This window comes from Thamnophis sirtalis, unplaced genomic scaffold (assembly GCF_051295495.1).
Source record: "Thamnophis sirtalis isolate CommonGarterSnake01/CBP01778 unplaced genomic scaffold, rThaSir2_p1.2 scaffold_11, whole genome shotgun sequence".
Taxonomy (NCBI): domain Eukaryota; kingdom Metazoa; phylum Chordata; class Lepidosauria; order Squamata; family Natricidae; genus Thamnophis; species Thamnophis sirtalis.
The window spans coordinates 45041586-45308892 of record NW_028261391.1 but is presented as its reverse complement, the minus strand read 5'-3'; the positions used below and the strand labels follow the sequence as shown (position 1 = coordinate 45308892).

The window sequence follows — 267307 nt, the reverse complement described above, 5'->3', positions numbered from 1 at the left end:
CCAAAGTGGTAAAGACCCGCCGGATTCAAAAGGCTTAAGACCCAGGGTCACTCATTCTTGCCAGGGTTCATTTAAAACTGTTATTCTCCATCCATAACTCCACAGCCTCCAGATACCAGGACAAGACTTCAACAGGATCACTTCATTCACCAGGGTGGAGATATATATAAATGAATATCATTAGCATACTGATTTTATCTCACCCCATAAATCTAAGAGGGAAGTACTTCCTCAAAATGCAGATGGATTGTGCATCAAATTGTTCATCCATTACAAAACATCCTTGCATGCAGAAAGCAATTGCTGTAGATTTTTTACTTGGTCTCTTTCCCTCAAGATTAATGCTCCATGTACATATTGGTTGTACTATATTAATTTTCTGAACATTAGGTTGGCTCAAAGCATAACATCAGGACTTGAAACAGCGCAGTCCCTCTGTGCACAATTACACGACTAACTTCTGACAATACTCCAACTGAAGTCTTTTGATTCATGAATTCAAAACCGGTATTGTGAAAGCATCATACAACTACAGAGAGGTACAAAAGCAATTCTGATTGTACAAGTAGTCCACACCAAATTAGAATCCCCATCTGTTGATCTAATGGAAAGCCAGGCTGCCCCTACTAACCTTTTTCTTTACATCCTGGTAATGCCATGCTAAACATGGGCAGTTGATATCATGCTAAAAATGGCCAGTCCAATGTTCTTTCTGGCTGGGAAAGTTTGGGCCATGCAAATGCCACTTCTGAATATAAAGCTCTATGAAACATTATGAAGTGCTTTGAGAAACCTTTGCTTTGAGTATGTTTAAACTTTATTTTTGAAAAGCTGATATTTCATATGTAAAAATGTGGAGAACAAGGAAACAGGAAAACGTATCTCGCTTTTAGAACAAGCTCTGTATTATTTTCTGATTCAGTGAAAAGGTTTCAGGTACTATACTGTCCTACAATTACATCACTAATATTTTATAGATGCAACACAGCTAAGATTCTGTCCAGTTGACCTGGATGTTCCCCAGTCTACTTTTCCTGCTTTCAAGATTCCACATGGAATCCTGAATGAGTTTCCAGATAGGTAAAGGATTTGGAAGACAAGCCACATTAAACTGTGTCCTACCAGTATAATATTATGCTTGTTTTCTTCAGTTTTGCCGATAAGCATGCAAATAAGCATGTTAATAATCACTAAGCAGGGAGCCATTGCTCGACTAGAGGCCTCAGGGGTCCAATTAGTGGCACATTTGTTCTGCCCCTCGGTGCTTGGGTGAGACACATTAAAGTTCCAGTGGAAGCAGAATCAGAACTATAATTATCCCCTGAGATATATATGGATAATCTGCATATTGCATGTCACTCAGCAGATAGAATGGTTGTTGGGTGACATTTGAATTTCCAAGTGCAATTGACGTAAGTCAACAACAGGAACAAAATAAAAAAATACAGGTAATGTACTAGCAGGATGCTATATTTCACTGCAAAACGAGAAAGAAGTTAGGTCTTCAACAAATGCTGGCCATTACATTCACTAACTTCAGCTGGATTGGCAGAAGACACTTACTGTATGTTCTTTTAAGTTTTTTGATGACTTATTTCTCTAGAATTGCCAAATAACTAGATATGCTGGCACAGGGGCATCCCTTGTGACAAAGGATGAATCATCCTTCACACAGTGAAAGGCTATTTATAAGCTTAGTGCATAAAGTTATAAAACCATGCCTTTTGGATAATAAAAGTGAAGCTGGGCAACCAATTTGGGATGGAAACTTCTCCAAATTTCTCTAGAGGGGAGAGAAATTTTCCACCAATTCCTCAAGGATAAGAATCCCCACTAGTGATAACAGTATCATCACTACTAATCAAAGAAACAAACAAGCAATAACAACAGTTTGTAGTTCAAACATGGTTCCAGTATATGCAATTACAGGCTAGGTGGAAAATAGATCAAAAAATTGGTTTTATTCAAGTTGAGGATAATCTGTTTAAACAAATAAGAGATCAAAGCTTAATGCATATAAAGAGGATATACAATGTATTAATACAGATGGATTCGGAAACAGAATTAGTTAAAGATTGTATGATAAAGTGGGCTCAAAACATTGAAGAACCAATAATGCTGGATACATGGGAAAGAATCTGGGTAAGAAATGTGAAATTTACACAAGCTCAAAACCTGAGAGAAAATTTTTATAAGATGTTCTATAGATGGCATTTAGATCCTAAAAAGCTGGCTTCTATGTATCCGAACTTACAGTCTAAATGTTGGAGATGTGGCTCTCTCGATGCTACATATTTTCATATATGGTGGACCTGCCAAAAGGTTAAGGCATTTTGGATAAAAATATGGTGGATTATGCAAAATATCTTTAAAAGAAGGATAAAGTTTACTCCTCAGCTATTCTTACTAGGTATATGTACTGACTTTACAGTGGTAGAGACTAACTTGATTCTGCATCTAATAACGGCAGCAAGACTGTTGGTGGCGCAATACTGGAAGAAGGAAGACTTGCCTACAATTCAAGAATGGACATTGAAAGTTACAAACTTAGCCGAGATGGCTAAAATATCGGCATATCTTAAAGATCACTCAAATGAGAGATATAAACGAGACTGGAAAAAATGGATTGACTATATACAAAATAAATACGGGACCAAGAAATTCCAGTTAGCCTATGCTTAAGATCAGAAATGATTTAAATTGTTTAAAGTTGGTTCAGCAAGAAGAAGCTAAGGTCAATGTAGAATGTTATTAATTTCTTTATTTCTTTTTTCTCTCAATAGATTTTAGACTGTGTTTGTTAGAAATCCATACCGTGTACGGGTTCTGGGAAGTCGGGGAGGGGGGAGGAGGAGGGGGGTTGGGGGAGAGGGTGGAGGGAGGGAGGGGTATATATTAGGCTAGACAAGAATTTGGTGGTAAACTAGAATTATTTTGACATACAAAAAATTGTACTTCGATGTCTTACTGATTGAGGAATGATGAAATGTTTGCCTTAAAAGAAATAAAACTTTTGAAAAAGTAAAAAAAAAAAAAAGAATAAATAAAGAGAAAAAGATAAAAAAGTAATAATAATAATAATAAAACAACATGGACACATGGGAGAATTTCCCTCATAATGGAACTCCTCTGACATAGGTAGTCAGATGTTATTCTATAGGACTCAAACCCTCTGTCAGGAACTGAACTCACAGATCTTCACACAGATAATTATATACAATTATACAGTGCATTAACTTCAGAAACTATCCAGGTTTTAGTGCTTGGTGGATAAAGGAAGGCATACACGAAAAGATGGTCAGAATGGTTTAGACAGCCCAACTGCCCTTAAGCTCTTAGACTAGAGAGAGCAGCTACTACATTACATCATGCCCATGTGTATGGGCTTTTAATGGACTTCCCCCCCCCCTCACAGTGTATATCCCATCCCATGTGATATTTTTCAATTACATTGACTATTGGAAAGCGCAATGTAACCAGTTTCTTCCTGATTGGGACTCTGTGGACCTGGACAATTTCTAAAACAACTTAAAAGTCTATGCATTTAGGGAGAAAGTTTGAACCCCATAGAACAGTGTTTCTCAACCTTGGCAACTTGAAGATGTCCGGACTTCAACTCCCAGAATTCCCCAGCCAGCGAATGCTGGCTGGGGAATTCTGGGAGTTGAAGTCCGGACATCTTCAAGTTGCCAAGGTTGAGAAACACTGCCATAGAACAACATCTAGCTACCCATATCTGAGGAGTCCTAGTCAGACAATGCCTCCTGGTAATCAGCATAACCAAAAATACCACACAGGGTATACAAGAAATGTCCCTCTTCTTCAAGAAGTGGTATTGTATATGGGGGCATGGCATTGTATAATATCAGCATCTCTCTGCCATGACAGCTTAAGGGAAAATGTATTGTGTATTGTGTACAGTAAACCATTCTGATAAAGCTTGGACAGTTGAGATGATTAGCTGGGAGTTAATTGGCTCAACTCCTGCTCCAGAGGAAATGCTGTGATAATTTCACTGTGCTGCTCCTAGGCCTATGGAGCAGGCAGCTTCTTATCAAAAGGAACTCCTGCCTTGCCTTCTCTTGCATCCTGGGGCGTCCCCTCCCTCTATCAGCCAAAATGTTAGGGCCCCTCGGTGCTCTCAATATGCCACCCTTGTGTTCTTTGCTTTTTTATCTTCTTCCCTAAGGATAGGAGGCAAGATGAGATGAATATGGAGAATGGGGTAGGATGCTGGTCACCACTGCTCTGTTCTGCTTAATAGTGAGCCACAGAGAATATTTATATGATGTTGTGGAAATAAGATGGAATTAATAGGATGAAGCCAACAGGGCAAACTTCTCACATAGAAACAACTTCGGGCAACGACAGTAAACCACAAACACCATTGCTAAATTCACATGGAGATTGTGCCTGAATAAATTAAAAGGAGATGGAGTCATAGTTTTACAGTATAGGAGGAAATATATTCATGGCTTTAGTTGGAATAGAAAAGGATGGTTCAGAGATGGAGATGTTTTTAATAAAGGGCGGATGACTCATAAGAATTGGAGGGGAGATTACATATAAAGGAGCATCTATTTAGAATTCAAATTATCCCTCCTGCTATAACAGCAAGCTAGTATGTTGTGTTCATGTAAATCTAACCCGAGTTAAACATACATTAAGTGGAGAGCCTCAATTAGAGATCTGATATTCAGCAAAACTCATCAGGCTAAGCAGTGAGAGCTTCATCAAGTGAAGCTCGGGGTCCCTCCTCCCAGTGAACAGTTGAACTATTGCACCATCCCAGTGAACAATCTGCAACAAGTAGAAACCAGGCTTCTAGTTGTTGGAATTGCAGCTTGTATATATAATTACATCAGAACATCTGACATAGTTCCTGGGATTGAGAAGAAATATAAAGAGGGTTTTCCATAGCTGTAGTGCATATGAAATAGATGTGCACCCTTCCCGTGGTACCATTAAATTGTTTCAACTGCTACCCTCAAAACGATGCTATAGAGCACTGAACACCAAGACAAATAGACACAAGAATAGTTTTTTCCCCTAACACCATCACTCTGCTAAGCAAATAATTCTCTCACCACTGTCAAACTATTCACTAAGGTTGCTTTACTATTATTAGTCTTTGTTCCTATTCCTTTGTTCATTGTTCCTATCAACCATCTCCTCCCACTTATGACTGCAGGACTGTAACTTTGTTGCTTGTATCCTTACAATTTATATTGATATTGATTGTTTCCTGATTGCTTATTTGTACCCTATCACTATCATTAAGTATGATTCTTGATGAATATATCTTGTCTTTTTATGTACACTGAGACCATATGCACCAAAGACAAATTCCTTGTGTCTCCAACACACTTGGCCAAAAAAGAATTCTATTCTATTCTATTCTATTCTATCCTATCCTATCCTATCCTATCCTATCCCCACTGGGTATATGGAATTAAAATTATGCTGGGCATTCTGATCACAAAATTTTAGTCTAAACTATATAATTCTGTTCTAGAATAGTTTGATATTTCATTTATTTAAAGGATTTGTATAGCTATTCATCTTAAAACACAACTCTGGGTAGCTCACAGCAATAATAAAACCACAAAACCATAAAGCTAAAACGAAAAGTCCAGTCCTTTAGTCATCTTCCTGGGATGTACCAACAACCAGCCACAGACATCATTATTGGGTCTCTCTCTCTCTCTCTCTCTCTCTCTCTCTCTCTCTCTCTCTCTCTCTCTCTCTCTCTCTCTCTCTCTCTCTCTCTCTCTCTCTCTCTCTCTCTCACACACACACACACACACACACACACACACACACACACACAAAACACACAAAACACAAACACACACAACACATTCTATCTCCTCCCTTCCCCATAAAATTTACAGTCTTGGAGGAGCATATGCAAGCTGGGCCACAAAGGCATTTCTTTTTCTGCAAAATCATTCAGGGCTTCTTAAGGATTTCTTGAAACCTGGATCAGGAGACTAGGAGGAGAGCAGGAGGGGAATTATCCAATGGGAGGGAGTGGTTGCTCCTGTTCAGACTGAACACTTTTCAAGCTGTTGCAAGAATATCTCTTTTCAGACAGATTTTCCTTAAATTGGCTTAGGATCAAACCAAAATAAGCACAGATCAGAAGCAGCATAAATAGGAAATGGGGATATGCCACTAGTTGCATTCCTGAACTTAGTTTACCTGGTATTAATAGGTCAATGGCCTAATTGTGACTGGAATGTCCCAGTGTCATTTTCTAATGATCTGAGAGCCAGATGCTTTCAGATTCAGAGTCCCTTCCATTTCTCTAACTACAATGAAACTTATCAAGACAAAATTCCTCCACCAAGAGATATTTGAGTTTTAGAAAATAAGAAATAGCAAACAACTAAATTGAGGCTTCCTTTGAACTCCAGGTCCAGGCTGAATGGATCTCCTTGCTCAAGCTTCTGGATTGGCTAACGCAGTGGTTCCCAAACTTGGCAACTTTAAGACTTGTGGACTTCAACGGAGAATTCTGGGAGTTGAAGTCCACAAGTCTTAAAGTTGCCAAGTTTGGAAACCACTGGGCTAACGCATCACAAGCTCAAAGTTCAATGTGAGCAGAGAATTTCTGCAAGCACTACTTCTGAGGAATCATAAAAGAAGAACAAGATAAGAAAAGTGATGAATACAGACTAAATCACCAGTGAGCACCATTTAGAACTGATAAACTGAAAAAAGTCTATGATGATGATGACATGGTCAGTACTAATACACAATCTCATCCCAACCTCACTGGCTTAGATCTTGTTTCTAAACCCAATTCAGGTTAGCAATACTGGCATAAAAGTCCTAAATCGGTTAGGACATGATATTTGGAAAACTATCACTTTGCACACAAAGCAGTGGATAGGTGACAAACTTCTAAAAAGGCTAAAGTTAGATATTTTTCTGTCCAGCATTTTGATTCCCCAAATAAGCTAAGGGAATAAAGTATGCTAGTTTTTTTTTAAAAAAATACCCTACTTCTATACTTCTTTTAGGTTTTAGAATGTGGCAGTGTGATTTTGGTCTCCTGGCAAGATTTCATTTTATTCTCTTTTAATCTGCATAATTGATTAAATTTAGTCTAATGGTGTGTCATATATATGGCAATTACTTCAGAAACTGATTCTGACTTTGAAGAAAATGCTCCAGCAGAACTTGTGAAGTGTTAGCTTCAGGAGACAGAAAATCAAGAGTGACATGAAGTATCAAAACCAGACACCACCTGGACAATTGGAACAGTCAAATCAGGATGACATAAGGCAAGGGTGTCAAACTCACATCATCATGGTGTCATCATGTGACATATCCTGACTTTTCCCCCTTTGCTAAACCAGGCTGCAAGTTTGACAGCCCTGACATAAGGCCTCATAGCCACCACATCCAGCAAGTAGAGTGCAGAGCAAAGATGTTTTATGAGACTTCTTGCCAAGTAAGAGAGTAAATCTCTTGATTAGCAATAACTGGCTGCAGCCTGATTTAAAACCCAGGTTGGTTTTTTTTCTAGAAACAATCATTTGATCTCCAGCTCCTATGTGACAATGTGTGTGGACTCTGCCTGTGAAATTTTGGCCTTTGGGCTGGCTGACAACCCTGACCTGACTCTTGGAAGCTTGGATTAATTTTGGACTATTCCTTTGCATGCTTCTCTTTAAAAAAAACCTAATCATTCAGGCAAGCATCTGTCAGAGACTCTGTTTTTGTTTGCATGCTTTGACTGTTATTATCTCTCTGACCTTGAGTAACTGTGAACTACCATAGGAACAGTCAATATTTGAAATCAGACAGGTTCAACACTGGAATTGTTATAGCCAAAAGGATACTCTATACCTTGTTAATTATGTTATAAATATTAAATGCATATTAAAATGGAGGTCTCAGAACTGCTTGCAATCCACTTTAAGGCACTTTCATCATTAACCTGTTAATGAACAGCTATAGAGAACAAGACTTAGACTATGGTATATACCTTTCTAAAAAGAAGATTTCCTTATCCTTCTCACCATTTTTATCAGCTTTTAATTATGCCAGTAGGCAATTTTCATTCAGGGTTTTAAAGAATATTTTAGTTTGCTGATATTATTTATAGTTATGTGGATGAGAGGAAATTTACCTAGTATAAAGAGTAAGTAAAATGTTAAACTCTCCCCTTCAAATGTAACAGACCCAAGCCAGATTCCTTGTGATTGTTATTTTTAAACTGGAAGTATCTGCACAGTAATCTATTTGTGCATAGTATATAAAATCTCCTTTGGCTTTAACTGTCATTGTGGAATTCATTAGAGGTGTGTAGCTTCAAGGATTTTATGAGGTGAAATGCAGAGGACAATTTGCTGTCAAGGCACTGGATTTCAGGAGGCAATATCCTGAAATGAACCATATTTTTCATGGAATTTTAGCAGCAATTCAGCCTCAGATACAGCTTTAGACACAGAAACCCAACAGCTGAAAGGTTCAGGAAAGAACACAGGAAAACTAGAGGCAGAAGAAAGTATAGACATGTTGCATCCTACTACATTACTGCAATAGTGGTGAATATCAGTAGCTCATGTTAGGATGATGATAAAGACCCATCAAAAGACCCATCACAAGACTCACTGATGACTTACAGCAGATCCATCACAAGACCCACACTTGACACAACCACACCTGAAGATGTTACCTAGCCTGGTAACAAAATGTTCAGAAATCGACCTACAAGCTTGGAGAACAAAACTTCACCCTCCTGGCAACAGGTCCTGAGTCACAAACTGGAAGCATGGACACTTCATTCACTAATGTGTGTGACAGCCATATTTGACAAGAGGCCATAAACTGTTCTCAGGTGTTGCCAAGGTGCCAGCTACTCTCTACGGTGTCCCTTTTGATCATTCAGCTGTTCACAAGCCATTTAGTCCCCTGGTCCCATTTCTTCTTTGAAATTTTGAGTGACTTCTTAGCAACATTTTCTTTCTTTTTACTATCTAGGAGTGGGAATTCTAACATCCTGCATTAACCCTTTGCTGGGAGGCCCTGTCTGCATGCTTTTCCGCTTCTTTCTGAGTTAATTACAGTCTTTCAGAATTCCCAGGGCCATAAGGTTTGCTTTTACAGCCAGCTAATTAAATAACTGGGGAAGTGTGAGACCATAAGCACTTCATTAGCTGGAGTTAATCACATTATTTAGTAAGCCAGGAAGCAGAGATGACTGGAGTGCCAAGAGGGTACTAGAGCATCCAGGTCAAAAGGAGATAACAGTCCAAGATGATGAAGAGAAGGTGAGGAGGAGCTGACTCGCCCTTTTGTATCCCAACCTAGTATTTTTTTTAAGAAATGGGACTTATTACATTATATGTTGTGCCTTTGGAATCTTTTCTAGCAGGAATCCCTCCTCCTTTTAGGGCTGTTGTATTTTGATTGTGTGAATTTAGATGATCCCCAAGATAGCAACAGGGAAGAACAGCATTCTGGCAATAGCTGGATTTATAAGCCCAGACATGGTAGTCCCATCTCCTGCATTCCTGCCACTTCTTTCCCAAACAACTCACCATGAAGCTAGTGATTCTCTGGGGCACTGACACTTAGATATCAACCTAAGTGCCTAAGGAGATACATTATCTGATAGGCTGTGGCGGTTATTAGATGAGCCAGGCCAGGACCATGGAGTCAATGATAACATGCTGATGATGATTGGGGTTGGCACTTCATCTAATACAGAAATCCAGGCAAAATCATTTAATCATATGGCAAAGTATGTGTGTTTAAGTTCAATGGCCTCCATTTTGTATGTGTGCGGACATGTGTGTGAAAAGTCGAGATGGAGACTGTAGAAGTGGAAGTCCTTCAAGTTCTGCAGTTCAAATTTACACAGATGCCGCAGATACTTGTAGTTGGGCAAATTAATTTATTTGGGGAACATTTAAAACCTGAGGATATCCCCTTTGAAGTCCACTGACACCCAAGAACCTTTCTGGATGACTTTAGCCAAGTTCATTCTTCCCAGCCCAGTCTACTTCACAGTATTGTAATAACGAGGAAATACGAGAGAGGGGGGGAGCAGAGGGAGAGCAGAGGGAGGGGGAGGGAGAGAGGGGGAGGGAGGGAGGGGTAAAGACACACAGGAATGGAGAAGGAGAGGGAAGGGAGGGAGGGGGAGGAAGGGATGGAGACAGAGGGATGGAGAGGGAGAGGGAGAGAGAGAGATGGAGAGCAGAGGGAGGGGGAGGGGGAGAGAGAATGGGACAGACAGAGGGATGGAGAGGGAGCGGGAGGGGGAGGGCGGGGTAGAGACACAGGGATGGAGAGGGAGAGGGAAGGGAGGGAGGGAGGGGGAGAGAGGGAGGGATGGAGACAGAGGGACGGAGGGAGAGGGAGAGGGAGGGAGAAGAAGGTATACTACCTAGGGCTCCTAATGGAAACCAACCAACAAGCAAACAAACAAACATGTTCACCATTAACAGAATCTTCCATCTGAAACACAGACGCAAATACCCCAGTAGCAGTTCAGCTACTATAAATGGAGAACAGGTCAGGACCAGCATTTTCTCCAAACAGGGGACTACCTTAGAAGAAGGCAGTGAGGGGGAAAGCAGACCCAGTATTCAGGAATCAGCATAACAATACAAAAGGAAGCTTTCTGAGTAGGAGAATGGAGGGTTAGGCAGTTGCTAGGCTACACGTACTGTTATCAAGCTAGTGCTGCAAAGCAACTTCATTGTACAGAGTAGCAACCCCCAGGAAAACAGCCAGGATGGATGCTCTGCCTTGCTGTCTGGGGCAGGCAGGAGAGAAGAGTATCCGGTCTTAGCAAAGCCCTCGACCCTGCAGCTGCCCCATTTAGGCTGTGGGAATAAGTGGTAGCGCTGGTCACAAGGCCACTTCACAGGGCATACAGCATTTCCCATCCCCAAGAAGAGCACAGCACTTATCCTGCTAAGATAGGGAGATGCTCCTTGTGCATGATTTAACACAAATCCTTTCAGATGAAAAAAAAATGTAGCACATTTATGGCAAGTACAATATGGGCATGTGTGAAAAGCCAATTGATTTCTTGTGGAAAGAACTGGCTCTGGCTACAACCTAAGAAATGTGACTTTAAGATGTGGTTCAGTCCTAAGGTCTTGGAGAGGACATCGCAGGAGAGAAAGCTGGCTATATGACTTGGTTTGCAGTCTTCGTTAACATTGCTGAGCTCCCTAGTCTTTTGCTCCTTTCCTATTAATGTAGGAGCCCTAGCAGTGCACTGGTTAGAATGCAGTATTGCAGGCTCACTCTGCCCACAGCCAGGAGTTTGATCCTGACCAGCTCAAGGTTAACTCAGCCTTCCATCCTTCTGAGGTTAGTAAAATTAGGACCCAGGTTGTTGGGGGAAATACGCTAATACGCTGGAATTGTAAACTGTCCAGAGAGTGCTGTAAAAGCACAGTGAGGCAGTATCAGGGATGGGTTCTGGCAGGTACTACTGCTGGTTCACTCATGGCTGCTCTGCACATGCATGCACAATTCAATAAAAATTGTTCTGTGCCTGTGCAGAAGCCAAAAACAAGATGGCGGCCCCTAAGCCAGCACCGGGAGAACTGGTTCAGGCAGGCCTGGGTTGCTGCCGGTTCCAGTGACCCAGGCCACCAAACCATTACCGGTTCAGCCGAACCAGACCGAACCGGTAGGAACCCACCACTGGGCAGTATACTAGTCTAAGCAGTGACGTGCGGTCAGCTTTAGCCCTGGTGAGGCACTTTTTAGACTTGTGGACTTCAACTCCCAGAATTCCACAGCCAGGCATGCTCAGTTCCGATTTAAAGCAACAGCATTTTTCCCCCTTGCAAAATAAGTTTTCCCATTCTTTTTCTTCTCCCTCCCCCTCCTTCCTCCCTCCCTCCCTCCCTCCCTCCCTCCCTCCCCCCTCTCTCAAACAGACACACGCACACAGAGAACTTCGATCCCTCTCTCATTCACTCACTCTCAAACACAAACAGAAGTTGGATTGGATATATTTTCCAAAGGCTTGAAAGCAGCTCCTCTGCCATACCCCCCTTCCCCTGCTGCCTTCCGATCAAACTTTTTGAATTCCTCCCCCCTCCCCACACGGACCTTTTCCAGCTGTTTCAGAGATGATTTCAACTCTGCTTCTCCCTGCCCTGCCCTCCCCTCTTGAAAAGCCAGAGCTCTGTCAGACTGAGCTAGTTGCTCCCAGAGAACTCTAAAAAGCCTCTAAAAATGCCCTCTAAAGGAGGCGAGAGAATATGTGCCTCATTTGCATAAGGAATTCTTTGCTTGTTAACCCTTGTTTAACTCTTAAAAGGCGAAAAATTCCTTATGCGAAAGAGGCCCCTAGTTCTCTGGCCTCCTCCTAGTTAATACTGAGAGCAGACACCAAGCCACTGTGACTTGAAATCTGGTAGCAACTACCCTGGCTTTAATTATTTTTAAAAAAATATTTAAAATTCCTTCCTTTCCCTGAGGAGACTGGTGAGGCCCCGCCTCCCTTGCCTCTAGTGACTGCACGTCCCTGAGTCTAAGTGCTGTTGCTATATATTTTGAGGCAAGGAAAAGCAGGGTTTTCCCCAGTAGAAATCCAAAGCTCTGCCTAACCAAACAAGCAAGCAAATAAGCATGTTTACCATTAACAAAACACTCCAGTTGAAACATGGATCCATATACTCTAGTAGCAGTTCAGGTGCTACAAATGGCGTACAGGTCAGGCCCGACATTTGCTATAAAGAGGGAACTACTTTGGAAGAAAGCAGTGAGGAAGATAAGCCTTGGGATTCAGAAAAAAAACATCCACAAGAAAAAGCCTGCAGGTAAAAAACTAATCAAAGCTGTAGAGCTTTGCTGACCTTTTTAGTTATATAACAAACTAGCTCTGAACCACATTAACAAATTGAGAGGAGAGCAAAGAGATCCTCCGGCTTATCACGGGGCTTAAGCAGCAACAGAGGAAGAAGAGCTCATAACCAACCAGCAATAGAATACATGCTGGGAAGAAGCTGGGCTCATTCAACATTCAAGTATTAAGTGAAATAGGTAATATGCCTGTGGCTTTTCACATTTTTCCCCCATACTCAAGCACTTTCTCTGCAGAAAATAAAGAACATGTGACAGATCCACGGAGACCATGGATTTAGCATGTGAGGAATAACCTACCTCTGCAAATTAACATCACATCTCTATCCATCACATCTCACCTTTAGCAATGCAGCTGGGTGGGGTGCAAATTCTTAAACCTGCTACTTCCTTGGTGCCATTACAAGTGGGAAAACTCTGCCCTGAATCTTTGCTTCTGGAGCCGAAGGTGCTCCTAAGCATCTCCATCTCTTTGTCTTCAGAGTGGCCTTGCAGGGTTCTCCTTATGACTAGAATCCACTCACTGGACAATGTTATGAAGATGCACAAAGCATCTTGTTTTACTACAGAAACAGAGGAAGCCACCTCTCGCTTTTGAAATAACCTTTGAACTGGCCCTTGGCTGGGTTGCCTTCTGCTGGAGGGCATTCCTTCTATTCCTTTATGTTCTCAGCTGACAGTCAAAACTGAAGCATTACAATTTTCAAGAAGATTTCACATCTTCATTGCTGCAGAGTATTGGGGCCATTCTCCAGGCAATTCATACTTTCATCATTGGAACTCATGACGTTTGGAATTCATTGACGTTTCGTTGGGGGGGGGGAAATGAAAGTGTGAGCATATCTGGCTTGAATATCAAATGAACCCAGATTCTTTCCAGCAACTTCTGGGAGGTTGCAGGGTGGCCTAGCTGAACAGGGCAGGGAGGAAGACCAGTTTCTGGATTAGCAGGTGCAATCTAGGATTGTAAAATTTCCCGGATTACAGCTTTACAGGGACCTCCAAAGTTACTGGGTTTTGAGAAAGACTCTGACAATATAATGTGAAAACAGAAGTCTAGAAAAGAGCCACATGATTATCCACATGAAGGTTACTTTATTTAATCCAGCTAAGAGACAAACTCTGGTGCTGAACAAATGATAGTTGGGAAATAACTTGCTGGGGGGAGTTGTGGACTTCCTAGGCCCTTCAAATTGGCTTGGGGTAAGAGATTTAAAAATCAAAATGTAGCAGCAGATTGAGGTTTGGTTTAGCAATCTACTTATGAAAGACCAGGACTCGAGACCACGAAGGTGGGAGAGAAACAGCTTTAATCGAGTTCAGTGTGTTCACACACCAAAATCTGAACTCCCTGGGCTCTGCCCAGGATGCTACTTTTATGCCGTGTTCCACACTGTGCATTCTCAAGGCGTTTCCATACACGAGACAAACATGACATTTCGAAAAGGAGAAGTTCATTTTGGAATGTTACAAACAGAGAAGTACATAGGAAAAATACAAAAAGAGAAGTTCTTATAATGTCTTTGTCAGATCTTCTCCATTTATTAATTAGGAAAGGAAAACCATGAGACTCCATTCGTAGAAATCAAATGTACTTTTACTAATTAAAAATGGTTAAAGAGAATGCATAGCGAAGTCTGGTTAATTAAGCGCGAAAGCAGTTGATATATAGAATAGCCCATTCCCCACCCCTTGGCATCACCATCCCAGCCCAATCATAAGTCTTTCAATTGTCAGGTGTGAGATAACTTCAAAAAGCATCACGAAGATGGAATGTCGGTGCCGTTAGTCCAGGCGGGAAACACCCACGCATGCGCAGTCCGAACAGTCGATGAACTCCAGAACTTTCCTCCAGCACAATGAGTAACCCCTCCCAAATACCATGCCCGCCCTCCCCGTTTCATGGCAGCTGAAGCGACAGCAAAGCAGAAGCTGACAGTCTTAAGCTATCGGCCATTTCACCTCTGTTCTATCTTACACCCACGCCTGGCTTCCTGTGCCCCTCCTTTACTCCTCCGTAATATTTGTAAGACTTATGAGGAAGTTAGGAGTCAAAGTGGACTAGAGTGAAATGTCAAGCTAATATAAATTTATAAGGTCCATTCTATTAAGACCACCTAACTTGGCCAGCCACTGGTGGGTTCACCTGTGCACCCCCTCCTGCCTCAGATCCATACATTAGTTGGACATTAGGAGGAAGTTAGGCTAACTTTCATTTCCCTCCCTACTTTTTGCATTATTTGTCCTCTTTGCATGAGGTGAAGAACAGCTATTCTGAAATATTTGCTGTATGCCCATCAAACAACCAGTAACAGTTGCTAACGACAGTTGTGTATATAATTCTGTGGGACACACAATATTGACACAGTGAAGTAAGTGAACCTGTAGATGGAAAGGTAAATAACACCACTATAAACCTGGTTTAAGGAAGCAGCCTCAGATTTCTTCTCTGTTTATTCCTTGCTTTCTCCCTTTTTCAACATTTATTTCTCTTGTGCTAAATTTTACATTGTAAATTCCTTCAGGCGGATTTGGAAAACCAAATGACTGCTTTTGATACGATATTAATAAGGACATGTTAAGATTATGACTGAAAGGAAAAAATCCTCATATTATGGTAAATGTTTTTTTTAATAGGACATGCTCAGTCAGCTTTAGGGCAGGCCATTACCGGGGAAGGAGGGTTCGCTACATTGCAGAGATCCCTCCTTCCGGCCCTAGGAGTCCCACTCCAAGACCAGATGGCGTAAGTAGTCAGGACCCTGGTCTCAGGCTGTTGTCGCTAAATGCCAGGTCTGTTGTCCATAAAGCTCCTCTCGTCCGGGACTTAATTTTAGACGAGAGGGCAGACCTGGCATGTATTACTGAAACCTGGCTGGGCCCAGAGGGAGGAGTCCCCCTTGTAGAGCTGTGCCCAGAAGGATTCCAGGTGCTGCATCAGCCGAGAGCCCAGAGAAGGGGTGGGGGTGTGGCCGCTGTTATCCGGGAGTCATTAGTTCCTCGTAGGGTCCCTGCTCCGGAGATTGTCGGGTGTGAGTCTTTGCTGTTAAAGTTGGACCTCAAGGGTCAAGTGGGCCTGCTGCTAACGTACCTGCCTCCCAACAGCGTTGCAGCAGCCCTCCCCTCGCTCCTCGAGTCGGTAGCCGAGCTGGCAATTGAGTTCCCTAGGTTGATGGTCCTGGGGGACTTCAACTTGCCGTCGCTCGGTGAAAACTCTGATGGGGCGCAGGAGTTCATGGCCTCCATGACAGCCATGGGCTTGACCCAAGTAATTCGAGGCCCAACCCATTCAGCGGGACACATGCTTGACCTTGTATTTCTCTCGGAGCAGTGGATTTGTGACCTTGGTCTGAGGGGGAGCGACATCATACCCCTGTCGTGGTCAGACCACTGCCTACTGAGGCTTGACTTCCGGAGGCCAAACCCCCACTGTAGGGAGGAGGAACCGACCAGGTGGTTCCGCCCCAGGCGTCTTATGGAGCCGTCAAGGTTCCAGATAGAGCTTGGGGTTATTCCTGACACTCTCGCCCACAGTCCGGTGGAGGCTCTGGCTGCTGCGTGGCACTCGGCAGCGTCGGAGGCCCTCGACTGGATTGCGCCACTGCGGCTCCTCCGAGGCGGCGGATCCCGGAGACCTCCTTGGTTTACCGAGGAACTCCGGGAGATGAAGCGCCGGAGGAGATGCCTAGAGCACCGTTGGAGGTCCGATAAGTCCGAATCGAACCGAGCAATGGTAACCACCTGCACCAGGGAATACACCAGGGCACTCAGGGCAGCAAAAAGATCTCACATAGCCACCCTGGTTGCATCCGCTGAGTCCCGTCCAGCCGCCCTGTTTAGGATAACCCGCTCCCTATTGAACAAAAGGGAAGCGGGGGAACCCTTGCAGGGCAGAGCTGAAGAGTATGCCCAATTCTTAGCGGACAAAATTGCTCGGTTTCGGTCGGACTTGGACTCCACCTCCGCAGTTCCAGCCGAGGCACAGGGGGATCAAGTAGAACAGCTCTGGGTTGAGTTTCAGGACGTTACCCCCGGGGATGTGGACAAGGCCATGAGAGCTGTAAGTACCTCCACCTGTGTTTTGGATCCGTGTCCCTCATGGCTGGTTACGAACTGCAGTGAGGTGACACGAGGCTGGATCCAGGCGGTCGTGACCGCCTCCCTTCGGGAGGGGAACTTCCCCGCCGCACTGAAAGCGGCGGTGGTGAGACCCCTCCTGAAGAAACCATCCTTGGATCCAGCTGTCCTTAATAGCTATCGCCCTGTCTCCAACCTCCCCTTTTTGGGGAAGGTTGTTGAGAAGGTGGTGGCCTTCCAGCTCCAACGGTCCTTGGAGGAAGCAAACTACCTAGACCCCTTCCAGTCAGGCTTCAGGCCCGGTTACAGCACAGAAACCGCTTTGGTCGCATTGATGGATGATCTCTGGAGGGCCAGAGATGAAGGACATTCCTCCATCCTGGTCCTCCTTGACCTCTCGGCGGCTTTCGATACCATCGACCATGGTATCCTTCTGCGACGACTGCAGGAGGTGGGAGTGGGAGGCACCGTGCTACGGTGGTTCTCGTCCTACCTCTCGGACAGGTCGCAGTCGGTGTTAGTGGGGGGGCAGAGATCGTCCCCTAGGCCCCTAAATTATGGGGTGCCTCAGGGTTCGGTCTTATCCCCCCTACTATTCAACATCTACATGAAACCGCTGGGAGAGATCATCCGCAGGCACGGGATTAGATACCATCAATATGCGGACGATACTCAATTGTATCTGTCCGCCCCGTGCCAACTCAATGAAGCGGTAGATGTGATGGGCCGGGGTCTTGAGGCCGTTATGGGCTGGATGAGGGTTAACAAGCTTGTGCTCAACCCAGAAAAGACCGAGTGGCTGTTGTGTTTTCCTCCCAAAGATTTGACAAATATTCCATCACTCAGGCTGGGGGGTCAAATTTTACACCCCTCAGAGAGGGTTAGCAACTTGGGAGTCCTCCTGGATCCACAGCTGTCATTTGACCACCACCTAACGGCTGTGACCAGGGGGGCATTCGCCCAGGTTCGCCTGGTGCGCCAGTTGCGGCCCTACCTGAATCGGGAGGCTCTCACAACAGTCACTCGGGCCCTTGTGATCTCTAGGCTGGAATACTGCAATGTGCTCTACATGGGGCTGCCCTTGAGGAGCATCCGGCGACTTCAGCTAGTGCAGAACGCAGCCGCGCGAGTGATTGCGGGTGCACCTCGATTCACCCGCATAACACCTATCCTCCGCGAGCTGCGCTGGCTGCCTGTTGATCTCCGGATGCGCTTCAAGGTGCTATTAATCACCCATAAAGCCCTACATGGCAGTGGATCTGGATACTTGAGAGACCGCCTTCTGCCAATTACATCCCTACGACCAATAAGATCTCATAGATTAGGCCTCCTCCGTATCCCATCGGCCAGCCAGTGTCGGCTGGCAACTACAAGGAGGAGGGCCTTCTCAGCAGTAGCCCCGGCCCTTTGGAACGACCTCCCCGTGGAGATTCGTACCCTCTCCACCGTCCAAGCCTTCCGCATAGCCTTGAAGAACTGGCTCGCCCGTCAGGCCTGGGGATAAGGATAGTTGCCCCTCCCGAATGATGAATGTATGTTGCCTACCATTTTATTATATGTCTCTATCTTGTTGTTTGTATTCCCCCCCTTCCCAGTTTTATGTGAGCCGCCCTGAGTCCCCTCAGGGAAAAGGGCGGCCTACAAATTCTAATAAAAGTACCAAAACTACCAAACTAAAAAAAGGGGGTTGAAGTGCATTTCTTGCAATGATTTAATGGAAAATAGTTATAATAATTGTCTATGGAAGCAATCTAATTTTTCCTTTGGTTATTGGCAATGATGCCACATTAAATAGGATGCAGTGGCCTAAATAGTAAGAATACAAATGCTCTCGTATTGTTAGGTTCCTATCCAATGCATACACTTTAGAGACTCTTTAAAGGATGTGGCCAGGATTTGCACATAAGATTCGCAAAAGAGACTCAGAGGAATTCATAGCTTTTCAAAAGGAGGCTAAAGAATTGTCTTCAGCTATATTGTAGCTCTGGAATCCATCTCTTATTGCATAATTCCCAGGAAGGCAGTAAGAGTAAATCCAGTCAGAAATACAGTATTGCTCAGAAGAACACCAGTTGGTTGCCAGAAAGCAACATCACCAAAGGCCTCCTCGTGAGAAAAGAGTTAAACGTCTTCTGAGAATGAAAGAGAGCCATCATTCACAGTGACCAAATGAAGATCAGGAAGCCCTGACAATGGGGTGGGGATATATAAAGCCAACACCCTACACTGAGGTTTGGCTCTATTAAGGCCCATTGTTTGCCTGTTTTTCATCTTCAGCACTCTTCCTGTGTCCTGGGTGTAGCTCCAGGTTTCCAAAGCTCAATTTTAGTCCTAATTTCCACATTAGGTATGGTCCTGAACATGCATACATACATTTCAGAGCCAGATATTGTCTAAAATAAAATTATAAAAATTTAGATGCTACCAAATCCTTTGATGGTGTTCAAAAAATGGGATGGGCCAGTTCCTTGGCACCTGGCAGATGGCACAATCTTTTTGCTTATGTATTTTCAGTTCATTACTTCTGCCGGGTCAACAAATTTATAGACAGACGTCAGTCCTAGCTACTCTGGAAACTGCTGCTTCTCTACCATACTATGCTAGAAACATTCACTCTTTCCAATGTCCAGTTGTTTCTGTACTTGAGTCATTCCAGCTTTTAACTCAAATAGGTCTGTTGCATCCCTTTTGCTGGAAAATAAAATTCTACCTTCAAGTAATCAATGCCAAAAACAGATCTGCACTAGAAAACTAAATTGGATTGAGAAAAAAATACTTCTATTCATCTTTTTGTTCATCCAATTTTAGCAGGTTTCTCAGCCAAAACATCCCTCATATCCCCTTTGTTGGATTTGATTACTGCATGAGTTCACTCCCAAAGGTGTTTTTTTCAAAAGGGAACTGGATTCAGTTCTGAATGAACTAAAGAAGCTTCTTGGATGAGAAGCGAAACATCTTCAAGGAAAAACAATGTCCAATTGTCTTTTGAAAAAGCACCTTTGGGACAAGCATGACCTGGATGACTGAGAATCTCCATAGACATGCATGTTTTGGCAACTTGTTTAAATGAGATATAAAGAGCAACATCCTTGAAGACCTAAGTGAAATAAATTGTTATCCTTAAATTGTCCAAAAAACAGTATCTGACAAGACAAATCATTCAGGCCTAACAATTTGAGCAATCCGGATTGTCACATGCACTCAATTTCTCGGTCTCAGCCATCGATTTCCAAATAAATGGATGAATTCTGTTTCCCAAGAACCTTTAACCAATGCTAACTACAACCATTCCACAGTTTCCTCCTGCTATTCTCTCTGTAGCCTAACTTCAAGGACATGATCACTTTCAAATGTTGTGAAAGGAAAAGTACAGAGAGTGGATTCTTAGGATTATAAGAAGCTCCAATTTTATTTTTGCATTTTTTTTCTATTCTTATAATGGTCTCTTTCCAGCATTAGAAAAAAATATATCCTAAAGCTTTCCAGGATAGAAGTGGGTTAGCAATGAACGAACCAGCTGCCTTCAATTTTGAGGCTCTGCATACTGTGCCATTCTAGTAAGTTGACCTATGCATCCAATAACTTTTAGGCAATATAGCCAAAAGTTGGTATAGGGTTGGAGAAGTCTGCCCTAATAGTAGTACAACCTCCATAGGTAATATATTTATTAGACCAATAGATGTTTTGCAGAGAAATTATAAAGTTTTTTTTTTAGTTTCCAAGAACACATCAAGCAAGATAGTTTGAAATCAAGGGACAGAAAATGTAAGACATGGACTGCAGATCTTTGAGCCAATTCTGTACAGTTATATTCTGAAATGGCATGAGGGATGGTCTCCAGACATTCAAACTGGGTCTGATCGATTACACGTGGTGCTATATGTCTCTGGACCCTCCCCCAAAATTTGCTAGAAAAAAGAATCAATTCCTTATTTTGAACAATATAAATTATAGCTCATAGGCTAGGCTAAATACTAATTTTGAATAATATTAAAATGCAAACTCCCATTTTTCAGATTCAAGGAGACAGAAATTAGAAGTTATGCTATCAAAAAAGTATCAAATATCTTCTCAAAGAGCCAATTTTCACCTCTGAAGCTATATCTTTCCAATGAGCCCGTGCTGATTTTGGACATTTATATGCAACCCTAACATGATTCATTACTTTTATTATGAATGTTTTGGCCAATTGTCTTGAGCATCAATTTGTCATTGTTGCATATGGATGCTTTGGCTACAAAGAGAATCTAGACCCACTGAATTCTCACCACAAATTTAGCAAATGGTAGGAGGAGGATGCTGTTCAGCAGTCAAATTGGCTTCCATTTCATTTATCCTCAAAACAACTCAATAAAATAAAGTAGATTGGGTTGAATTAAGAAAACTATTTGTTCAATACTGTGAGCATTATCATAGTACAGATTTCCTATGTTTGATCCAAGGTGGGCAGCCCAGACCACAGAAAAATGCAGAGATAGAGAAGGCTAATTGATCATTCAAGGTATGAGCCCTAGATCTATATTATGGTACATATTTCTAGGATGTCTTTATTTGATGATCAGGCATAAATTATAGAAAAGAAAGAGGAAACAAAAGAAAATGTATTTTGTTGTCTTAAAGCAGGTGAGTACTTACTATGAAGAAATTAAAAAAAGAAACAAAGGACTTTAAAATTTTGCTTTCACTAGTAGAGAAAATATGTTTCACTAACATATTTTCGAACTGACAGACACTTGGTAATGCACTTGCAAAAAAGCTCTCTGTTTCCTCCATTCTATATATACCAAACTATCATTTTAAAGTAAGATGAAAATTGATCCTAAACAGATCGTATAGCAACAGTGATGTCTTAGTTAAATTTTTAATGCTGTTTCATTGGACATAAATTTATAAAATAAAAAATATTTTTTAAAAAGTTAATGTCTGAAGTATTGTGATTGAACATTATAAATCTCTTGCAAAAGAATAAAATGAGGTGGCTAGAAAGAACTAGTTTGTAAAGATAATTAATTCAGGAATGTATATGAGTTGTTGAATTTTTGATGTGTGTTCATAAAAAAAGAACTGGCATGAGTTTAGCTTAAGTTCTCTTTATATGGTCAATGTAAAGTCAATAATTTTTTGAATGAGTAGTAGAGAAAAATAGGGTAAGGACAACATAATAAAGGGGACCAAACATTGTGACTACCAAATTTAATATGTAAAGATTAGAATATGATATTGTTTCAGCTATAAGAATTTAGATACTCTGTTCACAGGCTGTTTTGTGGACAATTTGCTGAGGTCCTAAGTTGAGGACTGTCTATATAGTCCTCAAGGGAAGGGCTCTTTTTCCAGAACTCAAGAGATGAAGTTTCATTAGTAGAAACAAAACCCATAACAACACATTGATGAATCTTCTGTTCAGAATGCCTGCCAGATAGTGGTGGATTCTGGATCCCGGTGCAACCGGTACGGTGCAACAGGGCTGGGTGTCCACCACATGAAAGTGCACAGTGTGTATGCACATGCACGCAGTGTGCGCATGTGTACTTAATGCCCGCGATGCTCCGCAATGCCTATGCGACGCTCCAGCTACTCGGCGGAGCATCGCACAGGCACTGTACACTCCGTGCGCATGCGCAGAAGCCCCCAAAACATCAAAAACCAGTAAGCAGCACTTACCGGGTGGGCCCTCCGGAGCAGCGTACCAGAATGATACCTGGTGCTCCTGGCAGGCACTGGTACACCCGTACCGGGACATACCGATCGTAACCCACCACTGCTGCCAGGTAATTCTATTCCCCAATCTACCCACAGCCACACTAGAGTTGAATTATAATCTATTTAACCATAGTTCATCAAGCTACAATTGAATGGGATTATATCACCTCCTTAGTCATAAACCATCACTTACAAATCTTGTGATTGCATTCAAATGATACCATGGTGAGCCTTGGTGGTGCAGTGGTTAGAGTGCAGTACTACAAGCTGCTTCTGCTGACTGTCGGCTGCCTGCAATTTGGTAGTTCGAATCTCACCAGGTTCAAGGTTGATTCAGCCTTCCATCCTTCTGAGGTCGGTAAAATGAGGACCCAGATTGTTGGGGGCAATATGTTAACTCTGTAAACCACTTAGAGAGGACTGAAAAGCCTTATGAAGTGGTATATATGTCTAAATATTATTGCTATTCCTAGAGTCAAAATCAAACCTTTGCAATACATTTGTGTGATATGAACTCAAGGAACCCATTCAGCATGTTCGCATCACATCAGACAATGTGTCTTTGTGATTTTCTGGCTAGGTGTTTTTGTATTTCTACAAACCTTGCCTCACTCCTAGCCTACGTGTACTTTTCTTTGTAATCTGACAGCACTACTTTAGCTTTGCCACTTCAATTGCTTCTGAGCACTCTAAATGTTTCTGTAATGTTAATGTCAGCTTCTACTTCTTTTAAAGGGCGGTGCTAGTTATCCCTGTACACAGAATAAGCAAATTGTACCTTGTCAATAGTTAGTGAGGTAAAATCTCATCAGTCCTGCTGAGAGGCTGATGAGATTTTAGTTCAAGAACGATGCACAAGATTATGATTATGAGAGATGATGGAAATGAACATTTAATAAGAACTGGATGTCACAGATCACCCACTCTTGCACAGATCCTTTACCTGCCTGGGGTCCACCAGTTCTGTTGAACTACAACTACTTCTGGGAAGGGGAGGAGGAGGGGGGTCGGGGTGGAGGGTGGAGGGAGGGAGGGATATATATTAGGCTAGACATGATGTGTTAGATCTCAGTGCAATGTGACTTCACATGTATACTGTTTTTCTCTAATTTTTCTTTAAAAATAGGATAAGCCAAGTACATTAACATATAGTGGAAATACACCGAGGGGAGGAGGAGTAGGAAAGAAGAAAGATGGGTAGAGAGGGATGGGAGAGAGGGTAGGGGGGGAGGCAAAAAGGAAGGGGGGAGCGGATCTGGAGAGAGGAGTGGTAGAGGGCGAGGGGAAGTAGGGTAGAGGGGGATGATGGAAGGAAGATAGAAAGTTGGAGGGTGGTGGAAGAAAGAGGTGTATGGAGAATGGAAGAGGTATATTGGGCTTTTATTTTCTGGGGCATTGTCGACAAGAGGAATTGATGCAATTATTGTTTAATACTGTATGGTGTATACATGTGAGTGTATGAAAATGAAAATGAAAATAAAATATACTACAACTACCATAACCTTTATCCAGCAGAACTGAGCATGAGGGAAGTTGTAGCCAACAGACCTAGAGAGCACCAGATAAGGAAACTTTGTATCACGACACGTTAAAATTGTGTACAGCACAGGCATATTAATTGATTGGATAATGAAGTCATCTTATAAATCTTAACGAACCAAGCTATAAATATATATTCTGTGCATCTAACCACAAAACTGGAAAAATGAGGAGGAAAATCCTTGCTCAGAATGTTATCATCAGTAAAAGACAGAAACATAGCTATGATTTTCGAAAGCAGAGAAATTACACATTGCCTCTTCACCCTATGAAAGGTGAACATTAATGAGCATATGCTTACCTTCTTCCCTACACACACACACACACACACACATGCATAGATAAAATACTAACTTCTTCATAGTACAGTTTCAGTCCTACATAAATATTGGAGAAGGTTGTTCCTCAAGCAATTTTGCTTGCAAAGTGTCCCATGAACTTAACCTCATAAGAATTCTGTAATCATTTTTCCTGTTCAACAGAATTATAAATTTGGAAGAGACGATTTAGGACATCAGGTCCACTCCAGATCAGTTCAGGAATTAAATTAAGACACTTTCAACAGATGGCAGCGTCTACTCGAACAGATTCAACAAAGGAAAATTCACCACCAACTCAACAATTAATTTAGCTGTCAGACTGCTCTTATAGTCAAGGATTTCTTTCCTCACATCAATCTAAAATCTGTCCTCCCTTTACTTAAGATCATGATTCCATGTCTTGCTCATTAACAGAAAATAGATCTTGATATTCTGTGCAGAGAATGAAGGTATCTTTTAAATCGTAACCCACTCAGCCATTTTCCGGTACTGAAAAATTACAGTTATAATCTCCCACTGCCCAGTGACTTGACTTCCCTTCAAGATAAACAATACTCAGTTCCTACAGTCTGTCAGTATAAGACTTCTAGTTTGCTGATTATTCTGCTTGCCCTTCTTTATGACTGTTCCAGTTTCTCTGCATCTTTCGTAGAATCTCTGGAACTGGACACAAGAGTAGACTGATTAATGCAGAACATAGTGAAACCATGACTTCCCATGATTTGGAAACTGAATATTGATGCAGTCTAAAATCCATCCATCCATTCATCCATCCACCCACCCTCCCACATATGAACTTTAATGGATTACAAGAGCCCACATAAAAGAAGTCACAATGCAGATTCAGTCAATAAGCATTCAATATGTTTAAAACCCCGGAATAATCATAATATTGCACATTAACAACTCTGCAGATAAAAAATTATTTTGACTGCCTTCCTAAACATCATCAGGGAGGTTGATTCCTTAAGTGTGTGTACCTCATTTCTGGCAATGCAATACTGCTTACACAAATGTATTCAGCTTGTGATCAGCCATGATTCCAATATCCTTTTACAGAGACTATTCCCCAGACCAGTGGCAATGAGCTTTTCCTCTTGTTTCCCAGTTGATTGGAAAAACTGCCGTCTCAGCAGCTTAACTCTTGCTGTGCCTCTGGAATGAGGTCAGCTAACATGCTGCCTTCTTGAAGGGGGATTGGGGAGGAATCCTGCTGAAAGGAAAATAAGCACCTTGACAAAAATCTTTTTCCCCTGCAGCTGTTACAATGATGATAATGATGTAACAATAACAATAATATTGCAGACCTAGTCAATATTATGCAATTTAATACATTCTACTAGGTTATTAGCTATCCCTTCAATTTGTGTCATATACAAATTCAGTAACATTCCTTCCACTTCTTTAAGTTATTAATGAGTACCAGGCCAGGGGCATCTCAGTTGATATCTCACTCCAGTTTGATGACAGACCATTGATTACAACTCTTTGACTATGGTTTTCAAGCATCATTAACTGTAGATTCATCTAACAGATATGCCATCCAGCCCATAATTAACAAGTTTGCTGATCAACATGACAGGGAGTCTTTTTTCAAATGTTCTACATAAGTCAAAATATGAATTGAAAGCATTTCTATAATCTGTGAAGGAAATATTCCTTTCAAAAAAACGAGATAAAGAAAGGCTAGCAAGACTTGTTCTTGAAAACCTTTGCTGATTTCTAGTAATTGGTGGAGTGTATTTAAGATTCTTTCCGATTCATCCAGACCATGAGCAACCTCTTTAGTTCTGAAAGATGTAAGCCATGCAGCCCTGAGAGCTAAACTCAGACATAATTGCCTGGTAGAATGCATCTCCTCTTCCTAGAGAACAATGAACCAAAATAGGATTTTTGTCTTATTATTTCTTACGGTTTCCCATTGTCACTCATCGGATGGTATGCAGTTTCCTTTTTCCTTCCTTTAGTTTTGAAGAGGTACAATCTTTCTGTAACCTCTGTTCATTCTGAGCTTTAGCTTTTCCAACATCAAATCTATGAATCTGGACTTTTCAATGGATCTTTACTTGATGATCTGTCTTGTTTTTTCCATCTTTTACATGTGTGACATTTTTTATTTTTAGCTTTTTGCTGAACTTTTTGTGCATCCAGATTGTCTTGGTCTCCTACCTGGAAATATTTATCCTTCTGCTCTTAGCATTCCCTCCTCCTCTTTTAAGGAACCCTGTTAAAAATCCTAATGAGACTTAATAGGTAAGTAAACATGACTTAAAAAGAATTGTCTCCTCGCCCTTTGTAGAGTTCCTAAATTTTGCCCCCAGCCCCGCTGGCTTATAGGATTACAATACAACAGTTCCCCAATTGAATTGCTACTACCTCTCCCAGGAAGGTGTAACTCTACTGACCGTTTGAATGATACGGCTATCCTGACTCTGGAGTCAGCTTCTTGCAAATGGACATTCCCTGAATTTCTGATCAGCAAGGGGAGCCTCCAGTCTCAATTATATTAACAGAATCTCCAGTTTCCAGGATGCCATCAAATTTGTCTACAATTTTTCCAGAGTCCAGAAGCCCCTTTCAGCATTTACTATATATACCAACTGTAAAAAGAGAAGCTATCGACCCAGTTGATTAATCACCAGCTTTTCAGGGTAGCAATCTGCCTTAAACCAAACTAAAAGCACTTTGTTTAATGAGAACATTGCTGATTTTTTTAAAAAAGCAGGAAAGGTGGGGGAGGGGTGGGATAAAATGCCATTCATTAGGAAAACCAATCTGCCTTTACTTTAATCTGACCCAAAGTTCCCCAATGGGTAATTCTCATTTTAATAATCTCATTTAATAATCTTTCAAAAATTATTTTCCAAAATTGTTGCTACCCTTTAAAGGCTACATATACAGAAACATGTCAATCACAGTTGAGATGAGAGCACCTGGATACCTCCCAGAAAAATCAATAATTCTGTATTTGTCCTTGCTCTTCACCCATTATTTGAATCAAAGGATTTCACTCACCCACTTTTAAAGTGAATATGAATTTATGCAGCACAACCTCTAAAAACCACATCTGCAATTATGGATAGGTTAGAGTTGCTCTTTCTCAAGATCTGCTATGTTCCTAACACTGTATGCCAATATTTATATATTTATTAATTAAACGTTCAGTCCTACCTTTCTGTAGATATGTAGCTATTTAAGATGTATATCATATACAAAATATGATAATAAACTCAGTCCAATTAAAATAAAAATTAAGACCATTAAAATATCATATCTATGTCTAACAATTCGATGTCTAACAATTAAAAACTTAGCAACAGAGCTGGATATTGTGTCAGGTTCCTAAATCCTGGAAGAAAAGAGGCAGCTTGCACAGTATTCTATAGCCCAGAAGACATATAAGAGACAATCCTTCTCTTTGTATTAGAACCAAGATTCTGGCAGGAAGGCTATTTTTCAAATGGGTCTCGATCTAAACTCCCAGAGTAAAACATAGAATGAGAAGTAGGCTGTCAGATAGTTAGGCTTTAACCTCATTGGCTATTTAAATCTCCAAAGGTTAACACTAGCATGTTAATCTGTTCTCTGCAGGCAACAGTAATGGGCATCCTGTGAGTCCTGGATCTTACATGAGTTATCAACTTAATTACTATATTTTATAGCAACTATAATTTCCAGATACTTTTTAAGAGTTATAGGTAGTCCTTGACTTACATCCATTTATTTACTGATCGTTTGAAGTTTACAATGGCACTGAAAATGGTGATTTAAGGCCATTATTCACACTTACAACCTTTGCAGCATCCCTGTGGTCACATGATCAAAATCAGCAACTGTCAGGTATTTATGACGGTTGCAGTGTCCCAGGATCATGTGCTCACCTTTTGTGGCCTTCTGACAAGCAAAGTCAATGGGGATGACAGATTCACTTAACAACCGTGTTACTAACTTAACAACTGAAGAGATTTACTTAACCACTGTGGCCAGAAAGGTCATAAAATGGGGCAAAATTCACTTGACAAATGTCTTGCTTGGTGACAGAACTTTAAGGCTCAATTGTGGTCATAACTTGAGACTGCCTGTACTTTGCATGGAGCAATTTGCAGAAGTCAAGACAGGTTGCAACATGTTGTGCATAATTATCACTAAGTGGAACAGGTTCAGGAACAGTCAGGGCTGGCAAGTGAGCCATAGTAGCACAGACCCACCTTTTGCCACAATTGCCACTTGCAAATCCACTGACAGCTGGAGCCAGAGTCAACAAATGTTTCCTTACTTCCCTCTTTCTGAAACATTGCAGTGCCATCCAAGAAAGGCCTCACTTTCCTTGAGTTCAGCTTTTTCATTACTGAAAGAGCATCTTCATTTTATTCTGCCCCATCCAGTTCATTATTGGGATTAAGCAACATTCAAGGATAATGATCACTTTCTTAGAGATCACCTTGACAGAAATATATAAGTACTGTTGCCTGGATGATGAGGGGTAAGGCCTAGTTTAAATCCACAGCAGACAGATGATATTCAGAGAGACTCAGGCAGATGATTCCCTAATTCACTGAACCATAAGAAACAGGAGGAGCTATAACACAACCAGACTCGCAAGACTCTGATATTATAATCAATCTCAATAAAAGTAGTTTTAGTCTTTCTATGAAGTTAATTTCTTGGTCTGATCTACCTCTGCTGGGCAAGTGCTACAAAGCTGGATATCATTTTCATATTAGTGTCCCCCTACTCCAAAGCTCTGAAGGACCTCCTCCAACACTTACATATTTAAACCAAATAGCATGGGGAACTAATTCATGTCCTGGATTCAAACAGAAATCCTGACAAGAAGGACCGGAGTTTGTAAAACAGTGCCCTATCTTCACTTGACAACTCAGAACAATACCATGACACTATGAAGAGTTGCTGAAAGGTGCAGGAGAAATAGAAGCAGTGCTTTTCCCATCTACTGGTAATTTCAGAATCAGGTTATTCAAGACAACCAAAACCATCTCAGTGCTTACTATATTATGGTTGCAATATAATTGAAATGGGTCAATTTAGGGTTGCAAAGCTATCACTTTTTTGGTCACTTTATTCAGGAATGGAATATTTGAGATCAGCCTATAATTACAGAGACTTTTGAAGTAAGGGAGGGCTGTTCAGTAGAATTTATACAGGATTGTGAGTTGAGTTTATTTAATCATCTTGGAATAGCAAAAGATCAAGCAAGCAGGTGACAAACTTCACCTCTCTAGATACTCTGTACACATCCTCAGGATTTAAAAGCTGAAAAGAATCTCAACAAGAAAATGCCAAAAATTACATTCCCCAGTAATGGAAGCCAAATTGAGGCGATCTAATCAACTTTATTCACAAAGAACAAGTATTACTTACTATGAGCTTTTGACTGTATTAGACTCACTTCCCCAGAAACAGTATTAAGATTCTCTTCCTCTTCAATGTAGAAGAAGCCATAGGCTATGAAAAAGAATTGCTGGCCTATTTGGTGCGAATGCAGTCAGGGGACAAATATAGGCCCCCTTTGATGCATCCACTGCCATGGAGAAGGACTTCAGATGGGCCTCAAAATATTTCTGTCTTGCATTTGTGGATTCCTCATAAACGAAAGTGCTTGAGCAAAGAGAGTGCTTAGGACAAACAGTGTTCATTATCCAAGCCATTTCCATGTTCAGATCAACAGGGCTTCATCAATATTACCAAATGTCAAAACAGGAAATTCTCCAAGCCCATTTGAGAATTTTCCAGAAACATCAAGAACTTGCAGCACATTATTTTAAGTGGTTTTCCAGCTCTGCAGAAATTTATTAGAAAGTGATCTGTCCATGACTATGGAGTTACAGGAAACTCCTCCTCTTTCAGACCACTAGCTCCATCCACCCAGAAATCCCAATCCAGTTTGTGTTTTATTGCAGAGGAGCATGAAATCCTGAACCCCTCCCGACTGGGCAACTTCAGCCTGGACAATAAATTTCCCCAAGACACTCAAAAGAACTGCCATGAGAAGGATAGTTCAGATATGAGACATTATTACAGGATATTACAGGAGAGTAGATAGCACTCAGTGCTTTAATCCCATATGGTGAAAGTCTCTCCGATTTTGGTCAGACTTGAACAAATTTCATCCCTTCAGACAGATAAAAGGGACAGGGGAAACAGCGGATTCTGCTAATTTTGAATTTCCTCAGAATTGCTCATTAAACTTGCATAAGCAGCAATGCAGATATTTTTATTATTTTCCTCCCTAATTTCCAGATGAAGGAAACTGAAGCAGCCATTTTGTTCAACATTTGGCCATGTTGACTGGAAATTAAGGAAACTGAGGAACCAATACTTCAAGAAGAAATCAAACTATGGAAAGATGAAATTAGACAACTTCTTTCTTTTTATTCTGTTTTCCAGAAATTGCACAGTACTATATTCCCAATGTAAGTAAAATAACACAAGCTGCTCTCACACCTCATATCAAATTTGTTGCTGGAGCAATATTTTCTCATTTATTTTTTGTCTATCCAAACGGAGAGGTCCTGATTAAGATGTCTTGTTCAATTTTTGTCCAACTCAAACAGACTGAACATTGCAAAGCAGAAAAAGAAAATACAAAATAGTGTCCTCCCCATGTCTTGAATAACTCAAATGTTTTACATTACAAAAACAGCCTTCAAGTACTCAATTGCACACCTCCAGTACATTTGCCCACTAGAAAAATGAACATCTCATTTGAAATTGGAGCCAATTCAATTTGAGTGAAATTACGAGATTGAGATTGAGCAACAAGAGAGTTTCCAAGCCAGGAAAGCAAAAGAGACCATAGTCTCAGAAATAGACAAAACACAGAGAAAAAAGGTGATAGGCACAGAATACACATATATCTATAATCTGCAGAGTGCAAATTTTAGTTCACAAGATGCAGCATCCCCAATTACAGCAAACTATTTGGTCCTTGAAATCTCAAAGTCATCAAGATAATGAAGAGTGAGATCATTGAATAGTCCTGTCAGCATCCAGAAATTGTCCAGAAATCACCTCCATCATGAGGAACTGGTAGGAATCTTCCTGTATATGAGAACCATTATCCCCCTACACTTCAAGGTGTGAAACCACACCGTTTATGTTAGAATTGGCAAGATTTTACCAGTGACCAAAGCCTTGGGTGTTGAAAAGAGTTAAAATCCAACAGAAAAATCTCAAGCAAAGTAGGGGAAACTCATTTTGTACAGGGGGTGAGAAGACAAGGGAGATTCTTACAACCATATACACATGTGTACACGTGCAAACACACACACTGCCCTCATATATACGCAAGGTATCATAGAACTAGAAATACTTCATACCACCTGCTTTCTACATACGTGTGTAATTGTATATTTAATACAATTACATCATGGATACAGTGATCAGAGCTCTTCTTTTTAGGCCAGAGAAAGGAAGGCGGCCCTTCAAAATATGCCACTTTAGATAAGAGGCAACTAGGTGGAGCACCAGGTCCATGATGCTGGTATCCAACCAGGTCTGGTATCCAAACTGTATATGAAATACTGTAATTTTCATTGCTTCCTCCTGGGCAGAGAAACAGTTGAAAGTGGTTATGATGCCTCCATTTCTTTGTCTTCACAGCGACAGGACCATACTACAAGTTTGGCCTACAGTACATAATGGTACGTGGAAATGTCCTTGGGAGGCAGGAGGAAGAGCTGCAGTCTGAACAACGGATGTGTGAAGATATTTCAGCTCACAGAAAGAGAAGCCTTTCAGAAGATGCCCTCTCAGGTTTTCCAGAGAGTAAGAGGAAAGGGGGAGAGAAATGCCTTCAATCTTGCTAGATGCTGTTAAGGTAACTTTACAAAAAGGTAGAGCTAGTACTCCTGCCTGTGCTTCTTGTGTGAACTACCATGCAGGGCTAACAGGCTTTGAATCACAGTTTTGCTATGAGGAAATTCAGGACAGATACTACTTTGCTACCCTATATATAAGCCTGTGCAGCCTTCCCAGTGAGTGTTCTGAAAGAAGCAACATGACTTACAGTAGCTCTTTACCTGTCACTGTAAGGGGGTGAAGTAAATGTAGGCCTTGTCAGCATCCCAAGAGCATTGTAGGCTGTTTCTATAGTGATCATTCACCCACTGCCAAATGCAACTGTCTTTGTACCAGCTGTTCAGCAGCAACTGCATGACAAAGAAGTTGCAAGGTAGCTGGCTGAACACCCTGGGGAAATCAAGGCACACTGGTGGTGAAGAACCTAGAATGGAGACCAGCTTTTTCCTTTTCCCATCTGTAGCTGAGATTGTCTAAAGGCCATGAGGGACCAGAACTTGGGAACTAATGTCCAAGCCACAGGGCATATCTTAGCTTCCTTCACTGTTAAACTTTAAACTATCAGCTGAAGAAAAGGGCTATATTTAGTGGTATACCTTTTGTGTGCTACTGATTTAGACCATACTAGGGGAGGTTTAAGATGGGATCAATCAATCATTTTCATGTAGTTTGAAGACAATATGATTCGGTCATTGCTGCCTGTAGTGTAGTCTTATTTATTCATTGCTACACTGTTATTTTGGATAGAAGAGACTCTATCGATGCTTATAGTGCATTGAAAGCTTTAAGAAATACAATATCCCTTGGGACTATAGAAAGAGAAAAGAAAAAGGAAACACTAGCACTATTGTAACACCTTCAAATTAGAAAGAAAAACATACCACTTCCAATGTTACTGATGGGTGGCATTCAATTAAATCACTGTATAATAATAACTTATTATTATAAATTAACATCTTGAGTTAGATTTGTATTACATTAATGCTTATAGATTCTTCTTCATGCATGCAGCAATGTTTTTTAGCATTTCTATTGCTTAAAGGACCACTTCAAGAGTTTGTGGGTTTTCAGGTGGAACTACTGAAAGGCTATTCATATGAATAAACTGCACAGCTATTTCTGCAAATACTTATCATCCTGTTTTAACCCACTGCAAGGTCCCTCTTCTCCTAAAAATCTACCATGACCCTATAATGTACTAAAAAAATAGCCAAGTATTCATTACAATGGTTGCATATATATAGAAAAATAGTCTGTACAGTTGTTTACAAAGAATATTCACTGTTTTTACAATAGCTGCAAATCACTATAAATGAAGTCAACAACAGTACCTATTTTATAGCTTATTTTAAGATTTAGTAACAAGATAAGATGCTGTTACTAACATTCTCTTGAAAAAGCAGATTGTTGTTTAGCCAGATGTAATGCTGAAAGTAAACTGCATTTTCAATTGGCATTATTGTAATACCATATTTAGACTCTAAGCAGAGGGATATGAGCACAAGATTTTCCTGACCACTAGACTATCTTTTAGATAATCTTAAGGCCAATACCAAGTAGTTGGTGGCTAGGGCTAAGAATCATTTCTGAAATTATGTACTTCAGGAGGATTACATAAACAGAAAGAAGAAGAGAGGATTTTCTGTGTTTGTCTATTCTGTATCAATTTACACAACCATCCTTAGGAGTTTAATAAACTTGTATTAACTTTTTTATTTCAGACTTGTTACTTAAGGCTTTTTACATAGACAATTGGCATGAAACATCTCTGCTTTCTTGGTAAACCTTTATAAAAGGGATTTCCAAATGAATATTCAGTTCTCCTATTTGTCTATGGAGATTCTCAGTCATCCAGATCATAGTTGTCACAAAGGTGATTTTTCAAGAGGCAACTGGAAGGAAGTCCACTTGCCTCTTGAAAAAGCACCTTTGGGACAGTTCTCCTATCTGAACACATCACTTCATTTCATGAGATTGATGAAGATGTCTGACAAAACAAAAAGATATTCCAGCATAACAAAACTGAATAATAAACTGTTGAAGTTAAATATTATTTCCCAAAAGATTGTTGGGTTTTTATTAGGACAGTAACCAAGATGTGATTTATATATATATATATATATATATATATATATATATATATATATATATATATATATATATATATATATATATATATATATATATATATATATATATATATACACACATACATACATACATACATACATACATACATATACATACATATACATATATACATATATACATATATACATATATACATATATACATATATACATATATACATATATACACATATACACATATACACATATACACACACACAAACACACACACACACATATATGTGTGTGTGTGTTTGTGTGTGTGTATATGTGTATATATGTATATATATGTGTGTGTGTGTATATATGTATATATGTATGTATATATATATGTACATATATACACATATGTGTATGTGTATGTGTATGTGTATGTGTATGTGTATGTGTATGTGTATGTATATGTATATGTATATGTATATGTATATGTATATGTATATGTATATGTATATGTATATGTATATGTATATGTATATGTATATGTATATGTATATGTATATGTATTTAAAGTTACAACCCCTGGTATGCCCAAATATGGGAGGAAGTCCACTGCTTCCATTCTCTGTCCATCAGCTCGTCACAAGAGACCATCCAGACAGGAGCCCAATATTTTTACTGTTGCCTTTGTTACATGTGTTGTATTTGTGCTGATAAATAAATAAAGGGAGACTAGTATAGATCTATTTCAAGCTATTTAGCACTCGTCAGCTAGCCATACTGGGATTCGAACCTATGGCTAGCTGATGAGAACTAAATAGCTTGAAATAGATCTATACTAGTCTCCCTTTATTTATTTATCAGCACAAATACAACACACACAGACACACACATACATGTATGTATGTATGTATGTATGTATGTATGTATGTATATATGCATGCATGCGTATGTGTATATGTATACACACACACACACACACACACACACACACACACAGTGTTTTCATAGACTTTCACGCATACAGGTATGCACAATGTATTTGGGTCTTTTCCCGTGTAAGATTGAGAGTATCATGGCGACGTTTTGATGAGGTAGAAATAGATCTATACTAGTCTCCCTTTATTTATTTATCAGAACAAATACAACATGTATGTATGTATGTATGTATGTATGTATGTATGTATGTATGTAAGATTGAGATTGTGTTGGCAACGTTTTGGCGAGGTCTCACTCACCATCTTAAGGCTGGGTATTGACCTTAAAGCATCTGGAAACCAGCCCTAGTCAACAAACAAGCCTCACCCGCCACCCAGGCCATTACAACACGAAACAACAGCCAGCACCAATCAGCACCAATCTTCCAATCATGATACAACCACACAACCAATCATTCCACTTACTGAAACAAAGCCAGCACTCCACAAACCCCCACCAAGATTTATAGAAAGACGGCAGCTCCGACCATGCTTTAAGTCCAAAACCCAGCCTGAAGATGGTGAGTGAGACATTGCCAAGACAATTATTATTATTATTATTATTATTATTATTATTATTATTATTATTATTATTTAGTTTTGTATGCCGCCCACTCTCGGAAGATTCCGGGCGGCTTACAATAAAAAGGGAGGGGGGATATAAAAAATAAATAAAACAACAGTTTAAAATTACAACAACATTCACAACCTAGAATGGGGCTGGACAATTCAACAGCCCCAGGCCTGCCGGAACAGCCAGGTCTTCGTCGCTTTATGGAAGGCCGGAAGGGTAGCAAGGGTCCGGATCTCAATGGGGAGATCGTTCCAGAGGGCCGGAGCAGCTGCAGAGAAGGCCCTCCCCCGGGGGGTCGCCAGCCTACATTGACCGGCCAATGGAATCTGGAGGAGGCCTAGTCTGTGCGATCTAATCGGTCTGTGGGAGGTAATTGGCAGGAGGCGGTCTCTCAGATAGCCAGGTCCGATGCCATGTAGGGCTTTAATCTCAATCTCAATCTTACATGGGAAAAAACCCGAATACAACAAGACCAGCATACCTACACCCGTGAAAATCTACGAAAACATATATGTTTTCGTAGATTTTCACGTGTGTAGGTATGTTAGTCTTGTTGTTACATGGGAATCTTACACGGAAAAAGACCCTATTACAACAAGACCATATATATATATAGATGATAGATAGATAGATAGATAGATAGATAGATAGATAGATAGATAGATAGATAGATAGATAGAGATAGAGATAGAGATAGAGATAGAGATAGAGATAGAGATAGAGATAGAGATAGAGAGATAGAGAGATAGAGAGATAGAGAGATAGAGAGATAGAGAGATAGAGATAGAGAGAGAGAGAGAGAGAGAGAGAGAGAGATAGATATAGATATAGATATAGATATAGATATAGATATAGATATAGATATAGATATAGATATAGATATAGATATAGATATAGATATAGATATAGATGATATAGATATAGATATAGATATAGATATAGATATAGATATAGATATAGATATAGATATAGATATAGATATAGATATAGATATAGATATAGATATAGATATAGATATAGATATAGATATAGATATAGATGATATAGATGATATAGATATAGATATAGATATAGATATAGATATAGATATAGATATAGATATAGATTAGATATAGATATAGATATAGATATAGATATAGATATAGATATAGATATAGATATAGATATAGATATAGATATAGATATAGATATAGATAGATAGATATAGATAGATAAATATATAGATATATAGATATATAGATATATAGATATATAGATATATAGATATATAGATATCTATATCTATATCTATATCTATATCTATATCTATATCTATATCTATATCTATATCTATATCTATATCTATATCTATATCTATATCTATATCTATATCTATATCTATATCTATATCTATATCTATATCTATATCTATCTATATCTATATCTATATCTATATCTATATCTATATCTATATCTATATCTATATCATCTATATCTATATCTATATCTATATCTATATCTATATCTATATCTATATCTATATCTATATCTATATCTATATCTATATCTATATCTATATCTATATCTATATCTATATCTATATCTATATCTATATCTATATCTATATCTATATCTATATCTATATCTTTTCCTCCCATATTTCCCATATTTCCTCCCATATTCGGGCATACCAGGAGTTGTGACTTTTATTTATTTATTTATATATATATGTGTGTGTGTGTGTGTATATATGTGTGTGTGTGTGTGAAAATCTATGAAAACATATGTGTGTGTTTGTGTGTGTGTGTGTGTGTGTGTGTTAGTTATAGGTAGTAAGCCTTGCATTTCAATGAATTGCATCTGATTTTATGAACTTTTGTGGCACAAACATTAAGCAAATCACATGGCTATTAAATGAATCTAGCTTCCCCTGTTGAATTTGCTTGCCACCCCACCCTTGGAAGGTCGTAAATGGCAATCACATGACCTTGTGATGCTGCAACTGTCATAAATACATGCTGGTTGCCAAGCACCTGAATTTTGATTGTGACCACAGGAATGCTGTGACAATCATAAGTGCAAAGCCCAGCAATCATTCACTTTTTTCACTGTAATTTTTTACTGTAATTATTTATTTTATGTTATAGTAAATACAATATAACAATGATAGATTTAGAAGAGGAAAATACCTGGAATTAAAAGTAGAGTCAAAAAATTAACAACTTGAAATTCTTAGGTAGGCATCACTTTGTTACCCCAAAGTGAAGAGGATTTAATTTATTGTGAGAAAGAAATAGAAAATGGGAAATCCAGATACATCTCGACCAGCGTGCTGAGTGAACTGATAGCTGTGAAGGTGAAAGATACTTTTGTTTTCTTAACCTTAAGGTGGACAGTGTGCTCAAGAAATGATTAATCCTAGGAAGTAAGATAATGCAAAACTTGGACTTGATTATGAAGGAGTATAGGAATATTAGAACGCTATCAGTTTACTGTTTTCAGCTGTGTTCCTCATTTTTGTACATATAACAGGCTGGAACTTGGATTCTTGGAAGAAATATTCATTTCCAATAATATCAAGAGGAGATAAATATTTACAGAATTTTCTTTACAGATCAATTAGGAAAGATTTCCTATAGTTCAAGTAACACCCAATAATAAATGCATGTGGTCTTCAGAAGCCATAGTTTAAATTTTCATTTAAGTATTTTGTTGTATTCCATGGTCTCTCATTAAATCTCTGGATTAGCTGCTACTTTTCTCAGTACAGGCACAAGAGCTGTGCTTAACAAGCTGCAATGAAGATGAATGTGAATGATTCAAAGGAACTAATAGCAAGGTAATATGTGTTGACAGAGAGAAGGTGGACTAAAAATAAAGACAACAAGAAATGGCACTAGAGCAAAAGTCACATATATTCTTTTCAGCAGTTATGATGTGAACTTTTGTTGCAAGAGAGAATTATCCAGTTGTAAATGGAAATGAAGAGATGATCAAAATATAACACGTAGACATTCACTATATGTGTGCTACGTAACTGAGCGTCCAACATTTCATTAGACAGTAAGTTTATTATTATTTGTATTCACTTGCTCCACAAATGTATATGTGTTATACAAGAATTGTGATCAGTAGCTGTCTTTAGTGATCTTGTCTTTGTTGCTTATTGTTTATAACTTTATCTTAAAAATAAAACTATAGGAAAAATTAAAAAAGAAAAAGAGAGGAATAGTGAATTTATGGTATCAAAAGCCAACCAGGGTTAAATGGTTCTATAGATTGTGTGGAAGAGAGAGTTGAAAAACACAAGAATTCTTGACTTTAATTCTCCTCTGGTTCCCTTCAGATAAAAAGGGTACACAGAAATCCGAAGACCGATTAATGTCAAAGCTCTTACTTGGACAGAAAAATATGAATGGCACAAGATCAGGAGGTTCCACAATTAAAGGTCACAATTGGGAGGAACCCAAGCTTCTTTTTCACTTCATTTCGATCTTAAAACATATTGATGCGTTGAAGTCACTTCAGAGACAAGAGAATCATGTGGGCTTTGAATTTCCACGGAGCTCAAAATATCTCTGTGGCTGAAGAGTCAATTTTGCAGGCATCAAATCGCTTGAATGACGTTCAGGGGCAACAAGAGAGAGAAAATTGCTCTGCCGTGTGCAGGAGAGATCCCAGCAGCAAACTCCAGCACCATGGACAGTACCAGATTTGAAGGAATTTTGCCAGTTCCTGGTAGAAGGAAGGCATCTCGCCTATTAGCCCTCTATATAGATATGAGGTCTCTGCTTTTGGTAGTCGGCTAAGACCCTCTACTAAATAAAACTTATTTATTAAATTTCTATGCCCCTCGTACAGAACAGGGGCAGCAGAAAGACGTAGATGAATTCCTTCTGATTTGAATTTTTTTAAAATTGAGACTTCATTGTCCATCTCAAGGGGATCTCGTCCAACTTCTACATTGGCTTACAGACTCTAGATACAGGGGTAAGTTCATAAAGATCTCCTTAAAGTCTTGGGGAAAGGCATTGCAGCCAACATTGGGTCCAGATCCTGGACTATTTTAAAGGAGCCAGGCAATGAAAAGGTTCTGTTCTCCCGCCTGTAAAAGCCATTCAGTCATGCACACATACCACAAACACAAACCTTCACCTACTTCGAAATGTCAAGGGACAAAATCAGCGCCGTAACCCAACCCTCACTCCTCGGCACCATCACTTTGTGCAAGTTTTGTTCAGAAATGGAGTAAAGAACCCCTCCCTAGATCGTGACAAGGATGCACGGAAGAAAACCCCACCTATGGCAGGTGGTGGCGGCGGGTCGACAACAGTTACTGTGCGGGACCTCTTTCACACTCCACCCAGTTTGCTGTTAAAGGGATGCTGCATCTTCCTACCACCCCCCCCTCCCTGCCCCTCCTCAAGCCAAGGCGGCGGCTCTCAGCAGAAGGAGCTGCCAGCTTGGGGGGAACTCACCGGTTAGTTGATCGTAGGAGCCATCGAGGTCCCGGGAATCGGAAAGGCTCTCCTTTCTGCTCTTGCCGCGCATCTTGCGGAGCGGAGACGCCCCGGAGATCCGGGACAGGACGGGACCTGGTTGCACACCTCCCTTCGCTTTACAGCTTCTCTTTCTTGCCAGGTGGGGCGCCCGGGGCGCCCGGTTCCGATACCTCCCTCCCCTTCTGCAGATCCTCCTGGCGGGGGCGCGGGACGGACAGGGGCAGCCGGCGTCCAGTTCCCCGGCAACAGAAGAAGCGCAAGCGCCTTCTTTCCCAGCCGCCCAGTTGCTCCCCCACCTCGACTGCCTGTTTCTGTGCACCGCCGCTTGTTTGCTTCTCCCGTTCCCGCGGGCGGGCGGGCGGGATTCTTCTCTGACCGCCTGTAGCTGAGGCGAAAGGAGAAGAACCAGACTCCGTTCCCGGGCGGTGTGCCTTTCTCCCCGGGACCGCCTTGAGCTCCCTCTCGCACCGCAAAGCTCCAGAAGGCTTTGGAACCGTGCGCCAGTCCGGGGCAGAGGATGAAGCGCTCCTTTGCCCTCGACTCAGGGCAAGAGGGGCTCCCGCAGGAAAAAAAAAAGCGAGTTTCCCTCAGACACGTGTCTTCAGGGGCTGGGAGACACGTGCACCTGTACACAAACGCGCACGCCGGCGTCGTTGGGAAACTGGCGCAAGAATAGACGTCCTCCCACACTTCTGGCGGAGCCAGAGACTCGCGGGGGCAGGAGCCACCCCAGCGCTACCCACTCGGCCTGGGGCGGAGATCCCGGAGTACCGGAGACGGGGCATGCAAGAGGAGGGAGGAGCGCTTTACCCAAGACTGGGCGAATCACGCCAACAAGTGCTTGCGCTTCCTAACACGCCTCCCACGTTTCTGAAGGATCCGGGCCGGCCAACTGACAAGCTCCACTAACCCGCCAAACCTCCAGAAAAGCAGGATAGCACCACTCTCACCCTCAGCCTGTGTGAACCTCTTAGGAGAGGCTGTTTGTCGTTTTATTTAACTACCTATGTCATTAGGAGGCCTGCCAAGGTGGGGGAGGAGACAGGTCCTGGGTCCAACTGAAAGGGGGAGGGTGGGTGAGAGGGAAGAAAACTCTTAATACAATACAATAGCAGAGTTGGAAGGGACCTTGGAGGTCTTCTAGCCCAACCCCCTGCCTAGGCAGGAAACTCTATACCATTTCAGACAGATGGCTATCCAACATCTTCTTAAAGACTTCCAGTGTTGGGGCATTCACAACTTCTGGAGGCAAGCTGTTCCACTGCTTAATTGTTCTAACTGTCAGGAAATTTCTCCTCAGTTCTAAGTTGCTTCTCTCCTTGATTAGTTTCCACCCATTGCTTCTTGTTCTACCCTCAGGTGCCTTGGAGAATAGTTTGATTCCCTCTTCTTTGTGGCAACTCCTGAGAGATTGGAACACTGCTATCATGTCTCCCCTAGTCCTTCTTTTCATTAAAGTAGACATACCCAGTTCCTGCAACCGTTCTTCATATGTTTTAATCTCCAGTCCCCTAATCATCTTTGTTGCACTTCTCTGCACTCTTTCCAGAGTCTCCACATCTTTTCTACATCGTGGCGACCAGAACTGAATGCAGTATTCCAAGTGTTGTCTTACCAAGGCATTATAAAGTAGTATTAACACTTCACGTGATCTTGATTCTATCCCTCTGTTTATGCAGCCTAGAACTGTGTTGGCTTTTTTGGCAGCTGCTGCACACTGCTGGCTCATATTTAAATGGTTGTCCACTAGGACTCCAAGATCCCTTTCACAGTTACTACTACTGAGCAAGGTACCACCTATACTGTACCTGTGCATTTCGTTTTTGTTGCCTAAATGTAGAACATTTCTTTTCACCATTGAATTTCATTTTATTAGATAGTACCCAATGTTCAAGTTTGTCAAGATCCTTCTGTATCTTTAGCCTATCTTCTGGAGTATTGGCTATTTCTGCCAACTTGGTGTCATCTGCACATTTAATGAGTTCCCCATTTATTGCCTCATCCAAATCATTGATGAAGATGTTGAAGAGTACTGGGCCTAAAACAGAGCCTTGAGGTACTCCACTGCATACTTCCTTCCATGTAGATGCAGTTCCGTTGAGGACTATATGTTGAGTGCGGTTAGTCAGCCAGTTACGAATCCATCTTGTGGTGATGCCGTCTAACCCACATTCTTCTACTTTATCTAGTAGTAAGATATGGTCTACCTTATCAAATGCCTTACTGAAATCCAAGTAAACTATATCAACGGCATTCCTCTGGTCCACTAATTTTGTCACATTAGCAAAGAATGCAATAAGATTAGTCTGGCATGATCTGTTTTTGACAAACTCATGTTGGCTTTTGGCTATTACTTTGTTTGCTTCTAGGTGTTCGCTAATTCATTGCTTGATTATTTTTTCCAGAATCTTTCTGGGTATTGCTTGAGAAAGCCAGATGGACAGCAGAATTGGCCAATGGCTACTAGAGGCTGTGGTCCTATAGGTTTTCCCTGGCCAAGTGTACATGATATGCACGTCTCTGAATCACTTCCTCTGAAAACAAACAAAACTGGCTGGGAATTAGTTCCAATCCAATGTATCTGGAGAGCAACTGATCTGAGAGAGCTTCTTCTCCAGATGTTCTTCAGATGTCAGTGACCCAACCTTTAATGTATTTTGTTCCTATTGAACACATGAACAGGATCATGATTTCCTCTGGGTTCATTCCCACTACTCCTATAATGAGAAAAAACTGGCACTATTATCCTCTGCACCGTTCTTACAAAAAAAGCATTGATTTGGATAGGGTTCCTAGAAGCAATATCCCAAAGGCCCATTAATAGCTTGTTGACACCCCCCCCCTTTTTTCCCCCCATAATTAGAAAAAGAGGTGGAAGTGACTTGCCTGCTGAAATTGGTCCTGTATCACAGAACCAATTTCATTTTTTATTCTTTATCATTCATTCTGGCAATTTTACTCTTTTTAAATTACCAAAGTATGGCTTGAAAATGCATCCATAACAGCTTAATTTCCCTTAATTCAAAGGATCAATCTCAATACATAAATACTATACATTCTCTGGTCTTTGCTGTTCCTTTTAAATGCCAGCCCATTGATACACAGCACTAAGCCCTTATGTGACATTATGGTGGGTAAAATCCTGGGATGTTCTTTCCTAGCAGCAGCAAACCTGGAAAATAAAGATGGTAGATATGGCAGAATATCTCTGTGGCTGAATAAATGCCAGAGTAACCCAGTAAATTCCTTGGCCAAACTCCAGTGCTTTTGCATTGACCTTTGTTTGATCCAACCATGTCTTCATTAGGATCATATTCATCCCTGATAAAGCCAGATGAGATTGACAGGGACTGCCTGGAACAATATGATCTTCTTTCCGTACAGGTAGTCCTTGTTTAGCAACTGCCTCAATTAGCAATCATTCATAGTTAGATTGGTAATAAAAAAGAGCTTCATGGCCAATCCTTACATTTATGACTTTCATAAAGCAAAAGAAAGCTAAAGTAAGCTCATAAGCAGAGTCACAATTTCACTAAGCAGACACTTCACTTAAGAATTGAGTTGCTAGTACCAATTACGGTCACCAAATGAGGATTACTTGTATTTGTTTTCTTGGTAGTAGAAAATAATTTTGAAAAATTCTCCACCGAACTTGGGAGAAAACTACAAATCACTTCACAAATATCTGGGAAATAAACATTTCTTAGATACCAAGTTACACTTATCTGAGGAATTCACACTTCACATAACTGAGCATTTGTATGTGAAGTGCTATAATAGAGATAATTCATATAATTACTTTTGTTTCCACTGTTTCCCAAGGTGACCAACATATGAACATAAAGAGGAGACAGGAAGCTTTAAGAGTCTTATTTCACAAAAGTGAGACCAAATGACTTCAACTAATGGCAAAGTTTGGCTGTTTTGAGACTGAAAATGGTCTCTAATGTAAAGGGAAAGGAACCAAGATTCAGCTGCTTGAAGCAAATCTGAAATCATTATAAATAAAAGCCATGGTTGTGCAGTGGTTAGAATGCTTTATTGAAGGCTAACCCTGCCCACTGCCAGGAGTTCAATCCTGACAGGCTCAAGGTTGACTCAACCTCCCATCCTTCTGTGGTCAGTAAAATGAGGACCCAGATTGTTGGGGTAAATATGCTGACAATATTGCTTAGAAGGTGCTGTATAAAGCATCATGAAGCAGTATATAAGTTTAGTGCTATTGCTATAAATAGGCAACTAGAAATGCTTTTATTTGGTGAGAACATTGTTATTGCCAATCCAGAGTAAAAATAGTTAATAGAAAAAGGGATGTCTCTTGCTAACTGCTATTTATTCAGAAACCACGATACTTGATATTTTATTCAGTTATAAACTTTGTTTTTACGTTTGGATAAGCACTGGAGATGTCTTAAATTAATTAAAATACAATAAAATCTAAATGTAAATCACTAGCTATAGTTCAGTCATTAACTATAATTCGGTTAGCTGCCCAGAATAATGTACTGGTGATGAGCAGCAACAGAAAATAAATAAATACTAGGTATTGCTTTCATATGATCTGAGAACATTATTTTCATATCATCCCTATTCTGGTAGCCACTTCCCTTTAATTTCCCCATGCCATTCAGCAAGCTATCTTTTTCTTTGCAAATGCTTTGCCATTGAGTGGATAGATACCAAACAGGTGATGCATTCAACCCGAAAGACAAAGATAACTGCATTTAGACAAAGAAATGTCTTTTTCCTGGGGCAAATTTAAGGGTATGATTTATGAGCAAGAAATCATCAATTATATTTTATTATACATTTTATCACTCGGTTCAGAGAATAAGTCTAATGGTATTCTGCCTCTGGGATTAAGTTGTTTCTGAAGAGGAAGGAAACAGGCAGCAATCCTGCACAGACTTTTGGGAAAGAGTACCAGCTTCTCAGAGCTAAGGTTTTCTCAATTCTCCATAAACGCTTAAGTAAATTTAATTGAACAGTAGAAAAGGAAAGTTTGTGTATGTGTGTTATACTCCTCCTGCTGTTAGAAATTTATAGAGAAGGGATTAAACAGAAGCTATATTCTCCCTGAAAAGTGAAAATGCAAGTACCTACTAAATTCTGCTAAACTTGAGAAATGTCACTCTTAATTTCATTTGATGGATTGAGTGTTTCAGAGGGAGTTATAGCTATCATACTGACAGCTGTCTGTCTAAAGGGCACATACATTAGAGGCTGCAGGGAGAGCTATTTATCAGATCCACTGTCTGATTGAGATTATGGCATTTATTTTCTCTAATGAATTCAGAAGCTGAATGCCAATTCATTCCACTTGAGAGTTTCAGTCTATATCAGTTCATCAATTCAGCTAATTTATGATTAGAATTGGAAGTAGTACAGATTCTCCTTTATATAATCTACAGCCTGCCAACTTCCAGAATTACAAACAAGGTTGTAACTACCCGACAAAGACGTTTGCATGCCTTCTGGGGTCAAAAGCAGGAATTTACTATCCTTGCAAAGCTGCAATGTACTCAGTAAGTTCCTTACTGAAAAATGCAAGAAAAAGCTAAATTTAGATCTATTTTTGGGGGGAGGGGGACAGGTCCAGTCTATCCTGGATGCATAGGAGGAGACCAAGCTAAAAAGATCAGCAACATTGAACAAGACTCCCTTACTAATATTAATCCCAAAAGCCCAAGTGGCTTCGGGCTGCCTTGGAGACCCTGAGTGTCCAGTAAAAGAGTATTTAATAATTGGGGGGAGGATGAAGACTTCTAGGATGTGCACTGAATAAACTCTCTATATCCAAGTTGTTTTGGCCTTGGCAAAATCAGTCTCCTACCCAATTAGCCAACAATCTTTCAGTACTTTCCATGTTCAAAGAAGGAAGAAGTACATTTGTTATTTTCACCCTCACATCTAAACAGATCAGACATCTCTTCCACATTTCCTTGTTCAGAAAGCCAGAGTGGAAAGGACTCCTTCCTCTTTGGATCCCTGCATTTTAGAAGTGGCCACACATATGTGGAACGGGAAAGCAGGCCTCAAAGCCAGAATCCAGAAAGCGAAAAAGCATTCCCTGCTTCTTTGGGTTGGCTTTTTCTGTCTTTCTGTCTCCTTTCTTAGATTCTTGCCTTTCTTATAAAAATGTATTTCTAATCTTGCATGAAAATGATTATGCTGAGGTTCTCCCTAATCTCATTTTAAATCCTGAGCAAGGAGTTCAGTGGCATCAGCTGCAAGTCATGTGCACATTTGACACTTTAGAGACTTTGCTCTCCTTCTCGAAGGGGTCTGATACTGAACTGGTTGGTCCTGAATGCCAAGTGCAGAGGGGACACAGAACTATGAAATAACTTGCCAACAACCTTTAAAAGGCAGCAAATGATCACAGGAGGAAACTATAAAAGACAGAAGAAAGATGGGACAGCTGGACTTGGAAGAATTCAGCTGAGATATTTGGGAGGCAAGACTAGAGGGGAAAATGTCAGGAAAAAATGAATTTTCAATCAATCAATCAATCAATCGCTCAATTTTTATTATGGTCACATAATAAAATAAATTTTATGTATTAGTTGAGAGGAACTAGAGCAAGCGTGTCAAACTGGATTTCTTCAAGGGCTGGATCAGCATTGTAGTTCTCCGCGGGCTGGCAGGATGGGTGGGGATGGGGGGACGGGACAGATACCTCCTGCAGCACCTTGCAGGACAAAACGAGGTGTGGGGAGAGGCCTGTGCGGCCCCCTCTGCCCCATTTTTGGCCTGAACAGCATCCTGCAACAATCAGCCAGCCAAAAATGGGCCATGCGGAGGCCTCCCAAGGCTCCCGTACATCCTGTTTTTGCTCTCTTCAGCCTCCAGGAGCACTCGGCACACCAAAAATGGGCCATGTGGCCGGCAGAGTGCTGCTGAAGGCCGTGGAGGCCAAAAACGGGCTGCAGGAGGCCTGCACACAGCCTGTTTTGGTCGGCAGAGGCACCATGGGCCAGTCCTTTGATATTTTCAGACCAGCCACATGGGCCAGATTTAAGCACCCTATGGAATGGATTCGGCCTGTGGGCCTTGAGTTTGACAACCCTGGACTAGAGCAACAAATGATGGCAGGCTAGAAAATCAAATCATTGCTCAGGAAAAGCTGAAACTGAGGACCATGAATGCAGATGTAGTCAGATTATTGGATGTAGGTTTAGGGCCCTACCGTAAGGTGACCAGATGTACCAATTTCAGCGTGACAAGCACGCTTTATAACAATTTTTCCCCTGTCCCTCTGCCTTTTAAAAAAGTCCCGATTTTCTGGCTTCATGTTGAAAGCCCAGTGGATTTGCTTAAGAAATCCTAACCGGGGCAAGACAAAAGACACCCTGTCTAACTAACCTCTCTCTCTCTGTCTCAGTACTTTCATTGAAGATATTAAAACTTTAAAGCAAGAAAACGGACCCCCCGCCCCTTTTTATTCACTTTTATAAGAAAAAAATGACTCATTACCATAGAGCTGCGGGAAATAGCTGGCTAGAGAGGGAAGCAACTGTAACTTCCTGGATTTTCCGGAGGGAAGGGGCACGGAGTTTGGAGGTCTGCTCGTGTGAGGAAAAATGATGGCTGTTCTTTTTTCTTTGAAAAATATTTCCCTGGGACTATTTAACCATTTTAATTTGCTCAGTTCTTTGTATTAATATCTACATCATTCTGGATTGACTTGGAGTGTCTGCCTACTAGTAAGTGGGATTTTTTCTTTTATTTTTTTAATGTATTTTAAAATAATATTTTATTTATTGTGCATAAGATTTATTAAAATAGTTTTATTCTGTGTGGATTTAAGTTAAGAACTCCCTGTTATTAAGCTTTCCTCAATTAATCTCTGAGTAGATTCCCACCAACTTCAAGATCCCAAGGGCACATCTTGGAAGCTACACCTTTGCTTAGTTTATAGATGATGGCTTTCCTTAAATATGAAAATAAATACATTTATTGTTCAAATGTGTACATCTCAATAGAAATGACTCTCAGGGGTGACAACAATCCACTAAAATAGTAATATAAAACAGTAATTACAAAAACAGGAGCAATTGTTATGAAAATTATTATTAAAAAATAAAGAATAAAAATGGAGTTATTAAGTATATTAATTGCAGCAACCACAATACAATACCTCGGTCCTTCTTTTCATTAAACTAGACATACCCAATTCCAAGGAATTAAAAGACACTTGCTCCTGGGGAGGAAAGCTATGGCAAATCTAGAGAGCATCCTAAAAAGCAAGGTGACCAGATTTTCAGTAAAGAGGGACACCTTTGACTGGGGGTGGGGGCTTGATTAAAAATTTTATACGGAGCAACAAAAATTTACATACAACGCAAAAATAGTATTGTAATATTTTTTATTTCAACATAACTACAATTTACAAATATAAATTGTAACTGTTGCCAAACATCAAAATTTTGATCGTGTGACCATGAGGATGCTGCAACGGTAGCTAAGTATGAAAATGGTTGCTAAGTGTGAAAAATGGTCATCAGTCACTTTTTTCAATGCCATTGTAACTTTGGTCACTAAGCCCATTATACCACCTTTCTTGCCACAGTTCTTAAGTGAATAATTGCAGCTGATAAGTTAGTAACATAAGTGAATCTGGTTTCCCCATTTGACTTTGTCAAAAGGTGATTATATGACCCCAGGACACTGAAATCATCATAAATATGAATCTGTTGCCAAACATCAAAATTTTGATTGTGTGACCATGAGGATGCTGCAACAGTCGCTAAGTGTGAAAATGGTCGCTAAGTGTGAAAAATGGTCATCAGTCACTTTTTTCAATGCCATTGTAACTTTGGTCACTAAGCTCATTATACCACCTTTTTTGCCACAGTTCTTAAGTGAATAACTGCAGCTGGTATTTTGTATTTTCGATAGAATCTTTTTTTTAATTTGTCTAAGACAATTTAAAAAAAGGATTCTATCCAAAATAAATTGAAATGAAACCATTTTTAAAAATTCTATGCACAATACTTTGAAATATATTGTGCATAGAATTTTTAAAAATAGTTTTACTTCAATTTATTCCGTGTGGATTCTTTTTTTTAATTGTCTTAGACTATTTTTAAAAAGATTCTATTCAAAATACAAAATACCAGCTGCAGTTATTCACTTAAGAACTGTGGCAAGAAAGGTGGTATGGTGACCAAAGTTACAATGGCATTGAAAAAAGTGACTGATGACCATTTTTCACACTTAGCGACAATTTTCACACTTAGCGACCATTTTCACACTTAGCGACCATTGCAGCATCCTCATGGTCACGTGATTAAAATTTTGATGTTTGGCAACAGTTACAATTTATATTTGTAAATTGTAGTTATGCTGAAATTAAAAAAAATATTACAATACTATTTTTGCGTTGTATGAAAATTTTTGTTGCTCCGTATAAAATTTTTAATCAAACCTCCCCCCCCCCCGGTCAAAGGTGTCCCTCTTTACCAATCTGAAAATCTGGTCACCTTACCCTACAGCCAAGAAATTCCTCAAATTAACAAAATCAACAGAAGTACTGCTGTCTAATATGCAGGGAGGGAATAAGAAAAAGGGCATCAAGAGGAAGGGAAGAGTAGGAGCTGTTGAAGTTCTTGTAAGTTCAACAACAATCCAGTACTGTAGGTTTGTAGAACTTACTTTAATCACTTTTTGGGCGGGGGGGGGGGAATCAGCTATTAAAAATTACATTTACGGTTAAAAAAAAATGGAACAGTTTGTTAAGGACAAAATAAGGAAGACATGCAAATTCCTGCTAATGAAGTACATTTTATTGTTCACATTTTATCCACATTGTATGTTAGTGAAGTATTTTGAGCAAAGTATATGATGGTATGGTGCTCGAATACCCAAAGTCTAGTATAACCATGATTTGCCTCCCCCACATGATAATTGTCATCCTAAAATGGACCCAAACGTCCTATTCTATGAACAAATCTCTCTCTCTCTAGGCCAGTGGTTCCCAAACTTGGCAACTTTAAGACTTGTGCACTTCAACTCCCAGAATTCTCAGAGCTGGCTGGAGAATTCTGGGAGTTGAAGTCCACAAGTCTTAAAGTTGCCAAGTTTGGGAACCACTGCTCTAGGCTCTCTTTATTTGTAACAAGGTGGAATAAGTTCATAATAAACTAATTAGCAATTAATAAGTATTTTTTCTTAAAATAAATCTTTCTATAGATTTACCTCCCTGTTTTTATTAATGCAAGAATGGGAAGATTTCAGTTTGTGAAATTTTTGTTTTGCACTGAATATCCAAGATCCACTAACTAGAATCAGAGGTGGAGTTGTACTAATAAGAATGAAAGTGACTCTAAGCATTTGCTAAGTTCAGGGAAGCTTAGCAAATGTATTATCAAACAAACAATCCTTTTTACACTGAAAAATGACATGTTGCCGTATTTCCTCCAAATATTCTTTTAGAGCAACGTAAGTTGCGAGGAAAACAGTTTTAATTATTATTCTTAAGTGATTGAAAATAAACAGCACTTGACTATGTATTCAAAATCATCTAGATAACTATTAATGCTAATTATTATTATACATTACTTCCTCAAGATAATCTATAGTTCAGATCTTGGAATTAATGCAAATCAAATCAAATCAAATCAATTACTCCTAAATGCACATAAGATAAGGATTCATATTAAATGTTTTGTATGGATTTGAACATCAGATAATAGAGGGCATAATTTCTGACCATGTTGGGTGGCTTGCTTCTTGCGTGTTCTCTCCTATCATGCCAAACAAGTCAGCTGACCTACTTTCCCCATTCTGTACATACACAAAGGGCTCTATACATCTCACTTAGACTGGGGTGTTCAAGGTTTGCCTCCCAAATAATCTAGTTCTGTTCCAAGCATAGTTACAGTATTTCCCCCCCCCCCCCATCCTTCTTGACATTTGTTGGACAGGATATAGCTCTCTTAGGGTTGTCAGGAAAATAGAACCAGATAAGAGCCGAGGTGGCGCAGTGGTTAAATGCAGCACTGCAGGCTACTGCTAGATCAGCAGTTCAGCGGTTCAAATCTCACCGGCTCAGGGTTGACTCAGCCTTCCATCCTTCCGAGGTGGGTAAAATGAGGACCCAGATTGTTGGGGGCAATATGCTGACTCTCTGTAAACCGCTTAGAGAGGGCTGAAAGCCTACCTAAGTCTACTGCTATTGCTATTGCTATTGCTATGTTGGTGGGAATTATTCATCACTACCCTCAAATTCCTTTCCTGTTCAGATTTTGGCCCCCAGAGTTTCATCTTATACTGTATATTGAATGCATTTAAACAATAGATTAGGCAAGAGTACGCTGGATTGGGTAGTTTGTGGTTCACTACATTTTGGAAACATGATCATTGTCTTATACGAAGTAGCCATCAAATTTTGAAACAATTAACTTTTTGACCCTTGCAAGTTACGTAAACATGGCATTAACTCAATAGTGTTAAGCATAAGCTTGAAAAGGAAGTTGCTTTAGTACACATCACTTTATTATCAGGCCATCCATTAAATTGGTTGTGGAATGCATATTTCTGCTTGCAGACTCCTTGGTGTAAAAATAGGTTCTGTTGAAACAGGAATATGGATGGAACTGAAACATGCTCCATCTCTAGCCATAGCAGTTGGTAAAAATTCTGTCATGCTGCATCACTTAAAACAACAATATGGTCATTATCTTTATCATGGACATGATTTCTTTTTTTACTTTCATCTGGGATGTGTGTGGGGCTCAATTTTGTCTACAACCCTGGATTTCCTAGTAGCCTCTTATCCAGTTCTAAACAGATCGGATCCTGCTTAGCCTTTTCAAGATCAACCCAGGTTGGCAACATATCACCTGCCTTGAGTCAGTGCAAATATAAACAGCATAATTTATTACACTGTTGACACTAGTGTTAAGATATTTTTTTCACACTTTTCTACTTCAAAAACCACTCGACATGACTAACTAATTATAAATAGGATTAAAGTTGGAATTTAAGACATGAATACCAAATCCAGAACCATGTTTGCTGATTGGTCTTTTGCCCTTCATTGCCTGTTCTGTTTTTCCTGGCAGTAAGAGATCCGTGTGTCCATTTAAAGCCACCTTCCATCTGGTTTGCTGGAGAAGCTAATTTTATTGTCCTGGTGATGACATGACACAGCATTTCCCCTGGATTTTCTCCTATGGGTTCCAGTGCTGGAAATTTGACAAACTGCTAACAGGGGGTGGTATAGCTCATATGTTTCTTTTTAAATTCCAAGACAATTTTTAGAAGCCAAAGTCATTTCTGCCCAGTGACTTGGATGACAGAAACCTGTTTTGAGTCATACTTTTAATATCCAAATTAACTTTCTACATACTGTAATAAATCTCCAGTACTTGATTTAGCCTCAAGTGGAGAATTTTATAAAGCCTTAAAGATGAATTAATTTAGGAAAGTCTGATGTGTTGACATGATAAAGCCAAACATGCAACAGTGTGTAGTTACGTGCATTTTGGATCCATGGGATACCTGAGAAAGATTTGGAACATTAATAACAGAATGATGCTGGGAAGAACCTTAGCCCCTTCACCGTTCCTTGCATTAGAAGCAGTCAATCTAATAAATGAGAATACAAGACCCTTGATTAATAGTATTGACCGGAAAAAAGACTAAGGTTTTAGGCCAAGAATCCAACACTTACCTTGCTTTTAAATGAGTTATTAGTATGGCAAAACTCTTGACCGTTTCCTCTTATTTATTTATTTTTCTCTATAGAGAACTGAAAGTCTGCCTCTTGTGTGAAAGTGGGGCAGTCTGCATCTGTTCATCTAGTTTCAATCATTGTAAGAATGAACTTTCATATTCCAAAGGAGGAAACAGTTGGAAGAGAAAAGGTTGAGACCACCATGCCCTTTTCATAATAAGTAAATTGAATCTACTCCATGTTTCTAAAATAGTTCCTCTCTTTTAGGGAAAGGAATTAACTTGGTATGGATTGAACTGTGATTACTCTCATGTGGCAGAGAACAGAGAAAAAGTCCAGCAGATACCTATCAGAAAAGAGTCAGTCTCTTAACAGAGAATAAAACCACCTGCTTACAAAAGCATTATGCTCAGAGTTTACTTCTGAAAATCTAAAGCTATGCTTTTCAAATTCGACAGCTTTAAGATATGTGGGCTTCAACTCCCAGAATTCCTCAGACAGCATGGTAGCTTAGGATTTATGGGAATTAAACATAAAAGTTGATAGATTTGAAAATTACTGGTCTAAAGCACCAAGATGGAAATTAATGGGATTTTTTATTACAAGTTACAAAATCTATGATTTGGGTAAAAAAAAATAGGCCTGGTGGCAGCGGGCATTATGATGCACCAACTATTGAGTCTCATCTGTGTAAGTCTCGTGTTCAATTGCAATGCCTTTGTAAAGCAAAAGAATAACGATTTGGATGCTTGATTGCTTGATTAATCACATTTATCAATATCGGTCATAAGAAAAGCAAAATGTGCCGATTCTAGATTCACTTTACCTTCATCAGTACATAGTATTTCTTCCAGTCACAATATAGCTTGGTGTATCCTTGAAGGGATACAAATTAGCAGCTCATTAGACAAATACAGATCACTGATCTCTCTTATTGTGGATTAATTACATATTCCCATGGTTGAATTCTTGACTGAATTCTTTGGCACAAGTCAAGCAAACATTCTAGATGTCAGCACTGAAATTTAATTCTGAATCCCCTCAAGATTTGTGCTATCTGCAAATTTGATGATTATATTTTCTAATCCCTATTTTAAATTGTTTATGAATATGGGGAAGAGGATCTAGAAAACAACCTTATGTTATGCCACTCCATACCTAACTTCCCCTCTGTCATGGACTCACTGATATATGCTTATTGGGTATAACTGCTCCACAAACTCTGTATAATTGAGCCTGCATTTGGGAAACTTTGGACCTTTGGGGAAACTTTGTCAAATGCTTTACTGACCATATGCCCACAACATTTCTGAGGACAACAAGCAGAAATGATCACCAATTCCCAGGAAGTACCATTCTATCAAATAAAGAGATCAGGTTGACTTGGACTTGCAACTGGGTCATGTTGAACCTATGCTGCATGCTGCCAAGCAATGTATTTTCTAAATTTTCATAATTGGTTCCAGAGTTTTGCCTGCATGTCAGGATGACTGATCTGTAACAATACAGATCCTCTTCCCCCCTCCCCTCCAAACACTCTTTTTATGACAAGAACTGCATTTGCTTTGATCCAGTCATCTGGCACATCTAAACAAGTTCTCAAATACCACCTAAAGGAGCTCTGAGATGACATTTACAAGCTTCTTCAAACTCAAGAGTAATTGATCTGGTTCTGGTGATTTACTCCTTCATGGCAGTGGGGCCCTCCCTGGTTATAGCATCTCTTCACTTAACTGGTGTTACCATTTCCTTGTTTCAATTTTGCTTAAGTCCAGTTGAATTTCCGTTAGGGGAAAACATTGAAGAAAAGTAAGAGTTAAGGAACTGAGAAGTTCTACTCTCTCTCCATTACCTACTATTGTCTTCAAGCAACAGGCCCACTTTTTCTGTACTACTGAAATAGTCTCCAAACCCATTTTGGTATTTTAGCTTTTTCTTGCAAGCTTAAATTCCTTTTGCAATCTTTCTGACTTGATTACATCCATCTTTCGTTTTGTATATATAGTCCTTTTAACTCTTGGCTCAGTCAAAAGCACCGTATGCATCGTAATGATTTTTTAACCTGTCCTCATTTTTCTTCACATTGAAAAAATGTGCAGTTGTATTTCCAGGTATCTTTAAAAAAAAAGAACATCCCATCAAACTCAGGATTTCTGCAACCATTCTTCCTCTTCTCTTTCTGCAGTATCTTAAAAACCAATTTGATGATTCCTTCATTTTTCCCAAAGTCATTGCTGCTTTTCTCTTTTTAACAAGCAATTCCCTATGGTAAGAATCAGCTGTAGAATAATCAAAACCCTGGTTTCGGTTCTAATTCTCTGGAAAATGAAACAGCCAGCCAGAGCAATGTGTTTTTAATCCTGCAGACTGGATGAATTGGTTTTCATGAACACCAATTCACCTTTGAGTATGTTTGTGAATAAAAAATATATACACCTTTTGGAATATATTGTAATCTATCAAGGAATGGATAAGTTAACTAGGTTAGTTGGATAGTTTCGCCCTGTTCTTGCATAATTTTGAGGAAAATCTTTGAGGAAAGATTTAAGTTTTAAGAGTTCAATACAGTTTCTTTAAGAGTTAATATCAACTGGATGCCAGTACACCCATACATAGGAGGAGAGAAGCACTGCACCATGGGAAAGCTCTCCACTAAGCCAGAAAGTGGCTTGCTTGGTTTGGACCTTTTTTAAAAAAAATTCTGCCATTGCAGTTCATCAAACTCATTGTTTATGACTAAGTACAATGTGTGAATGCAATTGGTTGTGGGTTATTTAATCATTACAATTGATCACAATTTAACCACTCGGTACAGTTTTGTTCCTTTTTAAAAAAAACATGACTATTGAGGCTGTTTGCCTTTTATTTGAGCAAATTAAGTTTCTCTTGTACTAGAATTACCAGATCCGAGCTGCAAAGTCTTCTATAACACTTCACTGTTTTCTAGTGATCATCCAGATTTCTCAACTTCAGGTCTGTTTAGTTTCTCATTGTAGCACATGAGAGAGTTAGGCATTCCCTAAAAGTGTTGTATTGGAGAAGGAACCAAACCAGGCATAACAGCATAGAAGAAAAAAGTAGGTTACAGGAAGAGGTGGCATTCAGCCAGTTCTGACAGGTTTTCTGGAGAACAGGTAGAGGAAATGTTGAGTAGTTCGGAGAATCAGCAAATAGGCTGGCCCCACCCATTGCCTCCCAGCTGATCTTCTGTTGCCCTGAACAGGTGAATGGAGGTGGAAAGCAGGTTAGTGGGGTGGGGAGGGAATAGGGATTTTGCAGTATCCTTCCTCTGCTATGCCCACCAAGCCAAGCCAGACTCACAAAGCCACGCCCATAGAACTGGTAGTAATTTTTTTTTGAATCCCACCATTGGTTACAGGCTACTGAATCCAAGGCCAATGGTGATAGCAAAATAATGATTATTTTTTAAAACACCATTGGTTGAAATGTTAAAGTCTCAAGTGTAGTAAGAGTCTCGCTGCCATGGTGCTTGCAGTTGATGTTGTAGAGATTTAATGATAAGAGGTGACTTGGCCTGCCCAAGTTTTCAGTTCATTACAAATTCAGAAAACTAAAGCACAGTATGAGGGAAAGATGAGTAGAGGTGGCTATGCTGAAATCAGAGAGCATGGCTAATTATCCACAAATTGCCTAGGAAAATCAGAAGATTCTGCCTTGGGTAAGATTAGAGTTTAAGGAGAGGGAAGCCATCATGCTTTCCCAGCAGGGGCTGCTGGAAGATCAGAGATGAACCAGTAAGCAAAAATCTAGCTGTGATGAAGCAAGGATTAAAGCTCAGGGGAAAGTTAAGGCGTGGCCAGAAGAGTTGCTTCCTTGTTTGGGGAACTTTTCATTACTTCCATGGCTGTGAATTCTATTCAGATGCATGCCCAGCTCATTTAATCTAGCCAACTGTATTCACTTTTCCATCCACTTAATTCAATTAGCCCAGAAGGGCTGAAGGAAAAAGTCAGGCAAATCATCAGCAACTATGCAGTCTGAAGAGCAATTGTTCAGGGACATTCCATTTCCAGGAACTGAAGCAAAGTTCAGAGATGTATGTCAGGCAGGACATCTGGCAAACACAGTTGGGTTCAGAATGTTTAATAAGATATGGTAGAAAAGTCATTTGTTTGGGGCATCAAGATTTGCCTGGCTCCTCAAAAATCAGCACAAGCAATTTAACAAAAATACACCTTTTTTAAAAAAATGTTTTTATTAAAAGATTTTATATACCTAATAAATACATTCAGTAAAGTAAGTGTGAAAGAAGAAAAAAGGAAAGGAAGAGACAAATAAAAAAGGAGGTAGAAAATTTGAAATAAAAGAACAAAAAGCATGAATGAATACAGACAAAGACACAGAGGCATAGGATTTCAATCTTTCTCTTAGCAGTTACACATACAATTCTAATTAAACCTCTATAAGATTGTGACACATTTCTTCTTTCTGTTGTCCATTCTTTGCAATTATCCAAACCATGTCATGATTTTAACACAAAAAATCCATAAGAAGTTTATAGTCATTGATGAATGTTAATACTGTAATGACCTTTTTCTAATCAAACAAGTTAGTTTGTCCATCTCAGCAAGTTCTGTCAATTTCACCAAACATTCCTAGATGGCGGATAATGTTGAATGTTTCCATTTTTGTGCATATAGTAAATCTCACAACAGTAAGCACATGTTAAAACAATCTTCCATGGCTCTTTTCTATCTGTTTATCCATCTGAAAGGGAAAAATTAGAGTTTTAATTGAATATTAATTTTTAAAATCCTCTATATCAGTGTGTATATTTGAATCAATGTTTAAGCTTTTTACATGCCACCAAGCATCCCTTCAGTTCAAATTTTCAACATACATTTGAAATGTCTTTATATATTCTAAATACTCTAGTATCATGTACCAACAATACACATTTTATAAAGTTTCTTTAAGATCATAATACAACAAACTCTTTTAACCACATATTTTCTCTTTGATCCAAGAGCACATTATAACCAAAATTCTTAGTTGACTTTTTCATAGAATTTAACCTTGTTCTTCTTGTTTCAAATTTCAACAAAAGTTTGTGCATTTTAGCAATTACATGTTCATCACTGGTATACCATTACACTTTATATTCTGTCATGGTTTATTTCATAAGATTTTTTAAAATACATTTAAAATCTTCCTAATCTTTCTGTAAATAGAAAATCATTGACAACTAGTTACCATTAGTTGCTGTCTTGATTTAATTTTATTATTTATTTTATTTCTTAAATTTTCATTCAGAAAATTTTACAAATTGTGTAAAGATCCTATAACTTTATAATCTCTTCCTCTGTATCATCTTCATCCCAATTCAAAAAGTTAGAGATTTAACAATCTTTTCTCTGATACCTTCCCCATGGTCTTCTGACATTTCACAGATACAAAATTTGTATCTCTTAGTTCTAATAATGCCAAGTTATCACAATATTTCTTCATCTCTCTCTATAACTTCTGTCTTACTTTCGAAAACTTGCACTTTGTCATCAATTTATGTGAACTGCATGGTTTTTTTTTAAATTTATCAAATTTCTGCACTGCCCATCTCACCTAAGTCACTCTAGTAAGCTATAATGGTTAGACTCACACAACACACTCAGCCAACTGTATTCAACCTAGTGAATTATGCAAACTCAACCATATAAATTATGGTTAATATCTTAGTATGTTGTACAAACTGACAAGCTTACTAATTCACAAACTATAGTTCAACAAACAATGGTTTAATTGTATGTATTAACGAGCCACAGCATACTGTAGTTTTAGTGTTGATATTTTCCCATTCTAATGATGTTGCTTTCTGACCATAGTATGAAAAATACTTACTGGAAAGCTACTCGTTAAGGAAATGATATCCAATTACCGAAAGTCCAACATTTACAGGAGATAAGACAGTTTTGAGCTATGATCAGAAACTTTGTTTCTGTGCCAACAGAATGAAATATGTTATGCCACAGGGTGGCTTACATTTTAAAGCAGAAGAGAATGAGTATAAACATTTGCCAAGCTGATCTCAGATAGATATTATTGGTCCATCACTAAGTAGTAAGTTTATCCCCTAATTATTGTTCTGTTGGGGATATATACTGTCCTACAGCCAAACAGAACCCTAAGTTCTTTTATGTAAAGCAGAAACAATATTATCCACTGCTTTTTTATAACAGAGTTTGAATCACACTCTTTAATTAATCACCCCCTTCAAAGCTTGTGAGGTTCATAAAGCAGAAAACAAGAACAAACAGAAGAAAACAGCAAAAACGGGTAATAAGATATTTGGAAGACAGGCCAAAAACTGCTCAAAAGTCCCAGCAAACTCTGAAAAAAACATCTAAGTACTATTTTATTTTTTGGTATATCTCAGCAATCAAGCGGCAAACATTCAGGAACACACATTTTTGGAAACTGACTGGTTCATAGCAATCTAGGAGAGCACATAAGTTGTATTATCTCCCTGCATATCTCTGGGTAGTTGGGCATCTGGCCATTTATGTCTGAAGAGTTTTCAAATTCTCTTTCAAATTAATCCTGTATTTATTTTTTTTAAGGTTTTTAAGGTTTTAATGAATTTATAGGCCACCCAATCCCGAAGGACTCCGGGCGGCTTACAATAATACATTTAAAAATAGAAAAGTTAAAAACACAGAAACATAGATTTAAAAAAAAAACCACAACATACACCCAATCTAATCGGGGCTGGACCTCAGTCATGAGTTCAACAGCCCGGGGCCTGCCGGAATAGCCAGGTCTTAATAGCCTTTCGGAAGGCCATGAGAGTGGGTAGGGTCTGGATCTCTGGGGGCAGTTTATTCCAGAGGTATTTTTGAATACCTTATATAATATGTAGGCAGTAATACTACCATGCATAAACAGAAAGCTGCCATTCAACAATTAAGGACCAGTTGTTTCTGCATTAAATTCGAAGTGCTGCAAATGCCTCAAGCAACGACTGTTTAATACATCACTTTCATTCAATACAGAGAGATTGAAATATCAGCTTCTGGATGTTTTAGTAAATTCCTGTAGTTGTACATTTAAGCTGATTGGGCAGTGATCTAAGATATGTTAGTCCTTTTTATTTGATTAGTTAAAAAAGCTAAAAAAAAATAATGAAATGGAAAAAGTTTCTGATGTCACACTGAGCAAAAAGTAAACTCCCATCGTTTGGGGTGTCACAAATACAAGATTGAATCCAAAGTATTCCATCCATGTATGATCTCACCACAGTCCTCAACGTCCAACTGGTTTTAATAACCAGTTCCAAATTATGATGGCTCTGAAAAATTGTCTTACAACTGATCCTTGCACTTACGACTGTTGCAGTGTCCCTGCAGTCATGTGAGGAAAATTTGGGTCAATCTTCCCAGCCAGTTTCTGACAAGCAAAGCCCATGAGAGAAGCTTAATTTGCTTAACAACCACATGGTTCACCACATATTGACTGCAGTGATTTGCATAACAACTATGGCAAAAAAAAAGATCATAAAATCAGGTGTAACTCACTTAATGACTACCTGGCTTAGCGGCAGAAGTTCCAGTGCCAACTATGGTTGTAAATTGAGAATTACCAGTTTTTTAATGAGGAACTGCATTCCTGGGTATAATTCAGGACCTAGTACAGGTAGCCCTCGACTTACAACTGTTCATTTAGTGCAGTGTTTCTCAACCTTGGTGACTTTAAGTCCTGTGGACTTCAACTCCCAGAATCCCTCAGCCAGCTGTGCATGCATAGCCTTATGGAGGCTTATAGAGTGCTCCTGGGGGCTGTTTTTGCTCATTTCTGCCCTCCCCAGCCCCCAGGAGCTTTCTGAAAGCTGATAAGGCTATGCACGGCCATTTTGGTGAAGCAGGTGGGGCTTCAGGAGGCAAAAAATGCTGTATTCGATGTATAAGACACACCCAGATTTTCAGCCTCTTTTTTTAGAAAAAAAGGTGTGTCTTATACTCCGAAAAATATGGTAAATTAGTAACCATTTGTCACACTGCATAACTAAAATCGGATGTGCCTTTAACGGAATTCTTTCTTGGCATGTCATATGGATTGATGATAAATTTGTACAAACCTGTCATAATGTGTCTAGTATGTATATAAGTAGCACTTCTTCAGAGAAGAAAGTGTTGAGATCCACAGCCAACTAACATAAAAGAAGCAACGCACAATGCAAATTATGGTGATTCCCTTATGACTTCTATACATGTAGTTTGCTCCATGTTTTTTTTCACCCTCCACAAGCCATGAAGGAGGAACCCTCGCTTCAATCTTGTACTGTAGTGCAAATATTTTGTAGAGTAGGACCACCTTAAGAGTTGTGTTTAATGAATTGCTAATTATTTAATTTATTCACGTTACTTGAACAACTCTTGCCTTTACATTGGTCAAACTAGGCACTAGCAAGAGCTGTTATCTGGTTGGCCATTATAGTCTGCTTTTCCTTTCTTTGGGCTCAAGAGGACGATGAAAAACAAGAGGGCTCCTTCTTAGTAATATGATGCCATGGGAGCCATAGAATAAGAGTGTACATCGGTGACCTCTATTTGCATATTCAGATCCAAAGCTGCACTAGCTCTTGGGCTTATTTCTTATCCTAAGTTGCTATCATCATTTGTGCCCAATGAAAACAAAGAAGTAACATAGACTAATATATGACAGGCTTCAAGTTACTTACCATACAGAAGAGCGTTTCCTAGACCATCTGTTGTCCAGCCAGCTGTCCATAGGTATGTGTACATGAGAAAGATACACCTAATTATTTTACATGGAAGCCACCAAAAATGCTGTAATCTAGCAATGCCATGTCCAAGTTATAGCAAAATTTTGATTGGGGGGGTCCAGGAAGAGAGCCTTCTGTTAACACCCCCACCCTTTAAATATTCCTCCCCTTCGAGGAAGAGGAGGAAAATAGAAAAGAAAGTATTAAGATACAAGTATGTGTTCAAGAATGAGACATAGAAAAAAACAAAAGTTAGAAGATAGCGAAGAAAAGGGAATAGGAAAGGATAAGCATAAAATTACACCAGTTGAGAGTTGAAAAGAGATAACCACAACAACAGAAAAGGAAAGTTAGAGAGGAGGCGAGGAGAAGTGAGGAAAGGGGAGGGAGGGAAGGAAGGAAGGAAGGAATGAAGGAAGGAAGGAAAAGGATGGAAGGGATAGAAAGAGAAGGAGACGGTAGGAGGGGGAAGAGGAAGAGAGGAGTAGGGAAAGAGAAAAGAGAGGAGGAAGAAAGTAGAGAAGGGAGGGAGGGGAAAAAGAAGGAAAAATAGGGTAGTGATAACAAAAAATAGGTGTATGGGAAAACAACCCAGAATGTATATTTTAATCTTTTATATGTAGAAATAAATATGTAAAAATGATAAAGATAAATAAGAATAATAACTATGTGAATGCATATCTGTAACTGTATGTAAGAGAATAAAAATAAAAAGCTTTTTATAAAAAAAATATCCCCCCACCCTCCCAAGATGAGGTGGGCACCATTCTCTTGGCCTTTGGGAAAGTATCTGAAGACCTGGTTCTGCTGAATTGCTTGAGGTTCACAAAGGAGCATGCAAGCTTAGGGTTGATTAGCACCTTGAAAACCCTCCAGCCACCTTTTTAACTTAAATTATTCCATTCTTGTTTTAACTGCTTTCTTCTGGTATATATCTATGTAGTTTTTAAAATGTTTTTAATCATCCCTAGAAGAGATGGGCGACATGGAAGTCTAATAAATAAATAAATAAACAATTGTACACTGTCAGATGTCTTTGGAGATTCTCAGTCATCTAGATCAAGGGTCTCCAACCCTGGCAACTTTAAGACTTGTGGACTTCAACTCTCAGAATTCCTCAGCCAGCAACGCTGAGAGTTGAAGTCCACAAGTCTTAAAGTTGCCAAGGTTGGAGACCACTGATCTAGATCATAGTTGTCCCAAAGGTGTTTTTTTCAAAAGGCAACTGGACTTTCTTTGTTTTCCCTTAAAGATGTTTCGGTTCCCATCCAAGAAGCGTCTTCAGAACTAAAGAAGCTTCTTGGATGAGAAGTGAAATGTCTTTCAAGGAAAAACAAAGGAACTCCAGTTACTTTTTGAAAAAGCACCTTTGGGATGTACAATGCCGTAGTTGCTCTGTGAGTAAGATGGGGGGATTTCCAAGTTTGAGAGATAAATTAAAAATAGCACATCCCTTTGTCACACCCCAAATGTTAATGTGGCATTCGTCTGCAAATGTTGAGATTTTCTTAAAATGAGTATCAAGCCTATATGTGCCACCTTTATGCATGAGCAAAGGGCCATTTGAAATAATGGACCTAAGCAAATAGAATAAAACATAGCTACAACCATCCATCTTATAATGAATCTAGTAAATAAGCAGAGCATCTGCAAAATCAGAGATGATGCCTTTCTTCTTACCCAAACCTGGGTAAATTATCCAAACCTGGGTAAAAGTGGTTTTTCTTTGAGTAACAACATACAAACCCAATCACAACAGGGACATTTAAGTCGGCTAAAAGGTTTGACCTACATTGGGTAAAAAGCAGTTTTGGGTAATGGGGGAAAATCTTTGGAAAACATTGCCTTATAGTGTGGATAGTAAATAATGTTTTGGGCTAGCTGCTATATTTTACTACCAGATCCAGTATTCATAGAAGAGCTACTGCACAGTAAAGAGGATGAATACTTATTTGATGTTTATCCAACCTGTATTACATTATTGTCACACACACCAAATTCTCTTCCCTCCTATTTTCCCTGCAACAACAACCCTGTGTGGTGAGTTGGGATGAGAGACAGTGACTGGTCCAAAATCACCCATCTGGCTTTCAAACTCAATGTGGGAGTAGAGTATCTAGGCCAGCAATTTTACCATGACATCAAGCTGGCCCTTCTTCATTCCTATTCTTCACTGTGAAACTTGCTCTCCTCTCTAGTGTGAATCATGTTCCAAATTTGTGTTTTGTAATACGTTTTGGGATGTGTAGTGGGTATTGCAAGAATGGTATTGTGGTAGGCAAGTTTCCATCAGAACAAACAGTGTTTAAATTCTACCCTTGGGGAAAAGTTAAGTTATTGAACAGATAAATATGCAGAAGGCTATGAGCGAAATGCTAATCGCTATCATAAAGGCAGCCAAGAAAAGCACATCCAAGCTTATAATGAGAATAGGCCTAATGTCTTATGGTTAATAGAGAGAGCTTATTTCCTCAGTACTTATACAGTGGAAAATCTGCCCAGTTTTGCAGGGAAATTTGGCCACGTTCACATTCTACACAGTTGAAGACAAGACAGCATTTTACATTCCTTGTCACTTCCTCGCCCGGAGGCTTACAATGTGAAAGGAACCCATCATACTGAAAGAAAGAGGAAAGAGAAAAGAATGCAGATCCTGAAAATATGCTAATCAATTTGGCTCAAGCATCCTCACTCCATGCAGTTACATGGATGCTGCAACTGGATGATCAAAACAACTGTTTTAGACTAGGAGATTGATGAAACCTATTGGATTCCCAGCTCCCAAATCCTTAAAACTTTAGCTACGCTTGGAATATCCTTCAATATACTGACAGGTTACAGGATTGCAAGTCACCCATTGACTGGAAAAAAAAAATCTCCTGATAAATATATCTAGGAAGGCATGAATCCTGGTAATGCTACATAAAACTGGAATGAAACCTGGCTTGTAGATTAATGACTATGCTAAGACTTATTTGGCCTCAAAAACTGCCTTACCTAATGGATTTTATAGCCAGCAAAAAAGTTTTTAAAAATCTAGAAAAAGCAGTTACACAGATTTGCACATCATCATGCCAACTATAGAAAACTTGCAAGCAGTGTGGATTCCCCCCCCCCTTTGGGTCATCACTATAGTTTGGACTCCAATTAATACTTTTGTAGTTTACTAGAATACTCCAAAACCTCAAACTTTGCTCTAGAAATTTCTAGAACTATGGGTGAATAACCAAACATTAGCAGTTTAAAAGCTTTGTCTTTATGATCAATGATAATTATACCTCCATTACTGCATACTGGCAATTTAGATTTTGTTGAGAATATGAGGCTATTTCAGGGATCTCCTTAGCACTGAGTTAGAGAAAACCCATGAGTAATTTTTTTTAGGCTATAAGGTTTCAAACTCCCAACCTTTTACTCATAATTCAACTAATGGCAAGTTTGAATACGTCTATTAAAAAAAAGTGGAAGCTTCTCAAGCAAAAAAAGGGCCACTAATCACACCTACCCACCCCATTAGGTTCAATAGAAAGGCCATTGTGGGTCCTATTCATGAAAGAATCTCATCTGAGGGGACCCAGGGCAAGAATCTATTCTGCTATGCAGTGTTTCCCAAACTTGGCAACTTTAAGACTTGTGGACTTCAACTCCCAGAGTTCTCCAGCCAGAAGAGCTAGCTGGAGAATTCTGGGAGTTGAAGTCCACAAGTCTTAAAGTTGCCAAGTTTGGGAACCACTGTGCTATGGCAACCACCCTCTGGAACGTCATTCCTGAGATCAGAGTAGTTTTCTTGGCCTTCTGCCATCCTGAGGATCTGTAGTGGAGCTGTGGAGCCTGCAAAGTGTTAGAACAATTGATTGTGCTCTCTTGCAGATTATGGTTGTTTGGCTTTAATAGTTTTTATTTTTTTGGTCCTTGTTATGATCCTGGTTATTTTTGGTATTATTTCACTGCTTTTAATTTTGTAACTCACTCAAAGTCATATACACTATATTACCAAAAGCATTCGCTCACCTGCCTTTACTCGCATATGAACTTACTGTAAGTGACATCAAATTCCTAATCCATAGGGTTCAATATGATGTCGGTCCGCCCTTTGCAGCTATAACAGCTTCAACTCTTCTGGGAAGGCTGTCCACAAGGTTCAGGAGTGTGTTTATGGGAATTTTTGACCATTCTTCCAGAAGCGCATTTGCGAGGTTACACACTGAGGTTGGATGAGTTTATGTGGCCTACCACTTTGTGGTTGCTGTCGTTCCCAAACACTTCCACGTTCTTATAATACAGCTGACAGTTGATTGTGGAATATTTAGGAGCGAGGAAATTTCACGACTGGATTTGTTGCACAGGTGGCATCCTATCACAGTTCCACGCTGGAATTCACTGAGCTCCTGAGAGGGACCCATTCTTTCACAAATGTTTGTAAACACAGTCTGCATGCCTAGGTACTTGATTTTATATACCTGTGGCCATGGAAGTGATTGGAACACCTGATTCTGATTATTTGGATGGGTGAGTGAATACTTTTGACAATATAGTGTATGTTAAATGGGTGGTTATATTAAACAAACAAACAGGATGATTAGGTTGCAGTAGCAGAACTATAGGTGGAGAAGCTGATGTGTACGTATGTGCATTTGGGTGAATGCATGTCAATGCGGATTTTTCACTTGAAATAAATAAAAAAATCTTATACTAAAATACAGACATGTTGGGTGGGGAGGAGATAGATAAATTAAATAGCCTAAGTCTTTTCTTTAACCAACCTATCACAAGGCAGGTTTAGTCGTTATAGTTAATATATTTGTGCCCTGGCAACTATCATTCCATTTACTTAGTACTGTAGCTCCACAGAGAAACCTAAAAGCAATTGTGAGGACAGCTATAAATTAATAATTTTAAGACTTATTCAGATGTTCAAATAGATTTGTGGAAATTCTAAACCACATCCCATCTTAATCTCTCATTACCACTCAATATACAACACCTCCCCCCCCCAAGAGTCTGAAACTCTATCAGAAGGAGTCAATGCACGTGATAAGGCAATGAAAAGGTGTAGCTGAAATAGGCAACTCTCAGCTTGTGAAACAAATGCTGATTCAAATGCCATCACCCTATTACTGTTCGTCAGCAAAATTTCGGCAACAAAAAAATCCAATGTTTTGGCAGCATGTTTTATTTTGATTTACAAATTAAAATAAATGGGAATGGAAGTTGTTTAAAGGAGGCCTGAATTTCCCATTTTTCAGGGTGATTTTAGCTTTTGTGGTGAGGAGGAGGAAGGAAGCAGGAAACCTCTAGAAGCAAACCATTTTTTCTTCAAACCTTAAAAGCAATCTCACTTTAGTCAAGAAATGGCAAGGGTGGGGTATTTTTCAAGGTTTGGGGGATGGGTGGGTTTAAAGATAGAGGTAGAAGCAGAGGTTTAGAATGAAAAATCCTAAAAGTTTGGAATTGACACATTTTCAACTCCTATTTTTTCTCCAAAATAAATGTTCAAGTCTAGGCTTTTGTTAGATGTTAAAGGTCCTAAAATAAAGATTATGCAGTCTGTGTATTTATATCAGCTATGATATACCAGATATACTAGCTATGTACCAAGGAAATATAACTAGTAGCAGTAAGTAATATTACTGCCCAAATGATTCACAAAAAATACATTGCATGCACAAAAGCCATGGATATTGTAATCCCTTCCAACCCTTTACCGAATATTAACAATAGCCTTTTGAAGGTGCTGTTCAATGAAACAACTTCTGTAGTCTTTCTTCTAGAAGATGTCCTTTGCATCTCTGAACTCATAATTCAATACTAGGAATAGATGAGTTCATCAGTGGTGAAGGGCACAGGGTTTTCTCCAATCTGTTCTAAAGAGTAAAAATTTACCCCAAATAACACTCCTCTCTGAATTGAAATCTCTCTGATTATCATTCTGTTGGTATGAATGGCCAAATTAAAATGCATTTATATATGTTAATCCAATCATATTTGTTTCCAATGGCAGTGGCTTGGGGAGAAAGAAAATAATATGAATTTGGGGAAATACTGTACTGCTCCTCATCCCCCAAAGAAATGGAGGCTCAAATATTAACTTGACCACACGTTACAGATCAAAGAATAGATCTATAGATAATGCACAATGCCAGAATCATAGCCAACTTTTAATTTTCCAACAAAGCCCAAAGTTGTGTGTGCATTCTTTATATATAATGCAAAAAATTAAGTGCCTCAGTTATCATTTTCATTAAAAACGGCTCAAAAATAATTTCTGCAAAATAATGAGAAAAAATTGACAGAATAATTATGCAGCTCTAGTTTGCTTGAGTTATTTCATTTGATGGACAGGAGTATAGAATTTATAAATACATTTCCACCTCCCAAATAAATATTTCTTTAAAATAAGTCAAAAGTGATAAAAGTAGACAAATTATAGTTTTAATTCTGAATTTCCAATGAAGTACTTTATTGGAATACATAAAATGTGAACTGACTTAAACAGTTGCAATCACTGTGGAATTCACAGAGGTTATTTTTGATAGAAAGGACAGTGACAAGCCTGATGAGAGCCCTCAATTACCCTACTTGTATGCAGAGAATCCAAGGCTGACAGGCCAGGAAAAAGTGACGGACTCTAGGGCAGGAGCTCAATCAACCTTCTGGGTACAGGAGGAACTGGCTTCTTTTGATGCACGAGAATGGTGGAAGTAAAACCATAGGATGTTTTCCCTTATTGCTCCTTTGGGGAGAAAAATCACTGATACATCTTAATATCTTCATTCCAAGGTTTTAAAGCATGGCACAATGGAATAGTAAGAATAAACTCATAGAGGTAATCTCTCAACTAAGAAACCCCAGAGAGCAAGAGCTTTAGGTTGGGCAACAAGACCATCCTGAGGTGGAGTTCCGGCAAGACCGTTAGAATAGGAGGCCTTGTGCAGAATGAAGACAGAGCCAAAGTGTTAATTTCAGCACCAACTAAAATGGACCTAACAATATACATGAGCCGCAGATTCAAAGCATCCAAGTATAAATTTACATAAAATAAGTGTTCAGCCACTGTTCCATATTATCAAGATCTTGGTTCCTGTGCCCCTTTCTCACTTCAGTCTTCAGTCTTCAGCAGTCTTCAGAGAACCATTAAGTATGAACTCTCTAAGCAACACTCTTCTGCTCTATTCTTGCTCACTCAGTAAACAATTCTTATCCCTACACAACAGTTGTCACAAAGAAATTAAAAAAGAGAAATAACCCCTGCCCCTTCTTTCCCGCTCCCAATGCAGCCTATATTGTTAATTCTCTATGCTCAAGAGTATGAGGCAAGTCCAGGCCTTCCTTTGATCTTCTCTTTAAAAACAAAACAAAACACAAACAAAACCACACAGTAGAGTTAGACTGTTCCACATCCGGGAGCTATTCTGCAGGAGGTGATACGGTAATACCAGGACTAGTTATGAAGCAAGAAGACAGCTTCAGGAGATGGTTGAAAACTCTTTTAGCAGGGCTTCCTGGCTAAGAGTGTTGAATGCCAGATTTCGCCGTACATTGATGCTGATGGACCGAACCTGTAGGATACAGAACAATCACTATAATATCATTTTCGCCGTACATTTGACCAAATATTCCAGCATTAAGGAGGCCTTGAAAAGACCAGTGTTCAATGCAATAAACTGTTTTGCATGGAAGTCCATATTTGTTAGTTGCAGTTTATATTACCACTAGAGGCAAAAAATGAACTTATGTGATTATAGTGTAGTGTTAGCCACATAAAAAACTTATATGAAAAAAGAAACATAACCCAGTGTCAAGGCTTTGTCTACAAGCCCAGTTAACCCTAAGCCGTGGTCCATTCATTCAAGAAGTTAATAGACTCTTCAAGAGAAAATAGAAAAGCAAAGGAGAGAATTAAACTAGAACGTAGGTTTTTTTTTAAGTGGTCAAATTATTAAAGTTTTGTAAGTTACAGGGTCTGGCTTACTTTAAAAAGTTAGTTTTGTACAGATGTTTGTATCAATCTTAGTCATTTCCCAATGCCCATGATTGCAGGACTTTTACAAGCTGTGGGCTGGTATATGGTTACCTCCCTGAATTTACCTCCATGTGATTCTGCTCATTTCCCCAAAACTTTGCTTCATACTGTGGGTTTCCTGAAATGTGTGGCCAAGCAGAGTTTTGGGGAAATGAGGAGAATCGCATGCAGGTAAATTCAGGAAGTAACCATTTACCAAGAGTCTGGCCCACAGCTTGTAAAAGTCCTGCAATCATGGAAACTGGGAGATGACTAAGACTGATACAAACATCTGTACATTGGAAGAAATGTGAGGAGGCAGCTTTTGCATCTATCTATTATGTTATCATTCTGCACATTTTTTATTTATGTTGTTTCTACATTGGTTTTCCTCCTGGAGAGCCCAGAGTGCTTTACGAGAGAACAATGAAAAACAATCTTAAATAAATTAATTAGAAAAGTACACTTTGTACAAAAGGTAAACCGTAGAAGAGTGATCCCACATGCTTTGATGTTAGTTAGTAACCTATGTGACAAAATCTTATGAAAATATATATTCTAGAGAAAGTGCTTGGTATTTGTGAACCTAAAAGAAAAAACATTGTGATGGTAAAAAGAGAAGGATGGTGTTTTGTCAGCAGAGGGTTACACCGGATCAGCTTGATTCCTTTCTTCTACTTTGAAAGTGAACTCAGGAAATGAGGTTGTAGCTTTCAGTAAAGGGTTGGCTTGGATGAGGCAAAATTAGTCTCTAGGGAAATAGAGATAAATATTCCTCTATAAATAAATTAAACTGGTTGATGTTTAATCATCAACTGAAAAATAATGAAAAAGACTTTCCAGTCCCTCGTTTGGGCATGCCACATATTAAGAACGAGAGAGAGAGAGAGATAGAGAGAGAGAGAGACTTTTGTTGGCAGTGACATGAATTATTCTAAGTGATAAAGAATTGAACTATTAGCGTTTATCAGAACAGTTTCTTCAAAGAACAATTTCCATGAATTAGGAAAAAACAATGTCCTCATTTTAATCAAAACAAAGATAAAGCTCTTCAGCTAATGAATAAAAGGATATAAAAAGAAATAGTGACAGTGGCCAAGGGAAAAGAGAGAGAGAACAGAGGCAGCGTATTTGCTCCCTCCTGTCCTCAAATACAGCATTTGAGGAGAACAGTGCTCCTGCCACACGGATGAGCACAAGCATGGTTGTTTCCATGTAATTTAGAAAAAGGTCACTATCATGATACTTATATTTTACAGATGAAAAGCTTTAATGGTAGCTAGCAGCCATTGTTCTATATTTGCAATGAGGAATATAGGGATAGCTTAACAAAGAATGGCCAAAAAAGGACAGGAAAAAATGGAGTGGAAAAAACTTTTTGAAGCAGTGGGGGAAGAAGAAACTTGTTGTTGTTGTTAGTTGTGAAGTTGAGTCTGACCCATCGTGACCCCATCAACAACGTTCCTCCGGGCCTTCCTGTCTTCTACCATCCTCTGGCAAGCTCAATCGTACTGCTTCAGTGATTCCATCCAGCCATCTCATTCTCTGTCATCCCCTTCTTCTTTTGCCCTCAATCTTTCCCAGCATTAGGCTCTTCTCCAGTGAGTATTTCCTTCTCATTTGGTGGCCAAAGTACTTGAGTTCTTCAGGATCTGGCCTTCTAAAGAGCAGTCAGGGTTGATCTCCTCTAGGACTGACCGGTTTGATTGCCTTGCAGTCAAAGGGACTCGCACAAGTCTTCTCTAGCACCATAGTTCAAAGGCCTCAATTCTTTGGTGCTCAGCCTTTCTTATGGTCCAACTTTCACAGCCATATATTGCAACTGGGAAAACTGGGAAATAAGAAACTAAGCTGCGCCTATCAATGAAGATTTGTTGAAGTATCCCCTTGAAGTTGTTTCCCAAAGTAGCACAATTCCTCCTGACTAAAGTGACTTTTGCAAATTCCTGTTGCCGCTTCATCTCAGTGAGGTAAATGGCCTCATTTTCACAGGGCAAAGCATCTTGTCAAAATGTATCAAGGCTGCTTGCATAGATCCAATAAGCAGTCAGTTCTTGGTATATCCTATTCTCTAGTGAGAATAGGATATCCTAACAGAGCATTTGAAATTACAGCATAAAGTCTGCTTGGGGAGAAAGCATTTTTATTTCTGCTTCATCAAAAGATCTGTTGTAAAATGCTGAACTAGGAAGCATGGGATATCTCTGCCTTTGGAGAGAAGTCTTCATGTGCGTGTAAAAAATGTAAAAAAAAACAGATCTCTAAGACATATTTCCAACTTTCTTCAAGAATTCAAGGAAGAGCTAATAAGGGGTCTTTATCTTTTTGGGTGTTGATGACAAGAGGAATTGATGTAATTGCCACTTAATACAATAGGATACTGGCTATGTAATAGTATACATGTGATTGTATGTATGTTGTTATGAAAATGGAAAATAAAAAAGTATGTATTTAAAAAAAAGAATTCAAGGAATCCCCAAACAAACAAAAATAAAACATGTATTTAAGTATACTTGCCCACCATCTGACTGAAATAATGATCAGGCTTCTACAGTTATATAATTCATACATTTTGTGAATATACAGGTTGCTTTTGTTGCATTATTGCTGCAACTGTAAGCTTGATCATGAGCCAATTATATGATCCTTTTATGAGAGAGTTAAAACTCACCAGCTCTTTAAAGAAAGAGGCTTCTTTGTGTTGTTCTGAGTATCGCTCATATTGGTCAAGCCCATCCTGTAATTTTAAGGTCAGTGTATCATAGTTGGAGCGCACCACTTCCAAAACCTGCATCCCAAAAACACAATGGAAATTAAACATCAACATGCTGAATACTATTATATCTGAAATATATAACCGCAAGTTCATACAGTTCTCTACTGGGAACTCAATTCCAAGATTACAAAAGTCTCAAATCTGCTGAAAAAAAGAGAGCAAATGATTACAATTATATTAATTAAAGTAATTAATTCAATTAGATATACAGTACGTGTCAAAGGTGCATTATGGCTTCCATTTCCAATTTGATTTATAGTCCATAGCATTAGAAATGCCCCCATCCTCATCAATAAGTCTACTGGATACTAAATTGAGAGGTTAGGGCAGTGATGGCTAACCTTTTCAGTCCTGAGTGCCGAAAGCGTGCATGCACACCCATAATCCAATGAGACACCCCCATGTGCGACCCACACCCCGCATGTATGAACCCCTGTGTGCAACCCACACCCTGCCTCTGTGCATGCCCATGTATGCCCCCCATGCATGCGCACACACCTCCTGCATGTGCATGCATGGCAGAGACCTGAAACAGCTGGCCAGTGGGGGGGCACGCACATGTGCAGCAGAGCTGAACTGGGGTGACGGCTCGTATGACCGCAGAGGGGGCTCTGCGTGTCACCTGTGGCACGCGTGCCATAGGCTTCCCATTACGGGGTTAGGGATTCTCAAATTCAGTTAAGCAAATTAAAACCCTGAAATCCTATGAAGCATCCAACATAATAAAACAAGAAAATTTAGAAAAGACAGATCAGAAGATGGAAACTTTCTAAAATGTATTTTTAGATTGTCTTTCAAAGGTATGTGGAGATATTCCTACAACTATTCTACCTTATTTACGTTCTCCAAGTGCATAATTTCACAAAGATGAACCTTTTATCAGAGGCATTATGAAATAAAAGCTCAATTGCAGGAGAAAGAGCATTTTAGCAACAGTTTCTTGGCAGCTATGCCGCAATCTTTCAATGATGACAGAATTGTTTATAATTACACTTTTAAAATTATTCCTTTACTTAGTTTTAAACCTATTTTCTGTTTTGTTTGTATTAATTGCATATTGCTTTGAAATGTCAAAAAAACTGATGCATAAATATATAATTAACCCTACCTCTAAAACTGCAGAAGTAATTACTATGCAAAATAATAACCTATCAGTACCCTGATTCGAACATAGCTTGCAAATACCTAGCCCTCTGGCAAAGGTTCTGGTCCTGGGAAAGGAGGAAAGAAAAAGGAGGTCGAAGCAGCAAGATGGATGAATTCCTTTTCAACGGCAATGAGTATAGCAATGGAACAGCTGAAGGCCCAGGCTAAGGACAGATTGACATGGAGAAAATCTATTTATATGGACACTAAGAGTCGGCACCAAGTTGACAACATATATGCAAGCAATCAATCAATTCCATGAAAAGCAACATATAGTAATAGCAGATAGCATCACTTTATCTCAGAATGATAGAATTTTATATCTGCTTTCCTAAGAGATAAACAGAAGAGAAAATGGAACTTCTCAGATTAAGTCAGATAAACCTTAAAACCTACTCAAGTGAATGCAAATCTGCCTCCATTCCAGAATCCTGGGTCACATAGAAAGAATTTGTTTTTTAAATAATTTAGGAACAAGTGTACTTTAATTATGAAAGGGCTGCTAAATGACAGTTCCTCCTGTCATTATGAAGGCCCATAGGTCCTTATTTGCTGACATGAATGTCCAGAAAGTACATGCCTGACCTGAAAAACAGAGAAGTTTGCCCATTTAGGCATATTCCAGTTTCCTACCACGCCATTCTCTGCCAAGCAGCAGTTACTGATACAAGGAATACATGTACAAACATATCCAGACTTCCCTACTCTTGCCATAGACTTCAACAGGATATTGCCAAATAGAATTTGCTGCCTAATACTGCACTCCATTTCCCAAACAATGCACAGACACAAAGGAATGAATAAAAGTTGATTCACTGCAAGATTACTTTTGAATAGTTTGTCAACAATCCTGCTGCAGGAGAATATGCTGCCGGCTTCGCGAGCAGGCTCATTTAATTCTGTTGTCAGTTTTATTGGCAATGAAAAAATTACCCAGCAAAAACCACTATGCCTAAATTCAATTGACCATTTTCTTGCATATCTGCTGAGACTGTGATAGGAATAGGAATAGTAACTTACAGTGAAATGCAACTACCCATGAGAGACTAAGCATAACAAATAACACTCTCCACCAAACAGCAAAATAGCGGGCGATCACCAGAACTTCCATTAATCACATCTCTCTGTCCTTTTCTCAAACAGAGGGCTTTGGATAATATGCAATAAGCCTCAGAGTTGAGGGGAAATAGATCTAAAAGGCCAGGGGAACTCTGGCAGAATTCTTCTGGAGTTATCCTTTAAGACTACAAACTGTCTTGGCCTGGCATCCATATGGATGGTATAAGGTTAAAGATTAATGTTGATTTTAGAAATCAACTTTATTAGGTGAGCCATTTTGAGAATTTGGAATAAATATGAGACTATGCTCCAAAATATCTTTATGGCTTTTCCTCCCCAAAACATATTATAGAAAAGGGTCAGTCAAAAAAAGTTAAGGTGTGCAGATGTATTGGAATAGTCCACATATGGTACTAAATTAAAATCCAGAGAGCACCTGGCACTAAAAGGTTGCAACTGTCAATGGTTTTCATATTTGCAACTCACGGAGGGATTTTAAAGTTGGTAAGAAAGTGTACAATTTCAAACATGATAAAACTATGGAACAATGGAACTGTACAAATTATGGCCACCTTATCACTAAAATATATAAGGTTTTGTTAAAATCAGAAAGAGAAGATGAATTATGTAAAAGTTGTATGAAGAACTGGACAAAAGGAATTCAATCTAAAATACCAATTGATCAATGGGAAAATATGTAGATAAAGGAAGTGAAATTTACTTTATGCTTTAACCTCAAAAAGAATTTCTGTATAGATTGTATTTATCCCCAGGTACAATGGCTAAAATGTATGCCCAAATAGTTGTTGGAAATGTCAAAACTCAAATAGGAATCTTTTATTACCTCTGATAGATTTGTGAAAGAGCTAAACAATATTGGATAGAAATAAGTAATGTAATTTTTTAAAAGTCAAACATTAATGTACAATTTAGACTAGAAGCTTTTTTTTTAGGGTCTATAGACAAAACAGTGAATAAATCACAATTGGTGATTTATTGTTATATATAATAACATATATGATCTTTGCAGATTTAAAATCCCCATTCTCATCTAAAAATTATCATTTGAACCAATATTATTAAAATTTGCTATATTTTTTTTGGTAAATTTTTTTTTTTTTGGTATTTATTGCACATTTATAGGCCGCCCTTTTCCCTGAGGGGACTCAGGGCGGCTTACAATCAAAAGGGGAAAGGGAGTGTAGGACAATACAAAAAAAGATGTGAACAAAAGTAAATTAAACAGTAAAACTCAACATTCACTCGGCATTCGGGAGGGGCGAAAGTAGACTTATCCCCAGGCCTGACGGGATAGCCAGTTCTTGAGGGCTGTGCGGAAGGCCTGGACGGTGGTGAGGGTACGAATCTCCACGGGGAGATTGTTCCATAGTGTCGGAGCCGCAACAGAGAAAGCTCTCCTCCGAGTAGTCGCCAGTCGGCACTGACTGGCGGATGGAATACGGAGGAGGCCAACTCTATGCGATCTGATGGGACGCAGGGAGGTAATTGGCAGAAGGCGGTCTCTCAAATAGCCAGATCCACTACCATGGAGCACTTTATAGGTGGTGAGTAGGACCTTGAAGTGCACCCGGAGATCAACAGGTAGCCAGTGCAGCTCACGGAGGATTGGTGTTATGTGGGCGAACCGTGGTGCGCCCATGATCACTCGCGCGGCCGCATTCTGGACTAGCTGAAGTCTCCGGATGCTCTTCAAGGGCAGCCCCATGTAGAGCACATTACAGTATTCCAGCCTGGAGATCACAAGGGCTCGAGTGACTGTTGTGAGGGCCTCCCGATTCAGGTAGGGCCGCAACTGGCGCACCAGGCGAACCTGGGCAAATGCCCCCCTGGTCACAGCTGAGAGATGGTGGTCAAAAGTCAGCTGTGGGTCCAGGAGGACTCCCAAGTTGCGGGCCCTTTCTGAGGGGTGTAAGTTTTGTCCCCCCAGCCTGAGTGATGGTATGTTGGTCAAATTTTTGGGAGGAAAACACAACAGCCACTCGGTCTTGTCTGGGTTGAGTATCAGCTTGTTTGCTCTCATCCAGTCTTTAACGGCCTCAAGACCCCGGTTCATCACGTCCACCGCTTCATTGAGTTGACACAGGGCGGACAGATACAACTGTGTATCGTCCGCATATTGATGGTATTTTATCCCGTGCCTCCGAATGATCTCGCCCAGCGGTTTCATGTAAATGTTAAATAGTAGGGGGGATAGGACCGACCCCTGCGGCACCCCATAAGTTAAGGGCCTCAAGGACGATCTCTGCCCCCCTACCAACACCGACTGCGACCTGTCCGAGAGATAGGAGGAGAACCACTGCAGAACAGTGCCGCCCACCCCTATCTCCCGCAGTCGTCGCAGAAGGATACCATGGTCGATGGTATCGAAAGCCGCTGAGAGGTCCAGGAGAACTAGGATGGAAGCATGGCCTCCATCCCTAGCTCTCCAGAGATCATCGGTCAATGCGACCAAAGCGGTTTCTGTGCTGTAACCGGGTCTGAAGCCAGACTGGAAGGGGTCAAGATAGTTATTTTCCACGGTGTTGCTGCATTCTGCCTAAATGAGCATCACTTTAACTCAACAATTGTGATGTGTTAATCACATAGTTTTAATTACATTTGAACAAAACATAATTCCAACTCCTAAGAGTCCCAACAAGCAAAAGAAGTAACAATAGTGGGAGCTCTAGTTCAACAACATCTGAAGCATTATCCATCCCTTTCCCAATGAAGTTCTACAGCCTTCATGCCCTATAGCCTATTTTCTCTTATTTAATAAGACTTGAAATTCTTGAATATCTGTGAATTGTGGTCTCTAATTAGAAGAGTATGGCATATGAAGAGAATAATTGAATTGCTTTTATGATAAGTTCTTGCCCTAAGAAATAATTTACTCCTTATCTTTCACCATGATACCACTGAACAGACCTTCATTCCTTGATCTCTTTATAGATTTAGTTGAAGAAAAAAAATAATGTACCCCACTGCAAGAAAATAATTGTAACTCTGGGGACTGTGAAACAGCATATATGGAAATACAAACTATTACACTTCAGTTGCTATATTCCAGTTTTGCTTTTCCTAGTATCTCCCACAGTTTGAGCATGCACAGAAAGACATATGAACTAGCAATTATCCTTCTAGATAATTAGTTATCTTGTTTTTCCTCTTGTCATAACCATTATGATGTTATTCCCCGACTACCTGCAAAGAAGACAGCAAATTAGCATTAATTAATTTGTAGCTGCCCAGAGTTGTCTCTGGACAAGATGGGCAAAATTTTGCCCATCTTGTTCAGAGACAAATCTGAGCAGCTTACAAATTAATTAGTTTCTTATGAAACTGGCAATATATACAATCTTCCATTAAAGCAACTGTTCTGGTGGGGTATGTTTGATCTCACTAGTGCTGAGAGTTCACTCCAAGTCCTAAGCTTTTGATTCAGATCTCCAATAGGTGGATGAGTCAGTTCTGAACAGCACTCACACATTTGCTAATTCCAACTGTTATACTGAAGGAGATAAATAAATAGGTGATAAATAAAGACATCTTTGACATGAAGAGGAATCTGAAAGGGAAAACAAATGTCCCTGCATATTACAGACTCTTAACAGGAGCCCAAAGAAATGCATACAGGTAATTCTCAATTTATAACCCCAATTGAACCCAAAATTTACGTTGTTAATTGAGACATTTGTTAAGTGAGTTTTGCCCCATTTTACAACTTTTCTTGCCACAGTTGTTGAGTGAATCATTGCAACTGTTATGTTAGTAATATGGTTGTTAAGTGAATCTGGCTTCCCTATTAACTTTGCTTGACAGGACGTCGCAAAAGCTGATCATATGATTCTGGGATACTGCAACAGTCATAAATATGAATTAGTTCCCAAGCATCCAAATTTTGATCATGTGACTATGGGGATGTTGCAACAGTGATAAGTGTGAAAAAATGGTCATGAGTCATTTTTTTCAGTCCCATTGTAACTTTGAACAGTCATTCAACAAACTGTTGTAACTCAAGGAGTACCTGTATAGATAGGTGTCTATGGAAGACTGCAGCTGTTATTTTTCATTTGTTTCTCCAAACCAGGGTCTCAAACTCATCAGTTCAAGTGCCACACAGGGACTATTTCATTAGCTCAAGGAACACAACACTGAAGACTTTTCATACACAGGTGCAAAGGTACCTAATGTTAATAATTAACTTTTTAAATGTGGCCATTCAAATGTTGTTGAATTGCCTTGGCCACTATGCTCAGGATTGCAAGATTCTGGACACTATACAGGGGAAAATCAAAAAATTAGAATATCGTGCAAAAGTTCATTTATTTCAGTAATGCAACTTAAAAGGTGAAACTAATATATGAGATAAGACTCATTACATGCAAAGCAAGATAGTTCCAGCCGTGATTTGTCATAATTGTGATGATTATGGCGTACAGCTCATGAAAACCCCAAATCCACTGTCTCAGAAAATTATAATATTACATGCAATCAATAAAACAAGGATTGTACATAGAACAATATCGGACCTCTGAAAAGTATAAGCATGCATATGTACTCAGTACTTGGTTTGGGCCCCTTTTGCAGCAATTACTGCCTCAATGCGGCTTGGCATGGAAGCTATCAGCCTGTGGCACTGCTGAGGTGTTATGGAAGACCAGGATGCTTCAATAGCGGCCTTCAGCTCTTCTGCATTGTTCGGTCTCATGTCTCTCACCTTTCACTTGGCAATGCCCCATAGATTCTCTATGGGAGTCAGGTCAGGTGAGTTTGCTAGCCAACCAAGTACAGTAATCCCATAGTCATTGAACCAGGTTTTGGTGCTTTGGCAGTGTGGGCAGCTGGAAAATGAAGTCAGCATCCCCATAAAGCTCGTCTGCGGAAGGAATCATGAAGTGCTCCAAAATCTCCTGGTAGACGGCTGCGTTGACCCTGGTGTTAATGAAGCACAGTGGTCCAAAGTCCTGTTGCTCATTGGTCCAAAGTCCTCTTTTCTGATGAGAGCAAAAAGCACCAAAACCTGGTTCAATGACCATGGGATTATTGTGCTTGATTGGCCCTCCATTCTTCCTCCATACTCTGGGTCGTTGGTTTCCAAATGACATGCAAAAGTTGCTCTCATCAGAAACCTTCCAAAGAAGTCACATTTATTTCTAGTTCGCTTGCTCCCATTTCTAAACCTTTTTTATGGAGGCAGCTGAGAAAGAAGTGCAGGATTTTTCAACAGCTCCAATATTTGTAGGTACAAAGTTTTTGCAATCCAGCCCTTCTGCCTCAACGGCTCCAATGGTGACTCAAAATGGTCTCTTTCTAGATCTCACCTTATGGGCACAATTTGTCTATCTGACTGGCCTAATCCCACAGAAACACTTAGGATGTAAATCTGTATTGTTTCTTCACTCTGATCTATTCTTAGATACGCCATGGGCCTAACCTGGGGGAAAGATGCTTGGAAAGGTGCAGCAAGTTTCCTCCTGTGTTCATTCTTTTTTCCTTTCTTTTGGAAAGGATATAATTTCCTCAAATCCAGAATGAAAAGTGTGAAGGGTAATCACAATACTTTGCTCCTCAAGAAAGCAAGGAGAAAGGGATGGAAGAGGACCTAAAGAGAGGTAAGCTTCCCTATCAATTTATATGCCATATTTGGAAATGCACTTCTGATCCACTCTGGATTTCATGACTTCACTTATTTCTTCTCTTTGTGGTGATTGGGAAAATGACACCACTACTTCTACTTTGCTCAGGAGCCAAATTTTGCCCAGAAGCCAGATTTCTGGCAGTAACTGCAATTTTAAAACTGTCTCTGTTGTAGGCCAATGTATAAGCACAAAATAGGGGAGGAAATGCATACCTCACAACAGCTTATTTGAATCAGTTCAAGAAGCTCCATATTTACCATGTCAATCTATTGTTCACAAAGATGTCCTTTGTGGCTATTAGCTGATTATGGAATTATGTTATCTGAAATACTTATTCCTTTTAACTGTAACTGCATCTTAATATAAAGGAAAAACTAATTGAGAGACTATCATAGTATATGTTTTCATTAAAATGGTAAAGGGTAAAAATTGTACCAGGATCTGCAAACCACTTCTTGAGCTTTTGCTGATGTAGCTAGAATACATATTAGAATTAATTCCCAGTAGCAGCAAGGACAAAGTAGATATCAAGGTAATTGGTTGTTAAATAAAAAAAATACTCTGCATATTTTAGTAACCTTTATTAGAATTCTGGCCAAAATATTCCTTCTTACTTGATATCCTCAGTATATTTCCATTTCATTCCATTCCATTTCTATTCCAATCCCATTTTTTCTCCAAGCAAAAACAAAAGATATATTTGTGTATTTCTTGTCTACTTGCAGTATTTGCTATTCACTTATATACAAACCATTTAAATAAATCTGACAAAAGGAAGAAAGCAAGACTTGAATAGTGGTTACATAAACTATTCATTTTTAAAATAGTAATTTTATTGAAGTCTACAATTCTACAAAGAAAAAGAAAAAGAAAATATATAGCATAGAATCATGGGGCTTCAAGGTCTTTTAGTTCAACTCCTGGCCAAAGCAGGAGACCATCCCCCAAAATTCTCCAATCTTTGTCCAATCAATTCTGACCTCCCCCTTCATCCCAACTATTCACATAGTCCTTGACTTATGAACCCAATGGACCCTGCCCGTTAAGGTTGCAAGTCATGATGGTCATAAAGGAGTTCATCATGTGACCGAGCCGATTTTACTGCCTTTCTTGCAGCAGTCAAGCAAACCATCATGGTCATTAAGTGAATCCATGATTGTGAAATGAATATCATGGTCATTAAGCAAACCCAAGATTCACTATGCGGTGTTTGTGTCAAAATTGGAAATAAAAGCTATTTTTCAGCAAAACATTATAAATTACAGTCATGTGATTGCAGTTGCCAAGAGCCCAAAAAAATGTGGTCAGATGACAGTGGTGTGTGTGTGTGTGTTGTGTGGCCTTTGGCACCAGATTGCAAATACCTTTGAGGACAAAGATCAAAACTTCAAATTGAACTGCCACTTATACAGCCTGATGCCCTTTTTCAGTTTTTAGACTAGGGGTGTCAAATTTGCGATAACATATCATCACGAGATGTATCCCTTTTTTCCCCTTCCCTAAAATGGGGGTGGGGTGGCCAGCATGTGACGCATCAACCCATGGGCCGCAAGTTTGACACCCCTGTTTTAGAGCATGCATTCCATACATAAAAGGCATTTCTGTAGGAGATATGCCAAGAAGCACACCAATCTCAATGCTCCAAGTCATGCCCCTCTAATGGTTGCACAGCTCTAATCAATCTGAATATTGGACAGGGACAGGATGGCTGGATGAATGTGTATTAATGTGTGTGTGTGTGTGCGCGCGTGTGTGCATGTGTGTGTTTCTTTTTATGAACTGTTAATCCCTTTTATCAGGGTGGAGTTCGGGGAGGTTAAATGGAGCTGAGCATATATAATATTTATCTTTATATATTCAGCCTTTCTGTCCAGATTATCTTAATTTCCAGATCATTAATTTTTCTTTATTTTCTTCAGTTTGGTCAATTTAGTTTTTACTGTTATTTTATTTAATTTAAATTGCCATCCACACTGCTTTTTTAGTGAACAGTATATCAATAAGGAACAATGAAAAAAATAGTATAGAGAAAGAATGGCAACCAAGAATAATCTATCAACAATAAACTATCAATATCTCATGGGGTCAACCAACTTCCTGACCCACACAAAGGGGAGAACAACCCAGTCTTAAGTATTTTTTGAAAGCCAGCTACACCTGACAACAAATGCACACATACTACAAAAATACTCATTCTTATAACCTTTAACTGGGTGAAACAGTGCATCATAGGGCAACAATATATGAACCAAGGCATCTCAAATGGGCTAACTTACACAATGTACCCAAAATCCTGAAGACCTGAACCCAAATTTCCCATAAAGTTGAAATTTGGCCTATGTTATTAAACATTTTATGACATAATAATTATCATAAAATAGTTTATGACAGAATAAAAAATGTTAGAAAACATTTATTTTGCTGATGTTGGACTGTGCTACACAGTTCAACATGAACATGATATATCTCTGAATATCTCCCTGAATTTTTAAGAACTTTTGAAGCATATCAGAAGTTCTGCCTTTTTATAGGCATTGATGAATCGGGTAAGGAAATATCTCTGAAACAATGGCCTAGAAGGTCACTAGTTGCCTAGTAAATTCCTATACTCTAATTACCCAAAGTGTCAATCAAATGTCATCAATCCAATATTCTGCCATGCGCTATTCATTACACAATACCACTTCAAGAATAGCTCTGCAAGCTTGAACTTTGCACACTTCCTTAAGGTCAGACCTGGATATTTCATTTAAATTACTCTTAACCCATGTCATTTAAAGTCAGAATAGAGCTGAAAGGGACCTTACAGGTCTTCTAGTCAAATCCCCTGCTCAAGCAGGAGACCCTATACCTAGGGTGATCAGACGTCCCGCATTTGGCGGGACAGGCACGCCTTCTCATAATTTTTCCCGCGTCCCGGGCCATTCCCAAAAGATCCCGCTTATTTTTGGCGCCTTCTTTGATTCGCTCCCCTGCCCATCCGCTGCCGCTTGCATGGGCGGGGTAGCGTAGCGAGTGAGTGGGCGGATGGGTGGGGGAGCGAGCTCGCCTTTCCAGCCCCACCTCTGGACAAGCCGTGGGAAAGCCTCCGCGAAAAGAGCCACTTGGGGCCACCGCTTCTCCAAACTCAGAGTAAGTGACGGGCGGGGCGAGTGAGTGGGCGGATGGGCGTCTGGGCGAGAAAAGCCGCGAGCGGATGGTGGTTTTTAAAAAAAAAAAAACACGCCGGATTCCTTGAATGCCCGCACGTGTGCACAACGCAGCTAGGCGGGGGGAGCTCCGCTTGGGATGACCTCCATAGCTGGGTTTTTTTCTTTTATTTTTTTAATTTAATATTTTTTAAATATTAAATGAAGCCACCAAAGCCCAGGATCCCTGCCTGCCCAGCTGAGGTGTGCTCTGAGCTGAGGGGGGGGAGGGGGAGGCGCCGCCGCCACTGTGAAGCCTCCAAAAGCAAAGGATCCCTGCCTGCCCAGCTGAGGTGTGATCCGAGCCGAAGGGGGGGGGAGGGGGAGGCACCGCTGCCGCTGTGAAGCCTCCAAAAGCAAAGGATCCCTGCCTGCCCAGCTGAGGTGTGATCCGAGCCTAGGGGGAGGAGTGGGAGGCACCGCCCTCGCCGTGAAGCCTCCAAAAGCAAAGGATCCCTGCCTGCCCAGCTGAGGTGTGATCCGAGCCAAGGGGGAGGCACCGCCCCTGCTGTGAAGCCTCCCAAAGCAAAGGATCCCTGCCTGCCCAGCTGAGGTGTGCTCAGAAGACCTCCAAGGTCCCCTCCAGCTTAATTCTGATTTGACCAGAGCCCTGGTCAACAGTTGCAACACCGACATTGTGGAATGAGGGTTGCAATGGCCATTGCAAGCCACTAAATGGACTTTCCAGCCCCTGTTGTCTTTCTTAGAGAAGAATGCAGAATACCTGAGCTGGAGGTCATCTAGTCCAACCCCCTGCTCAAGCAGGACACCTGATACCATTTCAGGCAAATTGTTGTACATTATCTTTTTCAAAACCTCCTGTGATGGATCACCCACAACTTCTGGAGGGAAGCCGTTCCATTGGTTAATTGTCCTCACTGTCAGGAAATTTCTCCTTAGTTCTAGGTTGCTTCTCTCCCTGGTTAGTTTCCATCAATTGCTTCTTGTCCTTCAGGGGCTTGGAGAATAGGTTGACCCCTTCTTCTTTGGGGCAGCCCCTCAAATATTGGAAGACTGCCATCATGTCACTCCTAGATCTTCTTTTCTATAGACTAGAAATCCACAATTCCTGCAACTGTTCTTCATATATTTTATCCTCTGGTCCCCTAATCATCTTTCTTGCTTTTCTCTGCACTCTTTCCAGAGTCTCCATGTCTTGAGACTGATTGATTGGTCGATCTCAAGTAGCTTCTATCCATCTCAAAGCCACAAAGTGTTTCCTCCAGGCTCTTATCACAGGTCACTTATGTTACTAACTTATCAGCTGCAGTTATTCACTTAAGAACTGTCAACTGTGGCAAGAAAGGTGGTATAATGGGCTTAGTGACCAAAGTTACAATGGCATTGAAAAAAGTGACTGATGACCATTTTCACACTTAGCGACCATTTTCACACTTAGCGACCGTTGCAGCATCCTCATGGTCACGTGATCAAAATTTTGATGTTTGGCAACAGATTCATATTTATGATGCTTTCAGTGTCCTGGGGTCATGTAATCGCCTTGTGTGACCTTTTGACAAAATATAAATTTTTTAATCAAGCCGCCCCCTCCCCCCCGCCCCCGGTCAATGGTGTCCCTCTTTACCAATCTGAAAATCTGGTCACCTTACCTATACCATTTCAGACAAGTGGCTCTCCAGTCTTTTCTTTAAAAGTTGACGGTGTACAGCCATCAAACATACTATTCAAAGAGCAAGTGCTGTCTTTGGCTTGAAAAAGGTACTATGCCTCTTTCCTTAAGGACATAATGATGGTACAGGCCAATTACTGTTCATTACCTTTGAGTCGGGAACGACTAGCACATATGTGCGAGGGGAACCTTTACTTTTACCTTTGAAATACGTAGCTGTAAATTGACCTCTTTTAAAATTAATTACTGCTTTATTCTCTGTTTTTACTATATATATTATTACATGATTGAAATATATTGTTTAGCTTTGTATTGTATGGAAAGAGAAGATATACATTTAAAAAAAGCAAAGTACCATAGTGATCCCAATTGGACTAAACTGAATATGCACAGTAGTTGCTTAGTTACAACCTGATCACCAGACATGATGTACTGTAGAGAGACTCTTAGCTGCAGTTTCCATCATAGAACATATTTAAGACCAGGATATGAACTGGGAGATCCCCTCTCCATACCCAGAGGAACCCAACGAAGAAATATATGCGACATCATTAAATGTGCTGTGGTTCATTAATAAGTCTCATTTTATGTGTACAGCAATGTCACTTCTGAACAATCAGTTGTAATTTCGGGATAAACCTCAACATCAAATCAGACAGGTTCATTGAAACAGATGGTGCTATCATTTGGGAGAGTCATCACATTCAAAGCTCTTCAAATATAGATTCACATGCAGGAATGAAACTAGGCCCAGTTAACACCCCCCCCCCCCAAAAAAGCTGGCGAAACCAGCCATGAATGTAAGAACAAAACAACAACAGTAATAACAATAGAATGGCGTAACTTGAGTACATGTAAATTCATTACACGTAGCTCCCTGCAGTCGGAATGAGGGCCGTACCTATATCAAAATTTCATGTTGACCATGGCACATGAAAGATTGCTAAATAAAGAAGTAAATTAAAAAAATTAACATAAAACATAAATTAACCAATAGAATTAATGAAAGAAAATGGGTATGTTCTGATTCTATAAAATTAAGAGGAAGAACATAATAGAGCTGAATCCAGGTGGTGTGCTAAGTGTCATATACAGGTAATTGTCAACTTATAAGAGCAACTGGGATCAGAATTTTGACACTAAGCAATATGGTTCTAAAGTGCGACCTTATCACTTAGCAATGGCTATCTCTATAGTCCTGCTTTCCATTGTTAACCAAATCCTAGCCTTTAGATCCCACAGTCCTCAGGCAAGGCAGCTTCTTGCTGGATTCTCACAGCCAAAATCATTGGGGAAGCCAGCAGAAGTTAAGTGGCTTCTGTCAGATGGGGGAGGGAGGAGGGGGCATTTGAGAGTACAGAACAGGGGCCACATTGCAAAGGGAAAAGAGGCAGCAAAGCTTAATTTGGTTGGGAGAAAAGCAATTAAAAAGGCACCTCCCTAGCAATTATTTGAGTTATTTGCAAAAATAATAAAGGGAGTGGGACACAAACAAATAATATGAATTTGCTTGCAGCCTGACATGCAAGCTACAGTGATCATAACAGATAATTCGGTTTCTATTTGATCCATTGAAATAAATCTAAAATTGACCTAAAAAAATAATGATGTGAAGTGGAAATGTTTTACATTTTTAATTTGTACATTTTTGCAGTCTACATCTATTTTTAGAAATATATTGCTACATGCAATTTGTTATAACTCGATGCATAAAATTTAAATAAAGCCAGGCAAGTGGGAGAGATAGAATGTTTGTCAAATGTAAATTGTTGATTGCAATTAATTTTTTTCCAATTGACTATTCCCACTTCCTCTTCATGGAGCATTACTTGTAATGATAAACAGCTTACATAGTCTATAATGTGTGCTATAAGAGAGTGCACACTCTAAAAAGGTCACCCATGAGGGCAGAGCGTACAAAATAAAATCTACTGGTCATACAAAATAAAAGCTACTGATAAAGAAAATGCCATCCCACTCCAGTATTCTGCTAAAAAAACCAAACAGATAATAATAGGGTAATGAAAACATTATACAATACTGAAATAGAATCTTCTAAGTTGGAAGATATTGGAACTGAAGAACAGCTATGGCAAAAGGAAGGTTTTATAATGCAAACATTGGAATGTGGAATGTCAAAATCGTGAATCAAGACAAACTTGATGATGTCAGAATAGAACTATCAAGATCGAACATTAATATTCTACAAATCAGTAAACTCAAATGGCTTGCGATGAGTCACTTCACATTAGAAGAGCATCATATTTTCTAGCATAGACACATAAATATTAACAGAATGCTGTCAAAGTCACTCCTTGGAGACAACTCAGAGAACAATAGAGTGGGACTTAATTTGAATCCAGGGCAAGCCATACAATTACAGCTCTCTAACTGCAGGCGACACAGCTACGGCAACCTGAAGTATCTTATCACACATACTCAACACACCCCCCCCCCAATTTTATAGTAATTATAGGACATTGGAAGGGAATGCTAAAGTTGGAAATAATATACCATCTGGACTAATCATAATATTTGGCTTCAGTATATAAATTGAAGCAGGACACAGATGAACAATTCCACCAAAAATATCAATGTTTATAAGAAGTATGTCCTTCCAACAACATAAAGGACAATTATACATACGGAAAATGCTAAAATCAGTTTGGCTATTGTCAGCCTCTGCCTTGCTGCTGCTTCGGCTGCCATTGAAACGCGGAGGGGGGGCATGGTATTTGGGAGGGGAATCATTATGTGCTGGAGGAATATTCTAGAAGCTGTCCTGACCATCTCATTGCGCATGTGGAGGAAGGGAGTTTCCCCGCCAAGGTTAACTGTCCACCATTCCACCCTGATGATGTTTTTTGAAGATATCTCCCACCTGACAGTTGGGTGAATTATTATTGGACTATGGACTGGGGTGCCAAGGGGAGGGGATTGAACTATACATGATATTCATTGCTTTCGCGCCCATTTAACCAGACTCAGCTTTGCTTTGCTACTTATCGTTTGTAATTAGTAAAAGTACACTTAATTTCAAACAAATGGAGTTGAATGGTTTCTTTCCTGATTATTAAATGAAGCAGCACCTGACAGCTATACACTCTGCAAGCAAAAACTCTAAGCTAGTCAGCAAAAACAAACAAACAAACAAACAAAAAACAGTCTTGGTGCTAATTGTAGCTCAGGTCAAATTCCTCCTTGCAAAATTACGACTAAAGAAAATTAATACAATAAACAGACCAATAAGATATGACCTCAGCAATATTTCATATGAGTATGCACTAAGGGTAAAATAGTTCTAATAAAATAGATTTGATATATAGGGTATCTGAAGAACTCTGATGAAACTTCATGATATATCCTTAAAGCTGAAGCAAACAAAAATATGCCAAAATGAAAAAAGTAAAACAAAAAATATGGAATGGCTATCTGCTAATATATTAAAAATAGCAAGAGAAAAGTAGAAATCAAAAAACAATAGATACACAGAAGATTTCCCTAGCTAAGCAATAAATTTCAGAACAGAGTATGAACTGACGAAGAGTTATATATCTAAAAAAGCAATGGAAAGAATAACAATTGAATAGGAAGGAAAAAACCAAGAAATTCTGTAAGAGAATTATAGCAATCAAAAGGGACAAAAGACAAAGAAGGCAAAAATGTAATGAAGAAAGAAGAAATAAGGAATATAAACTAGGAATATAAACTAGAAATATAGAGGGAAACTGCATCAAATATTTGTTTGATTAATCAATTTATATAGCTGCTCATCTCATTACATGATTCTGGGCAGCTCACATTTTTAAAAAATTGAAAGATATTTGATTGTTGAATTAGAATGAGGTATTCATTGTGGAAAGCGAAGTGAAGTGGGTCCTATCAGCACTGCTATTTAAAATTTTACAAATGATGCAATTAAAGTACAGTTTAATATTTCTTAGCAGCTATGCAAATTAAAACAGCCAAAGCAAAGAAAAATGTCATTTTATATTTTAATACTAAAAAAGACAATGCTATGGAATGCTCAAATAACCAAACAATGCACCTATCTCACATACTATAATGCTTATGTTTATCAACACCTAGAATGAGAACTAACAAATATACAGACTAGTTTCAGAAGAAGAAATTGCTTCCAAGATCACATTGCTGCTTTCCAGTGGCTAATGGAAAAAGCAAGGAAGCTCCAGAACATTTTTGTTTTGTTATATATGTTTCCATTTAATCTACAATAAATTAAAAACATATTAGGTCAGTTATTAGGTCACTTATGCTTATTGAAAATGTTTATGATAGGAAGGAACCATTAGAATGGAATTTGGAACAATTAAAAAGTTCAAAATTGGAAAAGGAGTGTGCCAAGATTGTATAATATCTTATTTATTTAATTTATATACAGAATATTTCATGAGAAGTGCTGGATTGGAAGAAATGCAAATTGGACTTATACTTGCTAAGAGAAACATTGAACATCTCAAATATGCTGATGATTTTTATGACTGAAGATGAGGGAGATTTAAAGAACCATGACCCTACTAAGGGATGTCTTCAGATGAAGAAGATGAGGAAGAAATGGAGCCAGAAATACCACCGGCATTGCAGCCAATGACTCCACTCTGATTCTGACAGGCCCCTCAGACTCAGAAGTTCAGATATTTGAGTCCAGGTAAAAGTATTGAATGAAGATCCTGGGCTCATCATTTCAACTTCCTTGTCTCTTGCTTCTCCTTTCCGGTTCATCTGGCTTGTAGAAATGCATTGCCTCCTCATTTACTGTTTGGCAGGCAGCCAGGCTGGCACAGAAAACAAGGAATCCCTTGTTGAAGATAAAAGGTGCAAGTGCTAAAGTCAGTTTGCTGCTCTATTTAAAAAAAAGGAATAAAGAAAAGAAACCCTAAGAATATATCAACAGGCAATCCTAATCTAACATAAATAGACAGGGATGAACTTGAAGCAGTAACAGACTTTATCTTTCTAAGATCAAAATTTAATATGGATGATTAATGTAGATATCTACTGGCTGGGAAAAAGACTGTTACATATCTAGACAAAATATCAAAGTGCAGGGACATCAGACTGACAACAAAAATATGTATCATATTGTCAAAGCCATGATTTCCCCAAAACTAGACTGCTCAATGGAAGCACCAATAATAAATCTAAGGCTTAATTATCCTATATACAGTATACAACATGAAGCAATTGTCACTGGAGAAGACATGATGCTTGGAAAAATGTAAGATTACTTGAACGTTTACAAGGAATCAAATATATAATTACTGATATCCTTAAGAGAAATGATGTCTGTTGCATTGAAAAAGACTGGCAAATGACAACGAACAATGGACAAACAAAAAACCCTTAAAAAGAAATATATTTATGTACACCTTTCCGGGCTTTTAAAAATAACTAACAGTTGTCCATTTTTTTCTTAAAATCTAGAGAGGGAGAAGTCAATGCTGCAGAATTATAATGGAGAAACATTGCTTTGCACTGTGGTATTACAACTGAAATTGTACTGATCAATTATTTTTGCTTCTAAAAAGCATCTAATAGAACGTTTGCATGTTGGTTTTGTTTAATGCCAAGAATGATTTTAAAAATCTGGAGGATACTGAAGGCTGCAGAAAGGCAGCAAAAGGCTGGAACCCTCAACATCTGCCCATAACTTGGGGAGGAAGGAATCAAATCCTTCATTTTAAGAGATTTCAAGAAAGCATGAGTGAGGTGCTCCCTCTTACCTATGGTCTTTCAATGTCTCAATAAAAAGCAGAAGCTGTTCTCTTTTCTGACATTCTTAAAATGTTTTTCAAATTTATTTACAGGTGAAACTCGAAAAATTAGAATATCGTGCAAAAGTTCATTTATTTTAGGATTGCAACTTAAAAGGTGAAACTAATATATGAGATAGACTCATTACATGCAAAGCAAGATAGTTCAAACCGTGATTTGTCGTAATTGTGATGATAATGGTTTACAGCTCATGAAGATCCCAAATCCACAATCTCAGAAAATTAGAATATTGTGAAAAGGTGCAGTTTAGGTTCAAAGTGTCCCACTCTAATCAGCTAATTAAGCCATAACACCTGCAAAGGGTTCCTGAGCCTTTAAATGGTCTCTCAGTCTGGTTCAGTAGGAATCACAATCATGGGAAAGGCTGTTGACCTGACAGTTGTGCAGAAAACCATCATTGACATCCTCCATAAGGAGGGAAAGCCTCAAAAGGTAATTGCAAAAGAAGTTGGATGTTCCCAAAGTGCTGTATCAAAGGACATTAATAGAAAGATATGTGGAAGGGAAAAGTGTGGAAGAAAAAGATGCACAAGCAGCAGGGATGACCGCAGCCTGGAGGATTGTCAGGAAAAGGCCATTCAAAAGCGTTGGGGACTTTCACAAGGAGTGGATTGAGGCTGGAGTCAGTGCATCAAGAGCCACCACACACAGACCGATCCTGGACATGGGCTTCAAATGTCGTATTCCTCTTGTCAAGCGCTCCTGAACAACAAACAACATCAGAAGCGTCTTACCTGGGCTAAAGAAAAACAGACCTGGTCTGTGGCTCAGTGGTCCAAAGTCCTCTTTTCTGATGATAGCAACTTTTGCATCTCATTTGGAAACCAAGGACCCAGAGTATGGAGGAAGAATGGAGAGGCACACACTGCAAGATGCTTGAGGTCCAGTGTAAAGTTTCCACAGTCTGTGTTGATTTGGGGAGCCATGTCATCTGCTGGTGTTGGTTCGCTGTGCTTCATTAAGTCCAGGGTCAATGCAGCCGTCTACCAGGAGATTTTGGAGCACTTCATGCTTCCTTCCGCAGACGAGCTTTATGAGGATGCTGACTTCATTTTCCAGCTGCCCACACTGCCAAAAGCACCAAAACCTGGTTCAATGACTATGGGATTACTGTGCTTGATTGGCCAGCAAACTCGCCTAACCTGAATCCCATAGAGAATCTATGGGGCATTGCCAAGAGAAAGGTGAGAGACATGAGACCGAACAATGCAGAAGAGTTGAAGGCCGCTATTGAAGCATCCTGGTTTTCCATAACACCTCAGCAGTGCCACAGGCTGATAGCTTCCACGCCACGCCGCATTGAGGCAGTAATTGTTGCAAAAGGGGCCCAAACCAAGTACTGAGTACATATGCATGCTTATACTTTTCAGAGGTCCAATATTGTTCTATGTACAATCCTTGATTTGTTGATGCATGTAATATTCTAATTTTCTGAGATGGTGGATTTGGGGTTTTCAAGAGCTGTACGCCATAATCCTCACAATTATGACAAATCATGGCGTGAACTATCTTGCTTTGCATGTAATGAGTCTCTCTCATATATTAGTTTCACCTTTTAAGTTAGGGTTATTACTGAAATAAATGAACTTTTGCACAATATTCTAATTTTCCGAGTTTCACCTGTATTTAGCAAAATTTATTATGGCTGCCCACATCACTCTCAGTGATTCTGGCGGCTTACAATATAAAAACAATTTTAAAAAACAGTAACTCCCATTCCCCTGGCAACAAATAAGCCATTTGATGGGCTCCATTCCACTCTGGGGTCCCCAGGCCTGTTTGCATCCAATGATGACATCCCCTATCAGTCTATAAATAGTGTTGTAGTCCCTGGATGGAATTCTGCCATCACCTTGATCTCAATCAAAGGGCACCACCACCAAAAGATGACTTTTGGTAGTTTGCCTGTAGTTTTAGTTGCATGCCTCTCTCAGGAAGTCAGCCCACATCCTTCATAGGTATTTGTGATGGAGATGCTGCTGTCCACTTTATTTTTAGTACTTGTTCTTCCATTGGGCACATTGACCAAGTAAAACATTATAATGGTTACAGTCAGCAGTATGTTCCCACACGTGAGTGTGGGTTATAACAGTGTTTTTCAACCTTGGCAACTTGAAGATGTCTGGACTTCAACTCCCAGAATTCCCCAGCCAGCGAATGCTGGCTGGGGAATTCTGGGAGTTGAAGTCCAGACATCTTCAAGTTGCCAAGGTTGAAAAACACTGGGTTATAAGATCTAGATAAAATTGTATACTTCTATGTTTAAAAAGGATTGGAGTCTTTTAAAATCAGCACACAAAGAATTGACTATGGTGTAATTTTGTGGAATAACTCTCAAACAAAATTGACCATTTGTTGTTTGATTATGCTTCTTACTACTTACTGAACATGCATCAGTTCAGCCAGAGAGAATATATATGAACAGAAACTTTATAACCTTTTAAAAACATGCCTCGGTAAACAAGAATTTGCACTAGGACAAACACTTTAAAATACAGAGAGTCCTTGACTTACAACCATCCTAATGACTGTTTGAAGTTAGAATGGCACTACAAAAAATGTTTTATGACCTGTTTCACATTTATAATTGTTGCAGTCTCCCCTGTCATGTGATCAAAATTTGGAAGCTTGGCAACTGCAGGTATTTATGATGGCTGTAATGTCCCGGGGTTTTGTGATCTTGTGAGAAGCAAAGTAAATGGGGAAGCCACATTCATTTAACAACCATGTTAGTGACCTAACTATACTGATTTACTTAACAATTGTGACAAAAAGAGAGGATGCACAAAAGTTTCGTAACCAACCGATACAATGTATGTAACTGGAAGATGGTTTTATGTTTTGTTTGTGTTTGTTTGTCTAAAAATAAAAATAAAATCTTTAAAAAAAAACAATTTTGACAAACAAGTTTGTATAATGGGCAAAACTCACTTAATAACTGTCTTGCATAGCAACAGAAATTTTGGGCTCAATTGTGGTTGTAAGTTGAGGACCTATAAACAAATTCTGCTCAATTTTATTAATCAAGACAGAACAGCACTGAATATTATGTATTTTTAATGTAACAGCAAAGTAATTAAGAAGAAAATACATGTCATACCCCTTTCTAGTTTTCAAAGTCTACATATAGCTCTCAAGTGCTTTCTATGGGTACAAAAAACACAGCACCAAAGTGTCTGGCATATCTCCTCTCATCGGATGAAATGTGTTAAGACTATAAGACAAATGCATTCTACATTTCAAATCTCAAGCTGCAAATATTTTTTGATTCTTAAAATGTGCTGCAACTTCTTCACATAGTATCTCTATGTGAAGTATCATCACTACATTTTCCTGGCTTTGCTCCTATATCTCAGTAGTGTTAAATATTTAAAACCATCGTTCTGGCGTGACTAGTAGATTAGGATGGAGGCATAGAACTACAGTGCTTCTCCTTGCTCCATGGTCAATCCCAGTCTATGTTGGTGGTGTGAGGGAAGATAGATTTGAGGCCCTGATTTGAAGGTTCCCTCAATGCTTGATGTTCTTACACCTCACGTTTAATATCTACCAACTTTAGTTTTCAAAATTATAAATAAAATAAAATACTAATATACTAGTGTTTGATGAAAGAAGAAATGTGTTTCAACTCTTGGCCAAGTAGCCTAGTCCAAGAATAGATAATACTGATTGAATGAAAGCATATTAGAGTAGCAAGTCATGAATTAAAATATGAACTATCTTTATGTTTACTGTCATTTGAAGATGTACCTATTGTTCTTAGAGATCATACCCTTATAATTCGTGGAGCAGACCACTGATACCAAATTCCTAGGCAATTTGTCAGCAAGAGAAGTCATGAATTTCCTGAAAGGACTATGCTTCACATGATTCGTTTTCAAAATTATCTCAAAATAATTAAATGTTGACACAGACATTTTGCTTATTTCTTTATTCCTGCAATCCTTTTTCAGTGATCTAGAAATTAAAGATGGTGTGATGAATGGCAGGCAATTTTTTTCTCTTCCATTGATGATGAAAAACTGATATTTCCGCAAAAGTTGACTATTTGGCAGCTTTGTTCCCTAGAATTGAACAGAGCAACTAGGAAGGACCCAAGAAGATCTTTGGATGATCATGCACCTTCAGAAGAGAGGGATCTTACAGTTCTCAGTAAGAAAGGATCAGAAGGTCAGGTCTTTTACTATCTTTTCCCTTCAGTTGTTGGTTTTTGAAGCATGCTTTGTTTTAATTGCACTTTTAATTTTTCTTTATTTTTTATCAATATTTTAACATACTAGTTTACCGCAACTTATAACGTTTTTCTTTGTTGTCTCATTATTTACCATTTAATTATAGAACATTTTCATTTTCCATAGGAAATTGGCAGCAAGAGTTGTAAGATATTATTGTTGCAATATATTGTCAGTGTTCAACTGGGGGGGGGGGGAGATAATATGTTTCTGTTTTTTGTCTTTTTAATCCACATTTCTAATGTCTTTATTTAGCTTCTTTTGTTCTTGTAAAATCTCCATCCCACCTTTCCTTGGAATTTTATGTATTAAATGAAAATTTAAAAAAATAATAGAAATTAAATAATTGAGGAGCACGGTCTGGGGAATGTTCTGGAACACTGATTTTGTAGTAAATGAATAGAAAGGAGCTGCAAGTGGAGCACAGGACCAGTATTAATAGGAACTTTCCAGGAGCTTTCCCTTGGGAAGACGGCAAATAGAGTAATACTGAAATGGTGGACGAATAGCCAGTCCAGGTCCCCTAACCAAATGACTTGGGCAGTTGTCTTCGGTCAGCAGACGCTACTTCATACAACTATTGTAGAGATAAGTTTAGGGAAACCTCCAAATATATCACTTACAGTTTTCACAGAACTGAAACATAAATACAGTCAATCAGATATTACTGAACTGTTCAACAAAATAGTAGTATGAACTCATGATTAAACAAATGGGACTTTAGTAGTTCAAGAGTAAAAGGATTTCTGGTCACTAGCCAGGACACCAGCTTTCCAAATGTGCTCAGCTATATACTTCTACTAATGTTAATTTTCTAAATAATAAGAAATAAGCTAATTCTGTACATAAAATCAAAAAATAAAATCTTTTTTTGTGTGATATACTCTAGAAATTAGAGGTGCAGATACTACTCAGAAATAATACAAAATATTACAAATATTGGATTATTATTTTTTTGGGTTAATCACATCCAGGCTATTCTTCAAGTCAATTCTGGTCAATTTCCATCACAATAATTGATGCCAAGTTCCCTGCAGATTCAATCAGCGGAGCAATTCATTACTATTTGTACTTTGATATCACTGCCATACCAATATAGAACATCTGCGATACTTCACCCACGAGGCTGCTACATGCAGAGGACATTCACTAATAAATTTTATTGAAGAAATTTATCTTCATTCAAAATAAATAAATTAGTATAAACCTTAATTCTAAATAGTACAATAAAAGGCAAGTATTTGGCTGTTACAGATCCAACAGCTGCTGATTCACTTACAATGGGTACTATTTTTTAATGTTTGTATTCCAAACTAGATATGTAGTAGTACTGGCATTCCTAATTGATGCAAAAGCACACAATTCAAGCTATTATGGATTAAATTATTTTTTTTTAATAACTGTTTCATATTTGCAGTCAAGAATAAAATACCGGTAGTCCTCAAGTTTGAACCATAATGGAGTCTGCCCACTACAGTCATAACGCTAAGGGAATCAGGTTAAATGAATGACCCCTGAGCAATGAATTTGTTAATCGATTGTGCTGGCTATTAAGTGTGCACAGGTTACTCAGGCATGGGGAAAACTGAGGTGGGGTGGGGGGTGGGGGGCTAGAACAAGACCTGTCTCTAGACAACCAAGGCTTTTCCACACACACTGAGATATCTCACGCTTCAGTTCCCACCCCTTGGTGTCCCCATAGCTGTGTGGGGGGGGGGTTCTCTGCACCAACCCTCTATCACTGATCACTCATTTACCTTTCAAAACTGTCTAGATATCAAGATTTTGGGATAGGAAAGGAGAATGGGTTGGGTCATGAGGCAGAAAAGTGGCCGTTTCTTTTCTCAGACATTGGCGATTCTGTTTTCCTTTCGTCTTGTCACTGGATGCCACACTTCCCTCCCCCCCCCCATTAGTTCTGCTAATCTTACACTAACAGAGTTAATGGTGGGGGAGGTAAGGTATGCAGCCAATGGTGGCAAACCTCTTCTTCCTACAGATTTGTGTGTCTGTACATCTTTACACATGCTTGCCCTCTTTATAAAACTGCTTTTGTGGAGAGGGTAAACATGCACAATGATGCACATGCATGCACGCACACACACATACAGACATATACCAACACACACTTCCCCCTATTGAGGGTTGACACTGTAAGTGCAGGGATGGACCATTATTTTGTTAGAGAAGACATGGTCCACAGAAGATATTGAGTTTTATAACTTCGTAGTGCATTATCTCAAGTCCATTTAATTAAGGAAAATGGAGAGGCCAAGTGGCGATCTATGCATTTGTGTCTCAAATAAGATCCATCCTGTTGTGCCCAATGAAACTCTGTAATTCAGTTGCACAGGCTATAAGACTGGGTCGGCTACCTCCACCCTCTTATAAACAACCAAGTTCCCTCCTCCAAATATTACAAAAACAAGTGAAAGAAAACTCATGCTACAATTATATGTTATCCTTAATAGAATGCATTGAAAAGGGACTCCTCCCCAACATGGCTGCTGAGGATATTTGACCCTATTTGGATAGATAAGATGGTGTGGTAAATTTTCTATGAGATGATTGCAATAACATTTTGTTAGCAGGGTGTTTTGAAATTTTAACCTTGTCCTTTTTAGTACTGTTCTTCCATGCGCGCTGGAACCCAGAAGAGATCATGTATGCGAACAGCTGGCGATGGCATGTGTGCCCACAGAGAGGGCTCTGATTGCCACCTCTGGCACATGTGCCATAGGTTCACCATCATGGGTATAGGGTTTCCTGATTGAGCAGGTTTGTGTGTTGGACTAGAAGACCTTCCAACTTTGTTGTTCTGTTATCTACTAGTCAGTAAAACTAAACAAGAAAGAAAGTCCCAGCCCTGGTCTGATAAGGAATATATAAAAGCTAAGAACTTCTTGGCTGAATATTTTAAATTATATAAGACTAAAGGTTTTTTGCAATTCCCAAAACCTCTTCAAAAGTAAAAAGGGGTATATAAAACTCTACGGAAAAAAAAAGAGATGTGCAGAAACCTTTCTGGGGAAAAAAATGATTGTCACCAATATCAAGGATAACAACACATTTTGGCATATCATCTCTGACCATGTGAGTGAAACTAGCCCTAAATTAGGGGATCCAATTACAGTTTCCACATGGGAGGTTTAATACTGATCATTTTATATGCTTCTTAAAGTCGTAACCCTATAATCACCAAAAGGTTCAGGAGAAGCTAAAATATTAGCTTCCTCCTATCACTCCAACTAAAATCCTCAAACTAGCCACACAACTGAAAAATAGCAAACCCCCTGGGAGAGACATCATCCCTGCGGACCTGATTGAACTAAGCATTGACTGATAGGCATGAATCTAGGGATTCAATTTAAAGCTGTAACTTCTACATTAAAAATGTCCCTGAATGGAATATCTCTATTATTGTCCCTATATTTAAAAGTCAAAGACATTGGGTCCATCCAATTATCATTCAATTAGCCTACTAAGCATTATCAGAAAACTCTATACTAGATATCTTTATTGAAATAAATGAAGTGGTTGGAAGAAATCATTCTTGTGGAAGAGCACACTGGGTTCAGGATAGGGAAATCAACCATGGAGCAGTGCTTGGTCCTACAACATCTGAATGAGAAATATATACACAGTATATTCCCGGGAATCCAGGGAAACTTTGTATGTGAATTTTACTGATTTCAAATCAGCTTTCAATCAATCAGTCTCCAGAGAATGTTTGTGGTCAAAAACTGGAGAGATGTTCTATTGATAGATGCTGGTCAGCAAGATCTCAGAACCACTGAACTATATCTTTCAGAGATCTTGGAGCACCAGGGAACTGCCAGAGGACTGGAAAAGAGCTGATGTGGTTCCCATCTTCAAAAAAGGTGGAAACTACATACCTATCAGCCTGACCTCAATACCAGGAAAGATTCTGGAAAAGATAATCAAGCAACGAATCAGCAAACATCTAGAAGTAAACAAAGTAATAACCAAAAGCCAACATGGGTTTGTCAAAAACAGATCATGCCAGACTAATCTTATTGCATTCTTTGACAAAGTAACAAAATTAATAAACCAGAGGAATACTGTGGATATAATTTACTTGGACTTCAGTAAGGCATTTGATAAAGTAGACCATAACCTACTATGAGATAAAGTAGAAAAATGTAGGTTAGACAGCATCAACACCAGTTGGATTCGTAACTGGCTAACCAACCGCACTCAACATGTAGTCCTCAATGGAACTGCATCTACATGGAGGGAAGTATGCAGTGGAGTACCCCAAGGCTGTTTTAGGCCCAGTACTCTTCAACATCTTCATCAATGATTTGGATGAGGGAATAAATGGGGAACTCATCGAATTTGCAGATGACACCAAGCTGGCAGGAATAGCCAACACTCCAGAAGATAAGCTTAAGATAGAGAAGGATCTTGACAAACTTGAACATTGGGCACTATCTAACAAAATGAAATTCAATGGTGAAAAAAGTAAGGTTCTACATTTAGGCAAGAAAAACAAAATGCACAGGTACAGTACATGTGGTACCTTGCTGAATAGTAGTAACTGTAAAAAGGATCTTGGAATCCTAGTGGACAACCATTTAAATATGAGCCAGCAATGTGCAGCAGCTGCCAAAAAAGCCAACACAGTTCTAGGATGCATAAACAGAGGGATAGAATCAAGATCACATGAAGTGTTAATATCACTTTATAATGCCTTGGTAAGGCCACACTTGGAATACTGCATTCAGTTTTGGTCACCAAGATGTAAAAAAGATGTGGAGACTCTAGAAAGAATGCAGAGAACAGCAACAAAGATGATTAGGACACTGGAGGCTAAAACATATGAAGAACTGTTGCAGGAACTGGGTATGTCTACTTTAATGAAAAGAAGGACTAGGGGAGACATGATAGCAGTGTTCCAATATCTCAGGGGTGCCACAAAGAAGAGGGAGTCAAACTATTCTCTAAAGCACCTGACAGTAGAATAGAATAACAGAGTTGGAAGGGACCTTGGAGGTCTTCTAGTCCAACCCCCTGCCTAGACATGAAACCCTATACCAATTCAGACAAATGGTTATCCAACATCTTCTTAAAAACATTCAGTGTTGGAGCATTCACAACTTCTTGAGGCAAGTTGTTCCATGGATTAATTGTTCTAACTGTCAGGAAATTTCTCCTCAGTTCTAAGTTGCTTCTCTCCTTGATTAGTTTCCAACCATTGCTTCTTGTTCTATTCTATTCTATTCTATTCTATTCTATTCTATTCTATTCTATTCTATTCTATAAAAACTGCCCCCCATTGCACAGAGAATGATTTATCCAGCCACATTTGCCACTTTGTATCTCTGGGTGACGTTTTGGTAACTCTTGCAATATATCAAACTTTTTTTCATTATTATTAAGATGATGATTAGCAATTTTAGCAATAAAGTATTTTTAATAAAGGTACATACATTTTTAAGACATAATACTATTGCACACTTACTAGGCTATAGAATAGCATAAATGTAATTTTTATATGCACTGGGAAACCCAAAAATTCTTATGACTCACTTTATTGCGATATTTGCTTTATTTCAATGGTCTGGAACCACGTGACCCGTCAAAAGCGCGGACGGCAAAAGCGCGATCGACAAAATCGCGCCTTTGACGTCATCACAGCGCGACGAAAAAGATCGAAAAATTCAAATAAAAATTAATAAAAATTAAATTAAAGCAAGCCGATTCACATAAAGGTAAGGGTTAGGGTTAGGGTTAGGGTTAGGTTAAGGGTTAGGGTTAGCTTTAGAGCGTTAGCGTTAGCGTTAGGGTTAGGATAAGGGTTAGCGTTACGTTTTTCGTTACTTTAACGGTTAGGTTTAGGGTTAGGTTTAGGGTTAGGTTAAGAGTTAGGTTTAGGGTTAGGTTTAGGGTTAGGTTTGGGGGGGTTAGGGGAAGGTTTTAGCTTTATTTTTACATTTTTTCGATCTTTTCCGTCGCGCTGTGATGACGTCACAGCGCGCTTTTGTCGAGCGCGATTTTGTCCTACGCGCTTTTGTGGTGGAACCTGGAACCAAGCCTTCAATATCTCCAAGGTATGCCTGAACAGAATTTCAGAATTTAAATGAGAAGCCATTCATTAAAAACAATATCTTAGAGAGATGGCCAGTGATTCAGAACTGATTAATAAATGGAAAGGTGGAACTGACCTGGCAGTGTGTGAACAGAGTTAATGGAAAGGCAATGAGAAAAGGCTACTTTTCACACACTGGGAAATTAGATATGATCCATTATGTGACAGTAACGTTTGTTCAATTTCCATTATGAATTTCCTCTATATAAATTCAACTCAGAAGCAAAAAGTCTCTGTTAAAATGTATCTGGAGCAATGAATAGATGATATATTTGTACAGTGATGTATGTATAAGGTTAGCACACAGTGCAATATTTCAATATATGCATTTAGCTCCCACTCCTCAAACAGAAGTCAGACAAGTACAATCAGATATACTGTACAGCATGCTCAGTCTTAATGAGTTGTTTATTCATGTACAGTTATCTGAGCTGTCTGTTAATTTTTACTGATTACAGAGCAACATACACTGCATCAAATCAGCATACAGTGATGCTGCGCTCTAGTAGTCTCTTAAGAAAGAATAGCTCCAGATTCCTCTGCAGGAAGTCAAGGGTCTAGTTCATACCAGCAAGGGTTTCTCAGTAGCAGATCCCACATTATGCAACTTGCTTCTTCTGAAGGGTGCAAATGGTCTCTACCTTTCTTGCATTCAGGAAGGTCCTTGAGATCATGTTAGCTCAGTGAGCTTTGGGCTTTCTGTCTTGCCCTACACATATCTATTATTATTTTCTTTTACTGTTATACTGAATACAAATTTGATTCAAATTATTTAGATATTCTGTAGTTGGTTTGCCAGGTGTACGACCAAGAATTGGTCAAATTGTTGTGTTTTAGTAAATTAACTATCAAATAAAGAAATAGGACACGTGTATAGCCTCAAGCAATAAGCAGCATTTAGCCAACCTTGTCTGATCTTGGAAACTAAGCAAGATTGACTGTAGTTGGACCTTGGATTATAGGGCCAGCTGGGAATTCCACATTTGTTATCTACGCTATGATGTTTTTTGAAAATCCTGAAAGATGGCAGTGATGAATTACTTCCCTAATGCTGCCAAGAAAACAACGTGGATGCTGCCAATCATCAAGAGTCAAACTTGAGGATGTCCTTATTGTTTTATTTTATTGGCATGCAGCAGTAGCATAAGGCAGCTGAAAGCCTCTAACAAGCCAAAGGAAGAGCTGCTTATAAAGACAGTACTGATGGTTTCTACATGAAAGACAAAGCAAAAAGTGAACACATTTTTTTTTAGGTGTCCTAATATCCTTCTCCAAATTTGTTGCAATGGTGATTGGGTGGGGGAGAAAAAAACATCACGGGTAAAATCTTCGCAGAACTATCAAATAAAGATACTCTGTTGTTCATTTATATGATCACAAATAAGGAGGGGACAAGCTAACTTCACCTCCTACATAGCATGCAGGTAGAGGGGAAAGAGAGAACAATCAACTTCACAGAAGATCCCACCTGCAGAAAGCATATTTCCATATCTGATATTTGTGGATCCAAAGAGGGCAGAATGATCTATATAATTTTTAAATCATACATTATTTTATGGTTTTACTGCAGATACTTACATTGTATATAATGTTGGGTTTAACTATGGTTGTCCTTAGTTATAAGGACACAATAAATAAAATTATTACTCCTGCATCTATCATTTTCATAAATGATTTTGCTCAACATACATATAAAGTATAGCAATTGTGACAGACCATTTAAAAAATGATTTTTTTTTCATTTTCAGGAAAGAAATATCAGACTATCTCTCCTCTATACCACTTTACACTAGTATCTTATGTATGGATTGGAAAAAGTGACAACAAAGGCAGAGATGGAAGTGGGATTTCCAGATCTTGTTGAATTATAGCTCCTAATATTGGTTCCTTTCCATTAACTATACTAGTAGGGATAACTGATAAGTGTAGTTTAGCAACATCTGTAGAACATAAGCTCTGCAATCTTGCTTTTTGGAAAAAAAATCTGACTAGTGTCATAATCAAATGTCACTCACAGTATACAATGGAAAGTTCAAGCAGTCAAAAGATTTGTAGTTCAATAATTAAATGAACCAATTAATGATAAGATCCAGTATGTACAACATAGAAGTGCTCTGCATGAAATTACAGCTGTTTACGATAACACCATTAAATGTATGTTGAATTACAGATGCTGAATATATATGCATCCAGCAATTTTATGTTGCCTGTAACTAAACTATAATAAAAGCAAGTTATTGGGAATTTCTCAAACAGAATGTTTTTAATAAGCTTCTTTTGGTACACAGGTTCATATGGTTCTTTTTTTTATTCCAACTGCTATGGTCCTTTAGTGACATCAGTTTCTTAACATCATCAAATTAGGTTTATGGCCAATTTTGTCCCATTAAGCCCTATAAGTACGGATCTGAGAAATACAGGAAATTGATAGTGAAGGTACTTTGTAGAGAAACTGATGAATCTTTATTCTGCCTTCTACCCCAGGGATAGAATGTTTCTAAGCCTAAAGGTTGCACTAATTGAAAGAGGGATAAAAAAATGATCTTGAGTGGTGCTTTCAGACAACAAATGTGTAGGAAACTTTCTGTAGGCTACAACATGGCTGGAACTACAACTCTAGAAGGGAAGAAATTAGTTCCAGATGCTATATTCACCATCCAGGTGCTTTAAGGATGCTCCTATTATTCTGAAGACGGCCACATTTTGTTTTATTGTCTGTCAAACTCACTGTAACCAATTATATTGGTTACCTAATAATTGTTATTTTATCTTTTACTTTGTAAGTTTTAATTTTGTGACTGACCATAATAAAGGACTGACTGACTGATATAAGGAATTAATGAAAACAGAAAAGCTTTTTGCTCATTTTAATGAATTACCATAGCCCATCCTAATTTATATACTCAAACACAAATAAAAACAAATAATACATACATAATTAGATCTAATAATCCTTCATGACTTTGAAAAATCATACTTTGCAAATCCAAGTATATTAAAATATATATTTAAGCTGTTTTCAAGAGTATAGTTCTTAAAGTATGTAGTTAAAAAGAAAAAGAAAACAGCCACCATTTTTTTTTTAAAAAGTAAATGCTTCAAAGCACAATACTTACTTATTCATTTATTTGGCATTCACATAAAACAATTATGATTAATGTTCACAAGCAAGAAAGGATTCTGAACTTCAGTTTTATTAGCCCAAGGATAAAAATAATTAACCAAGCCAATTTTTAAGAATATAACTGATTCTTTACCATTAACTCTTTAATTCCCAGCTATTTCACTTAGAGAACAGCATGTATTACAAGATTCAAGACTGGGGCTTTTAATTATTATTGGGCACATAACTAATGCTTCTGAGAACTAAAGTAAGAGCTTCTAATAATTGCCAGAAAGTTTTGTCTGCTCATATTCTCTACAGCAGTGTTTCCCAACCATGGCAACTTGGAAGATGTCTGAATTCTGGGAGTTGAAGTCCACACATCTTCAACTTGCCAAGGTTGGGAAACACTGCTCTACAATAAGTTTATTTCTATCAAATAATGGACCAAAGTAGCAAGCCACTTTAAGTTGTGGTTTAAAGTTCCAGACTAGAAACCAGGAGACCAGAAGTTCTTTGGCACAAAGCCAACTTGGTGACCTTGGGTTAGTCACTCTTTCTCAACCCTAGGCAGCAGGCAGTAGAAAGCACTTCTGAAATCTTGCCAAGAAAACCGCAGGTACATGTCACCAGGAGTCAATGCTGACTTGAACATATAGGAGAAAAAGTGAACTAAAATGCCCACTTCAACATGTTATTTCTGGACTCTTATTTCTAACAGAAACTTAAATCTTCCCTTTTCAGTATAGAATGATTACACCAGTTCTTGTTTGCTAAATGCAAAAAGTTTTATAGTGTATTCAACCTCCTGAACTTGCCAGTGATAACTGTTATAGGCAGAGGTTAGTTTCAAAACTTTTTACTAACTATTCTGTGGGTGTGGGCTATTTTATGGGAGTGGCTTGGGTGTCATGTGACTGGGTGGGCATGGCCAACTCGATGTCACTCACCAGGAGATGCCATGGATTGGGTAAAATGTGGTGAAACTCGCTTAATAACGCTCTTGCTTAGCAACCAAAATTTTGGGGTCAATTGTAGTCATAAGTCAAGGACTATCTCTGCCTTCCTCTGCATGGCAGTTTTGTCCTAGTAAACGCCTTCTCCTTTCTGGCAATTTTCCTCTCTGTTAGAGGCACCAAAATAATCCAGACAATGTAAGGTTTCCTGCTGCAGCAGGAAACCTTACATTGGACTAGATGATCTCTGAGTAGACGTCTACCCCTAAATTGCTATGCTCTCTCTCTCTCTCTTTCCTTCCTTCCTTCCCTTCTTCCTTCTTCCTCCATTCCCTCTGTGGGAAGCAACTCCCCCCCCCCAAATAACTGCTGAATGTCACTTTGCAAACCTCCTTCCGAGCAGCTTTTCAAGTTAAAGCAGGACTTCAAGTTTGCAGCTTTAAGACTTGTGGACTTCAACTACCAGAATTCCACAGCCAGGCATGCTCAGTTCTAATTTAAAGTGACAGCATTTGTTTTTCTCCTTTGCTGAATCTCCCGGCTGAAAAGTTAAGTTTCTTTCTTTTTCTTTCTCTTTCTTTCTACCTTCCCTTCCTTTCTCGCTCCCTCCCCTTCTTTCTCTCTCTTACTTTTTAAAGCTGTTTTCCACTTTCCACTTTCCACTGAACCAGCAGGGGAAAAAAAACTTTAAAAAAAATCTTTTGATGAAGCTTCTGACGGGAGATCAGGTTTGGGGGCATGGCCAAGCCACCATTACTGCCAGTCCTATCTGGTACGCCTGATTTTCACTACCTCTTCTGGCGTACCGTACTGTACTTGGAGGAACCCACCTCTGGTTATAGGTCTTGAAATGAAAACTTCATGGAAAAGGGAGCCCATCCAAAAGATCTCTGCCTTCTTCTCTCTCCTAGGCCTGTTAGACTTTGCTGATGACACCTTACATTTCAGCATTGGAAAATCAGAGGGAAACTAACCACAAAGGCAGCACTTATAATAGTTTAGCTGTCATGCAATTTTACTACAGACAGTGCATCTTTTTGAAAAACAAGTAGATGACATGTTGATGGATTTGCTACCATTTTACAGAGAATGGGGGGGGGGATGACAGTTGCCCTAGTTTATCACTTCAGAAAAAGATTGTCACCCACGCAGGCTGAATAATCTAGGACAAAGCAATAAGAGCCAGTCTCTATCGAAATGTCCCAAATGTACTGGGGGGGGAAATCATAATCACAATGTATTTAAGTATTGGTAATGAAGAAAATAGTCTGCATAAAATATCTTCAAGCTTGGAGCTTGGAAGCATCTGGTATCGACTGTTGCCTTAAATTCAGGGAAGATTTAAAAGAGAAAAAAATACACTGAAAAGGCAGATAATTAAAAGTTTTAATCTTAAATCTAATAAATTGTAAGTTAATCTCTCTTAAATGCAGACTATTTTGATCTTATTTCACTAATCCACAGAGACACAATAGCTCAATGCAGAACACACTTAATGGCAAGGTTGACCAATAGCATACTTTTGAACTTGAGAATATTCTGTTTTTTTTAGTTATAACAGTCTCAATATATACCACAAATTCTGCACCACTAACTCATTATATATGGAAAGATAATTTCTTATGAAGAAATGAACCTTAGGAGATTATTAGGATTTATTTTTTTAATGAGCATTGATTAAACATCTCAAAAAACAATAACAACTCAACTTGGTGTGTGGGAATCATTGGCCCACAATCCGGTACTTCTTTTATTTAAAAACTGCTAAGGAATTCTTAACTTTCTATTTTGGCAGTAGCAATTTTATTGGTGCTGGATCTTCCCACAGAAGTTATAACATAATTTATTTAGGTATAAATATTAAAAGTAAGAATATTTAGCAATGGAAATGTAGAAGTAGCTAGTACTTGGATCTATGCTCTACTTCTCTGATTATCAGTACTTTAAAAAAAACAATTATTACACTAACATTGCTACTACACTAAGAGAGCCAGTTTCACCTAGTGATTAAGCCAGGAATCAGGAGTCTTTGAATCCCATTTTAGCAGTGAAAGCTGGCTGGGTGATACTGGCCAACTACTCTCTCTCAACCCAATTCACTTGGGTTGGTGCTTGTTGTGAGGCAAAGAGGAGAAGGAAGGATGTGGGCTGCATTGAGTAAATTTATAAAAATAATGACGGGATTAAAAAAGCTTGTATATGCTTTCTAACTGGCATAATTAAGTCCTATCATTTTCTCTTTGATATATGCAAATCACCCTGATAAAATTAAAGAATAGGTTACCATAAATAGCTACAATGTTTTGTGCAGTTAATACATAGCTGAAACAATTAGGAGAAGAGTGGCATGATTGGGATCACTTCTTCCTAGCAAATAAAAATGAAATTCCTCCTGATACACCATAAACAATCTTAGCTCAGAAATGGTTCTTTTGCCATTTCATTCTATTCCACTGACATTTGTTTTAATGCATTCGGCACGTTAAATTTAATGGAAATCACTGAAATGCACTAAAGCAATTACTCAGGCTTAACTCTCTCTCTCCTGTTAAGGAAGTATATTTCCTGGATACAATTAATGCTCCAAAGCAATCAAAATATATTATTGAATTTGGATGTGCTACCACAACTGTAAATGAGCACTAGGCATACTATAAATAAATATATAAATATGCAAAACTGCTACTTCAGCAGTCCAACACAATCAGTTAGTCTCGTATTTAAACCCTGATGACAAAGGTTAGGATTCTAATAATGTCTTCATATATCATAAACGCCAGACACTTATGAAATTTTGATAGGTGTAAGGACAGGATGTAGTTAATGATGAGTGCCAACTTACTTCCTGCATCTGTTTCTGTGTATTGAATATGTCTGAATAATGCAATTTATTAATGGTATCAATACATATTTTATAAAGCGACATACCTACATACATATTGTGCATGAAGACTCAATCAAAATACATTTGGTTTATATAGCCATGCTAATTTCTGCTTAAACCATCCAAGAGGTACTTAGAACAATTATTTCATTTTTACCTATTTCTGTCAGGGGCCTTTGTACATTCCCAGCTCAGTATAGAATAGTGGAGAATCTGAGTACAAGAGCAGTTTTGCAAACGGATTTTGGAAAGGGGTTTTTTTTGGGGGGGGGGGGGAGAGAATGTTTGAAATAAAAGGACGAAAGCAAATGGATAAAAGGTTTAAAAAAGTGCTAGTGCTACATACAAAAGACAGACTACTGAGAGTAATAGAACTCTCACAACATAACAATAAACAGTGACTATTAAAGAAACACACCAGATCTATAATCGTATCAGAAGAAATTAAAAATTGCTATTAAATAGCCTGGAAAAGAAAAATGTTATGATGCAGAATTAACCACTCCTGGACATCTTTAAGCTCCTTTACCTTCAGTTACGTTAGTTGTACTGCTGTAAAAATGGATATGGACAAAATATGGTCTGTATGCATATTTAAAGGCTGTTCAGCATTTAATATTCTGCTATTATACAATTACATGATTTCACCATCCTCTGAGAAAATATCAACAAACTCACCAAGTCATTCTTAGAATCAAACTCAATTACCCTGCCATGAGCACTCTGCCAGAATGCAAAAGGAGAGAAGAGGCAACCAAAGATACCCAATGGCCCATATATTATGTAACTGAAAAAGTCTGCACTGTGGACACAGTAGAGATAATTGGAAGCAATTCTTAATACGAAGTTCAGAAACCTGAATGAAATTTTGAACAAGTTCCCTAGCCAGAAAAATTAGACTATTTCAGTGGAATATGGAGGAATCACTTAAAGGCTCGATGGTTAATAATTCAATTATTTACATAAGTTTTCTTATCAACTGTTCCCGCAATGGCACATCTGTGGAAAATCAAATAGAACTGCAATTATAATTACCTAGGACTAACTGAATAGACACATGCAAATAACTGTAACAAATAAATAAATATTGATGTAGATTTCACTTGCAGGAAGTAAGACAGATCAGTGGATAAATGTAAGGGTTCTCACAGCATGGAGGAAGTGTTGAAGTTGACTTTTTATTCTTTCCCTTTAAACCTCAAGGTCAAAGTTCATTTAGAAACAAGCAAGTTCCTCGTAACATTTTGGTTTTATAACTAACAAACAGAATGCCAAAGAGAATAGGAAGAATAAAACAAAGAATAACTCAGATACAAAGCTTCAGAATCTTAACAAAATTCTACAAGTTGTCTTCTAACTGATAAACTTGATACACTGACTCCAACTAAGAAGTTTTAATGTCTAATTGAAGGTCAGTTTTTTATAACACAAAATATGAAAATCCTGGAACAGTTTGATCAACAAAGGCAGATTAGAATTTCTATTTTTTTTCTACACTGAATATAGGAGCAGGGTTTTTCAACAACTGCATGGCAATGCCAAGTTCTTTCTCTGAAATATGATTTCTCTATGCCTGCCCCTCCTTCTTAATTAGATGCTCTATCAAGCACCAAGTGACACTTTCTCTTTGATGGTTTACAGTATTATTATTAATTTGTTTCCAAATTGCCCAGCCAGCTATGCTAAAACTTGTATAAAACAAGTTAAAGAGAATTCACATCTCATAAGTGGTGCTTGACTTCATTACAATTAACTATTTTGTTAGAATTGGTGCAGTAACATAAATTACAAACTATTCACATAGTCTACCTATAGCACAAAAATGGAAGTTGTTCCCACTCCCTCTATTTCTTTTTGCTTGTCTGTGGTCATTCCGTTTCTCTGTTTAGATAAGGGTTTGTGAAAGGATGACCCAATGAGTCACAGGATGTCTACTTTATTCTGTAACTGTCTACTTGCTAGTTTTTAAAAAGGTATTTTAAAACAAATATGATCCAAGTTAGGAATCAAATTACACAGTATATGAAATGGAAGGTAACGTAAGAAAAGTAGACATTTTTATATTTGGTTAAAATTTGGCACCTAAGCCAAAGCTTTAATTTGCAAAACCAAAGCTGGCTACCACTTAACATTTCTTTAACTTATTTCCTCTCTTCCTTGGTTATTGTTTTATGGATTTTTTTACTTCTTTAAGCATTTCTGCCAATTTAGGATAATACTTCTCTTTGAAATAGGAAGCCAAGCTGTTTCTCTGCTTCCTAATAATCTCTCCTCAAACTGTTCTATGTATCAAAGCTGATTTCATTACCTGCCACCTGCTGCTGCTGCTACTGCTGATGGTTTTATTTAAAGCACAGGCATATGGCGAAGAAAGAATTCAGCCTGACCTCCCTGAACTACTGCAGATGAATGCTGTGGTATAGTGACAGAGAGAAGCTGCCGCTGCTCTTTCTTACAACTAGGTGTCTAAAGCAAATAATGGTAAGGAAACCTCCCACGATCAGTCCTCCCAGCCATTTTCAAATACTATAAATAATTAAAGGATTTTTTAAAAAAAGCTTCTCTATGCATGAGTTAACAGTTTCGAGGTTCTGTAAAACACAACATCATTGAAAACAGTAGTAGGACCAGCACAATTTGCCAGAGTTGGCAAATTAAACATGTTAAATTTTCATGAAAAAGAATGCTGGGCTAACCGTTAAAGGTGAAGAGGGGGGGGGGATCCAGAAGGTGACAATGAGAAATCATGTTCATATTGTTAAGAAAAACCTCTATGTGTACTTTTCCACAGAGCCACCCGGAGTAAAATTTGGCTCCAAAAAAAGCAACCCTTTTTATTTGTTCTGAACTGCAATTCCATAAACTGAACCATCAGGAATGAGGATCTGCCATCAGCTGCCTTTTACTTTAGTCACTTCTTGTAGAACACGGGTGTCAAACTCAATCGCATCACATGCCTTACCATGATGTATCGTGACTTTTTTGCCTTTGCAGAGGCCGGGTGGGCATGGCCCACGGGCTGCTAGTTTGACACTCCTGTTGTAGAACATCTCAATCATTAATTACAGTAGAAAAAAGTGGAGCTAGTCTATGACAAGTAGCTGCCTTAGTCTGCAATACACAAAAACCCATTACTTTTCTGCAGATGGTATTTCAACACAGTTGCCCATTTTTTCTTCTCTCAACTTCTTTTAGTTTCTTGCATTGGGCAGAGAGAAACTAGGCCAAATTATGAAAAAAAAAACCAAACAGTAATCCCAGTTACTCTTATGAAAAAAAAAAATTCCAGTCAGAGATGTACTTATACATATTTTAAATAGATATTTAAGATTTAGTGCAGGGGTCGGCAACCTTAAACACTCAAAGAGCCACAAAGGTCCTAACCGGAAGCCCCCCATTCAATTCTAGAGCCGACCGGAAGTCCGGTTCTCCCACCATAGTTTCCTTCTAGCACGGCATCCTTTTTCCTCTACCTGTCCTAACCAAAAGCCCTAATAATTGTGGAGCTGACTGGCGACAGGGAACCACTGCAGAGGGATGAAAGAGCCACATGCTGCTCCAGAGCCTTGGGTTGCTGACCCCTGGTTTAGTGAATTCATTAATCACGAAAACACTACATTTACTACTATGTCTTACTTTTGTCTACCAGAATAAAGCAGCATCCCTTCTATTGCTCTAATAGTACCTGTCAATACCTTACGAAGGAGAACATTTTGATTCCACTGCCACCCTTATGCAATTCTAAATCATTCTTGAGAAAGTCTTATTTGACATGCTGCTTTCCAGGATTATAATTGTGTAGCATCTGAAGTTCCATTTCCTGCTTATAAACCGCTATAGTGACAGTTTGGTAAGTATATGCTTTGCTACCAAACTAGTTTTGTCTCAGCTAGATGGGGGAATAGTCATTTCCAGACTACAGTGTATAATCAAGAATGACCTGGGTATCACTAGAAAAGAAGTATGCAACTCACCTGTTCTTCAGAGAGCTGTGAGATGTGATTAACAGCAGCATAGGATTCTATCTTTGGATTGAAGTGGTTGATGATAGCCCTGAAAAGGAGAAGAAGGTTATGCTATACGTGAAGGTTATCAAGGGCCAATAGAAATATTGTAATTCACAGTAGCATATTAGTAGAGAAAACTTAAAGTGAACAGTTGTAAGAATATATGGCTCTAAATAGAAAAATGGGAACAAAATTGAAACACGAAGCTTTCTTTTCATTTTATATTTTAAAATGGTCCACTTTTGGACTTGCCTAGAATAGAAACTATGAAATTCATTTAGAAACTACATAAGCATGAGCATGTGCATGCTGTTTCTTTGCTGATATACAGTTATTGGGATATTTACATGTCAGAGAATTTTTCTCTTGTTTCACAGCCAAAAATGACGACTTAGCAATTAAAACCCAATAGAAAACATTTTCATCCTTGATTTAAGAACAGTCAAAAGGCATTCCTTATTTTTCATAGCCAAAAAATACACAGGTACATGGTTAGAGATAGCTTCCCAACTGCCACGTCAGCAACTTCATAGTTATTTAACTTAAAGGCTAAGGGAACTCCATGGCCAATTTATGATATACATTTTGTGCTTTATATGAAATGTACTTACTGAGTGGATCGTGGCAGACGGAATAATCTGAATACAGATGTTCCCATAATTTTTAATCTGCCAATTAAACATTAGACACAATGCAATACTATTCTAATTTGGGAGGTTAAGATAATGTATAATAGGAAGTTAAGATTATGGGCTTAATGGAATACTGTTCAAAAAAGATTTCATAAAGTTCTTGTATTTAAAAAGAAAATCAGGATCTATGGCTATAGAAATCATCCAACCATTATCTTTTTCAAGATTTGTTTTTATGGTAAACATGTTAATGTTTATCTCTATAGAGATAAAAAATAAAGAGAAAATAAGGGCACAATTTCATATAGTGCAAGAACTTCCCCACCGGGAAAAATTAAAAAGCAGCACATTCTAAAATAAACAGGTTTCTGATTTGTAAGAGGTTAACAGCTAAACAAATATATTTCAGAAAATATGCAAATATATTTCATGTAATATAAGTCCAAAGATATAGAGTAAGTTCTTTATATGCAGATAAATTATTTTACTTTTACTTTATTTGAAACTGAAGGAATTGAAGTTCCAAGTCTAATAATGGTCTGATTTATTCTCTCAATTTGTCTATGCTCTATCATTAGCTTAAGGGATCAATAAATGAATATATTAAATGAATATATCCAGCAGATTAGAAAATAAATCGTATTTGAGATCCTTCATCGCACAAGAACCCCATTTGTTTGTTGTCTGTCTGTCGGTCTATCTATCTGTAACTGTATTGGGAAAGTGGGCAAAGAGACACCGGCAAGAGAACAGTCAAAGAAGAGACAGCATATACCACAACATAGTGGGTGGGGCAAAAGGATCAGAATAGACCCACCCTAGTTTTATTGGACTGTAAAAGAGACTGGGTTGGGTGGAGGTAAGAAGATATGCATTTTTAGATTTGCAAGATTGAAGTTTACAATGTAAACCAGAAAAGAAACACAAGATGAGCCAATTCTATTTTATTGTAAAGCTACATTAATAGCTACATTTTGCAAGACTAAAAAAAAAAATCTTCCTTCATCTTCTTTATACTATCAGTTTACAACTACTTGTTTACAACAAGGTACACCAGTGATCTTTGCAGCTTCATCCCCCGTCCCTCTTAATTAGTGGTCATGTGACTTGACAAACATTTCACCAGAATGTATTGCAATTTTCTATTGTTTCAAATTATTTTCTCTGTAAGCTTCCTCCAAATTGAACCTTTAAAATTAATTATATTCTTTAGCTTCTATAGAACGTTTGCAGAAGTTATTTACTTTTAATTTTAAGGATTTCATTTTATCAAACAGCTGCACAGTACAATTCAATATTCCATAATAAGAAAAAAGGATAAGCAAAACCAATTTTAAACAGACAATTCTGCTTATCTGGAAAAAGTAACTCTCAATTATTCTTTATCAAGAAAATGAACAAGAAAAATGTCTGACTATAAAGTCTTATTTGTGATAATAAATTTTGGATTAAAACTCCACTTAATTCTACAGAAAGGATGAGAACACAAATTTCTTGTTTCCTTATTTTTCTTATGTGTCATTGTAAAGAAGGATCCATTGAATTCATTGGCCATTTTGTACCATAACGCAACTTCTATAAGGAGGCAAGACCAAGTCTTCCTTATTTCTTCGACTATCTTGATTCATTTTATATAAAGCTATTTCATTCAGACTAGTATGATTCTGTTTGCTTTGATGTGGCAAAAATTTGTTATATTGTTTGTAAAACTTGACACATCTTGATTGCCTCTATTATTTAATTACAATGTTATGTTTCTGTTTTATTTTACTTGAAATAGAAAGTGTTTAATTATTTTGTTAACGTTCAGAATTCTGGAGAAAGAAAGAAAGAAAGAAAGAAAAAAAGAAAGAAAGAAAGAAAGAAAGAAAGAAAGGAGGGAGGGAGGGAGGGAGGGAGGGAAGAAAGAAAGAGAAAGAGGGAGGGAGGGAGGGAAGAAAGAAAAAAGAAAGAAAGAAAAAAGAAAGAAAAAAGAAAGAGAAAATCACTTCTCCTCTTAATTTTTAAAAAATATATATTAAAACTACTCCTGAAACAGTAGGAAGAACAACTGAATCCAAAAATATACTGCTTTCCTCCATCTACTGAGGATGTAAGATTTCACTTACCTAACCCAGCATCATAATGCAGTGCTAATGTAGTGTAGGAGCAGAAAAATAATTAACTTTTCTGAAGCTTGGTACTTATAAAAGTTACTGATTTCTTATAAGCTACATCAAGCATGATCTTTCTTCCTACTGTGCTAGCATTTGGAGAAGGAATATTTGTTATTCATAAACTGCTGGTAAGGAACTCCTTCATTAACAATAACATGTGATTGAGAGAATATTTCAATCCATCCTTGCCACACATTCTTATTTCACCTAAGCTATTCTTGGAGAACAGAGCATTTGCTGTACCACATACTCTTCCTGTTTATTCAAGAGTTTGCAAAATGTTATTTTTGAAACATGAGAGAGTTGGGTAGGAAGATTTGGTGATTTCAGTCTTTGGTAACAATAGCACTATCAATGTCTGAATAGTTGGAAAGGGTTACCAAGCATTCAAGAAAGGAAGGCAAAAACGTAGCATTTTGTCACTTATATCTAATCTCATTATCAGTCTGTCTATCTCACACTAAACCATCATAATCCCATATATATTGGAGATATTACAGATCAGACTGTGAAAAAGGCAACTAACCAGAAACCAGAAAATGTATTAATCAATCAAATTTATATGCTGCCCATCTCATAGAGAGTGTCTCTGGATGGTGTACAGCAATCCAACTATTACCAACAAAAAACACAGGATCAGTAGATCAGAAAACAAGACAGAGAAATAGAAGCCTACCACACCTGACAAGTCAGGGAATATTGTAACAGTTTTTTTTTTTTACTGGGATCTTCTGAGAAGACACAGAGAATAGGGTTCCTTGTTCATTCCTCAATATAAATTACCAACCAAGGTAGTCGAACTGGTTGGTAATTTGGACCTGGAGCATGCCCACTTCAGCTAATTTCACCAGATGGGAAAAAACATATTGAGACTGGGAGTCCCTCAATCATGCCATTATGCTATTTTAAATGTACAAACTTGTCCAGAATTAGAGACCTAATTTATAATTTTTGAATCATAATTTGCCTCTTAGCAGATGTAATAAATCATTTATTGATCATGCTCATACAAATTCTAGGTAATCTATAGGTGGACAACCTGTGGCCCTACAGCAATATGCAGCTCCCATTGCTTTTAACTTCCAAGAGTCCCAACAAAAAGAAAACTCTTTTGTAATCACTTTGCATTCTCTCTAGGTTTTTTTAAAGAAGACAATTTGTCACAAAAATGGAAGGGCATTTCGATTCCCACCATGGATGAAAATGGCTATAGAAGCTGAGGGAGTTGGCAGAGATGGCTAAATTGACCGTTTTGATCAAAGAAAAGAATATTAAGTACTTTGGTTACTGCATGGAGACTGCTTCTGGATTTTGTGATGAAACTTTGATTTGGGGTTTTGCTGATTAGATTGATTTGTTGTTATAGAAATGGCTAGTTTATATTATTATGGAAAAATAAAAAGTTGAGGTTCGATGTTTATTCTAGTACAACAAAGGGAGTCGGAAGTCAATGTTTTTTTTCTTTTCTCCCTCCCCCCTCACTTTTCTTTCACCTTCTCCTCCCCACAGTGTCTTCCTATTTGAATTTTATTTTATAACTAGCCGATGTCCTAGGGTTGCCCAGGTATTTATTAATAGTGGGGAAATGTCCCGACCAAACATAATTTCTAAGGTTGGATTTTCCCCCTTACGAGAGGGAGCCCCCTTGTGGAGTACCGTGAAGCCATTACCATGGCAACTCCACTGTACTGTACAGTAAAAGTCATTTTATGGCAGTACAGTAGAAGCCATTGAAAGGCACAACAGGCTGCATCTTAACAGAACACACACACCGAGGGGTGTTGGGGGTGTTTTACCCCCACATTATTTTTCTCCAGAGTAAGTCATCTGTGTACCAAGTTTGGTTGATATAGCTTGAAGTGTTCCAGTGTAACACACACACACACACAAACAGATTTTTAAATTGTTTGAGAAAAAATAAGAAGACAATTTGTTTTTCATTTACTCTTAATTTCAGTCTCAATAAACTACAGTACCAGTTTGATTCCTAACTGTATTTTCTTTAAATTGTTGAGCATGGATGAAAATTGCTGTGTTTAGGGGGGAGGGTGAGGGTGTTAGCTTTAGAAAGATAACTTGTACTTGATAACTAAGGTATTAAATCTTCCTGCCTATCCTTTATAATCAGTTACTTTAGAGCTGCACAATGTGTCCTCTGACCCTTAAGATTTCATATTCATTAAGGCAGCCATTTAGACAAAACATGTTTAAAGCAACATGCCTTCCAACACCTTCCTTAGAAAACAGGCTAGAAAATATTTAACCATGTTATGTTTTATTTTAAAATGTATTTCAGAGATATGAGAATTAAAAAATAAAGGATGTTTCATTTTTTAATAAAATAAAAGGGTCCAGAAACTAGAATAAAAAATATGTAGGTAGTTGTTCCAGGGGAAAGAAGACCTACATTTGCTGACAGTCACCCCTTCCAGCCCTGTCAACCTCATCCTGGGGATTGGGTCGTTTGCTGGCACCAATGGCCTGAAGGTCCTGGGAGTTAATGCCAAATCTGTTTGCCATAAATGCATCATCATCCATGATTATGTATCACATTTTCAATAAGGGTACAAGGCTTATCTTGGGATAGAAATAATATTAGTCACTGAACTGGATTTTATTATGACCTGGGTAGAGGAAGTGCAGCCTATCTGTTCTTTGGGCAGCTTTTGATACCAGTGACTATGGTATTCATTTGGGCTTCCTGTGAAGGCTGGGAGTTTTGCCTTGCAGTGATTCAACTCATTCCTAAATGGGCAGTTGCGATCTTCGGTAGTAGGAGAGGAGAGATAAACCCTAATTCAAGAAGCTTGGACTGTTTAGCTTTGAAAAGCTAACTGAGAATAAGACACAAAATCCAACCTACCATGCTTGCCCAGTAAGTAGAATTTACACTAAAAGCCTCAATAAGGTTTCCCAAGAAAATCTTCATCTGATGGTTAGATGAAAATCTTCATCTAACCATAAGAGAGGGCATTATCTATATTGTAGTAGAATATTCCACAGGAACAGAACACATACAGGAAAAAAATGCACTCGTGCCCAACAGTCTCACATTAAGGGACTGTAAATATCCCAGCCTGAAAATAATGCACCAGATGCAATGAATCTACATGTAGGTGATAATTCCGTAGATACCCAAATCCCAAGTCAAAAGGGGCTTTTATACCTTTAAAGCTTAAACCATCACTATTTGAAGCTTACTGGAAGCCAAAGGAGTTTCCATAGTTCCAATAAAATATACCACTAGAGCAGCTGCTCCCAACCTTTTTGGCATCAGGGACTGGTTTCGGGAAAGACCAGGGGGAGAGGCGGTGTTTGGTTTTGCTCACTTGCCTGCCACTCACCTCCAGCTGTGCAGCCCAGCTCCTAATAGGCCACAGATTAGTACTGGCCTGAGCATTGGGGACCCCTGCACTAGAGGTTCTCAGCAATAAGCATGTAAGCCACCACAGTTCTGAGTAGCCTTCTAAGGCAACCCCATGTAGACCCATTATTTCTCATTCCAGAATACAAAACAAGGTATAATGGACTTAGGGTACAAGGAAAGATAACCTAATTGAATTTTAAGGAAAAACAAACTTTCCAGCAATAAGAACAGTGGTTAGTTAAAGTGATGGTAGATCCACTTCACTGGGTACTTTAAGCAATGGCTAAGCAACTACCTATCTGGCTGCTCTTGCATAGGGTTGGACTCAACAACCTAAATGGCCTTTTCCCCACTCTGTAATTTTATAATTCTACCTATTCACCTCCCCCATGTGTTTCTGCTATTGCATGTGCCAAGCAAACTATTAAAAAAGAGGTAGACAGCATTCTCCTTCTAGCCAGGCTTTAATCATGCAACCTCTTCATTTGAACAAGTTTTTCCCCCTCTCTCAGTAATAAATATAAAGTGGTTGGGTCACAGGTTAAAATAGAACTTCTAGTAGACACACAAACAAACTGAATGGGCAAAGCTAAACAAAGGGGTAGTTTAATTTGAGAGCAAAAGTGCATTCATTTTTCAGCCTGCAGGAAGATATATGAGTCAAAAGCATTGTGAGATAATAACAGAAAGCGTCTTTTGTACCTGTTCATTTCCATCAAATATGGATGTATCCTTTGTGTAGCTGTTGTGGGAAGATGGAGGAGGAGGAAATGTCAGTCTGCTTGGGCAGACTGAGACTTCAATAGCTTTTCAAGCTTTCCCCTGGCCTGCTTGCAAGAGGGAAGACACTGAATGCTTTTGATTTCTTCCCTGGCACATAATTTTCTATATCTCATCACATTCTACACACCAAGCGAATGAGCCTATCTCCTGGATTTGAAGAATGAGCTAATTTTCTGCCACATCTCACAGCTGTAGATTGAAGATGAGTAAGGAGTCAGAGTACTCTTACTCCAACTCTGCTAAATCACTGCTCTTTGACTCCTTGGCTATTGCAAAAAGCAGAGGGGCAGAGATTAAATGTATCAGTATGACCATTTTTCATTTATCACTAACACTGCATATAATTACTGGCTCTAGAAATGTTTTACAGTGGCACATCTGCCATATAACAGCAAGAGCTTTCTTAAGAAGATGAAAAGATGGACAAATATCTATGGATTATAGTACTAATTACTTATCTAGACAGAAACATAAAGACTGTAATTGGAGGTTTTTACAATGCAATTGTTAATTATTATTATTATTATTGTTGTTGCTGTTAATAATCAGTAATTAATCTAATAAACACTACAGCCGTCTCATTCAATCACCTATTCCCAGATTCACTGTTCTCTGAAATATAAAATTCAAAATAGCATTTTAAATGAATAAATGGAGTTGCCTTTATATTAGACAAATATTCTCTGTTCACTCTGAACCATAGTAGCTGTTTAAGGACCCAGACATGAATCTTAAAAACCCTTCTCATCTTTTTTTGAATCAAATTTTCTGTGGTCCTTATCCGGAGTACAGCACTGGATTTGAAATTTCTTTTAAAGCCTGTTTCTAAAGCTTAATAATCAAATATTCAAAATTCAAAAAATTGTGAATAATGTGTATCTCTCCTATAATGAAATTTTCATATGATCATTGATTATTGCATATCATGGATAATATAAAATATGCATGTAAATGCACTTATCAAAGGTTAGATTTGATATTTGGTATCTTTTTTAGCCCTCTATGATGATGCTGAATTTGTCTGCCTTCTTGAAATGTTATTTAGCTCATTAAAAAAAATTTTTTCACATTTTGAACCATCCATCTACTTTGGAGAGGGAAATAGATAAGTGAAGGTAAATCTACTTTAATATATAGACATATCTTTAATGCTACATTTAGTTCAACTTTCAAATAGTACTGGTTCACTAATCAAGAGTTACACAACTGTGTGGAATGACTTATTTTTTTTAACAAAAGAATTTTTTATAAAATCGGATGCTATATTATAGTTTCCCAGCCATGTTTTTAGCAAGTACTGATTTAACTTCTATAACTGAGATTATATATAGGCTATAATTTTTCTCAATGCTTCAAAATAGCTGACAATAGATTTTGATTCTAGCCCTCTAACATTTAAACATGTTTCAGGGCCTGGCAATGCCAAAACATGAAAATATTTTAATCATACTTAGTAATCTAATTAGCCATTTCATTACATGCTTTTCTCATTTAAAAAGCAAGATGCATCTGTGGTTCCTGTTAGAGACATGTCTTGTGAATCATACCTAGTTTCCAAAAGTATAAAAAGAATACTATGTGTTTATTCTTTATTTTAGAGATGCCCTTTCTAATGAAAAAGAACATTTGCTAAATCAATTTAAAGGATTGTATCTTCAAATGAATAAAAAAAATTAAATATAAAATTATGTAAATCAGATGTTTTCCTCTATATATCATGCATGGCTTCTATATCCACCATATGATTACAGATAAGAACTTAGGCAGTTGGTTTTAAAGGACAATTAAACTCACACTGAAAATGTTGCTTTATTACCTGGTCTACAATTACTTTTCTAAAACTTTACTTTTCTGTTTAATGTTATATTATCAAGAGCCAAGCTAGATGTATAATTAACCATGCTGACCAATTGTTTTTAATTATTTGATTTTTTTTTCAACCGTTGGCTCCATAGTTAGGAAGTGTATCATTATGGTACTCCTTATTGAAGTACCCAAAATTGGTGAAGAGGTGGACCTTTGAAAAGCAATCATTACTACTTGTGCTTAGTAAGCAGAGGAGAATAAAAGGACCCAGAAAGTAAAGAATAACTTAGTTGGCTAAAAATGGATACACTTTACTGTTATTAGAAATCAGGATAGGCAGATTTGGGAGAACAACATATTTTTGAATAGGAACTCTATTTTAGTAATTGACTCTACCCCTGCAGTACCATGGAAGGGATAACTAAATTAACGCCATATTTTTTTTCCTCAAGGAACAGCAGCTTATTACTCATGTGAATAAAATCACATGGAATCTTTTCAATTCTTCAAAATAAAAAATAGGTGCATTATTGTTGGGAATAAAATTATCAATCTTGTATACAGGTTTACATTTGGTTCATACTTCTGGTTTATTTCTCATTTTAAATGACACTTTCAAATCCCACCATACTGATGAGAATTCTCTATTATAATTTACCGATTTATTTGTTTACTGTCACATAATAAGAATAAAAAAATAAAGAAAAAACAAAGTACAAACTCATTTATGATGATAGTCTTCCAGTTACATGAATCCAAATTGTTATAGACAGGTTGCTGAGGCATTTAACCCACCCACCCCATTCTGCCGATAATTAACCCTTCCTAATAATTGATGGGGCATGATGGCTTAGTGGTTGAAGATGCTGATCTTGTCACCTTGAAAACTGACAGCCCGTGTTTGAGACATGAATACTGCGCAACCGGGTGAGATCCCATTCCTGCCCCAGCTACTGCTTATCTAGCAGTTTAAAAGCATGCTTAAAAGGCACCACTTCGGTGGGAAGGTACAAGTGTTCTATGAGCCTCTGGCATAGAGTCATGCTGGACACATGACTACAGAAAATGTTTTTGACAATGCTAGCTCCATCAGCCAAGTAATGGAGATAAGCACCATGTCTTAGAATCAGACACAAGACAAGAAAACCTTTATGTCAGGCCTGCAGTTATATACCTTTTAGGATCTTTGGCCTGCCACACTCTCTCTTATTTCATTATGCTGTTTCATTAGTGTAGTAGTTGGGAGGGGGGAATAGAAAGGAGTAGAATTGTGGAATGTATTGTTGTCAATCTTTTCTAGAAGCCCAAGGTCATCTTTTGTCTCCGCACCTCTGCACCTGGGTGGAGATGCCAGTGTGGAAGAAGAAGATTGGACCATGTGATGGATTTGTGGGTGTGGGGACAAGATCATGAACTTTCAACTGGGTGGGAATCTGATGTAACTTCCAGAATTGGGATTCCACAGATGTGCTAAGATGTCTGATTTATTAAATTGGAACTTTAGGGATCGTTTTGCCTTGGATTCTGATTTAATTCTACATGATACTTGGAACGCTGACATTATCCCAATTCTCTCTTCAAAATAAATCACCAGCACCCCGGAACGGGGTGCATCAAATGACCGAGTCAGCATCAAATATCAGCGAACAATTAGGAGAAAGCCTTTTGAGATAAGAAGCTGAGATGAGACGCTTCTCTTCAAATCTTCAAAGGTGAAGGAATTTCTGTTCAAAATTTATTGCATCTGGCAAGAAGCAGCCTGAGGGGGATGGAACGGAGGGGAATGGAGAGGCTTATTCTCCACACGACTAGAGGATGGCCAGAAGATCTGATGAATGGAGATCCCAGCCATCCTCACGCAGTCATCTCTGATGGGCTTCCTGGACCATTTCGGACAACTAAACGTGAGTGCATGCTCCCCCTCCTTCCCCCCAGCCAAGGCTTGGAAAAAAAAACTGGAATGGAGATTTTGACTCCCTCCAAACAGCGATAAATGAAATGAACCAATACCCTGCAATTGAGATGAAAACAGAATCCCTACCAAAATGGGAAATTCAACCCAGCCAGCAAGAAGGGATTTGGCCAGCATCTTTCACTTGCCAGCCACCGGAAATTGGGCTGCAGCTTGTGAATGAAGCACCACCAAATTGGGCTTTCTTCCCAGAGTATGGATGGATAAGATGCCAGTGGGCACCTCCTTGGCCATCAACATGGGAAAATCCTCCAAGCCAGCAGAGGGGCCCTTGGCCCATAACTCCTCCAAGCCAGCAGAGGGGGCCTTGGCACATAACCACCACCCCTGCCAGCCATTGTTGGTGAACTGCAACCTGTGAATCAGGCAATCCCGGGATGGGTTTTAATCCCAAGTCATGGATGGAAGGGATGCCAGTGGGCACCTGCCCTCCCTCAGCAGATGGCACCATGGCAGATAACTGGGCAGTGGCCAACTGAGGGATTGACCTTCCCACCGGTTCCAGTCTCCCCTGCAATACCCCAACAGGTTCTTACCCTACCTTCCTACAGAGAAAGGTTCTCAAAATAGAAGAAGGGATTACCAAGGGGCAACCTACAGACTGGATGGTGTGTGATGTGATGAGGCAGTTCCTAAGTTTAGAGATGTAACTAGGTTCCTTTCCTCATAGGGCCCAATAAAATGCCACCATTGCTGTCAACTTGGCCACAAAGCGTCAGAGTGCTTGGCTCCAGCCCCAATGCCACAAACATGTGCACCAACCGCCACGGCAGTACGAAGAAGGCCCCAGATGCCACCAGAAAAGAGTCATCTGGGCCAACAACCTCTGGAAGAGGATCCCCAACATAAGGTGATGAAGAGTCCTACCAAGGGGGAGGCCTCGGAGGAGGAAAAGAGCAAACAACGTCTGGAAGAGGATCCCCAACCTAAGGTGACGAAGAGTCCTACCAATGGGGAGGCCTCGGAGGAGGAAAATGCTGAAGATGACCCAATGGTGAATGCACCCATCCGCCCCTTTGCCTTCCAAGTCAACCTCCAAGTGCCTGAGATGGGGGTGGAACGGGAAGTTGAAACAGTTGTGAGCACCAGTTGCGCTCTATGCTTAATCAGCATGTCGAAGGTCAAGCAACTAGGCATAAGGACAAGAGCTCTAGCCTGTCCCATTCAGGTTGAGCAGGTAGTTGGAACGCTAATTGGAGAGGCCCAAGCCACACTAGTAACTGAACTGGTGAAATGGGCCACCACTGTGAGTTTCTCAGATTCATTGTGGCTCCAGAGATGCCGGAAAAAATAATCTTGGGGCTTGCGTGGCTTGACAAGTGGAAGCCTACGATAAAGTGGGAAGACGGTGGTAGGAAATTGATGATTGTGGTTAAGCTGCAATCACTGGTGGAGGAAAAGGGCCAGCCATGGATGATTGAATCCAAGAGCCCAGAACCTGCAACAGAGACAAAAAACCCAGGGGTCCAACAAGTACCAAAAAACTTGTTGGGAGATATTTTGTCGAGAAAACCGCAGTATGACAATAATGGAAGCCAGGATAAGCTGATGACAGCTATTAAATTGGCGCTTCCAACAGACCAGTGGCTCAACAATAATCAGGAAATCCTAATGAGGGAAAATGGATTAGCCTGGAAAGGGTCCAAACTGAACATCCCCGTGGGATTGAGGCTGGAAGTTCTACAGCGAAGCCATGAGGCGGAATTAGGAGGTCACTTTGGATTCCTAAAAACGCTCCACCTCACCAGGCATCAATTTTGGTGGCCAAAGATGGAATCAGAGGTAGAAGATTACGTAAAAAGCTGTGCTACTTGCGCAACGATGAAACCACTGCCGGAGAAGTCCCCTGGACTACTACAACGAGTGGCCAGCCCTAACCGACCATGGGAAGAGGTCGCAACGGACTTCATCATGGAACTCCCAGACAGCAGTGGGAACAGAGTAATCTGGACAGTTATTGACTTGGTTTCCAAGCAGGTACACTTCATTGCTTGCTCAGGGTTGCCATCCGCAAAGAAATTAGCAAAAATGTTTGTGAAACACATTTATCGCCTGCACAAATTGCCCAAGAGGCTCATGTCAGACCGCGGAGTCCAGCTCACAGCCAAGTTCTAGAGAGAGGTCCTGAGATCCATTGGGTCCACACAAGAACTGAGCTCAGAGGTTCATCCCAGCATGAACTGCGCAGCAGAGAGAGCCAATGATGTGGTGGAACAATACATCCAGTGTTATGTGGACTATCAGCAAGACAACTGGTCAGACTTGCTACCCTTCGCTGAAGTGGCGTACAACGATGCAGTCCACAGCAGCATGGGATTAATGCTTTTCCAGATTACCAGTGACATGGAATTTGTTGCCATGCCTGAGCTGCCTAGAGAACCTCCTTCCTCCATGTGTTTGAATGAATGGATGGACACGCTAAAGAAAGGATGGGAGAATACGAAGAAGGCTCTAGCAGATGCAGCAGAAGCCTACAAGAAGCAAGCTGATAAACACCGCTTGCTCCAAACCCCCTTCTGTGTGGGGGACAAAGTTTTGTTGTCTACCAAATACATAAGATTAAGAATGCCTAGCAAGGAATTTGGTCCAAAATGTCTAGGTCCATTCCCAATAGTGAAGATAGTTAACCCAGTTACAGTTCAACTCAGTCTACCCAGAAGTCTAGGGAAAATTGACCCAGAATTTCATTGTAGCTTGATGAAGCGAGTAATTGGGTCCAGCATAAGAGCATCCACCCAAGCTTTCCCTCCTCCTGTAGTGATAGAAGGGAAACCACAATCTAAGGTGGAAAAGATTGTAGACTCCATGCTGAATAGGGGTCGCTCATATTTAGTGCATTGGAAGGGTTACCCTTTGTCTGAAGCCACTTGGGTGAAAAGCTGGAACTTAAAAGTGGAGAAGTTAGTAGAACAACTCCACAAGAAGTTTCCTGATAAGCCAAAAGGTTCCCTGGGGGGGGGGGGGGAGAGGTGGTTAATTGTGTTAACTTTTATGTTATTCTCTTTTCAGGAAACGTTCTTCTTCTGATGAGAGGCCGCCTGGCAGGCCTGCAGTTATTTCCCTTTTAGGATCTTTGGCCTGCCACACTCTCTCTTATTTCATTATGCTGTTTCATTAGTGCAGTAGTTGGGAAGGAGGAATAGAAAGGAGTAGAATTGTGGAATGTGTTGTCGTCATTCTTTTCTAGAAGCCCAAGGTCATCTTTTGTCTCCACACCTCTGTACCTGACCGGAAGCAGCTGGGTGGAGATACCAGCTTGGAAGAAGAAGATTGGACCATGTGATGGATTTGTGAGTGTGGGGACAAGATCATGAACTTTCAATTGGGTGGGAATCTGATGTAACTTCCAGAATTGGGATTCCACAGATGTGCTAAGATGTCTGATTTATTAAAATGAAACTTTAAGGATCGTTTTACCTTGGACTCTGATTTAATTCTACATGATACTTGGAACGCTGACACTTTACCTTTTATCTTAATAATTCACAAAGAGATGAATATTACCAAAATAGACCATGAAAAACTCTTCAGAGAAAATAAGGCCCTCAACAGGAATATAAACTGGAAGGGAAAGAAGTATTCTTGCTAGTCCTTATAGCAAAGGTTCATAGCATAAGAAGAGAGAACAGGATCATGAAAGTGAACAAGTGGCAATATAGATTGTGTTACCAAGTGTCTGGTTTCTTTGACTATGGACTATGCAACCTAAAGGGAAAAGGGCGGCATACAAATTTAAAAAAAAAAAAACTTTGAAGAGGATGAGCCCGGGAGGCGTGGCTAGGAAAATTCTAACTCAGTCATCGGGCAGACAAGCAGAAGTTAAACCCATGCTTTGGATTCTCCAAGCAGTGCACAGGAGAAATGTATGCTTGGTGGGTACCTTGCCAATTTCATCAGGAAAGTGCTAAATTAAGAAAAAAAGGAAGACAATGAGAAAAGCCCAGAATTGACTATTCACAGACTTGGTTCACAGACTTGGTTCACAGACTTGAACCAACAACATCAAAGACAAAGGAAAAGCAGAACAAAGGAAGGACTTATAGTCTAGTAGGAAACTACAACAAACCAGTAAGTATGCCATTTACAGCTTCAAAAATATCTACATTGAGGAAGAGAGTATAGAAAACAAATATGGATAACTAATGCAGGAGGATAAATAGGATGTCATCAGGATCAATGAAATTTGATGGGATGACCAAATGTTTGGAATATAGCTGTGTTCAATGAAGCGGTGGACGTGATGAACCGGGGCCTTGAAGCCGTTAGGGACTGGATGCGGGCTAACAAGCTTGTACTCAACCCAGAAAAGACCGAGTGGCTGTTGTGTTTCCCTCCCAAAAATTTGGCTAGTGTTCCAACGATCAGGCTGGGGGGTCAAAATTTACACCCCTCAGACAGGGTTCGCAACTTGGGAGTCCTCCTGGATCCACAGCTGACTTTTGATCACCACCTGTCGGCTGTGACCAGGGGGGCATTTGCCCAGGTTCGCCTGGTGCGCCAGTTGCGGCCCTACCTGAATCGGGAGGCTCTCACAACAGTCACTCGCGCCCTCGTGACCTCTAGGCTGGAATACTGCAACGTGCTCTACATGGGGCTGCCCTTGAAGAGCATTCGGCGGCTTCAGCTAGTCCAGAATGCGGCCGCGCGAGTGATCGTGGGTGCACCTCGGTTCGCCCACATAACACCTATCCTCCGCGAGCTGCACTGGCTACCTGTTGGCCTCCGTGTGCACTTCAAGGTGCTTCTTACTATCTATAAAGCCCTTCATGGTAGTGGATCTGCGTACTTGGGAGACCGCCTTCTGCCAATTACCTCCTCCCGACCCATAAGATCCCACAGATTAGGCCTCCTCCGAGTGCCATCTGCCAGCCAGTGTCGGCTGGCAACTACGCGGAGGAGAGCCTTTTCTGTAGCAGCTCCGACCCTTTGGAACGATCTCCCCGTGGAGATTCGTACCCTCACCACCCTTCAGACCTTCCGCACAGCCCTCAAGATCTGGCTATCCCGCCAGGCCTGGGGGTAAAGATCATAGTTTGCCCCCGCCCGAATGTTGAATGAATGTTGTTTGATCTTAACTACATATTGTATTTTTATGTTATTGTATGTCTTCCCCTCCCATAAGTTGTTAGCCGCCCTGAGTCCCCCCAGGGAAAAGGGCGGCCTATAAATAAACGCAACTGAACTGAACTGAACTGAGCTATATCTTACTCAAAACAAAAAGACTTAACAGAGAAAAGGTATTTTGAAATACTGTATATCACTATAGAGAAGGAAGAGAGACATTTGATAAAAATATGCAAGAACTACTATATAAGCAAAAAAAGCAGATTCATTATACCTTCCCATAATTTGCTATCCTATTAAACTCTAGAATTCTTTTCCAGCTACATATACAAACATACAATATATGCCATTTAGTGTTTGGAAAGTCACTATCATGTTTCTTCTAAACAATAAACTTGCTACCAAACTAACACTACTTATTTGCAAATAGGTTCCTCTATGTGCCTCTATAAATCAGTTTTAATTATACTTCCAGTTCCTAAAATAATCATAAGAAACAGCGATATGCTTGCATAAAATCTAGGACAGAGACATAATCATAGCAAACTCATATTTTTAAAGTATGAAGGGTAGCGAATAGAGTCAAACCACAAAGTCACAAAAGAAGCAGAGGACTCTCCTGATGTTATATCCATAATTTTAACATATACACTCAATCCATACTCTGCACTAAATCACTTGTATTTTTATTCATGGCATTTTGAACAAGCATAATTCAGATATAACACTAAATTGTATGCCACAGTTTACAAACAATGATAGCCGGATTCACACTTCTCACAAAGTCAAGCCAAACAACCGATGGCTTAATACGAGTATGTTAAAATACACATAAGCATGAAGAGCACAGGACCAGATACCCCAAATTCCATATACATCTACTATTCAAACTGGAAAAAGCTGAGACACATACTTAGTAATTGCATGTACAAAGTGCAATATTTTTCAGTAAGACGCTTAGAAAATAATTATTACAAGCTATGTAAATCTGAAGATACATTTTGATACTTTCTATAATGGTTAAAACTTAAATGTTATCTCAAAAATATGTTAAGTTTCCACGCTGAATCAATTGTAGGAAAAAGTGGTAACAAATTTTCTGGTAACTTAAAAGCTATTATAGCAATAGCACTTAGACTTATATACTGCTTTACAGCCCTCTCGAAGCGGTTTAAAGTGTCAGCATATTACCCCCAACCATTTGAGTCCTCGTTTTTCCCACCTCGGAAGGATGGAAGGTTGAGACAACTTTGAGCCTGGTGAGATTTAAACTGCCAAACTGCAGTCAGCCAGCAATCAGCAGAAGTAGCTTGCAGTACTGCACTCTAACCACTGCGCCACCATGGCTCATTATATGTTTATGGCACAAGTATTCATGAATTACATTTGCTCATGTTATACCTGATGATTAGAATATAATATATAAATATTTCTACTATAACAAATTGAAGTGGCACAAGTCTATATTTATACAAAAGTACAATTATATTTTAAGATACATTTTAGGATAAAAATCAGGTCCTAAATTACAGAAATACTTAAGCAACCTGATCCTCCAGGTTCTGCATCCTGATGAGGCTCCAATTCCACCATGATAATAATTATGGTTGCAAAATGTATTTTGGGTATTTATAACTGGTAAGGAGGATGAATGTTCTTCAGCAACTCTCAAGGTGCTTATTTAAAAGAATGATTGTTATAATGTGTTACTAAAACCAATTAGACATACATTTTGCATTTCTGAATAACGAGGAAAAGTCTTTCCATTGTAAAATAGTTAATGTATAAAACTTCTTCCTTCATAGCTTGTCTTGATCCTTCCGGATTTGAACATTTACGGTACTGGGATATTACTGCAACAAAGGTCAGCATTAATTAGATCCCATTTTATTATCTGCTAGTTCTAAAGAAACTGCTAATACTACTGTTGATTTTCTCCTACCTTTCTACTGCATATTTTTAATATTATTATACTTATTCATTAACTGCCTTGAGAAGAAATAGCTAATCAGTATTTTTAAACAGTTATTTACCAGCCAGGATCTTCTAATAGAAATATTATTGATGGTAAAGTTACAAGGAATTATTGGTTGCACTCTTGCTGCATTCTGTAGAGTAATTTCTCCTCTTTGCTAAGCATATTATTGAGTTTAAAAAGAAAAGAAAGGGACAGGAGGTTTTAAAAGAGCAGGCAAAAAATATAAAACCAAAACACGCTGTGCAAATATTAATAATCATTAAAAGTACAGAATAAACTAGTGTAATTAACATACAAAATTGTGGACTGGTCTAACTAATCATGCCATGATGAAATTGAATTTTTTTTTAAAAAAGTATGCATTTTTATGAAGCAATTTAGTGGGGCAAGCAATTAATCCTCTAAGTACTAAATCAAATGAAAAGATTTCCCTTTAAGAAGATCACATTTATCATCACTAATGTATTCTAAGCGATTTATGAGATGGCAACAGAGTTTTACAAGAGGAACCTTCTTCTCAAAACACCAACAAAGGCAATGGCCAGGGGTGTCCACAAGGTATAGTCAAAAAAGTCAAGGTGAGACTCATGATTGATGCTCTGCCTGACAACAATAAATGTTTATGTGCAACATCAATAAAAAACCAGAACTTTGACTGCACCATCATGGCCACCATTTTGACTTCTTAAAACATACACTGCAAATATTCCCACATGGTATACGGTACTATCCCTCCCTCCCTCCCTCCTTTCCTCTCCCTCTCTCTCTCTCTCTCTCAGTACTATATATTGAAATAAGGTACATGTAATCCTTGACTTATGACAATTGATCCCAAAATATCTATTGCTAAGTGATACAGTTGTTAAGTGGATTTTTGCCCCATCTTGTTAAGTGAATCTCTGCAGTTGTTAAATTAATAAGAGCCGTGGTGGTGCAATGGTTAGAATGCAGTACTGCAGGCTAACTCACTGCTTACTCCAGGAGTTTGATCCTGACTGCCTCAAGGTTGATTTAGCTTTCCAACCTTCTGAGCAGGGACGTGCAGTCAGGGGAGGCAGAGCCTCACCACTGTTATCATGAAAAGAAAAAAAATGTAAAAGGAAAAAGGCAAGAGCTGAAGTCTGAGCTAGTTGCTGCCAGAGTCACAGTGAATGACTCTGCTTAACTGTTTAAAAAAGCCTCCAAAAAGCGCTCTCTACAGGAGGAGGCAGGAGAACGACGTGCCTCATCTAGTCTGACTTTAGGCGTTTTATGATCACTCGAGCAGAGTTAAGCAAGGGTTAAAAGCCTAAAAATTCCTGACGTAGGTGAGGCACGTTGTTCTCCGGACTCCTCCTGTAGAGGGCGCTTTTTTAGAGGCTTTTTTAAACAGTTAAGCAGAGTCATCCACGGTGACTCTGGCAGCAACTAGCTCAGCCTGACCTCAGCTCTTGTCTTTCCTTTTACATTTTTTTTTCTTTTCATGATGACAGGCAAGAGCAGAGTGGAAATCCTCTCTGAAACAGCTGGAAAAGGTATGTGTGTGTCGGAGGGAGGGGAAGGAATTCAAACTTCATCCTCAAGTGTAGATCCCTCCCCAAGTGTAATTTGATTGCAGGCAGAGCCACGTTGCCTTTTCAAACACACACACACACACACACACACACATGGATAAAACTATATAAGCCCAGCTTCACTGATTACAAGTTTGAAAAGGCAACGTGGAGGTGTTTGGGGAAGGCAGCAGGGGAATGGGGGGGGGGGAATGGCAGAGGAGCTGCTTTCAAGCCATTGGAAAATATATCCAATCCAACTTCTGTGTTTGTGTTTGTTTGAGAGAGAGAGAGTGAGAGAGGGAAGGGGGTAGGATAGATAGTCCAATCCAACTTCTCTGTGTGTGTGTGTCTGTTTGAGAGAGGGGGGAGGGAGGGAGGGAGGAAGGAGGGGGAGGGAGAAGAAAAAGAATGAAGGAATCTTTTTCGCAAAGGAGAAAAACAAATGCTGTCACTTTAAATCGGAACTGAGCATGCCTGGCTGTGGAATTCTGGGAGTTGGAAGTCCACAAGTCTAAAAAAATTTGAAACCCACCATTGTGTCAGTGCCTCACCAGCCATAAACCTTACCGCACGTCACTGCTTCTGAGGTTGGTAAAATGAGGACCCAGATTGTTGGAGGCAATATGCTGACTCTGTAGGCTACTTAGAGAGGGCTGTAAAGCAGTATATAAGTCTAAGTGCTATTGCTATTTCTAGTAATGTGGTTGTTACAGCAATCTGGCTTCCCCATTGATTTTGCTTGGCAGAAGGTCATAAAAAGTGATCACACAACCCCAGGACACTGCAACCATCCTAAATATGAAGCAGTTGCCAAGCATCCAAATTTGGATCACCTAACCATGTGAATGCTGCAATGGTCATAAGTGTGAAAAACAGTCCTAAGTAACTTTTTTTCAGTGCTGTTGTAACTTTGAATGGTTATTCAACAAATGGTTGTTAAGGCGAGGATTACCTGTACTGACTTCTCTACAGTAGCAATGGATCACAGAGTGTTCTAAAATGCAGGCATGTTATTCCTTTTGAGCACATACCACTATCCTGGAGTTAACCACTAATCACTATTAGAGAAGCATGCGATGGAACAGATTGCAAGAATCATAAGAATTGTACTTTATTCTAGTAGGGGATTTTATTGTTCATTTATATCTAGTAAAATATACTAGCAAAATTTGGAAAGCCTGATCTTTCTCTCTGCCACCTCTTATACCAAACAGAGTCTATTTTGAGTTTCTTTCTCTCATCTTCCTCTTTCCTAGGACAGTTGTCTATTTTTTCCCATTTTAATGGCTCCTCCATACTTTTACCAAAGTTATCTCTGCACTGTATACATTTTGCCAGAACAGCTACAGAAATCTCTCCCCCCCTTAGCGTCATTCTCACATTTTGCTATCCAGCAGATGCTCTGCTGTTCTTAAAAAGGCCTAATTTCATCATCACTTTCAACTGATTCTTAGGCCATTACACTTACATTTATCTATGCTATTTTGGTGTAAAATGTAATGTTTCGCAGCTTCTTCTGATACAACCTTTGCTATAAGATCAGCCTAAGTGCTTAATCGGCGCACTTATCTGGGCAAATTATACACCCAGGTTTACAGTTCTATTGGACAAGCAGTAATAGACTTTCCTTTTTTAAAAAAAGAAGGAGTGTATCTTGCAAGTGAATGGTAACAAATCTAGAATCAAAAAAGAGAAACTAAAGAACTGCTAAACTGATGGACAAGAGAATGTTGTTTTCCCACATCTATTTGTTCTTTCCTTATGCTAATTTCACTCCCAATCGTAACAGGAGAATCTAGACTAAGAAGGAGAGTGGTGGAGTTGATCAAGTGATAGCTGGGTTACTTTGGGTCATGATTTTTTAATGGAATAGTGCTATTTTTGGAATAGCAGTAAAGCCATGTTCAAAAACAGCTAATGGAATACAGTAATGAAAAACATTTGTGCAAAACCAGAACAAACTTTAACAAATAGCCAAATCTATTGGTCTACCCATCTGTCAAAATATGCCTCATTACCAGTCCATGTTAGAGAGAATGACTGTTGAATGTTTTGGGATGTAAAAATCATTTTAATAGCATAAAACAACTCTTACATAAAAACTGGGCAATAGTACAGGTAGTCTTCAACTTACAACTATTCGTTTAACAACAGTCCAGAAGCACAACCGCCATAGAAGAGGTGCTTTGCCATCTGTAAAACTCTTTTATCCATTGCAAAACTTTTCACCACATCCCTCCATGATTGAGATTTGGGTGCTTAGCAACCTGTTTGCATTTATGGCTGTTGCCAAGCACCCTGCAATTATGTATTTCCATTTGCAAACTTCTCCGCCAGTTTCCCCAGAAAGTCAGTGGGGAAGCTGACAAGGAAGGCTGCAAGTTGCTGCCACCTGCTGCAGAGCTGAGATTCCTTCCCGGCAGGAACTCTTTGAAGAAGGCAGCCAGGAGGGAATCACAGCTTCCCGTGGCTGAGGTCAGATCCCAAAGATTTGAGCTCTGTTCCTGCAACCCTTTGGAGGAGTTCCCTTCCATGCACACAAGGGAGCTGAACTCAACAGGCAACTCTTTCACTCCACCCTAGGAGCTATGGTGGTGCACTGGATATAATGCAGTATGGCAGGCTAATTCAGTTCACTGCCAGGAGTGAGATCCCCATGGCTTAAGGTTGACTCAGCCTTCCATCCTTCCAAGGTCAGTAAAATGAGGACTCTGATTGTTGCGGGGGGGGGGGCAGTATGCTGACTTGGCAATCTGCTTAGAGTGGGCTGTAAAGTACTATGATGTGGTATATAACTATTGCTATTGTTTTTAAAGCCCTAAGATATTGCTTAATAACTGCAACCAGAATGTCAAGATTGCAATCATTGCCCAAAGCAATCACATGGGCATCAGCTAAACAACAGCTTTGCTCAAAGACCGGGTTTCTGTCTCAATTGTGTTCACAAGTGGTGGACTACCTTTGTTAGTGAACCTTTACTGAACTCTTGTAAGAAACTGTAATTTTCCATTTCTTGGTGTTCTTGTTGACCAAATCAACCATGCTTCCATTAAAATAATCCGTTCTGCTATGACAGTACTATTTGTGTTATTGTCGGCTTACGCTGCATTATCTCTCTGATCTCTACTTTGTTTTAGAGTTAAATCAACTTAAATGTGATCTCACACTGATAGGACAATTATTCATCTACAGCACAAACCTAATCCTCTGTTCCCATCCATATTACAACATTGTAATACATCTTGTTATAATGGATTAATCTGAACCGGGCTCAATGAAATCATCTGAGAGACACCAAATATGAAGAAAATTGCAAAAACCTTATACAACTTCCATCCCTTTCTCTGTGGCCCACAATTACTCTAAATTGTTTACAAAGATAAATTCTTGGAATCTCAAGTTACGCCACTGGCCAAATGATAATAAACAGAAATAAATTATTTGTGGGGTACTCAGGCCAAAAGGGGTGCAAGAAAAATTCAACATAATAGAGGGACAGAGGAAATCTGGAAATCATCTAGTTCAATAGCCTATTCAATTCAAGAACAGCAATAGAGGATTCTGTTATATTATCCCCAATAGATAACCACCCAGTACTTCCACAGGCCTGCCTATTCTCTCTATGGCAGACTGAACAACTCTTACAATTAAGAAATTTCTACTAAAGGTTGCCCAAAAATCTGTTTTCTTACAATTGTTACCCACTGATTCTATACAGACTCTCTGGTGTAATGGAGAACAATTCTGCTCCTTGTTATTTACTACATTTCTACCACTATTTCAAGGCTGCGATTCACCTCCGCTAATCTCCTCAACTTTAGGTTAAACATATCCAGCTGTTTCAATTTCTTCTCCTATGGCTTGTTTCTAAACCCAATTGCCACAGTGCTAGTTCCTCTCTGGACAAACAAGATGCAAATCCACAGTCAAGAGCACATTTTCAAATTGCTATTTCTAATGGAGAATTTACCTTAAACGACTAGAAGAGGTTAATTTATTTGGCCATTAATCCACAGTGCATTTTTATGGAACATTAACTGGAAATGTTAACACATTCAGTTTCAGACAGACAGCAATGAGTCTTTCCCAGATAGGTACACAGTGGAAATGCAATATTCTGTTTGCAAGTCAACTGGGAGCTCCCCGTCCAGATTGTCAGGCAGAGCATTAATCATACTCAAGCTCATTTTCTCACGCAAAGTGTCTATTTTCAAAAATGGAACTCATTCGCAAGAGACAGTGTACTGACTTCATTGATAACAAGTATAACTGGGGCAGCTGCTTCAGAGTTTAGGCTCCTAGATATTTTTTTCTATTATTGTTAACCAGAAATTATTTGAAAAATGCTATATCAGCCAATTTAAATTCAGTTTACTAGGTCTGGACTTATGGAAGATTAGCAGAATTTCAAACTAACACTATTAAATCTGTTCTAGCTTCACACTTTTCACAATAATACTGTTCTGACCGAGGCTTCCCAAGATCATGAAGCAAATTCCTTATCCCGACAAAAAACCCTTTTATTGATTTACTGTGAATTCTACTCATTCACATCCAGCAAAATCTTTCAAGGGAGAATTTACAGCCACAGACCTCATCTGGCTTGGAGAGCTGACAGGCCGATATCTGCAAAACTTGGCAAGGAATGTCAGAGAGTCACGAACCAATTAAGCGAACTAATGGTCTCCTGCAAACTCCACCCTCCTTTCACTCCTCTTTTATTTCCTCTGGGAGAGGCCATTCATCATCCATCTGTGGCCTTACTCCCAAGTCGACCCCTGTTCTTTAGCTGTTCCATTTGTCTGCACACACTAGGAACAGGCTCCGGGTGTTCGTCTGCCACACTGATGTCTTGACTCTGAAGGCAGCTGATAACTGGCATACGGCTCTGGCCCCCTTTCTGCCTCTAACACAGAGCCCTCATCAGAGCCTCCCCAGCCTCCTCACTGTCTGAATCTGCTGCCAGTTCTGCTGGCCACTGGCGGGCTACAACAAATAGTATTTCTCAAGCAACAGACATAAGTAAGGCTAAATTAGAGTTCTGAAATATCCCAGTTCATTGTTAACTCTTATCACCTATCTCAAAATCCATACGGTTCATTCTTAAGGTTGTCAACAATTTTATAAATAAGTGATTAAGTTGAAATGGTGCAATAGTATCCCAAATCCACAAATGGCTTTGTTTTTCAAAGAGACATAATGTACATGAATTTAAATAAAAATCCCAAAAATCAGAAATAACAACCTTACATCTCTTCACAGTGGCATGAAATAATTTTCAATCTATAAGAATAGCAGAGTGTATCAGAGAACATTGTGGCTGGGCAATATGTTTCAGACTATTCTCATATGGAAAAAATAGTCCTTTTATCAAAAGAATTAAAATAAATATAAATATTTTGACCTCCTGGCTCAATTGTACTTAAAATTATCTTGATGTGTTCTCAAAAGCACCAAGACTATTTCAACACTAAACAATCACAACAATAGCAACTAGCATATGATAGATATGTCCTGAAAAACATGGAACACAGTTGCATCACAGCGGCTTGCCTCAGACAACGATGAAAAGTTAATGCAAAAAAATCAGAATCTGAAGGAGGCACTAAGCAAAAAAGCAAGGTGTTAAATAATTAATCAGAGGAAGAAAGTGTATATAATGAAAATACCTCTGCTTTGCTGATTTGTGGCCCTAGAGCAGTGTTTCTCAACCTTGGCAACTTGAAGATGTCTGGACTTCAACTCCCAGAATTCCCCAGCCAGCGAATGCTGGCTGGGGAATTCTGGGAGTTGAAGTCCAGACATCTTCAAGTTGCCAAGGTTGAGAAACACTGCCCTAGAGAAACTCAGCAAAACAGATAACATAGAGATAAATCATGAGAATTATGACACCAGCCTGTTTTAACACAAATAAAAATTACATTGATTTAAAAAACAAAAAACTCTAAGGTACAGATTAGTAGCATTTCCCCTTTATTCCAAATCAGAGGCCTGCGGTTATTCTAGTATTTGTGTGTCAAAATTATTGTTCCTAGCAGTCTGTACCACCTACTCCTTTTCCTATAAATAATAACAGGATTTCAGACTTAACCTAGGCAATTATTTCTCTCCAAGTTCAAGACCTGGATTATATTCTCTTCTGACAAACAGGGAAGGTTCTAAAAATATTAGAAGCTTCATAATTCAAGCGAAGGGGGAAAGAATTACAGTAATTAATGCATGAAATGATGGCTGTTGACTAATTAATCATTAATCAACAGCAAGAAAACTATATTCCTTTGACAAGGTCTCATGAAAATAAATAACCAGATTCTTCTGAGAGACCACCAAATATAAAATCATATAAAAATATAATTTTCATACCAAGCTTCAATCCTAACAGTCCCTAATCGTAAGCTACATAGAGCATTCAAAATATGTTAAGAAAACAACATATATTTGAATATTTAGGACTTACACTAAGCCTATTTCCACAACTAGAGGCTGCTTCAAATGTGTGTGGTGTGTGTGTGTGTGTGTGTGTGTGTGTGTGTGTGTGTGTGTGTATATGTATGTATGTATGTATGTATGTATGTATGCATGCATGCATGCATGCATGCATATGTACACACACACACGTTGTGGCGCAGCAGGAGCCGTTGGAGCTGCCACCAGACTCCGACAGCGAGGGGCCCTATGAGTCGGCTCTGGAAGATGTGGAGGACCCTGGACAGGGTTCCGACTCCGAGTAGGGCGCAGAGAGGCTGGTTGGCCACCAGGAGGCACCTGAGCCTTGGACCAGAGGGGAGGAGACAAGGGAGAGTGAGCCGGACGCCAGTAGTGAGTTGTTCCTGGATGCACGGCATCGAAGAGCTAATAGGCGTCAAGAACAGTTGCGCAGTTACAGGAGGTAATTGCACTCAGCTGGTGGTCATTAGGCTCCTCTCCAGACTATAAAAAGACTACTTGTGCACACGCTCCTCTTTGTAGAAGTCAACACAGGATTGAATGTCGGAGAACATTGTTATGAGCTTGGCAGGCTGGATTGCTGCTAAGCCTTATCTGTGTTTATTGCTGCCCAAGCTTGTCTGTGCCGGTTTGCTGCCAAGGACCTGTCTGTCTGTTAATTAAATGCCGTAATTTATCTTTGGCTCGGAGTGTGCTTTGATGTGGAACGAGGGGGGTCAGAACACACACACACACACACATACACACACACATTCTGCTGTGTATGATTCATAAATGCCCCTTCTTCTGATTATTAATGTAAGAAATGTACAGATAACAACTTCATCATTGTACATAACAGTAGCTTCTGTGTGAGTTCTTTGAATAGAGTACATCTTCTGTAAGAACATATTATAAGAATGTTTACCATACGTATTTTATTCTAAATATATGTATATTATTGATAAAGCATGGAATAGTTTCTTTAGAAGTGTGAAAAAAGCTCAAATGTATTCAAATAAAATAAAGATTAAATAATGTTTAAATTTATTACAAAGATAGAAAACTAATCCATGCTAAGAAAAATATAAAAAGTAAAGAAAAAAGAAGTGTAAGAAGATAGAAAAAAAGAAATAAAATATATATAAAATATGACTCCCCCTCCAGACAAATATAAACAATTTCAGTAATTTTAACACCTTCTCTAATATTTCAATTAAAAATATCTTTTTCTCATACCTCATTCCTTATCAATAATCAAATTATAAAAGCTCGGCATTCAATCCTAATAGTAAAAGTCTATTAAAATCTCCCAGAAACAGTAACAAATATATTTTAAGCTGTGAAATAAATCCACATTATATTCTAACATCACTTTCTCTAAGAAACAAAGGGAGAGAAAAAAAAATCTCTCTTCATTTATAAGTAGGTCTTTAAAGCCTCATCATTCAGTTCTGCTTACACAAAAACACAAAAAATCCACTAATACTACCAGAAACCACAACACATGTATTTTAACCCTGGTAAAATAACCTCACTTTATACTTCTTCTGTTTACTTTTTAAAAGCTTGATCTTTAATCTCATCTAATAATATCCCACAAGTTGTTTCAGTTTCTCTTTGTCTCCTTTCAGAAACAATTTTAGTAGTATAACATGTCCCCTTTTAAATGCAAGATAAGAAGGCTTTCCACATCATTCTTCTGATTTATTATTGTATGTCTTCTTTATTTGTTAAGATATCAGCCGGTTTCAAATGTAAACCCACTATGGCATTCTTTCTCATATCATTCTTGCAGATTGGCATTTCTAAATCCTTTTCAAATCGACAGTATCTTTTTTCACATCACTCTTGCAGTCTAGCATTTTTTTCAATCCATTTTCATATCCACATTCAAATCAGCCTTAGTCCCTGTTTTATCTAGTAAAATCTGTTCTTCTATATCCCCTGTTAATTCAATTTTTATAGGATTAAACGATTTGTAAGTAAGCCAACTCAGTATGGGACAAACTTATAGGTGATATGGAAACATATGCCTTTATAGATTTACAAGTTAAACTGGCTGATGTCTTTTTTTTAAAGAGTTTTAATAAATTTTACAAATATTTCCCCTTCCCCTTCCCTCCCTCCACCCCAACCCTACCCCCCCTCCAACCCTCCCTCCCCCAACTTCCCAGAGCATAATACAGGGTATAAACATTTAACAATCATACACTAACATAGGCTAACTAACTTTAGCATCCTACCTTCTCTTGTACTTTAACTCCCCTTTTATTCAGCTAGCCTTAAGTAAATTACAACATTCCTTGTTCCTTCATTCACAAGCTAACTGAAATTTCTTAGTCAGATATTTGTTTTGAATATAGTCAATCCATTTTCTCCATTCCAACGTATATTTCTCATCTGAATGGTCCTTCAAGTATGCTGAGATTTTGGCCATCTCTGCTAAGTTTATTACTTTTAACGTCCATTCTTGAATAGTAGGCAATTCTTCCTTCTTCCAGTACTGCGCCACCAACAATCTTGCTGCCGTTGTTAAGTTCAGAATCAAATTAGTCTCTATAACTGTACAGTCTGTGATTATACCTAACAAGAACAACTGAGGGGTGAACTTTATCCTCTTTTTAAGAATGTTTTGAATAATCCACCATATTTTTATCCAAAATGCTTTAACTTTTTTACAAGTCTACCATACATGATAATACGTAGCGTCAACACAATCACATCTCCAACATTTGGATTGTAAATTCGGATACATACAAGCTAGCTTTTTGGGATTTAGATGCCATCTATAAAACCTCTTATAAAAATTCTGTCTCAAGTTTTGGGCTTGCGTAAATTTTACATTTCTTACCCAAATCTTTTCCCATGTATCCATCATTATTGGTTCTTCAATATGCCCATTTTATCATACAGTCTTTAACTAACTCTGTTTCAGAATCTATTTCTATCAATATATTATACAACCTTTTTATATACATGCTGATGTCTTAATGATTAAAGGAAATTACAAATAATATATTAGATAATGACTTGGAAAGCCTTCTTACTTGTAAATCATTATTATGGTCAAAGACCAGCAATACACATTAGTTTTTACACTATGTTAAAAAATACTGACATTAAGATATAATTAAAAGGTATTGACGTTAAAAATGGAAAATAACATACATGTTCTCAGATTGTTTGAGTCACTTTTTGGTTTGCCTGCATGCAACGCTGTTAAGTATAGGAGTAAATACAATGGTCCAAAGATTATTTGAGATATGTCCAGATAATTGGTACAAGATGACAACTATACTTCTGTAACCAATTTTTTTCTTATGGACATTGCAGCAGCACAAAACTTTGCCACTGCATACGTGGTAACCAGGTTAGTGTCTTGGAGGAGAATGCCTTCTTTCTTGAGATTTACAAAAGAGATGTGTTAAAGTACTAAAGTTGTTCATGAGAGGGGACAAAGGGAAAATGATTAGAAATTAACTTGGAAGACATTATATCAAGGATTAAGGATCAAGCTTTTAAAAGTAAATGGAAGGAATATAAGTGAATTTATTCAACCACAGTTAAAATATATATGATGTGGTTTCTGGGAAGTGTTAGTTGATTTTTTTTTAACCAAAACTGGATGAGGTATTAAAGATTTATGTATAAATGGGGGAAGATTTCATTGCTCATGTTGCAGAGAAAATGATAACTTGGAACACAAAATGGATTTACTTGATAAATGTTAAAATCTATATGGTAGTTACTATTTTTGGCTGTTCTTTTGCTGATTAAGATTGAATAATGAGTCTTTACAATTTATTTATTGATAAGAGATGGTTGATCACATGGTTGCAATTTGATATTATTTTAAACAAGCCCCCACCTCCACTCCTGGATGCCCTTAGTAACCCTTTGGAATTTAGCATTGGCAAAAAAAGGCAAGAAAGGATGTGTAATAGAAACAACAAGGCAGCAATTGCTACCTATGCGTTAAGAAAAGTCAAATGAAAGTACATAAGGAACAAAAAGAGAGATTTAAGTAAAATTAAATAAAAAAGTAAGATTGTAAGTAAATATAATTACCCTATTGAAAAGTAACAAAACCGTAAAGAACATCACTTATATTTTGGATACTTCAAATATATAACACAGAATGAAGTAAAACTTAAAGTAGGGAGATTGGTTTCTCTATAGACACAAATTACATTGCAAATTTTTTTAAAAACAAACATGGCAAGAAACAAAGTAAACTAGATGCAAGGGAGAAAATAGAACTTGCTAAATAGTTATTCCAAAAAGTTTTTAAAAACTGATTAAACAATGGTGCATGAATTAAGCTTTGGCTGCGGGCCCCTTAAAATGCTCTGAATTCCTTGTTAGATCACCAATCACCATTTGCATTAAACCAAGAAGCCTATCCCCATAAAGCATCAACGAATAAAAGCAGGGAGCTCAGACGTTTAGCTACATCCTATTTGGAGGCAGAATGTTGACTTTATGCATAAGACAAACATGTCTCTAAAGGCAACTGTTTAAGAAAAAGAGGGAGAGTTCTCTGCTTTAGAAATGTGCAGTAGGCATTGAATAGAGTAAAAGCAATACTAGAAAAATATCACCTTGGATTTGACCGGACGTTCTCCAGCTGGACAGGTGTGGGGGATGTGAGCTCTCAAGAGCTTGACATAAACCCTATCTGCCAAAGCTGTTCCAAGATCCTTTTTGGATCAGAACCCCCTTGGAGGGGGCGCAAAGAAGAGGCAGCGTCTCATCAGACCCAGAGGGAGGTAACAGGTCCCTTGCAGGTTGGAGATTTGCCCTCTGGATTGGAGTAGGGGCGGCAGCATGGCTGCACAGAAGCTGGCTTCCTGCCAAAGCACTGAACAGGAGCATACAGGAGACGAGATGAAAGACCGATAAGAAGATTCATTTAACCCACAGTCATAAATCAAAAATTGGAAAAGGCAAAGAATCTTGAGAGTACAAATAATATTAATAGACAGATCTGGATTTTGGCAAAAGGAAAGAAAGGGAAAATGGAGGGTTAAAACACCAGCTCCCCCAAAAAAGCTATTTGTTTGAAATAATTCGGACAGAAAGGGAGAAAGCAGAGAAGTGACAAACCCACTCAAATATAAACCCTAAATTTGGTTTTGGATTTGAAATAGACACCAAATATTCCGAGGGATTTCGGAACTTCTTCCAACTAATATATCTTAAGCAACACCAATTAGGGAGAAAAATCAAGAAAAAAATACTACCTTCTCACTAATAACTGATAACCTAATCTTGACTGTGTGGGAAATTTTAATTAACCAATTGCCATAAATCAGAATTTGGAAAAGCAGGAGGCAAAGAGATCAAGATGGCTTCAGCTTCTCTTCCGTTTTTACATAAACTGAATTAGCTAAGCTTAAGGTGGACCAGAACCTCAAAATAAGATCTGCATAATTAACTGCAATTATGGACATTTAAGGAAGAACAAAAGACTAAGATGGCTCCTGTCGCTCTTCCTCATAGCAGCTGAAGTAGATAAATTTAAGGTGGACCAGAACTCTAAAAGAAGAACTGTATAACTAACTAATTTTGGAACTGGACATCATGGAAAGCTGGAAATTTGAAGAACTACGTGAAATTATAAAAAATATGCATAAACCATTAAAATTATTAAAATTAAGCCTAAATAGAATTCTGAACCCAGAGAAGCAGGGATTCAAAAAAAAGAGGGGAAAGAAGAATGGGGGAAAGATAATGAAAGGGTAGAAACATAAAAAGCAGACAAAAAACTCCATTGGATTTGGCAGTGATATAAGAAAAATGGTAAAGGGGAGATTTTTCCCAACAAAAGGGAATAAAAAGCAGACAAAAGATGTTTCGGAGGTTGACAGTGGTCTAAGGAAAATTGAAATAGGAGATTATGTCCCTACAAAGAGAAATATAAAAGACGGTGGAGTGGGGAAAATTGAAGAGGGTGGATGTGTCAAAACAAAGGAAAGGGAGAAGGCAGGAACAGAGAAGTGGGACAAAAGACTTACTAGGAAAAAATCAGAAAACTAGAAATTGTTATATGAGAAAATATAAAGTTAAGATAATGGGTTTATTCCTAAATATGACAATAAAATGGAGTTGCTAACTGATTGAATATGATAATGGAAAGATAATTAAATAAAGGTCAAAAGACATGGAATATGGATAAATCTGAAACTGATATGGGGAAATTGTAAAGCAGGGGTTTATGATTCACTTTTTACATGATAATTAAACTGAGTTGTTAATTCATTGAATATGACAATAGAAGGACAATTAAGCATAGGTTAAAAATATATGATATGTATGTATGTATGTATGTATGTATGTATGTATGTATGTATGTATGTATATAACCTTTAAGATGATGAATAAAGTGTGTGTACCAGGAGGAAGATATGTGTACTGAGGAGGAAGATATATGTCAAATTAAATATGTATACTGAAAACGAATTATAAATACCATCAACATAAAATAGAGCTCTCTCAGAAGCTGAAATACATCAAGTAAATGAGATGAAGAGTGTGAAGTAGAGGAGAGAGGGCAGGGGGGAAAGGAGGAGAGAAAGGAGTAGTAGAAAGGGGAGAGAGGAGAAGGAGAGAGGAAGGGGAAGTAGGGAAAAGAAGGATGACAGAGGGAAAAAAGGAGGTAGGGAGGGGGAGGGGAGAGGGAGAAGAAAGTGATGGATAAGATACAAATATGGTGTATGGAGAGCAGAAGAGCTAATAATTGTTTTTGGGAGCTGATGGTATGGTGAATTGATGTAAACATTTAATAATACACTATGATGTTGGCTATGTAATAGTATACATGTGATTATATGTTATGAAAATAGAAAAATAAAAAACTTAATATGCAAACAAATGATACAAAAAGAATAAAATAAAATGAAAAAGTTCACCTTGTTGGCTTATGGGGTTCAGGCAAACTCTGGGTTTATGTAACTGAGCTCATAACGTAACTTGTTAGGTATCCAAACAAAACAAAAGAGTAAATATCACACTCAAAGGCAAGTTATAAACTCCCCCCAAAACATGGACCTGGGAAATAGAGGGAATTTGCAGATTACTTGATTGAATTCAAATTGATTGACTGCACAATATAATAAATGCCACAAAAGCTACATTTCCACAAGTAAGCACAATAACATTTATGAGTACTCTGACTGTAATTGATGGCAATAAGAATGTTTTAGGACTGAGGCATTCTTCCTGCTAGAGCTCCAGTTTATTTTGTTCATTTTGCTATTATGCCAATTGGGCAGCACTTGGATTAATAGCATTTACTGTACACATATCTACAACTTTGGTGAAGTTTAATTACAAAAAAAATGCAAAGAGAAATATATTGTGAGACCTTTACAGCTGTTTATAAGCAAACTCTCATTCTGCGGTCTCAAAGGTGCTTTTTCAAATGGCAACTGGACTTTTGAAAAAGCACCTTTGGGACGATGACCTGGATGACTAAGAATACTCATAGACACTCTCATTCTGCTGCTTTCCCTCCAAAATAATGGATTTCTGAGGTAAAGTGTCAAAATAATGTTAAGGGAGGGAAGGAAGCATATCAACCCATAACTAGAGGATCAATCTATTGGTGCACTATGAATTTTTGCAACAAATATACAAATACATTTGTTCTTATTACAAAAGGGAAATCTCAAAAATGGGCCACTGACTCCAGTTGACCTAGAACTGGCTCAGACGGAATCTTTTCTTCCTATAACAATATTTGTAGACAGACAGATGGGAATGTGACTTAAGTGGTATCTTCCACAATGGAAAAGAAAACATTGACTCATTTAATCTGCATTCCAATCTCTGTCCATCAGTGGTCATTTTGGTGACAGTATATTCCCTGTTGTATCATTTTCTGAATGACATTGCATTCACTAACCAGTTCTAACCAATAAACTATATCTTTGCACTGTGTAGTGTCCCTGAGTATATGAATGGTAATCTTTACTTCTAGCTCAGGATTCTTTTCTTGTTATATTCTTCACCTCTCAGGAATTGGAACTCTGCCAGTCTCTATAATCACTGTTTTAGCTGGCAATAAAGGTAGGCACTTTGTTACCTTAATGAGCAGATGTACTTAATGAGCGGATGCTTTATTAATTCAGTCCTAAAGGAAAAAAATTCAAAAATGAGAATTTGTTTCCTCAGTAAAACAACTCTCACCTCAATTTTATTACCTATTAATTAAAACATTAATGGATTTTGGAGTATCTCTTATTCAATAAATTCAAGTCTTAAAGTACTTTAATTATTATATTTCCCACATTAGGAATAAATCACTTCGTTGTCCTACCGACATCAAGAGGGATACAATATTTTTTTTAAGCTTAATGCAAAGCATTTAAACTGTTGGATCAGGAACACAGACCTTCCTTCAGTCATCTTAGATCCAGGTTATGAATCTGCCTACCTGATGGACATTCTCAATACATATCATGTATTCTCCAGAGGGAGAAGAGCCACTTAGACACATACAATCCTAGTCCCTTCCCTTAAACATTGTCATTTTATGGGATCCAGGAAGTGTGCCTCTTCTATGGCAGTCCCTGCTCTATGGAACACCCTTGTTTTTGCCTCTACCCTCCTAGCCTTGCAAAAAAGGACTTAATATTTGGGGTTTTTGCCAAGTGGCAGATCAGGGTGAGGCAAATGAGAAAATTTAACAAAGAAGTTGGAAGCTTAACTTTGGTACTTGGCTTTTAATGTTTATTGACATTGTCTTAATTGTTGATTAATTGTTGACTCAATAATCTAAGCAGCTGTATAATTGTTTAACCAATATAAGACAATATTTGTAGCTATATTTATAAAGCATATGTTTTAAATAAACCAACAAAGAATGTGATTTGATGAAAGACAAAATGTGATTTTGGTTATATTCAAATTAAGGCAGAATTACAGAGAAGTTAGGGAAAGAGGCTGGATGAAGAATAGGAGCTTCCCTTTCCCAACAGCCTAGGATAATGTAGAACCAAGAAGCTGGAGTAATCCAGGAAACTTATAGTAAAGTATGATTTTGTTTCAGGAAAATATTCTCTGTTGAAACAGGTAGGCTGTCCAGCCTGGAATATTGTGTTAGGTTTAACACTTGATCCTGTATATGATGTTAAATCAAGTCTCCTGTTCATAATTTTATGCAAACTGGTGAATTCTGGGTGATTTCACTTTATGACAGAGATCCTTGTACAGAGTGAGGTGGGAAGCTGATCAGAAAAAATGGAAAGGAAATGCTGCAGTCTCCAAAGATGTAAAGAACTTGATAAAATTTATTCTCCTGTTTCTTGAGCACTGGGGATACAGTTTGGAAACAGAAATAGACTCTTTGGAGTCTCAGATGTCCAGATCTGAAAGTAGTGATCAAAATACAAAACCATTCTGGCAACAGCAGTTTGAGGCTTTTCTTCTGCTCTCTCACCAACTGTCTCAATAGGCCCTCCAGCTTCAGCTGTACATGTGTAGGCAGTGCTCTGCTTGCAGGGTCTCTGTTTTACTTTTCTTCCTCCTGACATTACAGCTTGAGGAAACAGCTCTGTTCTCAGGCTAATCAGTAGGTTGTTTCAAGGCCATGCAGTACAGAAATATGGGGGAAATGGTTTGTACAAATCTGAAAAGGGTAACAAAGTTTTCTTGTCTTTTTCCTGCTGATCACTGGCACCTGGCATCACCATCTCAGCCTTCTTCTCCAGCCTTCCACCCCACTCCAGTTCTCCTATAATGTTATGTGAGCTCCCCGTTGGGAGAGCTAGAACGTTCAGAGAAGCGTTGTTAGAGTTGTGTTGGAGAACACACAAACCAGCATACAGAGACACTGCAGTTTAAATAGGCTTTTACTTTCGTGGAAATAGAGGTATCAGAGTCCATCAAACAGTCCAAGTCATACACGGATAAGACAGTCAGTCATCAACGTATTTCAGTTAAGGGATAATCCAAATAACATAGTCCAGTATCATATAATTAATTCAGAACTCAAAGTTTGCTAGCAGTTGCAAAACATACAATACCTCACGGCACTCAGATCAGATCAGCCCAGCATCTAACAAACAGAGAACTAACAGTTGTTCTGGCTCCCTCTTATGGCCGATTGAGGAAAACAGCAACCAATCACATTTTACAGTATGATTTAAAGAAACAGGTTGTTACATGATTTATATATTGCCAACCCAACCGTTAGAATTATATTCCTAACATATAAGATGTAAGGTAGTCTGGGATACTGAAAAATATCCTGAAAGGTGGCAATGATAAACCATTCTGTTTTGTTGCTTTGAAAGCTACATGGTTATAGTCACATAGTCACCAGAAATCAAGTATGTCTTTGTCTTCAAAGAAATCAAATGAAAGAAAAACAGGTGTTCTCGTAATATGGGCTTGAACAAACATCTTCCTTTAGAACAGGGGTGTCAAACTCACATCGTCATGGCAGAATCACGTGATGTATTTGAACTTTTTCCCCCTTCATTAAACTGGGCATGGGTATGGCCAGTGCATGATGCATCAGGCCTGCGGGGCAGGCGTTTGACAGCCCTGGTTTAGAGAAAGAGGAAACTGTTGGCTCATTATTCTAATCCTCTTGAATCATAGTTCCCCCTCATTAATAACTTGACTATCAAGAGATTCTATGAGATTTGACAAGGGAAATGGTAATAGAATTATTGCATTTGGTAACAGCATCCAGGCAGAGTGCTTTAGGTAGCTCCCCGAAAAACTCAACTAAAGCAAATGGCAAGCACAAAATTCAAGGCTTGTTCTTCTTCACAGAAATCTGAAGAAAGTATTCTGAGTGATTAGTGAATCTGATGGATTGCAATAACTTCAGTGAGCCATCCTGCAGTGGCTGCTAAGACTTTCACTTCATATTCATCAACGATTTATCCCCATGGAAAAGAGCATGCCAGGATGAGCTATAATTTTGGCTACACCACAGCAGAGACAAGCAAAATTGGCCAGCATTTAGTGTAGCTCTGGGAAGCTTCCATTAAATACCTAATTTGTCAGCTGCTCCATTAAGGAATAGATATACTGTTTACTGTCATGGCTGGAGTTCCCACCAGTCAAGGCAAGACCTTGCAGTCTGAGAAAAATAAATTGCAAGAAACCATTCAAATCTCCAACCTGAGGATTAGGAACTCTCACAGGGATCACTATTCAATACTATGAAACATAAAATAATATTTTTACTTTAGACTCTGAGCAAGATACTAACAGTTAGCACCTGTGAAGCAAAAGACCACAGGAGCTCTTTGAGTAGCAAAATCTTGTTCCTGAAAGTGAAGATACCTTCTGTTGGCTGGAGTCAGGAAGAATAGCATCTGTTCACTGAATCACTTCCAATTCTAAAATTATTTGTTAGTCTACTGATTAATTCTTCAGCTCACAGTTTTCTTAGAACTGACAAATTTCTTTTCCTTCTGTCCCCAGTACTGTTACTCTGCTCTTTGATTGTAAACTTTGCAATATTAGTCTCATATTCTTGTCACTGTCTTCCTGGACTCTGAATGGTACAGCTTTGCTTTACATGCTCTAGACCAGGGATGAATAAACTTTGTACAGCTAGAGGTCTCACATTTAATACTTTATTCAGCTGCTGAGGGCCCCAAGGAATGCAGCTAGTGACATGGTGAAGTGGTGGAACAGAATTGAAAATGATTGTGCTTTTTGGTTTTTTATTACTTTTGGGGTTTGGTGGCAGGGATTAAGTTGTAAAATAGTTCAACTAAGCCTTATAGTAATGTTCAATATCTTTGGGGAGCTATAACTCACCATGTTTATCCACTAAAAAGGAGTCATTTTGTTATTCAATCTTGTTACTATGTTGTTCTGACATGCAAAAATGAGACTGGAAGGTGAATACAACCAATGGGTTTCCCAGTAATACACTGTCTGCCTCATTTCAATCAATCACTTGATGCTAAAAAAAAGCGGACTAAAGATTTGTAAAGATGAAAGACAAGATGGAAGAAGTTAAGATGGAAAGCTATGTAAAACAAGTATCTAGAGATGTAAAACAAATCGTTAAAATGAAAACTTTGGACAAAAGTAGAAGCCAATCTGGTGTAATTCCTTTCTCTGCAAATTGCTCAAGCAATAGTCAGCATCACAATCTGGCTCATATTACCCTGATCTTTTGTTTTGAAAAATCCATCAATTTTTTACACTCTTTAATAATAAAATTTATTCCACAAAAGTCTAATTCATTTATCTAATTTAATTTCAATTTGTTCAAAAACTCTTTCATCAATAATTAAGTAATAATAATCTTTCAAAATAACTGTCCCCTTTTATCTGTTTTAAACTGTCTTACTCAACTTCTTCAGCTTTTTGGCAAAAGTTCTTAAGTCTTTAAAACTTTTTAAAATTCCTTTGTAATCCATGAAAAATAATAACTCAACAAATGGAATCTTAATCTATTGCTTAGAAATATCTAACTATAAATTAATTACATCCAAAAATAGTTAAGAAATGAGGCTCTTGTGAACTTTATATCCATATAGGTTACATCAATGGTTCCCAAACTTGGCAACTTTAAGACTTGTGGACTTCAACTCCCAGAATTCTCCAGCCAGCTCTGCAGGTTACATTATGGCTGTGAGTTTGGTTGAACCCTTCACAGTATTCTGTCTGATCAGCATAGCATGGTAAATGACTGGCACTACCCAGAGTTTTTAGTATTGAAAGAAAATTATGCTGCATTTCTATGTAGCTTTAATTATAATCCTGTTTCTGAGAATCTTTCTCAATATATTTAGATCAGCGTCATTTCCTTTAAAGCTTATAATTCATAGGATTCCTTTTAATGTACAAACATTTGTCAGAACCATGGTCTAGCTGCCTACAGAATCCAGTGAAACAGATGTGATATCATTGAACAGAGTGAGGAGAGAGAGATATCACACATACTCTATGAGAACAGATTTAATCTACTTTATACTCCTGGGAGGACATCACACTGCTTCAACAGGAAAAACAGACTGATTGTCTAGCAAACACTGTAATAGGAAGACCCTCAAGGCAAGTTATGAATTTTTATGTTTAAGTTTATATTGGCAACGATAAGGATATAAATATATGAATAAAGGAGTCCCCTGCGGATTTTACTCCACTAAGTTATTGCTCACTAGAGGGGGTGGTGTCCATCTCTATTTCAAGGCTATTGAGCCAGCGCTGTCTGAAGACGTTTCTGTGGCCTTGTGGCCAGTATGACATCACAGAGTGCTGTTACCTTCCCATCAAAGTGGTACCTATTTATCTACTTGCATTTACGTGTTTCCCTAGCGTGGCCCGACAAAACCGCGCTTGTCAAAATAGCGGCAACAAAACTGCGTCGCTAAAGCCGCAACGTCATCACCGCGGCGACAACAGCGCAGCGACAGAAGGGCACTTTAAAACAGCGTGGCTACAGAAAGCCGATTTAAATTAAGGTAAGGGTTAGGATTAGGTTTAGGTTTAGGGGTTTGGTTTAGGGTTAGGTTTAGGGTTAGGTTAGGGTTAGGTTTAGGGTTAGGTTTAGGGGTTTGGTTTAGGGTTAGGTTAGGTTTAGGTTTAGGTTAGGTTTAGGGTTAGGGTTAGGGTTAGGGTTAGGGTGCTGAGCGCTTCGGACGGCGCGGATTTGCCCTCCGCGCTTATGTCGGCACGGATAAGGGCTTCACGGTTTTGTCGGTGAACCTTTCCCTAGTGCTAGGTCAGCAGGAGCTCACCCCGCCGCGCAACACTCAGGTCTCGAACCTGGGCTGCCAAATAGCCAGCTGACAAGCCCAGCATCTTAACCACTGAGCCACTGCGCTGCCCCAAACCTATGAGTAGAGATATAAATATAATCAAAGTAACACCACTGCAATTTAAAGAGCTAGATAATAAAAGCATCCTACATATTTTCTTGCTCCTATTGACCAGCAGAGTCCTACACCTACATGTAACAAAAGTTTATTTAAGTAGTTTATCAGCAAGGCTGTTCTTCAAAGTATATGGCATTAGAAAAATGGAGAAATGGCACATTCCTTGGATCCTAGCATATACTATCTTGGTGAACAATACCCTTGAAAGATTACTGCTTACTTCTTCATTTCATCAACTTCAAAATGGGGCATGAATTACTGTTGCCTATCTTAGGAATCATAAATCTTATAACTGTGATTGTAAATTATGATGTCTGCTTATCAACATTTGAGGGGAAGGAGTTCTAGTCCATTGTTAACCTGAATTAAGATTCTGAGCAGAACTAAGAATGTATATTTATTCTAGGAGTATCTTAATTTGGGAAGATGCCACAGGCCTACAATTCCACAAAGACAGTACAGGTAGTCCTCAATTCCCGACCACAATTGAGCCCAAAATTTCAGTTGCTAAGTGAGACAATTAGTAAGTTAATTTTGCCCCATTTTATGATCTTTCTTGCCTCAGTTCTCAAGTGAATCACTGCAGTTGATAAATTAGTAACCTGGTTCTTAAATGAATCTAGTTTTGCCATTAACTTTGCTTGTCAGAAGGTCGCAAAAGGTGATAACATGATCTTGGGACACTGCAACACTCATAAATATGAACCAGTTGCTCGCTATCTGAATTTTGATTACAGGATCATGGGGATGCTACTAAGGTTGTAACTGTGAAAAATGGTCGTAAGTCACTTTTTTCAGTGCTATTTAACTTTGAACAGTCACTAATTGAACTGTTGTAAGTCAAAGTTGTATGTAAATATTGTGTTTCACACTGAAGGAATGTAGAAGGAAATGGCTGAACAAAAATATTTTTTCTGATTCATTACGCCTAAGTGATCATTAAATGCAAACTATCTAATACCCTTTTTCCCATCAAGAAGAAGAGGAGGAGGAGGAGGAGGAGGAGGAGGAGGAGGAGGAGGAGGAGGAGGAGGAGGAGGAGGAGAAGGAGGAGGAGGAAATGATGATTTTCTCCTCCTCTTACCTTTTCCTGAAAAATAATACATACTCTGGGATGTTGATATTCCCTATAGATTTGTTTTGCAAACAGCCAAAACAAGAAAATTATGTCTGTAACTTTTCTAACAGAAAACATATTCAATTTCAGAAAAAAAAATTATGCTGCATCTCATATATTTAATAGCATTTAAGAATCTGTTCTAGACACAATCTCAACCATAATTTTGAAAAGGTTAAAAGCAATACTAACCAGCATTTTTGCTTTTTGGCTGTTCTTTGTTGCTCTACAGTTTGAGTTCAGCCTGAGTTGATTATCAGTGACAGTATGCCAGAGGTCATTACTGTTAAAGTATACCTCAGTGAACAATTTAAGATGAGTTATTACATTGCTACTAAGTGAAGTTGATTAAAGGGATATAATTATCAACATTGATCAAAATGAAAAGCAAACATAAAACCAGGCCTCAGAAAATGGCTATTCATACTTGTGCTGATGATGGACTTGTGCTCATTTCTAAAGTAAGTCTATGCAGCAGGACACTGGGATAGGTATGAAACAGGAAAGTGCTACTGTATATACTTACTTTTTAGAATTTCACTAACAATTGTACATACAGAAATAATTTCCCCAAAAGAAACTAATTCAAATGTCAATTTAAACTTTTAACATGTCTAATAGATAACAGCTTTTGAGATATGTGTATCTTAATATAAGATCCTTTTTTGCCCCATTATAATTTGGTGAACTCACAAGTTCTTCAGAATAAATTACTTGAAAATTAACTTAAATGTCAAGAGAATCATAACTCTACTGTCAACATAACTGGACAACTTAAGATCTATTACGTACATGGAGAAGGGCTCAAATAACAGTCTCTATCTTATCTCTTTTACAACAGCAGTCCCGTCTGCATAAAAGGCCAACCAGAGCAGAATGAAACTGAGTTTGAGATGAAAAACCAAATAGAACTGCCTATGCAAAGAGGAATATGATTGCTGAAGTAATTAATATATTACCCCAGGTTGAATGATAAAGACTTTATTAGCCAAATTTATGTTCTATAACAAAAATAAAATAAAATGGCACAAAAATGATAACATTGCCCTATAGTAATAATGTAGCAATTGTATCTATTAATCATAGGGTTAAGTTAATCACCTTCAAAAAATTACCAATTAGAAGAAAGTCCATTAAAAGAAGGTATTTAAAGGGGGGGGTGTCTGTGGGGAAGAAAAGGTTGAGAACCACTGTTATAAGGAAAAGGCTTTGCTCTTGACATCCACTCATTAGGACAGCCAGAAATTTGCTGGATAACAACTTCAATCTGCTTCAGGCCTTGATATAAGAATGGTTCTCTATTTCTCCTCCAGAGTGGCATAACATTCCCTGCTTTCAGTTGAACCAAAAGGTTTCAATTGACTCCGTAAGTCCTGGTCAATTCTTATTAAGATTGGGACTCAGCACGGGCAGGTGTTTTAGTCTCCTCCATAAATGGGGAAAGCTCTCCCTTTCGGGATGTAGCTGTAGTGCTCCAAAGGAGACAGTAAAATATATTGTGGAACAGTGCATATCAGTGAAATCCCAGAGTCTTTCTGTATCATCTATCAATTATATAAATAGTCTACTTTTGAATTTGTAAATGGAGTAAATAATTTCATGTTCACTCAATGAGAATATAATTGTGATGTGCTTTTTAACATTTTTTTGCCAGGCATTAAATATTACGAACTATAGTAACTGTAGAATTTAAAAGCATTAGCAACTGCCTTATTCAAAAGAACTAAGAATCAAATCTAAAATGCATATAGCATATACTTATTCTGTCTTGCAACATGAAAAATGCACACAATCAGAATCTGTTAATTCACACAAAAATCATAGATGAAAATCAAGTTCTCATTCAAATCACATTAAGCAGTTAATTGTTACTGTATTGGTGATAGCAATTAAGATTCCTGATGTAGAATGAAAATAATTCATTTCATTCTACATCAAAATGCTTAAAATGCTTAAAATTAAAGTGGTGGAGAGGTAAGGGAAGAAGAATGAGGTAATGAAGGTGGGTAGAGGGGAGAGAAAAAGAAAAAGAAAAAGAGGAGGGAGGAAGAGAAAGAAAGAGAAGGAGAGAAGGTAGGAAGGAGAAGAAAAAGGGTAGGAGTAGGGAAGAGATAAGGAAAAGAAGAAGGGGATGGAGACTAGGAAGGAAGGAAGTAGAGAAGGAAGGAAGGAAGGGAGAAAGGAAAAGAAAGAGAAAACAAGGTGGTGTCTTGGCAGGTGCGAAGGATGGTAAACAAAGCATTCTAAACTATACCTTATAACCTTCCAAATGGGATAATAATAATATAAGAATGGCAAAGAAAAAGAATAATTATGTGAATGTATATCTATAATCTGTATATAAGAGAACAAATGATAGTAAAAATATTTAGCATAATATAGGTAAATAATATCTGGTCATAAGTAGCTAAGTTTAAATAAAGAAAGAAATGTACATACAAATGGATAACGAATAAGGAGATTATGAATGAAAGATAGAAATGTATAGTAGGGAAAACACTAACTGCAAAGAAACCGATTCGAAACTGCTGTATGATATACGATGGAACTTATTGTTCCTATGTTGTTTTTAATGTTATGTGTTTGTTTTTGTTGATGTGTTTATGTGTTTAAAATAAAACATTTATCCTAAAAAAAAATGCTTAAAATGCTCAAATTAGCATTTTATACTATTATAAAATGCTTAAAATGCTCAAATTAGCATTTTATACTAGCATTTTACACTATTAAAAGATCTATCCTTTACTATTGAGTTGTGGGGAAAACAGTTGCCGTATATCTTTAATATCTGCTTCCCCATTGCCAGAGAGATAATCAATTATTGTAAATAAATGTTAGTGAAAGGAAATAGCAGCTAGACTGTTTTTTGACCATTCCTCTGGCAAACATCCTTCACTTTGCTTTGACTCCCTATTCTAGGAACATTTCCATGGAAAGGTTCTGTTCCTTGGCTTGATCTTGACATACGCTAACAAAACACTTTACAGTCACTCAGCACATTTTATTGTATACAAGGACACATCCATTGTAAACAGTCGATTGCCCTCTGCCAACATGAACATTGTTTTTACACCTACAACCGTTAATTATTGTGATTTTTAGGCTTTTTATATAGCTCGACAACTATAGTACATTTTTTTCTTACATTCCATCATGTCCAATTCTCAAAAATTGTCCAGGCAAGTCCCTGCAATTTTCTTGGCATGGTTTCCTCAGAAATGGTGGTCTCCTGATTTCTACCCTGATACCTTAACCATTATACCAAATTGACTATCACTGTGATTCTTAGCCTTGTGATTTTAAAGTTTGGTGCTAGATTAAGCTAAGCAATTTGTAGTAGTTGACATAATTAGTATTCCTGCACTAAGAAATTCTAGTTCTACATCCTTCTCCTCTCAATTCTCCACCTATTTCCCCTCAATGTGTTTGGAAGGAACAAAGATCCGCCTCCTTTTTCTCTGGTTTCAAAGAGGCAGATAAGGGAGAAAATTTTCATCTTCATTTCTGTGGAGGTTGGCTCTGCTTCCAAAGTCAAAGCAACAATTGTTGGCAACTTCCCCTCCCTTTCAGATAGATGCCTGATGATGCAGTTACTTTCAATCTATCTTTGTCGCTCTCTTCTTGACCAATTCTACCTGTTTTACTCACCCCACACCAATAAATCCCCAATCTTCCCAGGGTCAGAATCATTGGCAGTTGTAAAAATATTATTGTGTGACCAGATGGATTGCAAAGGCGTTGTAACTGGAAATGGTGAAGATGGAAAGCTTACATGCATATAATTCGCTGTCTCCCAGAAATATTTAGTATCCAGAGTCCTTTCCAATAAATCCGCTTTTTAAACCCAGCCATTCTATGCTGAATCCAAAAAGCATTTCATCTCAAGTTGTTCCTTGCCATGTCTCAGAATGAGAAATGGTGGCAGAGATAAGATGTGTTAAGGGGAATGAAACAGTGTAAAAGCAAGTGTGTGTTCAGCATAACCAAAAGCTGCAATCAAATGCTGCTTGTTTTACCGTGGGGAATCCAATACACTTGGCATCTAGTTTGACTGAGAACACATGGTGTATAAACACACAAAATAAATATTAAAATGATAGTGTAAACAGATGAAAGCCACATGTGGTCCCTGGGGAAAGGGGGAGGTTCCAGACAGTGATGGTTGGCAGAGTACTTGCTCAATCTAATAGCTCTTTTAAGGATGTGTTGAGCCATAAATTTATCTTTTCAATGTTTACGACCATAATAAGTATTGATTTGATTTGATTATCTCTCCAAAGTGAAAGGATTGAGAGTGACAGAGTGACACTGTTAGCCATTGTTGGCCTAAAAGAGTGACAACTGATTTCATTCATAAGCAAATGCTGTCACAGGAAAAAGTTCTAGCCAATTGTCTTGCGGGTTACTATAGCAACAAGGATATTGCTCTAAGGTGGCCTTCCTTCTTGGATACATAAATGTATGGCTCAACACCTCCTTTAAAAGCAGCTAGATTACTCAGGGCCACCTACAAATAGTTTGCTAAGCATCACCATCTGAAAAGTTTCACGTATTTTTCAGGAATGCGTTTGATTTGAGGATATTTTTACAATATAACATATGACCATTATGAAAGAGTCACATAAATTATTATGTTCCAATTTGCTCCAAGCAAATTGGCAATACTAGTTACTAGGTTTTTTTTACAAAAAAAACCCCAACCTCCAACCCTCAAACTACTAGCCAAGATACTTGCTAATAAGGAGAAGTATGTAGCCATTTATTCACTTTTAAAATTACAGAAAATAGACTTAATGTTACATGCATACAGCCTTTCACGTATCACAACCTGCGTTGAGAAATCTAAAATGTGCCTTGTTTAAAAAAATTGTAAAAATGAACGAACATAAAGAAAAAAATATACATTTTTTTTCCTTTCTTACCTTATGTTGACCAATGCATGAGTCACCTTACTGGCTGGCTCCTTCCACTGGCCAGCATTAGTAGAAAGCCTCAGAACTGAAAGAAAGAAAAACATACCCTGTGACACCTATTTGACTGCCGCTCAAGAGTTTCCAGTTTTTTGTGGCTTGGGACTGCATTTCCTCCCACCCTGTTTTTCTAAAGCTGTCTCAGCATTCACAGGGATGGGGCAATATGATATGTTATTATTGGAGAAGATGGGGACAGGATAGTCAATCTTTTATACTTTATGGGCAATTGGATGGGAAGAGACCTGGTATTTAAAAGTAACGAAGACAACCTGTAATGTGTTGGGTCATCATTTCAGAGATATTTCTTTACTTAAACAGAGAAACAATGTCACGAGGATAAGTCATTGGTAGTAGAAGTGAGTTCCAACTTCCTGCCCGCTTCCCCATTTCCTTGTGGAAATCTAGCAAGCAGAATCATAAATCTTCCTTCCTCCCTCCCTCCCTCCCTCCCTCCCTCCCTCACAGGGTGGTAAGTGGTTGATGCTGGATGGCAGAGAGATTGGCTTAGAAACTGTCACAGAATGTTGAAAACAATCATCTCAGCAGCCAGTAGCACTGAAGCAGCCACCACTTTCACAAATTTCATTCCTTCCGGATTCATGGGTTGCAGATTTTGGACACATTCTCTAAGTTAGTCTATTTGAGGTACCTTGGTTCAATAATTGTTGCCGTACCATGCACCGTTTTGCCCAGTTAAAGGTTATGATTAGAGTTTTAATAGAATACAGAAGGTGTCTTAAGGCTACTGAAATCTTAATATACTATTTTCTCCGCTTTCTTGTTAAACAGCAGAAAATTGTGATATTCTGTGTCATAGCTTTGCTGGCAAATTTCAGAAACACATACTTGGGAAACTTCAGGAACAGTAAAAAAAAAGGAACATTCAGATTCATGTGTATTTTGTGTAATTCCCAACATGAATATGTACATTCATAGAAAAACACTTAATATACAGGTCTTATATATTTCCAAATATGCCTGGATATATAAGACACAATGAATGCTTTCTATGCTACATGTAGAAGATAAGGTTGCTGAAAATATATAAATTATTAAATTAATCATTAAACTACTATCTCCTTAATATTCTAAGTTAGAGGAAACATATTTTTCTTTAAATAGCATAGTTTCCTTGGCAGCCAGGAAATTGGAAGTTTGTTACAGAATTCTTAACTTCCACTTTGTCCTACCTTACTATTTCAACATCCCAATACAAATACTTCTAAGCTGAATTGAAGGAGGTGCAATGGAAGTACAAAGATAGTAGTGTACATAGAACATAGAATCATAGGGCTGGAAGGGACCTTGGAGGTCTTCCAGTCTAACCTCCTCTTCAAGGCAGGAGACTTTATACCTGGGATGGTGAACCTATGTCACATGTGTCACAGGTGGCACGCAGAACCATTTGTCAGGGCACACAAGGCTTGTCTTGTTAGCTGGCCAGCGCGCATGCATGTGCTGGCAGCTCACTTCAGCCTTCTTTTGAGGCCATTTTTTGCCCTCCTGAGGCTTCAGGAGCTTCCCTGAAGTCTCTGGAGCTTGAAAAATCAGCCCTACGGGCAAACCGGAAATTCAGAATCGGACTTCCGGTTTGCTTGTAGGGCTGGTTTTAGCCCTCCAGAGCCTTCAGGGAAGCCTCCTGGATGCCCCTGAGGGTTCCATAAGCCCTACAAGCAACCCGGAGGTCCATTCCTGAACTTCCGGTTTGCCCGTTGGGCCGGTTTTTTGTGCTCCAGAGGGTTCAGGGAAGCTCCTGAAGCCTCTGGCGGGCCTCCGGGAGGGGGCAGGGAGCCTGTTTTTGCCATCCCCAGGCTCCTAGAAAGCTTCTGGAGCCTGGGGAGGGCAAAAAAAGAGTGCCAAAAGCAGGGGAGAGCACTGTCGTGCACACATGTGCACAGAGGGGGGAAACATGCGCATGTGTGGCATACCCGTGCATGACCCCCCCTGCGTTCCCCCCACTTTTGGCACATGAGCCAAAAAAGGTTCGCCATCACTGCCTTATATCATCTCAATCAAATGGTTGTCCAGTCTATTTTTGAAAATTTTTACAACTCCGGGAGGTAAACTATTCCATTTACTAATTGAACAGAAAATTTATCCTTACTTCTAGATTGGATTTCTCTGGCTTTCTCTTTAACATGTTTCTATCCATTATTTCTTGTTTATTTCTGTCTTCTGGTGCTTTGGAGACTATGTCAATCCATTTTCTACGACATTCCTTCAAGTACAGTTATCATATCCCTCCTAATCTTTCTTTGATAGGCTAGAGATTCCTAGCTCTCTCAACTGTTCATCATATGATTTAGCCTCCTGACCTGTATCATCTTTGCTGCTCTTCTCTGAACACTTTCTAGGGCAGTGATGGCAAACCTTTTAGACACCAAGTGCCCAAACTGCATGCTCACACATGCCCAAACTGAAAGGTGGGTGTGCGGGTACAAACATGCACATGCTCCAACATGTGTGCATGTGCAGCAGAGACCCAAAACCAGCAGGGAAACAGAAGCTCATGAAAGAAACGTCACAGAGATCTGACCTGAGCCGACAGCACGCGTGCCAGCAGAGACGGCTCTGCGTGCCACCTCTGGCATGCGTGTCATAGGTTTGCCAGCACGGTTTTAGGGTCCCAATATCTTTTTTGTATCATGAGAAGAATTAGACACAGTACTCCAAGTGTGATCTCATAGAAAATGGATTGACAAAGTGGTATTGTCACTTCTCGGGATCTTAAGATTTACTATATAAAGATGGACAAATGTGGTGATGACTTTTATATGCATGAGTGCAAATGGGGGATAGGGCTGTACATCAGAGAATTACAGGTCAAAAAGAGGAGAAAGAGAAAAGGATTTATCACACGTTTATAGTTTTGGCCCTCCATTAAGGAAACCAGTTCTCCAATTACAGAAAAACTGCCCCACCTCCTCCATAGCAATAGTAAATGCCCTGCTCTGCCATCTTTACTTCCTTATCCAAAAATATTATTTCTGGATAGCATTATTTTTTTGTCTTTCCAATTTACACAAGCTGTTTCTGACTACATTACTTTGAAGCACTGACCTGGTTCCATGATACGCTCTATGTTTTTTGGAGACAATTTCTTACTGTGCTTTCATCAGAATAAGATGAAAGGACAACTTCCTGTCTTCATGTTTACAATGAGACTTCCCTGCAGCTAAATGGTTCTGGGAGCTTGGCTTACTCTCTGATCTGAGATTAAGGCATAATTTCCCAACTGGGATCATTCTACACACACCATATAGGATCATTCTAAATGAACTTGGTGTGTTCTTGCTACTATTTAATTATTATATACCAGAAGACAAAAGCAAGCATACTTCACATGCAGCAGCCATATCAGTGCGCTAGGTGATTCTCTGATCCCTTGACTATATTATTTATATATTACTGTATTATTTACTATTATTTATATAAGCTTAAGGAGGAGCCATTTTTAAACATATATTTAGCCTGGAATATCTTTTGAAGGGTTATTTCACAGTTGTGTATTAAAGGTTAATTAAAACTATATGACAAACATATACTGAAGAGCCATCATACATTATTATTTGCTCTTAGCCACACTTATACAAATGTTACATTAACATAAAGTCAAGTCACCTAACACTACTTACCCATGGAATAGAGGTTATCAAAACTCTGGTGCATCCTGATTATTTCATAATATAGCTCATCGTAGCTGCTAGGAGTTGGAAGAAAGGTATCTCCATAAGTGATGAACATATTAAACAGGTTTATCACCTTAAAAAAAAGATTATAGGCATTACTGAATAAAAATATATTCATGTTATTATTTAATCAAACAGAAATAGGAATTCTCTGGGCAAATTAAAAGGTTATTAAATAAATAAAAATACTAACACATCTAAACCAACATATCCTAACGTTAAAAGTATTGAAGTGATCACTTAGCCTTCATATCTAAAAAGTCTACTTTCTTTCCCTGACAAATTCATTAGGACCTGACTGTTATTAAGCAAGTGAAAACTACAGTCACCCATGACAACAACAAGAGCAAATATCATTCACCAAAAAGGCAAATTTGCATGGTTGAATGTGTACCAGCTTAGAAGTAAATTAAAATCATTTTAAAAAACAGGCAAGCTGTTTCTATATATTCAAGAGTTTAAGGGACATACAGTTATGTAAAAGCATAAATCAAAAGCCAAAATTAAAGAAATTTCAAAATATAAAGAAAAACATCTAAGAACAGTTGTACCCGTATTGTCAATTATGTGGAAAACAAATGAAAAGAAAGATAATCCGTTTCTTCAACTCTCTTAATTTTCTCTCGATCTCTGAGACTACACATGGCCCCTAAACTTCTGAAATTTCCTCACTGCAGAATTGCTGTACATGAGTGGCTATTTTCCATCATTTTAATCCTAGTAAGCACTTTAGAAGAGGAAAGTGGGAGCTTAAGCATCTCTGCTGTGAAATTAAAAAAAAACCCTCTACTGCTAGCAATAAGTGGACATATTTCAAAGGGAAAAAAATAAAATTACATTCTCCAATTTACTACAATTCAAAGTGTACCTTCTTGGCTGCCCGGCTATGAAACATTTGGATTTTCAGGTTAGCATTCAACATTTTAAAGACAAATCACTGCAATAAGCTCTTTCTTCATTTACAAGCCCCAAATAGAATTCCAAAGTTTCATTTCCAGTCTGCCTAGAGCAGCGGTGTCAAACTGGCATCATCACATTGTCATCACATGATGTGTTATGACTTTTCCCCCTTTGCTAAAACGGGAGTGGGCATGGCCAGCACATCCCTGGCCTAGAACCATTAAGATCATTCCTATTAGAATATGAAGAAGATCTGGAATATTGTTTTTATGGGTTTCAATTGTGACACATAAAAACACAGCCCTCCATAATATAGAATGCAATTCAGTACATATTAAAACATTTCTTCTTCTAAAAAAAAGTTTCTGGAGGGAATATTCCTGTCCTGGATTTAATTCAGTCTCCAGGCCTTTGGCAGCAATGACTGATTTTTTTCCCTTCCTTTCTGTTCTGTTCTGGTGTGGTGTGGTTTGGTTTGATTTGTCATTGATCTTTTGCACTGTTGTTCTTTGTTCTTAAATGTTTTAACAACTGTAGACTGTCCAGATTTGCTGGGAGTCGGGGCCATATAAATTTAATAAATTATTACTCATTGTCTTTAAACCATCTACATGGGACTCATATAAATATTATAATAAATAATACAAGTTCCTAAACTGAACTAAAATAATATAAAAGGTAAAGTAATATCCTTAACCTGGTTTTGCCCAGGATTTGTATATATCTGTATGTATGTATGTGATTTATTAATCTCCTCATTCCAGCGCCTCTACCAAGTGTACAATATTATAAAAATAAAACTGTAAGCAATAATAAATAAATGTACCATGGTTCTTCCTCTAGTAACTAATCAACTAAGGTCTTCCAGAAACCCAGGTTTTAGCTATTTTGAGATAAGCCATTGTTTTCACTGGGGAAAACTGTTCTAAAGGATGGAATCAGCCACTAAAAATACCCATCTCTGTACCCCTTCCTGTAAAACATGCTGATAAGAGGGGATCTTTAACAGACCCTCCCTATTCATATAGGGACAATTTACTTGGGATAAATGATTTCTAGGATACTCATATCCCAAAAGCTATTTGAGAAACTTGGAAAAACATCAGTAACCAATGCAGCTGTATCAGCAGCGGAATAACATGCTGGTATATTGGGATTGCCCAGTAAGCACATTAATTTTCAGATAGTCTTCAAGGATGGGCCCATTAGAATGTATGTGCCCATTAGAATGTAATGGGCATATTAGAGTGTACATTAATATATCATTAGTTTATGAAGGGTAGCCCCATTAGAATGAGTTACAATAATTCAGTACAAGGAGATAAGGGTGTACATAACCTTATCTTGTTCTGGCTGAGACATTATATCAACTGCACTGGACAAAGGCTAGCAGAAACCATATATCCAGAAGGATCCCCGGATTGTGAGTCTGGTCTTTCAGGTCGGAGCAGAAACCCATCAAGTGCCAAGGCTGATATCATTCCAGGATCAGTTGACTACTGAACCAGCAACCATTCTATATTCACTGGTTTGAGTCTGAGCCCATTTCTCCCCAACTAAGCCAGGGAAGCCTCCATACTTTCTCCCCATTTTCCATTTAGCCTGTGGCAGGATAGTAGGGTATCATCAACATACTGATAATAACTCATTTGATGCCAGCAGTTTCATGTCCATATTAAAAGGTTCCTTTAAAAATAAAATAAAAATCAAGAGTTGTTTATGAGCTGCGGTGGCACAGTGGTTAGAATGCAGTACTGCAGGCTACTTCAGCTGATCACTGGCTGCTTTGAGCACCAGCCTTCCATCCTTCCGAGGTTGGTAAAATGAGGAGCCAGATTGTTGGGGACAACATGGTGACTCTGTAAACTGCTTAGAGAGGGCTGGAAAGCACTGTGAAGTGGTATATAAGTCTAAGTGCTATTGCTATTGCTACTGCTATCCTTGGTAGGGTTCATTTCTTTCCATAGATACTCACCATCAGAGCCAAAGTAAAGATGTTATGTTTTGCCAGCAAAACTGTTTCATTAGACATGAGGAACTTCAACAGATTAATCAGAGCTAAAGGAAGAATTTAAAAAATGAAATACAGTTTTATTTTTATAAACCAATACTTATAACCAATGTAAATAAGAAACTCAACTTCATTAATGAAAAACCTATACTTCACAGGGAAGAAAACTTCTGTTTTAGTTCACCAATAACAACAGGGATTTTTTCCGTTACTGATCACTTTAAGTGGGAACAAGAGTATGAAAAATGAATTGTTTTCAGGACAAAAATCAACAAATCAATATTAGATTTTGCTGATGGTACACAAAGCAGAACCATGTATGGTATAATTTGCAATAGCTTGACTAGGTTCAACTTAGTGTATTATATTTATTTGGATACAATACATGTTATGTCAAGTTACTTAGGACAAGACAGATCCTTTTAGATTCACTGCCTGCAGACCAAAGTATAGTAACAACCTGGATTATGTATCTTCTTTTAAATCTCTTTTCAGCTAAACAGAGTAACCAAGGTAGTAAAAGCTGGGAACACAAATAGTTTGAGGCAAAAATGTGTTATCTGACAACACTATTACAAACACAAAATAACAGTAGAAAATAATTCCCAAACAAAGGCATTGTACTTAAAGTTTCTGAATGTGAAATTTAGTCTGAACATTTTCTGTTCTTAATAAGGAAATTGGAGTCCAAAGCACACATTTCACAGCTAGAAAGTTAAAACTGTCCAGTTTAAGTCCATTTAGAAACTTGAGATCAGAGTTCACCGTTGTTACAGAACAATGTTAACACATGAGATAAACTGCTGGGTACCTGAAATTATCATAAACTATAGGAGGAAACAATGATTGTCGACTACCTACTGATCACCTTGATTAAAAAGTCATGCTAGAATGATCAGTTTATATGAAGATGTGACTAATGAAAGGAGTCATGCCAAGCTGATGAGGAAGAATCCTATTTCAGATCAGCATTTCTGTATCAAAGAAAGGCACACACTGGCTAGGAGTACCGTATTTTCACCCATATAACCCGCCCACGCAAATAACCCGCCCATGCGAATAACCCGCAGGTTTGCAAGATCGTGTAAAATGTTTTCCGTATACCCCGCCCACTTATATAACCCGCGACGAGTAAGGGAGAAGGGAAACTGCTGAGATCGGGGGAAGGAAGGGAGGAGAAAGCCTGTGCCAGCTGGGGAGGGGTTGGACGGCAGTCAATCTGTGCAAAAAAATATTCGTATACCCCGCCCACTTTTATACCCTGCGGGGGTGTGCTATATATGTAAAAAACGCATATAACCCGCGGGTTATATGGGTGAAAATACGGTACATGAAAAAGGAGACCAAGTAACTGCAAAACAAACTAACAGTAAACAACAGTCCAATCAAGGAATCACCAAGACCAATCACACCAACACTAATAGGGCAAGTCACTAATAAACGAAATGAGAGCAAACCCCACTTCCTACTAGCACTGATATTACCTAGTTTGTTAATGAAACATCTGCAAGAAAACAACAAATCTCAGAAAGCAAAAATAGGACCTACCCAAAACACATTTCAGACATAATTTTCTGGAGAGGTTTTTTTTGGGGGGGGGGGACGGAACATCAGGAAGGGATTTAAAATTTAAAATTGTAATAATGATTGGATTTGGCTAAATTGGTAATTGCCAATTGCAGTCCAGCTTGCTCTTCTGCTAAGAAGAAAGGAGAAATAAGGTCTCATTAATTCAACTCCTTACTTGACTTTCTCTCCAACAACTTTCTCTTTATCTACTAACATCCTTCCATCAATGTTCCAACAGGAGGGAGTTTGACTGTCTATCAACCCTTCTTAAACTTGCACCTAAAATTGTGCTCTTGTGGCTCATTCCTCCAATGGCAAATGATATTTGCCCAAATACTATGGGAGGAGAAATATCTAGTAGATGGTGGGAATGAATGGATAAATTGTGGTAAGTTGTAATATTCCATTTGTCTTTCTGAGTTGACTTTTATCTTTTCTTGTATTAATTTACACTAACCTAAGCATGACCCCTTCATATAACAGAAATATAATAGAGTACATTTTTACCAGTTCAACCAATTAGGACACGATTGTCTCTCATTTGCTTCTCTGAGAAAGTTATGTATCAGCTATAATGATCTCTGGACAGTTTGTACCAGGCTTGAGAGGCATATTAAAGGAAAAATTGTAGGAGAAATTTGAATCAATAAGCTTATGCAACTGATTTTAAAACATATTCTATTCCCTTTTGTGGCTGGTGTGCCCATGGGGAGCAGAAAGCCAAAATTGTCCTGAAGTTAGCCAGCTCAACTCATATAATTACATCATTAATTATTTTAACCATGGACTGGTTACTTTAACAGCATGGCTGCCATACGTTTCTTCGAAAGAATTTCAAATGATCTTGATTTAGCAATTGAGACTATACATTAACTTTTGACTTCTGTTAAGGAGTTCATTTGTGGCTCACTGTTTTTGTTTGTTCTGGTGTTTTTTAGCTTGTTTGTACTGTTTGTTTAAGAATAAATGCTTTGGAAGATTTGAATATATCGTGACCTATTTTGTGTTGTTGGTCAGAATCATCACAGTAGCTAAACAGAAAACTAAGTATACACATACCACAGAAAAATGTATTCATTATACATGCATATTTAGCTATTCAGATTGTTTTCAGTCTCTGATCATTAATAACTGGCAGTGTGAAAGAAGTCAAGAAGAAGAAACATAATCATAGTAATGACAGTTGCTGGTATTCTTTGAACTTTTAAAAATATTTAACATACTAAGAGGAATCGAAAGAGATCTGAAAAGGGAGGATAAAAAGGAGCCCATATTCTAGATATATATGTTGCTATAAATTAAGTAATCATATAAGGTGATTTAACTGTTTTGGGGTTCTTTTCTGTGGTTACTTATAACAAGAGAAAAAAACCCAAAAAGAGTTAAATCACCTTAATTCAAAACATCATTTGAGTAAGCATAACCAAGGAGAGAGGCACAAATAACAGACAAGATTGTGAATAGAAAATCACAAGCAAATAAACACCACATTTCATCCTCACATGTACAGAACAGAGCATAGTGTGTTTATAGCAACATTAACTTGAACAAATGGATACAGGATAATACTGTGTCACAAGAGCACTATGCTCTTCTCATCAATATACCCAGTTCGATTTAAATGCTTAGGATTGTGAATAAGACCTTTATACCATATTGATTCAGGTCAAAATAGACCTTGCTCATATTGTGCCTAAAGACATCAGACTTCAAAGCAAAACAGCAATGCCAAACAATCTCTCCCTATAGCAAAGTTGCAGTTAAAACACGTTTCCAAGGTAACTAAGCTCCCATAGCAAACGTTGCCATCCAAGGCAATCACTACTTGGGACTAAGACAGCTGTCCTGAGTCTCTGTGATAGCAGCTTATTGGGAACTTCTCCCAGTAGTAGGCATTAGGTATGTTTTATTCAATGGTTCAGCTTTAAAAAAATTCATTGTCAAATGATTCAGCCAAAGAGTTGGAATGCTTTATATTCTACAGTCAATAGAAACTTTTCTTCCTTCCATTCATATTTTTTAACAATTTGCTTCCAGCAATTATCCAATAGACAAAAATCACAGGCTGATAACAATTTCTTCTAATTGGGGAAATTCTGTCACATGAAACTTCTGGATTGCAAAGTAATGTCTAGGGAACACTCTGATCTGTGCTCAGTTTGGTTCACTCTTCATTTTCCTCCAGCAACATTTTAGGCATTTCATCTCCTGAAGCAAATCTGATGGGGATCCATGCATGATCCAATCCAAGGCCACTGTTGCCATTTCATTCTAAGTAGTGATTATGGCCTTAGTTGAGCTATGTATTAGAGTCTCAGGGAAAATCCCAAGCTCTCCCTGAAATCCTACTTGGTCCATCAGGGACCTAGGCCTCTTTGCCGGCATGCAAGTTGTCACCCCAGCTGAGCTCCACTGCGCGTGCGTACGTGCACATGACTCCCACTGTTTTTCAGGTCTCTGCAGCGCATGCTGTTTAATCAAAAATGCAGCTAAAACACTATGCAAGACATCAAGACTATAACTATATACATCCAACAGGAACAGGAACTGTCTCACAGGAGCAGATAGAGGTAAACCCTAGAGAGGAAGGAAATGAATCACTGAACAATGGAGATGAATGCTAGAGAGGAATAAAGCTGCATACAAGGCAGACATAACACCTGTAACAGTGTGCATATCCATGGGGGTGGGGGGAAGCATGGGGAGCACTTCCCCACGCTCCCTCCTGCCCCATTTTTGGTCCTAGGGCCCTTCAGGGAGGCCGGCTAGGCCCAAAATGGGGGAATCACACACGGGGCGTGTGTGCAGGGGAGCCGGGCACAGGGGGGGGCGCACGCACATTGTATTATGGGTGTGGGCACGTGCATGCTGTCTCACCCACATGCGCACTTTCGGCATACGAAGACAAAAAGGTTAGCCATCACTGACCTAGGCTAAACTGATCAATTCAAAGAACACAAAGGAAAAGGATATATCTTCAAAGATCTATTAAAAAATAGTCTCAACATAATTAAGATCTGCATTGTTCTTGTGGACTTAGTGAAGAAGAGAGAAAAAAATGTGATGGCATTAGAAATTAGGAAATATCTTTCAAATACAGTTAAATGTCATCCGGACTAAGTCTCCTGATGGCTTTGGAAATACACTTCTATTCTATTTGTTCCCAGTGTCTCTATCTCCTATTCACTTCAAGGCTGAACTTATGGAAGAGACTTTGAGCATGAGAAACCTACTCTTTGTATACTCCCTCCTTTGAAAGGCGTAATTGCAAAAGGAAGGAGCATTTTTTGTTGCAGAAGAAAGCAAGAACCCTGGATCCTTTGATGCAATATTCTTTCATAATAAGGATTATACAATAAGGGCAGCAAAAATATTTTTCTGTCAAAAGTATGTTTTAAGTTGTTTAAGGTGATCTGGTCACTCTAGGTCACAGGTCTTCAAATTTGGCAACTTTACGACTTGTGGACTTCAACTCCCAGCAGAGCTGGCTGGAGAATTCTGGGAATTGAAGTCCACAAGTCTTAAAGTTGCCAGGTTTGAAGACCTCTGTCCTCTAGGTAGATAGGGCTGAGGGAAAGATTTACAGGCTCCTGTGTGGACTATTCTGGCACCTGTCAGATAAAATGACTCAGATTCATTCTGAGTGGTAGACTAGCTGTTCACGTCATATGAAGGCACCTGTTGTGCAGTTTTCACAGTTATCTGTGACTCTATTAGTTCCGATGAAATGGACTGAGTCCTTCAAGCTGTGAGTTCAACTATCTGTGGTACAGATACACGTCACTCCTGGGTGGTTAAGGCTTCCCAGGAGTGACATGTAATTGGAGCCATGAAATATTTAATCCCTCCTTGTGGGAGGTGTGATGTCTACAGGAAGCAATCATCCACCCTCTTGAGGCAATTGCTATACTCAATGGAACTGGACACTTTTCATCTAGCCTCCAATCTTACAGTTATAGGAAAAGTTGTTGAAAAGCTGGCTGGTCTGCAATTTTAGAAGGTCCCAGAAGAAACAAATTATATGGACTCTTTTCTATCAGAATTCAGACTTGCTTGTAATACTGAGATGGCACTGGGGGTCCGTGACAATAACTTCTGAGATGAGGCGCTACATCCACCCTGGGCCTCCTTAATCTCTCAGAAGATTTACCATCAAGTATGTCACCTTTTGGGGGCAGCTCAGGGGACTGGATGTGAAAGGTAATTGTTCTAGTACTTTTCCTCCTAATCTCCCCAAATGACCTTCATAGGTAACCATACTGCTCTCAAGGCTAATGATCATTAATTCTCATGACTTTCATGAATTCACCCAACCTTTTTTGAAGACAACTAAGCTAGAAGCCAGTATTACATCTTATGGTAAAGCAAGAAAAAGTTATAGAAGGTAATGGGCCCACATAGGAAGCAGTGGCATTTAGTTTAATTGAATCAATTACATCTCTTATCCAATTTCCTTTTGCTGAGATAACACCAGAGGATAAAATATAAAATAGCTAGTTTTTCAATTGTTATCCATAGGTTTTTATTTTAAAAAAAATATGATTGCTACAAACCTTAGACTAATTTATAGAGGGGCACTTCCCTTTCAATAAATAATAAAATGACTTAGGAAAACAATATTTTTTCCAACTGTTATTCTTTCTAATTTTGCAATACTATCCTAAACTGAAATAAATCAACATTCACATCTTTGTAGCATGAAATTACTATTTTATTACATTACACTGATAAATATCCAAAACAAAAGAAACATAAATGTTATACATCTACTGTATGGAAGACAGGTTTCATACAGCAGAATGAAGAGGATATATCGTGCTTTCTTTCTTCTAACCATCAGATTAAAATTTTGGTGAAATGGTAGAAAGATTTCAGTGGGCTTGAGAGTGGTATAGGGAAAATTGAAAAAGGAGGATATGTCCTAACAAAGGGAAATAAAAAGAAAAAAAAAGATTTCACTGGGTTTGACAGTGGCTTGGGGAAAATTGAAAATGGTGGACATGTCCCAACAAAGAACAGGGAGGCGACAGGAATAGAGAATTGGGACAAAAGACTTGTTAGGGAAAAATCAGATATTTAGAAATTGTTATGTGGAGCATATAAAGTTGAGGCATGTGATTTACTCCTTTACATGATAATTAAACTGAGTTGCTAACTGATTGAACAGGATAATGGAAAGTTAATTGAATATAGGTTATATGAAATATGGATACATATAGAATTCTTAAGAAGATGAACAAAGTGAGGTGTGTATTGCTTGTTATTTTACATAGCAGACAATGGAATTGTAATGAAGGATTGTTATTTAAAGACAATGAAATGTAAGCTAAGGTAAGATATGGAAAAATGGAGGGGGAACATGAAATATACTTATAATGAGACTATAAAAACAGAATTAAAAATTTGGGGCAGGTATACAAAATTATGATGAGAATATCTGGGAATTGTAATCAGGTCCACATTTCGGCCAAAAATAAGTTTGGGGGGGGAGGATAAAAATAATATATGTATGTGTGTGTGTGTGTGTGTGTGTGTGTGTGTGTATGTGTATGTATGTGTATGTATGTGTGTGTGTGTGTATGTATGTGTGTGTGTGTGTGTGTGTGTGTGTGTGTGTGTGTGTGTGTGTGTATATATATATATATATAGTGTCACAACCCCTGGTATGCCCCAATTATGGGAGGAAGCTAACTGCTTCCATTATCTGTCAATCGGCTCGTCACAAGAGTCCATCACAACAGAAACCCAATATTTTTACTGTTGCCTTTGTTATATTTGTGTTATATTTGTGCTGATATATATTTATTTATTTATCAGCACAAACACACACACACACACACACATATATATACACTTTTTTCTTCGTTTCTTCAAAAAAAAAGATGTTAAAATTAAAGAGGTTTATTGATATGAAATTATAAATACCATCAACATAAAATGAAGCTTGCTCAGAGGCTGAAATACACCAAGTAAATGAGATGAAGAGTGTGGAAGAGATGAGAGAGGTAAGGGAAGAAGAGAGGGTAAGGAGAGAGGGTGGGGGGAAGAGGAAGAAAGAAAGAAGGAGTGGAAGGGGGAGAGAGGAGAAGAAGAAGAGAGGAAGGGGAAGTAGAGAAGGATGACAGAGGGAAGAAAGGAGGTAGGGAGGAGGAGAGAGGGAGGAAAGTGATGGACAGGGTACAAATATGTTGTTTGGAGAGCAGAGGAGCCAGTAATCGTTTTTGGGGGTTGATGGTAAAACAAACTGATGTTAATATTTAATAATATAAAATAATGTTGATTATGTAACAGTATACATGTGGTTATTTGTTATGAAAATGAAAAAATAAAAAACTTTCAAAGAAAAGATTAAAATTTTGGTATAGTCAAATGCAGATCAGATGGAAAGCTCTGTTGAAAAGATTTTGTGTAGGAATATGCTAACAAAAGTGAACCTTGGGGATAAAGAAAGCTAACATTAAGTAATAGGGTATTGGATGCAGTGTCTCTTAATGCAACTTCCTCATAAAATCCTGTGGAAAGATTTTCTGCATGCTTCTTGAAAATCACACTCCAGAGTTCTTACTCATATAGATGCCCTACATCTTGAAGTATGAAAATACAAGGTGGCAAAAGCAGGAAGCTAGACTCTGGAAAGTTTTTACTTAATCTATGCCTCAAAACTTACATCATGTCAGCTGTTGCCTTAGGCCACCCTCACCTATTAAGAGAAAAAAATGAAATCTTCTTAAATGTATTCTGCCCATGATTTATTAATAAACACTTCAGCTGAGAAGAGGTTGAGGGAAGGAACATTACAGTAATTGACTGTGCAGTTTTAAAAAAATCATAAAAAATACCCAAGAACAAAGGCTATTTGCCATCTTATCCAAAAAGGCACAAGACACTGACTAATAAAGAAGTTATTAAAAAGACAGGTTCTGGCTGAATATTAAGAAAAGCAGCAAGAGCAGATCACAAATCCCCAACGGAAGATTCCTGCACTGAACACAAGAACTTGAAAATCTAAATGGCTGTTGCAGCACTATGATTCTATGAAAAAGTAGAAGTCTGCGAAAGGCCCATAAAATATAATGGAAGAAAGGTTAGACCTGAAATGTGTCATAAAGATTCATTGCTTGAAGTGATAGCATTTGTTTTAAGCTCTCGCCAAGTCAAGAGAAGGAAGCTAAAGCATAAGAAGCAAGCCGACATGGATGTCAACTGGATTATGCCAGCAGTAAGACCATTTAAACTATTATCTTCAAGCATTTAAAGAGATATGCCTAGAATCAGAAAGCATCAAGTTTAAATACTGCATTTTCTCTCTTATGACAATAATTATTTAAAAATTGCAAGGTATTGTTTTTAGCAACTCTAGGGCAAAAAACACATGAAAATTGAAAGTCCTTATATAGGTTTAAAACAGCTGTGGAGAAATGGGGAAAACAAAAATAAAGATAGAACTCCCCGAAATCCAAAGAAAGAAATGCAAAAATCTAAGACCTATTCCTGAAATTCCTAAGCTTTGCCAAAACATGAAATGATGCTTCTAAAAATTTGTCCACTTTAGTCTAAATAGAGCAAGACCTCACAGATAATGCGGTAATCACATTAAAGTGGATGACTCAGATCATAGGGCATATATCACCTAGAAATGTTCATTGAATTAACAAGCAGTAATCAAAGCTAATAGTTCTGAAAACTAAAAAAAGGTTAATTATTAAATCAAATTAATTTATTATAATGAACAACTTTTTAGCATCATCTACCAGCAGTTTTCTCATGCTAAAACTATTGAACAAATAAAATCAATTCAACGTTCTAAACAAGTAAGAGTAATTATAAATATTAACTTTTTTCTAATAAGGGAATTGTGAACATCTTTAAAGCCCCAATAATGACATAGTTTCCCTATGTTTTGCAAAGTTAATATTTCAATGCTTGCATTTACATTTGTTAAGACAACTACTACTAAAAGGTAGTTCCTAGGGGAATAGTAGGGATTTCTTGGGATACAAGAACTAGCTACACTGAACTCCAAATTGCTATATAAGTGTTCAAAAACACTGGCTTGAGAGGGGATCATTTACAAATTGGGCCAAACATCAGCCACATCCTACAGGGAGAAAAATCAGACTATCAGCTTCTTTCTTATGAATAAGGGCATCAAACCTTCCCAAGGAACAATTTACCACAGATCTACAGAGATGGCAGGCATTTAGGACAGGATACAGTTTACACTGGCAGGCTGATTGTCAATTGATCAAGAAAGCAAAGACATTTTGCCAAAGGTAAGTTGAGAACTGGTTTAAAAAAACACATCTAAATATATGTTGTAAGCTGAGACACATCTGGTTATATAGCTTTGGAGGCAGGATAAAGGTACCTTTGTTATGGATTACCAGATAAGTGAAAGAGAAGGATATACATGAATGTGAAACTTGACAGCTGCGTGTAAAAGGCAACTGAAACAGTAACTCCACTGATAATCTGATATACAGGTAGCTTTTATTACATGAAACATACTAGATATCACAATGTAGAACGCTTCAAACTACAGATAGCCCACAACCTACAACTGGTTACATAACAACCACTCAAAATTATGATGGACTTCAAAATAATGAACAACCTGTCCTTATAACTACAACATTACACCCTCAAGGTCATATCATCACATTTGGGTGATTGGCAACTGGCTCACAAGACCAGCTGCAGTATGCTGCAGTCATGTGACTGCAATGACAACATTTTTTAAACTGTTTTGCTAAAAAAAATGGCAAAAACTAGCTACTAATATACTGGATTTGCTTAATGACTGCAGTGACTCACTTTATGGCTGTCATAAAAATGGTCATAAAATTGAATCCAGGCACGTTGTACCTTGATTTATGAATGCAACAACTTACACCCAGAATTCAGAACTCCATCGTGGTCATAAGTCGAACATTATAATAGTTGTATGCTGTCTACACCCTTTTTTGCTTTTTCTTGTTTCTATAAATCTCAGTCTTGCAAAGCACCCATCATAAAATAATAGAAATATGTGTTCCTGACAGAGAAATATTAGAACAGATTGGAAATTCTGCTGATACAGAAGCCAGCACAAAATATCAGAGTCAATAGTCAGACTAGCCAAAACAGTTCCTATGATGACACATTGCTTATTTATTCCAATTTGTTAAATGTTGCTCTGAAGCAATTCACAATAAAACAATGGACTAGTCCCCCAATTATGTGAATAAACCTCTACTTGATAAACATGTGATTTTTCTAATGGAGGAGATTGTAAAACACTTTGATTGTTTTATATGTAAGTGTCAGTTTCCTGGCAGATATTCCTGATTCCTCTTGTCTCCTGTTTTAGTCCAGAATTCTATTCTCATATCTTGGTACAAAGCAAGGCCTATACAGAGCCTCATTTAAGCCATTCCAAATTACAGGTCCTTGTGTTTCAAGGCCTCTACCAGTCACAATCTCTTACAAATATCTGTCTTTATTTCTCCCTACAATTTTCTCTTTAAGTTGGTGTAAACACAGCCTTCTTCCTGTTCCTTCCTCTTGGGTCTCCAGGCTCCAATTCTTTATGGATATAGCCCCATAGTTCTTGAACAAGCCTGTAAGAGGCATTTAAAAATCTTTTTTATTAGATTAGTGTTTTAGGATGAGTTCTGGTTGCTATGGGTTGCAGTTTAAGATTAGCTTTAAATTATGGGTGAATATGTGCTCAATCCTGTTCTGAGATATTATTTTAAATATACTGTTTGTTAGTTGTTTTAGTATTATTAAAAGGAGTCTGAGCTAATTTCACTGTATTGCGTTGATTTGTAATTATTGTATTTTTGTTTTCTTTAATGCCTTGGTAAGTGCTTTTATTATCATTCATATATTAATCCAAAAAGTTATGGCTATCCTGGCAAAGAATGTTGAATGAATTACCAATAGTTATTCAACATAATTTACTAAAATGTATAATATTAAATTAAAATAGTTGATATTTACATACTATAAATAGAAATAAATCTGGTATATCACCAGAAATACAATTTTTAAAAGTCTGCATAAATAGAAAAGATATACATACATTAACAAGCATACCTTGATGATCAGAAAACAAATGAGATTCCAAAAAGGCCCTCTTCTCAATAACTAACTTACTTATGTCTCAGCACAAGGTAATATTAAAAAAAACTTTGAAGCAGATCTGAGAAATTAAACAGGGTGATTAATGGAACTGTTTTCAACCTTAGTTATTTTCTAAATTCTTTATTCACACACACACTTTGAATAAAAGTATATACAATAAAATAAAAAACAAAAAACACTACCTAAACCTTTAATCATCTCTGATCTAGATTCTTCTTGGCCAAACTAAACTCAATGATTCAGTGTTAGGCCACTGTTTAATGAGCAAAACTAAGATATCAGAATTGTATCCATTCATTACTCCAGTACAAATGCTATGAAATGTTTTGAACTTTGGAAATTAAGTAATTATGAAGAAAGCCAGCACAATTCTTTCTGATCAATGATATGGTATCAGCTTTTTAGAGAGAAATGAAATAATCAATACTTAAATCCAGTATTTTACAGAAAACTACTATGAATTTCAACAATGAGACACAAAAGGAAAATCTACATCCAATTGTCTAGATACAGATTTTTTTGTCCTATGGCTATTAAATCCTATTATTTCATTATTCTATACTGCCTACATATTTGTTAAATAAAGTAAACATTTACTTAGCTTTAACTTAACTTTTGCAGAATTAGATTCTGCAAAAACTACTTTAGGTAACATTAAATATAGCAGCTCCACCTCTTATATTTATCTGATACATCGTATACTTTTTATCTCTAATATTTAGAGATGTGAACTCTGATGCAACATCATCTTATCAGTTATATCATTATCCTAAGGCAACTAACAGAGGGCAACAGGGAGTAAGAGGCAACAATTATAGAGTTCCCAGAAAATCCAGTTCAAACATCAGTTCTACAGCTTGCCAATAATATGCACAGAATACTTTCAGAAACCTGCTAAAGGAAATATTCACAAAAGGAAATATTAATTAACTTATATAGGATCAGAAAATAGCAGCAGTTTCATCTATTTTTACAGAGTTCCCATAAGGAAATTGCTAGCCAGCTTTCCACAGTATTTTTAAGAACAAAGCTTTTGAAAAGCACTTTCAGGAAGAAATTCACTAAAAACATAAATTACAAGTACAACGTACACAGTTCCTTAAACGGGCAGGATGTCTGGGCTTTTTGAGAAAAGCTTAATGAAGTCATGGAAAACTTTTATAAAGACAGAATGGTTAGTTGTACTTATAGCAAGGAACAATGACACAAAATAAGAGACTAGATAAATGTACTGCTGCAATCTAATTCATTTCCAAAATACATGCTAATCTCTGAGAATTAAGTTTTAATATCCCCCATTTCACTTGCAAAACATCCATTCAGAGCATAGTGTTTGACAGAATTGCTACCCAAAAGTCTGCTTGCATCCCTTTGTCATTTTCCATATCTTTGAATATGCTGCCAACAATAAGAAAAAAGAAAATATGTCATATTAAAAGTCAGAATACGAAATCAGAAAAAAGCTGATCGCACCTTTTCCAACTCTTCAATTTAAAGAAACAGCATAAACTTTCATGAACTACAACTCACTGCAGCTCATAAAATCTTATGCTTTTTCAAAAAACGGATGAGTTAGAAAATGTGCTACCAGGCTCCTAAAGTTTTTTGGTCACCATACGTTAACATGGCTCTCCTCCTGCCATGTTAGAACTCAGAATTCAGTATGCTGAAAACACACACAGAAAAAGACTAACAAAACTACTATCAAAATGGGAGTTCTGTGTTGAGGTGAAACAACTACAGCATCTCAATTCTAAAATATGAAACTTATCACAGTAGATCCCATAAAAGGTTCCTCTACATGGAAAACAGTCTCAGCACCCAACAAAAAACAAAGCTAGAATTTTAAAATATTAATTTATTTTCCTTGACTCTCCAAATTGTGTTTTCAGGTGAAATCACCTACAGTCAAGTCCTGGAATGTAGTATACATTTGCATTGCATTTAACACTTATATTAAAACTATGAGCACTGACTCTATGAAGGCATACATCAGCCCTTAGGACAATAAGACTAAAAACGTACCTGACCAGAGTTCCCTCCAAGTATAATGAAGTCTCACTCTGCACTTTTTCTGGTAGCAAAGCAGCTTGTGCACTATTTGAATACAGCACCTGGGGAAAAAATAAAGGAGCCCACAACATAATTAGCAGCAAAAAATTGGGAGTGATGTATACTTTCAATAAGTAGCTCTAAAAAGAATGTGTCATATAGAACTGCGGCTACTGAGATCAAGGCTGAAAATGTTGAAACACAGTAATATCCCAACTACTTGTAAAACAGTACCTCAAATTATCAGTATGGAATATTCAGGATATCAGTGCACCAGTGGTGAAATTCAAATTTGTTTACTATTGGTTCTGTGGGCATGGTTTGGTGGGCATGACTTGACTAATATTCCACACAAATAATCTAGGTTCCAAGAAAAAGGAAAATGAAACAAGTTTAACAGCTTTTATTGAAATTTGGAATTCAAATAAATCAAATCAAGAATAGTGCTTCCAACTAGACTGAATATAATATTAATTGGGTTCGCACCAAATGCAAAATATGATTTTTATTATTTTGGCTGCATATATTGCATGAAGCCAACCATAAATATTTGCAAATCATGATTTATGGCTTAATATGTTCCCTGAACAATCAAAAATTGCTTGTTCAATAAATCATAATTAACAGAGGCTTAGTACATTATACTAACCAGATCATTTAGATTTAACAAAATCTTTGGCCACTTATAGAAGTTTAAAAGCTACAACACTCTACACACATCACAATATCATATACTCAGAGTTACGAGAAACTCACCTTGGTTCACACATAATCCTAAATTATAGCATTGCTTGTTTATTTAGGCTTAATGTGATATAGGATCCACTCATTATGGCTTAAAATTATGTTATATGAAAATGACTGAATATCTGTAGGGAATCTCAAAGATGCAATACATGCAAAGATATTTTTGAACTAGAGGTTTTTGAAGGATAGAGTGAAAAAAGTTCCAAAAGCAAAAATAAAAAGGGTTTTAGCTAGCTACAGTACATGAAACGCTTGGAAACTATTATTTCTGCCAAGGGTGGTATTAAAAAATACTGAATGAAAGGCTGTCAAAACTTTTACACATGCCATATTCACTTTTCCTTATTTTGAATAATCCACACATAAATAGTAAAGGTGTCATGTTTAATTTTGTACCATGGAGAGGATATATCAGCTCCTGTTCACTTAGGGATGCATTGAAACATACAATTTGACCAGAGGGCCCTAACATTTTACATGCAAGTGTATGTAACCCACCACAACATTCCCTTTGGAGATAACAACTACCATACTATGTTAAATAACTTAGGAAAGAAAAATGGGGATTTGAATCATTTTTTTCTTAAATTATTTGATGGATTGAAAAGAAATATCACTGTTTGGAATTTTGAAGCGCTCTTAAAATTAACTAGAATTTCATGTAGTTGTTACTTACACATAGAGATCCATGGGAAATTCTTTCATCATGTGCGTTATTATAAATTCCACCACAAGATCTGCAAAAATGTGATACAAATATTTAAAGATACAGGATTTATAATTAGTTGCCATTCTAACTGAAAATTCTAAGATATCATTCTTGGCTAGTGTTATCCCTGTTAACAATGGCCTAGACCAGTGATGGCAAACCTTTTTTGGCTGCCGTGCCAAAAGCGTCGGTGTGCCACACCCATAATGCTATGCGCCCCCTCCCCCTGCTTTTGCCACAGTTTTTTCACCTTCCCCAGGCTCCAGAGGCTTTCTAGGAGCTTGGGAGGGCGAAACAGTCTCCCCGTCCCCCACACAGATGCCCTCCAGAGGCCTCAGGAGCTTCCCTGCAATAGCAATAGCAATAGCAGTTAGACTTATATACCGCTTCAGCCCTCTCTAAGCGGTTTACAGAGTCAGCATATTGCCCCCAACAACAATCCGGGTCCTCATTTTACCCACCTTGGAAGGATGGAAGGCTGAGTCAACCCTGAGACGGTGAGATTTGAACACCCGAACTGCAGAACTGCAGTCAGCTGAAGTAGCCTGCAGTGCTGCATTTAACCACTGTGCCACCTCGGCTCCTGCAGGCTCCGGAGGGCAAAAAACAGACCTATGGACAAACCGGAAGTCACCATTCCCAAACTGTAGGTCTGTTTTTTGCCCTCCGAACACTTCAGGGGCCTTTAGGAGGCTTCTCTGAAGGCCCCAGAGGGCAAAATCCAGTCCTATGAGCAAACCAGAAGTGACTTCCGGGTTCCCCATAGGGCCGATTTTTGACCTCCTGAGCTTTCAGGGGCCTTCAGGAAGCTTCCCTGAAGGCTCTGGAGGGCAAAAAATGGTCCTCCAAGCAAAACCGGAAGTCTGTTCCCGAACTTCCGGTTTGCCCGTAGGACCGGTTTTTTGCACTTTGGAAGTTTCGGGGAAGCCTCTGGAGGGCAAAAAATGGCCTCAAAAGAAGGCCGAAGTCAACTGGCCAGCTGACAGGGCATTGACTCGCGTGCCCTGACAAATGGCTCTGTGTGCCACCTGTGGCACACGTGCCATAGGTTCACCATCATGGGCCTCAACATAACATTATTATGTACAATGATTCCAAGTTATACTTGTTGGAGAGAGAGAAATCCTATAGTTTGTGCATTAAGGAACTAAAGGACAGAAAATATAACTGTAATTTGGAAGCGAGGAACTCTTACTACATCACCTACACTCAGAAACACTTTATGTCAATATATAAACACAATATATTTATTCTAAGTTGACAAAATAACACAAACAGCTTTGCTAGTTTTCCTCTTATCGGTATTGAAAACAACTGTAAAATAGAGAAGGTCCTAAGGATCCTTGCATTCAGTCCTCCACAAAACCTTCTATACTTTATTGTATTTCTATACAGCACTCGTCCCATATAAAAAAAAATTAACCAGTTATTCCATTGTGATCTAACAGTCTTTTAAAATAAATATATTCCCTCACCCTTCAATTAGTTTGGAATGGATTTGTCTAGAAAAGCTTTTACTTCTTGCCAAAAGAAGGAAGCAGTAGGTGGGAAACACAGAACTGCATTATATTGGTAAATGAAATGCATTTCAGAATTGGCTTATAAATATTTTCCTCCTGCCCCAATCCTTTATCTCCTTCCCCCCTCCCCCCAATCTATGAAGAAACTGTTGACAAAATCTGGCATGTAGACTTACCCAACACTGCACAAACTAGAGGTCGACAGGGAAGATTCTTATCAGCGGCTTTCTTCCTGTGTCTCATAGGCTTCAAACACAAGAAAATGAATTAGTCAGAAGGTATAAAGCAGTGATTACTGAAACTACTAGTATTTTCCATATAAATCAAACTGCTCAGAATAGGACGATTTCATCCTCTCATATAGGAATCCATAGCTGGTCACAACAGGGAAAAATTATGATGTTCACATGATGACATCATCATGCAAATCCAGTTTTTATCTGCTAGCATCCTGATGTCAGATACAAGTATGTAATTTTGGGAATTTCTTTGATAACATCATACTGCATATTACTTCACTTCCTCTCCCTGCAGACTCTGATATCCTCTTCTACCCCACAGCATTTATTTTGTTCATTAAGCTTTAAAGCAAAAAGGTAGCTTAGGCACCTGCAATACCAACCAGAGTAGAGAGAAAATACTGAGATAGTTAGACAGATTTTCATGTATTCATTATATCATTATCTAGCAGCTGGAAAAACAGAAAAAGCAGCTATTCAGACTAGATACATACAGGCTGCTTTTCCCCAATACACTTTGATTAGCTGACTCAGGGAGGCTCTAACATAACCCAGTCAATGAGTTAGAATACATTAGATTTAGTTCAAAACAGCCCAGGGTTGTTTGTAGTTAACTCACTTTCCTTTGTCATTTGTGTTGTAAGAATACCAAAGAGAGTGTTAACAAAGGTTTAACTTTCTTTATCTACTGCTGGAACAAAATTAAATCCTACAGTTGCTCTAAAAATGAATGCTTTAGGAATTTCCACTCTTTCTCCATTCTATTTTTAACTTTTTCCTCCTGCAGTCACATAGTATAGGATGAAACAGGGAAAGAAGTTAATGGGGTTAATAAGTGTCCCAACTGCTTCCAAAAATGTTAAGAAGAGCAGAAAGTGACACCTGAAATAGCCAGGGGGAAAATCCCATCGGAAAGTAGTTGATTGCGTCAGCCATATCAATTTAACTCAGCCTTGTCCTCATATAAAAATATACATACATATATATTATTCTCTAATATTTCTGTAGATCTAGTTATCTCTCATTGCAACAATGCAAATTGCTCTCCACTGTGTTCTACAAGCTCACCCCACTCAAGAAATCTTGATGAGGCTGTTTGACCACAACCATGAGCCAGTCTTGCATTCTGCAATAAACTACTGGAATAAGGGTGGGAAAATTAAGAAAAATAAGACCAGAACACCGAGTACACCAAATGTTCACCAGAAACTTTCAGATATTTACCAACATCACCATGCAAAAGCTTAATACCAAAGCATCAGTTTTATTTATGTATCCAACTTATGTGGCTAAACATCAACAAGTGACTCTGTGTGGCAAACAGGATTAAATTAAATTAAAATAAAAAAACCCAAACTAACAAAGGTTAAAATACAAAACAGTTGAAAAACATCAAACCCAAATCACTAATACAAACAAGAAGTAAAAGAGAGGAAAAAATCCAAGGCTGACTTTGACCTAACAGAGTTCCTGCTCAAGACAACTTACCATTCTGTGGAGGTTTACACGAAAATTCATATTGTCATCATGCAGAAAAGCATTAGCATACTGGTCCTATGGAAAAAGAAAAATAACCAAAGTAAGCAAAATCACACATTTTAATATCAAAGTAGTATTGAAAGACAACATTTATGAATGCAACAATCTGAAATATTACTCCTGGCAGATGATTCAAATGTATTTTTCATCTAGTTGACTAATTATGATTATTCAAATTGATTAACGACCACACAGATCTTCTCCAGAATTTCCATCCCAACCTTGTCCTTCAGGCTTTCCTGGAACGCATCCATCTCTACTGCAACTGGATGTACCCACCTTGCTGCTGGTTATCCTCTTCTTCTCTTTCCTTCCACCTTTCCCAGTATTATAGACTTCTCAAGAGAGCTAGATGTTTGCATAATATATTAAAGTATAAATTGAGCCTGGTCATCTGTAGCTGAAGTAAAAACACTGAATTGGTTTTTATATGAATTATGTTTGTTTTCTTAATAATCCGTGGAATTCTCAGAAGTCCTCTCCAATATCAAAGTTTAAAAAATGTTGATACCCTTTTCTACTTCTTCAAATTCCAAATTTTGCTTTCATAAATGGGGGAAATCATTGCCTTCATAATTTTGATATTTGTAGAAATAGATATATCATACATCCACTACTTCAGTGTATCTTCATTGTCAGTTCTAAGATAGGTTGCAGTACTTGTCATTAGCTTGGTCTTCTTTAATATATATTCTTAGTCGCAATATTTTTACTAGTGTTTCCAGGTTATTTGCATCTTGTGCTACTAAATTAATGTCATCAGCATAATGCAGGTTATCGATATTTCTTTCTCCAATTTTAAAACCGTAACCTTCTTCCAGTATTTTATGAAAGAAAGAGTATTTGGATATGAACAAATACTCTTTCTCTCATAAAAATGGAAAGAAGAAAGCACCATTACACTTCAAAAGTTTCCCATTTATGACTGTAAGTTCCCTTTCCCAAGCCTCCTTGTCTTCTAAAGTGAAAAGAGGACCTCCTTTTATATGTGAAAAACAAACAATGGAGTCCAATATTGCAGTCTTGATTTTTTTTTTTATCCTAATAAAAATTGTAGCCAGATGGGAAGTATGTTTCCAGTTAGCAAATCTCACCAAGTGACTATTTCTCAAAACTGCAGTGATTATTGTTCAGTTTCAGAGATGGAGGAAGATAAAGGAATGCAAAGATCCTAAGAGGCTGATTTTTACTTGTGCTACTAAGATGGAGGATATGGACAGGAAAAACTTACCTCTGCTATGCAGGTTAAGATAATCAGGCAGAGCTTTCCACTATGGAGTCTGTGTGCATCTACAAACGAATATGAGGACACATATAAGCCATCATTCCTTAGCATGTGAAAAGATCAATATGCAAATCAGAAATCACAGAAATCCATAAGCACAACAGAGCAAGAGGTGATACAACATAGTACTTCAAAGCTATTACCTAGGATCCCACAATAATAACAAAGATTTTGTTATTTTTGGTTTTAACCCTGGAACTATCTTCTTTTTATAGTCTTCAGCACTAGTATTTTCCACTGTTAAAAAGATGATGAGTCTCTTGACTATCAGACAATATCCAGCATTACTGTTGGCCCCATAGTACCGTAGTAGCAGTTCTCAATAACCCACCAAATGAATCCTGGTTCAATAAACCAGGAATTGCATGACTTTCATGCACTTTCACACTGCTGTTTTGCTCTAGTCTTCCGGCTGAGAAAGCAGACTACCAATCTATATTAATCATAACTTCCTTAGTCAATCTTAATTTGTTGCAACATCTGGCTCACTTTCTACGAGTACCTGTGACTGTAAAGCTGTATAGAGGTACCTTTAAATATCAGTAACACACCTGACCTCCACTGATGACAATTGAAAAACAAGCTAAAATGCTCTTTTTCCAGGAACAGCAGCTCTAGAGACCCATAATACTTTAGAGTCTTGTTATCTTTTCACAGCAAAATCCAGAGATTTACTGCTCATGCTCAGGTGTCACAGTTAGGTCTCATCCTTGGAGATTACGCTGCATGCATTATTCCTTCATGCCAAGCATTTAACTTTAGATTCCTGCGGTTATATACTAGTGATATGTTTATTTACCAGCATTTTCTTAGCTACCTAACTGCTTTAACCAGTGCAATGCTTTGTGCTTTAGCACTGAAGCAACTTCCCAAGTCTTAAATGCATTATACAATAGCACCCTTAGCACAAGTCCCCTAAGAACAATACCAATTTTGACCCTTTGTTATGGGTGAAGAAACACAGTGAAGACTATTCTATGTAGTTGCATACTGTATTTGACTAGAATTTCCTTTTTCTCATTGTCGAACAAGGTAGAGACTATTAACAAATAAAAAACACCAACATGATAATAGTAATTAGGGGATTCATTATAAAGTATTGCCATACTAAATATTTCAAGAATTGAACTAAGCATCAATTGTGAAAACTCCAACCATTGTGGCAGGTAAACAGTCACTCCCACTATTCAATATTGTACAGCATTCAATCCTGAACTATTACCATTCTCCCAATTCACAGAAAAAAGCACAAATATAATTTATAAGCATTCTGCATTTAAACAGGGAGCAAATAAAGCTTTCATATTGACAATGAAATTTAAACCAACCCATGACTTGCAGAAATTACTGTTAATACACAATATAGAGAAAAATGTTTAATGTCTACACATGTAGTTTATTCAAACTGCAATGCAAATCCAAAAGGAACTGCATAATGCTACCTTGGTAAATTTGGGGACACATCACATCTACTTCTATCATTTAATTCAATGTCGTAGCCTGGACATTACAAATCTGGATTGGTTTAACCAAAATGGGGTAAATCAGAATGCTCAAAAACACTACAAGCATTCAGTTAACTTTCTAGAAATAAACCAGCTTGAATTTATGATTTCAGATGGTTTATAATTCCCATTTTAATGAAACAATATCACATATCTCAAAATCCTGGTGTAGTTTTATAATTAGATCAGCAATACTTGATGCTGAAAAGCAAAAACAACAAAAAAGCAAACAATTAAAGAAACATGCTTCAAGTTTATCCTCCCACATTTGCTTTCTCCTTCCATCTCATCCTTCTTGACAATATTTTTTTCCATGACCCCTAATGTCTATTTCAACTCAAAGTGCAAGTCAAAGAGGATGATTTGACCTCTTATGCAAAAAAGTAAGCATGACACTTTGAGAGTAATTTAATAGAAAAGCAAATGTGATTCTCTAAAAGAAAATCCCCAAGAACATTGTTTAGCAACTATCACAGTGATTGTTCACAAATCCAACATTGCTGAACAGTAGTGAAAAATTATTTTGACCAACATGCACACTTAACAACCAAACTTTTGCATCTGAGCAATGCATGCCAGAGTGAGAAAAATGCCAATGTTGCTGCATGAGAGAATTTTGTCTAACTGAAATAAGAGCAACCAGAAGTCTCTCTTTCTCTCTGTCATATGGTTCATTTAGTGACCATTTTGCTTAACAATAAAGATGCTGGCATAGGTTGTAGTCACTAAATAAGTACTGGCTGAATTCTACATAAAAATTATGTAGAATCTTTCTATGAAAATGTAGATCCAGTAAGGAAACAGACACGTGTCCCACTAAAAATGCTGACACAAAATCCACAGAAACTGTTCAAGAAAGGAAAAACACACTTGAACAGATATTTAAGACATAAAAGGCAAAATAAATTTTATTACTGTATGCATATACGGGCATAGATAAACACATATATTTTTACAGACTGTGTGTGTGTGTAATGCACATGCACACACACAGATATTGGGTTCAAGTGTTGAAGTAAAAACTGAATAATTGAGCACGTTACTTATTTGAAGGGCTACCCATCTTATTCAACAAACAATCAAAATAACGAATGAATAGAGCCAACATAACATAAAACTGTAAGTTTGCCTGTGCACTTTTTGTGGCTTAGCCAGTTAAAATGAATACATAGTTATCCATCCACAGCATATAAGACGTGAACTACCATCCTCCAATAGGCCAATACGGCTTTTATAGAAAGCCAAAACGTTTAAATTCAAGCCCAACCTTATCACCTTTGATACAGCTTTCTTGTACCAACTCACAAGAAGTCAGCTTTGTTACAGTAGCTATGACGCATCACATGTGTTTTGAAGAGTTCATAATGTTTATTCTGAACTGACTTCTCTCTTATGCAGTTTTTCCCTTTGGGGTATACTCAGAAACAAGGCGTTATAGACCACTCTATCCTTTGCTTTCTTATATATAATTGTCTTATGTCCTTGGGAGAACATGACAAATCTCTTTTATACATTTTCTTCTATATTTGGGTTTTCTCTCCTTCAGCATCAAAGCTCCTTGATCTCTTAGAATTGTCATCTGGCAATAAGAAATCAGTTCATACTGTCATACTGAAATTTATTATCCAAGATGAATTAGCTAGATTGTTTTATGCAGTTAAATTAGTAACAACCTCCCCCCGCCCCAACGGATTTCAGAAATGCAAAGCTATATTGATACATTGATGCCTACCTTTGGTATCTTGCATGACAATAGAACTGTACTTTAAGAAGGTTATCAGCAGGTTGCTTGTCTGCACATCAGCATCCAAGGGCAGCTCTACAGTGCTAATGACTGGGAAAAATCAGAGAAGGTTTGCTCATCAGTAGAACTTAACCATTCTGAAACCCTTCCGAGTGGAGGTAAAGCAACATGTTTCTATTATTAAATACTACAAACCTTGTCTTTACTTTAACAATTGTTTATGACATCAGGCAGAATCATTGTAGATTATTAATTTGGAGATAAGAAAAATCAAGCAACATTGCCACTGGAACCCACAAACAATGAAGTGGGGTCACTCCCAAATAAAGCACATAGTATTTCTCTTGGACAGGGATTTTGTTATGGTTGCTTCTTGGCATTTGTGAAATTATTTATTATTTTGTAATGCTTATATGGTTATATTTAATTTTACAGTGATTACTGCTCTGGAGGCTGCTCAAAAATCAGACATGATTAGAGCAACATACAAGCCCAACACAAATGGGTCACAGGAGAAACTCTTTGTGGGACTGCCTGTCTCTGAGGCAAAATCATCTGATGGGACCTAGGAGATGTGGTTTTCCTGTGACTGCACCTGCTCTTTGAATAATTCCACCTAGTTTCTGCCCCAGACAATGAGACAGGATTATGTATGAACCCATTTTCTGGGAGATGGTATGCATGTTAGATAACCCAGACTGGGGTGGTCTAATATATTTGTTATGGCTTTTGTTTCTTTTTTGTATATTTTTTAATTCTAATTATTATTTGAGTTTGTTTTTTATTTGATGTGTGCCACCTAAAATTGTAATTACATAGATTTGGAGGGCATAATAAATCTTCTAAATAAATATTAATTTAAAACATTAGAACAGTTTTTAATCTATGGTACAAGTCAAAAAAACTGGAACTAATCCAAGACTCAAGACCTATTTGGCAAAATCCAGCAGCAGTTAAAGTACTCAGGACCGTAAGTACTCTGGGGTATATTCTTCAAGATATAGGCTGCTCTTTGACTTTGAAACGGCCATATCTAATATAAAATGTAAAGCAAAATATTGCTTTATTCATCTGCATTTTTTTATGGCACAGTATGAGTGGGAATCATCCTGGCATGCTTTTTTTTAAAGGGAAGTAAGAAATATTAGGGAGTAAGATAATGTGGACACATTCATTGAATCCCTGAAAGTACAGAAAAAGGATGAAAACCATAAATAAAGTCAGGTCTATATTGAAACTGGCCAAATAAGATTTCCTTTTATTACATTAATTAATCTCCAGGAAATAGGAAAGTAGCACTCTCTGTGCATATTTACAACAATCTGGATTTGTCTATGTAAATTAGAAAATGAGAGGAAAAGAGAGTTGAAGGTATGCACGCAAATTTTGCCTGCTGCATTAAAAAAAAAGTGTGTGGGCAGCTATATTTGCAATGAATAATATGAAAGAAGCTTAGCAACTCTCAACCCTTAACATCATATAGAATATAGTACACAGAGAGGTAGAAGACAGAATTCTTTTTCAAAAAAAACCCACAGGCTTTTGATATCCATGGCAACGAAGAATTTATCTTCTCAGAGAAGAATACTCTTCTACCAGGATGCCAGAGTGACCTTAATAGCAGCTATTACAGGATAAGATTCCGTTCTCACTCAAATGCTTATAAAGTTTTATGAAATATATCTTATTTTTCCATTAAGATATCTGTAACACATAAAGCAGTCAACACGCACAGGGCAACTAGACAATCGGATACAGACAACTGATCCTGTTATCTAGCATGGCCATCCACATCTTCACGTGGACAACCATGTATGTGCCACCAGCCTAAGGGCAATGTCTTATCACATAAAAATAACATTCAGAGAGAGATTCTCATTTGGGAACAATTCGTGATTAAGCCAAGTAATATCATGGTTCTATAAACTATTCCTGATGAGGATTTCTGCTAAGATTCCAGGATCTATAAGCCCTTATGCTTTTCTGCGTAAAAGGGCCACTTGTTCTCTTCCTTAGAATACAGAAATGCAACAAACATGTATAGAAAATAGAACGGCTCACCATCAGAAGAAGGTGGTGTGGTTCCAAGTGGAGTAACAGGTGTAGTTGGAACTGGGCTTTCTGGCATTGTCACTAAACCAATTTCAGGATGACTCTAGGAATTAAACATATATCCAAATAAATTTACACTCAGTGATGCCTGTACTACCTTAAGTATCCTTTAGTGCAATTTTACCCCATTCCTGATATTGCAGCTATTTTGATTCTGCTATCTTATCACACCTACAATCCTTGCTAGAATCTGTCATTATTTTCATGCATATAAGAAATTACTAAACAGCTTTTTAAAAGTTAAAATTAATCTTCTTACAAAAGTTGCTATGAAAGCAATATTTCCTTCTTTCTTCTTCCATCCCCTCTCTTAATATATTCCTGATTATACAGCAAGTCAATGCATCATGTTGCTACCCTGCTGCTTAACCCAGGTGTTTCAGGAGAACACAAGGCTATACAAATATTATTACTGTTACCTGTTCCGCCTGCCTGCTTCTACTAGTCCTTTCTACATTTCATCTCAGCCAGAAGCTCCCCATCTAATTGCTGATTTAACTATAGGGTTCCATTTGTAATACTGTCATCCATAAAAACAGGCAAGACTTTACATCAGCATATTATTCTATTTTATGCTCAACTGTGAAATAATGAAGTCCGTTTCACAGAGTACCTTTCATATCAACGTATTTCCAAATGTTCTCTCAGCAGCAAGCAGATTTGAAATGCATTTTGGAATTATGGTACCAATATGTTTTTTATTGTACAATATTTCATGTAACTTCACACAGGGGCCTGCTACTGCAGAAATTTTAAAAGCTGGGTTATTAATGGATTCTGCACTTAATCTTATAAGGATTAACTAATATTTTCTCAATTTTTGAAATTAACCTCCAAGACCAACTTTGAAATAAACTGTCCATTGAAAATAATGCACACAAATGACTCTATTTCCATAGTTTAATGACTTGGGTTCTCTTATAATCAGGTTTTATAACTCTTCTTCCAGCTAAGTGTAACAGCACCGCCTAGCAGCAAGATGCTGGTGTGGCAATTCTGAAATTTAAGCTTGCAGTAACTGCAGTAATTCCTATCCTGTTCAACTGAAAAGGCTTTAGCCGACATGTATCCTGCACAGCATTGCTCTAAAACATCCAGGTCACACAAAAATGAATAAAGTGAACAAAGCAACTCTCATACATAAATTATTATCTTCATCATAGCTACAAACAAAACATGTATGTAAACTACTCACAACTTTATGCTAGATTTATTATTTATGATACAGAGTTTCTTTTTAAAATGACACAGGACACCTTGAAATATTTATTTGGAGCAACATAAGTACACTAGCAGCATGATTAAATTTTGATTTTATTCAGACTGATTTAAACCAGATTTGAACCAGTATTCATTACATATAAACATCAGCTAAGAGCACCCAGGAACAAAATTCAGAATGGCAGAGATAAATTAGAAAAAAAACATTTTTGCAAGCTTTTTACCAGAATTTTTTTTTTATACTTTATTGAAAAGACAGTGCCATGTCAGGGTAACAATTACAAACAAAGCAAAGCCAAAGAAAAATCAATAGCAAACCTTAACATACTTAACAAGCTAATAACTATAACAATAATATATTTACAGTAATTATAATAATACAACCAAAGAAAAAATATGAGTTTAACCTATTTACAATTTTTCCATATTATATCCATAATTCTATAGCAGCGATGGCGAACCTTTTTTGGCTTGCATGCCATGGGGGGAAGCACAGGGGGATCATGCGTGGGTGTGCCACACTCATAATGCAATGTGCGACACCCCTCCCCTGTGCGCATGCGTGCATGACAGGCACTCCCCCCCCCCATTTTTCCACGCTTTTTTCACCCTTCCCAGGCTTCAGAGGCTTTATAGAAGCCTGGGGAGGGCGAAAACAGCCGCCCCTGCCCCCCCGGAGGCCCTCCGGAGGCTTCAGGGACTTTCAGGAGGCTTCCCTGAAGCCTCCGAAGGGCAAAAAAACGACCCTACAAGCAAACTAGAAGTCAATTCTGGTTTGCTCATAGGGTCCTTTTTAGTCCTCCTGAAGGTCCCTGAAGCCTCTGGAGGGCTTAAACCGACCCTCTGAGCAAACCAGAAGTCCATTCCTGAACTTCCTGTTTGCCCATAGGGCAGGTTTTTTGAGCTCTGAAGGCTTCAGGGAAGCTCCTGAAGCCTCCAGAGGGCCTCCGGGGGGGCAGGGGAGGCTCTTTTCGCCCTCTCCAGGCTCCTATAAAGCCTCTGGAGCCTGGGGAGGGCGAAAAATGGCTTTAAAAAAGGCTGAACTCAGATGGCCAGCTGACAGGGCAATGCCTCACATGCCCTGACAAATGGCTCCGTTTGCCACCTGTGGCACGCGTGCTATAGGTTCGCCATTCCGATTCTATAGCATCTTTATTTTCCATACTAACAGTTATTAACATTTGTCAACTTCCCTCTCATTTCTACCTCTTAACTCTATCCATTCATAAAATTTATTTCATGTCCTATAATATTTATCTTTAATTTTTAAGGTTAATCTATCCAGTTCAGCACAATCCCAAATTTTCTTAATTATATCATCGTCCAGTGGGGTGTTTGCATTTTTCCAATATTTAGCATATATGATTTCTGCTGCCATCAATATGTGTAATACTAAATATATGGTTGCTTTCTGACAGTATACCCAAAAGCCATGTTTTTTCCTACCAGAATTTTCAAAACACTTTAAAAGAAGGGAAAGATATTGTATAGTTTTGGATTCTAATCAGCTGACAGACAGCTTGAATCAAAATGTTCATGACTATGTATGATATTCTTGACTCAACTTAGGGACAATTTTATATGTTCCAGGTCTACTTATCTTCCCTTACCTTCATAAACATGACCTGAAGAATTCAAAAGGGAGTGAAGTACCATTCTTTACAACTCTGGCTTGTTGTATAGGATATTATAGCATACATGCTGGCCAAATGAGTAAATAAATTCAAAACTAACTTCTTTCTTGATTCAGTAATTGATCATATTTATTTGTTAGATTTAAATCTCATCTTTTGTACAGGAATGCAAATCAATACTGTGTACTGAATGCATCTTTTTCCTATTTATCTATCCCCACAACAGAACCCCGTGAGATAGTTTGACCTCAGACAAAGTGACTGGCCAAAATCACTCCCTGACTTTCCATAGCTGAACTAGAACCTAAGTCTCATGGAGCCACTCTAACACTATAATCTCTAGTGGTTGACCCACCTAGAGGTGGTATTCAGGGGATTCTGATTAGTTCTGGAGAACCGGTAGTGGAAATTTTGAGTAGTTTGGAGAACCGATAAATACCACCTCTGACTGGCCCTGCCCCTTCTATTCTCTGCCTCCCGAGTCCCAGCTGATTGGGAGGAAATGGGGATTTTGCAGTAACCTTCCACTGGAGTGGGGTGGGAATGGTATGCTTCCCCTGCCACACCCACCAAGCTATGCCACCAAGCCATGCTACGCCCACCAAGCCATGCCCACAGAACCAGTAGTAAAAAAATTGAATCCCACCACAGGACCCATCCCATTTTGGGCTGAGAGCTGTATAGATACTTGACTAGCCTCCTGTCTTTTGTGGGGGAGGGGAGGCAAACAGAAATGCTTTTGATATTCCAGTTAAAGGAATGTATTTTCCAACTTCCAAACCGAAACATTAGCAAATTACTATGATCAAACAGAGCAAATAAACTTAACAAACACACAAACAGAATGAATTTAAATCTCTGTTAGAACAGCTACCTTCAAAGGTCTAAGCTATTTTTCAATTTGGATTCTACAGACTCCTCAGATGTACAAAAGTGAATTATACTACACCTGTGCCAATACAGTGATAAAGTTTCGATTCAAGTGGACAGCTTCATAAAGAGCCAAAAGGATAGCTTCATTAGTTCTACAAAGCAGAAGAGAAACACATTTATTGCAGTAATCAAATTTCTTGGAACACTTTGCCAAGTTACAGTAAGGGAAAGAGGTTATTTTGGACACTCAGATAAAACAGAAAAACCCACAAATCAGAAACATGAAACATTTCAGTGTGTTTTCTCATATTTATTATAATAAGCCATTTTGTCATACAACATAATAAACTGTATTGTGTAAAAATAGTCTTTACATGGTGACTCAAAACATTTAAAAGACACAATAAAATAAAACAAAATAGCATTATTATACCTACCAAGATCAATTAAAATAACCCTGTACTTAAACAGGAACAGGTTATGAAGTATGTTAATTTGTGATTAGAAAGAAGCAAATAATGCATTTTATATACAGTGGGCAGAACTGTCAGTGGAAATGACTGCAGAAAGCTGTGACAATATGGAAGAAATCAGTGTGAAATTTCTGTCTTTCATGCTTACCAACAGTTCTAACATTTTTGGTTTTATAAACCAATCACCACTTTCAACTGAAATCAGAAACACACTTGCAACTAGTGCATTTATACAGAATTGGTAAGGTATGTTCCATTCAGGGAAACCTCCTGAAGCCTCCAGAGGGAGAAAAACAGCCCACACAAACCAGAAAGAAGTCCGTTCCCCAACTTCTGATTTGCGTGTTGGGTTGTTTTTCACCCCATCATGGTCCTAGGATCATGTGATCACTTTTTGTGACCTTCTGAAAAGCAAAGTCAACGGAGAAGTCAGATTCACTTAACAACCATGTTACTAACTTAACAACTGAAGTGATTCACTTAACAATTGTGGCAAGAAAGGTAATAAAATGGGGCAAAATTCACTTAACAACTGTCTTCTTACTTAGCAATGGAAATTTTGAGCTCAATTGTGGTCATAAATCAAGAATTGTATGTATTTAGACATTAAAATGAAACTGAAATATTTTTCATCCAAGAGGCTGATCAGGTCTTAGCGGATCAAGTTCAAATTCCAATATGCTTAGTTATATTTGGGGTGCTGGATTAGGGTGGCTTTCTCTTTTTTCATGCACTTTCAGCAACAACTATACAGCACATAGATGCATCTCTCCAAGCTGGAAATGATAATGATGAAGATGTTATCCATTTAGTCGTGTCCAACTCTTGGCGATTCAATGGGCCAGGTCTCTCCCCATCTTCCTATCTTGCACTATTTCTCTGAGGTGTTCTATGCTCTGGCTGGTGTCAGCTTTGATGGTGTCCAACCACCATGATCTTGAGTGACCTGGTTTTCTTTTACCGCTATCTCTTCCAAAATTGCTTTTTCCAGTGAATTCCTCTGCATGACATGGCCAAAATAGGTGAGATGCAGTTTTAGGATTAAGCTAGAAATAAGTGCATGCAATGAATTTAACTAGCCTAGAAAAAAAAAAGGATTCTGTTCTGCTTCTTTTGACTTACCAAAATTCATACATTTCTTCACGACAGGAATGGAAAAGACATGTGATGTTAACATACTGAATTCAAAAGAACTCTAATCTGACATTTATGTGTACCTGTGACTAAAATAGAATGAGGAAGATCTGATTCAAGAATTGACTCACTCTTCATATCCTTGGTGGTAAGGAGAAGCTGGGAAGGGTGGTAAGCTTGCATCATCCAAACAATTTAAATATACTCCGACTGCATAAGCTGGGAAGTATACATATTAAAGCACAGGATGGTGCTCTCACTGACTTTTCTAAACCATAACGTCTGACATTTCAAATTCATTGGTTTTTATCTACATTTAAGACTACCACAACAAGATGTTCTAGGCCTTTAAAAGACCTTTAACATTTAATTGTTTTAAATAGCTCCACCAGTCTATATTGCGTAGATGCAGGGATATAGCAAGGGGCAGCCAAGCAAGCCTTCTTTGCCATTATCACAGAATATGTCAGTAAATCAGGTCTTATCTGGTTTTATTATCCTCACTGTGAGCTTTCATTAACTGCATTTAGCCATTAATCCTCATTTTTCATGGTCTTGAGCTCAAAATATCATGAAAATTACTTATTTTTGTATAGTTGTCCTCAACTTACAACCACAATTGAGCCCAACATTTATATTGCTAAATAAGTAATTTGTTAAGTGAGTTTTTTCCCATTTTGCAACTTTTCTTGCCACGTTTGTTAAGTCAGCCACTGCAGTTGTTAAATTAATGACACTGTTGTTAAGTGAATCTGGCTTCCTCATCCACTTTGCTTGTCAGACAGTCGCAAAAGGAGATCACATGACCCCAGGACATTGCAACTGTCATAAATGTGAACTGTCAAGCATCCAAATGTAAATCACATGACCATGGAGATGCTGCAACAGTGACAAGTTTGAAAAATGGTCATACTGTTTTCAGTGCTGTTAAAACTTCAAACTGCTGTAAGTCGAGGACTATCTGTAGTGTCCTGGAATTAGCTTTTACATATGGAATATTATGGGACAAATGATGCTCCTGCTCCAAAATAATGCTAGCTTGGTCTCCTGTGTATTGCAATTCTTTGTATTTACAATGAATAAGAGCAAAAAAAACCTTCGCTGAAACACATTTAAAATGCAAATGCAGCATCTGCTAGTTTGCCCATATTCTAGATAGCATTTATGCTATTATCTGCAGTACTGATTGCTGAGCTAGAAGATTAGGTGCCAGTTCCACTAAGCAATAGATTGTATTTTAGACTTCTAAACCAAAGAATTATGTTTGTCATCTGATGGATGTACTTACTGGACGGAGATTTTTTCATCAGCATCAGCAATGAACATACTGCCCACCTATGGGAAAAAAGCAGTATTGCATAGCTTTAGGATATACTGAGGTCTTCCACTAATCTATCTGGTCCACAGGGCTAAAAGTAGTAGAGAGGCCTTTGTATTTTATAGTCAGGATTTAAACCCATTATAACATGTACAGAAAGATTCTACATCTCCTCCTGCAAATCTCTTAGACCAGACTCCTTGCATGACAAGCATTGACTGACAACAGAGTCACTGATTTCTTACCATGTTAGTCAAGGCTGAGAAAAACCCGCTCTGATGTTCTTCTTCTTTGTCTCGAAACTGTCTGAACAAGAACAGCAATGGGAGATAAAACAACAGAAATTGCCATGAGCATCATTACAGAGCAAGAAAAATGTGTTCTTTTAATTATGATATAAACATTTTTTTAAAAATACAGGTCCTCCAAATGATGTCTGGATTTATTTTAAAGGAAAGAAATAGCATCAGATGCCAAAGGGAAATACAAAAACTTATCTTTCTAACAAACTTGATAATGAAAGATATCTAAGAACATGATTTATAAAAAGCCTTTTGAATTTAATGTTTCATCCATTCCTATGCTGCCTATTATACAAAATATGCTTTGAGTTCTTTGTTTATTTCTATATTGATTTGCCTTCATTTTCTCATGCAGAAACATAACCTTTTTCTATTTCTCAGCAGCATGCTTCAACAGAACAAATCTCAAGGATACAACTGGGAACTTTCCATGTAAACTAGTTGCCTTATAGCCCCATCTCAGGTATTTTAAAAAGTCTAAGTTAGTTTTCTTTACTCTTCTTTCTTGTGCACTTTTTTTCTCTCACTACTGAGACACAAAACCAATTTGCAAAAAGTGCATTTAAATTTCTGGGCATTCTCTTACAACAGTGAATTATTGCTAGCATAATGATGAAAAGGCAGAGGATATCATTGTACATCAACTAAAGGAAGTCCTGTAACCTTCAAAAAGGTAAGACTGGAAACCAACTAGTTGTTACAACATGATCTTTCCTGATAGAAATGATATACGGTTCTTTCCTTCAAGCAATCACACTAGTTGATATCAAGATATCTGAACATTAAATGAAGAGAACCAAGATTTAGCTAATCTATAGTACCAGTTTCTAATTTAAACTGCTTTCACCAAAACTGATTTTTGAGAGAGCTAAATGATATACTGGGAATCAAAAACTGCAAATAAATCTAGCCTGTGTGTAAAAAAAAAGAATGCCATAAATAAGCATTTCAAAAATCCTTTTATTTCACAACTTTGCCAGTAGGAATATGAATACATTTTCTCAGCAAAATATTCATTTAATTTACAAACATTCTTTAACTTACCGGTTGTATTCTGATAATGCCTGGGCAATTACAAGCCCCATTCCCTGCAAGAAGAGAAAAAGAGAAAAGTCCATATAAATTAGGGCAGAGGTGCAACTCTCTGCTCACAAAAATTTTTGGATCATTCACAGTAACACTTTAAACACTTGTTAGTGAACTAAAGACCTCATTTTATGCAAGATTCTGACTATTCTCCAAGTAAGTTGTATACAGTAATGCTTTCCAAGAAGACTCATTCCAACTGGACTCAGTCTGGTATATTGACTAGATTATAAGAGTAATATATGAAAATAATCATTAATCAACATTTTTGATTAAGTTCCCTAAGTGATCTTGGCACTTTAACCTCGCTTAGAAGTTTGTTATGAGGATTCAATGTACAATATTCTGCCTTGAATTGGGGTGAGAGGAATGCAGGATATAAAATGCCATAAAAACGAGACAAACATTTTAAATCATATTAGCAATTCTCCTGGAAGAGTCAAAATAATTTAACAACAGGGTTGAATCTGTGTTTTTTTTTAAATCATGGGATCCTCAAAAGCCAGAGTTAGGAATAATAGAAATAAGCACAATGTACTACGCTGCATACATATGTACTGCAATATTATTCAGATGTGATATGGAACCTAAAGCACCTTTGAGCATCCATTTTAATTCACTTTTCATTTCTCACTTTATTCCTAACATTCTATCACACAAAATTTACAACCTCATACTCACATTGAGTGTAGCTTCATCATCTATGATAGACAGTTTTCCTATATAAGGATTCACAGACTGCAAGAGGGAAAAGAAAGTTATGGGCTAATTTAATTATCAGCAAAGTTAACAACCTCATTCAAACGTTGCTCATTTTTTCATCACAGTAAATTCCTACAATTTCTATTAAAATAGTAGTTTTCTACTTTTCTGCATGTAACTCAAGATTTCACCCTTGGCAAGAAAGTATTTTCTGAAAGAAGAACTGTTGCAACATTTCTAGGACATGTATGTTTTGTAGTCTCTCTCTCTATATATATATATATATATATGTGCGCACACACACACACACACAACTTAAACTGAATTCTGTAGGGTTGATTTCTGAGTGCATATATCTAAAACTGCACTACTTTAAACCTCATAGCAGCCTGCTTCCTTTGATTATAGTAGGGGAGCTATCTAAACAAATTTTCCTATACAATTTTCTTAGATCTAAATGATGCACCAAACCATGGGCTAGCAATGTCTGAAAGCATAAGTTCATGTTCCTTAGCTTGATTTTTAGTCTTACTATTTAAGATAATTAATGCTGTGGGTCTTTAAAAAACAAACCAGTTCATGTAAACTTACCAGCACATTAGAAGTTTAAAGTAATAAAAGCCATTTCTTAGTTTATGACTAATTATTGTATTGAACTAGTATTTCAGAAGCCTGATGTTCACAACTGAGTAACAAAGACTTCTGAGCCAAAAAAAAATGTGAAATCAATAACAAGGAATGCCCGTCATCTATGAAGTTGCCTCTTTATGGTCAACAAAGTCAAATAGTTATAAAGGTGGCCTTTGGTGGTAGCAGCAAAGCTCTCAGGCTGACAATAAACTGAAATTGTGTACTAGTTTGGACAATTTCTATAAATCAAAATGATCTGGTAGTAAAAACTGAAAGGACCAGCTGGATCAATAATAAACCCCAGAGCAGCTGTTTCATTAAATATGAAATATGTCTAAAAGGTTATAGAAAATAAAACACTAACAACATAAAGTATAAATTATATTCAATGAAATTACTTTTTTAACCTAATGGAACAACTTAACCACTTTCAAGATTCTGGAGAAAACAGTATGATTAGCAACAGTAGCAATCAAATTAAGAGGATCCAAGAAAGGAAATAAAAATGCATACACACTTATTTACACATATGATCAGCAAGAAAAGTTTTTCATTGTTGCAAACAAGATGCACACAACAATTACAGAATTCTAGATATGATAAGAATGTTTCCCATGCCTGATTAAAAGAAATATCTATTTTTTAAAAATATGTCTTTATCTAGCATTATATATACCATCTGAAAATTATTTCAGCTTCAAAGCAAAGCAAAAAATAAGAGTTATTAAAGATGCCAAATTTGCCAAAAGTTCATTCATATTTTATGCTTATTTCCCTTTTATGCATTTTGTGCTGACTAGAGATAGCATTACTATCCCAAAGGAACCACAGAAATTAAAGAAGTTTGATAGACTTTGCTTCTTCAATCAGAAAATTATAGATTTCAGCAACTTTTAGAAAACAATGAAACTCATGCCCTAGAAATTCATCAAAAGCTGAACATTATCAAAATATTATATGCCACCTGAAAACTAAACAGAAGGGCGGGGAATAGTTTAAGAATAACAGAATCTCAAATAAACCTTTCCTTTAGAAAGACCAAAAAACTTATTTCCAGATTAAAATTTGTTTCTAAAGGAGAAAAGAAACTTCTATCTACTTAATAAAATACTTATTTTATAAAAAAGTTTCGTATGTTTTATTTAATCCTCTGCTGCTCACTTTCAAAATTTGCTAAAAATGTATGTAGTACAATAACTTCAGATGAACAAACAACAGTCAAACCAAGTCACATAAATCAAAATCAATGTAAGCCAGGTAGTATCCCCTGTCATCTATCAAATGCCAGCTGAAAAAGAAATCTTTGCCGCTAAGAGGTTGGGGGCTTTAAGCTTGTTGTTGTTGGAGTCTGTTGTTCCACAGAGTGGCAGGGCTTCCCACAGGACCCTATCTTTTAATTTCCCCATCTGCTCTCAGTCAAAACACAGAGAAAACCATATCTACTTCTCTGAAAGATTACTTTATAAATCCACAGAGATTCAGCCATGTAGAACTTTCTAGATTAATACCATCACTTTACACTGGGCTTGGAAACAAATAGGGTAACCAAAGCACTGGAATTATCTTGCTACACCTGTTTGTTTCATTGGCAACTGACCATTGCATTCTGAACCAACTACAGTTTGAACATTATTTTCAAAGGCTGGCCCACACAATGTCTATTATAAAATATTTTTAAACATATAGAAAATATAGTTGGCAGCATATCTCCTATTTTTTTAACATGATAGCACAACCACTTTGCTTAAAACCAGGATACAGGTCCTCAGTTCTCCTTGGGACTATATTTTATCACCATCAATTGAATGAAGCAATCTTGTTTGCCAACTTTTAATCTATGGAAAGGAGTAGATTCATTTCCCATTATAACTTGCATGATTGCTCATATTTGTGAAACATAACACAATGATGGGAATGATTCTTCCCTCCAGTTACGTTTTGCTATACAATGTTGTTAGTGTTGTTCTGAAACATACTCAAAACAAGCAAATGGCAATCCCAGAAAGGAAAGAGACCACTCTGCAGTAATAACATATTTTCAAGAAACAAGGCAATGTTACGACCTCCAATCCAGTATCACCTCCAATCTGGAAGAAAGAGCTTAGGCTATTTTTCACACTGAGCTTCAAAGACATTTAGTATGCTTCTAATAGGTAAAACTATTGCTGGAAATAGTCCTCATGTGAACATGAAGGAACAGTGTATTACTAAGAACAAGAGTCCTTTCCATTGAGGGAAAGAGAGAATATTTGTCCAGAGTTTTTATTTTTATTTTACAACTTTACCAGATCAATCCTATGTCAAGCACTCACCTCATACTTTCTGTAGTTCACTAATAATGCCAGCAGGACCACGACCTCATAACCATGTTCCCTGCGACTGGGAAGATTGGAAAGGATCTAAAAATAAGCAAGCAAAGCTTTGATTAATCAAAACAATGTATTTCAAGGAGCTATGGATGGGAGATTTCAAAAAACAGGTAGCGTGATGAGCTGAAAATTTCCTATGCCCAAAATGAATTTTGTAAGCTTGGAGTAAAACTAAATTTTCTTCTTTCCTGTAGAAATCACAAACTGAAACTAAATTCTTGCATGAAAAATAATGAGCAGTTTTGAGGAAATAAACAAATGGTATAGTCCTAGATGCCCCATCCAATGGAAATTAGATTCAATATCCTGTGTGATTCCTCTTGCACCAAGTTATTAAATAAATCAGATGAAGAGCTCTTAAAACCTATCAATATGAAAATTGCTTTTACCTCATTGCTTTCAATTATCCCACATTTGCATTTAAGCAACATGAAGGTAAAATCTATGTATGGTTACAGCAAGTGTGTTGGCAACCACTTCAGTCCTAAGGTCTTCATAGAAACATAGCCACAAAGTCATATATATTACAGGGGTACTGCAGAAGAGAAGCCTTGTCCTTCTTACTCCTAAGACTTCTATTCTAGTTTCCTACTATGCCTACCCAAATGAAGGCAGAACAAAGCAGCCAAAAACACATGTCGTCCATGGGTTACTCACAATGTACAGAAATGTTTTATCACAGATTAGCACCCAGAGGTAGAGGGGAAAATGCTGATTTACCTGTAAGATAGCTTCAAAAATACTATTAATCATCACGTACTCCAGAATTGTGTTCTGACTGATATTATCGGTCACCTGAGTAAAATAAAAGAAATTGGGATTTTTAGTTCCAAAATAATTCAAACACGCTCTTATCATTTGCTAGCAATAAATCTGTGCATATTAAGATTAACGGGGGGGGGGAGTATATTGTATATTTTATTAAACTCTCCTGTAAAGAGTTCTTTAAATTAAGTGTTTCATACATATATATTGCTATCCCAAGATTATGGATTTGGGGCACATTAAACACCATACAGATAAATATGTTGTTTAGTAGAAAGCTTACTTTGCCTTCATGGTACAATTTTCCTTGATGATTTGTTGCAGGCTTAAGTCTTATTAATGTTTTCTAAATAGCAAACTCTGAAACATTTCTTTGATAATAGTGAGATCAATTCTTAACACTGGAAATAAAGCCAGCAGAGTTCTTCTACTATTGAACAATGAGCAAAGGAAATGCTAAAGTTTATTCAATTGAGCTGAAACCACATTAATGCTGTCTAATAACAATGAAGCTGTACTTCCTATATTTCCATTAGCTTTAGTTCACTTTAGTTATCCCCCATTTCTTTTTCTTCATAATTGTTTCCATTTTCTTTTTGGTTTGGATGACCAAAGTTGGGTGTTCAGTTCATATTGTATGCATTCATTTAAACACATTAAAGTAGGGTCTATATAAGGAATCACCTTTATAACTGAAGCAAAAAAGGGACCCTCTAATATATTAATTAATATATCTAATTCCATAGTTAGATTAAAAAAATCTTAATTTAGAAGGCTGTAATATTAAGTGCCCAAAGTCACTAAGAATTTGGCAGGATGCAAGTTAAATATATTATTTTATTTATTTTTAAAACTTGCTATATTGTCCTGATTACCACAATATCTCAATAGCTTATAATAGTTTAAAAGTACACTTTCCATATTTTCATAATAAATACTTTTCTAGAGTTAACCAATCATTATATATTACTTACAGTTACCAAACAAAGCAAAAGTTTCAGGCACAAACTTTTGAGACTTTCAGAGCCTTCTGCGCAAAGTAATGCATCCAAACTCTCCATCAGATTCTAGAAAAGAGAAAAGTTATTATACCGGTAATTTGTTTCAAGCTCAAGTTGCTTTTAACCTTCACTGTGCTTCTATGATGTACTGAATCCCTTTTTGTGGTTATTTTATGTACAATATTTTATGCAATAGATGGTAAATAATTAAATCAAGCTGATATACTTATTTCATTATTTATTTTGTGTTTAAAGAACCTAACTATATGCTACACTGTGGTATTGATATATCATTAAAGAAGCTACTTATTATCATGCTGTAATTTTCTGTTATTTCCTTGATGCAGCCCAAATACATTTTGTCAGAATCTAGACTAGGAGCTATCAGGAACCTAGGAAGAGAAAGAAGCATGTTATTCTATGCGCAAGCTACTCTGCCAACTGAATGTATGTCTATTTTTGAACAGCACAACACAACTTAAGTTAAGGATGAGGAAAATCTAGCCTGAAAATCAAATAAAGCCAACTTTCTTCTCCAAGTGAGACTGCTTTTCTCTGCTAAGAAAATTTAATCTCTGAGGACTGGGGGCTAGAAAAAAAACTTTTGAGTTCTGGGTGACAGGAAAAGGAACTTTTTTCTGTGTGTGCAGGAACATACCAGAAACAATGCCTCCTTCCATCCCACTCCTGCTTCTGCGGTAGTAGGAGAAATGCAGTATTGAACAGTGAAGGAAGAATAGCCTCAGGCCACAGTGGGGTTTTCCTTCCCCAAAATCCATGCCTTCCTATCATCATGTGACTAATTCACAAGTCCACGTAACATACATGTTATTAGAATGAAAATAAAACCCGTTATTTCAATATAGCAAGCTCTCACCTTCATGCACAATTCAGCTTTGTCAAAGCCCATTAGCATATTGATGATGTCAAAGCCAGATGTGGATTTGTTCTTCTGATGAACCCCACGGATCAGAGCACATAGTGTCTGCAGCAGAAAACACAAACTCACGCATGCAGGCATTGTGAGACAAAGCCTCCTGGGCAGCGAAAACTGCCATCACCGATGTAGAAATTTAAATTTATGGCATTTGGGTTTTTAAAAGTATGATACCCTACATCAGGGGTGTCAAACTCGTGTCACGTGACTTATCGTGACTTCCCCCCCCCCTGCTAAACCGGGCATGGGCATGATCAGCGCATGACACATTCGGCCCATGGGCCACAAGTTTGACAGCCCTGCCCTAGATCGCTTAGAGTGAATTTCAATATCATAAATCCAATAGCATGTGACCAGAGGTTCATTTGTACTTTCTCTTTTCCACCAACAAGCAAACAAAAAAAACAGACCTCCAAAGGCAGACAGGAAATATCTCACTAAGGGAAACTGTGACATTTGCAGAATAATTTCACTGGCTTCACCTCTTTCTTTCTGATATTTTATCAAAATGTATAACATATCAAGCTCTCCTGAATCATTTAACAATAAAAAAGGAAAATATGTTATCATTGCCAAAGATGTTAAAGTAATTAAGAAGGGATGCCTGATTCAGCATACTGAACCAAAAGATATTTTATTGACCACAATAATGCAGACTAATTCCTTCATTAGCACTAGCATAACTGATTATTAGTTCATAAGTTTTGTTTAATGAAAGCCAAGGGAAATTCATGGCACCTGTAACGCGTTGACCACTCTGATTGGATGCTCTTCTCCTAACGCCCAGATGCAACGTTGGAATAAGCAATTAATGTTATCTTTTATCTTCATTAACTCTTCACCATCCAGAGATTCTAGCTTTCCTTCCAGATATTCCAAATTCACCTGACAGGCAAGAAGTAGAGCTTAAGCTGATGGTGGAATTACTAAGGGCAAGAAAAACTGGAAATTGATAATTGTAAGAATAAACGTAAAGAATTTTTTTCAATCTATATTACCTTCATGAGGAAGAGCTCCTCCCAAAACCGAGGGTTGTATTTACTGGGATCTTCTGTCTGAAAGGAAATGGGATCACTATTACAGTGATGGCTATAACCTGAAGATAACAAGTTTAGTTTTACGTGATATTATTAACAGTCTGCCCATTAAAGTAAAAACATGCCAAGATATTGTTTGATTAAGGAACATTAGTCTTCCTTCTCAATCATACTACAAGACATTATAATACTAGAATACCAAACTCTGTTATGATAAAAGAAAAATAAATCCAGTGCTTACTGTGAAGATCTCATCATACATTAACACAACCTTCTCTTTCAGGGGTTTCTTACTAGATGAAGATTTCCGAAGTAATCCACCTTTTTTCTCAGATTGTGCCATGGCTTACAACCTGTGGATTGAAAGAAATGGTAGACATCAGAGAAATCGATCCTAAGAAAATTTCCACAACAGTTACTTCTTTCTTATTTCTTCTAATTTTTAAAATTTCTCAGAAGCAACCACTACTGTGAGGGGTCTTTGGTGGTCTCTGAGCTTGGTTGTTTTCTTGCAGATGTTTCATTACCCAAACTAGGTAACATCAGCAGTGCTAGTGTTAGCTAGATAGTTATTGAAACTAGCTAGCATCACTAGCACTGATGATGCTACCCAGTGTAGGTAATGAAATGTCTGCAAGAAAACAACCAAGCTCAAAAAGCTCCAACAACCCTCATTTAGCAATAGCAGTTAGCAATAGCAGTTAGACTTATATACTGCTTCATAGGGCTTTCAGCCCTCTCTAAGCGGTTTACAGAGTCAGCATATCGCCCCCACAGTCTGGGTCCTCATTTCACCCGCCTCGGAAGGATGGAAGGCTGAGTCAACCTTGAGCCAATGAGATTTGAACCGCTGAACTGCAGATAGCAGTCAGCTGAAGTGGCCTGCAGTACTGCACTCTAACCACTGCGCCATATGGGCTCTTATTTCAACCCTAAGTTACAAATATTCTCCTTTATCAAAATCCATACTATACTTACTACATAATACAGTAAGAACTATCATGACAATCAGTTTGGTGCAGTGGCTAGTGCATCAGGCTAGAAATTGGGAAGTCATGAGTTCTAGTTCCACTTTAAACACAAAGCCAGCTAGGTGGCCTTGAGCCAGTCACTTTTTCTCAGGAAGGAAACAACCACAAACCACTTCTGAAAAACCTTTCCAAGAAACCTGCAGAGACTTTTCCAGGCAGTCTCCAAGATTTGGACATGATTAAACAGAAGGAAAAAAGAAAATATGATAGATCTTAGCCTACTTCAGACGTACTGTATGTTTCCTACCTGGAGTGCAAGATACATAGAACAAAAACTCACTAAAATACAGTACATATGTTTTACAGATCCAAAAAGGTAGACATAGAGTACTTAATGTTGACACTTGTTATACAGTGTAAGAGTTATTTCACTTGTAATGAAGAATCACGAGGGAAGTGTGTGCATTTTTTCCGCAGCAAACAAGTTTGTGTGAAGCATTTGCATGGCTTAAAAGAAAATCGCATGAAAGCTCAACTACCCACCAATGTAGTTCAGAGAACAACTGTAGCTCATTTTATTTTTCATTTCACAAATGAAATCGTGAAATGTACATAAGAATCATCACATTGTAGTGGTCTCCAAATAAGGCTGAGTCCTAATGGGTTAATAATCACTCATCATGCTAAGTAAAAAACAGATATTTTAATTTTATCTTGTTTTATTCAACTGGGTTTATAAGCTACTCAAATCAATACCATCGGTAACGAGCCATCATGCTTAAAGAAGGTTAAAACAAGAGTAACAATAACTTTGTGACACACCAAAGAGCAATAAAATGCTATCAAACAGACACCTCATTGGAAAAGGGAAGAGCCTCCAAACAGCCACATCTGTCTCTAAGAAAAAGCCTTTCCCAAATCACAGCCGGTAGAGGTCATTTGGATGACTAGCCTACATTCTAGGCTAGATATATGTCCAACCTACAGGAAAATTAATTTAATCCACATTTGGATAGAACTCTTCTTTCCATATCAGCTATCCAATTTCTAGGATTTAATAGAACGCTCTTTGACTTCTCCGTGGTAGTGACCTGATAGGGTAGAATAAGAAGAAGGTCTATTCTAACTGGAATAACCAAACTGTAGAATTGTCCATCCAATGTAATTCAGGTAGTCTCTCTTTTGCCATCTTGTACTAACCAATGAATAATTTTTAAGCATTTTATTTACTTGATAAATGTTTTTCACCATAAACAAATTTCATATATTGTTTTAACATTATGAATTTATGGCTGTAAATATTCTGTAGGGTTCTTAGTAATGCACATGCATTTGAAAAGTTGTTCAATATAAATAAAACTTTGCATTGTATCTTCGACTCCATTACATATAAATTATTGCCCATAAGCCAGCACATAGGTATATCTTGGACAATGTAAAGATCCTACACATGCACAGAGCCAATTTTGTCCACTTTTTCAGATATGCATATTGTGATAAACTACAGTTAACACGTAAAGCTTATTTGGGAACTACTCAGTGTTTCCAGTGAAAAAACAAGATGTACTTTAGTGCATAAAAGATGATAAAGCAAGTGGCTGAGAATACCCCAATTCACTCAATGCTAAAACTGATCCCCCTTCCTTGGATTTTCTATCATAACTCCCATCCAATCACCTGTGTTAATGTAGCAATAAAGCAGAAGGGCAAGCGATTATCTTCAGCTACTATATATAATATATTGAACAACCTAGATATTACAAAGTATGCTAAAGTGCCTATAAACTTTAACAATTAATTCTGCAACTAAAGATGCAAAGTTACTTTTAAAAAAGAATAAATAGTACAACAATCCTATTTGGTAGAATTCTCAGCGGGGCTAAAATCCATTTCAGACCATCACCCAGAGATTTATTTTCTGCAAAACTCAGAAATGGAATATGCAATAAAGAGCATACTGTTATATTATATATTGGATGACTTCAGGCAGGTTAGTCATTTCACATACTATCATTACTTTCTAGTTATTAAACTTGCTGGTTTTACAGGCCTTGGGTCTGCTTTCCATCCCACTGGGTCCCATTCCCTCCTCCTCACACAGCCCCATCCTTGATTGGTCATTTGCCTTTTATTCTAGATCTCCTTCTGGAAGCGCCTGCTGCACTGTGCAGCTTTCATACACAGCGGAGGCCCAACAATTCTGCCCAGAAGAAGGCACCAAGTTGCAAACAGCCTCAATAAATTCCAGCTACTCCAAAATGGCACCCACTTCCAGGATGGAGTTATATGGCCTGCAGGAAGGTCAGAGGATATCTTTCTCTATACAATCTCTAGAGACCCAGCAGAGCAGGACTGGGGGGAGGGGGAGTCATGGGAAGCACTGCAGCATATCTTCAGTTGGTTGTAAGCATTTGAATTTTGTTCATACAACTGTAGGGACACTGTAGCAGCCATAATGTCAAAACCTGGACATACGTAAGGCGGGGGGGTTGTGGAGGGAGGATCTGTCATAACTTTAAGCAGTCACTAAGCAACTGGTCATTAAGTCAAGGACTACCTTTATAACTGGAAGAAACTAAAAAGCAATTAACATGAGCAATATGTCAAAGAAGTATCTCAAAATAAGTCATAAAGCCACTCCCCAGTAATAAAAGGGAGCAAAGAGCATTTATGTCTCATCCTAAAATCTACAACAATGAGTGTATCTACAGAAACAGAGTATCAAATTATTTTCTTCTGAGGGAAGTTATTGCTGAATTAAGTATTAAGTAAAACAAAAAAAAACCCTTCCACCATCCCACTCTAAAAAAGTCCTGACTGGTGTACTTTTCAACAATACAAATTTCAACTGTAACACAGCTATCTTTAGTAAAATCTATTTTTGAGTCTTTGATTATCTTAGGTCACAATAAAAGTTTATGACACCATGACTCTCTTTGAAGCATCTATTACATCAACAGGAAATAAAAGGAACAATTACATATAAAGCTGTTGCTTTCTTGTAATTCAATTTGCCTTAAAGTTTGATTTAAAAAACTCAACTCTTAAATTACCAATATTTAAAACTTAACCATTCTAAACCTTCAGTAGCTCAAATTCTCAGATTTCTCCATCTGGAATTTCAACAGCCTATCCTTATTACGTCTTCAAAATAGAGAAATATAAATTTGTGTGTGTGTGTGTGTGTGTGTGTGTGTGTGTGTGTGTGTACAGAACACTAGTGAAGAGTTAATGGAAAAAACTAGCATGATTAAGCAAAACTATGTTTGAAGAATGGTAGACATTGATAGCAACCCGATAGTGACTCACATCCAGCATATCAGTCACATACATGCAAACAAATCTTATTTATGATACTTACAAGTGTTACTTGTAATGGCTGCTGTTCCTCAGTTCTTCAGAATGGCTTATATAAAATTTTCGCATTTTACATTATCAATCCTGCAGTAAAATTGTTTTGTGTCTTTAGAATATTATATTGACCGATTTCCATTATATTAAAATGTAGCATTTTATATCACACTAAGTCCTGGTTTGCTTAACCACATTTTTTAAATAAAATTAATTAAAAATACAGTTACTATGTATAAGACGTGTGGCTGGTTTCATGCAACATACAAAATCAAAGCCATAGTTTAAAACATAGTATATAAACCAAACCCCCATCAAAATATAAAACCAAATTTCAGGCAAGTTTGCAATCAATGTAAGGTGATTCAGTAGCATTGTTTTTCAAATGCAATATAACTGCATTCAAATCTCTATTTATTATGAACACTGGCTTATTTTCCCCTCATATTTGCAACTTGCAATGTTATGTGTTCATGTAACACACTTCTCCTTAGTTGAACCAAGTTTTAGTGAACCATATTTCATGGATTTGTATGAAACATAAATCTGCCAGTGTAGCTGGATTTGCTAGGCAGAAATATGGTCTACTCTACACACTCTTAAAAAAATAAATAATGGGGGAATGGAGTGATTAGGAATCACAAACAATAAATTCTATATTTTGATAAGAATATCTGGTTTCTTCTTCTGAAGAATAAATAAAAAGCTTTTGATTCCTCATTAAGTGACTTGTACTATATGTACACTCCACTCCAAATTATATTAGGAGAGAAAAGTCTACATTATGTTTAAAGATGTAGGAACAGAAAGAAGTAACATTATTCAGTTCTGCAAATGTGAGTAGAAAAGTATCTGGGCAATAGTTTGCATTCTTCCAGATTTGCATTCCCCCAAAACATATTTCATCTTTTATAACGGAGTGGGCAGTATTTATACTTATGTATATTTTATTTATATGAGAACCTCATTCTCTATCAACGGCAGCACTCTAGGAAAGGCATGGGCTTAGAACGAACAGAGTTCAGGTCCAAGCATTTATTTTATTCCTGTATTCGAACTTAGCAGAGTCCTTTTAGATTCTCAGTTATATCCAGTAAACTTTCATTTCAAGCAAAATTCAGAGGGGGAAGAATTATTTTGCTGCTGTTACTCTCAAATAATTAGGGATGTGATTAACCTGACTGCCAGTTACCCAGGGGGTCCTACAATAACCCCCCCCCCAAAGAGGAAGGTATATTAAGTATCCTGACATCCATGAATATGCCTGGACTTCAACTCCCATAATTTCTGATCAGTGATCATCCTGGCTAGAGCTTATGGGGTTCAAGACTGCTGGGAAGAAACATTATGACAGTGTTTGGAGCACAGATTAAAACTGGTGTCATCAATGGCACCTATAAGACAATCCAGGTTTTCCTCTTTCCGTCCCAGAAAAGTTTCTTAACAATTAAATATACAGAAATTGAGAAAGGAAAACAGGCTGTCTTCCTCGCGAACATGGCACAAGCACCCACATTTTGCTGAAATAATGCCGAGGTGCACCCCAACGCTTCCCCCCACCTCTCCTCCACCCTCATTACACTTTCCGCCCTGATCCTTCTCGATCCCATCGCCGTCTCTAAACTGGCCCCAGCTTTTCCCTCCCGCTTGGCTCTCCTCAGCAAGGGTGGCTGGAGCACCGACCGAGGCACAAGGAAGGCCGGATTTTGAGGGGTGGGGAAGGATCATATCTGTTACCTGCGCGGGGCGATGCCTGCCAAAGCGCATGCGTCGACGAGAGAGCCTTGGCTCCACCTTCTTCAGATCACGCAGGCGCATAATCCTCGATCGGCTCGGTTTAGCCTATGATCGCTTCGCGAATTCCCTTTCCGGAGAGTTTCTAATGGGAGCGGGCTGCGGAGAAGAGACGAACTGTTGGAAGATACATTACGGGCTTATAAGTGCAAATGAGTAATTAGTCGGTAGTACCTTTTGGGTTGCATAGATGGAAAGGCAGAATAACAATTGCAATTGCGGTACACACTTTTTCCCTGGCATTGATGTACCGGTAGTCTCAATGCAATGGGATTTCTTCCAGAGAAAGCAAAAAAGATCGATTCAGCAGCGCTTCACTGTAGGAATTTTAAGCCATTCTGTGATCTGGATTTTAATTAGCTGATCCTTTATCCTGTGGGAAACGAACTGGCCTTATTTCACGGATCTCATTACTGTACAGTAGTGGTAAAGGGCTGTTTTTGAGTGGTAGATTTACAAAATGTGTAATTCTTAACATGGTCAAATTCATTAGGAGCTGCCAAGCAGTGTGTAGTCAATTAGTAGTGTACCCAACATGTAATTTTGGAGTGGCAAATTGATAGCATGGGGTTTCCTGTTTGTTGTAAACTGAAGGAATGGCTCAATTCATATCTCAATGTTCTGCTCTGAATTCCCCAGAATTATTGGTAAATCTGGAGGAGGGGGAAAACTCCAAATAAGACAAAGGCTTTATTATGACAAATCAAAATGTTACTTACAGAAGAGAGAAGTTTTCGTTTTTCTCAGAACTCTTCTTCAGGCCAGTGATTACAAATGCATCAAATGGAGAGAAATCGGAGAATCCAAAAGTTGAGCCACCTGTTTCAGTTATGATCTATTTGGTCAGTCACCCCAAAATAGATTGTGGCCTGAATGCATTCTTCATTGTTGGGTATGGATATTTTATACCCAGCTATCTTTATCCCGCTTTGTTGCTTGCAGGCACATTGACACTTATGTGCTGGTTAGCAAAACAAGAAGTCAGTAAATCCCGGTGCTTCTGTTTGACCTTCCATTGGCTTTGTCCTTCTATTTCTCATGCTTCATTGGAGGGGAAAAGCAAACCTTTTCATGGGACAAAACATAAAGCCAGCACACAATGGCAAATCAATTGTCTGCACATCCATTGTCTCTCAAAACATGGTAATTTCAGCAGAGTGCTCTTAATAAGTGAATAAATGAGTTGAAGAATGCAGATGAATCCTATATAGGTAGTCCTCAACTTACAACAGTTCGTTTAGCCACAGTGTAAAGTTACAATGACGCTGAAAAAAGTGACGACCATTTTTCACGTTTATGACCATTACTGTGAAAAACAGTAATGTCACATTTTTCAGTGTTGTTGCAACTTTGAGCAGTCAATAAATGAACTGTTGTAAGTTGACTGCCTGCCTGACCCGTCAAAACCGCGGTCCACAAAAGCGCGATCGACAAAAGCGCGCATTTGACGTCATCGCAGCGCGACGAAAAACATTAAAAATTGAAATAAAAATAAAATTAAAGCAAGCCGATTCACATAAAGGTAAGGGTTAGGGTTAGGGTTAGGGTTAGGTTAAGGGTTAGGGTTAGGTTTAGAGCGTTAGGGTTACGTTTAGCGTTACATTAAAGGTTAGCGTTAGGTTTAGCGTTAGGTTAAGGGTTAGGTTTAGGGTTAGATTTAGGCTTAGGTTAAGGGTTAGGTTTAGGGTTAGGTTTGGGGGGGTTAGGGTAAGGTTTTCGCTTTATTTTTACATTTTTCGATCACAGCGCGATGTTTTCGTCGCGCTGTGATGACGTCAAATGCGCGCTTTCGTCGACCGCGATTTTGTCGTCCGCGGTTTTGTGGTGGAACCGACTGCCTGTACTACTTTTGAAAATGCACATATAGGCAGTCCTCAACATACGACCACAATTGACCCAAGAATTTATGTTGCTGAGTGAGAAATTTGTTCAGTTTTTGTGACTCTTGTTGTCACAATCATTAAGTGAATCACTGCAGTTGTTAAGTTAGGAACACAGTTGTTAAGTGAATCTCCATTGACTTTGCTTGTCAGAAGGTCGCAAAAGGAGATCACATGCCTGGGACCCAGCAATCATCATAAATGTGGGTCAGTTGTCAAGCATTTGAATTTTGATCACATGATCGAGGGGATGCTGCAATGGTCGTAAGTGAAAAACGGTCATAAGTCACTTTTTTCAGTGCCGTTGTTAACTTCAAACAGTCAATAAACAAACTGCTGTAAATCGAGGCGTACCTGTATGCCAAAGCAGGTCTCCTGTTCATCTAATTGTCTTGAAGAGACACTACAGTGAAGCACATATACTGCAATTGTTACAAAGAGGAAAACTTGTTAACCTTGAGTGCAACTAAAGCAGCAGAGCTATGCATACTTTTGAAATAAAATGTCATTAGCCAGCATTTTAAGATGCCAGTAGAAAACAAGATTTTTTCCCCAGCAGATCCCAAAATTTGCACATAATCCAAATCTTCCTTCTTTCTGTTAATTTGTTTCTGCATCTGGGATGGTATTGCTAATTTTCCGAGTCTAGATTTCATTAATTCGGGAGATTTAGTTGAGGGGAAGGTTTATTTTTTTCCCTTTTGATCTAAATACTTTTGTTGATTTAAGAATAAAGCGCCCCTCAATCTATACGTGCACAGTCGGTGCTTCCCCGCCCACCGACGCATCGTCCCTTTAACTCAAAAAGAGTTCTCCTTTTCCTCCGGCCCCTTTCCGCTACGAAAAGGCAGCTTAATTGGGGCGGCCAGGTTTTAACCTCATCGGGCAGGGACGGAAGTGGAAGAACTGCAGGGAGTTCGGATTTGGTGCCGAAGTACCGGAGGGGAGTGTCTCAGTCCGGAAACCAAAGGCCTCGTGATTGCAATAAGGAATTCGGCGCTGGTTTACTTCTGAGCTGCGGAGGGGCTGGCGGATTCCCTTGGGTGTTTCATTGCGGAAGAAACGGCTAGAGCAAGCCGGAGGAGCCTGGCGTTTGGCCTGTTCCGGGAGAGCGAAGGCGCCTAGGAACAGCGACGCACCCTCTGAGCCCGAGTAGCTCAAGCGGAATTCCGCGGTCGTGTGAACGAGAGAGAGAAAAGAGGGTAACGCAGACTTTCCGGCGTATGAGAGTTGGAGCCCGGAACCGTAAGGGGCCATGGGAATAGTGAGCTGGGCGCGGCATCGTGGAAAGAGCGGGGTTTGAAAGCTGCGGCTGAGGCTACTGAAAAGCGAATGGGGGTTAAAGGCTGGAGGGAAAGGCGTGGAATTGCTTATACGCCTTTCTGAGGAGGGAAAAAGAAGCGCGCAATAACGCAGATCCAGGAGCGCTAAGAATCGGTCGGGAGACTTGCGAGGGCCAAGTTTCTCTCTCCGCTGCAAGAAGCCGGAATAAAATAACCTCGGTGGGTCGGTGAAGTTTGGCCTAGTACAGCTCGTCAGACTTTTGCCCGGCCGGCCCTATGTGATTGGCGGCCGCTCGGGACGTCCCGAAATGAAGGGAGCGGTGGAACTTCGGCTGGTCTCGGACTGGAGTGACTATGCTCGAGGCCGCTGGCTGCGGGAGCTGCTGGATCAGCGTCGTTCCGGGGAACCTCCCAGCCGCGTCCTAACCAGCCCCGACAAGCATCATCTGCTTCTCCTGTGGAACCAGCCGGCCTCCCAGCCTCGACTGGTGGCTTTTCAGCGCCTGGGGCTGGATGGAGGAGACCTGGAGAAGATCTGGAAGCCGCCTCAGCCCCCAGTGGTGGAGTTGCTTTTTCTGGAGAGCCCTACTGCCACTGTCCCCTGGGTGTTGGCTGTCATTTGGGAGCAAGGCAGGACTGAAGTCTGGCGCTTTGTGCCCAACGCCGGATGGCACTTGCTGCAGAGCCTGGAACTGTGCCATGGAGCCCGTGCTCGGATTGTCTCCATTTGCAGCTTGGGGGACCAGCTTGTGTGGTGTGAAGAGAGGCCTCCTTTGGATGCTCAGCCGACTCCTGAGAGAAGAGCCTTCCAGTATTGTATTTGTGTCCGAGGCCTTCAGGTTGGAGAGCAGGGAGTCCAGCTGAGCCCTCTCAGGGTTATCTTGCACAATAGCCCTGTTTACCAAGTCTTGGCCAAACCCTCTGGAGTCTTCCTTGTCCCCACCCCAGCCACCTTCCCAAGGATAGCCAAGTTTGTCCTCATCTGGCGACCTGAAATGGCTGATATTGTTATTGCTGCGCCACACGGTCCCTGTGTATCCATAAAGGCCTCGCCTGCAGGCAGCGATATGGACTTCAAAAAGCTAGTGCTGAGTTACGTGGGATTCTTGGAATCCATGAAAAATTTGGCTGTTCACAGCTGTGCCCTATCCAGTTGTGGGGAACTGCTCTTGATCATGCGAACAGGCACCATCCAGGGAGTCCAACCTAATGGTGTGTGGCGACCTGTCTTTGACTTGGCAGGAGAAATGTTGTCTTCAGGAGAACAGGTCCAACTAAAAGTATTTGGGGACCTCCTGGCTTGCTTGCTGAAGGATACTCTTTATCTTGTGGATTTGAACAGCAGAGAGCTGATAGAAAACAAAGCCCTGAGCACTGAAAGAGTACACTTTTTGGACTCTCTTACCATAGACGAAGAAATCCAGCTCCTTGCTCAGGATGGTATTTACACACTTGACTTCTCAGACTCAGATCAAGGCCGCCAGTCTGAATCCAACCTAGTTCAGTTGGTGTTTGAAGAAGCCTGCAAATACTATCAAAGACGGAGTCTCAGTAGTTCCCAACTGACTGTGGAGAAACTGAAGAAGGGGGGCATGTTTCAGGCTCCTGTTGCACTGTCTTCCATCCTGGGCCATAGCCTTGATCCCAAAGGAAAAAAGCTCAGGGCCCTCCCAGAATCTTATATCAAGCTCTTGGGCACAATGCAATTAGAACTGCAGAACTATCAAGATCTGGAGTTCCTCAAGTTGCATGTGGTTCAAGCTTCAGAAAGTGAGGTCAAGAGCTATGGTGAAGCCCTGGTGGAGCAAGAACTTAGCCGCCTTCTACACTTGGACTTGAACAGAGAGAACTTGGCCTACCTGAATGTCATATTCACTGCCTTCCCTGGGGCTTTCTGGAAAGCTATCCAGAACCATCTCCAGCTACAAGAGAATGGGGATGGCATTTTGGTAGCTAGAGCCACTCCAGATGTATGGAAAAAAATCCTGGGGGGAGCTGCTCCTAGCCCAACTAAGCAAGAAGAAAGCCCTCCAAATGGACTATTCCCCTTCTTTGAACTTGTCTGTCTTTCACTTCTCGAGTTCAAGCCTAAATGGTTGCCTCACTTTGTGGAGCTCTCCCAACAATATTTGGGTGTATCTTGGACTTATAAAAGCAAAGAAGGGCCTGAGGGCAGTGTGCCTCTGTATAAGAGAGCACTGGCTGTACTACCAAGGTGTGCTAGATGTCCAGTAGCAGATGGAGAAATGGAAATTGAGCTCTTGCTCTGTAGCCAGAGGCCCAAAGCTATCCTCCAAGCCATGGAACTTCTTATCCAATGTGGGAGATGGCAGCATGTGATGGAGACAGCAGAGAAATTCTCCTTGTTGAGCCCTTTGCTAAACAAAGAGATTTTTATTAATCTCCTGGGGGAGTTTTCCCGGCACCGGGCACTGGATCCGTATTTGGACAAGTTGTGGGAGCTCTGCCCGGCAGATATGAGTGCTGCTGATGTCCTGAGCATTATTCAACGACACCTAGCATCAGTAGAGCACAACCCATTTCCTTTTGCACAAGATGGATCATCCCAACTTACTATTGCCCTGCTCAAACCACTGTTGTACAGACTGGCACAAAGTGAAACATCCCAGAATGAAATTTTTGGACATGTCTTACAGGTCTCGTCCTTTCCCCCACCAACACCACCCAGGAACCATCAGTCTCTTCCGAAAGCAGATTCCCAGGAAAATCTAACCTTCTTTCAAAACCAAACATAGTTTTTTATTGTCTCAGGGTTAGAAAAAGCAACATGGTATTTAAAAATGGTTCTGCAAAACCAGGACCTGCAGTCTTTATATTCCATCTAGCTAAAGTGGGAAGTTAAATCACAGAATCATGTATTGTCAATGACTTTGTTTGGAACAGTGTAGAGCTTCTAGGAAGGATTGGAAACATTTTATATCTTTAAACTAGGGTAAATAAAGGCATCTCTTCCCTAACCTTTCAGATATATTGGGATCATAATTCTCAAAATGAGAATTCTGGATTGTAGAGTATTTTGGCACATCTGGAGGACATCAGTTGGGGATAGCTGCATATCAAAATAATTGTTTCAGTAAAATTTGAAAGGTTACTACTGATGTACTCCTGTCCCTTCATGAATAATAATATGGGACTGTTTGACATTGATAACATGCCAGTCTGCATTCATCAACTCTATTTGTATATGATTTTCACTGAGAAGTAGCAATGTTCTTTTGTACTCAGAAGTAGTCTTCCTCCAAGGCTGTTATGTGGATAAGGGGTTGATTATTATAGTCTAAGGCAGGGGTGCCAAACTCAGGTCATCACAGTGGCGTCATAGTGAGACTTTTTCCCCCTTCGGTAAATCGGTTGTGGGCTTGGCCAGTGCCTGACACATCCAGGCTGCTGGTTTGACAGTCCTGGTCTAAAGCATCTGAAGAAATCAGGTTGGAGAAGATTTCTCTAAACACTTATATTGTGAGGAGAGAAAACATTCTTGATATTAAGTCTAAAAGTTTCATTTACCAGCCTTACTTCATCCTTTTGAAACTCCCTAAATGTAATCATCAGCTGCTGTTTCTCTGAAAATAATTACTCCTCAGGTGTATCACAGATTTAAGCAATATTTATCTTAAGCAGGGGAAGTCCCGCTGTTTTGACTGTCTTTATCTATGCACACCTTTGTCCCCTGTAGGGCCTTTATTTTTTGCTTTTTAGAGAAGTGGAAAAGATTCATTATAATAATTTATGCTATATTTCTTTGTAAGAAAGTATAATTCTTCTAATGCTGCATTTCATATTTAAGCAAATTCTTCTTTGCTTTAAAATGTTTCAATGACTTGAAACAAAGTGCTATTATAATATAACTCCTGACAATGTTTTATTAGTCCATTCTTTTTTCTATTTAAGTAAAAATAGCCCTCTCTATCAGGGATACAGACCTTTTGTCTTCCAAACATTGCTATGCTGCAATTTCTGGCATCCTTCATGTTCTACATGTATAATGATAGGGTCTTTTTCTATATAGATTTAAGAAAAATAGAGGAATCCTTAGGTCAGGAGTATCCAAACTTGGGAACTTTTAAGACTTGTGGACTTCAACTCCCAGAATTCCTCAGCCAGGCTGGCTGGGGAATTCTGGGAGTTGAAGTCCACAAGTCTTAAAGTTCCCAAGTTTGGACACCCCTGCCTTAAGTGATCTAACCATGAATATTTTTACAATGTGTAGGTAGTTGGTGATACAGCATTGTTTTAATTCTCACGAAACTGACAGGATCATTTTAAAAATGAATATTTTCCCTGATGTGATCCAAAAAGGAGGTCGCTTGTTGAAAAAAAGCAAGGGCTATCCTACTTCAGTTCTCTGTTTTATAATGGTTTTAACAGCTGCTTTGCTGCCAACTTTTGATTTAAAAGCCAATGGGATACATGTGAAAACTGTTAAGAGGTGGAGAATCTGAAGCCCTCACAAAATTGCTGAAATCTTTGGAATCCCAAGCAGTTTGATTAAGGCTCAGAAATGTTAGAAATTAAGAAGGGTCATAGGTTCTCCACCCATTTTGAAAATATGGCTGTGAGCAGGTACTTTGTCTACTGTTTGTTTATGCTGTAATTCTGTTGCCCGTCCTACAGCTTGGAAAGTTTTCATAGTGATTGTTTAGCAGGAAAAGGCTCTCTGGTTACACAGGACCCTGCCCTGATATCTGAGAAACATGAACGAAAGCTAATGTATCTATTAACTAGGCTTGAGTGTTCTTCATTGCCTTGGCGATCTGGGGGTTTTCGTGTAAAGCAAATAGTTTTCTTTCCAGCTCTGAGCTTCCACTTTCTGGAGTAAAAGATAAGACATGTAGGGAAACTCAAGAGCTACTCTTAAGTCTCCCTTTAGAAGCAAACAAGGTTGGTGTAGATGATGAAAGAACACAAAACATACTTTTGCTTTCTATAGGTGACATTCTTCAAAAACTTCCAAGGGTCCTCATTCCAGAGGCATTTTAAAGTTATTTTTTAAGAGTTGAAAATTACTGTAAATGCCCCTCTTGATTATAAAGAGGCAAGGTTCTTTCTACTCAGCAAACAAATGGATTCTTTGCTAGTGCTGGACTTCAAACAGAGGTTGGATGTTTGTTCTCGTGAAGTAGGGATGAAAGAGTAAGCAACATTAAGATTTGCCTGGATGCTTTCTGCCATGCCTGTCTTGAGTATCTCCAGCACTCACAAATACCAGCTGGCCTGCATGCATTTGCACACCAAAAACCAGAAGAGCAGCTGGCAAAGCCACGCGTGCCCACAGGGAGGGCTCTGCCTGCCACCTCTGGCATACATGCCATAGATTCACCATCATGGTTCTATAGTATTTTGGTTCATTCAATCTGAATCTCTTGTGAATGGGGACTAACACTAGTAGATAATTCATAGTCTGACCTGGAAGCATGTCAGCTAAGAAAACAAATCATGTCTGGGAAGAAAAATTACAGCAAGCAAACTGCTACCAGTTTCTCTTTGTCTATTGAGTCATAGCGGAAGAGCTGTGATCTTAACTTCCCAGCTTTTATAAAACTGGGAATATACCTGCCTTTAGATTATTCAACTGGAATGTTCAGAGAATAGATTAAGACTGAATTCAAATATTATTAAGGGATAATGAATTCACCTAAGTTGTCTTTCATAATATGATGGGAGGGGAGTTGGATGTGAGTGCAAAACATCAAGAGGACAAGTAAACAAGTAATTGTATCTTAGTTGGGTAAGCCTATAGTTATTAATTTGATGGAATAGCTCTCTTGGTGAATGTTCTGGCTTGGTCAGCCATTGAATTTTGAGGCAGGTATTCCTGTTGAATAAGCATTTGTCACACCATTGCAAAAATACATCAAAATTATATTTAATAGCATTTGAAATTCTAGTTTCATTTTATTAATTAAAAATGTTTTGAGTCCAACAAAACATAGCTTCCTGACCATCTCAGATTTCTTTCTTATACTGTAGTAGCCAGGGGCAGCCAGCTGGTTTTCAAGCAAGGTCCAAAACTGGTTTCATGGTGATTTGTTCTTGATTTATGATAATATTTAACATTGCAGTTCCATTAACAGCAAGATGACATGTTTTGTGGGCCTCATTCTTGGGGAACAGAAATTTATAAATGCTAAGTATCCAAGGCCTACCTCAAATCCTATAAAAGCCATGAAAAATGTAATTTCCTTGAATTTACAAATGAAAGACAAGCAACACGCAATAAAAATAATTATATTCATTCAAATGAGAAGCAAAACCAGATTCAAGTATCTTTCTTGGTAAAGTGAGGATCAATGAAAATAAGATAATTTAAATAAGAGGCTGCTAGGAACAATTACTGTCAGTGATAGCATAACAATCATCTTGAATTTCTCCCCGTATATTGTAGGCTTTCATAAAGCCCTTAGAAAAGAAAGAAATGGAGTTATGGATAATTTGCTAGGAGAAAGTCAGTGTTGATATCCTAGCAGTGAGTGAGTAAAAGTGAGAATGTGTACTGTACATTAAACTATGACTGCATGTTCGTTGCTCTGAAAATGTGCAAATATGAGCCACTCCCCCACCCCCAATATCTGGGTGAAATAAGAAAATGTTATATTTTATGTAAAGTTTTCATTTTTCCTTGATTACTGTTGCTTTAAAGTCATTCTTTACACATTCTAAAAGCTAATTTAGAAGCAGAAGGAAAAACAATGTTCCTATTGCTGTTTCTGGAGCAAGAAAAATGTAGTGCAAAAGGTGGAAAGCACATAAAAAGGTTTCTGTTACTGTGCTGGGAATCTGATTTAAATTTTATTATAAATACAAATTAAATTCTTTAAAAGTTTTATATGCAAATTGAACAATAAAAAGTCAAGTAACAAAAGATACCTAATATTTAATACTTTGAAGTAAAATATTTGTAATGTTACATTCAGACCAGCAATTAATTTATGAGCTATAGTTTGAATTAATAGGTCCGTAAATCATTAAAAACATTACAGGTAGTCCTCGACTTACAGCCACAATTGAGTCCAAAATTTCTGTTGCTAAGGGAGACAGGTGTTAAGTGAAATTTGCCCCATTTTACGACTTTTCTTGCCACAATTGTTAAGTGAAACACTGCAGTTGTTAAATTGGTAACACAATTGTTAAGTGGATCTGATTGCCCAATTAACTTTGCTTGTCAGAAGGTCACAATTGGTGATCACATGACCCCAGGATACTGCAATTGTCATAAATATGAGTCAGTTGCCAAGTGTCTGAATTTTGATCACGTAACCATGGGAATGCTGAATTGGTCATAAGTGAAAAGTCATAAGTCACGTTTTCAGTGCCATTGTAACTTTCAACGGTCACTAAGTGAATTGTTAAAAGTTAAGGACTACCTGTATTGTCTGCTACTAATCCAGTCCCTCCCTAAAGTTCAAATTTCCAATGCTGACTAGGAATTATGTCATACATCTGGAGTGTCAGGCAAGACTAATCTGAAAGGAATAGAATCCTCATGATGTTCCTCTTCCAAATGATTTATACTATCATCTTTCATTATTGGAGTCATCTTCATTTTGCATTAATCTAAATGCATTCATTTCTATCACTGATTTCTTAATAAATATTACTATTCATCTCATGAGAATTTCCCCATTCTCATGAGTGTGTCACGTTTCTGACAAAATAAATTCATGGTTCAATATTATTTGGTATAATATTGGGGAGAGGATAAATGCCCAAAATATGCAAATCAATTATTGGAGATTGTGAGGAAGAGGGAAAGAGAAAAACATACGTGACTAGATTGCAATGATAGAACTGACGTACAAGACAAAATCTGCAAAGTGCTGTAGATAAAATGTAAGGCAATTCGTTCTTCCTTATTCAGAAATGCTCAGTAGTATTTCATTATGGCTCATATTTGCTTTCTCTTCCAGAGTATCAACCTTTAAAGTAGGTATGGAGTAGATCCAGAAGGCACTATTTGCAATTCAGTTTAATCTAACAAAGAGTTCTAAATCTGTTAAGGGTCAGAAGAATTACTGTGAAGATGATTGGGGTATGTATAGTAATTGGGGTCTGTACAGTAATTCAGTAGAATGCATTGACATCACTATGGAGCCCCTTGAGTATCAGGGGTTTTTCCTGTAAAATGGGACAGCATAAAGACGGCAAGCCTAATCTCTCGAGTAGAGCGCAACCCTCTTCATAGACTGAGTGTACAGCCAAACTACACTTCTCTGTCACAGGGCTTATGGCACAGTAGTCTCTCTTGTAGGGAAAAAGTGGTTGCCATCTTACAAACTTGTTCAGGAAAAAATGTGGCAAAGATCCACACACTGCACAATGTCAAGAGAAACCCAAGAATTCTCTTGACCATTGTTTGTTGCATTCATAGCTGCTCAGAGATGGAATGTTGAAAAAGGAAATGTTATTTCTTCAGCTGAGGCCGGGGCATTTTGAACATGCTTTGCCTTGACCTGTAATGGGAAAAGAAGAAGAAATTAAGAAAATTGAACCTTGATGGTTGGAGAGCCGCAATAAGGGTACGGATGATTTGGAAACAGGAAGCTTTAGAGATTTTGTTGTTGTTTGGCAACTCTCAGTCCCTCACTGTTGGTTCATGCGATAAGATGGGGCTTTAAAAATACTCTACCCTGATAAATATGCCACACACCACTTTTTCACATCATCCCAAGCATTATTTATTTGTCAGCATGTGACAAAAACAGTATTGCAAAAAGTTACAGTATTGCAATGAGTTTCCCACTCTGCAGACCATTATGTCCATTTCCTTGTTAAGTATTAGCACCAGAACAGGGAGGTGCCTACACTGTATTTGGTATTCTCTACATCCCAAATGGCTTTTCACGCTCTTTTAGTGGTAATTAAATAGCTTTTCTTTAGCCTAATACTTGACATTTGCTTGAACTTCAATGCTGCCTAGCAAAGATTGCTCACAGATATGGAAAGATACTCACAGTTCAAAGTTTTCCATAATCTCATCCCTAATAGAAGAAAAGGATAGTGTCAATGACATATGCATACATACATACATACATACATACATACATACATACATACATACACACACACACACACACACACACACACACACACACACACACACACACACACAGAGTATATTGCTACTTCCACATGATAGTTCTCACAAAAACTGGACTGGGAACCACAAACATAATTTGTGATTGAACTGGACATCATCACACAGAGAAGCAGGGAAGCTCTTCCAGTTATGATAAGGCAAGATCACATTTCTGAAGCAGTTTCAAGAAATGTAGCCCCAGGAGGTTGGAGGGTACTTGCACAGACCATTCTGAAAAAATTTTCAAACTAATTCATAGACAATATTGGGAGGGGGGAGCAGCATGCCCTACCACTTATAAAACATCCTTACTCATATATGTCCTCGACGCTCATTCGACGATAAAACTTGGCAAGCCGCACAGCGAAGATGATACTTGGCAACAGAAAGACTGTGCACCAGGCCAGACTGAACCAGAAGGCATTCTAGAAGGGGGAAAGAGAAGGGATAAATTGTTGGAGGCAATGCTTTACGTATTTCAGCACAGCTTTAGTTGTTTGAGACTGCCAAGAGAAAGGTCTCTAATGATGGACATATCCTCACACAGTAGGTATTTGCACCTTCTGGTCTTAATATGCACTAGAACTTTCTTTATGTACCTCCCACTCCCGTTTCGCTTCCGAAGTATGTGCACCTCTAATTTCTCTCTACTTTTTCCCTCAAAATCAAGACATGGGTTGTTACGGCAAACTGACAAGACAATTATAATGATAGCCTCCTCTTATTTACAATTTAGTGTTACTCTGTTGTAACTACCATCTCTTGCCCTAATTCCATGTTGACAGGATTAGTAATCCTACATCTCAATTAATATTCTGATTAGTCCTGCTGATTTTCTCACCAAAGAATCAACAAGGTAATTGCAGACAACGGTATTCACGCTATCCAGTGCCCAGGCTACAGGACCACAGCGACCAAATTCTCCTATGATCTGCCAACAAAGATTTAAAAGCAAAGCAAAACATTTCATTAGATGTTTCATAAGAGAAAACCAAGTCCTGGTCTTCTAGACCAGTGTTTCCCAACCTTGGCAACTTGAAGATGTCCGGACTTCAACTCCCAGAATTCCCCAGCCAGCATTCGCTGGCTGGGGAATTCTGGGAGTTGAAGTCCAGACATCTTCAAGTTGCTAAGGTTGAGAAACGCTGTTCTAGACAATAATTTTCATTATTTGACCACCATATGTTTTGAAATCTTCTGCAATAATTTATTTTCCAACCCAGAAGGAAAAGTTCAATCCCTCAATAATTATATTCTGCATAAAAATTATATTTTTATGGCTGCCCTTATACAAAATACTATGCTTAAACTCAGATTAATAAAGCACAGTTGGTATATTGAAACAAATAGGTAAGTTTTGCCTGGGTCACCAAACAATTCTACTGATCTTCATACAACATACCAAGGGAATGGAAAGGTTCTTGGCTTTAAAAATAGTCATGCTTCTTGAGTCTACATGTTATTCAGTAAGGGTTGACCAAGGACAGATAACTACCAGTACATAGTGTTGGCAAGATAAAAGTGTAAGCCCAGCAAGTCCATCCTTATTCCATTAGAAATGATTGATAATACTTACAGAACGCGCAATCCATGTCAGATAAGTGGAAAAATAATCCACTATGTTCAATATAAAAGTATTGGTCTCCTGCATAGAAGTAGAGAAGAGGATGGGTTCAAACCCAGGAAATGGTTTGGTTTTGGGTGTAAATATTCTACAAAAACTGCACTGCAGATCCATGAGGTTTGGAGCATAAATATAGCAATATACTTAGACTTATATACCGCTTCATAGTGTTTTACAGATCTCTCTAAGAGGTTTACAGAGTCAGCCTATTGACCCCAACAATCTGGATTTTATGACTATTTGTTTAATGATTGTAGAAAAAGTGCCTTATAACCAGTTCTCAAAGCTAAGACCATCTTACAAATAGATGCAGGAATGCAAGTGGCTCCCATTTACAACTGGTTGCAGTATCTTGTGGTCATGTGATTGAGACTTGCAACCTGCCCAGCTATCTTCCTACAAGCAAAGTCAATTGGGAAAGCCAGATTCACTTAAACATTATGTGATTCACTTAATGATATGATTTGCTTAATGACTGCAGTCATAAAATTGTGATCTAATCACGTGATGGCTTCCTTAATGACAATATTGTTTATCAACCAACCTTTTGGCCCCAACTATATCGTTAGTCAAAAACTACCTATATTGATAAAAGTAGCACAACGTTTTTCAGGGTTTAAAACTAGCCATGGCTTAATGAATATCCATTCATTCCTTAAAGTAGCAGCCTTTTCCTTCAGGCCACTTAATGATCAACATTGCTCCCACAATGTCTGAAGCACTTTTTCTAAATCATTTTAAGCATGCAGAGCCCTAGGAAGTAATATGCTGTATCCTGGAGCTTCCGCTCATCCCCTCCTCTGTTTTTGTAAACAAACATTGTAAACATTCATTGTAAACAAACAAACATACTAAGGTACTGATGAAAACTTACATAGTTTATAATTTTCTCTGTCTGGTCCTTTATAAATACATTGGTGTCATCTATTTCCGACAGCGTGAGGTTTATCAGAATCTGGTGGGATATATTGGTGTTAGGTTCTTTCAAAAGCTTCTATTCAAGTACATCTGAGCTGAAAAATAGCTTACACACCTAGTATCACAAATCCCACAGCATATTGAAAGCTGGGACATGCTCTTTGATACGTTTTTATTAAATTAAACATGAAGAGAATGATGTCGATAAGCATTTTAAATCGGTGACATTCAACTTCACACAAATAGCTCTGCTAATGTTATAAATCAGGGGTGTCAAACTGGCGGCACATGGGCCAGATGTAACACATCGCAACCACACCCATCTCACTCTGCAAAGGGGGGGGAAACATCATATGTCGTGTGACGTGGTGAGTTTGACACCCGTGCTATAGATGGACTTTCCATACTCCTCTCCTTTGTGCGATGTCTACCAACAGTCTTGTTATAAATTTAATAATGTTATGCCAAGATAAATTTCTGAACTTCCCAACTGGGCACTTAGTGATATGAAGTCACAATTTTCTATCTCTTATCTCAAGGCCCGAACAGATTGGCTCTAGCAGAACTTCTGAAATATCTCAACGAAGGTCGTTTACACAAATCTTTAGAAACCCTAGAATCAAAGGCCTCTTCCCCAGGTTTTCACTTCCACCCAGCCTGCTTACTGGAATTTGAGGGGTAGATTTCTGCAACCTCTGGATGCTTCCCTTCAAGGCTTCCTAAAGGATAAAACAAATAAATTCCTCAATCAATGATACCAGGTTTGGTCAAAAAGATAAAGAGAGACAAGGGAAACCACACTCACAATTTCTGGAAGAAATTTGAGGTTTGTCCAATTTTGGATATTCTTCAGCTCATTCGCATGACGTCGCAAATCATTACGTATTCCATCATCAGTTATCTGAAAATGAATGAAATATATTGATTTTTAGTGTAATGTTTTTGATTGATTATTGTGAGCTATCCAGGGTTGTAGAGAATCAAGTAGAATAGGTATTGTTATTGTTATTATTAATATTATTCTGATCTTTTGTTATTTTTGTGCAGTTCACTGTCAAAGCTATTTGGAGGCCACATTCCAAGACACAATTTAGAACAGAATTAGTTTACATCTTCCAGCGGCAGCTGGGAGAATAGCTACATCTGCCAAATTCCATGTCTACTCAAAAGGATTTCCCATATTATCTGCTGTATATCTTAGAAGTTGAGGAAGACAGTTAGATAGGATCATGTGGGTATCCTTTCCCAAGGACTACTTACATTTGGCAATTCTTCCAAGTTATTAATCAGGGTATTCAAGTCTTGTTTGGTCAGATTCTGGTTAAGCTATAGAAAAAGGAGAAAAGGAGAACACAGAAGTCAAGCAAGTAAAATATACTTGAATAAATTAAATATGGAATTGCGGGGGGTCACGCGTGCATGTGCAGGGGGTGGGGGAGCATGGGGGCTCGTGTGCACATGTGCAGGGGCGTGGCATGTGGGGGATATCACACGCGCATTGCGTTATGTGTGTGGGCATGCATGCGCACACTTTCTGCACGTGAAGACAAAAAAGATAACCATCACTGCTATAGATGGTAACCTCAGGGCTTCGCCAAACACTATCACAACTAGAACAATTCCCCATAAGCTACTTTGAGAACATAAACTCAGAATCCTTCCAGTAGCCAACTCTTTAATATCTGTGCCAGGAAACAGCAGTGTATTCCCCAGCAAATGTGAACATCGCCCATTCTCCAGCAGAGCAATTGGAGAAGATACAGAAGAATATCTGGTTCTTATAAAGCTTCTGTTCTGGGAAAGAAATTATAACAACATTTTTCCTTTCTTTCACAAGCCTTTTCTTTATTTTCCATCTTACCTGTTCAAGAGTACTCTTAAAATCCACATTCAGAGGCCCATCTTTTGAACTCAGTTTCAGCAACCTGCTTTTTTGATCATCGTTCAGGAGTTCAATAGGTTCAATATTGATTTTTATTTTATTCAAGGTTGAATTAATGTCTTGAGTGTACTAGAGGGAAAAAAGAAATGCCAGATGGGTATATGCAGAGCACAACTTCATTTGTTCTGTAATACATTCTAGCTGTGCCCTATACCCAAATGCTTAGACTATTCCTGGTGACAACCCTAAACTGATATCTGGAAACAAAATGTTAACTGATGATGGCATTTCTCTAGGATTAATTTAGTATAGGCAGCCATCATTTACCTTGCTGATGTTGAAGGTGTCATTCAAAGAGATGACCTCATCTAGGTGAAAGGTATTCCACAAGGATGCATTTCCTTCGCAATTCCTTTAAAAGAGGAAAACTTAAGTGACCAGGATGCATATTACATCAAGCATAAATTGCATTACCCCATAGACCAGGCTCTCCAGTCCTGCACATTAAATCTCCCCACTCCCCTGGTCCACAGCTAGAAAGCTCTTCAGAATGGCTCAAATGTGTTTGTTTGTTTTCCCCAAAAGACAACTGGACTTTCTTGATATTTTTTTGAGCTGAAGAAGCTTCTTGAATGAGAAGCTAAATATTTTCAGAGAAAGCATTAACAAAGTTCAGTTGCTTTTTAGAAAACCAAATTTGGGACAACCATGACCTAGATTTTAACAGATAACAGAGATGAAAGGGATCTTGCAGGTCATCTAGTCCAACCCTCTACCCAAGCAGGAGACCCTACATTTGCCTCTACCTAGGATCAAAGTCACAACCTCCTGATTGTGAGGCAAGAGGTCCACCTCTTGGCCACAGCAGCTTCCTATGATGATTGAGAATCTCCACAAACCAGAATGGCCTTACTGTAGAAGCAGGAATATTACAGGTAGTCCTTGACTTACAACAGTTCATTTAATGACCATTCAAAGTTATAATAGTACAGAAAAAAGTGACTTATGGCTGTTTTTCACACTTATAACCATCACTGAATCCCCATGGTCACGTGATCAAAATTCAGATGCTTGGTAACTGATTCATTTTTATGACGGTTGCAGTGTGCCAGGGTCATGTGATTTCCTTTTGCAACCTTCTGACAAGCACAGTCAATGTCAAAGCCAGATTTACTTAACAACTTAAATGCAGTGAACAACTATGACAAGGATGTAAAAGGGGGCAAAACTCACTTAACAAAAATTTCACTTAACAACAGAGGTTTTGGGCTCAATTGTGATCATAAGTTGAGAACTACCTGTATTCATTCCTATCAGTCACACACATAAACAACAAGTCTTCTTCCTTGCAAGGAGCAGGTGAGAAAAGTTCAGCTTTTTCTGCCATTGATATCAAAAATATGTACATTATTTTCAACTGCTTCACTGCAATTACAGCAACTTGTTTCCAGTCACTTAGGCCAGTGGTCTCCAACCTTACAACTTTAAAACTTGTGGACTTCAACTCCCAGAGTTCCTCAGCAAAGCTGGCTGAGGAACTCTGGGAGTTGAAGTCCACAGGTCTTAAAGTTGCCAAGGTTGGAGACCACTGACTTAGGTGATATACAGATTATCTGGGACCAATGGAGTGGAAGGATGGGCTGGGGTAAGTGGTGCTCATCTACCAGGAAGGGGAAACTGAAGGGACTTGTTTAGGAGAATTCTGTCAAGGTAGGACCTTAAGCAATGGTCCCCAACCCCAGGTCCTTGGACCGACACTTGTCCGAGGCATGCCAGCAACCAGTCCATGCAAACAAGCAAAGCTCCATGCGGGGTGCAGACAGCACATAAAGCCATGCCCCCTCTGGTCCATGGAAAAATCTTTCTCCATGGAAGGTTTGGGTCCCTGGTGCCCAAAAGGTTGGAGGCCTAAAGCACATGATTTGTGCAGAGACCACATTATGGGAATATGGTTCATGCTATATTCTAGCAAGTTTTTATTCATTTATAAATACTTTAATCTGTGTAGTGCTTCCGTGTATTTCATTACAGGTTGATAAGCAGCTAGGTCCCTCTTCTGTACGAAGTTTCCCCCCAAAACCTATTTCACTAGGCCTGCAACTTGTATGTTCTCTCCAGATTCTCCTTCTCCTTAAGGAAACTGAAGAGAAACATAATGGCAGTTCAGCCAAGCAGCCTGGCACTTACTTGTATATGCTGGTCAGGTTTACATCAGAACCATTCAAATTCATGAGCTTTTTCACATTTAATTGAGGTATCAACCCAGATGTGTCCAGATACTAGAAAAAAAGATAAGTAGCAGCTGATGAAATCTTTTCTAAATTTTCTTAAATGCTTTACTGATTCCTCCAGCTGTATTTTCTCCTCTCCTGAAACTGAAACTGTGCAGCCAGAGACTAAAATAAAAATGACTTATGAAGTTTTGAAGATGTAACTCCAAACAAAGATTGCAAATTAATATACCATTATTAACTCTATAACCATGATCTATTCTTCCCAGTGTCATAATATTTATGCATTTATTTTATTAGGCTTATGTGCAACTTCAATTATCAACCAACTCTGAGCAGTCCCTTGCCTCCTCATTCCTAGTCATGAGGGGACACAACAGTTATAAATACAATAGCAACCTGGGTGGCTTACCTGAAGGATAATTCCATTGGCCCAAGGCTGGCACACCAATGTGTATGAATTGCCCCCAACTAAAAATAGTACTAGAACCAGCAACATCAGCAACCATGAAAATATAAAGCTGAATCCAACACTCCTGTCATGAAAGATGAGAAACAATCAGAGGTCTACAATGCAACTATTGCTTTGGATGTGAACAACCCCCAGAACTTTCCACAGTTGGGTCTTATATTCCCATGGTGCCACTTCTGTGAAGATCCATAGAGCAAAGCAGGAAAACAATGTGCTGAGGCAAGTAGAGGACATTTTCAACTTAGTAGTGCACCTTGCCATCAACAGTGGCCCTTGTGTACAGTACCACTCTATATTTTCCTGGTAGGAATCTATGCTAAGTGTAAAATTAGAAAACTTCCCATAAAGTGCTTTCTCCTAAGCAACTAACATTCCATAAAAATACAAGCAGCGTTTGTGGCTATGATCTGGAAGGATACAAAGAGGTTATTGTCAGTTATTTCCCTATACTGAGCAGGGAGATAACACAACATTTCTTACGCCATAAAGAAGTTTCCACCAGTGTTGGACAGGCAGCCCCGATTGGTAGGGCATTGCATTCCCTTTGAATCTAGTCCAAGACCACCAAGCAAAAGGCCCAACACATTGAAGGCAATTATTACAAGCAGCAGGCAGCAAAGGCAGACGCCAACACCCCACCTGTTGTGAAAGAAATCAGCTAGTCAACACTCAGACTTTAAACAACAATGAAGGAAGGAAGAGGTGAAAAGATGCTCAATGGGGTCCAATCAATTCAATTCAGTTGAAATCAGAATAAGATAGGACTACTACACTGTGCTAACATCTATAACAGACTAGTTTGGATGGTTATCAACCAGGGTTATAATTTTCTCAACTAACCAAATTTTCTCAGGTGCATAATACATTAAACCACAAAGTAACTGCATGAAATGGGTTTGCATCCTAGGCAAAAATGTGCTTGGATCATTTGTAGCTCAGTGCATTATGAACACAGGCGCTAGAAATTAAAGGAAGTAATGAAAATAATAAGATCCAGTTCAAACCCAGAGCATAAGAACTGATATTAAATGCTGATTTAATAATTAAATATAGCTGGTCATTCAAACAGCAATGCTTGAAACAATTCTAGAGACCTCATTTTTCATCTGAGCTACACCATATTTTTCTATAACTGACTTTCTGCCTGCTAAAATGGAATGTACATATCATTCCATCTGAGCTCTGAATTCGGCCCAAGTAATTCTGCAATATATGAAAAATTGAGAAAAGTTTTATTCCTACCTGTAGCCATCATATTTGATCACATGTGGCTTGTAGTAATTTGCCTTCTTTACAATATTTTCCATAAATGCAGAGATTTCCTTCAGTGAGATCATCTTGTGAAATTTATCACTGATTGTATTAATTCCTTTCCTGACTTCGTTAAGTAGATCCTGTATTTCTTTAATAATAGGAGCCAACACAGATAAACCCATTATACTATGTATATTATCATGGACCACCTAAACAACAACAATTCTCCAAGGGCAATGGATATGTTAAGCTCTCCAACTCGTACTCTTGTACACATACAATTCACACTGCGTCTTAATTTAAGTGATGCAATTAAAATATTTTATTGATGCAAATCAAATACTTCTATTAAAGCATCTTTAACAAAGAAATAAACAACAGACAAAGCTGACTATGAATTCAGGGAGTGAAGGGTGTTTTTTGTTTTTTTTGAGGGATCAGTTTCCATTAAGTAAAATAAACTAAAGTTAGGGTGTAGCAGGAGCAGGAAAATAACTGCACATGGGAAGAATAGGTAGAATAATTCAGGAAACTAAATATGTTTGAGCAAAGAAACTGAAAAACAATATATCATATCAAAACATAGGATATCTGCATAATACTGCATCAGATCTTCATCTTACACATATTAGCTACACCAGGGATGTCAAACTCGATTTCATTCAGAGCCACAACAGGATTGTGTTTGAGCTTGGGGATATGTGGGAGGGTGGCCAGGGTGGGCGTGGCCAGCTCAACATCATCCGTGTTGCGATGACCTCCTGCATCCTTCTACCAGCAAAAACAGACCTTGTGAGATCCTTTTTGGCTGGCAGAGGGCTGCAGGAGGCCATCGCAGCCGAAAACAGAGCTTGGAAGGACCGCACACACACACCCCAGCTCCATTTTCATTGGTAGAGGCACTGCAGGCCAGTGCTGTTTCCAAGGTGGCCCCAGGGACTAGATCTATGCACCCGGTGGGTCAGATCTAGCCTGTGAGCCTTCAGTTTGACACCCATGACCAACACTGTCTAATGTTCATACAAACTCCCAGAATTTTTAACCATTTTAATGGTTATTTATGCAAGGCATAATGGGCTGATTCATACATAGATAAGATGAATGTGTGCCTTTACAGGGGGGGAGGAAACTGATTGGACTGTGCAAATCCTCAGAGGGACACTTCTTCTCAAACACTTCTCAACATCTGGGAGTTTTTACAAAAATCAAAAGATCGCTCCTTCTCAGTGCCTGGGAGTTTCCTTGCAGCCTTCTTCTACTATGTGATTGGTGGACTCTCCCCTACCACTAACCAAAGTTGGAAAAGGCTTCTACACAAATATAGTGCTTCACTGAAGCCTTTCTTAATTTGCACGGATGTTAGAAATAGGAAACTTGGAGATGACATCGGTTGAGGCTAATTTTGTTGCACTCTTGATTCAGTGTGAACATATTGCATCCACAATGTGAATGTCTTTAGAGTGACAAATAATTACATAAGACAATAAACCACCTCTAGGTTAATACAGTAAGCAAGCAGGCTACTAAATGTGGTAGCAGTTCTTCAGACTTTCTGCTATGGATCTCTTGAGTCCTACCTGAAGAAGCCAGAGGCTGGACCTGGGATTTTTTGCATGCAAAAAGTACAGATTTGATGTATGGGTACTAATTACTTAAAATCTATGCCAGTGGTGTTAAACTCGATTTCATTGAAGGATGCATTAGGGTTGTGTTTGACCTTGGGTGGCTCAGGGAGGCATGGCCAGGGGGCATGGCCAGCTCAACATCACTGTCAGGTGTGCCTGCAGTGGCCCGAGTGCCCTGTCAGCAAAAACGCGCTCCTGAGTTCTGTTCTTGGCTGTGACCCTCTGCCAGCATAAATGGTGCTCGGGAGGGCACCCTTAGCCCTTACAAGTTCCATTTTTGGCTGTGACCGCCTCCTGCAACCCTCTGGCGCACATAGCCCTCTTGAGCTCCGTTTTCACTGGCAGAGGCAAATGTACTAATGAAACAAAGGAAGATCTTCACTTAGGAAAAAATAAATGCACAGGTAGAGAGCATGGATGGATATCTGGCCTGATAATGCTAAATCTGAAAAAAAATATCTTACAACTGAATAGTAATTGGCAACTCAAAATAGCTACTGAGTATACTACAAGCTACTCAGATATCAAATGTGATTTTAAACTATGTGAACAGAACTTCATTTACCTGGTCAGGAGAAGTTATAATTACATTCTATTCTGAGTACTGTGTCCAGTTCTGGGCACCATGCTTTAATAGAGCTTCAGTTAAAAACTTGTAGAAAAGAGCAACAAGGGGATTAAAAGGTAACTCTTATTTTTAAAACAAAGTTGAAGCACATTGATATGCTTGGACCTGAGCAAATATTTTGGAAGGGGAATATAAGAGCACTTTTCAAGGAAATGAAGAGGTGTCATACAGAAGTCAAGACCTGTTGTCTATTCCTGAGATGGAATGATGGTCATAAGAAACAGGAAGAGAGTTTCCAGCTGAATGTTAGAAAATACTTCCAAAGGTTACCATCTAATAGTGGAACCAAGTATGTGAAACATGGTGAGCTGTCTTTTAAGGGATGTAATCTGGCATTATTTTGAACTTCTGCATTAAGGAAGGGACTCAATTGATGTACCTAAAAGTTCCCTTCTAATTCTATGACTCTAGTGGAAATGTGAGGTGTAAATATAATACATACATTATAAATTAATTAATTACATTTGTGAGGAGGAAATTAGAAACCTTTCTTTTGGAAAGATGGGCATATTGGAAAGCTATATTTAGCTGAAGTGGGGATGCTTGTAAAAAAGGGAGGAGCATGTCAGACCTTTTCTTGTAAATGCATCTCCTCCCCATATATAATGTTAGTCATGTGAATAATTTCTTACACCTACAGGCCTTTGGAAGGCACAGAATAATGTGTGAAATGAAGAAATTTTATTATTGGATTACGGTCAGTGGTGGGTTTCAATTTTTTTTAGAACCTATTCTGTAGGTGTGGCCTGTTTTGTGGGAGTGGCTGGGCGGTCATATTACTGGGTGGGAGTGGCTTGGCAGTCATGTGACCAGGTGGGAGTGGCCAAGTTGGAAAATGTGGTGAAACTCACTTAACAATGCTCTTGCTTAGCAACCAAAATTTTGGGCTCAATTGTGATCATAAGTTCTCTCCCTCTCTCCCACTCTCTCTCTCTCTCTCTCTCTCTCTCCCTCCCTCCCTCCCTTCCTTCTTTCTTGTGTCTCTCTCCTCCACTTATTTTCTTTCTTTTCCTTCCTTCCTTCTTTCCTTCCTTCTTTCTTGTCTCTCTCTCTCTCTAACTTTCTTTCTCTGTCTCATTCTTTCTTTCTCTCTCTCTCTCATTCACACACGCACCATTTCCCTCATGTCTGCCACTCTCAAAGAGAAGGAAGGACTCCTGCCTTGGGAAGGGGTTGGACTAGATTACTTCCATGTTCCCTTGCATTCCTCTATGTTCTCTTGCATTCCTCCCATTTAGTCACAAACAGCCCCATTCACTTTAAAGTTGGTCGCAAACTCCACTCACCCTGCACGCGCCCTGGTCCCACCCAAGGAGGCGAGCTGTGGGACGGGGGAGTCTGTGGCCCCACATCTTTCGATCTTCTTCCCCGCCTCAGTTCTGCGGGTAGGAGGTGCTGCTGCTGAGGTGGCACGGTGGCGGCGGGGGAGTTGGGGCACTGCTCGTTACCCATAGCGAGCCCAGGAGCAGTAGCCGCCGCCGCCGCCCTGCGCTGCCATCATTCGCTCCCCCTCAGGCCGTTGTCCAGGCACGCAGAGGGAGTGTGGTGACAGCGAGGGAAGCCGAGCGGGGGCAGCGCTTTGGTGGACAAAGAAGAGCTGAGCTGAGGGTGGAAAAAAAGCTCTGCCGGGTGGGGGAGCGGGGTGGGTTGCTCCATGGTGGGAGCCTTTTATTATTTTTTCTCTTCCCCTCACGAGAGTCGTGCCGACAGCAACGGCGGCAGGAGGAGGAACAGCCTGGTGTGCACTCCCAAGCCGGCCTGCCTGAGGAACAGGAGGGGAGTTCGGCTGTTTAAAAAGCCCCATGTGGAACTCCTCTCCTGTTCTTTCTTTTGCTGGTTGAACAGCCATGCGGGGCACGCTGCCTTGTCTTTCACAGCTCCCTCGTTTCCTATTGTGGGGGGGGGATTCCATGGATCCATGGAGAGGGACAGAAAAGATGGATTTCTTCCTCCCCCCCAATTGGAAACAAGGCGGCTTTCAAAGCAAGGGAGCGTGCCCCACGTGGCTTGTTGAAACAGAAAAAGAATTAACAGGAATGAAAAATGACTGATATGGATAGTAATATATATAATTTGGAACTGGCTGATAGATTGAAGAACACAATTGAAAACTAGTTAAACCTAATTGCTTTTTCTTGTAACAGATATAGTTGAATAATAATTGATATTGATAGTAATGTATATAATGTGGAGTTGATATGATAACTAACAATTGGAAGATTATACATAAAGAGTATTAAATACAATAATTATCACTATTAAAAACTAAATAAAATACATACAATCAAATGTTAATCAATACTGGGAAAATGTTATGATATATGATATAATTAAATATTATGGATGTCCAGCTAAAATAGGATATGAGGATTTGATGATAATAGAGGATTTTATAAATAAGTAAATGAATTGTCAGCATGTGTTATGGATTAATTATGTAATGCATAGCTAAGGATGAAGGATGTTTAAATAACCATAGGTAATTAAAACTGGAGGTATAATGATGTTGATATGGTAAATATTCGAGTTAAGATATTTGAATTAATATGAGTTAATGGAAGAGAAGCACCGAAGCATGTTGTAACCAGTTGATATACTTCTTTTTTTTTCTCATGATAGACACCTGTGTTTTGTTTCGTTTTCCTGCCTTGTCTCTTGTCGTTTTTGTCTTTTTTTGTATTATTTTTATTTTTTATTTTAATTTTTATTTTTTATCTGTCCTTTTTTTTTCTTTTTTTTTTTCTTTTTTCCTCTCCCACCGGTGTGGGCAGGGATTGGTCAAGATTATTACTTTCATCAATATTGCTAAATAATAACTACAGTTAAATGAAAATAGATATATAATAATGCCTTAGTTAATATGAGTTATGTTGGTTGACTGTGGAGGAGATGTACCAAAACTTATCTGTAATTGATTGATATATTTTTTACAGATGTAAAGAAAGATGTGTACCTGTTTTAAACTAAAATTAAAAAACATTTATTTAAAAAAAAAACTGCCAAAAAAAAAAAAAAGAATTAACAGGAAGGGAGGATTCGTTCAACAAGCCAACAGACAAGCCAATGGGTGCACACTGCTCTCTCCTCTGATAGCTGCCTTGTTTCCAATGAAGGGGGTGGGGAATCCATGTGATTTCCTACCTCTGCATGGATTCCCCGCCCTCCCTCCACCCGCCCGCCAGCCAAAACCTCCTGGAAGGCTTCTGCTGGCAGGCGAGTGGGGCGGAGTAGGCCAGGGGAGGTACCGTTCCGGTTTCGAGCCCCCGGAAGCCCTGGTACGGGAAGACTCGCTAATTTCTTTCAACTGTATGCACGTACCAGACAGAACCAGCTGAAACCCACCTCTGGTTACGGTACTTACCAGACGCCTCACTTTTGGTTTGATTAGAGACTTTTTCTGGTATTTCGTTTATGACATTTCTTGCCTACAAGCAAAAAAAGATACAGTCAGACACAAATGAAGACCCATACAAACAAAGCTCAGATCTCAGAATGTAAGTCAAGTAAAACATGACCCCAAACTGTTAAACAGAAGATAAAACCCCAAGAAGATACATTTGCCATGTCCCCAAATGAAGACATTTAATCCCTTTAGAGGACATAGGACAGGTCTTATATAAATAGGGTTCATCAGTCCATGAACAAAATGGCTCCAAATAATGACCAATGATTATTGAAGTGAACATTTTGTCCTGTTCCTCTCACGGGCAACCCAACGTATTGCACCGGCACTTGAAGTAAATACTTGAAAGGATAATTGTAGAAGAAAAGGAGGGTGTTACCTTTATTATAGTATTGTTGAGCTCTGAAGGGTTCAGATCAGATATCAAATTAAGTTTATCATTGACATCAGGAATCTGCAGAAAGAAATAACGCAGAAACATATATTTTTATTGTTTGAGCGACCCCAATTAAGCAATGGGAAATGCACTGTGCTTCAAGTGGGATGAAGTGAAAACATATAAAGCAACAGCTGCCACATAGAAATGTGTGTATACAGATGGATGACTAGGAGTTAATGAACACAGATCTAGACATTTTGAAAACATACTCCTACATTGTAATCTATCCTACTGTATTTTTTGGAGTATAAGATGCACCTTTTTCCCCAAAAAAAGAAGGTGAAAATCTGGGTGCATCTTATACACTGAATACAGCATTTTTGGCCTCCCGAAACCCCGCCCCCTTCACAAAAATGGACATGCATAGCCTTTAGGAGGCCTGCAAAGTGCTCTTGGGGGCTGAGGAGGGCAAAAATGAGCAAAAAAATGGGCTGTTTCTTTACTTGTTTTTGCCACCCCAGCCCCCAGGAGCACTCCATAAGCCTCCTAAAGGCTATGCATGGCCTTTTTTGGCAAAAAAAATGGGCCAGTTTTTGCTCATTTATGCTCCACCCAAGTCCCCAGGAGCACTCTACAACCCACCTGAAGGCTATGCATGTCCTTTTTGGCAAGAAACAGGCCCCTTTTCATGAAAAATGGGCCGTTTTTTGCTTGTTTTTGCCCCCTCCAGCCCCCAGGAGCACTTTGCAGGCCTCTCAAACTCTGCATGCCCCGTTTTTCCCAAGAAATGAGGCATGCAGAGGGTTTGGGAGGTCTGCAGAGTGCAAAAAAAAATTTTTATTTACCTCTTCAAAATCTTGGTGCGTCTTATATTTCAGTGTGTCTTATATTCAGAAAAATATGGTATATTGTGTTATAATTGGGGCACATTTGATCTTATGGCTTCTGATTTCAGCCTCCCATAGGTCAATTATCTCAGCAGTCTTATCCCAATTACATTATGCTTCCTTAGCCTGACTTTTAAGATGTATCATGAATTGCATTTCTATGCCCCCACCAAACACACTGAACAGTTTCACCATACCCCATTGTCAGGTGCCATTTAATAATCAGGAAAGAAACCATTCAACTCCATTCTTAGAATTAAGTGTACTTTTACTAATTACAAACGAATAGTAGCAATGCAAAGCTGAGTCTGGGTAAATTGGCGCGAAAGCATAGATATCATGTATAATTCAATCCCCTCCCCTTGGCACCCCATTCTATAGTCCAATAATAATTCACCCAACTGTCAGGTGGGAGATATCTTCAAAAAACATCATCAGGCTGGAATGCTGGACAGTTAGCCTTGGCGGGAAACTCCCTTCCTCCACATGCACAGAGAGGTGGTCAGGACAGCTTCTAATAACACTCCTCCAGCACATAATGATTCCCCTCCCAAATACCATGCCCCCCCTCCCCGTTTCAATGGCAGCCGAAGCAGCAGCGAAGCGAAGCAGAGGCTGACACCCTGACCCAATCATGTCTTTCCCTATACTGTCAAATAACCACCCTGCCCATCCAAATATGTCTCTCTCTTCCAAACCCCATTCTACCGTTGAGAAATTGGCCTCAGGTGTCAGGTTCTCTACGGACACTTTCTCACATGGGCTGTCACATCTTTTCAGTGTCGCATTGATTTCATTTCTCAGGTCAGTCAGATTTTTGTTCAGTTCTTCTTGCATTTTCTGCAAGCGAGCACCAGTCTGGTTGACTTTCTGGAGTTCCCGGTCTATGCTCTGAATGTCTATTTTTTAAAAAAGTAGAAAGGACAGAGTAAAGACAGGTGACTGAAGTGATCACTTAGTTCTTGATTGTAAAAGAACTCAGAGCTTATTTTATGCAAGATAAAAGAAACCATTAAGGTAGGAGTTGGACATGATATTACATAGTCCAGAAATAGAAGAAAGCATGAGAAAGAAGCTCAAAATAATGCCACCTTGATTTTGTTTGGTATAAGATGGGACAGAGAGAAACTTGGACAGGCTATCAAGATTCTGTTATTATATCCTAAACATTAAGTGACATTCCTAGATTCCCTTTAATGTCTGTTTCTTGAACTGGTCTACCTCAAAAGGCTGGCACTTATTTTGTCCACAGGGAATTACCCCTCAAACATAAAACATGACAAAGTCAATCAATAGATCTCCAGCAATTTCATAGTCTTTGGGTTCCCATGGTTTTGCTCTGGAGAGAAAAACAAGAACTTTTTTTTTCTTGTCATGGCATCTCTTATGATGAAGTTGGCAAATAACTTATCTCTGCAACTATAACAAAGTTTAGGGTTTTTTTCATGAGAACTTCTGTAAAAGTTCCTTCAACTTCTGGGTGCTCTCTATTACCAATGTATCTTTGCTTCCACTCTACTATTATACCCCAATATCATTTCCCAATCCAGTGTCTCTTGCAATACCTTGAAGAAGCTCCTCAGTTATGTTTAATACTTTGTTTGCTCGTTCACCTAGTTTTTCTTTAATCTTGCTCCCCAAGGTATCACCAATCTCTGCAAAGAAGGAAAGCATCAACACAAAGTTACTAATAGAAATATTTTTTCCACTGCCCTTTCTCTCTAAAGCCCCACAGCCATTTAAATTTTTTAGGATGGATGGTTAGAAATGTGCAAATCGAAATATGTTTGTGCATATACTTTCTGATTTGACCATACCCATTTTTCCTTCACTTTACACACACAAGCTCCGTAAGAAATGATATGATTCACATCAGTTGACCTAAAAAAGCTTGTGCACTCATGCACTCAAAAATAACAATAAAAATTTATAGCCCACCTTTATTTTGTACAACTCAAGGTAGTGTACATAATGCTCTTGCCTCCTATTTCTCTAGAATGGAAACATTCAGAGGTATTTTCCTAATCTGTAATTATAGGATGCAGTGTAACAATGACATTTCACAATTTGAGACATTTCTAATTTGTCATTGTGAATCCCATCTTTTACTTTCTTTCACTAGAGACTGCGTATGACTTTGCCCACATTTTTTTTACCCAAGATATAAACTTACTTGACAAGCTATTATTGACCTCCTCGAATGGCACATTACTAGACTTGACAATTTGATTAATTTCCTGTGGGAGATTAAAATAAAATCCCATTTTAGCAGAGAAGATAGCACACAAAACTAAAATCCTGAACTCGGGATTCATGGAGATTATGAAGAAAAATGTAGGATGTCATATACAATTTGAACACAACATTATTAAAATATTTTTATTGTACCAAAAGGCCCTCCTATATGTTTGCCAGTTATAAAGTCTAGACTATTCGTATATAGATTCAGTTGGCAAAGTAACTGTAACCATCAGAATTTTTTGAAGAAAACAGTCATTATATAAACATCAAAGACTGAATTATAGTGTACATAGAAAATAGGTCCTATATTGCCCTGCAACAGTATTTGTTGACAATCTTAGTAGACTACTTCTAAGGAACTGTCCTATGAGCTTTTTGTCACACAAAAAATATGATACACAAAATAAATGCAATATTTGGTTTCTGGGGGTAAATGAGGGAGGGAGGGAGGGAGGGAGGGAGGGAGGGAGAGGGAGGAAGGAAGAGGGAAAGAGATGGGGCTAATTTTGAAGATAGTCTAGAAATATCCATTAGTACTGAATACAGCAGCTAGATGAATAACTAGAATGGACATTATGGCCATATGTTTCCTGCGCTGGCTAATTTCAAGTAAAAAAGGATTGATACCAACCAATGAAGTCCTTCACACCTTGGGACCACATCTTCTGAAAGGATGTACCTTTCTGTGAACTGCTACTTGTTCATTACAGTCATCTTTAGAAGTCCTCCTCTAAATGCCCTTCTATCATGGAGAATGGTGCACAACCATATGAGTGACAGCTCTCCAATTTTGGCATAGTCTCATTGGAGATAAAACTTGACAACCACTTTTTTGATACTGAAAACTAACATGGCAACTGGGACTGATACAGAATAGGGTATGAAAAACATAGGATAAGATAGAGCGGTAAACATATAATATAGACAGAGTGTGTCACATTTACCTGGGGTAAAGAATTCAGATAAACATCCAGGTTGCTCACTGTATTGTTGAAAATGACAAAACCTTTCTCTAGACCTTGGGATATACGTTGGTTGCTGACATACGCACATATATCTCCAGCCCTTTAGCAGAAGAAGTAAAAAAGAGAACAAAGTTGTGAAGGACAAACAGTAACATCATTCAACAGACTTCAAACAAAGCAACATGTTGAGGTCTTGTCCAATGGATATAAATGCAATCAATCATTCAGTCAATCAATCAATCAATAAATTACTTAAACATTGATGTGTTAAGAATTTGAAAAGTTATCGGAATACACATTTTGTAAAATGTTTAGATATAAATGAGTTGAGTTTTTTCTGGCTTTGCATGATGTATGAAGCAGTGACGTGCGGTGAGGTTTATGGCTGGTGAGGCAGTCCTCTCCCCCGACACCCCACTGACTAGCACTTTCTTTCGCCCGCCTGTGCTCGTGGCAGAGCTCAGGCGGGCTGCCACAAGCTCAGGCGGGCTGCTGCGAGCACAGGCGGGCAAAAGAAAGTGACTTTCTTTCGCCCGCCTGTGCTCATGGCAGCCCACCTGAGCTCTGCCGTAGGCGGGCTGCTGCAAGCACAGGCGGGCGAAAGAAAGTGCTTTAGTCAGTGGGGTGTCGCGGGAGAAGAGAGAATGCCCGAGCATTGCATTTATTAAAGAAAAAAGAAAAAAAGGAAATTTGAAGGAAAAGAGGGAGCGTGGAGTGGGGGTGGGGGGCATCAGAAACGGAGAAAGAGAGGAGGAAGAGTGAGCTTGACGCTGCAGCTTTAAACAGAATGGCAGAGTTGAAGCCTCTAAAAAATGCGCCCTCTACTATGAGGCAGGAGAACTGCGTGCCTCAACTACCTCAGGATTTTTTTGGGCTTTTAACCCTCGCTTAACTCTGTTCGAGCACCTAAAAATAAGACTAGTTGAGGCACGCAGTTCTCCTGCCTCATAGTAGAGGGTGCTTTTTTTAGAGGCTTTTTTAAACAAGCAGTCATTTACGGTGTGGTAGCAGCTAGCTAGCCTAACCTCAGCACTCGCCTTTTCCCATTTACATTTTTTTCCTTTTCATGATTGACAGTGGTGAGGCTGTGCCTCACCTGTCTCCCCTGACTGCATGTCACTGGTATGAAGCCAATTCTGCCTTAACATTACCTATGAACTAATTTATTATGTTCAACAATATATGTTTTTTAAAAAATACCTTAGTGTTATGTGTGAAGCTAAGCATAATATCAGGAAAAAATAAGTGTGGTTCAGAGCCAGCACTTAATGCCTTGTGTTCTCTCTAATATTACAGAATCATAGTATGATTTCAGCTTGGAATCCCCTAGTTAAGTGATTTGTCAATATATATATATATTATTCTGTAGCACCTTGTCTCTCTTATGGCTAACTTTGATCTTTGTGTCCTTCTGGGAATAGTATAGAAACAGATTATATACTAAGGGTTCTCCAATGTGTGGGAATTTTTGTAGGAAAATATAAGGGTGTGTGTTCAGTCCACACATGTTCAAGGGCATATCTATGTTTTAAAATATGCTTGTTTCTGAAAAAAAAAGTGCTGAAGGGAGCTTTGGCAAAATCAGGCATTATCAGGAATGTTCCAGGCTGCTATCACATGGTTTAGTCCCCCACAGTGGAATCTGCTCCCTCTCCATGGGCATTTCCTTTAGTGCTTTCCTGCTTGGCCCAGCCCATCCTAGGCCCAACTTTCAGGAAACCATTCCCCAAGTACAAACAGTCCTGACAGATTTGCCAAGGAGACAAAAGAACTGAATCACATCTTAGTTAACTCTGTCCATCAACCACTCTGCATATTATCTTAGGAACATCTGCTGTGTTAAATACTACCCATACAAATCAAGGAATCTGATTTCAGTGTGCTTCCAGAAGATTGATCACGTCGCAAAATCAACAAGAAGCATCTTAAAGGGTAATCTATTTACTATAACTTCATCTTTCATGGATAACTGCCCACTTCATGAGATACAATTATAAACTTTAAGGTGCTACACAATTCTCTGTCAATGTAAACCAACGTAGTGGTGCAGGAGTAGCTACTTTAATTCAGATACTATAAAGATAAGGAAAAGCCCATACAGTAGTCACATTCCCACATGTGCATTTATTCTCCATAGGATGAAACTTACAGAAGAACAACAGTGATGCCCAGCAGAAAGCAAAAAAGAGTCCGTCTCTTGCAGGCACTGTGCTTATTCTGCTTCTGGTACATCTGACCGCCACAGTGTCCACAGCAGCGGCAGCAACAGAAAAACAAGCCCACTAGAGGCACAAGGACAATGAACAGAAGACCAATGACAGCACAAACCAGGAAGCCCGTCTCATACTTGAGTATCTAGACATGGAGGGAAGCAAGAGAGAGTTAACAGGCTTAGCAAACTGTAAATGCTTGTCCACTTCATAATGCAGAGAGAAGGATAGGAGACTAAACAGAAGACTGCCTCCAGGAATGGGCATATTCAGTTGGATTTACCTCAGATACCATCTTGTTTTACTACTTTTACTGCCTCAAAAAAACCCCATTAAGCAGCAAGAGTGTTATTTTCAAGCCTCAATCAATTAACCAGATCTAGCAAAGGACCAGGAGGCCTCAGCATATGAAGTGTTAGGCATCTCCACATTTTTATTAATCACAAGAATTACACTCTATTTACCTCTTTATAGACTGTCTGGTTGTTAAAGAAATTTTGATGGTTGATCACGTATGTCAGGAGATCTAGGGAGAAGCACAGAGAGGTTGATAGAAAAAGCTATCATTATTTATCATTTATAGAAAATCCGAAACCTGGATTTGTTTAGAAATTCCTGTCTGGAGCCTGGTTCACCAGGCTGAAAATGTCATTTCTCCAGATCCCTTTCTAAAAATCCATTTTACTACTGCATATATGTATGGAAAATATAGTATTTTTAAAAGAGTGAAGACGTTTTTCATTCCAGGCAATCAAATGAAAATAATGCCTAGAAGGATTTCAGTACTTGGACTTTTCCCACATATTTCTGTATCACTAACTTAAATGGCCAGAAAAGAAAAAGGTTACAATGGCGTGGGATGCAGGAAAAATCTCATGCAACTTTTGCCCATGAGCTTCAGGAAAACTTAAAAAGATACCAGTCTTAGAACACATAGAGTTTAGTGTGTGTGTGTGTGTGTGTGTGTGTGTGTGTGTGTGTGTGTACATATAGATATATGTAAAGTGTGTGTGTATGTGTGTGTGTGAGTGAGTGTGAGTGTATCCTTTGCCACTGCTCTGCAAGCAATATTCCCTCTTTGCCTCTAAGTGGTGCAATACTACATACTTTGCAAATGTCCTCTGTTTTAAAGGTTATCTGCTTGAAGTGATCAAGAGCCAAGGTGGCGCAGTGGTTAAATGCAGCACTGCAGGCTACTGCTAGATCAGCAGTTCAGTGGTTCAAATCTCACCGGCTCAGGGTTGACTCAGCCTTCCATCCTTCCGAGGTGGGTAAAATGAGGACCCAGATTGTTGGGGGCAATATGCTGACTCTCTGTAAACCGCTTAGAGAGGGCTGAAAAGCCCTATGAAGCGGTATATAAGTCTACTGCTATTGCTATCTGAAGGAACAGACGGAGTGCAATAGAAAATAGCCATAACAAATATTCTACTACGCTGCTCAGCAACACAGTGCAGATGAACACTACATGGGGAATGGGTGCATCTACAAGCTGAAAATTATAAGATTATAATATATCCATATAGCAATCAATGGACTGCTATTCTGCACCAGTCTGAAGACAAACCAATCACAGATCTGAAAGTTCCCATTATTCTATGTCAGTGGTTCCCAAACTTGGCAATTTTAAGACTTGTGGACTTCAACTCCCAGAATTCTCCAGAATTCTGGGAGTTGAAGTCCACAAGTCTTAAAGTTGCCAGGTTTGGGAACCACCGTTCTATGTAATCATGAGAAGCTGGTAAAAACATGGCTCCATGACCAAACATTCTTTTTTTCACCCTTTTTTCTTTTCTATTCACATGATTGATATTTAATCATCTTGTAACAATTTTGTACAAGAGGACTTTCTGGGGCATCTCCAGAGATAACTTCAATCAATTATGAATTTTCATATAGGTTTTCTCAGTGGTGGGCTGTCATTGGTTTAACAACTGGCACTTCACACGCTCATGCACTGCATTAAAAAAAAAACATTTTAAGCTCTAAAACAGTGTTTCTCAACCTTAGCAACTTGAAGATGTCCGGACTTCAACTCCCAGAATTCCCCAGCCAGCGAATGCTGGCTGGGGAATTCTGGGAGTTGAAGTCCGGACATCTTCAAGTTGCCAAGGTTGAGAAACACTGCTCTAAAACTTACCTTCTACTGCAGCGCCAGTGAGTAAAACAGCTGAGGTGCGGCAATATGCTGTGGCGCACAAACCAGCTGAGCTGAAAAACCCAGAAATATAGGACAGGATAGGGCGGGGGGGGCAACTACTCACAGGAACTATTGGTTCACCCAAACTGGCAGCAGCCCACCACTGGTTTTTCTTAATGGTCAACATATCAACGTTAGCTTTTTAAACTAGCTTTTTAAATTAGAACAATGATGAACAAGTTTTTGATGGCCCAAAATTTAATACTTGGGAGGAGATGAATAGATGTTAACAATGTAAATCAGCAGTGTTGAGATGTTTAGCTTGGGGATGGCTCTAAGAGTTTTGCAGAAGACCTTTTCTTTAAAAAAAGCTATGATAAGGCAGTTTTATGACCTACACTGTAGATTTCGTGTTTCATGACTAAAATGACAGTATGTACTAATTTTCAGATATTAAAAAAATGCTTAGCGTAAGTGTGGGTTTTGCTTGTTAAAATATATGAATTAGTCTGAAGTAAACATTTGACTCAAAAATCCCCAGGATTTCAGGAAGAATATCCAAGGGAATATGGGACTTTAAAAAAAAACATATAGCAATAGGGAGCAGCATGGTGGCCTAGAGCTGAAAATGCTTGCCTCTCACTCAGAAAGTTTTGATTTCAATCCTATGCAATGATAGATGTTTCTTTATGAGGGTGCAAAGAGAAAGTATCTACTGCGAACTCTGTGTAGGCATCAGGAAGGGCATCTGGCCAGTAAATGCTCAGCTCCATTAGTTACCCTGACTCTACCCCCAAAGCAATTGATTACAAAATCGTAAAAAGAAAGAAAAAAGTGTAGCAATAGGATTAAATGCTTTTCAGGTTTCGAAGCATACCTATCGGGCAGATTGATGCCTCAGCACGCAGTATATTGCGTGAGAATTGATGCTGCCATCCTCCATCAAAAAACCTCCCATCTTGAAATGTAGCCTCTTTTTGCAGTTTACCAGCCCTGCGTTAGCTGTTTGCACTTCCAGTAAAACTCACTTTATTTGCATAAATACCTCCTTTGTTTACCCATAGCAAACATTTTTGATTTTGTTTCCTTTTAATGCATTGTCCCAACTTCCCCTTATGATCTTGGTTTTCTTAATGCTACCTTGGGAACTAATTCCCTCTGAAAAGCACTTTATGTAACACAAATGGTGTGTTTTTAAATCTATCTTTTCTTTCCTTCTCTTCCTTTTGATTTGTTTGTATTGTTAGCCGCCCGGAGTCCTACGGGATTGGGCGGCATATAAATGTTATTAAACTTTAAACTTTAAACAAATAAATTTAACTGAATTAGATTTAATTTAAATGACTTAGACTCAACATAAGTTTAAATGAGTTAGCTTTACTAAGATCTCTTGTGACAAGTAAAGAAAGCATTGAGGGAAGCACATAAGGTGTTTTACAAAGAATGAGAAGCAGTTCTTTTATAACAAGAAAAAGCAAGTTTCTGATTTACAGGAGTTCAGTTTGCATTTGGCAAACAACATTTTTGCTGGGATTGAAGCTTCTGTAGACTTCTTTGCACAAGAGAGTTTGAGCATTGCGTCCTAAGCATCGAAGATAAATCAGTAAAATAATATTTAAACCAGGGGTCTCCAACCTTGGCAACTTTACGACTTGTGGACTTCAACTCCCAGAATTCCTCAGAGTTGTCAAGGTTGGAGACCCCTGGTTTAAAAGATATCTCTATTTGAATGCAGACTATATCCCACCGAGGAAATCAAATGATGGAATGTAGTCTGGATTCACAGGGGTGAGGGGCTGCATTCCAGAGGACCAAGAAACCATGAAGCTGAAATAGTTTGGTTGGGAGAAAAAGAGTCAAAATAGCTGCTCCCTATAATTTCTCAGAGTATGTCTTTAATGATGCAAGTAATTGCTTTAGTTTGGCAAGATTTCTATCTGTAGGTAAGAAACAATAAAGGAAACTGCTTACAATGTAGTAGAAGTAGATATCTTTCTTGGGGTTTGGAGCCTAGCATCAAATTACTTGTGGTTTTACCATAACATAGGACAGAATAGGAAAAGGGAAACACATTTTTTTTTGTTCAAGAAACTTTTCTTCAAAAACTTCTTAAATCCAGATAACTAAAAGGCAGCATATTCTGGCATCATACCAGCAGAGCATTGGAAATGGCTCTCCTTGCCTCCTAAGGGAACACATCAAGGCAATGTGAAGGGAGCCAACCTGATTTCTTACCGAAGGCTGCTGTGAGCTTGCTTACCTTTAGCTCCTACAAATAATTCCTATAGGGATAGCTCCGCCAGTCTTTTGCAATACTTTTTGAAAATTAAAATGCCATTAGGCACTTTGTGGTTTTTCCCCTAGAGGGTATCTTGGAGACTACTAATTTTCTCCATACTTTCTCTCAAGGTATGAAATTAGAAGCCACCTTTAGATCTATAAAGGCAATGTAGAGGGTTCCATTTGGGAGATTCCTGTTATTTTTCTGCTAAATGATACAGAATTATATGCTGGCTCATTGCAAAGAATCCAGATCTGAAATTGCTCAAGTACAAAAATATTCTTAGAATGTAGCCAATCTGAACATTTATGACATAAGTCTCGGCACACTGTTTGCTAATTCCTGAAAGAGGACTGGATGATCATTAACATTATATTGGGAGAGTAATCGAATTAAGCCACTCCTTAGGTATACATACAATATATGACATTAAAATGAGAAGCTAACACCAATTCCCACCATATTGGATTTAGCTTTAAAAATTCAGATGGGATTAAATATTTGACGGGAAGAGCCAAGGTGGCGCAGTGGTTAAAGAGCAGCACTGCAGGCTACTGCTAGATCAGCAGGTCAGCGGTTCAAATCTCACCGGCTCAGGGTTGACTCAGCCTTCCATCCTTCCGAGGTGGGTAAAATGAGGACCCAGATTGTTGGGGGCAATATGCTGACTCTCTGTAAACCGCTTAGAGAGGCCTGATAGGCCTATGAAGCGGTATATAAGTCTACTGCTATTGCTATTGCTATATTGACAGGAGTTTTATTACTTTTTATGTTTTTTTTAAATAAAATTTCAGCGGAAGATTCAGAGGATACTTATTCACTGAATATTAAGGATACTGTCTTGGATAGTAAAATGACCTCAGAAGTGTGTGTACCAAGTATGAAGTATAGCACCAAGTATATGATAATTATGAGTATTGGTATTTATGTTAGCTATAGATTTAGAAAAGCTGCCAAAACAGACAATGATCTTTATTCATTACAACCTATTACAACCTCCTGGCTCAGATTTTTAGTACTAACTTGTTCTTTCCTTCATTTAGTTATAATAGCTCTATTTTTATGGGTTTAAAAAAAAAACAGGTATTAAAATTATTAGTTGTTCTGGCCATTCCTATATGCAAGCACTTTCCGGGCTGTACATTCCTTATCATAATAGGGTTTTGATCTCTTAGTGGATTGGTATTAAGATCAGGTAGGAGAAGGTTAAATATATTTTTGAGCAAAGCTAATGAGATTGTGAAAAATTGAGATTATTTCAAGATGCTCATTTGACACCAACAGTGATAGATTCAGTTGGGTAACTTGTGGAACTTCAAAAAATTGATTTGTGGCCAAACTTATATATCCACACTGATCTAAGATACCCTCCAATGGTATCTTCTTATTCTTAAGAGATTTCTGGTGGCTCTACTCACTTCTTATGGAAATGAAAAGTCTTAATAATGGTAGCTGATCACTTTCAAAATGGAAAGTTACTCTGCAATTTTTGCAATGAGATATATAGCCACTAGAGTTAGATGTAGAGAGTAAAGAGGGTGGCTTTGAGGCAAAAAGGGAAGGGACATTACCAAAGAGATGCTTTGGGTTATTTATCAAAACAATAAAGGCTTTATTGTTAGTCCTAGTGCAGTACGTATGTACAATGTCAAGGAAAGCTATAGGAGGCTGATAGCTCTGACCAGACTATCATTCAGTCAGGGGACAGTCTACTCAACATTGGATCATAAGATTGGAAATGCCAAAAAAATCCCCTCATAAAATCTAGGAACAGTGGTAATAATAGAATACTATAGTCTGATGGAAGAAATATGATGCGTGAATCATGACAGTAAGTAAATCTTTATTACGGTCAAAGACCAGCAATACACATTAGTTTTTACAATATGTTAAAAAGTACTGACATTAAGATATAATTAAAAAGTATTGACGTTAAAAGTGGAAAATAACATACATGTTCTCAGATTGTTTGGGTCACTCCCTGGTTTACCTGGGTGCAACGCTGTTAAGTATAGGAGTAAATACAATGGTCCAAAGATTGTTAGAGATATGTCCAGATAATTGGTACAAGATGACAACTATACTTCTGTAGCCAATTTTTTTTTTCTTATGGACATTGCAGCAGCACAGAACTTTGCCACTGCATACGTGGTAACCGGGTTAGTGTCCTGAAGGAGAAAGCCTAGTTAAAAATTGTCCGCCCTCCCTGGCAATCTCTCTAATAAGGGAAGAATATGTGCAGACCTACAAGCTCTGTATAGCTCGCAGTGTAATAGAACATGTCAATTATCTTCCACTTCTCCTTTACCACATATAGAAACCCATTCTGCAATAGATGTTCTCTTATACCTGCCCTGGAGGAATGCTGAAGGAAGAATATTAAATCTGGCTCTGAAGAAAGCTATTCTTTGTTTTGGGAAGATCAGGTCATTTAGATATATTGCCGATTCCCACACACCCTGTTTGATTCTGTCCCTACTGTGGAGAGGCAACCTATTTAGTTCTTGGAACTCCATGTCCTTCATTCTATTAATTACTACTTGGAGTTCCATTGAGTGCAGCTAAGATGGCTCGCAGGAATTTGGTTTGTATGGTTTCTAGTAAGTCTTTCTTTGCAAGGATTCCTGTGTGTGCCCCATATAGAATTTGTGCCAATGTTTTGGCCTCAAAGAGTTTTAAGGCAGCAGGTACTAACTGACCTCCACCTGTATAAAAGAAATGTTTAATTGCATTTGAGGACCTATTGGCTACTTGCAATGTGTGATCCAAGTGTGCCTTCCATGTTCCTTGCGAGTGGAAAACTACCCCAAGGTATCTAAATGTTCTAACCTGTTCCAAACTGTGTCCTTCTATTTTCCAGGAGTATTGGCTTGGTCTTTTAGCAAAAACTAAAATGTTTGATTTATCAAAGTTAAGGACCAGCTTGTTTTGCCTGCAATAGCCGAGTGTTGCCCTAATTGCTCTCTTCAGTCCTACAGGGGTTTGTGAAATGATAGCGGCATCATCAGCATATAAGAGAATTGGCTAGGAGGAATCGGTTAGGAGGATGGAAATCAGGGTTCTGTAGGAGATCAATCAGGGGATTCATATAGAAGTTAAAGAGGGAGGGGGATAGGATACAACCCTGCCATACACCTTTTTGTACCCTTACTGAGCCAGTTAAACTCCCTTGGGGATTGCACCGCACTTTCAAGGTGGAATTGGCATACACTTTTTGTATGAGGAAGAGGAGGCGTTTATCGATTGTGGTGCATTTTAATTTCTCACAGAGGGTGATCCTGGATATTGAATCAAAGGCGTGCTTAAAATCAAGGAAGGCCACAAAAAGAGAGGATTATTTTTTTATATGTGTATTTTTGTACTAAATGGTGGAGTACCAAGATATGATCCACCGTAGATCTTCCTTCTCTAAAACCGGCTTGTTCGTCTTTGATTATCCCCCCTGATATTAGCCAATCTTGAAGTTTATAATTTAGGTGTTTGACATACAGTTTACTAATAACGCTTAGAAGACTAATGGGCCTATAATTGCCTGGGTCATTTCTATTACCTTTTTTATAAATTGGAATGATAATTGCTACTCCCCAATCTCTAGGCATATGGCCTGTTTTATCTATAAATGTAAAAAGTGATGCTAAAAGTGGAGCCCACCAACTGGCGTTCTTTTTTATTATTTCTGGCAGGACATTATCAGCCCCAGGTGCCTTATTAGCCTTTAGGGCTCCGATCAACCAGGATATCTCTTCTGGTGTAACTGGGGGCCAGTAAGGATTTTGGTCCAAACTAGCTTGGCTCTCCTTAATTACATACTCAGGACCTGTATAAAGCTCCCTAGAATACTCTTCCCAAGCATGAATCGGAACCTGATTTGTTGGAGGTAGGGGAGATTTCCCCAATCCTCTGGTGACGTACCAAAAAAGGGATGGAATCATGACAATAAAAACTATAAAGAGGCAGGGAAGAAATCTTACTTCTCTTCATTCAGAATGTAGCTCCTGCTAAAGTAGCTTCTCCCTATTGTGCTCTGCATTGGGAAAGCTTCTATGCTAACTGAATTTCTGTTACTGATACATAGAATACTGAACTGATGCAGGCTTTGGTTCACTTAATAGGATTAGTCTGATCATTCTTGGTAGTAGAATATGAACAAAACACATTTGGAGATTCAACTTCTCATCAATTAAAATGATTTTATAGGTCATCCAGGGAATGAATGCCGACAAGAAACTGTCTTTATGCTTATTCATATTGTTTTTGGGGGAGGAGGATTTAGAGGGATAGCAGGGATAGCAGGGTGGCGCAGTGGTTAAATGCAGCACTGCAGGCTACTTCAGCTGACTGCAGTTCAGCAGTTCGGCTGTTCAAATCTCACCGGCTCAGGGTTGACTCAGCCTTCCATCCTTCCGAGGTGGGTAAAATGAGGACCCAGATTGTTGTTGGGGGCAATATGCTGACTCTGTAAACCGCTTAGAGAGGGCTGAAAGCTCTATGAAGCGGTATATAAGTCTAACTGCTATTGCTATTTAGCAGAGATAGTTCAGCAGGATAACAGGGGTAAATTAGCAGGATAATTAAACTTGGCTTAACTGAAGACAACTGTCTTCAATGTCTTCACTGTTTCATTTATATTTAAGCAAATGAATTCACATAAATTGAAATTTTCTCATTGGTCCATGTCATGCTATTCTGTGATTTTTATAGAGATTGTAGCAATTGTCAGATAAAATCATTATTATTATGATTATTATAAGACATTACTTGATTATCTGGATGCATTTTATGTTTAATATATCTTATTAAATATTCTAAAATAACATATTTGTGGTTAAATTTGCATATTTGCAATGCAAAACTTGCAAACAATTAATCAAGCTGCAGATTAGATACATGGACAAATTTGACAGACACAGTAATAATTTATTTCTATTCCTTATTTATTATTTATTTTGCATGCTGCCTTTATTATTTTTACAAATAACTCAAGGCAGCAAACATATCCAACACACCTTTCTCCTCCTATTTTTCCCACAACAATTCTATGAGGGGTGGGGTTGGGATGAAAGAGAATGACTGGCCCAAAGTCACCCAAGCTGACTTTCATGGCTAAGATGGGACTTAAACGCATAATCTCCTTCTTTTCTACTCTGGTGCCTTAACCACCAGACCAAACTGATTCTCTCCACTGCTGTTGTTCTACTGCTATTCCATATGTCATTTTTTATCTGGGAATGCAAATGAATTTTGATTTCTTTGTTAATTCAATCAAATAAATGTCATATCCATGCATTTATATCATTGTTGATTATCTCCAATTGTTTAGCTTTTTTATTTTTATATTTAACATAAACTTTAAATATAGGACAACATTGTAGCATCTATTACAGTGTTTCTCAACCTTGGCCACTTGAAGATGTCTGGACTTCAGCTCCCAGAATTCCCCAGCCAGCGAATGCTTGAAGTTGAAGTCCAGACATCTTCAAGTGGCCAAGATTGAGAAACACTGATCAATTATTACCAACATAGACATTTTATATATTAACTAACTAATATTATACTATGTGATACTACATAAATACATAATATATAGCTGCCAAATTTTGTTTTTGTATATGGGTATCACAATATAACTATGGTTTATCTCATATTTTTATATTATTATGCTGATCAGTTATAATAGCAAGGTTGATTTGAACATTTCTTATCAGTAATTACCATTAAAAATCAGTATTTCCTTAAGTGGAAACAGGATGAGTTACTTATCTTAGTAAAAAAAAGGACCTCTAAATTGCTCTTCATTAAACTTTCAAATCTTCAAGAAAATTTTATTCTAAACATCATCCTAGCTGTAGAAAATTTAGAACAAATTAAGCAAATTTAAGTAGATATGGCACAATGGTGTGATTTAAAACTAAATGCACTGATACGTTTGTCTATAATCTACAGAATTATATTTAGCATTGACAAATGTGATATATTTTAATGGAGGGAGAAAGGAAAACAAAAAATCCAAATGTGCAAACTAGAAAAACTGGTTTAACCTTAGTATTATCAAACTTGTGTCGTACTGGAACATGAGTCAGCTGAGTGATTTTATAAAAAAGGAGATGTAGAAGGAAATAGTAAATCAAAATATTGAGCTATAATTCACAGATTCATAAGGCTAAATGTATAGTATTGCACTTTTCAAAGAAAAAGAAATACTCCAAAGAGTTACATTTAAGACAAAGGGGGGGGGCAACTGCTGGGTCCTATTTAATTCATAGGTCTAAACAATGGCAACTAGAAAAACAACTGAACGCTTTAAAAACTCACATTATAAAAGATAATGAAAAGCCATGTACAGTGTGTATACAAATTATCCAAACATACAGTGAACACTGATAGGTCAGCGCACATGCTTCTAAAACAAATTGGAAAGTTTTATAACATAGAATGTTGATAATTGGAGACCCTGTTAAGAGTCATCTGAAAAAACGCCACCTTTCCTTTGCCATGTCACTTTTGTATCTCTTTTCCCATCTTAATATGCCGGTTTCCCTCCACCTACTCTAACTAATTTTTTTATTTTGCATTTGGAAACAGACTGCCTGGAGATTAAACCAAAAAAAATTAATGATTGACTGAACTGGAACAGCTCCTTTACAATAAATAGAAATGTTGGTACGCAAGCCTTTAATGGAAAACACAGCAGCTGCCAATGTGTAAAATGGACTTCAAAACAATCTTCACATCACCCTCAGCTCTCCACAAACTTTCTCCCTTTCCAATTTTTACATTTATTTGAATAGATAATTTTACATTTATTTGAATAGATACACACACACACACAAACACATTCTCCAGGCACTGAATCTGGTGTTAGTCAAATATAAAGTAAAAAATAGCCACAATAACAAAGGCCTGACAGAATAGCAGAATGGCAAAACACCTAAGAAAGAGCTGGATTCTGGCAATTATGTGGCCTTGTTGATTAAAATGGCTACTGCCTAGGTCTAGTGCAGTGGCTCTGCTGGCTGGAGAATTCTGGGAGTTGAACACAAGTCTTAAAGTTGCCAAGTTTGGGAACCACTGGTCTAGTGCTTCAAAGGCAAACTCTGCCCAAGGAATCGTTTTATGATTATGTGAAATTGTCAATAGAAACATCCTGGCAAGGAAAAGCCACCATACATATATTTTACCTGACACCTGATATCCAAGCAAACTTAGCATTCTTAAGAATAAAAGAACTGGTGCCTTCATGGAAAGATAACTGTTAAATACAACAAATAAATGTTACTCAATGCATTTGATGACCTTCGATTCATTTTAAAGGGTAAGATAAACTAACAGTATCTACTGCTTAAATAGCTGCTTGCTATTTAATTGCTGGGATAAATATCAACCTCAGATATGTAGATGATACCACTCTAAAGGCAGAAAGTGAAGAGGAACTAAAGACTCTCTAGATGTGGGTGAAGGAGAGTGCAAACGTTGGTTTGAAACTCAACATTAAGAAAACTAAGATCATGGCATCTAGCCTTCTCAATTCCTGGCAAATAGATGGGGAAGAAATAGAGGTAGTGACAGATTTTACTTTCCTGGGCTCCAAGATCACCGCAGATGGGGACTGCAGCCATTAAATTAAAAGATACTTGCTCCTGGGGAGGAAAGCTATGGCAAATCTAGACAGCATACTAAAAAGCAGAGACATCACCCTGCCAACAAAAGTGTGTATAATCAAGGCTATGGTTTTCCCAGTTGCAATGTATGGCTGTGAAAGTTGGACCATAAGAAAGACTGAGCACCAAAGAACTGAGACCTTTGAACTATGGTGCTGGAGAAGACCCCTCTGAGTCCCTTGGACTGCAAGGCGATCAAACTGGTCAGTCCTAGAGGACATCAACCCTGACTGCTCTTTAAAGGCCAGATCCTGAAGATGAAACTCAAATACTTTGGCCATCTAATGACGAGGAAGGACTCACTGGAGAAGAGCCTAATGCTGTGAAAGATTGATGGCAAAAGAAGAATGGGATGACAGAGAATGAGGTGGCTGGATGGAGTCACCGAAGCAGTGGGTGTCAGCATAAATGGACTCCAGAGGATGGTAGAGGACAGGAAGGCCTGGAGAAACGTTGTCCATGGGGTTGCGATGGGTTGGACACGACTTCGCAACTAACAACAATAATTTAATAGTTAAAGAGAAGTAATAAAATTCAGAGAATATCAGCTAAGAAGGGAATAGATGGCTGTTCTTCAAAGCAAAATATTGTACCGTGGACTTTTAAAGTTACTTATATCTAACTAATCTGTAGTTTCATACTCAATGATTGAAGGTCCAGAAGAACAATAATTAGAAGAAAACTCTCAACTTTCACGAGCTATTATTCTCAACCCCTTTACGAAACTAAACACAAGAGCTTAAAGAATTTTCTCTAACCTTAAAAGAGAAAGAAGCAATAGCTTTCAGGAAGGACACAAGGGTTGGATTATCAAGTTGTCTACAATCTGAATACAATTCAACATGCAACACTATTGTCAAAAGGATCTTACCATTTTGAGTTGCATCACAAGAAGCATTATATTCAAGATAAGAAATCATAGCCTCAGGGCCTGCCTCATTATTTTAAAGAATGAAGCAGCCTCCTTAGGGTCAAACTGATATATCCATTAGCCTACTATTTAATCCTCTTTCTGTCCTGCCTTTGTATACAATGGGAGGGGGTGTATGTGTGTTAAAGGTAAAACTGTGCAGTGAAATTCAGTCTGGATAGAAAACAACTTGACTATAATTAAGCATGCTGTTGTTATTAGTACATTTCAGGTTAAACATTTGAATGAACAGCATGTTGGCTGCCTTATAACTGGGGCTAGTTCAAAGCACAGACTTTGGGCTAGTAAGCAGAAGGAGACACTGCAGAGCCATCTCTCTAAAATTTGAAGAGATCTATACTAGGTTTCTAAATGATTTTGAAACACTGTTCAAAGAGTGGTGTTTGTATTTAAATCTTGTGCAGACACGATATGTAAAAACAATCTTATCCTATGTTAATCTTTTCAGGGGCTTAATATATCTGCTCCAAGGGAGAGGGCTGTAGAGACTCGGCTACAGGTATTTTCTATTTCTCTATCCAATATAGACTTTTATTTCTCTCTAACCCTGGAATATTTTTAGTAAAAAATATATTTTTCATTCTGCTTTCTATTAAAACATCCTATTAAAATGTTAAGAGTACCACAGAAATATCTTTTAAGAAAAGAAACAAGGCACCACTGCCTCCAGCTTATTCAGTAGTGGTCAATTTCACGTTGTCCACTTCTGGAATCAAAGCCAGGAGGAAGAAAAAAGGGCTGGGAAGTAAACCTTGATGAATAGCCCAGGAGAGGCAATAGCTCCTTCACCCCCCACCCCATTTTTCCTGTTAAAACATAGTCCTGTTGCATGTCAGCAGGGGCAAAATTAAATGAGTGGAGCTTTGCCATTGCATGTACGTTAACATTCAGCCATAATAGTGGAGATTTCAGATGACTGTTTCAAATTGGTTCATATATTTATTGCTCTTTTAATTGATGAAAAGGAGCATTTTCTGATTCTAGATTTTATATATTTTTAAATCCTGCCTTTATTATTTGTATAAATATCTCAAGGCAGCAAATGTACTAATACTCCTTCCTCCTCTTATTTTCTGCACAATAGCAATCCTATGAAGTGAGTTGAGCTGAGAGAGAGAAAGAAAGAGAGAAACTGACTGGGCCAAATTCACTCAGCCAGCTTTCATGCCTAAGGCAGGACTTATTTCAAATTTAAAATTTTGTGCAATTATATTACAAATTGGGTAGATTTTAGGATAACTATACTATTCAACACTTTTGAAGTCTTCCACAGAAGTTTCATTTGAAGCTTTGACACAATTTATTAGAAAACATAATTAATCATATAACCAAAATTGCATGAAAACAACTGGAAGGTTTTGTGGTTGTTCTTCCTGGACTGACTATGAGTAAAAAAAGATTCTTGAAACAGGGGGAAAAATTGTGGGTTCTTTTTTTAATTTCGTTCTCCTCCGTGTTGAGCCGATTCCCTATGCCTTTCGTCCTTCACTTTCAGACTATGAATTCGGTGCCTAGCATCTGCCTATAATTCAAGCGGACCTTTTGCTCCTGTTCTTTTTTTCAAGTGACTGTCACATCAAATGCTTGTTGGGTTCTTTTACACAAGATTCTTTGCACTTTAAAAAAATCTGAGAAGAGCTGCTTGACACTGGAGTTAGACCAGAAAGAGAAAATATTTTCTAACTGGCATAAAGAAAAAATTATTTGTAAATGGCCTATTTTTACTGTAAGCTGGAAAAACAGGTTATCCCGAGTTCAGATCAGGGAGGAAGACATGTAAGGTCTACTATATAGTAGTCTATTTCTCAGAGGGGTTGGAAAGCAAAATTTATGTGTGGAGTCATGTTACAGTTTCAACACTTTAATAAGCATCGGAATTATTTGACCCTTAAACTCAGGTTTCATAGGTATCATAAACTTCTGTGGCAGGAAACCACCAGAAGACAACAGTGAAATATTTTTCAGGTATTTTTAATTGAGAAAAAGAGAAATGGAATGTATGTCTTTCACATTTAAAAATAGATATATTATAAAATGTTGTAAAAATGAATGTCTTTTGGGACGCCCAATCCCATCCATTCAAACCCACTGAAGTCTGTGGCTACATTCTATTTCTAATGAAAAACAAGTTTGGCCTAGAACTGCTTTTCATTAGTAATGTTCCTTAAACTCTTCTCTTCAAAAGAAAAATATTAAAAATGTATAGCAAATTACTGGAGAAATAAATCTTACCGATGGCAAGGGGATTAATTAAACGTATTTGAAAATTAATGCTATTTTTTCTGAACAAAATTATAGCAGTCATTGATTTTTCAATTAATATGGGCGTTCTCCAAAGGTTAGTTCATCTTTTTCAGTATGTGAAGAAATAAATATTATGAAATAAATAAATGTAGCATAAACAAATAGTAGATTATATTTACCTATCAGGCTCAAGTATACAAATGGACTAACATCCTAACACCCTTATATTATCATACTGTTCAGAATTTCAATGCCAGTTAAACCTGGTACAATAAATCAACTCCTTTCTCACTTCAGTATGATAGCATTGAGTATTTTCTTTCCAGTACTGTTTCATTAAGACAGTTAAACTGGCTTTCCCCCACAGTACCATAGCAAACTCACTGCCATTTGCCTAGCTGGCGTCAAACTTGGTATTCAAATAGTTAAGACTTTCCTAAGAATTCTCAAATGTGTGTCCTTTACAACATTTAATCTGAGAAGTTCATACAATGAGAAAAAAAAAACAGCTGACCAAGTTTTATGAAGGACCCAATGACATTCTGTACTAAAAATGGTTACTGATGATATGGAAATGGTTCCTGCAGCATTATAATTCTTACCTTTGGGGAAACTGTTGGGTTGCACGACCCTCAAGTAACCGTTCACCATATTGAACAAGCCTTGTAAGTCACCATGTGAGTTACTGGGTGGTTGGTGATAGACGGGTTGTGTGAGGTTTTGAAGAGGCATCTTCAGAGGGTGAATAGGCCGCACAATCCCAAGTCCTAGAACAAGTTGGAAAGCCTTTGTGGATCTTTGCAGGAGTTTTCTTTACAGGAATCTCTGTCCAATGCTGCTCTGCAAGCACCTTTCACTTAGATATAATACTCTTTGAAGCTTCCTCTGACCAGCCCTGGAAACCTAGGTGATGATAAATCAGCAGTGTACCATAAAGTATGTATAACCCAGCAACCACCAGGATAAAGTCAGATCAAACATCAAACATTATCTTCCTTATGGGGAAAAAAATAGAATAAGGAAGTGGTTAATGTGGATTTTTTGGACAGGTAACATTGAACTTTCAGTGCTCAAATAATGGAAGGGAGGGTTGGAAGCCTCAAAGCCCCTCACCCAATTCTTCCCAAATCAAGCCATAAGTATATAAGAACAGTCTGGAAAAATCAGACAAAGCCCATCTCAACCTAGCATATTGCTTCTCACATCTATTGGGTGCTGGAAGGAAAAGTCAGAGATATGCTTTTCTCCTGCTCCTTGGGGAGGGGGAAGTTATCCTAGGGAGCAGGAGAAAGCAGGGATCACTCTGAGTAACACTTGACAGGCTTTGACAGATCTGTCCTCATTAAATGTATCAAGTCCCTTTTTAAGACAATCCAAGTCAGTGGCCATTACCATGAACTCCATGTTATAGCTATACATTACATGAAGAAATGCTGGTGTTAGGTGGAGGTACTGTTCTAAATCTCCTTTGAATTAGTTCCATTGGACAATCCTTGGTCCTAGTGTTTGAAGAGAAGATTGACACAAAAAACCCTTCTCTCTGTTGTATATATATTTTTATGTCTCAGTCGTATTCCCAATCAGTACCTTCTTTTTTTCAAACCTAAACAATTTTAGCTTTTTCTCAAAAGGAAAATGTTGAAGCTCTCTCTATTTGCCTAAATACAGCAGCTTCCACAAAACATTAGGGAGCAGGAGTTCCTTTGCACTCCCCTTCATTTGAATACTTCCTATCATTTTCCCTTCTGACACAGACATAAAGTACAGTAGTTAGTGGAGGAGCTGTGGACATAGAAGAAAAATGTCAGTGTAAAATATGGCGGAGAAGGGCCCGTATTTAGCAGGTCCATATTAGCAGATGGCAGACTTATTATTTAATTGCCATGTTCCTGTTAGAATGCCATGATTATGCCATAATTCAACAGATATTGGGTCCTTGAAACACCTGTGTCACCTGCTTTAACTAAAAGATTATCAGATTTATGAGACATAATCTTAGAAACCCTATCCTTTAATACCTGCTTAACACAAGTACTCAGAGAGAGTATTTTTCTACTTTCATATTTGGAGGGAGGGAACCCCATGCATTCCAGTGCCAGTTTCACAGATTAATGGGAGATGGGCATGAGCCACGTTGCTCCACCGCACATTCCCTACCCAGCCAGCCATCCTTAGTTCATGCTAACAGGGCAGGCTGTTGGGGGGGGGGGGGGGGAATACATCCTATTCAATACTTGTCTGCCTTCCCTTCCAAAGTAACACCCAGAGGAAAGTTTAGCCCTGGTTACCTCAACTTCCCATGCACCTTGTCCACGCACCTTTTAAAAATAACTCCCAGCTTCATCCTGACGCCTTGTGTGTCCAAACACATTTGGCCAATAAAGAATTCTATTCTATTCTACTCTATTTTTCCTACCTTTCCCTTCCCGGAGAAGAAATTAAGATGCCCCTGATGGGAGGTGGGTCCAACTTTGCTGCCAACATTCTTCCAAAAGTTGCGGAGGAAAAAGAAAACGCCACGCCACCTGGGAGGCGGTTGGGGGAATGAGAAGGACCGGAAGGGGGCCGCGGGAGCCGGAGGAGCAAGGCAGAAAAAAAACGGGGCTTGGCGAGCCCTAGAAGTGCGTCTTTCCCAGGATTTCTCCGCTCTGGCAGCGCCATAAAACTATTGTACTCAACCCTTCCTGAACTGCACCACAGCCACAAGTCCTCCCTGGGTTAAGCAAACCCGGCTTTAAACTCCCGACCTTTCCACACAGAGATGATAGATACATAGTACATGGTAGATAGATGATAGATAGATGGATAGATGGATAGATGGATGGATAGATAGATAGATAGATAGATAGATAGATAGATAGATAGATAGATAGATAGATAGATAGATAGATAGATAGATAGATAGATAGATAGATAGATAGATAGATAGATAGATAGATAGATAGTAGCGGTGAATCGCGTGGGTTCAATCCGGAACAAGGCGCGATGCTGTTCAACTCCGATTCAAGCAGGGTCCGAGAGTTCCCCGCCGCGCGACCCCCCCCCCCCCCGCTTTGCCTGTCCCTGGAGAGCGAGCGATCGCGGGCGCCAGCCGTCCGCGAAGTCTCAACTTCCCGTCCCTCCATCTGTTCCTCGACCTCACTTCTTTCTGAGGAAAATCCACGAGCCGGAGTAAGTGGGGGTGATGGACACCCACCCGCCCCTCCCGCCGTCGGACTGGAAGAGGCTCACTTAATGCTGCAGCTCCGCGAACACTGGGGGGCGCCGCGCCTGAGAAAGGAGAAGCAGATCTTTAAGGAGGGTCGAGGCGAATTCCCACAGCGGATTTGCCCTGCATAAAGGAGGGGCTGGACACGCGAGATTGGTTCCGCTACCCTTGGGATTTGCTCCAATCCCCGCCCGGACTTTCCTTCCTTCGGCGCCCTCGTTTTCTCTTTGGGCGGTTTAGCTATTCTCTGACCTCCAAAGTGCGAGTGGTTCGACTCCACCACAACCCGGAGCAACTGGAGGCAGAGACGCTTTAATGGCTGGTCTCCTTAACGACGTGAGCGTGGAATTCGAAGCAACGACGACACCAGTTAGAGCAGAGCTGGGAGTTTGGAAGCTCCCGAGAACCCTTCGCCCCCATTTTCTCCGCAGCCCCGCACGGAAGAGTTCTCGTTGCCTTGTTTTTCAGGAGTGGCGCCTTCAGTTTCCAACCGGGGCCCCTCGGATTCCAAGGAAACAAAAGTTAGAAAACTTTTGAACGTTTCCTTGGCCAGCGGCGTAAGGTCGCCCAGGGCTCGTCTAATGCAACATCCTCCTTGGGCAAACGGGACTTCAAAGGTTTCTCAAGAAAAGTTCGCTTCGCACTTCCTCTGTTGAAATAGGGCCCTGAAATTGCAAAGGTATCCTGTAGTTGTTTAAATACTCCCTTTTGGTGGTTGTTCTTTTTTTTTAAAACCCTGTCAATTCAACCCATTTTTTTAAGCAATACGTCTAAAATTCCTCGGAAAAAGAAAACACGATGTTGTAAAGCATGGAATTGAGGACCTGGAGAAAGAAATAAAAAATGAGATGTTGCTGAAAATATGAAATCTACCTAGTTACAATTTGTATGGATTGGGAACAGAGAAATAACATTGAAACTGCACACCCAGATAAAGAGATATATTTGAAGTCGCATCCTGGGTTTAAACCAGAGCAGCTGTAATGAAAATATATATATATTATTGGTAGCCTCATCCTTGTTATTTATTTATTTATACTTCTTATTTATTAACTGCCCATCTCCCTCAGAGATGTTGCGCTGAGATATTTTCCTAAAATGAACTTTACATTTTTCTTATAGCAGCATATTTTATTCGGCTTCTTTGATGATTTAGAGAGCTTTTTGTAGCTGTCTGATAATGACTAATTTCCATCTAGGATTGTCCAAGAAGGTTCTTCTACATGTGACATCAATTCAAAAGTGAAGGACTGGATCTGCAGAAAACACCAAATTGCAAACTGGCTAACCATGTTTTAGCTTATCATGTCAAACAAATGTAGAACAGTGGTTAGAGAAACTCTTAATTCTTTTAAAGATACGTAAATCTATCAGCCATATCCAAACACTTTGATTCTTTAGCAACTTTGCTAATTGCGACCCCCAGGACTTAACACTTCCTAATATGTGGTTTTGGAGGGGAGGGCTCTGCATATACAGTATGCTGCTCTCATGGAGCAGATTTAATGATGTTTTCTAAAAAAAAAAAAAAAAGGTGACTATATTGATGTAGGAGTCAAGAACACTTATCTTGCCTATGCCTGGCTCCATTGTTCTGCCATAGACATTCACAGATTTTGATTTACCAATGAAGGTAGATTTGGGATGGGGATCAGATGCTGAATATGGTGATAAGGTGATAAGGCCAACCTGGGAAAGGATGTCAATGCTACCTGCCAAGGAAAGTCCAGGGAGAGAATTTTGTCCATGAATCCAGAGGGACAATCCCCGAAAATGTGAGAAATCAATACAGGTCGTCCTTGACTTACAACTACAATTAAACTCAATTTTGTTGTTGTTAAGTGTGTTTTGCCCCATTTTACTACCTTCCTTGCCCCAGTTGTTAAGTGAATCACTGAAATTATTAAGTTAGTAATACAGTTGTTAAGTGAATCACTGAAATTGTTAAGTTGGTAATACGGTTAAGTGAATCTGGTTTCCCCAGAAGGTTGAAGTTCACATGACTCTCAGACACTGCCACTGTCATAACTATGAGTCAGTTGCCAAACATCTGTATTTTGATCACACAACCATCAGGATGCTGCAACAGCCATAAGTGTGAAAAACAATCATAAATCACTTTTTTTCAGTGCATATTGTAACTTCAAATGGTTACTAAACAAACCATTACAAGTCAGGGCTATCTGTGTTATCTCCTAAGCCCTAATAGGGCAGGTATCTAAACAGTGATAAGAGGCTAATAGAATGCCCTCTCCTCTTTTATATGATAGTAGGGAGAAGACTCAAGATAGCTGGTGCGGGGCTCTTCAACCAGTAACGGTGCGGCGGACGATGTTGACCAACAATGTTGGTTACAATGAGCAGGCCGGGGATGTTCAGCCGCAGGTGGGCCAAGAGGCGGCACCCACTACAGCCTCCACAGCTCCTTCAGCAGCCTTCAGTAGCGATGGCAAGAAAAATGAAGATCTTAAGCAGATGTTGGAAAACAACAAATATTCTGCTAAATTGGAGGCTATAAAAAGGATTGTTGGAATGATTGCCACAGGAAAAAAATGCATCTGAATTGTTTCCTGCTGTAGTGAAGAATGTAGCAAGTAAAAGTATCGAGTTTTAAAGGGATGAATGCTGTAACATTGAATGAAAGTAAATGATGAAAGAACGGTGCAGTCACAAAACTGAAGTTCTCCTGCCTCTGATCTCCATGTGGTTTCAAGGAACAGAGGCTTTCTCTGCACACCTGCAGTCATTCACTATACAGGCCTCTTGTTGTCAGTGTTGATTGTTGCTTGTTCATAGAACAATAACAAATAATTTAAAGCCTTGTAACCTGTGATTTAATATGTTGCTTTTTGGCAGAATAGACAGAGAAATATTTCTTCAGCTAGTGACAATAATTATAACACAACTGTACTTAGAAGGTTTTTTACACATTTTTTTTACAACTGCTTATGATGTTATTTAAAATTGAAATCATTTTTGTTGAGGTCCATTTAAACCTATATGGACTTTATTTAGAAATTAACTAAACTATAATTTTTATAAGGTGTCGAATTTTTATAAGCTGTAGAATTTCAGTGACTTACCTGTTTAGAAACTCTGTACATAAAATGCAAGCATATCATGTCGCAGGGAATCTAGAATGTCCATAATGCAACAATCTTAAACAACCATATTGGATGTACTTGTGAATGGTACTAAATGTTAATGTCCAAATGAACTGGTTTGTTTTTCAGATTAAAAAACTTGTAAAAAAAAGATAGCTGATGCAATTGGAAGAATAAGGACAAAGAGAGACAAGAGAGCAGAGGGGGGCAGGGCTTAAGAAGAAAGCTCTGTTGCTGGTTGGCCCAGCAAGGAAAAAAACCCAGTGCCATCAGAACAAGAAGCCAGGGCCACATTTTTCAGGCCAGAGGGAAGCTAAGTGCATGGAATGGCATCACATATTTCGTGGTGTGTTTTGGAGGAATTGGGGTGAATCTTTGGAGGTTATAGGGCCACAAAACAGAATTCAAGGGGCAAACACTGCTCATTTCTGGTCTGCGAAGGACAAAGAACACAGAATGGTGTATAGAGCAGGCAACCCTCTTGTGATTCTTTTAATGTTTTCTGGAAATACTTAGATTTTCCATGATAAACTATATTTGTCTCTTTGGTTGTTTTATTAAACATTCATTTATTATAAATAGCGTTTATTACTAAGTATCACCAAGTAACAATAGACAAAATAAACGTTTTAAACTGGTGTGAACACATATTTTAGATTTTTTTCTAGCAGATAGTTGATGGTTTCTGATTTAAAATAATATAACTGTGACAAAATTGCATTTGTCCTGCACAATTAAGGTTCCAAGATAGCCTAATATCTTGTAATGGGATCCATTGCATTACATAATTATACCATTTTCATGGGATACACTAAATCATTTAATCATCCATCTGCCCTTTTATTTCTGATCTCATTTAAGTACATCACAGTTTTGTCCCAAATGATTATGACTTTTGGATCTTTGAGCTCTGATAAAAAGGAAAGTACTGCAAGTTTAAACTCTGCCATTACTTTCTATAAATTAAGACACTTACGTCTGTGACTACAGGTGAAACTCGAAAAATTAGAATATCGTGCAAAAGTTCATTTATTTCAGTAATGCAACTTAAAAGGTGAAACTAATATATGAGATAGACTCTTTACATGCAAAGCAAGATAGTTCAAGCCGTGATTTGTCATAATTGTGATGATTATGGTTTACAGCTCATGAAAATCCCAAATCCACAATCTCAGAAAATTAGAATATTGTGAAAAGGTGCAGTATTTTAGGCTCAAAGTGTCCCACTCTAATCAGCTAATTAAGCCATAACACCTGCAAAGGGTTCCTGAGCCTTTAAATGGTCTCTCAGTCTGGTTCAGTAGGAATCACAATCATGGGGAAGGCTGCTGACCTGACAGTTGTGCAGAAAACCATCATTGACATCTCCATAAGGAGGG

The 267307-nt window shown here is 38.5% G+C and overlaps 4 protein-coding genes and 1 long non-coding RNA gene across 8 annotated transcripts in view; 2 read left to right on the top strand and 3 right to left on the bottom strand.

Moving 5' to 3' along the window:
- Positions 1-40701, bottom strand: part of KCNIP2 (potassium voltage-gated channel interacting protein 2) — a 135311-nt gene extending 94610 nt beyond the window's left edge. The window contains exon 1 of the mRNA XM_087725725.1: positions 40390-40701. Coding sequence (XP_087581851.1) covers positions 40390-40462 — 73 coding nt within the window. The 5' untranslated portion in view covers positions 40463-40701. The remainder of the gene's footprint in view (positions 1-40389) is intronic.
- Positions 40702-68250: 27549 nt separating this feature from the next.
- ARMH3 (armadillo like helical domain containing 3) lies at positions 68251-211420 on the bottom strand. The gene is made up of 27 exons (XM_087725723.1): positions 211327-211420; positions 209600-209679; positions 205509-205620; positions 205229-205285; positions 204969-205115; positions 204171-204278; positions 203267-203359; positions 202248-202322; positions 201471-201557; positions 198508-198564; positions 197785-197828; positions 196684-196744; positions 196409-196455; positions 193590-193665; positions 189735-189828; positions 187662-187763; positions 184371-184429; positions 183089-183154; positions 181538-181607; positions 179809-179869; positions 178359-178447; positions 164601-164683; positions 161672-161798; positions 157986-158061; positions 112333-112411; positions 72506-72622; positions 68251-69391 (listed from the first exon to the last, which is right to left on the bottom strand). Exons 3-27 carry the CDS (start codon positions 205608-205610, stop codon positions 69299-69301), a joined length of 2070 nt encoding a protein of 689 aa, XP_087581849.1. The 5' UTR covers positions 205611-205620; positions 209600-209679; positions 211327-211420; the 3' UTR covers positions 68251-69298.
- A 2730-nt stretch (positions 211421-214150) lies between these two features.
- On the top strand, positions 214151-217659 carry HPS6 (HPS6 biogenesis of lysosomal organelles complex 2 subunit 3). The gene has a single exon (XM_014053961.2). It carries the CDS (start codon positions 214855-214857, stop codon positions 217300-217302), a length of 2448 nt encoding a protein of 815 aa, XP_013909436.2. The 5' UTR covers positions 214151-214854; the 3' UTR covers positions 217303-217659.
- A 2758-nt stretch (positions 217660-220417) lies between these two features.
- LOC106539215 (prominin-1-A) lies at positions 220418-262985 on the bottom strand. 4 transcript variants are annotated; one of them, XM_087725721.1, is made up of 25 exons: positions 262848-262985; positions 260219-260519; positions 244827-244888; positions 244302-244507; positions 242132-242252; positions 241120-241183; positions 240512-240601; positions 239655-239845; positions 238060-238134; positions 237639-237702; positions 232013-232172; positions 231251-231409; positions 230711-230834; positions 230255-230346; positions 228395-228479; positions 228047-228196; positions 227446-227511; positions 226991-227086; positions 226851-226904; positions 226142-226222; positions 225220-225288; positions 224485-224574; positions 223956-224068; positions 223519-223545; positions 220418-223017 (listed from the first exon to the last, which is right to left on the bottom strand). In XM_087725721.1, exons 2-25 carry the CDS (start codon positions 260346-260348, stop codon positions 222969-222971), a joined length of 2418 nt encoding a protein of 805 aa, XP_087581847.1. In that variant the 5' UTR covers positions 260349-260519; positions 262848-262985; the 3' UTR covers positions 220418-222968. The 4 variants fall into 4 exon arrangements, with proteins under 4 accessions (XP_087581847.1, XP_013909435.2, XP_013909432.2 ...); XM_014053960.2 differs by lacking the exon at positions 262848-262985 and adding an exon at positions 261935-262347; XM_014053957.2 differs by lacking the exon at positions 262848-262985 and adding an exon at positions 262033-262347.
- Positions 262986-263022: 37 nt separating this feature from the next.
- LOC106539216 (uncharacterized) lies at positions 263023-266566 on the top strand. Its single transcript, XR_001312787.2, has 2 exons — positions 263023-263503; positions 265095-266566. It is a non-coding gene; the product is annotated as an uncharacterized LOC106539216 (long non-coding RNA).
- Positions 266567-267307: the final 741 nt, after the last annotated feature.

Coding starts and splice junctions, on each gene's coding strand:
- LOC106539215 (XM_087725721.1), bottom strand. CDS start 260,348: ATGCCTCTTCAAAACCTCACACAACCCGTCTATCACCAACCACCCAGT. Junction 240,602..241,119: donor GGTCAATAATAGCTTGTCAA/GTAAGTTTATAT, acceptor CCTTCTTTGCAG/AGATTGGTGATACCTTGGGG. Junction 238,135..239,654: donor CTGAGGCCAATTTCTCAACG/GTAGAATGGGGT, acceptor TTCTTTCTGCAG/ATTCCTGATGTCAATGATAA.
- HPS6 (XM_014053961.2), top strand. CDS start 214,855: ATGAAGGGAGCGGTGGAACTTCGGCTGGTCTCGGACTGGAGTGACTAT.
- ARMH3 (XM_087725723.1), bottom strand. CDS start 205,610: ATGGCACAATCTGAGAAAAAAGGTGGATTACTTCGGAAATCTTCATCT. Junction 202,323..203,266: donor TTTTGCTTTGTTTGGTAACT/GTAAGTAATATA, acceptor TATTTTACTCAG/GTGACCGATAATATCAGTCA. Junction 187,764..189,734: donor CACACCACCTTCTTCTGATG/GTGAGCCGTTCT, acceptor GATTTTTCCCAG/TCATTAGCACTGTAGAGCTG.